Source organism: Siniperca chuatsi, linkage group LG10 (genome assembly GCF_020085105.1).
Source record: "Siniperca chuatsi isolate FFG_IHB_CAS linkage group LG10, ASM2008510v1, whole genome shotgun sequence".
Taxonomy (NCBI): Eukaryota; Metazoa; Chordata; class Actinopteri; order Centrarchiformes; family Sinipercidae; genus Siniperca; species Siniperca chuatsi.
Window position 1 is genome coordinate 10,206,959 of NC_058051.1, and position 288,358 is coordinate 10,495,316.

A 288,358-nucleotide genomic window follows, 5' to 3' on the forward strand; every position below is an offset into this window, starting at 1 on the left:
TGCCCCAGTCCAGCCCGCACTTTGTAACCATGTAGTTATTCAATACATCAAATATTTGTCGTACCAGGTGGAATAGTAATTGTAGTGTTAATATTAATAAATTAATAATAATAGGAATGACAGTTGGAGAACTGACAGCCTTTTATTCCTCCTCAATGTAGGGCGGCCATTCGCCACTGCCGTGTTGGGTTCTGAGAGAGAGAGAGAAGGGGGTGGGGGAGAGGGAAGCACAATGCAAATTCCACCTAGAATTTTAAAATAGTAAAAATATAATGTTAGTGGTTATATTAATATTAATAAAGTAATAATAATATGAATGATAGTCATAGGAATAATAATGGAATGGAATGGAATAATAAAACCCCTGGATCGAGAGTGGGCTTTTTAAGAAGAGGTTTAATTACAGCTACTTTAAAGGACTATGGTACATACCCTGTTAATAAAGACAGATTGATCATATTCCTGTAAAGAAGTGCTAACTAAGGGTAAAACGTCTTTAAGCAGCCTAGTTGGAATGGGGTCTAAGAGACAGGTTGATGGCTTAGATGAATTAATCATTGAAGTTAATTGAAGAAGTTCGAAAGGAGAAAAGTAGTCAAAATATTTTACAGGTTTTACAGCTGTTTCTAAGGTTTGTGTTTGAAGACAAAACGGTAACGGTTGAGGGCAGGACATGATGAATTTTTTCTCTAACAGTTAAAATTTTATCATTAAAGAAGCTCATGAAGTCGTTAATACTGAGGGCTATAGGAATATATGGCTCAATAAAGCCGTGATTCTCTGTCATCCTGGCTACAGTGCTGAAAAGAAACCTGGGGTTGTTTTTGTTCCATGATGAACTGATGATCCCAATCATTGCAGAACTGCCTCCATCCTTGACCAGGAATAACAACCTGGACAATGTTTTTCTCCCTTTCCCACCCAAAATGCTCACCACGGAGTAAGCGATCTGTGGAACTGCCCGAAGTGGCAACGGTGACATGGTAGTGTACTCCCTCATGACCCAACCAGCAGACCCAACCTCACTGGGAGATGCAACCAGCTCCCCACCAGTGGAGTCTTCCCACTGCTTTGAGTCCGAGGTTGAATAATAGCTTGCAAGAGAGACACGCTCCGAAAATTGTTTCCACAATTTCCAGCCCATCTTCTCACAGGGCCCTCATGACTGGAGTCACTGACCTCCACACGGTCTGCATTCCGATGGTCCATTTGCATCAAGAACTAGCCAAGAACTAGCCTGCTTCTTTTCCGTGGTGGACGCTAACGGCTTCTGGACCATGAGAGTCGATCCGGCTGACCAATACAAATACACTGCCCATTCAGGTATTCGAACTCCCCAGCTAAGTTCAACATCTTCCTCCACAAGGCAATGAGCAACGCCACCCGTGGTATCCTCATTTATGTAGACAACATTCTGATGAGAAGTCAAACGTTCGAAGAATACTCGAACGAATTCTGCCACGTACTTAATCAGCTCACCATCGCAGGAGCCAAATTGGCCATTGCCAAAGGCCAGTGGTGCCGCATGAAAGTGGAATACGTGGCTCTGACAGTAGGAGCCGAAGGCATCAAATTTCAAACTGGGAGGATTTGAGCCATTCAAGACATCAAAGCCCAAGTGTGTAACTATTCCCAACAGTTCTATGCAGAGATAGCAGACCATTCACCGAACTCCTCCATAAGGAGGAGTGTGGGGAGAACTGCAAGAGCACTCCTTCTGTTGAATGAAGGGAAAACTCTGCTCTTCCCCCTTCCTGGCTTACCCCGACAAGGACAAGGAGTTCCACCTTGAGGCAAGCTTCTCACCCCACTGCTTCAGTGCTCCTTTGGCAAAAAAGCCAGACACAGACAAGCAGGTCATCACTTATGCAAGCGAAACTCGCAAAATGGTTTTGGGGCAGGGCCTGGATGAGTGCCAATACTGTGACTGCGAAAGGCAGACAAGCCCCCAGTCCATACTGGTCACTGCACCAGTGCTTCCTTCACCTTTATTATGATGGAAATGTGTGTCAGGACCTTCCAAGGGTCTATGTGGACGGCTGCTCTTTCACCATGAGAGCCAGATCCAGACTGGGGGTTGGAGATGTTTTGGTCAACAGCGACATGGAGGAACCAAACCACTACCAATTAGGCCTCAGACGAGTCAGTATGCAAAGACTGCTATAGAACTTATCATCTTGAAACTATTAGGTCAGTTTCAGGTGAAACTAGCTATTAACAGATACTCAGGCAGATTCCTTCCTGAGGGCAGGGCTTATGTAACTCAGAGTAGTTTAAATTTCCAGTTCCCATCCAATTTTTTTCACAATTGAGAATGACTTCCGGATGGGAGCCGAAACGTCTTGATTCTGAAAACAGTGTCCAGATGACTACGACTGAAACCTTTTCTACGATAGAACACTCCTGGACGAATGAGGGACTACACCGTCATAGGGGGTCATGTTGGCGCACGCACACGATTCCCCTCTTGGGGGCCACCGAGGCTACAAAGCCACTCTCCACACCGGAAGGTGGCTTACTGGCCAACAAGGGCCCGCGACACAAAGTCCTATGTTCAAGAATGCCTGGTCTGTTGCCAGTTCCAGCCATCCCAACCAATGGACTGTGCCCCACTCCAGAGAAGGGGGGTCACATTCCCCTGGTTGCATTTTAAAATCGACTGGGTGGACCAGTCCTTTGAGATGATGACTGGGAGGGAAATGACTCTTCTGCTGCACCGCTGTATCACCCAGAGAACATCAGTGTCACAACTGCGTGCATAGTTCACCAGTACGTGTCGGACCTGCGCAACCACCTCGGAGCCACATTCACCAGAACAATTCCAGAGTGGTTTGCCCACTGCAACATCAGCAATTGGGTCATTATTTTCTATGGGACTGTCAGCCACCAACTCAGTTAGCCAGGAAATGATAGAAATCCAACAGAGAATCGTCCTCCAACAAGAACAACTACAGACTCTGGGCAAAACCTTCCAGGTTACTGTAGTTGCTGTGAACTTAAACTCTGTTCTCCTCAATAACACCCTGCATGCCCTAGAGAGTCAGAAGTTGTCAAGGAAGACATCACATATGTGCAAGTGGTAAGAGATTTAATGCAGGACCTCAACAGAGAAATAACATCCTCAGCCGCCAACAATTGCCTACCATGATGAAGACGATTGATGACTCCCTTCAAAAGCAACTTCTGGCTGAAGGGACCAAATTAGTGCAGTTCAGTCTCAAACCGACTGGGCTCATGACCACATTTGCTAATCACATGAGCAAGTCATCACCTTATCAAGAACACCCAATCAGTGTAATCACCCTTGGGCATCTCCATGGTAGCTGGATCATTACAGCAATTGTTGCACATGTGATGTACAAATACATTAAGAAGCTGCAGGTCAAACTGGACTTGCTGCTGTTTGTTCAGCCATGCTTCCATGCATTGATCAGCAACTGTTCCACAGACTAGCCAATCCTTTAAAAGAGTAAGGCTAACTAACCGCTAACCACCTTTCCCCTGCTCTTCCCTTTTCTTCCTCATCCAAGCTTTACTTTTATGATCCAATGCTTCCATCATGACTCAGAGTGTTCAAGGACTGTGTGTGGCTAATGATTTGTCTGAATGTAATGCTGAATTGTATGTGCCATGTATGATGTAGTCTAGTTAGTTAGAGGTCTGCCCAGACACTAATGCCTTTAATAACTGTGAACTGTCAACCTTTTTTCCCATTGTAAAGAACGCAAGGACTATGTAACTCCATGTTCATGTGGAGGGGCCACACAGACTGTTCGGCCTCAGTGTTGCTCTGAAGGCTGTGATGAGCACCCCACCCTCCAGACCAAAGGGGGATGTTGGGCCTCGCCTCACCATGTGTGAGAGACAAAGACAGCCCTATCTGGAAAAGCTGAATCCTTCACTAAGAGGCACGACTGAGAAACAAAGGACAGACAGTATAACAGCGCCAAGTCCATTCATTTACACCTAGGTGTAAGACTGATGCGAGATCCCGGTGGAGATCCCAGACTCCTATTGTGCGAGACATGCAATACAGCGCATGATATCTTGGTGCACAGCTGTGATGACATCACATCTATAAAGCCTAGCCCCACACACTGCTCGTCATCTTTTCCCCCTTGCAGAAAAAACAAAATACCCAACCATAGGGGCGCAAGGGAAAACTGTCTCTTGATCGGCAGGACCCTTCCCAGCCAAACGGAGTGCATTAAAAATCAGACGCCGTGCTAGTCTTGGAGCAATCCGCCATGAGGTCCCCTCAAGTTTTTCAAAGTTTCAGCCCTACGTTCCCATTTGTCAGCGTTTCCACTTCAGGCCACTGGGGAATTAAATCAAGCTCAGGAGGTCAGAGAACCAGACATGGCTCCAGGGAGCATTCTGGAGGATTTATGGGAGGAATTAAATCAAGCAAGAGTTTAAATGTATTGATCTCTCATAACTCCCGAACCATAAGTGCCACTGCCGGTGGCAATGACAGAAACTCTCTGGAGGCTGGCAACGAAGATGGAACCCCTCTGAGGGTCGAGCAGGATGCTGGCGGCGAAGACAGAAACCATCTGGAAGCTGGTGGCGAAGGGTAATACAGCAAATATTGGTGAATTTTAGCGATTTTTTGATGTTGGACTGCTCCTAGAGAATTCATCTGATCGACTTCAAATTTGGGGAGTGTAATCTAAAAACCGTTCTGATGCTAAATTGCAAAGCTTTTGTGTTTTCTCAAGTGGTGTTGCAATGGTGATTCGGCGAATTCTGGGTTCCAAAATTCGTAGCAGTGCTACCTCATTCCAAAATTAGTAGTGGGCTATAGATGGCAATCCTGAGTCTTAAGGAGTGGACATGGAGGTTGTTAAGGTGGCTCACTTCCTTCACTCACTTTTTCAGGGATACGCACAAGTTTCAGTCCAGTGACTGATATGGAGGAGTGAAATTTGTCAGTGGCTAGTAGACGGGAGGATCACATATTGAAAGACAACATATATGGCACATTGGAATATGAACATATGAAGTAGAAGTAATGACTCTGAATCAACATTTAGGTTCTTACTTTATCACGGACTCTCAGTTATGCAAGAGCTGTGAAACTGAACATTTAATTCACAATTTTTCAAATGTGATGCTCAAAACAGGAGCAGAAGGTTAGTTAGGAAGTGTTAAGTTTCTGCTGTTAGTGGCGCACACCACATATGGTGAAGACGTTTTCATCTATAGGTCCTGAAAAACTGCTGAATGACCACTGCATGTATACTGTTAAAACCACAAGATCCTTGAGAACTTTTGGAGATTCTTCAATTTGAAACTGTGGAAGAACCTCTTAAGGTGCTTTGAGGAACCTTCATGAAAAGGTTCTTAGAAGACCCCATTCTTAGGGTTACCTGAGGAACCTTTTAAAGCTCTGTGAAATTCTGCTGTAGTAATGAAAATAATAACATTAATAATATTATATAATAATAAATGATGACAATGAAACAGCAGCTGTCTTTAAGCAAGGTTTTATTTACATATATCAGACTTTTGAAAAGTTCAACCAAAATGATTTTGAGGGTCTAATAACTCAATAAATACAAAATATTACACAGGAATAAATACAATAAATATTATACAATGTTTGTAAGAGCCACATACATTGTTGAAATAACCAAAATGTAATTATTTCCTTTGTGTACATTGGGTGTACTATAAAGGGCTCTGGTTTAAAGGTAGGAAGTCACTGTTGTCTTCAGGTGTTTGACCCCGGAAGGGCAAAGGGTTTTTGAAGGCTGTGGCGCTAAAAAGTTTGTTTGTCATGTTGTGAGTGTTTGGTTTTCAATGGAAACTGGAAAATGGACTTTGTTTACATTTAAGCACGGCAGAGGAAATAAAGAGATTGTTACTCTGTAACTGAACAACACCCTGTGGATTCTGTACTGAACGCAACACACAATGTACAGTAACATCAAGCTAAAGCTAACCTGGTCAACCAGGTCACTCCTGGGTTAGACATCTCAGTAGCTAAGTCATAGGCTGAGCTCCTTTAATAATGTCAATAAATCCATTAATCCAACAATTCAATACAACAGACTCAGAACTAGAGACTGTGTGTGTGTGTGTGTGTGTGTGTGTGTGTGTGTGTGTGTGTGTGTGCTTGTGAGTGAGGAATCATATATGAGGCACTTTTTTGTACTTGTTCCCATTAAAATATTTGCATGTACTCTGACTGACAATATAATGTCTCAAAATAATCAGAGGTAGCTGACAAAATGTCCGTGTATCAATATCGGTATAAGTCATTGAAAGCAAATAAATTGCCATTTTAATGACCCCTATTGGAATTTTATCATTTGACTTCATACCAACCATTCACTGTTGCATAAAAATTAGAGACTTCCTAGTATTTTCTGCATATCTAACTCCAAAGATGAAATAGATCTCCAGTAGGGCATCAACTCTCACTAAGATGTCATCTGGCTTCGCAATGTCAACTCCATCTATGTGAAGAGAGATTTCACCTCCGGCACTGAAGGGGTTCCACTGTGATTTAACTGTCTGCAGTGGCAGCTTAAATGCTGTTTCTATTGTATATTAATCTTGTATAGGTTAATTAGGCATTAATTAGATACTAAGTTCTAAACAATGACATTATTTTGCCGCTAAGTTGTTAGTGCTAGTAAGCGTAAGGTTTGAAGGTTGTTGCAGACATGAATTGCGGAAATCTTTTGTGTGCCACTGACCACATTACACATAATGCTATTAGATATGTCTACCCTTTGTTCAAAATTTGGGCACTTTAACCCACGATTAAGATTTGATACATTACTTTTTTAACTTGTTTTGATTTGCTCATTGCTAAAAAACAAAACATATTGTATAACTAAAGCCAAATGCTTGCAGATGTCTGTCATTCATGATGCATATTGGAAATTGATTCTCTTTTGCTTACAACAGTTTTGCATATTATGAGCTCTTGCATGCCTGCTGTGTTTCTTTTGGTTTAATGGAACTCTGAGGTGTATTACTTCTTTGGTGTGGTTCATTCTCATAGGTGAGGATGCCCTATCTATCCCAGATGTGCAATGAATATCAAAAGCTCAAATATCAGCTCATAAGAATTAGTCAGCATTTCTGATTTGGAAGTTACCTGATCATGTTTACCACACAAGCCTCTATTTTGGCAGTAAATTCTATTCACAATTTTAATTCACACAATTATATGCAATAAAAGGAAATGAGAAATAAGTTTCCAAGACTTTCATAAGCAAAAGAAAATCCCACAATTTCCAGTAGGCATGAATGGGGAGTGGGACTAATGTAATTCTGTACTCACCTATCCAAATGAACCACACCAAAGGAGTAATACACTCCAGAGTTCCATTAAAACTAAATATGGCAAGGTATACAAGAGCCCTACCTATGAATGACTGATGGTGCTCTAACCTTGTCAATTACATAGAGCCTGTCTGGATTTTCATTGAAGAGGTAGGGGAGCAGGAGTAATGCAACACCGACTGTGAGTCCTAAAGGGGGGGGGAAATTTTTTTTATAGCAATGATGGCAAAATGTATTTGAAGAACCTCAAATAAAGTTATAAATACTTTTGTGTGTCGCTTCACATTTTTCTGGTACTGGGCTAGAATCTCCTCGCCCAGGCTCCTCCTTCTGGCCTCTGCAACAATTTTGTCTGCTGCTTTCTCAAAGCCTTCCAGCAACCTCTTGTCCACATCAACTTTATAGATGTGATCAATTCCAAAGAAAATCTAAAAGGTTATACATTACAAATGTCTGGAAGAGTAACCTATTAAAAGCAAAACTTTTGTACATTAACTCCATGCAGGGTTTGAACTCACAAGGCTGATATGCTGGAAAGCTGGAAACTCCTGAAGAATGTCACTTGTGGAGTGGCTTTGAATGAAGCAGACTCTCTCAGTGAATGTCCTCTTCATTTTCTCCTTCAGGATGTCCATGTTTGAACATTATGTATGATTAGTGCGTGTTCTTCACCGCCACATAGTGGATGCAGGATTGATATTTAACTCCTTCGCACAGTGCCCGATGGTCGTGAACAAGACCGCAGCTGTCACTCCCCCCAAGGCACACATGTAGGTGAGGGCCCATTTTGAATTTAGTGGTCATTTTTTTTGCGATTTACAGGCTCCGTACTTTAACGAACTCCTCCTAGAGAATTCATCGGACTGACTTCGCAGGACAATCTAAAGACTTCGCAATGAAAAGTTGTGCTATGTGTGAGTTTTCGTTGTCCGTGTTGTGGTAAGTCCCAGCCTTCAACGAAGTAGCCCCCGCATTACGTTTCACCTAGATCTACGAAATCATCCCAAGACTTACAAAAAAGCCTCTTGGAGAATTGTGTGCACTTTTCGGCCATTTTTTGCTATTTACAGGCTCTGTACTTTAACGAACTCCTCGAGAATTAATCGGATCGACTTCATTCCTTCGCGATTAAAAGTTGTGAGGTGTGAGTTTTCGTTAAAGGGCGTGTCTGTGGCATGGAGTCGAACTTCAATGTTTCGCCACAAAAGAGGAAGTTGTTGTAACTTGAGTGTACATGGTCAAATCTGCTCCAAATTTCACATGATTAATAACAGCCCCGAGCTGAAGACATCTACATGGCAGTAGTCAGTCATAGCGCCACCTACTGGCAACAGGAAGTTACTTTCCCTGTACTCTTACAAACTACTCCTAGCACATTAACCAGATCCACCTCAAATTTGTTCAGCAAAGTCTTAAGATCTTGATGATGCTTCATTGTGAAGTTTGTGAGATTCCATCAAACACTGTTGTCTTGGCGACGCATTATTCGCAGTGAAACAAGTGTACATTGTCCAGTCTGCCCCAAATTTTACGTGTTTGATAAGAGTCCTGCTCTGAGGACATCTACATGCCAATTAGGAGTTATACTCATTGCGCAACATGAAGTAAGCCTAAGAAGTTACTGTCCCTATACTCCTACAAAAAACTCCAAGCAGCTAAACCAGATCCATCTCAAATTTTAAGACCCTGATAATGCTCAATAGCGAAGATTGACTTTTCATCAAACGCTGTTGCCATGGCAATGCCGTGTCAATGTATTATTTGCCATAAACAGGATGTTGTTGTAATTGTACATTGTCCATTCTGCCCCAAAATTTACATGTTTGATAAGACACCCCCCTACGTTTCACTTATGTGTACGGAAATTGGGAGGTACATGTATCACCCCAAGTCATGCAAAAAAGCCTCTTGGAGCCATACCCTAAACCCAATAGGAAGTTAGCCATTTTGAATTGAATGTGCACTTTTCTGATCCACTTCAAACTTGGACAACGTATATAAAAGACCTCCACAATGAAAAGTTGCTCAAAGCTTGAGTTTTTGTTTAACGGTGTGGCCGTTATGGGGCAGTGAATTCCGATGTTTATGACAACATTCAGTTATTGTCACAGCGCCACCTACGGACAACAGGAAGTCAGCCTTCAAAAATTAAGCCCTTCCTTGCGGTTTCACCCACATTCACATACAAAAAAGCCTCTTAGTGACATGACCTAAACCCAACAGGAAGTCGGCCATTTTGAATTCATTTTCATATTTTTGGCGATTTATAGGGGTCATATTCTAACAAACTTGTCCTAGACCGTTAATCTGATCAACTTCAAACTTAGTCAGCATACATAAAACAGGTTGCAGATGACAAGTTATTAAAAGTGTTTTTGTCAAACGATGTGGCTGTTCAGGGGCGGCAAATTTTGATGTTTTGCCATGAAACAGGAAATGGTTGTAACTTTACTGTACATGGTCCCATCTGAACCAAACTTCACATGTATGATAAGAGTCCCTCCCTGAACACATCTATATGACAATATTTAGTTATTGTCATAGCGCCATCTACTGGCAACAGGAAGTCAGCCTTCTGTGACAAACATCTTCCGATATATATTGAATTTACATGGTGTGGTCTACACATGATATCCAGCAAGTGTTATTATTGTGTGTTCTCTAGCACCACATAGTGGACACAGAAAGTAATATTTAAACAGGAAGTTGCTGTAACTTCAGTTTACACCATCCAATCTGCCTCTAATTTCCCGTTTGATAGGAGTCCCACCCTAGAGAGAGATAAACAATACCTTCTGTCACTTTTTAATTGACAAATGATTGATGGTGACCTTTGACCTTTGATTAAACCCCCGGATGTCTCCCTCCGCGGAAGTGCGTCACACCGGAAATGCATGGCGTTATGCATGGACCAATGAGCGTGAAGCAGGCGTGGTTAGCAGGAGCCAATGAACGTGAAGCATGTGTGGTGAGCAGGAGCGAATGGGATTAAAGTAGGTGTGGGAATGAAAAACCCTGTAAATTGAATAATATGATTAAATAATTCAATCATTTAAGTGAAATCAATAGTATCAAAAGTATAAAAATAATTGACAAATTTACCATCTGTAAAATCTAATCTTTCAGGAGCAAAAGACACATCCTTCTCTGTTGTCTGTCCTGTGCAGAGTGAGGTGTGAATGAATTGGAAAGATGTGGGAGGGTAGGCGGGGTTTGCGTGAACCAAAGGGAGGGTTAGCCAATGGTTAAATAGGTGGCCGAAGCCAGCACCCTGTTGATATCGGTTGCTGACCGATCCACGTAGCTCTCTCTGCCACCTTTACAGCTGTTTCAGTGGTGAGCAAGATCTGGTAGGGACCATTCCACCTGCGAGCCCGCCAGTTCTTCCGTCTGAAATCCTTCACCACGATCCAATCACCAGGCTCCAAGTCATGCAGTTTCCTCTCTGCGGCCTTTGGAATGGCTTCCTTCACCTGTTTGTGAATATCAGAAAGCACAGAGGACAAGTTTGTGCAATAGCATAGCATCTCATCCTCACATTGGCTGGTGTCAGGAAGTTGTCTTTTCACTGGCCCAATACCAGTGTTCAATGGCCTGCCAAATAGGATCTCAAAAGGGCTGAGACCCCCCCTGCTTCTTATCCTGGACCTCATGTACATCAGAACAATGGGCAGTGCTTTTGTCCAGGGCAGCCCTGTCTCATCACAACACTTAGCAAGCTTGTTTTTCAGAGAACTGTTCTCCCTCTCCACGGCTCCTGCGCTGGCTGGGTGATAAGCACAATGATGTTTTAAATCAATACCAAGATACTCTCCTACACTCTTCAATGCTGCGCTCATGAAAGGTGTACCGTTATCACTGGAAATCTTATCTGGAATACCCCAGCGCAGGACGATATCTCGTATTAGACTCTTTGCTACTGCTGCTGAATCCTGTTTGGCCGTTGGAATGGCCTCTACCCATTTAGAGAACATGTCAACAATGACCAAACAATATTTCTTTCCCTCACTGGGTGTCAGCTCAATGAAATCCATCTGCAGGTGTTCAAAGGGTCTCTCAGCAGGCACATGGGCCCCATGTGGGATTTGAATACTTTCACAATACTCCCCACATTATTGGTTGCACAAACAATGCATTTTTGGCAAAAATTTTGAGAGAAGTTATTAAACCCCTTTGTGAACCTGTACCTGTTCACCTCCAGCATCATGCTCCCCTTTGACCCATGGTCTCGCCCATGGGTCAACACAGCATAATAATGGAACAAATACTTTGGTAAGCATGGTTTGCCACTTGGTCCATACCACACTTTGTCTGTGACCGTGCAGCCTGCCTTTCGCCACACTGCTTTTTCCTCTGCCGTTGCTCTTGTCTGCAGTTCCTGCAGATCAGCTGTAGGTGTCAGAGGTTCATTAGTTACTGCAACACACTGTCGGTGAGTGGTCGGTGTTTGTTTGGCAGCAGCTTTTGCTGCCTTATCCGCTCTGGCATTCCCCTGTGAGATAGGATCAAGGTTGTTAGTGTGTGCTTCACATTTACAAATGGCAATCTGCTTAGGCAACAGCACAGCATCCAAGAGTTCAGCAACCAGTGTGTGATGTGCAATGGGTTTGCCTGTGGATGTAAGGAAGTTTCTGTTTGCCCAGAGTTTTCCAAAGTCCTGCGCCACTCCCCATGCATATCTGCTATCTGTGAAAATGTTCACAGTTTGGTCATTAGCACATTTACATGCTTCCATTAATGCAACTAACTCTGCTGCCTGTGCTGAATAATTTGATGGGAGTGGTTTAGCCAGAATTGTTTCATATAATGTTGTTACTGCAAACCCTGCAAGATTTTTACCAGTTGCTGGATCGCGTGATGCTGAACCGTCAACAAACAGCTCCAGCTCTGGATTGATCAATGGTGTTTCCTGCAGATCTGGTCTGGGGGAGCAAGTCTCTGTTATCACTGCCACACAATTGTGAGGTTCACCATCTGCCGCTGTAGGGAGGAGAGTTTCTAGGTTAAGCACTGTACATCTCTTAACAGTGATATTAGGCATTTTAAGCAATATGGTGTTGTATCTTAACCACCTGGCTGTTGAGAGATGTGATGTTTTCTGTTCAAGCAATATCATTTAGACAGCATGTGGAACCAACAATGTCAGATCAGCATAACCCACAATGTCACATGAGGCTATAACAGCTTTCTCTGCAGCCGCCACAGCCTTCAGACAATTTGGCAGCCCAGCTGCTACCGGGTCAAGCTTGCCGGAAAAATAGTTGACTGGTCTGAGCCTCCCCCCATGTTCTTGTAGTAGTACATAAGTCATGAACCCTCCCCTCTCGTCAACAGTCTGTGTGAAAGGTCTGTTACTGTCAGGGAGACCAAGCGTTGGGGTGTCTGGAGGGCCAGCTTTAGGTCCACAAAAGCCTTCTCCGCTTCTGGTGTCCATTGGACTTTGTCTTTTGCTGTCAGACCTTTCCCATGTACAATATCTGCAAGGGGGCCTTCAATCTGTGCATAATTTGCAACCCATTGTCTACAGTACGACATCATCCCTAAGACGGCCATAACTTGTTTCTTTGTTTCTGGCTTTGGGATGAGCTGAATTGCCTGGGTTATTTTGGGTGATAGGGACTTCCCCTCAGCTGAGATCACATGACCCAAGAATATAACCTCTTCAGACACAAATTGCAGCTTGGACAAGCTAGCCTTGTGGCCATTTTCTGCAAGGTGATTGAGCAAAGCTAGTGTGTCTTTTACACAAGCTTCTCTTGTTTTTGAGCAGATCATAAGGTCATCTACATACTGTAGCAGCGCACTTCCTTTTGTCAATTTCAACATTTCCAAATTGTTTTTAACGCATCGTTAAAGATTCCAGGACTCTCCAAATACCCTTGGACAAGTCTGGTGAATGTGAAACTCTTACCTTCAAAAGAGAACGCAAACCAATACTGGCTGTCAGGATCCACTGGGATGCTGAAAAAAGCATTAGGCAGGTCAACAACTGAAAACCACTTACTCCCAGGTGGCACCTGTGAGAGTATTGTGTGTGGGTTGGGAACATTGGGTACATTGCATGTACTGTTGCATTTACCACCTGCAGGTCCTGCACGAATCTCCAATGTTGTGGTTCTCCGGCGTCCCGGAGTTTCCGTACAGGGAAAATAGGTGTTCGGACTGGAGAATTTGCGCATGGAATAATCACTCCTGCTTTTAAAAGAGAATCAAACATCAATCTGACACGGCATGTATGAAGATTTTGGTGTGATTACTACAGGCTCAGCATCTTTGATTAATCCTACATCATACTTGTGTTGTGCCCACAAGCATGATAGTACCTGATTTAACTCAGGAATTTCTGAGATGTCTTTCACAAAAATGTTTTTGTCATGACTTATTTCATCATCTGATGTTACCAAACTGGCCATTAAAAACTCTGAATCTGGAATGAGCTCAATGCTTCTTACCCCTGTTGCTATAGCTGAAAATCTTTTCCGGAATACCTGAAGTTGGTTGTGAAAATCTACCCCTGAGTCTGATGTCTCTACCCAGCCAGCAGCTTCCTCACGTCTGGTCCAAGGGCCCAGGCATTACCATGTATCCTGCTTTGCTTTGACCAGGGGGACATGAGGATATGTGTTAGGGACCTGAAACAAAGCAAATTCTGACTCTCTGATGACAGAATCAGTCGCAACAGAATCCACAAGAAAAACAATATCTTTTCCAGCAACATTGATTGTGTGTTCAGGCATGCGTTTGTATGCATCATGTGTTTATTCAGTGTATATCTCTGCTGGGGCTTTGTCATCAGTGGATTGTGTGTGTTCAAGGTAAGAGATAGCCTCACTTATTAATGTCTGTGTGTGTGTCGGTGTCTCATGCAGGCAGTTGTCTGTGTCTTGTGTGTTCACATGCTCTTTTGTGTCAGTGTGGGTGTGCTTACGTAACTGATGTGGAGAATGCTCTGTCGTCTCCAGTTCAGTGTTCAAGTCAGCTCCTTCCCGACCTGGCGTCGACACCCCATCTAGTCAGTCAGCCTGCTCGTGATTCTTGGGGCAATCTTTTGCCCAATGTCCCATTTTGCCACATTTGAAACAAGCATCACTCCTTCCTCGTCCTCTTCCCCCACGTCCCCGTCGGCCTTGGTCTCAGCCTCTGTTCTGATTCTCATACGCCCTCAGCTGCGCCATCTGTAATCTGTCCGTCAGCTGCGTACTTTTCTTCCTTTGCTCATCTTTGAGGAATTTTTCTGCATGGATAGCGTGTCTCTCTATGGTCTCCAGGTTACCATACTCCCAGGTCACGCAGTCGCGTTTCACCATGTCCGCAATCTCAGGGTGGATGCCATTGATGAAACGGTCACGTAGATGTACTTCCCAGGGGGTGATTATATTATTACCCCCCACAGCATCAGGCTTTTTCAGTCTGCTGTGTGTATTATGGATCTCTGTGAGCATGGCCAAATACTCTACTAAAGTCTCACCATCCTTTTGTTTGCAGGCTGTTATCTTTCCTAAATCCATTCTCAGGGGAAAAAGAGTCTTTATTTTGTCACAGAGGTCAGTGACAGCCTGCTTATACGGTATGTTATCAGCATGGTCCCACTCTGTCTGTTTCAGCCTTATATCCGCTGTAGGAAAGCCCCCCGCCACTCTCGGCCAGGTTGTGCCCATCTGAGTTCCTAACAGTCTCGATAGCTCGATGGTGGTGGGTCTGAACTGTTGGCAGAAGGCCAGTAACTGTGTGGCGAATGCCTCCCCCCCATCCCGAACAGAGGGGAGAAATTGTGCGGATTCTTTCAGGTCAGCATATGTCCATGGTCTGTTGTAGCTGCTGCTGCTCGTTGTTGAGGCTGACTTCCTTTGATGGGGGCCGAGTCCAGGTCCAGATCTAGCTTGGCACACTGTGGGACATACTGAGACACAGAGGTGTTTGGCTGATCTGTCCCTGCCTTATTTATTTTTTTATCCCTGATATGGGCTTCATGCTGCCAACAAGCATAAGCCTTCCAGTCTGCTTTAAATTGCTTATTTTTTTTCTTTTGAGTGACTTGTTCTTTCTCTTCTAATTTGCCTTTTAATATCTCTATCTGTTTGAGAGAGAAGCTGCCGGTTGATGGAAAACCAAATTCCTTTACCCAGATGTCCAGCTGGACAATGCTGTGCTTACCATAATTGGTAATCATGTAGATTATATTAGGGGATTTCAACATAGGTGATAGCAGTTTTGATCTTTCATTCTCAGAAGTTTTGCTATTGTTAGAACCCATATTTATTCTTTAACCCGGATTCCCCAACTATAATAACTTCGTTTGGTGTTTTAAATGGCCTCTTTGTGCTTTTTAATATTTTGGCTGGATTCTTAGGAGCGCTTCTGCCACAATTAAGAGGAAAGAAAAAAAGGACGTTGAAGCTGGCTGCTAGGGGAAAGACAGTCAGTTTATAGTTCTTTGAGAACTTTGTACTTCCTTGAGAACCAACCCAAAAAAAAAAAAATATTAACCCTTCAATGTCTCTAAGAGCGGCCTGTTTTTATTGCCTTCCCAGATCATCCGCTTGGCATTCACACCTTTTACTTAAAACTTTATGTTTTGTTTTTTTTGTCTTTTTATCTTCCCTTTCACACATTCACTCCTCCTCTTTTTAAAGATGAGTTCCAAACTACGAATCTTTAAATAACCCAAGAGGGAACCCAATGACTGTGTAGAAAAGAACTGCAGAAAAGAACCGGTCTGTAAGAAATACCCTGTCTGACAGTGAAAAGTTTGGCCAAATACTGCAATGATTCACACAGCGGCCCCAGACCTGCCCTGCTGACATGTCTGTCACGCACACCCCTCACGGTAGCAAGAATCGGTATACCCCGCGCCCCCTTGAATAAACTCACCAGAAAGAGAATGCTGCCGCAGCCACTAGGTTCACTGGATCACAGCGGTGAGCGAGCCTCGGACACCCAGGGCAGCAGGCCCCCTCGTCTCCACCCTTCCTTGCTGGGGAGGTTGAGGTTCAGAGTCCCAGACTCTAGTCGCGCACGGTCTTAACCTGCCGCTCCGAATGCCCAAGTCCTCTCACACGTGTGAAAATGCCGACAACGCCAAATTGTAGTGGCAATTCCTTCGGAATAAAGAAACACTCAAGGCAATCACTTGTCTTTCTGTAGGTTTACTTCAAGCATCTGCAGACGGACTCACAGCAGCAAAAACATACATCAGTATAATCAGCTCTGAATGAGTACCGAGGAAAAAGGAGCATCAGTTATTTATCCAGTCCTCAGGGTCAGACTCCTCAACCCGGGGAGAAGAGTGTCCCTGAACTCTGTTCTCATCTTGCAGTCCAAACAATCATACACAAATGAAGTATTGATGCCAAACAATTATAATAATATCTGTATGTTATTATATCAGAGAGTCTGTTTGTTCTTTCCATTACAGGCCAAATGCAACTGTGTGTCGCTGTACAACTTTTCACCTTATGCACAGCAGGTCTATCACAATTCAGTCACAGCAAACATAGGTTAGAGATTGAAAAATATTGTATCTTACCGTAAAAAAGAATTCACCACAGAAGCCTTGGCTCGGCTTCTTCTTGTTGCCATGCTGGTATCCAAGAAGAGAAGTGATAAAGTACTGCTTTAATCCAGATTCTCACGAACAGCATTGGTTTATTTTTGTCGACAGGGGGTCCGTTTAGGTCCACAAACAGAAGTGAAGACAGGCACTCTTCGCACAACCTGTTGTGGCTCTGGCTGACTGTGTCATTTATGGCAGAAAATCCTCTCTCGCTCTCAGCAGATGTGGGGAGGTAAGTGCGACTTCCTATGCATAGTCTTTCCTGTGTTTTGCCCTGTGGTGTTCCCTGTAGTTTCCAGTCTCTAAACTGCTCCACAGCCTCCCTGGCTTGTTCCACAAGTGATTTAGCTAGTCTGTGTAATTCTTGTTCACCAAAGTCAAGGCCTCCTGCTCTCTTGACCAAAATCGCTTATCAAGAGCCTTAAGCTTCTGGACCAAGTTTGAATCCAATAAGCGCTTGGTTAGACTGGCAACCACTGATTCATAAAAGCTAAGATAGATTATTTTACCCCTGCCTTATGTCAGCTCCTTTAAAAATTCCTGATGAGACACACTGCTCAGCCTTCTTCATTGATTCCCCACCAGATGTCTTCATGCCTGCCAAAACATTGGTTTGTTGGATGTGGAGACTTGAATCCACAAGTGTCATTTCTTTTCTCTGCAGCTTGAGAGACAGAGTCTGAAGTTCACGCAGGATGTCTTTCATGACAGCAAAATCTTCCACAAATCCTGAGTTGGTTAGGTGCTTGTGAAGCCATTTGGATTTTTGCCTCTCAACATCAGTGTGCGATGTGTCCTCACTGGATGTTTTAAAATGGAGTGCTAGTGTGGGGAGATCTTTCCATACAGCTTTTACTGTGTTATAGCTACTGGAAACCCATCTGATGGTGAAAAATTTGACCAGTTTTCAATATTTGCATGTTGAACTCAGCGGCTGCTTCCTGAAGCAATCTGGCATTCCTGATTGACTGGTGATAGAGTGAGTGTAACTTTGAAATAAAGAACTCAAAGTAATTACAGCCAGACACTTCTTTAAGAGAATCTTTGACTGCCAGTTCTAATCTGTGCGCTAGGCAGTGTACAGACTGCACGTTCGGAAAGTCGTTTTTGAGTCTGGCAATTAGTCCACTGGCTTTCCCTGTGATCACTGCAGCCCCATTGGTGGCTATGCTTACGAGATGCGTCCTCCAAAACTCATCATCCATTCCTGCTTTATGTAGACTCGCCATCATAGAGTTATAAATGGATTCAGCATCGACCCCAACAGTAAGATCCACTATATCCAGGAAAACATGATCTACATCACCCTTACCACTGACATCACATCTTGCATAAATTATTAGATAGGGATGCCTGTGAACTGTACTTTCATCAATCGTGATTGCTTACCCATGATTGCATTTATTTCACATTGGAGACAAACTTGCAGCGCATGTCCTTTGTAATGTGTCCGATTATTTCTGCTCAGGCATGGTCAGATTTGTGAATATTGCCGACTTCGGTGCCATTAAGTTCCTGCAATGTCATGAGGGGTTTGAGGTTTTTTTTTTACGATAGCCTTTCCTTTGCCATGGTGTACGGCGTTCTAAATGACATTGTTGTGTTTTGGAGTCAGCCTGTAAATCAATTAATCTGTTTGGCAGGGTTTCTTTTTCTTTCACGTGGGCTATTTCCATTGACCTTGTGTGGGCTAGGCTGTCCCTGTGTTTATAGATCTTTTTTCGTAGCCTCCTTGCATCAGGACCGATAACTTCACTGCTGATCCATTCTTCCACAAGGTATATATCCGGTCCCTTTTCTGAGAGCAGCAAACTCTTTGCTTTCCTACACACTAAACACCCTAACTTTCCAGCCTTAACATCAAGCCAAGCGTTGCGGTCTTTCCATTCGCCCACCTGTTTCGTTGTCCAACCAGCCAGCAGGTCACTTATGCTAGCAGCCGCCGCATCACCCCTGTCTCTGTGAGAGGAGCTCTCAGCCTCAACGTGACCTGGTTCTGGGGAGTGACTGGCTGTGAGAGGTAGAAAACTTCCAGTTTTGATTTACGCCATTTGCAATCCAATCTCCTGCAGGCCTGCTTAAGAGCATGTGTTTCTTCAGTAAACGAGAGTGTAGACCTCTACGACGGTCTTGTTTTGGTAGAAAGAGGTGCATCTGAATCCAGGAGATTAGAAAGGGCTGTGTTTAAGTTACTGGTACAATTTTCAACACAGGTCCTGTCAACTGAAAGGAGTGAAAGGAGCCAGGGCCACATGTAATCGCTCACCAATAAATGGTGGCTAGTGGTAATATCCCAGCCTGAACAGACCAGCAGAGCTGGCTATGTAACTTCATTTTTAGAGTGCATGGGTCTCCAAGTTATGTATAAAGGTGTTGTGTAAGTGCTTAATTTTGGGAAACTACACACCATGTACCAGGAAGCACATTGAATATCATCACGTGTCCCTTTGATTCTTTTCTTTTTATATTCAGTGATGTCTGTGACCTTTATCATTCTGTTTCTGTAAACTTTGAGTGAAGGTTGCTGTTTAGTCTGTCCTTGTTCCATGTTTCCTTGTTACAACCTAGGTCTATTTGTATGTGGTTTGTCTTTTTTTGTAAATGTGATGTGAGTTCTGATTGTTCAGAATAAAATGAATGCATACATTTTTGTGTCTTTTCCACATTTTTTTTTATCTGAATAAAATTCCAATAAGGAAACATAAAAGCAACATTTAGAGATCAAATGTCCTTTGCTATCCTTTAAGATCTGTTGGTGTAAAAATACTGCAAGTAAAAGTCCAGCATTAAAATTTTTTTTATGTAAAAGTATACAAGTATCATCAGCAAAATGTACTTGAAGTATGAAAGTACTCATAATGCAGAATGGCTCCTTCCAGAATGTTATATAGCCTATTATTGGCTAGTTGTGCATTTACAAGTAAGCAGCCTTTTAATGTTGAAGCAGTTAACTAAACAATACTAAACAAACGTAGAAAAGGTTTCAGTCGTAGTCATCTGGACACTGTTCAGAACCAAGACATTTCGGCTCTCATCCGGAAGTCATTCTCAATTGTGAAAAAATGGGACGAGAATACTAAACAAAGTTGATCATGTGTTTTTTATGCAACATATGTAAAAAGCAAAGCAATTCATTACTACTGCTGTCAAAGAAATGTAATGCAGTGAAAGGTACAAGTACCAGAAAATTAAAATACTCAGATGAAGTATAAACCTCAAAATTATACTCAAGTATAATACTTGAGTACATGTATTTATCAGCTTTCCACAACAGGCAGCCAGAAGGCTCACCTATAAGGTCTAAATACTAACGAAGCCATCTACCAACTAATTTTGAAACCAGCTAAACTTACATTTTGTTGTCAACGTGAGGGCTGGGGTATTAACAAAGTTACTCTATAACCCCTAACCCTTCCAAACCATCTCTGGTATTAGTGTTTGTAGAGACGATATTTGTTGAGAACTCGATTTCCCAGCGTGCTCTGGTGTTAAAAAGTTACGTGACCTGACGTTCTTTCACCGATTGTTGATGACGGTCGCAGACAGAGCAGGTCAGTAGCTTAATGTTGTTACTAGGAGGAGTACCTGCCAAGATAATATAATTTACTCCGGCGACCTGGTTTCAAAAGAGGGACGAACAATAACATAAACGAATGAAGCTTAGGTAGTATGAAAAACCTGCTAAGTATACACGAATTGACGGTGGTTCAGAAGCGTCTCTAACATTGTTTTGAGGGCCTGTACCTTGCTACGGGAAATCCTCGGGCTCGCCCGGTAGATACCGGGCCGAGAACGCGCAGAGGACCAGGACGGAAGCTCCGTGGGCTAGTTAGAACGATCAGGTTTTACGGAAGCTAGTGGCCCTATTTTGTAGTTAAACGAAGACGTAACCTCTCCTGCTCCTTCGTGGCGGTTATAAATCAGCGTAACATTAAGTCAAGACTCTTTCAGTTTGACAGCTAACGTTAGCTAACATTAGCTCTCCTGTGTTTACAAGCTAACTCAAACGAGATCCTCTGAAGAAGTTGGCACTTAGGTATATTTGTGTCAGTTAGGATTTGCATATTTGGCTCGTACCACTTGCCTGCTAGCTGCTGGTGATTTTAAGCTTGTTCTACTTTGTCTACGCCGACTGAAAGTCGCCAGCTAGGCAGCTTGATCAGAAGGTCTGAAAGACATTATCCTGGATGAAGGCTCACAGAGAAGTGTGGATTTTGATGCTGTCAGGACATACAGGTGTCACCAGTTCTGCTTGGCATTATTAATCTCACACCAGCATCCAACATCTGCTGAACCAGAAACAACTGACCTGCTGTTTCGCTCTCTTGAGCTAATTTGCTCAAAAAGGATCGTCTTCAAAACAGACCACAATGAATCGTTACCTTCCAGTGGCACGACAGCACTTCCTGGCTGCCCTTGCCAGCACCAGTGTGGTAGTAAAAACTGTAAGTGCAGTGGTGGTTCTCCTCTATCTGTTGTCATGGGCCGTTGACACTCCATATGCACTGGGGGTGACCCCGGGCTACCTCTTTCCACCCAACTTCTGGGTGTGGACACTGGTGACCCATGGGGTGGTAGAGCTGCATGTCTGGGGTGTGGCGGCCAATGTGGGGACAGTTATGGCCTGCGGGCGCCTGCTGGAACCTCTGTGGGGCGCTCTGGAGCTCCTGATCTTTTTCGCAGTGGTCAATGTCTCTGCAGGCCTCTTGGCAGGCTTCTGCTACTTCCTCACCTATGTTGGCACTTTTGACTTGGACTTCTTGTTTGCTGTGCGTGTCCACGGAGCAGCCGGGTTCCTGGGAGGTGTCCTGGTGGCGCTGAAGCAGACTATGGGGGATACTACAGTGCTCAGAGTGCCACAGGTGAGGCTAAGAAATAACAAAAGTAATTTCTGCTCTGCATTGATGCTTATTGGCAATTTATCTATTGAGCCTGTAAATAATACCAGACCAGTGAGGACTGGGACAGCACAGTTGAGAATGTAGCCCAACAAGAATCTAAACAGCACTGGAAACCTAACCACTAGTCCTTGAGAAGTGTACATAAAAAAGCCTGTGTCAGACTGGCCAGCACACATCAAGGATGCCCCCAGCCATATTCACAAAACAGAATAAAATGTACTTTGCTTGTTTTAGTTTAAATCAACATATAATTTCACAATGGATACACATTGAGTAGGGACAAGAAGATTTCCCAATGTAACACAAAGTGCCAGATACTTTGCCTTGAGGTACACACTACATGTTACATAGTGAGTTTTAAAGTGTAGCTTTGAAAAAATAGGTTAATAACATGGTATAGAATGAAATACTCAAATTTACACACCACCATCATTGTGTTTGACAGAAGTATACCCACGGATACCCAAAGATTTCACAAAATACCAAAAACATCTTACAATGCAATACTATATCAGTGCTGGAATCCACATGTGGTGATGATTTTTTCTTTTGACATTCAGAGGTGTTGTTTCCAGTCACCTTTGAGGCTGTAGTTTATGGTTTTGCATGAAAACAACCAGTTATGAGTTCAATCAACATGCAGGAGAACAACAGCAAACAAATGTATGTCTATTGCAGGCTTTATTGTTATTTTTTGTATTATTAATTCATTTGTATTATTTTGCCTTACTTATAATTATGAACTGACAATATATGTCTTTACTCTATATTTTCATATTTGATGTTTATTTTTATTGCAAAATTGGCCTTAAATTTAATTAAACGGTGGCATTAAAAACTCTTACATTTAACTTGCTGGTACATGTAGACACCCTGTATATAAGCCAGTGTTTTACAGGCCAGTGGTTGAGCTGTTAAGTGTTTGCTCTTCTTGGCCTGTGTTCTCTGGTTTAGGCATGTGATACTCTTCTCAAATTTGGACTACAGTGTGATCTGTTAATTTACATTTTAAGATTAAATCTGATGCTCTTCTGGAGAGCAGTTTATACTGAGTGTCCAGATAAGGGTTTAGTTTTTTGCTGAAGCACACATTAGCTACACATTCCTAATGTGTCTCTTAAACTACCAGTCCACTCTGCTTTAGCTACCATTATTTCTTCTTTTTGTGCTTGTTATGAGTTTGTATAAAATTGGGTTACTTCACTCTAATCTCCCTCATCTCAGTTGAGCAGGTTAGGAATTGTACTCCGTCAATACTGGTACATTTTGGCTCCCGCCTGCCAGCCTGGCATGTAACCAGCTATTGTTCGAGGTTCAAATTCCTGAATCTAGCTATCTTGAGTGAATTGTGGGAACTGGCAGCCATGGTGGTCTGTAGACAATATGGTAGCTGTCCCTTTGCCTGATGATTTTTTTTGTTCACAAGAACTCATATCTGTCTCCCCTTCCCATCTCAGGTGAGACTCAAAGCAGCACCGGCTTTGGTCCTCCTCCTCCTGGCCTTACTGCGCCTGTCTGGGCTGTTCAACAGCTCTGCCTCCCTGGCTGCATACAGCTACGGTGCCCTGTCCGGCTGGGTCTACTTGCGCTTTTACCAGAGGCACAGCCGGGGCCGCGGGGACATGTCGGACCACTTTGCATTTGCTAGTTTCTTCCCAGAGGCGCTGCAGCCGGCCGTGGGGCTGCTGGCGGGGCTGGTCCACTCCGCCCTGGTGAAGATGAAATTGTGCAGAAAGATGGTGAAGAGATATGACGTGGGGGCACCCTCTTCCATCACTATCAGCCTGCCAGGCACGGACCCACAAGACGCAGAGAGGAGGAGGTGAGTCAGAGCAAAGAAGAATGAGTTTAACATTTACATTTGCATACATTCTTATATACTGATCTCATGCAAAGGCTGGTCTGATATATTGGTGTGCCTTGTCATAATATATCTGATACTGGACAATTAGAGTGTGATGGAGGTTCCTCCGTGACATGTTGCAGAAAAGCATCTGGTAAAATGTTGTTTTGTCTTTTACATTTAATTTTTCATTAAATGGTTCGATGTCATTTGTAAATTCATTGCTCACTCTATGGCAACAATATGACCCAGAGTATCTGTGCCATTAAACACATGGGGTTGGTCACACTGGCTTTAAATGGTTCAAAAGTTCTTATAAGTATTTTATTATTGTGGTTCCATTGAAAGAGTAGTCATCAGAGTTTTGCTCTGCCCTAATGGTCTAAATGCTGTTTCAGAGGCTTTTTCAACCTAACAAGAATATTCAGAAGAAATACTGAATACTCTAGATTTCAGACACGTCCAGCCTGATGCACTTTCTGGTCTTTTCACGGGGTTTCCGCTTGACGATTGCCATCAAAGTGTAAGTAGAAGTAATTTATACATGTTTAAGAGTCTACATGTCAAGTTTCATATGTATACATAAACATTTAAATGTTTAATTACTATGCAAAAGTGACTTTGATGAGACAAAGAATGCTTATATCGCGCTTGGGCGACGCTCCTCCCCACTTAAAAGTATCTGTATTTTCACAGTGCTGCTTAAACTATGCACTCATATGAGTGCATATCGTAGCTAGCTTTACACTGCTTTGTCTAGCCAATGAAAATATAGGATCTTGTGTGACATAATCTGTAGTTGAGTTGGAGGGAGGCAGAAATGTTGGATGTATGAGGAAAAAGTTACAGCCGCGGGAAAGACGAACAAAGAAGCACATAAAATGCAGCAGGTTCTTTTCCCTGAAACATGACAGTACACATAAAGAAAAATCAAATCGAATAAAAAAAAACAAATTTAATCAGCTATTCAAATATATTTTCTTGTTGTTTATAAGCTAGGCCAAATAAAATATATTCATGCACCATTATTTAATAAAGGATGAAAATAATTTTGGTGTGTGTGTGTGAGAGAGTGTCTGTGAACATGTGTTGAAGGCCAGTAGGCTATTATGATGGGAAATTTTGGTCATATAGATTAACCTCCAACCATTATAGTATGCTAGGTTATGTATAAGGTTAACCAAAATGTAATGCTTTTGTCACTCAACGTTGCCTTTGTGTGGTTTATGTTCCTGGCTGAAAAGATCGAACAGAGATAGAAAGTAATTCAGAGAAAAGGAGACAGAAGGAGAGACTAGAAAGGAGACAGAGAGAAGAGAGACAGGAAGAAGGAGACAGAGGACGAGTCAGAATGGGAGACCAGAAGAAAAGAGACAGGAAGGAGAAAGAAGACAAGAATGGGAGACCAGAAGAAAAGAGACAGGAAGGAGAAAGAAGACAAGAGAGTTAAAGTACGGAATGTAGGTAAGATGTGTGTGTGTGTGAGAGTGTAAGAGAGATGTTTTTATTTCCTTTACAGGCACATCAAAATGGGGAAAAAAAAGGTGGATATAAAAACTGTAATGCTGCTTTAATTTAAGGTAAATATATTTGTGTCTATGCATGTGGTAAATACTGTATATCTATGTATGGTAATGTATAGATATATACTTTTGACAGATATACACTTCTGACCTAATCTGATATGCATTTTCAGATGCCATTTGAGGAAATGGGAGAGGAAGATGAGAACATTTACAACCTCAGCCACCCAGACACACCTATGACTGTGCTTGGATAAACTTTAGGTAGTGGCACTGTCATTGCCTTACTGCTCGGACCCCAGACCGTGGGATGGCATCAAGAGGGGGACTATTGAAGAGTACTTCAGGCTTCTCACTGCCACCCTGGAGGAGCACGAGTTGAGGGAGAAGCCCCGTCAGATCTACAACTGCAATGAGACAGGGTTTCAGATGGACTCAGCTAGGAGACAGGTCATTATCATCATGTGCCTGTTACCACACATGTCCCACATCCTGCAGCCTCTGGATGTGAGTGTCTTCGGACCCTTGAAGGCAGATTTCTCTGGTCTTATCCCCAATCTCCAGAATCCACCTGCCCCTCCACCTCCCAGTCCCTACCTCACCCATCCCCTGGTAACATCTCCTGGCCGAGATCAACTACGCCTGCAACACTGGCAAGGGCAGGAGGAATGCCACCAAGACCAGGTTACTCTGCCATTTACAGCTTTTCACTAATAAAATCTCAGGTTGTAGCCCAAGCTCTGCCCAGAAGAGACAGAGAGAGAGAGCGGGCTGAGAACACCAGCCCGGCAGCCACCTTTCTACTCTGCCTGCTGGCTCCCGCCCCGGCCGCAGAAGAAGAGTGCCCCTAGGGGCTGCTCCTGCCACCAGCTCCAGCCATTCATTGCCTGTCCCTCAGCCTGCTCTGTGCCCCTCTTGTGCCTCCCACAGTCACCGGCTGCCTGCCCCCAGCAGCACACCATCCCAGTGAGCCTGCCTGCTCAGGAAAATTGCCATCTTTCCCCATCTCCTGGTCAGCAAGTGAAATTTTACAATTTTTTTAAATTTTACACTTGTATTAATTAGGGCTGTCAGCACAATTTGCTCCGATTAATTGTGATTAATCGCTGTTTTTCTTAATATTAAAGCTTGTAAAAATGGATATTAAAATGTAAAATCACGGAATTAGTGTAGAGTCAACACCACAGAAGTATATTTCAATTCAAATACTATTGTTTAATAGCATCTTTTTAACTTTGAACACAGATTCTCTCCTGTGAACTACAGATTTTACATAAAACCATCCAGGCCATTGACTGTCAGCTTGAAAGGCATATTTCTTATATGCACTAGCAGAAATAAAACCCAGGCCTATGTGCCAGTTGAATTTCAAACCCATCAAGGCCATTAAAATTAGATATCAGCTTAGAAGTATACTTTCTACTATGCACTAATATAAATGATAATTAACAACAATAAATGTGTTCCATGTTCAAGTGCCAGTTAAATTTCCACAAGGTCCACAATAGTCCATGCAAATATGGAGAGAGAGAGAGAGAGAGAGAGAGAGAGAGAGAGAGAGAGTTCAAAGGGACCCCTTTTCCCTCGCCAAAATTTAGCCTACCTTTGGAGCATTATTTAGCTGACAAGATATGTAAATGCAAGTGTAGATGCTTTTATGTTATCTGTGAATAACACTACATTACATGTTACATTAATGTTAAATCTCCACATCTGATTCAATGCATTACATTACATTAAATTTGCATCATTATCTCTGCAAATTGCACATATTCTATATACTTCATACTCTGAACATTTACATAATCCTGCATAAACTGTGTGCTCTTTAATTTAAAAAACAATACATTTTACATATTCTTTACATATTTTACTTAGTTTATTTATTGTAAATTTTCTAAATGTTTATAGACTTTGCAATACTTTCTTTGCTTTCCTTGCTTTTTACTTTCTCATTTTGTCTGACAATGTTTGACATTCCTTGTATGTGAAAACTTACTTGGCAATATATTGATTTGAAAAAGATTCTGATTCTGAAAACAAACATTTTAACATGGTGACATTAGCCATCATAATGAGTAATGTCTAAGCTTTGTCTCTTATTTATACAGCCTCCCCACCCGCAGCAGAGCGCCTCCAGCACTTCTTTATTGTCCAACTCCTCCTCGTCTGCTGGACCCATGACATCCACCGGTAATGTACTTAATGTTAACAGTCTCTGCATGCAAACCCATCATAATCAGGATATTTTCTTACATATATTTTATCTGTGAGTAGGTCACACCGCTGGAAAGAGAGGACAGGAGCCAACAGTTTAGTGGTGTGGCCGGTGCAGGAAACCTGACCCTTCGGAAAGTTCAGAGTGATTGGTGTAGTGGGTCCACTGCCGCAAATAGTTTCACACAATTTGTGTGGGCTGAAAGGAGGAGCTTTTATAGGAGACAATTATTTTTGGTGTTATTGGTGTCTAGATGTTTGATTTTATTTATTTATTTATGTTTTCATTTTTCGTCTTGTCTTATTTAACAAAATGTGTGTTATCTATTAAATATTTTCATGACCTTTCAATTATTTTCTCTAGTCATCTGTCTTTTGATTCCAAAAATTACCAATTATTGCTTGAACATTTATGTTTATAGTTATAGTATAAATCTTACTCTGCACTAAGTGTGTATTATAGGTAATTGTTACAGTAAAAGGTAAAGTTTAATGCATCAGCAGGTATTTTGCAAGGGATTGAAATGAGAAGAGAGTTTAACAAAACATCTAGCAGGTGGTGCTACACACATTAGTAGCTAAAGGGAAATTTTAATAGTATGTTTGCTAAAAAGGAAACGGTTACGTTTGGGTTACCCTCACAAGGCTCAGCCTCTGGACCTGAGACAGACTTTTTGGACTCACCGATAGCACCCTCACCCTGTAAAGCCCCAGTGCATGCATTGCTCGTCTCCCTTTTTTACTCAGCCATCTTGAGGACAGTCACAGTTACTGTTCAGTCACTGTTCCCCTCGCCAGCTGGCTCGGTTAGGGTAATTTATGTTGAGCCTTGAGCTCTTTTAGCTCTGTCAGCACTGCTGCACAGTGATGCTATTGTTAGTGCGGCTCACTGCTAGCCACCGCCATTTTGGCTCAGCCACCTTTGTGTTAGCTTGTGACGTCAGAGGTGAGAGGCGTGTGCGGGCAATTCCAGCCAAGACACAAAATGGCAACCACAACACTACAGCAGCCAGGTTGTGTTCCAGCCAAACTAGCCCGCAGCCCACTAGAGTGAGCGCTTCCTCATCGGGTGGGAAACCCTCGTGCTCTGCATTTACAGTGAATGAGCATCTCATTAGCTAGCTGCTTGCTGCCATTCCTCAATGCGCGCGGTCCGAGCAGGGGGTACGCGAGCTAGCGGAAATCACCGCCATTTGGCTCAGCCACTTCCATGTCTGCTTGTGGTGTCAAAGGTTGGAGCCGAGTACATGCTATCCCGACCAGCCTTGCGGCTCCAAAGGAAAATGGTGACGAAAGACCCAGCTGGTCAGTGTTTTTTCTTCACTGAGTGTGCACAGTAGAGTAAGCAAGTAGTGGGTGCCTCTCCTAGCCCCAAAAGGAAATTCACCCCGTCGTTCCCCATGGCCGGCTCGCCGAGGGACGAAGCAAGGGATGTGGCGTTGTCATTGTTAGCTTTAGCCACTTCCCTGTGCTTTCTGCCAGGGCCCCCCCATGTGCTCCCTCCCACGACGGGAGGGTCAGTTCTAGCTCTACCTCCCATCGCCCTGCCTCTCACGGATTGTTACTCGGTGTGTGCGGCTCGGTGGCTTCCTTTCCACTTGGCTAGACAGGGCACTGCGAAGGGGCTACGCATTGCAATTCTGCCGCAAGCCCCCTCCTTTCAGCGGCATAATTCAGACACCTCTCACCATCCCCGCTGAAAGGGCGACCTTGGAGGAGAAACTGGCCACGCTCATCTGAACGCTCCTGGATGCGTTAGCCCACCAGGTTTGACCTCCCAGCCTGCTCTATGCCTTCCCGCCCTCGCACCTGATGATGCAGCTGCTCCACAGAGTTCGGACACAGCATCTGTCTGGGTGCCAGGTGGTTCTCAGACCTGGTTCAACTAGAAATGGCAATACTGGCCACAGATCTGTGTCAGGCAGGGGGCGCCGTCTTCTCGCATCTGATCCTGGACCTTAGTCCCTGGTTTAGGGTTATTTGCCTGAGGACTTTCTTCCCCCCTCCTCACGCTGACGGGGAGGAGGAGCGCCTGCACACTTTGTGTCCTGTGTGCATACTCTGCTGTTATGTGGAGCGCACGGTGGCTTTCAGGAAGTCCGACTGGCTGTTCGTCTGCCACAGCGGTCCGGCTCAAGGGGCCCTTCTGTTTGTGCAGTGGTTCACTCACTGAATCTGTGATGCAATCTGCAGGAGTTATGAGGCGATGTATTGCACTCCTCCGGTGGGCCTGAGGGAACACTCCACTAGGGGCATTGCATCCTCATTGGTGCTTTTCAGGGGTGTCTCAGTGGAAGACATCTGTCTGGCCGCCTCCTGGTCTGCCACTTCGACCTTTGCAGGACATGTCTCAGGGCCATGACTGCTGGTTCTGTGTCTCATACAGTGCTTGGTCCACTGTCTCGGGGGACCTTGTCTGGAGCAGACTGAGGTGTTTTTTGATAGCATCCAGCTTTGCTGGTGTTATTGCAGTCCGGCCGAGAACCTCAGGTGGGCTGTGCTCGGCCATGGGACAACTGTCATTTTTGGCTTTTGGCAGAGTTTGAACTAGTGCTGGTTTGGGCCCAACTGGGAGTACATCTCATCCATATGGCCTTCGCCTTAGGTTTTAATCAATAGCGAAGCCTGATAGAGGGTGGAGCACATACGAAATAGATAATAGATCATCGTTACCTGGATGTAACTTCAGTTATGTGAACACATTCGTAGCCCTCTAACCACAAGCCCAGCTGGTCCTAGTTGTTGTTGCTGAGCTTAAGTGGGAGACGAGCAATATCATGCACTGGGGCTTTATAGGGGGAGGATGCAAGAATTCTGTCTCCAGTGCCGAAGCAGAACCTCGTGAGGGTAAACCACAAACGAAGCCCGTTAGAGGGCGGAGCACATACTCATAGAACTGGACTTACATCCAGGTAACTACAATTTTTATTTACTCAGGGAAGGTTTGCTGAGCCTCTGTGCTTTTTTTCAGTCATACTCTTCAAACAGTTCTTAGCTCTACAACACACAAACGTTTATGCACACACTCACTAACACCTACTCTCAAGCTGTCAGAGGTTATTTTTCCTCCTGGTCCACTGTATAGCAGACACACTTCCAAGCTGTCATACAAATTCAATTACAGATAGATGTCACTGCTCTCTCTCTCACTCACACACACACACACACACACACACACACACACCCACACCTGTGCTTCTGTAATTGTCATAGGGTAATTTTACTTTTCTTTTTTGATATCTCAGTGTTTAGTGTGTGGGGAAAAAAGGTTTGGGCATCCCGGTAGCCTAATGATTAAGTTGCATACCACATAACCACAGCGTCGTAGGTTTGAGGTTTGGGGGACCTTTGTTGCATCTCATACCCCTTTCTCTCCCTATGTTTTCTGTGTATCTACACTGATTGTCGAATAAAGTAAAAAAAAAAAAAAAAAAAACTTCCTGAGAAAAAGTAATCCTGAGTTTTAGAAGTATAAATGGAAACTTATTTATTTTTTTCCAACTTCCATCCAGGGTAGGTTTACTGGACACAGACACTGCTGCACATGTTCAGGAACTTGAAGCTTCCCTGTTGAAATGTTGTGACAGCAAACAAGTATCATTACATTTTTTATCCAGTAACTGGTTGAGCTTCATTATGTTTTAGTCTGCATCACTACTCATCTTCTAGGTAGTGTTTCCTTCTTCAAGTACGCACATTAAATACGGCTTCCATGTGAATGAAGCTAAGTCCTCTTTAAATGCTTGATTTTGATTAACTGGTGATTTAGAGGTCTGTCTGCTGAATGGGAAATTAACATTATTGTGATGATTTAAAAAGTAATTGGTACTTCTCCAGGATAAATGGGGAGATTAAATCAACAAATGACAAGTTTAGTTCCATAAAGACATAATTTATTTGATGAATTGTGCGTTTCTTGATTGCCATTATTAAAAGACACTTTCTTACTACCAACTAACTAGTTGGATACCTTCATTATGAATTCACCCATTTACCAGTCCGTTCTTATTATGTAGGGCACTTAATCACTTAGGGCAACAAGAAAGGTAAAACCAATTCAGCTGTTTGGAAACACTTTGGTTTCAAGGTGTCCGACCAGGAACAACAGCAAGTACTGTGCTTTGTTACACAGAGGGTGTCTGCACCACAAGGCAATAAGACCAATTTGTTAAATCATCTGAAGTTCAATCACAAAGTGGTCAATGACCAAACAATAAAGGAACAGAAAAGAAATGCCTCCTTGACGATTCAGTTTTTATTTTTAAAGTTAAAGGAAATCCACTGTTTAAAAGACAATAAATCCATGTTTCCAAAATCAATAAGTAATCATATTAAATAATCGTGAGCTCAATATTGACCAAAATAATTGTAAGTATGATTTATGTCATAATTGAGCAGCCCTACAAGGCAGGGAATCAGAATTTCTCTTGCTTTTGTTTTTCTCTTTGAGGATTAAGCCACAACCACAGGAGTATTGGCTGTTTACGCAACCTACAATGCTCAAATATCCAGTCAATTCAATTTTATTTATATAGCGCCAATTAATAACAGAAGTTATCTCATTGCACTTTTCCTATAGAGCAGGTCTAGACCGTACTCTTTATAATATTAATTACAGAGACCCAACAAATCCCACCATGAGCAATCATTTGGCGACAGTGGCAAGGAACAACTTCCTTAAAGAGGGCAGAAACCTTGGACAGAACCAGACTCAATGGTGGGCAGCCATCCGCCGCTGCCGTGTTAGGTTTTGAGAGAGAGAGAGAGGGGTTTACTCTAAGTTGATAAAGGACATAGTTGGAGTAAGTGTAATCAGATCAGAATGTGGAGAAGTAGGATTTGCAATACTATTATAAAGTACTATTATTATTTAGTATTACAGAGCATTTGAAACATGCACACCTTATTTGAACTTTTTTATATGGCATTTAGCAACAGATATGGTAATCCAACCGATTAATAACATGTCTCACCATCTGTATCTCCGATAACTTTGTTTTACAAGGATTTAACATGATACATGACAAAAGATTGAATTTGAGGTTAAATACTTGAAGGAAACTGATTATGTAATTTTGTGTAAAGGGGTGTCTTTTTCAGTCATTGATAGGGTTGTGTTCCACAACGTATATAAGCTGTTTCTTGTAGTTTCTAAAAGAAACCCATGGAAATGGCTTACTCACCTCAGTTACAAAAAGGTCAGTAGATATTATGTCAGTAGATTAGACTATCACAGTCCATGTAAACATTGTCATTGTCAGCAAGTTACAGCTCTCATGCCACAGAGAGAGGGGAGAGGAATTTGAGAGGAAGTGTAACGTTTTTTTTCATTGTCTATCATGCCCATCATCTGGTCTGACTAAGGCACTGAACCCCCAAAACTGCTCCAGTGGCACTGCACTTTTGCTTACCCTATGCTGTGCATGTATAGGGACTTTATGTTTGTATAACAGATGAGGGATTACTCACCTTAGTTGTGTCTTGATTTTGACAGCAAAGTTCTTGTCTTTTTTTTTTCCCCACATGGCTCGCTTTTTGGGACTTTCTTCATACATGTATTCAAGCACAGTGATGCTATGGATTACATTATTAATTATTATTATTAGATTACATCTACATGGGAGCACTAAAAAAAATCAAAAGCAGACCTCCCTTGTAGCACAGTTGTGCTTCCCTCTGGAATTAATAAAGAACATCTTACTTTCTCTTTTCCTTCCAGACAACTGGCCCTCAAGGCTCTGAACGAGCGTCTAAAGCGCGTGGAGGACCACTCTGCCTGGCCCAGCATGGACGACGAGGAAGACGATGACGAGGACGAGGTCAGAACCAACACACAGTCGCTCCTCCCAGGTGGGCATGACCCCTCCTCCTCCTCCTCCTCGCCGAGACCAGCAGGGGGACCTGCTGGCACCTCACTCTCCTCCACCTCCTCATCCTCAATGTCACAGAGCGGCGGAGCACCATCCACAGGCGGAGCGCAACACCCAGAGTCTAGCATTATCAGCTTTGAAGATGCACCTTCTAGATCGTAACAAAAAGAACACACTTTTACAGATACGCACGCTCTGTTCGGTGTCACTGGCAGGTATACTAGTGTATTCAGCGTCCCTGACTAGTATACGAATATATTCAGTGACAGTGATTAGGCACACACTCGATATCACACACACCAACACACACAACATCTTTGACCAGTTCATACCCATGACCGTGCGCTCATAAACACTCTGTCGATGTCATCGTGAAGCCCATAGGAGTGGCAACTGTACAGTGCTTTCAGTTCAGACATGTTGGTTGTAAATGCTCAGTATAGTTGGGCAAACTGGACACTTAATACTTCTCTTCCTTCCTGCATACGACCGAATGTCAACCAGAAATTCTGTCTTGTCTGGACTTAATCCCAACTTGCAGAGCTCTGTCCACTGCTTCATGTGTCTCTTTCTCTTGCTTTCTAAATAAATAACAAAATGGGTGTACAATATTCTTTTTGTAAGTCTTTTTCAGGGCAGCCATAGTTGTTCTCTGATTGCCTGCCACGAGAAAGCCATCAATGACAGAGACTCATGGCCAATTCTTGATTCTTGATGAAAGGCCTACTACACGCACCGGTTTGATAAACACTGAAAATGGCTGCAAGTGCAAGAGCTTTTGGTTCACTGGTTCTAAATATGTAACCAGGTGTGTAACAGAGGAAGTATGAAAAGCACTTACTGCACCAACTGCTGGACCAGAAGAAAGAAGCTGCTGCAGGTCCGCCCTGCTACTGAACAATGATACAAAACGTCAAGATTTGAAGAGGTGCCAGGTGAAAAGAGTTTTCCGGACCAGGTTCATTTGCCGCTTGGTGTCTCTCTGGTATAACAAGCAGGGAAATGGGCCGTGTACCCATTTTTTTTTTTATCATTTGTCATTAAATGGAGCACAATTCTGTATTTTTTTTCCTTTTGAGTCTGTTCATCACTAAACGAAATCAAAAAAACAAAAACTTGTTTCTGTGCACTAACAAGAGATGTTAATGGCGTTACACTCACACAGATCTATGGATGATGATTATGATGATTCTTGTTTTACGAGTTATGAGTTGATTATATTTTTAAGGTTAATTTCAAGCCTACTCCTGGAGCATTGTCCTGTACCCCTTTACACTTTCGCCTTGTGGGATCTGAAATGATACAAGAATCAGCAATAGCTATTCAACTATCTGGGTGCATATGAGAGAGAGAAGTGGGCACTGTTTGTCATGGTTGTATTTGTCATTTGGCACCATTACAATTGCAGGAGAAAGGTAGAGAATAGGCTTGTTGGGTATGCACAGGTTGTGCAGGTATTTTTAGGATATAGAATGACAATGATTCATGAGTTGCAGATTCAGAGTTTGTATCTGTGCGGTTTCAAACGCTGATTTGTTGTATCTCAGACGCTGACTCATGGGGATAGACAGAGGACACCTGCACTGATAAGTGGTCAGCCTGGCCAGGGTTTCCCAGTCACATCCCTTACACTTTCTAAAATCGGAGTGCCAAGCAGGGGCCAATGGTGAGTAATTTTCTAGGGAGCTTGATGGGCAGATAAATTGTTTAATATAAGATGCTTCATAAACTCTATGCAGACCAAAAGGTCAGTGATGTATTCCTTTTGTAGAAAGTCATCACTGTAGATGTCGCAGTCTATTATGGTAATGATCAAATCATTGAATTCTCAAGTTCCCACCTGTCCTTCAGTTGCAACCAGTAAATTATTACAGATGTTGCGATCACAGTGATGACAATCTGATAAATTATTTTTAAACTTGTGAACTTCATCCCTCACCCCTCAGAAGTCACTTCAATCTGTGAAAGTCTTTCTGGGAAAACAGACCCAGTAGATTAAGTTGCAGATTATTCTTGGTCTGACAGCTGTTGCGTCTTTGTAGGTAGCCAATGCTTGTATTTCACACACCATCTTTAAAATTAAAAAAGATGGTTGATGGTCACTGCCATTTGGTTTTGATTTTACTCATTATTTCAGCAGTTTCCTTCAGAAGCATTGCAAATGAAGAATTTGAAATCTGGAAACTAAACAAAATGTTTGAATTAAGTACAGAAATATGTTGTTACATGTTTTATTAAAATATAAAGTAGTTATGTTCTTTTCATATTTAATGATCTGATATTTGATGTGATTTTTCAGTTTAATTTGGGGATTGGATATGTTCCAAGTCTGAGCACCCAGCAAAGTATATTAATATTTATCAACAACCTTATTTAATACCCCACTAATTATATGTAAAAGTGTATTCATATGTGGGAAATGGTGGAATTTGTCAAATGGAAAGAAAGGTAAAAATGCAGAATTATGTAAGTCTGATTCCTGATCAGCTGGGTGTTGTCTCTGAGAGGTTCCGTGGAAACCTTCAGCCCACCGGCTCAGTCTCAATGTCTGGACTTGAACTTGGCTGACACATTTATAGTGTGATTTTGAGGAAGAACATCAATAGATTTGCTTTTTGACAAATGCAGAAATTGTGCTTTATGACTTGATGTGTAAAGCTGTGGAATAAGCAAAAAATGTGTAGGGACCCTGAAATGATGTCCAGCCTTCTATAATGTCATGAAGTACGGCAAATTCAAATTAAATATGTAGAGTTTGAGTTTGAACTCTGAAGTCCAAGCAATGAGAAAGTCGCTTTTCACCTGATGTAAACGTGGTATGTATGGGAAGTGATAAGCCATATTAGAGTGATGAAATTCTGTGTTCTGTCCTGTGTTTTTTCCTTGTTCCTTCTGCTCATTTCACTGTGCATTTTGGCAAGAAGATGTTTATGTTGGATGAGTGGGGCCATTCTTTAATTAAATATGAATGAGTGATGGTATTTACATGACTTAATTGACACAGGAATGAGAGACTTGTCTTTCAGACTAGAGCTAAGTCAAATGCAGCTTCAGAATGGAGAAGGTTGAGCTGCAGTCAGATATCTGAAATCTCAGACTGCATTCTACCATCAAAAGTATTCACAGAAGCCATGGAGGAAAAGTGTCAAAACAAACCTGTATATACAGTAATTACAGATAGTAACCACGCAATCACACTTTTATGGTGCAATTCTCATACCTACGGAGGCCGAAAAATGATCAATCAATAAATAAATTTATAAATAAATACAGGAATAAATAAATAAAAGAAAAATAAATAATTGCATAAATAAAATAATAAATACATAAATGCTAAAATATATACAGACAAAAGAATAAATATGCTTAAAAAAATATTTAAATAAATAAAAGTTGGTAAATATACTGGACATAAATAAATATAAATATTTTTTGTTCATTTGTAAATATAATGTTTTTGTTCATCTATACTTATGTCTGTATGCTAATGAGGAAGTCTTAATCTAACAGGTGTGTGATTGTTTTGGGTCTACTACTTCTGCCTTGCTAGAGGTGCTGACTCGTGTATAGTTACAGGAGTGTTGTTGTTAGCTTGCTACAAGCCCGCTCAGCTAGCTGAAGTTGAAGTTGTTGACATTTGTTTTTTATGTAGCACTGGTTTATTAATGGCAATTTTATTTTATGCACTATTGCAAATGAAAGGAAAGAAGCTCACAGTTTTCAAGCAGGTCTGCCAGCAGCCCCCCGGTCGAAGCCATTACATGTAGCTAGTTTGCTAACATCTGACTTACAGAAGGTTAGCGTAGCTAGCGTATATCGTGTACAGGGAAGATTCCCAAGGAATCGTTTGCTTCTCTTTGGCTCGCCTAGTTGACTAATCCTGCTTTGTTAGATTAAGACCTCCTACCTCATTAACACACAGACAGAAATACAAAAATAAATAAATGTGGGTGTATGAAATTGTAGAAATAAATTTAAGACATATGTACTGTTTGATTACCAACTTTCTTTTTTGCCTTCATTTGATAATGCAGTTGAAGATAGACAGGGGAAAAAAAGAGGATGATATGCAGCAAAGGGCCATGGGCAGGATTCAAACCCAGGCCGCTGCGGTAAGGACTCAGCCTTGGTACATGGGGCGCACACTCTATCAGGTGAGCTACTGGGGTGCCACATATTCATTCAATTATGTATTTATTAATTTCAGCATTTTTTTATCCTTTTTAAGCAATTATTTATTAATTTATTATTTTATTTATTTATTCCTGTATTTATCTATACATTTATTTATGTATTTATGTATTGATACTTAAGTCATTATTCGTCCTCCATATGTACCATTCCTTGCAAGTTCCTCTGGAAATAGCATACTTTTTTTTCTCAGCTGCTGTGTAATCTAGTGAAGTTGTGTAATTTGATCAATGAAAAGGTGTAGGGATGTTTTAGTTGGCAGTCTGAGATTTATATCCCATATTCCCAATTTTTTCTGGCTGCAAACATTGTCAAAGAGAAGAAACAAATGCTATCAGATACAGTCTGATCTGTATGAATAATGCCAATTTATAGTTTGTGTTGACAAACTAGAAAAGCTATAGGCGAGGATAATGAATGATGTCAGTACTGTCACTGGGTTTGTCAATGGCCAAACCCTTTTAGTCAATGAACAAGTGCTAAAATGCTATCATTGCAATGTGGCTACACACATGGTTCATAAGTGTTGTTTCCTGTACACCAGTATCTTGTCATTATTAAAGACACACCACAGGCAGGACTATTTTTCAACTTCAGCAGGTGCTTTCTCAGTTTTACCCAAACAATTTGATTGCCCCTGGTTAGTTTCCTGTCAAAGTGGCCGATGGAGAGCACAGATAGCCCAGATTTATTGTACATTTGCCAGTCTTCATTTGCAGGTACAGATTGATACTAGCAATTATTAGAGTGCTTATGCTTATGTTGCTACAATGAAGCAGCGCAATAGTTCCTCTGTACTTTCATGTGACCAATACTTCTGTACTGGTTTTCAGAACCAGTGCCTCCATTATGAAGAATTTGGAACGTGACAACATCGGCATGACATAAAATCAGTAATCATTTGGTATGGTTGGATTATGAGTTGTAAGGTATATTCACTAATTCGGGTAGCTTGACTTATCTTTCAGTCACTTTGGTAGGCAACAAATTACATTAAAATCTAATTGTGAGATAGTGACTTTGGGGTAACGCCAGCTTCTGTGACTTGATGAAAGCTGTTTTCCTGCCATAAAATTAATGACAGATTAAAGATGAAACTGCTCTGTTTTTGTATCCTGTTGTCAAAGGTGGTCCAGCAATGTTATTTTTTTTAAAATAATTTTCACTACTTTAATTTTCCTTATCTGTCTTTACTTTTGCAACAACAGATGTTGTTCATACTAATGGCAGTCTCTTTCCCTCTCTGTGCTGTGGCTGTTGCACAGACTTTTCTGTTTTAGTTTTCAGATATATTTCTTTATCTCTATATGAAATAAAAGACAATTGTATGAAATTACAATGAGTCAGCCTTGGCATTACTGTTGTGATAGTTGCTGTCCTGCTGTGGATGTAAATGTGATTTTACTACAAGGACAGGCTAGAAAATGGTGGGGTGGCTCAATAGTTTGACCTGTAACATCCCATAGCAAACATACAGTATATCTGAATTATCTATGAGTGTTCTATCAGATCCTGAATATTTGTAAAATTAGCGTACTGACATGTAATTTGAAAGAGACACTTTTTTTGTTAAATGGTAGGCACAAATTTGATAAACCCAGGTAAATTAATTTTACACACATTTTCCTGGTATTTACAGGTGGGATTTCCAGGTATTACATGATGTTGCACCAGAGACTGCCACAGTATTATGATATGACAGAAAATAATTAAAAGGGTTGGAAAGAGTACTAGAATATCCTACTCAAGTCAAAGTTGGCCTTAATGTTAAAAAACTATAAAAGAATATATACTGAGGACTACTCTGACTATGGTCACGATAAAAAATACCAGTATGACATCCTTAAAAAGACTTGACTCATGTTCTGTCTGAACACACGGTTACAGTGACCAACAATACACACTGGCCAACAACCATTCCTCTGCAATTCACTGATACTGTCAAAAGTAGTGATCATTGACTATAAAAGGACAAATTCAGATGAAACCTAAAAATATAATCCTGATTGTACTATAACAGCAGAACTGGTTATTGTAATGATCAGAATCAGAATCAGAAATACTTTATTGATCCCTGAAGGGAAACTCTTTGTTACAGCAGCTCGCCTTTACGTCAGTGCACACAGGAGAAAGTACTAGCAAAAAATATAATACAATACACTATAAAAACACTATAAAACAGGTCAGAAAATAAATTAAGTACCAGGTGGGTATAAGTATAAGATAAAATAAGTGTGAGGTACCAAGTGGGTTCACCGGTTGATGATGATAATACAGTATAATAATACAATGTAATAATATAAGTAATAAATAGTGGTGCAAGTACTGTTGAGTTAAGTGTAGCTTATTGAGATGATTAAGATATTGCACAGCAGTAATGGAGGTATATAATATCAATATCCATAAATAGGAAAAACTAACATAGGAACACTAAATATTGCACGGGAATAATACACAGAATATTGCACAATTGTTCAAGTATGGCAGAGATGTAATGATCAATGTCCAGTTTAGTGACCTAGGGTCATACAGACTAACACTTAGAGGGAGGAGTTAAAGAGTTTGATGGCCACAGGCAGGAATGACTTCCTGTGGTGCTCTGTGGTGCTTTTTGGTGGGATGAGTCTTCCGCTGAAGGTACTCCTTTGTTTGACCAGCACGTCATGGAGCGGGTGGGAGACACTGTCCAAGATGGCATGTAGTTTGGCCAGCATCCTCCTCTCTGACACCACCGCCAGAGAGTCCAGCTCCACCCCTACAATGTCACTGGCCTTATGGATCAGTTTGTTGAGTCTGTTGGCGTCCGCTACCTTCAACCTGCTGCCCCAGCATGCAACAGCATACAGGATAGCACTGGCCACCACAGACTCATAAAACATCTTCAGCATTGTCCGGCAGATGTTGAAGGACCTCAGCCTCCTCAGAAAATAGAGGCGGCTCTGGCCCTTCCTGTAAACAGCTTGCAGCTTGATTAATAATTAATTAATTATTAGTAATTCAGTACTATACTATATCAAAAAGTAAGGACAGAATTGGTCTTACTGATTATAGTGTACTTAAGTACATAAAAAAGCTACTCAATTACATACTGTTTCCATGGTCAAGAATTAACTTTCAATCTCAGTCTTTAAGCCAACATAAACGAGAAGTCCTTAAAGTACTCTGAAAAATTTTAATTTGAACATTTACACTTCCATGACAATTTGGCAAACTCCATGTGCTGAGGAAGATCATGTGATATGATCGAAAGCTCCCCAACAGCTTGTCAACTACTGTTTCCAGGTCCCTCTCAACTACTCAATTACAGTATCAGTAGTACTTTTCACCTTGCAGTACCTTTCACCTTTACAAAGTGCCCCCGAAACTGGTCGCCAGGTGGCGCCTGGGGCACAGGCAATTACATTGAAAGAACGTTACAGCTTCAGTGTTGGCAAAGCTGTAATGAGCTTAATTAACTCTGATTAGGGGAATAATAACCGTAAAGACATAACCCCAGCATTTATTTTATACTGGATCACTATAGTGCCCATTCAATGTTACTTATCATTCGTTTAGCCAGAAGCTTAAATTGTTTATCCTGGGACCCAGACTTGTAAAAACACCAGTGGTACTCGAGATATTAGGTAATACTCCACAGTGACTAATTTTGGACCCGAGTTAGTAGTTTAAGAAACACTCATTTAGATTACCTGTATTTATAAACCCAGCATTGCAAAGCTCTGTCTCTTAGATTAAAAATATAATCATCCACCGTTACATTTAAACACGTTAACTATTTGAGAGTCATTAGAATGTCACGACTGAAAACAGACTGTTTATAGCTCGACGTAATTGCACTAACGTTACAAATTTCCATTCAGTAACTCTGCTCCGAGTGCACATACACCTCGTGCCCGCGCAGGTGTGGCTCTTAGGCTCGTGTCCGTCACCCCTCCCCCCAGCTACAAACTACAAACCCTGGTGGCGCGCTCCCGTGAAGCAATTCATTGTATCAGATTGAGACGGGAGGAAGCAGCGAACGACTACACTGGTCGGCAAAGCAAATCTGCCCCGGGAAATACTGAAAAATCCGACTGCTAGCCACATAAACTGCAGGTAAACTACTTTCTCGAATACCAGACAATTATGAAGCGCTACTTTATTTGTATTGTTTAGTTTAAAAGCAGACAGGAGTATTTTAAAAGTTGTCCGGAGCTTTTAGAGGCCGTGGTATCAAAGCTAAAAGCTAGCGAGATTAGCTAACGGTAGCTATGTTAGCTTTCCCCTCAACCAATGCCGCTTCCGCAATTGCCCCACAGTTGTGCTGAGGAGAAACTGCTGTATTATCACTGTAGGAACTACTGTGACCGAAACACCTTGGGCACACTCTACCGAGGGCTGTCGCTAAACTGCGAAAACTTATAGTAATGCTTATAAACCAATCCGTAAAGACTGGCCTAGATTCATGATCCAGCCGTAACGTTAGCCAAACAATGAGGCTTTTTTTCCTGACTTGCCTCGGCTGACCAGGCGGCTTCTCACAGGCTCATCGTCACTTCATGAATGGCTGCTAGTGATAATTAGATGTTAATTTTCCGTTAACATGCTAAACACTATAAGGATCAAATAAACCACCGATGTACTTTCTTTCAACAACCGTATGTTGTCGTTTTGTAGGTTTTAGAACACGCCAGTGACCACAGAGTAACGTTACACCGTCTCTACTTATTACGGTACGTGATTTTAAGTTTTACGCTTTTCTGACATGAGGTTTTGTCATCGCCTCAGAAAAGTCGTGTATTATATGTGTGGGTCTCGCTTGGTGTTTAGTTTGGGAAGGGGCCACCCACCCATTTTTCACTGCGGACACACTAGCCATCTGTTGCCTCTGTGATGACGCCATCTTTCTGGTGACCCACCCAGTGGCTAGCTGGTTTAAAAACAATGTTTGACTAAACACTGGGAGCTCTCACAGGCAAGACCACAACTTTTTCTGTGAGTTGGTTAGTAGACTACACACTAGTCAATTTTCTAACCAGCTATATAAGTGTAAAATATTTGACCACCTAGGTCTGTATGATACTACCAAAATGATCTATCATCATAATTTTTATTATCAATAGTTATTGATGGTGTGACAATATTGTGGGTGTGAGTTGTTTTTCATACAAAGTATATCAAAGCTAGAGACCCGTGATATGGTGTTGGGGACAAAAAGCAGTAATGTAATTGATTGTCAAGCTGGCAGACACATTTCTTGTAAATTTCACCCTGACTAAAATGGTACTTTATAATGAAGGGAAAGATGCCGCCCCTAGCACTAATAGAAAGAATTGCGCCGCAGCGCCTTGAGCAGTCTAGTCTCTCCTCATCAATTGTTCTACACATATGAGAGACAGCGACAGCAAGAGGTGAGGAGAGGAAGTCCAGCTGCCACAGGAACAGAGAAGAAGAGCTGCTACGGAAGCCGGGATGTACAAACAGGGAGCGAGTGGAGTTTATTTACTTATTTTTTGCCTTGTAGCTACAGGCACAAGTGAAATAGTCAATACAGTGAAAACCAAGCAACAAACCAGTACAAGTGTTTGAAGTTGGGCCAACATTGTATTAAAGTACAAAACAGCTGTTTCTCTGGGGGAAAATGGTGGAAGGTGACATGACGGACTGATATCCAATTTCATTAAATGACCAATAGATAAATTTGGCCAAAAAAGTCTCCTAATGGCTTCTTTCCAATACGTCAGTTGGATGATAAAGACAAGCTTAAGACTGACTGCAATTTGTCTGACTGATAGTAATGATCAAGTAAGCATATTAAGTACATAGTCTTTCTGTGTTGTGCTTTTTGTTTGTTTTTCAGGGGTTTGTGCTAAAGAGGTGGTTGGGTTTTTTTTGTGAGCATCTTCTAATCCTCATTGTGTCCCAGCAGTACTTTGTCTCCTTTCTCCTAACAGGTCATTTTAAATATTTATCAGCAGTTTGTATTAGCAGTGTTTTCCTGTGCAGCAGTTGCTCATCATAATGGTCCATTTATTTAAGCTATTTTAGGGCTGGGCGATATATCGAATATATTTGAATATTAACTAATGTGTGATGTAGCAGATGACCATATTCGTATTTGAGTTTTCAGTGTTTCTGCTGGTTGCTGCTGAGGTCAGTCATAACGTGTGTAGATAAGCTCAGGTTTCAGTACAATAGTTACTGAAAGGCTGTGTGTTGGGATTGATAGCACAGAAAATAAATAAATAGTCCCTGTTTATGTAATGTTACTACGGCGTCCTCTGCTCTTCGCAGCAGTTGGTCTGACTGTGAACCACTAGCAAGTTAACAGCTAACTTTTTATGAGTGATTTTTTTTTCCCCCCGCTGTGGTGGCAAAAAAACCACAAGAGAAAACGCGATCAATCGTCTGATCATTCTGATTACTCTACCCGCGGTTCCAGCTCCACAACTCCAAAACCTAATTTGGAGCCCTCTGGTTTTAACCTATTTTACCTTGATTCGAAGCTGCTGAGTAGCTAGCTGTTCAGTCTGTAGCAACTATGCTACGAAGAGTACAAGAAGACATTGTAGCACCGTTACATAAACAGGGCCTTTTTATTTATTTTCTGTGGCAGCAAGCACAACACACTGCCATCCGGTAACTATTATACTGCAACCTGCGTTCATCTACACACTTAATGGCTGACTGAAGTAATGTAAGGGAAAGGCTCACTTTCACAACAACGGCGCTGGTTATCCAAAAGGCAACCTTCCTTAAAGGGGACTTGACCAGTAGCGCAGGTGTAGTGGGTGTGCTAACCAGAGGTGGAAGAAGTATTCAGGTCCATTAGTTAAGCAAAAGTACTAATACCAACCGCACTATGAAAATACTCCACTGTAAAAGTTCTGCAAGTACTCATTGCGCAGTAAAATGGTCACTGTCAGTGGTTTACTATTATATATGATGTTTCTGGATAATCTCACTGCTTTACATGCTGTTGGGTAGTTTAGTATACAGCAATGCATCATATTCTATAAGATCATCATATGTTCGCACTATTTACGACGAGAATACGAGAATTTACGGTATATTATTTTAGAGAATGTGTATATCAAGACATATATCGAATATTGTGGCATATCCTAAAAATATCAAGGTTATTTATAAGTCACATCGCCCAGCCCTAAACTATTTACGTTGTCTCACTGGCATTAATGATTACACAGGTGGATTGAATGGATCATGGTGGCAATTAGGGCGGTCTCAATCATGAAATTTAGTTGACAATTTATTGTCATATAAATGATTGCGATTAATGATTAAATTGCCTTTTTCAGTTAATTTTATGCCACACGGTGGTGCTGTTGTGTTTGGCTTTGCAACTAGGCGTAAATCCATGTTAATTTCAACGGCTGCTCAACTAAATTATGCGGTCGTTGGCAAAGGAGTGTCAATTAATGTTCTCATAGTTTGCACACGGCACGTTCTGAAACAATGTTTCACCTCTCGCTCTGCTTCACATAGATTTATTTTGAATAGCTTGTTCTAAAAAAAGTTTCAAGACAGTTTAATTAATGTAGAAGTTCGTTTGATTTTATTTTCAGAAGTTAATATGCAACGGGGAAACACAGCTATGTTTCTATCCAAGCATTTTGTGTAAATGATCTAATCCAACCTAAAAACTGTAGAACTGTGGAAGTGACAATTTGATAAAATTTACACAGTCGCTAAAAAGGTTTGCCTGAGGTGTTTTTATGCAACAAAAAGGCATTTGTCAAATAAATAATGACACGACATATCACATTTACCCCATGCATACATTCATACACTGATGGCAGGTGCTAACTGCTCATCAGTTCAAAGAACTAACTAACCATTCACACACACTCTCAAACCTGAGGCACAGCCCTTGGGATTTGGGGTTCAGTGTCTTGCCCAATGACACTTCGACATGTGGCCTGAAGGAAGCTGGTATCTAATACATCATACAACAATTCTAAACTGCATTTAAACATACTGAAATTAAGCAACGTAACGTGCACAATGTTCCCCAGAGCTGTTATATTAAGAATAGAAGCAAATGTGACTAAATATCTGACTGCAAAACTTCTCGTGATGGTAGAATCTATCGATTATGCAAAATGATCGTGGTCAGCTCAAATAATCATGATCAGGCAATCATGTAGTAATTGCGACAGGCGTAGTGGCAATTTGTCCTGTCAGTCTGAAGACTGCTTCAATTAGCAATATGATCAATCTGGCTGACTTTTAATTTCAAGAGCCCCATTACTGTGTTCCTTTCACACTAATGGAATTGTACAAAATTTCACCACCCACAGAAATGCATGTCAGGTGGAAGAAAAACACCTTCCAGGTTTCTGTCAAACTGAAATATTCATCAGCTGCCAACCATCATTAAGCTGGGGCTAATTTTCTATGCTGAAGACTGCGTTGGGTATGTCCTGACAAACACACACAGGCTTTTAGATGCAACTCTTCCGTGTGGGGTTTTTAAAGGACAGGCTGATAAATCATCAAGCACACAGTAACCATTAATAATACATTTAAAGCTGTGTCACACAAGCAGAAAGAATAATGTTTCACTTAACACTTGATTGATCAGCCAAGACATAGTTTTTTTTTTTTTTTTTTGATGAAAGCTGGTTATGTGGACACATGAGTGGGTGTTACTGGCAGGCCTGCTGTCAAATATATTGGCTGTTTTAGTTTGATGGGATGACCGTTTACAGGATGCTTAGCATCCCAAAATTGGAGACTAGATTGAAAGACCAGACATATGAAAAATTGTCTTTGTTTAACAATTTGTGTGGCTTATTCAGTTATGTAGCTAAGGAGAGTTGGAGGAGCTGCTTGGTCAAAATAAGAGCATCAGTTTTTCAAAAGGAACAAAACCAGTGCTGGCTCAGTGTGTGAAGCATGAATCAAACATTCCTGTTGGGAAAGTCAGTTGACGAAGTGAATCACAAACTTGACTAGAAGGCTTGCCCCTGCTGCCAGCCTCATCTTTCTATTTTCAATGACAGTGTTTATCACAGGAGTGTTCCCTGCTGCTATCTTTGTATCATTCCTTCTCTGTTAATTTGATTCTGTTGGGGTTATCCTCGCCTCTCTCCTTATCTTTTGTTTCTCTTAATTTCATCTCTTGTTGGTTAATTGTTGGTGGGGCGGAGATGTGCACATGTAGTCTGGTCCTTTTATTATCTATCAGGATTATAATTCAGGGGAGTACATCTGACGTGCACTCAATTTGTTGTTACTGAGGCCATTAACATAGCTTGCATAACCAACCTTTTCTTGACGTACGTAAACATTGTAAATCTATGCACCAAAAGAAGACCGTTTGAACATCAACCATAATGTGGTTGCAGGCTGTAATTGGTGTTATATCACTTCACACATCGCGCCCCTTCCAATGCTTGAGAAGTCTGTAAATTTGTCAGGCAGATATGACTAACATTAGCAACAGCCCAAGATACATGGATACAGCTCATGGTTCCAGTTTTCGGTGAACATTCACTGGAAAATATCTGGATTTTAGAAAAGGAATAGTTAGATTTCAAATTGGTTGCAGTGTTTCCCACCCATAGACTTTCCTTGGGCCCTGGTATGTTAACGGCCGGTAAAGTATATTTGGTGACCCATTTTAGCGCTGTTTTTTTTTTTTTTTTTTTTTTTTTTTTTTTAATTTAAAAATATTTTCATTTGTCCAAGAGAACGGCGTCATCTGCAATCGATTGACTAGTGGACAATCTCCCCTTGCTCTACCCCTCTTATGCGGTCTACTGACAATCGCACATGCTCTGCAGAGAAACGCACAGAGAGAGTCTCCTGTTTAATACAGGCCATTTTTATGTTGTTTGTGAAAGCTTGTAAGGTGCTGATGTCATTCAGTACCACGTTGGTTTCGATAGGCTACATAATTAACAACAGTCCTCATCCACACGCAGCTCACCTGCTGTTGTGAAAATGGAATCGCGGGTGAAAAAAATCCAAAACATGAGTTGTTTTTTGGGTGACTATATAAAACATACTGCTGGCGAAGAAAGTCAACGGAGCAGATACATACAGGGAGAGAGAAACAGAAAGATGTGTGGCAAGCCAGTGTGTGTGCAGTAAGAGACGGAGGCTCCAGGGTGCGACCATTTTGGTTGCGACCAAAAATCTGTCAAATGCGACTAAGCGTTTTCATTCGTCGCATTGGTGTGCCTGTAATTTAGCAGGTTTGATTTATTTTTGTATTTTTTTAAATTGGGGGGAAAAACATCCACCCGCCACCCACTCGAAAGACTCTGATTTAGTGACCTGCACCAGCATAGACATTTCTCTCCACCTCTACCGGTCTCTGTACGCTATATTGTAGTTGAAATGATGTCGAGCAGCACAAGCTTGGTTCTTTTTCATTACTAAATAATAGCTTTTTAAAAATATATTTAAATAGAATTCAGAACAGGATTAGAATTTTTTAAATATAACTAAATGTTACAGCAGCAGCAGTAATTTTTACAACAGCAAAGTCACTATATAAACTCAATATCTCACTGGAAACAAATATAAAATGTCAGTATTTTGACGTAAGGAATATGATTTTACTGAGTGAAGTTTAGAAAGAATGAAGAACACCGACATCAGGCATTCTCAGTCCTTCCTCCTGTCCTCCTTCCTCTGCTGCTGCTGTGATTTACTACCTACAGGTAAGTTACTGCTGGTAGAGGGAGGAGGGGCTGGTTTGTCTCAGCCAGCAGTAAGTTTACAAGAATTTGCCAAATTTGAAGATACGTGGCAAAATAATAGTTAACTACATACAGATAGCTTTAATTTTTGCTTGTTTGTAACAATTCACTATTAGCCGAGCTAGCACGCTGTGCTTGTGTAAAACACAGTGGCCGTGAATGAGAGCAGATTAAAATATTGCTTTCTACATGTTTACTTGTTTATGATTTTGGAACAGGTATATTGATAAAGTATTGTTGTTTTTTGTTTTTTTTACTTACACATGTTTTATTGCACTTACAGTAACTAGTGTAGTTGTCTTCAACTCAAGTAATTTCCACCGCGCCTCAGCAGAGAGCTGGTGAGAGGCTGCAGTGTGATACAAAATTACAAAATTTATTTTTTTTTTGACTTTGAGGTTTCTTTTATTTATTTCTATGATTTCAACACAGATTTGTTGTTCACACTGTAGCATTGCCAGGGAAAAAATAGGGTGCATAGGGTGGAGTTTCCTGCGTCAGAGACGCAGGATGCATACCTAGCAACATCACTGTAATATAACCAAAGAAGAGCTACCTTTCACTAAATGTAAGTCCATTAAAAACATTTATCTGCACTTTTTATTCCTGTTTACATATGTAAAAAAAAAAATTACCAATGTGTATGGGAACTGACAAAAAAAGGTAACTCTTAAAATGTATTTTTGGTAAATGGACTGTACTTGTATAGTGCCTTTTTTAGTCATCTTGGGTCACAACAAGTGTCTTGTGTGGGAACATGTTACTGGGGAAGTATGTCCAAATGTGCTGGTGTTTAGAAAAAGGCTGGCTTTTCATCAGAAAAGTAGGCAGCACACAGTTTAGTAGCTGAAAATGACAGTCTCATTTAAACAGATGCATTGACAAAAACAAGGGGAAGGAAGACGGACTGTTTGGGGCCAGAGACCATCTTCTTATTCAAGGCCTATGTAAGATTGAAACAAATTTTAGCAGTATAATATTTTTTTACAGCAATGTGCCAGCAGTCAAGTTATTTCATAGTTCAGCCAGCACATGCCGGCTTTTTGCCGGTGTCAACGTGTAGTTGTCCGACAGATGAAAATATCAAAATGTCCGGTGGGCAATATACCAAATAAATTCATTAATAGCCTAATATTGTGTGACCTATAAGATATGTTGCAAAGACAACTTTAAATATAAACTTACATTATGCAAAAGTTTGGTTTTACCTCCGCAGTCATTGAGAGATTCACTGAGTGGTCATGTGACTTGGCACGAGATTCAAAAGATGCTTCTTCTCGCTCCATAACAGGATGCAATCAGCCCTGAAAAGCTGCCTCACTGAGGGAAAAGGTGACAAGGTTGATGAGAATTGCAAATTGTGCCAAGGGGTTGGATGACTTCAACTTTGCACATGCAACAGAGCACTTCTATTCAATGAAGTCGTGCCACAAATAAATCTAACTATAAAGGAAGGAGTCTCTGTCTATCTGTATGTGTATGTGCATTTACTGTAACGCCGGAGCTGAGAGCGCCTGAGTCAGAAACACAGTTGCGCTGTCTTCGGTTTCCATCATGACACAATTGATCATGGCATTCTTTTAGATAGACTGAGGCACTGGGTGGAAAATCCCTGGCACTGCACTGGACTGGTTCTCATCTATCCAATAGGAAATTCTGTGTCAGCATTAATAACTTCATGTCATCCTTTTCCCATATCAAGTACGGTGTGCCTCAAGGTTAAATTCTGGGACCACTTATGTTCTTCTTATACATGCTTCCCTTGGGTGATGTCATCCGCAGACATGGGGTTTCTTTTCATTGTTATGCGGATGACACACAGTTGTACCCCTCTGTCAAGCCCGCTAATTTCTCTGCAGGACTGCCTGTCTGACATAAAAAATTGGATGTTGATAAAATTTTCTTCAACTCAAATAAAACTGAAATCCTTGTTATTGGGCCCCAACACATCACTAAATAAATACTGCCATCTACTGGTAACCTGTCACAACATATCAAGCCTGTTGCAAGAAATCTTGGTGTCCTGTTTGATAGCAATTTATGTTTAGCAAACACAGGTCTTAGCAAACACATTTTTTTATTTTTACAGTTTGTTGTGTATTTCCCCCAACAATCACAAATATGGATGGCTTTCAATAGTCAAATGCTCTGCTGTAAAAGTTGCACTTCTGATTCTGCTTCATGTCATGCTTTTCCTGTGGCTCCTTGATCATAAACTCTACGTCATCCTCTGTGTCTTCCAGCAGGGATGGCAGCCATCCGTAAGAAGCTGGTGATAGTGGGGGATGGAGCTTGTGGGAAGACCTGCCTTCTGATTGTCTTCAGCAAAGACCAGTTCCCTGAGGTCTACGTCCCCACCGTGTTTGAGAACTACGTTGCTGACATAGAGGTGGATGGCAAACAGGTGAGACAATTGTAGCGATTGTGTTACTGCTATCCTTGTTTCCCATTTAATCTCATGTAAGAGTGGTGCCTCAGGATAGATGGATTGATCCAAACCTGAGTCACATCCAAAGCTCTACCACCTTATTAAGTGACTGTTTTCCTTGGTGAAGAAATGCCATTTAATCCCTCTAAGATGAATATTTTAAATCAATCTATCCTGTCACAACAAATCCCTGCCTCTTTTAGTCTCAGCAATGGTTTTTGTTCTGGTATCAGGGCTAATTTTGTTCCCTGGGTACTTAATCATGCTCAACACTTTAGTTCTACCTTCAGGGCAGTGAGCAAGTGTTGATAAAACTTTTCACATCTTCCCTTTGCACCAGACATCTGCTAAGTCTGGTCTTTTTCTACAGATTACTTTGTTTGTGCTTAGTCACAGGCCTTCAAATGAATTGTCAAAATATTTCTAGGTGTTTCTAGGTCTTCTTTCAGGTGTGAGTCTGTGTTTTAGCTAAAATACAGTCAATTGCTATGCTAACACAGACTAACCAGGGGTCTAGTTATCTATTTCATTGTATAGCAATGCCTACACATCCTAAGTGGATACAGATGGACACATTGATGATAGTGTTCAGCCTGATTCAGATAACCCTTTTGTCAAAAAATCTGCACATGATAGGGTTAGAATTGTGTTTAATACTTGTAAAAATCCATTGTAATCCATTGTCTTCTGGAGTTAGACTGCTTGTGACTTCTAGGTTCATGATGTACTGTATGTGTGCCACTCTGGATAACTGCAGCACCCAGCCCAACTCATCAGTCAAACCCTCACAACCTCATTCTGGGTTAATGGGATTCTTGGACATAGTCTCTATTTCTAAACCTCTGTGCTACTGTGGAGGACTGAGCTACTTCTCAAGTGTCATTCTAGATGTCTCGATCTGGTTTCCTTCACCCATTTAGCTTTTGTCACTGTCACATTTTGTACTCTTAGGGCTTAAGTGCTATGTGCCAGTGTATTTATTAGGGATGAACAAATACAAAATATGTGTTTTTCTGTTGCTAATTTGACACTTGTATTAAATGATTTGCACATAAAAGGTTTTTAGGTATAATTCTTTTACTATTATGATGCACTAATTTATCCCTGTGGAATAAGAAAATAAATCTGTCCTTTTGTAGTTCCTTGTCAGGACAAGGCCTGCGGTCCTTGTTTATTATCATTTATTTGCTGGCTTCAGTGTGAAAGTTCTGTTGATCAGAATGGACATTCTCCACTCTCCTTCCCTTTTTATCCCCCCTTCCTCTGCTCTTTTCCTTTGTCCTTCTCCCTGCCCTCTCTACCCACTCTGTGTGTGTGTCAGGTGGAGTTGGCTCTCTGGGACACTGCAGGTCAGGAGGACTATGACAGGCTGAGACCCCTCTCTTATCCAGACACTGACGTCATCCTCATGTGCTTCTCCATAGACAGTCCTGACAGCTTGGGTGAGTACAAACCACACACAACTATACACATTCAAGCATGACATAAAATACCACATCTTTCCTATGCACTCCCACATCTTTCCGTTTTCATAAGAAGAAAGAATTTCTCGGGTCTGTAGATTATATGTTCATCCTGTTGTGACTCTTAATACCACTTGTAGAGGAATTGCTTACATTTGCACATGCACACCAACACACACTGAGACAAATTATTGTAATAAAACAAATGCTTATTGTGTGTTATCTATCTATCTCATATATATATATATATATATATATATATATATATATATATATATATATATATATATATATATATATATATATATATATATATATATATATATATAAAAAAAAAAAAAAAAAACGAGAGAGAGAGTTCACATTATACACACCTCCGCGGGTGGTCTCATCCTTCGAGCTCAGGTCCAGACCAGAGGCCTGGGAGCTTGAGGGTTCTGCGCAATATCTTTGCTGTTCCTAGTACTGCACTTTTCTGGACTGAGATGTCTGGTGTTCTTCCAGGGATCTGCTGTAGCCACTCCTCCAGTTTGGGGGTCACTGCTCCGATGACCACTGTCGCCTTCACCTTCCACCCCTTCTCCAGCTCTTCTCTGAGCCCTTGGTATTTCTCTAGTTTCTCATGTTCCTTTTTCCTGATGTTGCCATCACCGAATTTTGGAACACTGAGCTACTAATTGCTTCGCTCTAAGCCTTGATTGTGGGTTTCGAAGTAACCATTCATCACACATCCTTCGCATGTAGCCCCTCTGACTAGGGTTACTGGAGTAGTAGCATTCCAACAGAGCCTTGTTATCGCATCCCTCGAGATGCTTGGCTATAAGAGCAACCATGGGAGCCATGAGAAACAATACCCACCATGGAAACGAAGCCTGGAGGCTAAAATCAAGGAGGCACGGGGAGAAGTGAGCCAACTGACAGAAGCCGAGAGAGGTGCAATGAGAAAACAAGGGTACAGAGGTACAACCAGATGCCCATACCTGAAGCACTCGAAACTGCCAAACAAAGGGTCCAAGCCTTGGCTAGCCGCCTAAAGAGGTACACGAGAGATAATGAAGCCAGAAGAATAAACTGGCTGTTCGCAACTCAACCTGCAAAAGTGTACGCTCAATGGCAGGGTAATAACAGCAGAGCAGACCCACCAAGGCTGGAAACTGAACAATACTGGAAAAGTATATGGGAGAGAGAGCAGCACAGTGGCTGGTGGCTCTGAGAGAGGACCACAGCAACCTCCCTGAACAGAATCCAGTCACCACCACAGTGGCAGACATCCAAGAAAGAGTCTCAGGTATGAAAAACTGGACAGCACCGGGCCCTGACAGGATCCACACCTACTGGCTAAAGAAGCTCACTGCACTCTACAAGCGCCTAGCAGCACAAATGAACCAGCTGCTAAGGGATGGGACGCACCCTGAATGGCTTACTGAAGGGCGTACAATCCTGTTCCTGAAGGATCCCGCAAAGGGTACAGTCCCGTCCAACTATCAGCCAATAACCTGTCTCTCCACAACATGGAAGCTCATGTCAGGCATCATCGCGGCTAAGATAAGTGGGCACATGGATCAATACACGAGCAAAGCACAGAAGGGGATCGGCAAAAGAACCAGAGGAGCCAAACACCAACTCCTGGTTGACAGAACAGTCACCCAAGACTGCAGAACCCGACACCAACCTGTGCACTGCCTGGATTGATTACAAGAAAGCATATGACTCAATGCCACACACGGATCACTGAATGCTTGGAGATGTACAACATCAACAGGACTCTAAGAGACTTCATTGCAAACTTGATGAGGCTGTGGAAAACCTATGGCAAGCCACTTGCACAAGTATCCATCAAATGTGGCATATACCAAGGAGACGCTCTGTCCCCGCTGCTGTTCTGCATAGGTCTGAATCCCCTCAGCCAAATAATCAACAAGACTGGCTATGGATACCGACTCAGGAATAGGGCCACCATCAGTCACCTCCGCTACATGGATGACATCAAGCTATATGCTAAGAGTGAGTGGGACATCGACTCACTGATCCACACCACCAGGATCTACATCTGACATTGGGATGTCATTCAGGCTTGAGAAGTGTAGTCGAATGGTGACGAAGAGAGGAAAGGTACTCCACACAGAAGGGGTCTCACTCCCAGAAGGAACAATAGCAGACATTGAGGATGGTTACAAGTACCTTGGAATACCACAGGCAAATGGCAACCAGGAAGAGGTAACAAGGAAAACAGCAACTGCCAAATACCTCCGAGTAAAGCAAGTCCTAAGAAGTCAGCTCAATGGCAAGAACAAGGCCCAGGCAGTAAACAGCTACGCCCTGCCAGTGATCAGATACCCTACAGGAAAATTAAGGTGGCCAAGGAAGAGATACAGAACACAGACGTTAAGACACGAAAGCTCCTCACCATGCATGGAGGGTTCCATCCCAAATCCAGCACCCTGAGACTGTACGCTAGCCGTACGGAAGGCAGCCGTGGACTAGTGAGTGTGAGAGCCGCTATCCAGGATGAAACATCCAAGATCCACAAGTAAATCAAAGATAAGGCCCCAACAGATGGCGTGCTCAGGGAATGTCTCAGGCAATGGGGAACAGAGGAAGAGGTGCTGGAGGAGGAACCATCATGGGAGGACAAACCCCTACATGGGATGTACCACCGGAACATAACTCAAGTGGCTGATATCAAGAAATCCTACCAATGGCTAGAGCGGGCCGGACTGAAGGACAGCACAGAGGCACTCATCATGGCTGCACAGGAGCAGGCTCTGTGCACCAGAGCAATAGAGGCCCAGATCTACCACACCAGACAAGACCCAAGGTGTAGGCTGTGCAAAGAGGCCCCTGAGACAATCCAGCACATAACTGCAGGGTGTAAGATGCTTGCAGGGAAAGCATACATGGAGCGCCATAACCAAGTGGCTGGCATAGTGTACAGGAACATCTGCAGGGAGTATGGACTGGAAACCCCAAGGTCAAAGTGGGAAACACCTCCAAAGGTGGTAGAGAACGACCGAGCCAAGATCCTGTGGGACTTCCAGATTCAGACTGACAGAATGGTAATGGCGAACCAACCAGACATCATGGTGGTGGACAAACAGCAGAGGAAAGCCGTTGTGGTTGACGTGGCAATACCTAGTGATGGCAACAACAGGAAAAAGGAACATGAGAAACTAGAAAAATACCAAGGGCTCAGAAGAGCTGGAGAAGGCTTGGAAGGTGAAGGCGACAGTGGTGCCCGTGGTCATCGGAGCACTCGGGGCAGTGACCCCCAAACTGGAGGAGTGGCTACAGCAGATCCCTGGAAGAACACCAGACATCTTGGTCCAGAAAAGTGCAGTACTAGGAACAGCAAAGATACTGTGCAGAACCCTCAAGCTCCCAGGCCTCTGGTAGAGGACCCGAGCTCGAAGGATGAGACCACCCGCGGAGGGTGAAGGATGAAGTTTTTTTTTTTTTTTGTGTATATATATGTGTGTGTGTGTGTGTTAATAGTGACTCACATTTTCCATTGTCAATTTGTGGTTTTTCAGCTGAAGCAAAAATAAATAGTACCAGCATTTCCTATGAATTTGTGGGATTATACTTAGTTATAGCCATTTCCTGTTTCTCCTTTTTTAAGTGAGATGTATACAGAGGCACAAAAAGATAAACCACTCCACTATCACAGGGCAAGAATGGGCTTAGTGCAGTACACATAGCACTGAAAAATATGCCAATACTGGTTTTATAGTATAGATTCATTACCTCTATTGTAATGGGTCATGCATTGAATTTTAGTCTGACAACCAAAATTACCTCGTACATACACAGAAAATCTGACAAGATCTAATCTGATGATTATTGATCTGTTCCTTCCTTCTCTGGTCTTTTTCCTTCACAGAAAACATTCCAGAGAAGTGGACCCCAGAGGTCAAACACTTCTGTCCCAATGTTCCCATCATCCTGGTAGGAAACAAGAAAGATCTGCGCAATGATGAGCACACACGCCGAGAGCTGGCCAAGATGAAGCAGGTACCTTTTTTTTAAAGTTTTTTTTTTCTTGGCTCAAATTACCATTTAGACCTGTCTTTTTTTATTTTTATTTTATTTATTTTTTTTTTAATAAATAGAGATCTATTACCATTTGGGTATTCTACTGAAGGGGTTCTTGTGAGTGAATGTTGGGGGCATGTTGTGACCAATCACGTTTAGACGGGCTTATTAAGGTGGTGCACTTCAAATAATGACACTGAGGAACCTGAAATTGTGTGTAGACCGGTCCATTAGGCACTAAAATGTCATGCCAACCAATTACATTAAACAATAATGTGGGTGTAAGGTGTATTTTATGCATATTAAACAATTTATATATTTCCACAATTTCCATGTTTATCAAAATAAAACAGACAAATGCATGACTGTGTTTGTCATGCACACAGATGGGCATAAAATACCACCTTATACTATTACCGTGCATCTAGGCTTACAAATACCCTTTCCCCTTAACTATATCTATCAGTGAAGTACAAAGCATTTAGTAAAATGTGTAAATATCACAGCTTTCACTGGCATTAATAGTATTAGTTAGCTTTATTAGCTAGTATTTTCTAGACTTTAATATGCAGGGGTACATTGAATGTGTTCCTAACCTAAATTCTTGGTTTTCTCTTCATCCAATAGGAGCCAGTGAAGTCAGAGGAGGGCCGGGACATGGCCGGCCGGATTGCAGCATTCGGTTACATGGAGTGCTCTGCTAAGACCAAGGACGGTGTGCGGGAGGTGTTCGAGATGGCCACCAGGGCAGCACTGCAGGCCCGCCGTGGCAAGAAGAGCAATAAATGTGTACTGCTGTAAAATGGCAACATATTTGGACAGTTTTCACCCTGGGGTACTGTACCTGGGGCTAGGACTTGGGAGGGATCGAGGGATTACTAGATGGGAGGGAGGGGAAGAAAAGAGTACAGTAAATGACTACCGCTGTAAAATGGCTTTTCATTGGACTGTTGTGGGACTTGGATTTGGGAAGCTTTGATGGAGAGGGACGGGTGGGTGGGTGGCTGGGGGAGGAGGTTGCACAGTAAATGACTACCATTGTAAACCATTGGGCTCTTTACCTGTGGGTTTACTATCAAGGTGGGAAATTTCCACCAGCCAAATGCTGGTACATTTTGTCTTTTCAACTAGCCACAGCCTGATAAAGACCATTAGGAGATCCTGGTCCTTTCTAAAAAAAAAAAAAAAAAAAAAAAAAAATCTTGTGAACTGGTAAAACTGATTGTTTTCTGGTGAATAATGGGATGTTCCAGTGACTGTTCAGTGTGGATAACAAAAAAAGGTTTAGTTTCCTGCCTTGATGACTTGACAGCTGAATGGAGGCAAACAGACAGCACAGTAAATGAGTACCACTGTAAATGGATGGCCACCAGTGAAGTGTTTATCCCCAGGTGTTCATACCTGGAATTAGGGCTAAGGTGGTGTGAAGTTGGACAGGTAAAGGGGATGAGAAGAATGAAGTGCAGTACATGGGTGTGACCATGATGAGACTGTATACACCAAACCAGAGCAAAACTTAAAGTTTTCATAGTTTTTCCAGCTTACTTGTTATACGCTGTAGTTACCTGGGCAGGTTATTTGAACAGCCCCAAAAGTAAACAAATCAACAGTAAACTATTAATCAAGTGCTCCTCAATGTGGGGATTTAAACAGGTTCCAGGTTGATAGCTTGCAGTTCAATTCAAGTACAAAAAGATATTTCTGTTGTAAAAGAAGACATTTTAGAAAAGTTTGTCTTGAGACGGTTGTTGTATCCACAGTGTTGTGGTCATGTGCTGTCAGGTGCTCGGGTCGTATGTGTCGTATTAGAGGCGTGGAGCTAAATGCTCACATGTCCAGCTCAGTGCTGTTTAGTCTCTCACTGTGGTTAATCCTGTGCTTACAGACTCACAGTGACAAACACATTGAGCCTTATTCTTTCTGAGATGAGCTGTTACAGCCACCTAATAGTGGATGCTCTATTATTTGCAGATAAACTGCAACTAGTGCGCAGTTTGAATTGAAAAAAGATTGAAGAAAATTGCCCTCAATGCTGGTTTTTAAAGTAAAACTACTTCCTGTGCATCATCTGATCTGTAATTCAGAGTGGCTCTGATCGCCACCTGTATTCCAGTTGCTGCTTTAAATATTAGGTATCTTACCATAGCAGTGTTGTAGAGGGCAGTGTAAAGTTTACTTAACTTCCAGAGGAGCAGCATTGTGATGCCCTCAGTGTGGTGTGCTGGACATTAAAGCTATCCACATGCTGGTGACTCTTTACTGGGGTTGGTTTGTCTACTCAGCTATCACCTGAAGTTTCTTTAACATTAAAAACGTTCTTTGGACTGAATCAGTGGAAGTGGCAGGTGAATTGTGGTCCCACTGGATGACTTCCTGCCCTGCATAGTACAACCTGAGCAAACTGCCATGGCTCAGCTCCCATCCCTTTCTGTTCCACATTGCTGACTGCTGGTGCATGGTTTTAGACCAGGACAAAGGACAAGGAGAGGAGAGGGTTGTGTTTACATGCCACACCACTGATTTCTGTATTTGGGATGAACGACTATTCATTTTATTTGTGTAGGCATGTATAAAGGTCAACTGTACAAAAACCGGAACTAGTTCATGTTGAGGGGGGAAAAGGTGCCTAGGATATACCATGTTATCCACCATATACATGTCTGCCTTTTACTGGTTAACTGTTGGTACCTGCCATATTCTTTAACAGTTAAACTTAAAAAAACAACAAAAAAAAAAACAACAGACACATGACATGACCTTTTTTCCAGAATACTTTGCATGGTAATGCCAGAATTGTCAGGTTGGGCAGCCGGATAGATTTAGGGGTTAAATATGCTGGTAATCTACATCACTAACTAGCAGACTGAGAATTATCTGCTGTATGTTGAACATTTGTGGGTATTTTTTTTTTTTTTTTAGTTCTTTCCACTCTAAAAATGGTAAGCCAGTCACATTTGGGATTTATCAGCTTTCCCTGACTCTTATGTGTGTTTTACTGCCAGATTCAGGTTCTCTTGAAATTGTTGTACGCGCCTGTTCTTCTTCCTGGCCTACAGGGAGAGAAGCCTGGTCTTGTGTTGTTTTTTTTATTCTTTTATTTCCTGCTTTAAAAAAAAGTCATAAATATGTTGTCTGTCAGTATTTAAAATAGGAGGTGGAAGATTAGGAGACTGCTTATGTGTCATTGCTTTAGTCTATTCTTATGTGCGTTACCTGAATTTTTCTGCAACAATTGGTTGTACAGACACATCAATCATCCCTGCCAAATTCTGTTGTTAGGCAGTCAGGAGAAAGGCTGGCCTCTCGGCTGCCTGTCTAGAGCGTCGCTAGACCACATGCTGGCTCTTTTGTTTTTGAACACAAACTTGGCTGAAAAGACAAAAGGAAAAAACAATGAATCTCCTTATGTACAAATAATTTTTATTTCTACTTTTTATTGTATTTTTAAATCCTAATTTTGGATGCTGAGGCAGTGATGTAAACCAGGACAGGAAAACCAAGCTGTATGCAATGTCTGTAAATATGAAATGTGGGTTTGTTCATACTAGACAATACACACGCACAAGACTGGAAACTGTATTTGTAAACTGGCTTTGGTTTGTGTAATAAATTACTTTATAGAACACCCAGCTCCTATTCGTTGTGGTCTCAGGGGGCATTTAATCAGTACACATGACATTTGAATGAAGTGATGGATTGGTCGTTTCATGAACTGGTGGGTTTATTTGTGTCTCCAGGTTGAACATGACACACAAGTAACAGTAACACATTAACTGACAAAATGTGAAGAATTATTTAGAAAACGGTTAAGAAATAAAGTGAATTTTGAGAGACAAATTAAATGGTTTGAATCTACTCTGAATTCTGTCCAAAACATACATCAGACCGGTTACTTAGCAAAACGTCATGGCCGAGCCCCTTTTGTGGGATAGAAAGCCTAAGATTAAATAGGTGGCAATAGATGTAATTTGACGTGTGTGTGGGTTACAATTTTGACAAGTTTGTATCCATCTTATTCTTGGGGGTGCTACTGTAAAAATTATGGGTGTAACTTCCAGTGAGTTAGTGGAAGTAGCAGTAAACTAGTTAGTCTCAGTGGCTATGGAGCATGGCTAACCGTCAACGTTTCTTTCCAAAGTAATTTCAACAGCAATTTAACACTGTTTTGTGTTTTAACATATATTTGATAATGATTTCATGACCTTGCCTGAACCTGAGTGTTCATGAAACCTGGATAAATTAAGGTTGATCGGATCGGTCAGCCGTCGTGTTCCTTCAGTCTTCCCCAGTCCCAACCTTCCCAACAGAGCGGCCAGAAATTGCTTATCCGGACATCTATACATATTTGACTCAATCACCAGAGCGGTAGTCTATCAAGGTGGATAAAGGAAAATCCTGGCTTATTTTGATACGTCTCGCTAATTTAAGTGAGATCCGTTCCATTACTGTGGTTTATAGGATTCCCTGCTCAGTAACCAAGGCAACTTATACTGCTGAATTAGCCTGCTCCGTATCAGGCTAACTTCTTCTTTTCCTTTCGGCTGTTCCCTTTCAGGGGTCGCCACAGCGAATCGTGCCTCCATCTAACCCTGTCCTCTGCATCCTCTTCACTCACACCAATTAACTTCATGTCCTCTCTCACTACATCCATAAATCTCCTCTTTGGTCTTCCTCTAGACCTCCTGCCTAGCAGCTCCAACCTCAGCATCCTTCTACCAATATATTCACAGTCTCTCCTCTGAACATGTCCAAACCGCCTCAATCTGGCCTCTCTGACTTTATCTCCGAAACATCTAACATGAGCTGTCCCTCTGATGTACTCATTCCTGATCCTGTCCGTCCTCGTCACTCCCAAAGAGAACCTCAACATCTTAAGCGCTGCTACCTCCAGCTCTGCCTCTTGTCTTTTCTTCAGTGCCACTGTCTCTAAGCTGTACAACATCGCTGGTCTCACCGCCATCTTGAACACCTTTCCTTTCATTCTTGCTGATACTCTTTTATCACACAACACACCTGACACTTTTCTCCACCCGTTCCAACCTGCTTCTACTCGCCTCTTCACCTCTTTTCCACAGTCTCCATTGCTCTGAACCGTTGACCCTAAGTACTTAAAGTCCTGCACCTTCTTCACCTGTGCTCCCTGTAACCTCACCGTTCCACCTGGGTCACACATGTATTCTGTCTTACTGCGGCTAAGCTTCATTCCTCTGTTTTCCAGAGCAGACCTCCATCTCTCTAGATTTTCCTCCACCTGCTCCCTGCTCTCACTACAAATCACAATGTCATCCGCAAACATCATAGTCCATGGAGATTCCTGTCTAACCTCATCTGTCAGCCTGTCCATCACCAGAGCAAACAAGAAGGGGCTCAGAGCCGATCCTTGATGGAGACCCCCCTCCACCTTGAACTCCTCTGTCACACCTACAGCACACCTCACCACGGTCTTACAGCTCTCATACATGTCCTGCACCACTCCAGACTTCCTCATATAATACCACAGCTCCTCTCTCGGCACCCTGTCGTACACTTTCTCTAAATCTACGAAGACACAATGCAACTCCCTATGACCTTCTCTGTACTTCTCCAACAGCATCCTCAAAGCAAATACTCCATCTGTTGTACTCTTTCTAGGCATGAAACCATATTGCTGCTCACAAATGCTCACCTCTGCCCTTAGCCTAGCTTCCACTACTCTTTCCCGCAACTTCATTGTATGGCTCATCAGCTTTATTCCTCTGTAGTTGCCACAGCTCTGCACATCTCCCTTGTTCTTAAAAATTGGCACCAGTACACTTCTCCTCCATTCCTCGGGCATCCTCTCACTCTCCAAGATCTTGTTAAACAAACTAGTCAGAAACTCTACTGCCACCTCTCCTAGACACTTCCATACCTCCACACGTATGTCATCAGGACCAACTGCCTTTCCACTCTTCATCCTCTTCAACGTCCTCCTTACTTCACTCTTGCTAATCTTTGCTACTACCTGCTCCACACCAGTCACTTCTTCTACTCTTCGTTCCCTTTCATTTTCCTCATTCATCAACTCTTCAAAGTACTCCTTCCATCTTCCCATCACACTCCTGGCACCTGTCAATACATTTCCATCCTTATCTTTAATCACCCTAACCTGCTGCACATCCTTCTCAATCTCTATCTCTTTGTCTGACCAACCTCTATAAATCCACCTCTCCCTCTTTAGTGTCCAACCTAGCATACAAGTCCTGATATGCTCTTTGTTTGGCCTTTGCAACCTCTACCTTCACCTTACGCTGCATCTCCCTGTACTCCTGTCTACTCTCTTCAGTCCTCTCAGTGTCCCACTTCTTCTTAGCTAACCTCTTTCTCTGTATACACTCCTGCACTTCCTCGTTCCACCACCAAATCTCCTTGTCCACTGTCCTCTTTCCAGATGACACACTGAGTACCCTCCTACCTGTCTCCCTGATCACATTAGCTGTAGTGGTCCAGTCATCTGGGAGCACTTCCTGACCACCCAGAGTCTGTCTCAGCTCCTCCCTGAAAACTACACGACATTCTTCCTTTTTCAACTTTCACCAGTTCGTCCTCTGCTCTGCCTTTGTCCTCTTCATCTTCCTCACCACCAGAGTCATTTTACACACTACCATCCTGTGTTGTCTGGCTACACTCTCCCCTACCACTACTTTACAGTCACTGGTCTCTTTCAGATTACAACGTCTACACAAGATGTAGTCCATCTGGGTGCTTCTATCTCCGCTCTTATATGTCACCCTATGTTCCTGCTTCTTCTGGAAGAAAGTGTTCACTACAGCCATTTCCATCCTCTTTGCAAAGTCTACCACCATCTGTCCTTCTGCATTCCTGTCCTGAAGACCAAACCTGCCCATCACATTCTCATCACCTCTGTTCCCTTCACCTACATGCCCATTGAAATCTGCACCAATCACCACTCTCTCACCTCTGGGGATGCTCTGCATCACTTCATCTAACTCACTCCAGAATTTCTCCTTCTCTTCTAACTCACATCCTACCTGTGGGGCATAACCACTCAGAACATTGAACATCACCCCTTCAATTTCCAGCTTCAGGCTCATCAACCTGTCTGATACTCTTTTCACCTCTAGAACATTCCTCACAAACTCCTCTTTCAGGATAACTCCTACTCCGTTTCTCTTCCTATCTGACCCATGGTAGAACAACTTGAACCCTGCTCTTAAGCTTCTAGCCTTGCTACCTTTCCACCTGGTCTCCTGGACACACAGTATGTCCACCTTCCTTCTCTGCATTATATCAATCAACTCTCTAGCCTTCCCTGTCATAGTCCCAACATTCAAAGTCCCTACTGTCAGTCCTACATTCTTAGCTTTCCTCTTCTCTTTCTGCCTACGAACACACCTTCCTCCTTTCCTTCTTCGTCTTTGACCAACAGTAGTCCAATTTCCACTGGTACCCTGTAGGTCAACAGCACCGGTGGCAGTCGTTGTTAACCCGGGCCCCGACCGATCCGGTATGGAAGTCATTTTCACGATTTGCATTTTTAATTTGGCATGTGTTTTACGTCGGATGCCCTTCCTGACACAATCCTCTGCATTTATCCAGACTTGGGACTGGCACAAGAAGACACTGGCTTGTGCCCCCTTGCGGTTGCATTCCGTATCAGGCTAACTGTCAAGATTATTTTAGCTGTGTGTCAAAGAATGTACAACGTTCGGAAACAGAATCCCAAAAGACAGGTCGGTCAACTGTGTGTTGACACTCGCATCACACACAGACTGTATATACAGATGGACGACGCGTCTCCACTTCCTCCCACTGTACATAAATGAAGCCAAAAAGAGTAGGCAGGGTATCTCTGCAGACCGAGTGAGAGGGGTAATTGTCAAGCTTTTTTTTATTTGGCCAATCAGTGGCTTACAATCCCCTGTCAATCAAAAACTAATTTCACCAATACGCTGCCTGAACCAGTTGTCAATCACTTTTTAATTCGGCTAATCATCGTTCTCATAAGGGAAGGGGGAGGTTCGACACAAAGAAACAAACTTATCTTGTTTCTCAATGTTTAGATCCTAAGTTTTCAGCAGATTTTGGTGGACTGCTAAGGTGAAATAAGTGAAAGTTTACGTAGCCTACTTCATACAATAGAACCCTACTAAGCATGCTCAAACCCCATTGGTTCACTGGCTTCAGGAGGGAGGACTGCAGTTGGACCCTTCTCCGCCCACCGGGCACGATCCTGAGAAAATGAAGGCTCGGGAGCTACGCTAGCTAATGCTGGAAGCCAGAAACAAACATCTATGATCCATTGTCTGTTTGATAATCTAATCAAAGAACACATTTTCTTGCGGTGGCCTTTCTAACATGAGCAGTGGTAAAAGTTACTATATTGTGTTATGATCAAGAAGTTGATAAGCAGACAGCGGTAGCTATATATGTATTGCAGATGAAGAATCTTGCATGTTTATTTCTTGCAACAAATAAGTAATTATGTAATATGTAACTGGGGCAGTGAACAGCAGAAGTGGTACTTAATGAAGAGTCGTTTGGGAACCGAAAGAGCCGACTCTCAGAAAGGAACGGAGCCATAAGATCCGGCTCCATTCAAAGAGCCGTAATTCCCATCACTAAAACAAATGATGGATGGAGCGTGAGTTGTTTGTGTGCCCCCCTTATAATACTGTGAAGTGATTCGCTGAATTAAAAAGTGATTGACAACTGGTTTAGGCGGCGTATTGGTGAAATTAGTTTTTGACTGTCAGTGGATTGTAAGCCTCTGATTGGCCAAATTAAAAAATGATTGGTAGTTACCATGCCCTCTCAAAGTCTCTGGTCTGCAGAGATACAAACTTGAAAATATCGCGGATACGGGCGCAGCCATCTTGCGCTGGTGACGTCATTTGGAGCCAGAGTCTGGAGAGGGGTCTGTCTGCGGACTGCAAGAGAGGGGCGTAACGTGTAGCAGGGGGCGTAACTTGAAGTTGTCCAAATCACACAGAACCACACAAGATGTCAAAATGACATGTTGTCAGCAAGATGGTGGATCGTGTAACTAAAAAAAGTTAGTCAACATTAAGAATATTTTCCAGAGATAACTGTTTAAATTGAAGTGAAGTCATTTTTACAGTAGTAACACATTGTTACTGGAGTTGATGATCTATTAAAACTTCATGGAACTCCATGCACACTGCTCTACACAGTTTTGCCTTTCTCCGTTTGCACCTCCTGAGAAGAATTTTAGGTGTGCAGGCACCTCAACTGCTGTACTCTGTGGCAAAATGACATACAGCAATATTTTGATTTCGAAAACAAACACAAAGAAAGCCCAGCTAGATTTACATTGATCAATCATGAACTCATCACGTCTTTTAAGTAGCTGGTGAGCTGAACAAGAGGACACAAAGTAGTGCTTTAAGCTCATTTTTGTTTGTTTAATGATTTGATGAATAATTACCACCACTGCACATAAGATTAAAAAGATATTATAAAATGTGTCTTTTTGGGTGTAGTAGCTAGTTAAAGTAGACAAGAAACCGATGAAAGCCAGAATGCCCTTGGAGGGTCATACACCTTTAAGAAAGAAGTGAGCACAATTTGAAGGGGGCATAACTTGTAGCAGGGGGCGTTATTTGCAGCAGGGGACATAGCTTGAAGTGGGCGTAACTTGTAATCTTGCAGACTGCAGACAGACTATTTTGAGAGTCTGCGCCTTAGGGTTGGAGCTGCAGCATCGAGGTCCCACCTGTACACCAGGCCGACTTAATCACAAGCTGGCCTCAGCTGTCAATCATGGCGTGAGACCCCCCTTTTTATAGCATCAAATAACTAATTAGAACCAAACTTATCATAAAAATTAACACTTGAACATACGTCAGCGTGATAAGACCTACCTAAAATGATAGAAACCATCTTTGGGAAAATTTATTTGATGTGTACTTTGAGTTTTTAGTTTAGCTCATGTCCTATCAGCTAACGTGGAGGAAGCGGGGTTTATGACCTATACTGTAGCCAGCCACCAGGGGGGCGATCAAGATGTTCTGGTGTCACTTTTAGGGATCTGTCATGTCGTCCATCTTTCTTTACAGTCAATGGCATCACATATGTTATGTTTTCTGAAACAGAAATTAAAACCTATTTCAGTTAATCCCCATTTTATTCATGGTCACCTTTGTTTTTGAGTGAAACCTTTTATTTGAAAGGTTAGCATGTATAATTTAAGAAAGAAAAGTGTGCCAATGTTGTGTTGGAAGTTATTTATTAATTCACTCATTTTGTTCAACCTCTGAAGACAAAAAACAAATACTTTAATTACAGTCCAAACCATGACCTTCTGCTTCGCCTTTCCATTGCAATGAGCAGATGACGCTTGTATATTGAACAGACATCCTGTGAAAGAGAAAATGTGTCTAATAGTAGCTGGTTATGTAGTTGATAACAGCAATATGAAGAGTTACTTCATTCCTTGCTGACGTACTTGTTGTTCCGGCCATGTCAGCAGCATGCAGCAAGGTGTATGGTTATACATAATTTGTAGAATATAGACACATCCAAAACATTTCACATTTGGTCTTACTCTTACCTCTGGCATCTCTGTGACTGCATAAAGTCTCCTCATCAAGGGCCAGAGGCTGGAAACATCTCCCTGCAAATAGGAGAACGCTGTAGTTGGTAAAACAAAAGAAGAAAGAATTGCATAAGATGCACAGTGTTTTAACAAAAGACCTACTCACACATGGGTCAGATAAGCCTCGGGCATCTTGAATTGGGGGATCTAGTAGACATATAGTGTCGCCACTCACTGAAAGATATAGGCCCACCATTAGTTATTACCATTGAGAGACTGATACTTGTTGAGGAAAAACAGTGGACAATACTTTGTACATATTGCTCCCCAGTACCTTGGGGAATGATGTCTGAGGAGGTCCCCCCCTGTATTCCCTCTATTAGTGGGCACCCCCGGTTGTAGCTCAATGCCAGCTCCTCTGCGGGTGTGAGGTCCTCAGGTGGAGGTCCCCCACCAATAGCAGTGGCATCCGTCTTTTTTTGTGGTGGCTAAAATGGTACATATTTACAGCTACTATTTTAACACATATATTTCACATTTAATAATAATTTTATTTATAGAGCACTTTTCAAGCAATAAGCACAAAGTGCTTTCCAAGGTCAGAAGATTAAAAACATGAGCAATATTAGGAACAGTTACAAGATGTAAATAATGAAATGTTGCATATACATACAAGCATACACACACATACATATACACATAGCAGGTTATGAACATACATCCCTACGTACATAATATAGACATACACACACATAAGATATTATATTCATTATAGGCTACATACCACTCTGGAAAATGTTTTTTGTTTAAACTTGTTGCCACATTCTTTTCTGGCTATTAAGATGGCTCCTGTTGAGATCTAACAGAGAAGAATGAATATAGGTTAGAGAGGCTTCACACACCTTTCAGAATTAGGCAAATTAACAGTAAATGCATTGTAGTTAGGAGTACGACAGCTGACCAATCCGATCAACCTCAATTTATCGAGGTTTCATGAACGCTCAGGTTTAGGCAAGGTCACAAAATCATTATTAGACATGTCTATAAAACAAAGGCTTGTTTAATACGAAAAGAATGTATACAAACTTGTCAAAATTGTAACCCAGACACATGTCAAATTACATTGCCATCTGTTGAATCTTCGGTTTTCAATTCAATTCAATTATATTTATATAGCGCCAATTCTTAACAGAAGTTATCTCATTGCACTTCCTATAGAGCATGTCTAGACTGTACTCTTTATAATATTATTTACAGAGACTCAACAAATCCCACATTGAGCAAGCACTTGGCGACAGTGGCAAGAAAAAACTTCCTTTTAACAGGCAGAAACCTTGGACAGAACCAGACTCAATGGTGGGCGGCCATCTGCTGCTGTGTGTTAGATTTTGAGAGAAAGAGAGTTTAGAGAGAGAGAGAGAGAGAAAGAGAGAGAGGTTTTCTATCCCTCAAAAGGCGTTTTGCGAAGTACCCGTATGTGCTGGTCTGATATAAAGTATAGACTGTATAAAAGAAGTGGACGTAGTCACTGTGATGTCACCCATTGGTTTGTGGACTACCGTTTTGAAGCCTTGAGTTTGGCATTTTGGCCATCGCCATCTTGTTTTTTTTGGAGCCAGAAGTGATGAGAGGGTGGAGCTAGCTAGCTTGGTTAGCAAGGTGCATCCATAATTCACGTTAACTGTGATATTAATTGGGATGCTAATTTTGGCTAGCGAAAAACAGGCTTAAACAAAATGTACTTACCGGAAAAAATGAACAGCTGACTCCTAGTGTCTTTTAGTACAACCGACCACTGAACACACATTTTTAGGCGACCAAAATGTTACACTTTCATGAACTGAAAACACACTGTGAAAGGTTCAGAGTTCTTAGACAAAAACAGCACAAAATAAAAAAACAAGTTCATGGCTAGTTAAATGTAGCTACACAGAGCAGTGGATACACATTGCCTCTATCTTGATTGACAGGTCGCCGTGGTAGCGATCAAAAGGTAGCCAGGCCCTAAATCATCAATTTTACTCTAAATGGGACTATAATTTACAAAATGAACATCATGCTGTATTGAAGAAGACTTGAAACTAGCGAATGAGACCTTAAACTCATTAGGAAAGTGTTTACTGAATTTATAAATCATGTAGGGTCATTTTCCCATAGACTTCTAGACAATCGGACTTCTTTTTGCAACCAGTGGAGTAATCCCTGCTGGCCATTAGAAAGAATGCAGGTTTAAGGCACTTCCGCATTGGCTTCACTTTTCAGACCACTTGGTCCCAAATAGTGTTAAGCATTAAGAATAGTTATTCTATTCTTATTCCATAATAGTTACAAGAAAAACATTAGTTGCAGTCAGTGAATGTGCAACTTGTTGCTAAATGTTCAGATGGTCTTTTCTTATCAAAAGAATTTGTCCCAATCACGCACTTGACTGTAGTCTGGTCACTGGAAGTCTGACCACCTTAACACATCCATTCTTGACACTTTAAATCATAAAATATCACAGTGTGAGAATTCTTATATTTACTTTTTGGTGTGAGACCCACAGCAGGTGTACATAATGGAGGGAGTTGCATAAACTGGAGATTTAGCCCAATATCAGAAATCACAAATTTGCCTCAAGGGGCTTTACAATCTGTACAACATATGACACGCTCTGCCCTTAGACCCTTGATTCAGATAAGGAAAAACTCCCCCAAAAAACCCTTTGAACTGGGAAAAAATGGAAAAGCTAAATCAAAAGCCCCACACCAACTGGCTTCTTTTAAGACCACTGCTCCACAGTGTGACTGAATGTGCGCTGCCAGCTATTTTCCTTTTTGTTAGCTGTTTCTCAAAACAAAAACATGCACTGAAAACTCATAGAATCAGTTCACGTATGAAAACATTGAATAAAGCTGCATATTATCATTTTAAATTAAACACAATTAAATTTGAGTTTTCTTAGCGGTGGCACTTTATTTTACGGTACTCTAATAAGATGTAATAAGCCATACTTTGTATCAAACTAGACCAAAACTAGAAATAATATGTTCTTTATTAGACAGTAAACTAACACAGTTATACAGTAATTAGACACCATACACCTAAATTATGCTGTAATTAGAAACCACTTATAATATCCTATTAGACCCAAAATATACTATACAGACACTATTATACCAAATTATACTCTAATTAGAAACCTACTAGGAGATCATAATACACAATTAGACACCATATTACAAGATTATAGTCTAATTAAATCAAATACAATACCATATCAAATGCTACAGTTAGATGCTATTCTACCCTTACTACCAAATTATGCTATATTAGACACCACATTTAATGCTGCCAACATGGGCCTATGATAGCTTAATTAGACAGCACAAGCTGTAATTAGATGAACTTAATGCCATATTTTATCGGACATAGCCTTTATAATAGACACAGAGAGCTCAGAGGACAATACATTTATTTGGCCTTTATTTAACACAGTTTCACTTTCTTACAGGGTCATTTGTTGCTCATTAGAAGAAAACTGTACTGTAAACTAAAGTCAAACCACATCGTGTCACATCTGGTCACTACTTCACACGTTCCTCGTAGCCTGGATGTTCTCCGGAGACCTGTGGAGTTTGTAGGTAGTATACATGCTTCCTTGATGGACGCTCTACTCCCATACCAGTTAAGACATCAGACCATTGTGTCACTATTTAACCCCAGTAACATTATGGAAGCTGCCAGGACATTGCATCTTTATTTCCCACTGTTAGATCTTATTAGACTTTCTTAGAGGCTAATATGTGACACATTACAACAGAACTGTACTGTGAAATCATATATCTAAAACTAACCACACATTAAAGCTGTATTGGTGTAACGTCTGGTCGCCATTACTAGATCTCTAGTTAATTGTAGCCTAAATCGTCTAGTAAATAGTATTACTAGACGAACATGGATAATTTATGCACAGATTTGCATATTAGTACACAGGTTAAATAAACACACGTGGTATTTTAACAAATGTACTCATTGATTGATTGCCCTGGGGGCTCAACTATTAGTTCCGGGAGGGTAGCAATAAGAGGGAAGTGGGTAGAGGGAAGTTTACACACCCAAATATAAACCTAATAAATACCAATAAATATCATATATAATAAATAAATACATTCTTAGATACAGTACAATGAACTCCCCTCTACCCACTTCCCGCTTGTTGTTACCCTATCGGAATAGATGTGCAACTATTATAAAGGCTATGGCCGATATAATATGTCAATAAATGTGTCTAATTACAGCCTGTGTTGTCTAATTAAATCATATGCCCATGTTTACAGCATTAAATGTGATTTCTAATATAGCATAATTTGGGTAGAATAGCATCTAACTGTTACATATTTTGAATCTGATATGGTATTGTGTTTGATTTAATTAGACTATAAATTGGTATAATAGTGTCTAAGTATAGTAAATTTTGGGTCTAATATGGCATTATAAGCGCTTTAATTACAGCATAATTTAGGCGTATGGTGTTTAATTAACTGTGTTTGTTTACTGTCTAATAAAGAACATTATTTCTAGTTTCGGTCTAATTTGATACAAAGTATGGCTTATTTCATCTTATTAGAATGCCGGAAAATAAAGTGCGACCTTCTTAGCTATGCATTAGCCAAAAAATGTAACTATCTCTGACAATGAAAATTATAAATGCCATGCTCAATCGTCGACTTGTGCTACTCTTACTCTATATTTTTGTGTCACAAATAAACATTGCAATAGTTTTACCACAAAATTAAAACAAGAAGTAAACACACTGTACCTCGGCAAGAATGAATGGAAATTCAATGTGTCTTCCTGTAATTGCATCTTCTGTAGTCTTGCTTTAAAGGAAGAGAAACAATTTCTCACTCACTTCTCTTCAATCACCATAGATGAAGTTTTATTAAAACCCAGGTACAATACTGGTAATTAGGAGGATTGCTGGTTGAAAAGCAGAAAGCAACACCACACCACACAGAGATGTGCCAACAGCCTCACTCTGAGGCCTATGCTGCAGAGAGAACGGAGTGTGTGGGATGCTGAGGTGAGGCAGTTTCAGCCTGTGTGGGATGATGCTGGATGTTGTGGAGTAATATTGAGAAACTGCAAGTGTGTGCGGAGAGTGTGGAGCTGCTCTGTAACCAACAATAAAAGACAGTAGTTGTGTAAGGCAGTGTGGAGGAGTGAAAACCCAGAAATAAAATGAATGAATGAACGTACGAGCAGGATGGTGCTCACAAGATTTTTTTCATTTAGAAATATACATATTTAGCCTTACATGCAGCACACATATATTGCTTTCTAATCAGAATGGCATAAAGTTACACAGAGTCACATTTTTACAACTGATTCGGACCAAATGGTGGCAAAAATCTCTACGTCTGATTCTGTTTTGAGCAACAGCACTTGAATTTGACTGAAATCATAATTTGGTAATACTATCTGAGCAATAAATGTCTAGAGGCAACTGTCATCATTTTGGTGCCACTGTTTGCGTGGAGGACAAGAAGACATAATAATAGAAATTAATTAAAAGAGCCAATTTGATTGGTATTCATAGAAGTAACTTAATAATACCAAACTTCAAGGCAAATACTATGAAAGAGGGGTATTTCAAAGAGGGGAAAGCATATAGACACAAAAACACTTTTCCATTGTCACTGTGCAAGCATCAGCTATGGGGAGTAATTTAGAACTGAATGTGAAAACTTACAGTGTAACCACTGAGCAGTAGTCTAAATAAAAGATGCAATGAGGATGAGGTTTGTGAGATTCTTTTTAAAAGAAATTTGATGTTTGGACCACTTAGAACCAACATTTCCTATGTTCCTGGCTCTCCTGCTGTTATTCCTTCCATTGCATACAATTCAGACAACAGGTCAAACTCTATTTTACACCTTGTTACATGAGAGGTGACCAGACTGACCTTTGGCAACTTATATAGGAGACTTGTGTGGTATGCTAAGAGGAGGAGGAGGAGGGATAAACAGGTATGGAAAATGGAAGGATGGATAGTAGCAGCAATGATGGATTACAACAGGCGCAGTGGGTGGATGTGAGAGGAAACAAGAAGTCAGCTTGTGCTTCTATGACTGAAAATGACTCCCTGCAAATGAGAAGAGAGCACTTTTTACCCTTACTGTAAATCACTAGACCATCAGCCAGAACACTGTCAGTTGCTACTGGCCTCTCTGCATTTTAAACTGCTGTTATCCACATTGCTGGATAACAGCAGTTTAAAATGGTCTTAAACTTCTGTCATCCACGTTGCAGCACTCTAACAAGGCTACGCCCAAGCAATGTCAAAAAATAACCTATGGAGATGCTACATATTAGCCATGTTGGCCATGCAAACATCACTGGGTTTTGAATAAGAGACTTAACATATAGGCTATAGGATGCAACTTGTTGGAACCACAGTGGTTCAATCACAGCTATATCAGTTGTGTGGGCCTCATTTACAAAGATATTATTACAATGAATTTCAAGTCAAATTATGGTTATTCATCACTGATGTAAAACATCTACTCAGAACATTCAGAACGAAACCAGAGTTAAAAAGGAAGGACGGAAGGAAGTTTGCCACTGCTTCCTCCACCAAAACTGCTGGCCGGACATCATGTAACGCACAACGCTGCCTCTGGTGCAACACTTGTAGAGGATTGAGCTTGAGGGAGGCTTCTGGGGGTGATGAGATTGTTCTCTGTTTCTTCACCCCATCTCTCCCTGCTCCTCCGAGCTTGCGGCGAAGAGGACTAAAGCGCAACACAGCTCAACCACCGAGTTTATATACCGGCCTATTTTTAGCCCCTTGCGAGCCCAAATAGATTTAACCAATATGAGCTCATCGCCCGCCCGACTTGTCCAATGGAATGAGAGGGAGAGGAAGGAAGCCGTCCAATGAGAGGTAGCGAGAGGAGAGAGGGGGCGGGTTACACAAGAGCCTATTATGTGCAGTGAAACAGGCAGCTCAGCGAGCGAGGGAGGCAGGGAGGAGAAGGGGAAAAACCTCCTACACTGCCGCTTTTCCAATGTTCCACAGATTTTTAAGTATGGTGGTTTAGTGTAATGTGGGACACTGACTAATGTGGGAAACCTAAGCTAAGGTGCATTTATCTCTTCCTCTACAACATTAAAGTGAAGATGTTTGGTGTTGAATCCAAGCAGGGGTTTTCATGTAATTGAAATCACATGATTTTGCAAATGTGATGTTATAAACGGGCCGGAAGTCATCAAACAGAAGTACCCCTTGTGAAGTCCTCTCAAAGGTCAGTGACATAGGATTTAGACAGTTAGTATTAGCTAGCCATATTAGCCTACTGGTTTGCTAAGTAGCTACCTAAATAGTTAAGTCAATGCAATAGCTTTTAGTCACAATAAATTACTACTAAATTAAATGACCAAACATGGGTATACACATTTAACAATGAGTGTTTTGGCAGATAAATTTGTTTTGTATAAATTAAGGTAACCTAAAAACTAGTGTCCCAGATTTCAGCGCTAGCTGTCCCAGATTAGAAAATCCACAAATTCTGGAACGATTTGGCACAAGGAACAGTAATATATATATTTTCCCTTTGAGTACAATATCTGAAAATTGTCTCATGATTTAATAAGCAAACATCTTGGGGATTTCATATGGAAATATGGTACACAAGTCAGAATTGCAAAAAATGTCCCACATTACCCTAAACCACTCTAGGCTATATAGAGCCAATGCTTGGCAATTTTGAAGGCTGTTCCACTAGCCTCAGCGAGACAATGAATTTTCTCATAGAGGGTTTCATTCTAAAAAGCTAAAACATGGTATTAGTCATTCCCTCTGGGTTTCTGTCCTTCATAGCTTTCCTAGTCCCATTTTCAGGGTTGTCTCCTTTGAAGTCTCCAATACAAGGCTGAATATGTAGGCTGACAAGTCCATTCAACTACAAAGGCTCCCACAAATGCGGGTATTTTTGACCTGAATTTGTAGGACTTAACTGTGTGTGTGTGTGTGTGTGTGTGTGGTTTTCAATTTTTCAAAAATTCATTGTGCCCCATCACCCAAGGCTAATTTGGGGTCCAACTGGCTGCATCACCGCCTGGTATGGCAGTTGGACCGTCCTCAACCGTAAGGCATGACAGAGGGTGGTGAAAACTGCACAGCACATCACATGGCTGCCATCCATAGAGGACTTCTACACTCAGTGGTGTAGGAAGAAGGCCATTAAAGACCCCAACCACCCTAGCCACGGTACCTCAGCATCCAGTCCCACACCACCAGGCTCAGGGACAGCGTCATCCCTCAGGCCATAAGATACATACATACATATATATATATATATATATATATATACATATGTATATATGTATATATATGTATATATATGTGTATATATATATATATATATATATGTGTATATATATATATATATATATATATATATATTATGAGTGCAAATCCTGTTCTTACCTGTCTATAACATGTCTACATTACAGTTTATTAATTTTATCATTACTGTACACCTGCCTACCACAGTATATTATATATTTTATTTTATTGTATTATATTTTATTCTCTCTATATATTATATTATAAATTTTAACTTCTGCACTATTTTACGTCTTAGATTCTCTCTTTTTACTTGCGTGATTTTCTTTTAATACATATTGTTTGAGCATCGTTGGAGGGAGCCTGACAATTAAGAATTCCATTGCCAATGACTGCTTCACTGTAATTGTTGTGTATATGACAATAAAGAACTTGAACTTGAATGAGGAAATGGCAAACACATGGCAGATCCTGTTTACTAACTAGCAAGTCACAGGGGTGTGCCATAATGTGGTTTGTAGTGCCTCAATAATAATAAGATTAGACTGAAACATTTTTGATTAGTAATTACTAAGAAAAAAAAAACTGAATTCACAGGTCTGCTGTGCTTATGTATGCTGCTACTGCATTAAGAATACATTGAGAGTGATGCCCCTTTTAACTACTGTGCTATTCATCTTTTCAATAGATGATAATTGGTGATGACTCTGTCTCTGTCTGAGGTGTATTTTGTTATGACTTTGTAGTAAGGCCATGACAAGGATTCCTTTGTGATTGTGAGTCACCCATACACCCACCTATTCTGTGTTTCCCAAAGTTTTATTTTTAGGCTGTCTGCACCGAAACACAACGCCGAGTGAAAACACCCATTATTTACCTTCTCAACCTTGCTGAGATTACTCAACCACAGTGGTAATGTTCTTATTTTACTGTAGATTCACCACTGGCTACCATTTAGCACCAATCGCACCACGTTAGTCGCACCCCCACTCAAAGGCTTCCAACACATGGGTTTGCGTAGGACGGTTGACCCACTCCCTCCAAAATACTCACTCCTCCCTTTCATAAACTCCATCACATCTGTTAAAGAAATAACTTAAATCTAAAGGACTCTCTGGGATTAAACCTGGCCAACATTTAATGAAAATTACTGAAATCAAATAGCACAGCAAAGGCATAAATTATACTTGACAAATTTATGGGAATGCTAATACAGTATAACTATGTATACTTGTTTATGTTACTAATGTCATATTTACCATAGGAGATGAAAAACATATAAAGTAAGATTAACTTGCAATAAACTCAATACTGAGACCCATAAACACATTAAATAGTAAATTAGGACTTAGAATTAATTCAAGAGAAGCTGGTATTCATTCAAGCTGGCCCTGTGGTGTTACCAAGTACAACTCCAGGCTGAACGGCAGCATTTAGATTTAGATCAATATTGTTTCCCACTTTTTCCAGGAAAAAAAAAGGAAAATAATTCCTGCAGAGTCTCAAGACATCCAAGACAACTGAAAAGCATGTTCACATTCAATTGCTGTTATTTTTCTGTAGGCTTATATATTTTTTTAAATGTCATATTCTGAACCATATTTAATATATGTTTGTTCTCTTTCTTAAATACAGTATACTGAATTTATACGACTCCCACTGACCTCTAGTGGTGTAATGCTATCATTACACCTTACGTGTGTCAGAATTTACAATGATTGCTTCTTTTCTTCACACTTTTAGTCTTCGAGATTTGTTGACCGGAAATATTATGTTCACTTTGGGCGTGGAGAAAGACTTCTAACTTAAGCAAGAAGGCAAATTTACACTGCTGATTTTTATATACGAACCAAGTCTCGATATAAATTTACTCTCCCGGAGTCTCATGGGATTTCGAGGCTTCCGAAACGCCAGATCCCAAACAGGTAAGGAAGAAATGTAAGATGGCAGCACAGTCCTACCTGCGTGAAGGAATCTGTCATATTCTCAGACAGTTTATTAACTTAATGACACAAATAGCCACAGACCATAGTCATATTTTGGTAAGATTTTGTTTGCCCCATCTTTTTTGTTGGATTTAGGCTATTTTTTGGTAACCTAACTCTCTCACTGTGGACTTGCCTCCCTATGGCATATAAAATATGAACTATTATAACATTACACTTAATCAACCATGTACTAGCTTAGCTACCAGTTACAGTTTTAGTATCACAGAGGCCTACCACCTACCCCAATAATGACTGTTTCTTATTCTAATTTAAAGAAATATATATTATCTCTGTGGTGTAAACTCGTATCGTGCCAGTTAGCTCTTGGATAAAAACGTTATAGAACAAATACAACTTCAGCTATTTTTTCATTGCTATGTGTAAAGGAGACAAGTTGCTATCACTCTCAGATTTAATAAAACAAGGCCTGTTTAGTGTATTTTGAAGCCCTTAATATGAAATTTTAAGGGACCTAGGTTGGGAGGGAGGGTTCAAGCTAATAATAATAATAAATTAATAATAATTATGATTAATGAAAGAAATGATTCTCTCTCTCTACCTTCACATCGTCGGACAGAGGCTTTAATTTTTTATTATTTGCAGGCAAACGGCCACCAGTAGCTTAAAAAACACTCACTTATATTTCAAGAAACAGTAAAATTGATGCTTTTTTTGTCTTCATATTACTTACATCAGTTTGATAACCATTACTATCAATAACACTGTGAATTAGTGAATTAGACATAAACCTCATGAAACTAAACATACAGAACAAGATGACAGTGAGTTCTCATTAACTGATGCAATCTCACTCAACCCATGAAACACAGGGAATATGCATGAGATGTAATGGATGTGTGTAATGATCTCAGCAGCCAAAGCTCACATGCTAATTGACTAATTGACATCAGAAGCTTTTTGTTCAAGCTAGCTGGGAGGTCATTAGTTGTAATTAACAAGCTGACTGATCAGGTAAGATTGGTGAAGAGCTTCTAATTATCCTGTCTTAATGACACAAGAGTTTAGGAGGTCCTATTTGGAGTTTTTAAACTGACAACACAATCCTTGATTTATACCTGCCTGTCTTTTCCATCTTTTCTCCTCAGAGATGTGATGCACATGGCAACTTCAGCAACGTGAGCCCCTTCTTTTTTGTTGGCCATAGGTCCAGCTGCCCCAAGAAGAATGATAACAGTGATGACAGTAACAAAGAAAAGAGCACCATCTACAGGAAATTCATCAACAGAAAATCTAAGTGACAGTACTATCTACACTGTCTGAATGACAGGTGATCCTGGGATCAGGATTAGGGCCACCATAAGAACACCACAGCATTGAGAGGTATGCAGTCCAGACTAATACTACTATGATAATAATAATAGACATGTTCATGAAATTGAGCAAAAACATGAAACATTTAATGTTTATTATTAAAACATGAAGCTTCAGTATCTTGCTCAAGGTCACTCCAGCAGGGCACAGTGCCATCACTGGAGAAGGGTTAGTCAGTCTGTATAACTACAAGGCGACTTCTTCCTCTTCTCTGAAATTAATTAACAAGCATGTTTGACCAGATTTGCCCTCATCCAATTAAAAGCTGTATGAGGTTGTGTGAACACCAGGTTACAGGACATCTAATCATATAATTAAACTACTGGGTCATATTTAAAAAAAAAATCTTCTTCCTTGGAGGGAGTATATGCTTGTTCATTTGCACACAACCTAAATTCATTATTTATCCCAGAGAATGAATAAATTGTCTCTGCTAGCTTGTGATTGAACTTGAGCTGGTGAAAAATTCAGCCTTCGCTACCGTACCCTAGTGAACTGCTATCTAATGAAAATAACAGAGCAAGAAAGAAGGCACATCCTTTAATGATTGCATTTGGGTTGGGAGTGGAAATGGAGAAAATATTAAGAAAGAAGAAAGAGACTAAGGAGGAGACTTTGGTACTGAGAAAGAGAAGGTTTGTTTTAGAATTGATTTTAAGATCTTCTCTCCCCTTATCAACCTGCACACAATCTGAGGTCCTGAGTCAGGAGCCTGATGGCTTTTCCCATGGCAAGAATAAAAGGTGCTGAACATTTGTTGTTGGGCACCTCAATTCTGATCTGCCTGACGAACTCAGACTTCCAAAATCAATATCTTATTTTAACTTGCTTCTCAAAACCCACTTTTATTTAAAGCCTTTTTTTATATTATTATTTAGTCCTTTTATTATTTTATTTTAACTGGCTAATATGGCTAATACTAATACGTGTGCATATGTGTATGTAGATGTGCATGTACAGATTACTTGTCTTATTGTTGTTTGTAATTGTAGTTTTTCTTGGCATTTTTTATTAGTTACTTTTCTCTCATTTTATTCTTACTACCTGACCAAAATTTTACTATTCACGTTTGTCTTATTGTTTCATTGTTTGTGTGCCTTTGGTAAAGCTCAGAATAATCACTGGTTTTGATAAGTGTTATATATTATAAAGAAAGAAAGTAGGGGAGTGAAAAAGAGTAAGTGAGAGACAATGGGAATAAAGATGAAAGTTGATTTGTCGCTCTCATTTCCCCCTTTAACTAGGCTTTCCAGGAGCAGCGAATAAGCGTGCGTGCCTGCATTTGTGTGTGTTCAGGGTGGCCACAGTGTTCTGGGATCTTGCTCCCTCCGCCTCCCAGAGAGAGAGAGAGAGAGAGAGAGAGAGAGAGATGCAGAGAGGAGCAGGGAGGAGAGACAGAACAGAAGAGAGCTGTCAAGAAGCGAGGAGGCAGCGGAGAGACGACTTTTTTCTTGGAATATATTTTCCCCTCCATCTCTGAAGCCCACAACACATAAAAAAAAAAATATAAACACACAAACATACAGATGGTAATGTGTTCGTGAGCGCTGCTGTTACGCTCTTACAAAGGAGTGGTGAATTATTTTCAGGATCTGGACTTATGCAAGCCTGACTCACTTGGACTGTAAGAGTGTTTGGATTCAGCATCTTTGTGACTCAAATCGGATTCAAATTGTGTTTTTAACAGTACAACACTTTCGACTAAGAGTGTGTATCCCTGTGTGTGTGAGCGTGTGTGGGAGCACTTCACCTGAATGCAACACTGAGATTTTGACTGAAACTGTGTTGGCACTTGTTAGTTGCCTGGATTCAGCAGATTTGAACTCACACTCAGACTCAGTGTGTGTTTGTGTGTGATAAGGTGGAGGATGTGTTGGCTGGTGACAGCGGCCCTGCTAGCCCACCTCTGGGCCACCTTAACGGGGGCATGGAGAGCATCTCAACCAAGACTGCAGTTCACACACTCCGGTAAGAGGCATTATTTCCTTTCTTTTCTGTCTTCTTTTGTTTTTAGCGTTTTTAAGTCTTTCTTTGCTCTTACTGTCTAATACATCTGTTGCTCTCTCATTCTCCACACACACACACACACACACACACACACACACACACACACACACACACACACACGCAGGTGATGGGAATCATGCATAGCTTCTCATTTTTCACTTTTCTTTCTTTCCTCTTCTATTGATACTCACACACTGTCATATGGAGTACAAATTATACAATTATACCTTTGCCTTTCTGCCCCTCTACCTGTCTCCATCTGTCTTTCCCATACTGCCTCACTTCCTCCATCTCTGTAATCACCTGTATTGAATTAATCTTCCTCCAGTAGTCAAGTTTCGCCGCACATCTCACTTTCTCCCCTCACCATGAGTTCTGTTCAGAAGTGGCATAATTTAAGTGCTCATTTTGTCTCTCCAACACAGTCGTAATGTCAGAAATAGTTTTATTCCTAAATTACATATTCAGCATTTGGTTTCAGCATATTACAACAAAGGCAGCAGTCAAGGGTATAAGACACTTTAAAGGAAATTCTATTTTATTCCAATTTAGGACTCATTTTCACAGTTTTGTCCATCATTTCTTTTAGTTATGATAACATTGCACTAACTAAAGTAATCGCTGACATCTGGAAACACAGCGTCATTGCTACAACAAAGACGGGGCAGACCGGACAAGAAACACAAGTTGGATGATAAGACAGGTTGTAAACAAGCCAACACTTTAGCCAGATTATTTAAACCACTTTATTTGTAAGTGAACCTGAAAGTGAGCCCACCTGAAATGTTGCCAATATTCTCATATTACACTGGAAAACCACAGAAAGTAGAGTAAGTCAAGGTTGAACCAGGAAGTTGGTCTATAATCTGTGGTGGATGTTTACAAAGGATAGTTTAGATAATAATTTTACTGTTCACATTTGTTTTCTCTTCCAAATAAGTTTGGCTAAACTGTGAGTTTGTATAAAACCTGTTTGATCATCTGACTTTTCATGTTACTTGCCCCCTTTTAGTAGAAGTGTTCCCAGATCTCAGAAATTAAGTTGCTGAGTACAATGTTACTATTATTGAATAATGGACACCACCATCATTTATGACCTTTACTTACAGCTTCTTTGGCAGAAATTATTTGCAGATACAAAGCATATTGATAGCAACAAGAAGAAGATAGTAGGATTTAATTTCCTTTAGATTTATTTCCTGTAGAAATCAAATCTTTGAAACAATTTGGCAATTAAGCTTCATACCCAAAGACATAAATTGAATTCTTGACAGCACAAACACCCCCTCAGGATTTGAAATCAAGTGTCTATGACTGTAAAAAAAAAAAATTATCTGATGGCAGAAATCCCAGATCACCACCAAATTAATTAATTTCTTCGCCCCAGGCCAATCTGTCCATCACAGAGAAATCCATGCAGAGGTTGCTGTAAAAACCTGCAGATAGACACAACTTCCTTAAAAATGGGACAGGAAAGTCATTGCTACAGAACAGATAGGCAAGGGACACCGGGATGGACACAGAACGTTCTTTATTGAATGACAGCCAGATATTGTGGATATGAAGAGAGGGAAGTCTGTAGGCGGAAGAACTCGCTGGAGAGGGAGATCGCTGGAGACAGGGAGAATAGGCGTAATGCCGAGAAACATGGGGAGTCCTGATCATAAATGAGGTCGGACATAGACTGAGGTGAGTGCAGGGCTTATATGCAGACTGTGATTGGGAGCTAATATGGAGCAGGAGTGTGACTGGGAGCAGGTGTGGACTAGGTGTGGATTGGACAGGCGAGGAGCTGGGGACCTCGGGCGGATGGCCCGGGCACTGGACAAGCGTGGAACTGGTCCGCCCGACAGGCTTGACAGGTGAGGAACTGATCTCATGCAATTTGCAAAGATCAATACCATCTGGAGGCCTGGCAGAGTGCTGGTTGCACAGGAGGAAGGTCACAGGAGGCTGGCTGCAGTGACGGCAGGAACCCCCTGGAGGTCTGCGGTGAAGGCGGGCACCCTACGGAGGCCTGAGGCGGACGCGAAAGCGTGGACCCTCTGGAGATGAGAACTCCCTGGAGGTCTGCGGCAAAGGCGGGAACCCCCTGGAGGCTTGCCAACCAGCTCAGGAGCCGGTGACAGTACAGCAGAACAGTCCGGCGACCAGACAGCAAGACATGGAACCGGCAACGGGACAGCAAGACATGGAGCCGGCGACGGGACAGCAAGACATGGAGCCGGCGACGGGACAGCCAAACATGGAGCCGGCAACGGTACAGCAGGAACCGGCGTCGGGATGACTGGTTGAGGAGCGGGCTGGACCTGTGGTGTCTGGGAGTCCGGAACCTGCCCCTCCGGCTGAGAAGGAGGGCATGGCTGCTGCTGTGACCGAGCCGTCAGTCCTGCAGCGTGCTGTGATCCAACTGGAAGCGGAGGTGGCTGCAATCCAGCATTGGCTAGGGAGTGGTGCTGCTGCAATCCAGCCAGGGAAGGAGGCGACTGTGATCTAGCAGGGAGTCCAGGGAGCTGCTGCAATCCAGTCGAGAGAGGAGGCGACTGCGATCCAGCAGGGAGTCCAGGGAGCTGCTGCAAACCAGCCGGGAGACGAGGCGACTGCGGTCCGGCGAAGAGCAGGGGAACGAGGAGCTGCTGTGGTCCGGCAGAGAGCCCGGGAACGAGGAGCTGCCATCCTGCAGGGGGTGCTGACTGCTGCGATCCAGCAGGGAGTGATGGCTGCTGCTGCGATCCAGCAGGGAGTGAGGGCGAGGGAACAGGTGAGCAGTGGGTCGGCGGAGCAGGCGAGCAGCGGAGCTTCGGTGCAGGCAGGTAGTGGGTTGGCAGATGGAAGACTGGTCGGTAGAGGAGCGGGCTGAGGACTGGCTGACGAATTGATGACTGGCGGGCCAAACTCCTTCCTGAGGAGTGTTGCGAACCTGCCCAAAATGTTGAGGATGGCCTCATCTCATGCCCATAGGGATCCTGCCCAGCAACGTGCCGGGCCGACTAGCTAGAGAACCACGAAGGCCACCTTGGATCGTTCGTTAGGAAACTGGTGTGGATACCGCTTGAAGACCAGGCAACACCTCACCAAAAATTCCTTGCAGTCCTGTGCTGAGCCTGAGAAGGCCCCTAGTTGCGTCATCTCGCAATCCGCCACAAGTGGTGAAGGATGGGTGAGGAGATATTGTTGGACCATCTCCTCCAGGTCCAGGAAGGATCCATCGGGTCTTGAGGCTGTCATCCTTTCGGTTTGGTCCGACCTTCTGTTACAGAACAGACAGGCAGGGGACACCGGGATGGACACAGAACGTTCTTTATTAAATGACAGCCAGATATTGTGGATATGAAGAGAGGGAAGTCCAGCTAGATATTTAGCCTATACTGTGGTGGAGAACTGATTTGTGCATTGGTATGCTGGTGTATTTTACCCTCTTTTTCTCTTGTCTCAGTCTTTTCTTCATGCAGTTGTTAGTTGCCACTGTGCAGCACATTGCATAAACACATGTTTGTTGAATCAACATGCCAGTGTTGAACAGGGGCACAGTCTCTCCCGTTAGGAGGTTTATGCATGGTTGAATTGGAGTCAACGGGTCCTCTTAAAGGGTGAAGTGGTGCTGCACAAGCTTATAGGTATTAGTTGTAAGCGAATAGTTGTTGCCATTTGTTGTAAGCTTGTGGGAGCAGCAGTGGGGTGGGGGTTTACCTCACAGGAGAATAGAAGGAAGATTTGACAGACACTGTATTTGAAGCTCTCTGCCATGTCCTGAAGCAGTAAGCTCCATCAGTATTCTCTTCATGATTGACAGGATTGAAGACTTTGATCCATGTTGGGTGTTTTGCTGTTTGGGTATAACAAATGTGACAATCAAAGGTAATGAGAAAGTAAAGATCTGCATCTTCTAATTAACACAAAATTTGGGATTCAATCTTTTGTCTTAGCCACATTTACAGTGAATCGCCCTCAAATGAAAGGCTTTTTTGAGGCATCCAGGCCTGTAGTTACGATGCGATTCAATTCAATTCAGTTTTATTTTTATAGCGCCAATTCATAACAGAAGTTATATCATTGCGCTTTTCCTATAGAGCAGGTCTATACTGTACTTTTTATAATATTAATTACAGAGACCCAACAAGATAAGCTCATCTCCCTTTAATCATGTTTACTAGAGACACCGTAGAGTATGAAACCAACTGATTACACATTCTTACATAAGCCGAAACACAAAGGATGTGAAGTAGATGTGATAAGACTTACAGTAAGTCGACCAATCGCGACCTAGAAAGTACAGAGAATATATTGTTGGATTCTCCCAGGTTGGAATTTAGCTCGAATGAAATCTGAATGTGCTGCTAAAGTAGCTGCATGTGTGTTTTGTGTGTCTTTGTGAGCACACATGAACTGTGTGCCTGTATGTCCTTGAGTGTGTATGTGTGTATGGAGTGTATGAAAGTGTATGTGTTTTGGTGCATGTGCGTGTAGTTTTAAGTCATTTTGAAGATATGAGCTTGTGTGTGTGTACTTAAATAGAGCTGTTTCAGTTCCAGGATCTCTGCCCACCTCAGTCCTTGTTGTGTATTCTGCTAGCACGAATCCTCGTGTCTTTGAACAACGGAAGTTTGTTTGTGTTTTATATCTACAGTGGCCAGTATGCTCATCTTTGGAAAGAGAACAAAACCAAATGTGTGATGTCATGTGTATAGGGATTGTGATGGGCTACATGTCCACTATCATGCCTGTGTGTGTGTTTGTTCTTTGTCTTTCTCTGTGGGAGCTCCATGCTGTGGTCATTTCCCTTGTCATCATCACGGACGATATTCTCAGACAGAGGGAGTAGATTTTTTGTTGAGGAATCGCTGCAATTACAAAAGGATTTCAGCTTTCAGAGACACTGTACATTTTAATTTTCCTTCATCTGTTGAGCTCATTGCTGACAACTAATTGAAAAACCAGTAGAGTCTGACATTTAAGTATTTCACCCTGTGTTTGAAGAAAATTGGCTACTATAAAGAGCTGTGAAGCAGAAACCCAACATATCGCAGTGATTTAACTGGAGTGTTGTAGCAGCAAAATGATGATAGAGTAAAGCAACAAAAACAGATGACAACGAGAGAATAGCTACAGAAGATGGAAAAAAGAAACAAAACAGTATGAGAATCCTCTAACCAAATTATATGGCATGTGTGCAGTTTGAGATCAATAATTCAATAAACCTGTTAATGTACGGTATAATATACAACATGACAAACAAGACAAATGATGGAAAAAAAGAATATAAATAATCAATGTGAAACTGCAGAGAAATTACGATTAATATTTTAAAAACACATCAATTTAGTAAACAAGGGTGTTAATCTGACATAAGTGTTGTAATGCACAATCCTAGAACCCAAAAATGCAGAACACAGTGAGATTGTTCAGTGGTAAGTCGGTATTTATTGATACTGGTATTTATTTTAAAAGTAGGAGATGACTGGAGATAGCACTTCTCCAGAGTGGTAGAACCGGCGCTGTCTTCTGTAGCCCCAGAGGAAGCGGTAAGCCTGGTCCCGGGCGGACTACGAAGATCCAGAAACGGAGACTGGGGAGGTGTGTTCCGGCCTGGCTTGTGTAGGGCAAGTGGAGTGGAGTAGACCGGATCCGAGTGATAGTGGCTTGTGAGGTATAGCTGGCAGAGCCAGGGAGACAGCTGGCAGGAATAGTGCTGGAGGAGACTTGTTTTAGTTGTGAAACATGAAAAGTGGGGTGAACTCTCATAGAGCTGGGTAGTTTGAACCTAACAGCAGACAGATTGATGATATGTTCAGTGATGAAGGGACCAATGTAGCGGGGAGACAGTTTCTTAGATTCGGTCCGTAAGGGGACGTTTATGGAAGATAACCAAACTTTCTGACCTGGTTTGTATAGTGGTGCAGGAATCCTGTGTCGGTCACGTGAAGGGCTGCTTTGAGGTCCTGGTTGGCCCTCTCAGTCTGGCCATTGGACTGGGGATGGAATCCGGAGGAGAGGCTGACAGTTGCTCCTAGGGCTAGGCAGAATGCTTTCCAAATCTGAGAGATGAATTGGGGACCCCGGTCAGAGACTATGTCGAGCGGAATGCCATGGAGGCGAAAAACCTGTTGGACCAGGAGATCTGCCATTTCTATGGCTGAGGGAAGTTTGGGTAGCGCTACAAAATTAACTGCTTTGGAGAACCAATCTACAATGGTGAGGATGGTGGTGTTACCTTGAGAGGGAGGTAATCCGGTAACAAAGTCCAGTGCTATATGGGACCATGGGCGACTGGGGCTGAGGAGTGCTCAGATTGCACATGCGGCCACAAAGGCCCGGGTATCCGCCTCCATGGTAGCCCACCAAAAATGTCGTCTAAGCAGGGAGAGTGTCCGAGTCATACCTGGGTGGCAGGCGAAGCGGGAGTTAGCTGAATCAGGGACAAACAGCCGATTAGGAGGACCGTCTCCGGGATCGGGTTGGTCTCGCTGTGCCTGCCTCACTACAGACTCGACCTCCCATGTCAATGCAGCTACCATGCAGGTGGAAGGGAAGATGGTGTCGGGTCTGGGGTTGTTGTCCAGGGAGTGGTCCTGACGGGATAAGGCGTCGGGTTTGATATTCTTGGATCCAGTGCGGTAGGTTAGGGTGAAATTAAAGCGTCCAAAGAACAGTGCCCAGCGTGCCTGTCGGGAGTTGAGCCTCTTGGCCGTTTGGATGTACTTGTGGTCTGTCCACACAATAAAAGGTTGCTCAGCTCCTTCCAGCCAGTGCCGCCATTCCTCTAATGCCAATTTCACAGCCAGGAGTTCCCTGTTACCGATGTCATAGTTCCTCTCAGCGGGGGTGAGGTGTCGGGAAAAGAAGGCGCAAGGATGGAGTCTCTGGTCGGTTCAGGAATATTGAGCATGGCCCCAACTCCAATGTCCGAGGCATCCACCTCCACTGTGAAATGTCGTGCGGGATCAGGTTGGATCAGGATGGGGGCCGAGGTAAAGAGGGCTTTGAGTTTGGCCAGGGCAGCGTCCGTTTTGGTATTCCAGGAGAAGGGGATCTTAGAAGATCTTCATCCCTGATGAACCTCCGATAGAAGTTGGCAAACCCCAGGAAATGCTGCCATTCCAAGACAGCTTTAATCTTGGCCGGATCCGTCCTCATTTGTCACTGAACTGGCGTGGAACTTGCACTTTTCGGCCTTAACAAATAGTTTGTTCTCCAGGAGTTGTTGAAGAACCTGACGGACATGGGCAATGTGGCTGGCTCTGTCTCGTGAGAAGATGAGGATATCATCTAAGTAGACGAAAACAAAGTGGTTCAGAAAGTCTCTCAGTACGTCATTGACTAGTGCCTGGAAAACAGCTGGGGTGTTAGTTAGTCCGAAAGGCATGACTAGATATTCAAAGTGGCCCAGAGGGGTGTTAAAGGCAGTTTTCCATTCGTCCCCTTCCCGTATCTGGACCAAGTGATAGGCGTTGCGGAGATCTAGCTTAGTGAAAATAGTGGCACCGTGAAGGGGTTCGAAGGCGGGGTTAATGAGTGGCAGTGGGTATTTATTTTTAACGGTGATTTGGTTGAGACCTCTGTAATTGATACACGGACATAGAGTCTTGTCTTTTTTAGCCACAAAAAAGAATCCCTCCCCTACTGGTGAGGAAGATGCACAGATGAGGCCTGCATGTAGCGAGTCCTTGATGTATCTTTCCATAGCTTCCCTTTCGGGTCAGGACAGGTTGTAAAGAAGAGGGGATCTAGGAAGAAGGTCAATGCTGCTATCATAGGGTGGTAATGACAGGGCGAGGTCTTTACTAAACACTTCCCTTAAGTCATGATATTCTTCAGGTATCAGAGTTAGATCCAGGGGGTCCGGGTTGAGTGGTGGTGTACTGACCTGGGGACCGAGCGGATTGCAAGCAGGCAGTAGGAGCTCCAACTCACAATTCTCCCAGTAAACCAGTCGATGTGCGGATTGTGTTGACGTGGCCAGGGGAAGCCTAGAACTAGTGGTGTGTTGGGAGATGAGAAGAGTTGGAAGTGAATCTTCTCTCGATGATTACCGGAAAGAACCAAAGACACGAGTGCAATGGGTTACTTGAACTAAGGGTCTGCCATCCAAAGCCACCACCTTACATGGCCAACTTAGAGTCTCTGTGGGGAGGCCAGCCTGTCGAGCCAACTCTGTGTCTAAGAAGTTGCCCTCTGCTCCGGAGTTAATGAGGGCTAACAGGGGGAGCGACCCCCGTTGGTGGTAGAGGGTAGCTTGTAGACGAGGCGGTCCTGGATTACAGGGGTTGTTTTGGCTCACCAGAACCCCCACTGCAGCTGTTGAACTTACTCTTTTGGTCTCACCGGACACGTAACCAGAAAGTATGCACTCCCCAGCCGCTTGTCTGCGAAGGCGCTCAGCTGGCGTAAGATGGGCTTGACCTAGTTGCATGGGTTCAGTCTCAGGAGTGGCCGGAGGTGGCGGGCATGGCCCTGTGGTCAGGATTTGGCTCCCAGGTCTTGTGTGCGTGGGGGGAGCCGTGTTGCATGAAGGCTGGGTGAGAGGATGGCTGGTGCACTCCTGCCGTCGTTCGTGTATGCGGTTGTCCATCCTAATGCATAGCGAAAGGTTCATCCCGAGCTGCCAACTCATCCTTCATTTGCTCGTTCAGTCCCTTCACAAACGCACTGACCAGAGCCTTCTCGTTCTACCCCAAGTCCGCTGCTAGTGTGCAGAACTCCACGGAATAATCCGCCACACTTTGGGTCCCCTGGCTAATCCGTAATAGCCGACCTTCTGCGTTCCCACTGGCATCCGGATGGTCGAAGATCATCCGCATTTTCTCCAAGAATTCTGCCAGGGAAAGTGACGAAAGGGGTTGGCTAGCATGCATTGCCTCCGCCCAGGCAAACACTCGTCCCCGTAGTAATCCCACTATGTAGTTTACCTTCAACTGGTCGGAGGCAAATGTGGTGGGACGCTGACAGAAGACCAGGGAGCACTGCAGCAGGAAACCCTGACACCTGGTAACATCTCCAGTGAAGGGGTCCGGGTCCGAAGCGTAGGAATCCCGCAGTGGTGGTGAGGACAGTGGGTTATCAGGAGTAGCCGGCGGATGCCATGGGAACCATAGATGAGAGCTGGGTGGTTAATCTGGAAACTTGGTGTGTTAGTTGCGTGATCTGGGTGACCATGGCCTGGTTGCTGTCGGAGAGTGCCCGGAGTACGATAGTGGCTCGTGAGGTGTAGCTGGCAGAGCCAGGGAGACAGCTGGCAGGGATAGCGTGGCAGATGAGACAGGCAAACAGGTTGGCAGAGATCCGGGAGGAGACTGTGACTGCGATCACTGGTGAAGGGTTGTTCTGAGGCAGAAGCAAACCAAAGTCACAAAATGAGTCAACTAGAAAGAACTACAATTGTACTTGGTCAAGTGGGAAGCCATTACGTAGATGTCGTACAAGTGTACGGAGACGATCTAGCGCTGGTAGTGTGGTGGGGCCAGGTATTTATGCTGTGGATAGTAATAGGCGTCAAGTGTGCCGGTGATGAGCAGCAGGCAGGAGACCAGGGAGCCAGACCAGAAGATACACACGCACATCTCAAGACAAACAGAGGACACACAAGACACACAAGGAGAGGAAAGAACACCAGAGCATGCAGGGGTCGTACGGGCATGGTGGCTGACTATGACAATAAGTAGTAGTGATGTTTCACTCTCATGCTAGGAAACATTCTGGAAAAGAGTGTGACCATTTTTTAATGCATGATATTGGAAGAAAACTGTGCACTGCACACTTCTGCAGACTAAACACCTAATAATTTAGGTTTTCACATTTTAATTTCCTTTACTGCCTGAGAAACTGTTCCAACCACAGTACCTTGGAAACATATTCAAAACCACAATGGAGAAACTCCTGGGGCTTATTTATTATTATTATTTTTAATTGATTTTAGAGGATAAACAAAATTAAGCAAAATAACATGACACAGGAATAACATGAAATGAAAATATTAAAAAACAAATAAAACAAAGACATGCAAGGATAGTTGTGGGGATGAAAAGCACGACAGATGTAACAAAGGCAGCAAAAATAAAATGAACATCCATGTGAGACAGAAGAGTAATAATAATAAAAAAAACATAGTAAATGATTAATATACATCAGCGTATTACAAGGTGTGGTCAATGACAGATCTATTTACATACAGTGTAATTGGAAGAACCAATGTTTACAATGCAGCTGTCTCATATTTTCAAGTGCACTGAGAGGTGGCTTAAGAGAGAGTTCTGTTGAAGGTAGTTGTCCATTTAGGAGGGGTTGCCATATTTTCAACATTATCAAAGTATTATCTCTGTTGGCCAGCTTGTAATGAAATCTCTTCAAATGTAGTGCATTTCCCAGATCCCTGAGCCATTGCTGGAATGGAGGACTGGAGTCCGTGCACCACCTTCAATTGTATTAGGGCGTGTCTAGCGTTTATGGAACTGTGGTGGATATTATCAAGGATTCTCTCCCACACTTCTGCCGGGATTACAGTGTCAAGTTCTAGTTCCCACTGAGTTTCCAATTTGTCATCAGACATTGTTATGTGGGATTGTAAAATATGAAAAGAAACAGATCCTTTAGCACCAGGTTCATGTCTGAGGATGTTGTCAAGTGTGGCATGCACAGGTTTCTGTTCATATTGTGGGATATGTGTTCTAGAGAGATGTGCTACCACATGAAGCTAGTTCAATCTGAAGCCATGAGGGTCTGTTCACTTGAATTTCATTTGTAAGCAAACAATTATAAAAGTATACAAAAGTATAATTTTAAATGAGGTAAACCAAAGCCTCCTTCTGGTTTATACTTGCACAGGTGATTTTTAGATATTCTGACCATTTTGTTATTCCCAATAAAAGATGACAATGGAATCCAACTTCTTAAAATAATAGGGCAGTATAAACACTGGGATGCATTGAAAGACATATAGAAGTCTTGTGAGAGAAACCATCTTTATAGCCTTAATGTGACTGACCATAGAGATAGGGAGGGTATTCCAGAATTCAATATTATGTTTCAACTAGTCGATCTTACAATCCCAGTTGCTCTTCAGAAGTTTCCCATGTTCCCGTGTAGCTATTATGCCTAAACTGCTCTCTTGCTCTCTTAAAAGAAAAAGTAGACCTTGATTTCTTACAGTCGTATGGAGTGTAAGAAAACAAGGTCTACGTTTTCTTTTTTAGATATTAGCATCAGTTTGCTCTTTCCCCAGTTTCTTTTGTACCCTGAAAAGCTTTTGAAAGTTTAAATTAATCATAATAGTGGAGGGATTGATGATTGATGACAAAAATAAAATTACATCTGTAAAAAGCGAAAAGGAACGTAATGTGTTATGGATTTGAATTGGAGCAATATCATGACAAGCTCTGATTTGACAGGCAAGAACTTGAAGAACGATGGATATATTGAAGAGGTATGGAGAACAAGAACAGCCCTGGCGAACACCCCTCTAGAGATAGAATGATTGTGATTTCTCTATGTGATCAAATGCCTTTTCAGCATCCAAGGCATTGCTACGGATTCTTCTTTGTAGTTGTGATACATAATGTTGAAAAGGCGGCGCAGATTAGAGTATATATGTCGGCCTGGGACAGATCCTGTTTGTTTGGGGTGAATAATAGAAGCAATGTATATGCACAGACGGATCTTCATCTCCATTTGGAGCAAGGAGATTGGGTGGTATGAGGACATTTTAGAACAATATTTGCATTGTAAAGTGAAGGAGGTAACTGAGAGATTTTAAGCATGCGCAAAAGTAGTGGGGCAAGAGTTGGCAGGTATGTTTTGTAGAATTTAATGACAAATCTGGCCAGCACCTTTATTATTTTGAAACTGAGATATGGCAGTTTTAATTTCATCTAAAGTGATCTCAGCATCCAACGCCTTTACTGCCTCTTTGTCCAATGTAGGACAATGTTTTCTAGGAATTGATTTATGACACAAACATTGGCTTTCAATAACATAACAATGGCCTCTGAGGATACTGTGGCAGTAACAGAGACAACAAAAAGGGATAAAGAAAAACAGAAACAGGAGGAGGACATGGTAAAACTGCAAAACATATAGGTATTGTAATCCCTAGAGTAGTATAAACTGAGTAATATTATTTTGCACCACAATTACATTACTGACCTTTCTGTCATTTGAGGGGCAGTCCAAAAATTTCATACATGACAGTAATTTTTCTTCTCATGGGCTGGGAAAACAGCTTTAATGACTTCTGTGGCTCTGTGGGGAGGTTTCTAAAGTATCTTAGTTTGATCTGGGGACTACAAGAACAAACTGGGGCCATGAGTTTGAAAGACATGGGCATTTACCAGACAGGGAAGGTCTAATGAAAGATGCTATCAAACTGCATCATGGGAAGTGTAGGATCCAGTGTTTTTGGAGCATGACCTGTACTGGGGACTAAGAGTCAGGATTTATCGGGCTGTGCTTTGTCGATTTTGACCATTCTTTTAAAAATCTGTCTAATCTCTTTAAGTCCCTCATGAGTGCAATACTAAATCAGTGAGTACAATTAAGTTGAATTGACAGTAGCTTTTCAAAGTCATATACATTTCATCTGTCAAATCATGTATTCATGTTATTACAAAAGTACAATAATTTCTTGTATACTAATTGCAAAAACAATGAATACAAATTAGTAGATAGTTGGGACACAGCATGAAATTTTCCCATCTGCTGTCCTTTTAACTATTGTGAACTTAAGTCTGGACAGGGGTTATAGTGGAGACCAGACACTGACCAGTTAAATATCCAGAATGCGCAACATTCAGAGCTGTTAGTCTGACAAAGAGAGAGGTCCTTTCACTGTCTGAGAGATAAGTTCTGATTGGTAAAGTGTAATCAGACTAAATACTTAAATACATGCCTGATTACCTCCTAAACCCCCATCTCCCTCTTAAGGACTAAATTATCCCAGTTATTCACTCCCATATGCAGGAGTAGGCTGATACACACACACACACACATACACACACACATACACACACACAAGTGTAATGAGTCCATTATCCCAACCATTCAGTGGATGTAGTGTGATTTTGTTGATGATAGATGGCAGTTAGTGATACCACATACACACATACATAAAAGGGACATTTTTCTGCAAAACATTAGCTGAAACATGTTTAGAGGCGCACTGCACACAGAACTAGTGAACTAATCACATTGGACACACCATGTTAAAGAACACACGCAGTAGTGTACGCAGTAGAAGTACTGTATACCTGAACAAACACAGTCATAAGGAAGAACAGTCAGTAGACTTCAGTTACACACACATACACAGACAAAGGTCATATATATATACTTGATGGGCCATTTCTTCAGACATTTTCATCTTTAAAGCATCTCAAGAACACAGGATGTTTTTGTACATTGGCAGATGTAATCATACAGTATTTAGGATGGACTGATTCAAAGGAGCTTGTTATTTTCTCCTTTTCTAGGAAACCTGCACTTAAATTAAAGTATAATTTTAGGTAATATTCTAAACAGATGAATGACTATATGTACCAGGATGTCTTTATTAAGCCCCAGTTTTATTTGATCCATTGTATGTTTATAAATTTCTTTGCGGTGTTGAGGTTGCAAGTTAAGAAGTGAAACCTGGTTCTTGGTGTATGTTGTACATCTTCCTCCTTTTTCCACAATCTCACCTTTCTCTTCTTTCTGTGTACTAATAAAGCACAAAAGTCTTCAGGGTGATATTAAAAATCAAGAGATATTTCATTATTCATTTATTCTTTCAGATCTGTTTCTATCTAGGCCAGTGCTTTCCAGGCTCACGGCTGGAGATGTTACTGAGATGTGGATTTCACTGGGACAGTTATCTGGCACAGAATCAGGCTATTCTGTATTAATTTTAATGGAAGCAGTCCCCAACGGTGGCGCTAACATTACTTGTCACGACTGAAATCAAACGGCAGCTGTTTGCTCATCCAACTCTTCAGAAAAGACTCAAGTAAGGCAACCAGTTTCTCTGCAAGAAGACCCTATTTAGCAGGTTATTTGCATTAATTTGGCAAGATATAAAGTACAGCCGTAACCCAGGTTCTTCGAATGACTTTAACCTCCTCTGCTGTTTAAAGTCACTTTTCCAGAATATTTGGACTTGATTAAATTTTCTTGCAACCAAACTTTAGGTCCTTACTAAGACATGAAAAACCCCTGATTAAGGGGCTTGGTGCTTGAGGGTTTTCTCCTGTCTCTGGACAAAGACAGTGAAAGGAGACTAATTACACCCTTGTTTTGGCAAGAACAGCCCCAAACAACAGTGGACATGCTGTAAATTTACCCTCGAGAGGTACCACCTACACAGACTGTTAGTATTTGTTAGCTAGTGACCAGAATTGGTCGGCACTGTTGCTTTTCCAGCTGCAAAGTTCATTCTATTTTTTGCTAAGTAGTATTTTTTATTTTAATATTTTAGTATTTTTCAATTTTGGTGCAATGGTTTGGATTTGTACTTTTAACTGTTTTGACTGTAGAAGCACCACTGGACTGCATTCTTTCCCTTGATGAATTTTATAAACAGCAGGGCCACGGCTAACGTACTGACATTCCCCCGCAGACACATACGCCGGAGAGCCTCTCAGCCTCTCTGAGTCGCTAACGTTAGCTCAGCTACAATACAAGTACCACACAGAATCTTTTACAAAGGGCCATGAATGTGCTAGCGACTGTCAAAGCTCCAACAAACTCTCTGTGTTTCTCGCCTGCGGACATGCTGATAGCAGCTGCTCATGGCTGCAGTGGTCAGTTTGTCTGTCACTCTGGTCGGTGTTTCCTTACTTACACACACTGGTCACGCCCCCTACAGCGGTTGTGCAGACCCACTCTGCTGCATTTTTTAAATATGCTAGGAGGGAGGAAGCTAATAGAATTTAGGGGTTTAGTTAAACTTTAAGTATTTGCTCCAATCTGCTCTGCTGTAAGTAATCTAGAGCTGAGTTTCTCACCTCTGGCTCTTACTGTGTGTCAACATTTCATTCCTATATAACATTCAAGAGATGCAAGAAAAGCTTTCTCCTATTATTCAGATGCTGTGCACAAGTGGCCAGGGGATTTAATTTTAGTGTACTGTTCATTGTAAGTCAAACGCAATGAAAACTTGCGAGAAATGCCAAAAAGAAGAAAAAGTAGCCAACTGTTTTTTTTATGAGCAAAGGCAAAATAAATTGATCATTTAAGTCATATTGGTTATAGTAAGTCTGAACTGGACGTCTTGGGTTGTTTCTTGTTTCAGCTTTGTGCAGACATATATTTCTCACTGCATTCTTTTTACTTTAGCTGCATGAGGGGAAGTTAATCCACAAAGATACATTTGACTTGTTGGAAAGCTGAAAGCCAGAAGTAGACGGGATCAACAGTGCTAAGACCAACTCTAACCAGTAGTATACCTTATTAGCTGTAGATTAGGGCAGGCTGAAGATGCAGGATATGTGTAGACATGTAGCGGATAATCAGAGGTTCATTATCAAATGAAATATCAAGCTGTCACTTTTTCTACAATGATTGTGAAAAAAGTTAATTTAATCGGTTGACCCTAAGATAACTTAAAGGAAAATGACAGCGAGTAGGCTCCACTCAAGCCTACATGTACAAAACATCTGATCTTCAACCCTTGGTGTTAGTAATCTGACATTCCCATGGCTGTGTAAACAAGGAGAAGCCACAAGAATTTGATTCTCCCTCTTTTGTCAGTGATGGAAAGATCAGACAAGTGCCACAAAAGGTTGGAAGTCAGACTTCCTTTTCCTGTTTAAATAGTGTTTTTTATCGTCTGGTCGCGCTATAAAGAAGAGATTCAGCATAAATTTGGCTGAATTTATTAAATATAAATCTGAACTCACTGTAGACATCAAGACTATCCATAACCTTCACAGGACAACTACTTTTTTATGGTTGCCCATTTTTAAGATAAAGAGATATTGGTATTGCCCATTTGCCAAAAGCAAATGTCCACGAAGCATACTGAATATCTAACATGCTTTGAGGCTGAGCCAAAAAGTAGAAGTCACAGACTGCAGTGATTTTTCAATCTGATGGGTGTGGAAAGACAGAATCTCTAGCAAAGAGTCATACCTCAAATCTCAGCCTCACCAGTATGATAGACAGATGTGGTACTGACTCAACTAAATCTAAAGCTCTAAAGTCAAGTTCATCTTTATATATATATATATATATATATATTTTATATATTATATTTAATGCAGAATTGAAAAAAAGAATAAATCACCAAATATCAATTGGAGTTCTTGGCCATTTTTGCCAAAGAGATTATGTTTTACACTTGTTCCTTATGAATGGATTACAATAAAATTTGGTAGACACATTGTCACATTGTACTTACTAAGGAGCAACAGAATTTTTTAGTAATAGGGACGTAATTTAAAATCCTAAATGTATGCTTGCAGTGTCAAAAAAATGTATTTGTCAGGTGTGAGATGATACAATGTTTTTGTTGCAAATGAGGTTATTGTTTGGGGATGTTTTTGCTCTCAGTTGTCTTATCTCAGTAGCATATAAGCATATTGGTAAGATGAAAACACACCACTGTACTTGATTGACTGCTGTCTTTTCTCTTTGTTTTTTTTAAATTAGGATTAGTAATAAATATTGTGTGTTAAAATTTTTAAATCGATTTGAAAGATCAGGATGACAAAAAGGGACTAGCTGTAGTCCCTCATCAAGAACATATGTCTGAGCTGTGGGCCAAGCATTTAACCACTAACATTTTTCTGTGCTGGGCGGCTCCCACATGAGACTGTATGTAACTGTGTACAGAGAAAACAATCAGTGTTCTCAGTAAACCTTCTCTCAAATAAATAAAGATGAAAAAATAAATTAGATAAAAAAGTAAACAGTGAATGACTCTAATGTGTGTATGCAACAGCATGGTGACCCGGGCTGAACAGTATGATGATGATGAATAATCATATGCATTGAGGTTGAAGTCACAAGATGATTCCCATTATTTAAAAGAAAAGTTTCAATTTGGATTTAGAATGATTAAATTAGTGAGTAATGCTAGCATCCGACTACAGATATCAGCCCAATGATGGTCCGATCTGAAGATTTGGGGCATCTGGAACAAAAATGAGCATTGGGTATTACAAATTGTTGTTGTATCCCGTGAAGTGTGTCATAGTGGTAGACAACTAACTCTGCATCGACTTGGACTCCTCACGAGGCCCAAACGGAGAGACAGGTATGTCAACGTTTTGGACGCCATGATTATTCAGTGTGTTCAAAGAGTATTCTGTCATGGCAGGAATTTCAGGCACCAAGGAACTGATACAGTCAGACACACATCTTGAAAGACATAATGTAGTATGGTGTGACCTTGGCATAAGAGAGAATGAAAGAGAGAATGTGAGATTTTATAACTCTTGCGTGGATGCATGGTGACATGTATGTTAGAAATGATTTTGTGCATGTCTTCACATGAGTGCCCATCTGTATGCCTATAGGCTTTATTCCCAGGCTTCTGCAGGCCTCCCGCTGTAATTGCACCAGTAATTGGTGAAGTGATAACCCCATTTCCACAGGAAATGTGCCCCGGTTTCCTCGCCCCCACCACCATCATCCCCCTCTGGTGGCGCAGCCAACAAATTCCTCCCCCTGGGAATGTTGCACGAGACAGCTAAAGTTCCCTGGGGCTTGGCAAGTAGACAAACAGACAGACAAAGACAGACACAAAAACAAAACTTCACACGTGTCTCTTACAAACACACGCACATGGACTAATATAATAATTGGATAGATAGAATGATAAATCTAGCTTGTGTGTGTGTACGCAGCAAGTGGTGTGTCTGGATGTAGAAGCAAGAATAACTCACTGTAAAACACCAGGAAAATAACTAAGTTGGACTATCTGTATATGTCTGCTGCAAGGCTTACAGAATTATTCTCATATTTTACTTGATCTGTGTTGCAAGTCCTGCACTCAGTTTGGAAATTTTCATCCCTTATATGTTCCACTGTGTGGAATAATCCAGCACTGCCTGCTAACCAAATTAGCGAACATCCCACCTGTGGTGTTCAGGTCCAGTTGTCATCTCAGCCCTGATGTGTACTTGCGATGCCAGCATGGAAAAGCAGTGCTGACGTTCATTGTATGCTTAATGGATAGCAGAGTTGTTCTGTCTCACTGCTTTCCTCTATTGTATATGTTGCTGTGATGTCCCTGCACCTTGGCTGCCGGCCTTACCTTGACAGTCACAGCTGAGTTCGAAGTTGGTCATGCCCGCAAGAAGACATCTCAAACATCACTGAAAGAAGACTTTGAGGTGGAACTTGGACAGGGACACATAGGGTCACACAGAAATATTTACCTACCACTAGTGATTATTCAATTCTGAAGTTGTTATTTTCTGAGTAACAAACCAGTGCTTCACATGTCAAGAATTCAAGTTTTTTATAGTTTGTTGATTACTTGTCAAATAACAAGCAACACTTCCCATCACGTCCCAAATTGGTATTAAACTTTATTTTGTTGTTTCCAAAGTACATATAATAAAATTAGCACCAAAGCACAAAACAGTCAAGTGACAGAACATGGTGCTGCCATCTTTACTACCCAAACAATTTTAGCAGATTACTGCTGGTCAAGTGGAAATTTAATACTTAGAAGCTATCACAGGCCATCACTTTTATCTTCACTTTTAATAAAAAAAAATATGTCCAACATATTTATCAAGAGGAACATGCTCTTTGTTTGTCAGTGACTTTCAAAAGTCCAAATTTTGTATCAAAAAATGAATGTCTGCACCGCACTCCATGTAGTAAATAAGAGTAAATGTTCCACACAGAACTGATCATTAATTTAAAATTGGTCTTGGTTTGCCTCGTCTGGGCTTAATCTGAGATGAATACAAGTTTGCCATGTTTTTTTCCCTTTTGTACATCTTATTAACAAGTGTCCATGTGAAAAAAGTAGCATATAGTAGCTTCATTACAAAATGTAGTAAATTAGGTTGTATTTTTTTTACTGCAAGGCTCTAGTTAAATTTTTGGAATAACTCTTTCAATTAAACAACACTTACTAACTGATTTACCAAAAGAAAAAAAACCATCTGTCTTTATACATGCATTTATTCATATCTTACTGCAACTCTCTTTTTACTGGTCTCTCTAAAAAGTCTTTAAGAAACATTACAGATTATTCAGAAGAGATCACATTACCCCTCTGCTTGCATCACTGCACTGGCTACCTACATCTTTTAGAATTGATTTTGAAGTCCATTACTTATCTACATTACATAATCTAGCACCCTCATACATTAGCGAATGCCTCTCATTTTATGTCCCAACAAGAACTCTCAGATCTTCCACTGTCTTTCTTTTAGAAGTTCCTAAAGTGTCCCACAAGAAATCTGGTGAGGCTGCTTTCTGTTTTTAAACTGTGGAACACCCTCCCCTTGGATCTCAGGACAGCAAACTCCCTTGGTATTTTTAAAAATAAATTAAAGACCTATCTTTTTTAACTTGGCTTTTAATTTGGGTTGACGTTGCTGGTATAATTTATCAAACTGTTTATTTATTTTCTTTCTTCTTTCTATTGCCTTTGTTGTTTATTATTAATATGATGTGTCTAATGAAGCACTTTGGGCTGCATTTTTGCACGAGATATGCTATAAAAATAAAGTTATTATTATTATTATTATTGTCAATTTATGCCCCAAAGCTATGGAACATCACTACCTATTGTCAGGGAAGCCAGCTCGCTAAATATTTTTTAAAAAGCAAGCTAAAATCGTATCTCTTCACTTTAGCCTTTAATTAGCTGTGACTTTACTGTTACAAGCTGGAAACTCTACACTAAAAGAGGTGCAGGAGTTCTGCTGCTGCACTACTTTTAAAATGCTATATTTTACGTGATTTTATGCATTCTACTTATTCTGTTCTTTAACTTTATTATTATTATAATTATTATTATTATTTAGTGGGTTTTATTTTCCATTTATTTTCCCTTAATTATGGCCTTCTATCCCTGTTTTTCTATTAATTCTATGTCTGTCATGTGAAGCACTCGGTGCATGTAATTTTCTTTGTAGTAAAACACTTTGAGCTGCATTTCTTGTATGAAAGGTGCTATACAAATAAAGTTTATTATTATGATTATTATTATTATTATTATTATTATTATTATTACGGTGGCCCTGAGAGCTCAACACACTGCAACTTAAGAAAACACATGCAAATAGATGAAACACAAGCAAATTAAGAAAACATCTTCATCAACTTGACAAAAAATACAGAAACGTGTTGCAAATACAGAAAATACAGCCAAATACAGAAACACGCTGCAAATAGCACAGATGTCAATGGAAAGTGTTTCCAGAGGACACTAAAAAGTGATGAACGCGGCTTGGACACGCTTGTTGTTGCCCTAATTTGTGACTCAAGAAGTTATTGAAGTCGGGTCCACATATCATCTGTTTATTCAATTCAGTTCAATTCAGTGGGGCTTTATATTTACAGATAAGAAAATAATAATAATAGTAATATAAATTGTAGACTTGCAGTTAAAAAATACAAATACAAATAAGTGAGAACTATATAAACACTGCAACATCTTTTTTTATGAATGTAAGTGTGTGTGTGTGTGTGTGTGTGTGTGTGTGTGTGTGTGTGTGTGAAAGCATGCATGTGCTGTGTGTGTCTGGTCACTCACTGTCCCTCAGGTTGTGGCATGTTGATATATACTGGGCAGCAAGATATGCCCTGTCTCTATCTGATATTTCATTGAATATTTTACATTGTAGGAGGAAGTATTATTTCATCATTCATCAATTATTTCATTAAACAATAAAACGGAATCAGGGTCAAAATTTTGTCTTTCATTTTTTGTGGGCACAACTGTGTGTTTTCCTATTTTCATATTAAGTTGGTAATCAAATAAAATAGAAAACCAAAACCAAAAAAAGTAATTTGATTTCTGTTTTTGAGATTCTTTTCAGATTTGTTGTGGATTTCGTCACCGTGTGCATGCGCTAAAAGTGACTGCTGCACGGACCTCACAGGACCCTGCAGAGCGAATAAGTGGAATTCTATCATTGTCATTCACAAGATTTCTGAGGAGTGTAGTGTTTATTAAGATATTTACCTTTACTATCTGGTTCATCGGTGTTGACAGATGACCTGTAGCCTCCGTTATAATCATATAGGCATTATTAGACCAGAATGAATAAATATTTTATTTTCGTGTCTGGTCATTTACATGACCCATCCCTCATGGAAATATTCAGACACATTAACTAACAACAAACCAAACATTCCAGCATGTTAACAAGATACAAGATAGATTTATTGATTATTTTCCAACATAGGGTTGTATAACAAGATTTTGATTGTAGTTCCCTTTATGCTACTGAAAAACAAATGTTATGTACAAAAATTATATACAGTAGATTAGTGAATATATAATAAGTCATAGCAATAAAAGTTATTTTACATGGTGGAGTGCTGAGGATGAATTAGGTAGTCTCACAGCCTGAGGGAAGAAGCTGCTCTGTATTCTGGTGGTATGACAGTGGATACTTCTGTATCTCTTTCTAGATGGCAGCAGGGTGAATAGGCTGTGGCTGGGTTGGGTAATGTCTTTTAGTATCCTTTTGGCTCTGTGCAGGAACCTCACCTTACCAATATCACTGATGCTCGGTAAGTAGATACCAATGATCTTCTGAGCGGTTTTAATCACCCGCTGCAGAGTCCTCCTGTCCTGGGCCACATCCCATGGCAGTTTGTGTTGTCAGGATGCTTTCTATTGCTTCTCTGTAAAGGTGATAAAGACCTTTGGATGGGAATTTTGCCTCCTGTATTTTCTTAAGAAATATAGCCATTTCTGAGCTTTCATGACCAGGGTGGAGATTTGAGAGGACCATGTCATGTTCTCTGTGATACTGATTCCCAGGAACCTAAAACAATTCACCTGTGCCACCTCAGCTCCACTGATGTAGACAGGGGCGTGTGTCTTTGACTCCTTTTTCCTAAAATCAACGATCAGCTCCTTGGTTTTGCTGACGTTGAGCAGTAGGTTGTTCTCTGTGCACCGGTCTGCAAAACTGTTGATTTCCTCCCGATACATCGTTGTTTGAAATCCGGCCGATGATGGTGGTGTCATCTGCAAACTTCACAACAGAGTTGTCTCCATGTCTGGGGTTGCAATCATGGGTGTACTGAGCACACAGCCGTGAGGGGCTCCGGTGTCCAGCACTAGAGTGGAAGAGGTGTGACCGCCAATCCGAACTGTCTGGGGTCTGTTTGTGAGGAAGTCCAATATCCAGTTACAGAGAGTGGTACTCAGGCCCAGAGTGCTAAATTTTCCACTCAGTTTCATGGGGGATATTGTGTTGAATGCTGAGCTGAAGTCAACAAACAACATTCTGATGTAGGTGTTGTTGTTCTCAAGGTGTGTGAAGATGGCATCCTCTGTGGATCTGTTGGTTCTGAATGCAAACTGGTGAGGGTTCGGGCTGGCTGGGATGTTGTTCTTTATGTGCTGTAGATCCAGTTTCTCAAAGCACTTCATCAGAATGGGGGTGAGAGCCACAGGGCGGTACTTATTTAGACTAGACACTGCAGACTTTTTAGGTACAGGAACGATGGTGGCTGTCTTTGATACTGATATGTTAAAAATGTCAGTAATGACATCAACTAGCTGATTGGCACATGTTCGTAGTACACGGCCAGGGATGTTAGTAGGCCCAGCAGCTTACTCATATTCACTCTCAACAGGGTTCTTCTCACATCCATTGTAAATACGGACAGTGGCCAGTCTTCTGGAGGCAGAGTAGACTTTACAGCTGACTCTATTTAGGAGATCAAAACAAGCATAAAATGTGTTTAGCTCATCTGGCAATATGGCCTCACATGTGATGGGGGCACTCCTGCTTTTGTAGCCTGTGATGTTTTCGATCGCCTGCCACATATCTTTGGTGTTGTTGTTGAGGTCTCTCTCCAGTCTCTCCTGCTTTGCCTCCTTCATGCTAGCTTTCATCATTGATGTAAACGCGGAATCCACCTCCTCTTGTCTTACCGGAGTCTTGTGTTCTGTCAGTGTGGAACACGCTCCGCCTGTCAAGTGCGATAGCTTCATCTGGGATGTTGTGATGCAGCCAGAGCTCAGTAAAGATGAGGGCACAGCAATCTCTGATTTACCATTATTGAGTCTGAGTCTCATCTCATCCATTTTATTTTTCTGCAACCGGACATTAGCCAGGAGTAGACTGGGTAGTGGAATAGCCTTAGTTCCTACCTGGGTTAGCTTAGCTCCTAACTATCTATTGTCTATTTCTTCTTTTCCTTGCATTGACGTTTGGCCTGACTGGTCTAGTTGTCTGGAGAGGAGATGCTTTGAGCAGTGATCACTTCAAGGTCTGCTGCACTTAATCCAATCCCTGCACTTCCTTTTCCAATGTTGATGAGTGTATTATTGTGATAAGTAATACATGCTTCATTAATAAAGGCGAGAAAATAACAAAACAAAAATGTAGCAAAGTTTGAGGGAGCTACTGGCCACTGCATCTACATGCGCAGCCATGGTCATCCACCACCATTTAACAGCAAAATACATCAACATCATCCAAACATAGACATAAACATAAACATCATCCAAACATAAACATACACCTCCCACAAATAACGTACCAGGAGATATCTCACAATGGAAATACAACAAATATACAAACATACAAACAAAGCCCCCTAAGCACAAGACACACAAATCCAAACAAAACAAGACCAGAATTATCCCAAAGTATAGGCTACAGTAGGGCGATCATTGTAATGATGAGATAACCTCAGCTTCAGCTTTTTGAGGGGAGGAGATTTTCTACTTCTATGTTGCCTTTGTGTGTGTGGTGTCTGTTTTTAAAGTAGTGACATTTTGTTTTGTATTTATATACAAATTTGAACAGCTCAATCAGCACAAAACAGAATCTTGGATTGGCATCCATTTTGTATTTTTGCTGGTGTGCAGGTGTGTTTGTTCACGAGAATGCCAGCACCCGGGTGTTGTATCGTGTGTGCATGTTTATGTGTGTGTGTGTGTGTGCCTGTGTGTTTGTGGTGCAATGCAGGAATTTTCCTACCTGTATCACATGCCACACATTTGCTCTAATCACATCAAGGTCCATCAGTGCTCCCATGACCAGCAGCCTTTAATCTAATGTTCACCATGGATAAAAATACCTACCACTAACACACATACACACACATGTGAATGCACAAACAGTATATGAACAAAAGCAGACACTCACAGAGGCAAATATGAACAGGCAGAAGCTTGCACTAATATAAAGGAACCATTCATGTACAGACATTTTCGGTGTGTGTGTCTGCGTGTGTGCATGCTTCTACCAGTAGGATTATCTCTTAGTGTTTCTGTTCTTTTACGTCTTTGATGCCTAGCGACAGGAGTCAGAGGCCAATTGGCTCGGATTAGAGGTCACAACCCTCGTTGGCCCCGCTGTCAACAAGATGCTGATAAGAATGGCTGCACTCAGTAGAACGTGTGCAGAATGAGCAGATTGTGCTGCCTTCATGGAACAAGCAAGTGCTTTTTGCTATTATAATGACCTATTTTAGATATCTCTACTCTATCTTATCTCATCTTTTTCTTCTATGGATCACATGACTAAATAGGGTCAATTAATTGTTATTGGCTTTCATGATTAAAGATCTATGGGATAACTTGGCACAATAGTGGCACGCTGGACAGAAGGTCAGAACTTGTACCTCTAGTCTGTTGAACTTTCGATGACATTAGACAATAAACAAGTGTGTGCTACTTGGTGTTTGCGGGTCACAGTCGTTCCAGAAAAAAACTTAGTAAGTAGTAATAGTTTAACATTTTAAACACATCACTTCCTGTGCAGAGCTACAATTTAGCACCATACTAACTAGTGTCCACCATACTACTGTTACCATGACAGTAGTATGGTGGAAATACTAAACTATCTCAAGTTAAGCTAAATGCTTTGCTCCATGCTGTAGGAGTCAGCTACAACAATGGTAAAAGTTAACGCTCAATATTTTGCTATGAAAACTCTATTTTAAATTGAAGTTTTCAAGTGACATCTGTATCGTGGATAGTGGCAGGAACATGGAAGTCAGTGAATATTGTAGAAGAAAAACTAAATACTAAAAAATTACAAGCTACAGCCAGTTAGAGCGAAAGTGGGAAAATCATGAAATAAACAAATAAACAGCTTGCACACTGCAGGGCCCCAATATCCACTTATTTATTGCACCAAGGTGACATTTCGAGCACAACTGCTCTTCATCAGACAGCAAGTGTGCTCAAAACATCACCCTGGTGTGAAGTGGATATTAGAGCCCTGCAGTGTGCAGGCTGTTTATTTATTTCAAATTTAGTTTGTTCCAATAGTTTTATAAAATTATCTTTAAATAACTGTCCATGTGATTTAAAAACCATTAGTGCCATAGTGGTAAAATCTCACTTTTAGTATAATTTAATTTATAACCCGAAACTGCACTGTATTCTTTAGAGTGTGTGTGGTTCAGTTAAATATAACAGGAGGTCATCAGCATAAAGGGATAGTTTGTGTTCACTTGTACAAAATTTAATTCCAGCAATGAAGGAAGTGGATTGAATGGTAATGGTTTGATGGCGAGTGTGAAGAGTAAAGGTGAGCTTGGACAGCCTTGCCAGCAAGGAGAGATTGTTGGCAAGGGAGAACATAATTTGTTAAGATGTTGGCTTTGGGTGCATTAAAGTGTGATTTAATATACTGAATACATTTCTCTCTAAAGTCCATGGCCTAAAGTCTCCAGAAGAAGAAGCTTAAATGCCTTGTTCACATCCTTTGATATTATTAACATAGGCTTTCCATTTTTTGGGCCTACGTGGAGCAGTTGCTGTACATTGTCCGATTCATGCATATTTTTTAAGAAACCCTGTTTGATCAGCGTGAATTATCTTTGGTACAATATCTTCTAGTCTGCGAGCAATTAGTTTGGATAAAACCTTATAGTCAGCATTTAGGAGTCTAAGTGGCCTGCATGAATCGCATTTGTGTTTGCCCTTGCCTGATTTTGGGAGCAGTGTAATTGTTGTATAATTGTTGAGTTAATATTTGTTAAGAGTACAGTCTAGACCTGCTCTATGGGAAAAGTGCAATGAGATAACTTCTGTTATGAATTGGTGCTATATAAATAAAATTGAATTGCCACTTCCAATGAGTTTGGTATTTTAATTTCTAAAGCTTCTTTAATCAGATTTCTTAAGAGAGGTCAGTAACTTCTTTGAAAAGGCCTTAAAGGGACAGTTCACCTCAAAATCAAAAATATATATTTCACTGCCGAGAGCTCATGAATACACGTCCATGCTCCTTGGCTGCATTCGGAAGTCCCCTCACTCTTCACTTTTAATTCAGTTTTTCCCACAATATAAAGTGGATTCTAATATTATTCTGATATTCTTTACTTTATGTCCTCCTCTTTGTGCCACTTGACAACTCGCTATTTTGGTATCAGATTGTTCTTCCAGCTTTCAATGCAGTTTGAAGGCATTTGGGAGCTGAGAGTCATTTAAAAAATGTATCTATCTAAGCATTCATTCATAAGTTATTGTGGACTGTGAGTTGAATTGGTTGACCTTTTCTGACCGTGTTTGGTTAATAATGGTTGAAGATTTAAATTAGTCTTGGTAGGTGTGTTAATATCCTGTTGAATGTTGGTAGTGACAGACAGCACAGATGATGATTTGGGGCACAGATGACACTTTTTGTATCCCGAAATATCTGTAAATGTATGTGGTGGATGGTGTTTGTGTGTGTGTGTGTGTGTGTGTGTGTGTGTGCCCTCCCATTAACTAAATAGCTTTGATGTCTTGAAAAACACTAAAAACACTTATTCTAAACTGCCCTCTGTGTTTCAGCCAAAGTGTTATTGAGATGTGTGGGCCAAATCATTCATCAGTCTGTGTGTGTGTATGTCTATGAGACATGGGGAGTGACAAGGCAAGGCCAAGAGATGCCCCTCGACACGTCACACACACTCCCTCATAAATTATGTCGGCATGGTTGCTGTTGACAAGGCAACTGTCCCAAGAGTAAGGGTGGGGTGGGTGCAGCTGGGTGTGTGTGTGTGTGTGTGTGTGGGTGCACATGTTGGAGAAAAGAATGTTGTTGTTTTTTTCATACTGAATAAGAGCCATTCATCGTTGTGAGGTAAGACATTTGACTGGGGCAAAATTTTCCAAACATTTTGTGTGATGGTGTGTGCAGACTCGGTGTGTGTGGGGATGCTAAATCTAAATTTGTTTCAATATTGAACTTTTGCTGCTGACTCAGTGTCATCCTCCTCGCCATAATGCTGATTTAATGCATTCCAAAGGGAGGATGTGAGCTGGATTTTAGGTTGTCTAACCCAATAGGATATCGTCTGGCCCGTAAAGTATATAGAAGTCTATATAATGACATCATACTAAATGGTGTGCGATATTCGTGTTTTTTGTATTCAACTATTAGATAACTTATCTAATAGTTATTAACAACAATTTACAACAATTTGAGAATGTTTACAATATAGCAGACAGCAAACTTGAACACCAACATACTGCATGTCAAAGCAGCCACATCAACTACATCAACACAAAACTAATGCATGAGAACTGCAAGGAGATGAAGAGGGAGAGACACGACCAGTTCATCATATGCAGTGCAGTGTGGATACAGACATTCATAGAGGAGACGAGCATATATAACGCAGATCTGTCTGTTTACTGTTAACAGAGACTCCAGTCTACAGTGTAGTTCATACACTTGACTGATAAAGCACAGAATTCTAGAGTAACATTACTATATATAACTATATATAATAACATTAGGCTTCACGATCAAAGAAAGTTTTTATATCACGTCGACTCTTCTGGACATATTCGCACGCTCCTTCTCGTCCATATGAGCTCTCTCTCTCTGCTGTGAGTCTGCATCACACTTTTTATCAATTGATGATTTTATAATACCTGGTTTTAGGGGGTGCTGCAGCTCCCTCAGCACCCCTACTTCCCGTGTCCATGCTCAAAATTTAAACTAATTCAAACTTAACTGAGAAGCACTATGGCACAGGAGAGACTGTTGGGGCTGGCCCCCTTAGTATTGAAAATAAATATGACATTTGAGAAAACATGACATTTCAGATTATTATTAGTAAAAGGTGAGACAACACTTCTTGTTTGTGATTGGACAGAAAGTCCCTGGTAACAGTTCAGTGTCATTTGCTGTTTCTATTGTGTACTACTCTAAGCAGTGTCCTTGCATGAATTTTAAACTGAGTTTGAAAGAATGGAAGAGGAGATTGAAATCATAAGGGAATATTTTAACAAAGGACATTCATATGATGTAATTCTCAATATGCTTTCAACATATCATGATATTAAAAAGTCCCGTGTTCTGCCTCAAGCCTCCATCAGGTTTCTGGCTCTGTGAATAAAATACAGAGGTTGGAAGAACTGGTGTCAAGCCTTACTCTCTCTGGACCCCTACTGGATAGATGGTAGGCTGATGTGCTGCGGTAAGAGTATTGCCTCCTTCCGGTCACCGGTGTTTGTGTGTTACTAGTAGCATATTTTTGCTGCTCTACCTCATCACAGTTAATTTTGTTCAATTCTTCATTATAATGACTAACTATCTGCTATACATTTAAACGTACACTAGTTCTGCTCAAGCACTGATAGCTCTCTCCTTTTAACGACTTTCTCGCTAATCCCACAGTTTACACGCTATTCAGTTTTGCTAGCTACCGTTCTTTAGCTTAGCAGCTAGCAATGACTTGTCTTTCTCCCCCTCATTCTCTCTGAGAAACCAACTCTGATTATTGGCAGCTCCATTTTGAGAAACGTGAAGTTAGCAACACCAACGACCATAGTTATGTATTTCTGGGGCCAGAGCGGGCGACGTTGAATCCTATTTAAAACTGCTGGCTAAGGATAAACGTAAATACAGTAAGATTGTTTTTCACGTCAGCGGTAACGACTCCCGATTATGCCAATCGGGGTCACTAAAGTTAATGTTGAGTCGGTGTGTACATATGCAAAGACAATGTAGTTTTCTCTGGGCCCCTGCCAAACCTGACCAGTTATGACATGTTTAGCCGCATGTCTTCATTCCGCTGCTGGTTGTCGAGTTGGTGTCCAGCAAACGATGTGGACTTTGTAGATAATTGGCAGACTTTCTGGGGAAGACCTGGTCTGATTAAGAGAGATGGCATTCATCCCACTTTGGATGGAGCAGCTCTCATATCTAGAAATCTGGCTGAGTTTATTAGTTGACCAAAACCATGACAACTCAGAGTTGAGACCAGGAGACAGAGTTGCAGTCCTACATGCTTGTACAAGTGTACATGCTTCTCTGCGCTTCCAGAGCAGTTACCCACCCAAATCTCCTTACTGTCTGCCCCCCGACCACTTAAATGAATACAATCAAAGGTTAACATAAAACCTAAACAAAAACACTGAAATAAAACAAAATAGGAGAATTAAAAGTGGACTCTTAAACATCAGATCGCTGTCATCTAAAGCTGGATTAGTGAATGATTTAATATCAGAGTGTCATATTGACTTATTTTGTCTTACTGAAACTTGGCTGGGTCATGAAGATTATGTTAGCCTAAATGAATCCACTCCACCCAGTCATATTAATACTCACATTCCTCGAGGCACCGGAGGTGGAGTTGCAGCCATCTTCGACTCAAGCCTATTAATATGAATTCTCAGAGATTTCATCAAGTTTAGTCCTTAAAACAAATAAAGTAATTACTGTAAGTGATTTCAATATTCATGTGGATGTTTTGGAAACACTGATATGGTGGATATTTATTGGATTACAGCCAGAGAAGACAGGTATCCAGGTGAGCTCACAACTAGATCAGAATCAGAATCAGAATCAGAAATACTTTATTGATCCCCGAAGGGAAACTCTTTGTTACAGCAGCTCACCTTTACGTCAGTGCACACAGGAGAAAGTACTAGCAAAAAATATAATACAATACACTATAAAACAGGTCAGAAAATAAATTAAGTACCAGGTGGGTATAAATATAAGATAAAATAAATGTGAGGTACCAAGTGGGTTTACCGGTTGATGATAATACAGTATAATAATACAATGTAATAATATAAGTAATAAGTAGTGGTGCAAGTACTGTCGAGTTAAGTGTAGCTTATTGAGATGATTATGCACATGATATTGCACAGCAGTAATGGAGGTATATAATATCAATATCCATAAACAGGAAAAACTAACATATGAACACTAAATATTGCACGGGAGTAATACACAGAATATTGCACAATTGTTTAAGTATGGCAGAGATGTAATGATCAATGTCCAGTTTAGTGACCTAGGGTCATACAGATTAACACTTAGAGGGAGGAGTTAAAGAGGCCACAGGCAGGAATGACTTCCTGTGGTGCTTTTTGGTGGGATGAGTCTTTTGCTGAAGGTACTCCTTTGTTTGACCAGCATGTCATGGAGTGGGTGGGAGACACTGTCCAAGATGGCATGTAGTTTGGCCAGCATCCTCCTCTCTGACACCACCGACAGAGTCCAGCTCCACCCCCACAATGTCACTGGCCTTACGGATCAGTTTGTTGAGTCTGTTAGCGTTCGCTACCCTCAACCTGCTGCCCCAGCATGCAACAGGATACAGGATAGCACTGGCCACCACAGACTCATAAAACATCTTCAGCATTGCAGATGTTGAAGGACCTCAGCCTCCTCAGAAAATAGTGGCGGCTCTGGCCCTTCCTGCTTGAGTGTTCTTAGCCCAGTCCAGTTTATTGTCCATGTGTACTCCCTGGTACTTCTAATCCTCTACAATGTCTACACTGACCCCCTGGGTGGAAACTGGGTGGTCACTGGTGCCTTGGCCCTTCATAGATCTACAAACAGCTCCTTAGACTCTTTAAACAGGCACAAGGAAAGCAATGACACAACTGAATTCAGCCTTACCAAGAGGGATGGTTAAAAGACCACTGCCTGTGTCCTTGCTGGTTTGCCAGTGAATAAACCATTACTGTAGTCTAGTGTACTTGTCATAAATGCATGGATACATTTGTCAGATTTTGATAGAAAGCCCCTTAGTTTTGAAATATTTTTTAGATTTATGAGATGAGTTATATGGCTCTTAAAATTGTGATTGTCGTCAATGATTACACCTGGATTTCTGGCTTTACTTTTGCTCTCCAGAGACAGAGAACTGAGATGAGGTGCAATTTTCTGTCTGAGCCTTTGTACCAAAGATGAGCATTTCTGTTTTGTTGTTGTTCAGTTGTAAAAAGTTCTCTGACATCCATAGATTAATATAATCAATAATCTGAGTTAGGGAATGTATGGTGTATGTCAGGCTGGTGACTGTGAGGCAGCAGGAGAAGGACCCAATTGCAGATAATTGAGGCAGATAGGGAGAGTTCAATGATTTAATGACCGGCTGAAGATACAAATGAGCTACAGGCAGACACAGGTAGGTTGACAGGCAGGCAGGTGCAGGTACAGGTAGGCAGGCAAGCATGCAGACAAGCACAGGTGGTTCGAAAGCAAAGAAACATGATAACAAAGAAACTACAACGATCTGACAACTGACTGGGAAAAAGCAGCTGATGAGGAAATGAGGTGCAGGTGGGGATATGGGTGGGGAAGCCCGGGTTAGGGGAATGAGGTGATTGCAGGACAGCTGGGAGTTGGCAGGATCTGGAATAAAAAGAAAGTCAGAGGGCATCTGGTGGACAGGTACAGAATAATGTAGGGACCTGGAAAAGTAGAAATGTGGCCATAGAACCATGTGGCACTCCACACATAATACCCATTTTGTCCAAGGCAAAGTCTCCAGATCACGTAGAATTATTATTTTTTTTAAATAGTAGAATAATAATTGTAGTGTTAATATTAATAAATTACTAATAATAGGAATGACAGCTATAGGAAAAATAATGTCAGTATTAGTAACAGAGCCAATAACAACAACTGTAGTAGCAGTTGTTGAGCAGGAACACAGGGGCAGCAGGTGGCCCACAACCACAGATCCAGACTCTGCAGCTCTGGAGGCAGAGATACCTGCTGAAAGCGGCAGAAGGAGAGAGGAGAGAAACGAGAAAGCACAAAACTACGGGAGAGAGAAGATGTTGAGTTAGTAACGTGCAGTAATGGGATAAAAATGCATACAGATGGAGAGGGAGAAAAGGAGAGAGGAAAGAGGTGCATCGTGGGAAGTCTCCCGGCAGTCTAAGCCTATAGCAGCATAACTAAGGGATGGTTCAGGACTGACCCAAGCCAGCCCTAACTATAAGCTTTATCAAAGAGGAAAGTCTTAAACATACTCTTAAATGTGGAGATGTTGTCTGCCTCCCGAACCCAAACTGGGATCTGATTCCACAGGAGAGGAGCTTGCTAACTGAAGGCTCTGGCTCCCATTCTACTTTTGGAGACTCTAGGACCCACAAGTAACCCTGCATTCTGGGAGCGCAGTGTTCTAGTCGGATAATAAAGTATATGATAGTATGATATTATGAGATCTTTTAGATACGATGGTGCCTGACCATTAAGAGCTTTGTAGGTGAGGAGAAGGATTTTAAATTCTATTCTGGATTTTACAGGGAGCCAGTGCAGAGAAGCTAATATTGGAGGAATATGATCTCTTTTCCTAGTTCTTGTCAGTACACATGCCGCAGCATTCTGGATCAACTGGAGAGTCTTAAGGGACTTATTCGGGCAGCTGGAAAATAAGGAATTGCAGTAGTCCAGCCTAGAAGTAACAAATGCATGCACTAGTTTTTCGGCATCATTTTGAGACAAGTTTCAATGGTATTATTGTCAATGATACATTTTTGATTGATTTGATTCGAGCACCCTTATGTTGTACAAGAAAAGCAGACACATCAAAGAATATGCAACAGTGATCTGAAATAGCAACATTCATGACACAGGGTGTGGTAATATTAACTCTTTTTGATATGATTAAGTCCAGAGTATGCCCCTTATTGTGGGTGGGTCCAGAGTGCGTGAGGTGAAGTGCCTACAGCAGGAATGAAGTTTCTAACATCCAGATCTATTTGGTTGTCAACATGACTATTAAAATCACCTGAGATAATTAACCAATTGTCGTCAGTGGAGACTATGGACAGTAGTTCAGTGGATTTTTGTGGCCGACAGACAGTAATTATTAAAATCTGAGCATTACAATTTATAGTTACAGCAAGGTATTCAAAAGATGTAAATTCCCCAAGGGGGATTTCCTTGTAGCTTTAGATTTCAGAGAAGACAGCAACAATTCCACTGCCTGTCAGATCTAGTGGTTTGGATGAACTTGAAATTAGGAGGTGCAGTCTCAATGAGTGTGATTGCGCTATTTCTATCCAGCCAGGTCTCGGTCAGTAGGTTTGAAGTCTAGTTTATGGGTACTTATAAGGTCATTAACTAAGATAACATATTCTTTAGTGACCTGACGTTTAATAAAGCCATTTTTATCGTTCGAGGTGCATGGCTTTGTGGGGGACTGATAGTTGAACTCCGAACCGGTAATACATTGTTTAGATTCCTGTATGTTCCAAGGGTTGTGGTTGATGGTTGTTTCCAGTTTCCGGTTGCAACTGTGACAAAGGTGTCCTCTCTCCTGTAGTTCTGTGCTTTCTTGTTTTTCTCCTCTCTCCTTCTGTCCCTTTCAGCAGGTATTGCTGCCTCCGGAGCTGCAGAGTCTGGATCTGTGGTTGTGGGCCACCTGCTGCCCCCGTGTTCCTGCTCGACAACTGCTACTACAGTTGTTGTTATTGGCTCTGTTACTGATGCTGACATTATTCTTCTTATAGCTGTCATTCCTATTATTACTAATTTATTAATATTAACACTACAATTACTATTCTACTATTTAAAAAAAAAAAATCTACGTGGTCTTTGCATTGTGCCTCCCTAACACTATCCCCCCCTCTCAAAACCTAACACGGCAGCGGCGGATGGCCGCCCACCATTGAGTCTGGTTCTGTCCAAGGTTTCTGCCTGTTAAAAGGAAGTTTTTTCTTGCCACTGTCCCCAAATGCTTGCTCATTGTGGGATTTGTTGGGTTTCTGTAATTAATATTATTAAGAGTTCGGTCTAGACCTGCTCTATAGGAATAGTGCAATGAGATAACTTCTGTTATGAATTGGCACGATATAAATAACACTGAATTGAATTTAATTGTATAGATGGACGAGGGAAGTAGTGGTGCCTAGGGGGCTGCAGTACCCCCTAAAACCAGGGTGTGAGACTCCTTAACTCCACCTAATCCTTTGCACCATAAATTAATAACATGGGACTTTCTGTTATGCTGGTGTAGCATATACACGTGGGGTATGCCACTAAGAAAAGGGGAACTGAGTTGGTTTTTGGAGTTTGTTAGGCTAGACCAGAAGATTAGGGAACGGCTCTCTGGGAGGTGGGAGAACAGTGGTAATAATAAGAATACAACGGAGACAGAGTGTTTAAGTTTAGGTGGCTGGTGCCATATATTGAAAGTGATAGTGAAAAATATTTACAGTCTATAGAATAAGAAAAATATTGAGCTCCTATGATTTAGGTCAAGTGTTTAAACCTTAAGTGCACTTCTGAATAAATATTCACAACAGTTCTTTCTCATACAACAAAACAATAATTACAAACAGCAAAGTCTATAAACTCCCAAAAGAGGAGGGGTCACAACGTTGGTGACAAACACAAATCAGCAAATGATAACTGTTTGCCACAGTGATGTGGGCCTAAATGTCCATTGGTTTAACCAGAATGTCCATGAAATTAATTGTCCATAAGCACAAGCAGTTTGTGTGTGTGAGTGTAGTGAGAATTTGGGGGCGGACAAGCTGCAACAACCTCCTACCAGAAAACCACAGGAGTTTGTAAAGTAGAGTTGATGTTGTACAGGTTCTTTGTAGACTTAGCTCGCCATCGGACTCGTACCCAACCGGGCACACCTGGTCTGTTAGACAGACAGGGCTATCTTTAGCAAAACATCACAATTTAGCTACTAGCAACTAGCTAGCTTTAGTTTGTTCTTAGTTAGCAGTGTACACATAATTAAATACAGTATTAATTCCGGTTTGCATAAATACAATAAATAAATAGTTCATACTTGGCACAATACTCTTTGCTTAAAGTGCATTGAATAAACAGAGAATGCAGCATGTAGCAAAGCTAACAATCTGAACAAGTTGCTTTAGCCAAGCAAACAATTGGCTGCAAGCGCCTACAATAACAAATAAATTGGCGGCATCAACATATCAATGCACCGCAAAGTAAAGGCAGGTAAGCGGGTGCAACAGTGTATTGATATGTCTATGCTACGTAACAGCAAAAAACACACAGACTCACCAAATCCCCGGTTCTAATCGGTCAGAGCGGTCTTTGTCTGGCGTCGGCAGTGGTGGTAAGGGCTCCTGTGCAGCCGTCCTGTTGCGCCTCGCTCCCAGCTTCTGACAGGAGCGGGATGAACAGGGCTTGTATGGTGTGCTGCAAGGCACATGATTGGCTGAGGTGTTCTCGCAAGAGAAACGTGACTAAGTGGTGCCTTCACTGACGTACAATAGTTGGAAATTTTACATTTGACCGCAATTAGTGCATTTTAAACCTGGGTGCATTTGCACATTACCATTACCATGCCACTAAACCTTTTGCACTACCCTCATTCCCACTATAACAAAGATTTCTATTTGCGCCATAATTTAAAACACTCATATTACTCTATTACACATGTTGTACATATTGGTTTTGTATGTATATGTATATATTGTATACATGGAACTGTATATATTCCTTCCTTCCTTTAGTGCTACTTTTATATAGTTTGTCGTATTTTATTGCCTACTTTATTGTTTGAAATTATTAGAATCTGTTCATACATTTTCTGTGTGTGTAGCATGGAGGGGGGCTACAATTTCACTTCGTTGGGCAATCCTATTCTATAATGACAAATAAAAAACATTGAATCCTTTTTCTCATCTATAAGTCTCTTTGCGTAACTCTTCTCAAGCCATGTTTTTTTGTATTTTTTAATTTTTTTCCCATTTTTCTATTAAACCCACAACTGACTGAGTGTTGAAGGTGTTCAAAGTGATTCATCACTTTTGTTTTAGATCCAATATCTGCTTGGCTAATTACAATATCTTTTCATTTCTATTTAAATCAAACTTGAGAATGCCTCGAATTGTCAAAACACATGGTGAGAAATCCATCAGTCCAGAAGAAGTTCAACAGGTTTTAACTTTATCAGGTTGCATTAGAATTGCGTTTGTAAAGCCATGTCTGTACAAACACAAAAACAAATTAGTTAGTTTGCTATTGCAGTTTTACACTTGCCATTGATCCTTGTAAAAATTAGTTGACATTGGTAGAAAATCAGTGAATGTCTCATACACATTTTATTTAAACATCCAGTGCCTCCTGTGTAATTCAGTGAAGAGTTGGTTTGAATGATTGATTTTCACTAAAGCTGTCCATGCTATATACCATCAGGCTATATTCTGTATGATCTTTGTTTCAGTTCAGATTTAGCTGCTTGAAGAAACACACCATGTGTTTAAGAGGGGTTATCCATCACTGCAAATGAAGAAGTCTCTCAGTGACGAATCTCTTAAAATAAGAGTAAGCTGAGTTTGCAGCCGCAGTGAAAGATGATAAATCATCAATATCTCCTTTAAATCGCCCCCTGAGTGAACCAATATTGTGTGCTAAAGTTTCACTGGGCAACAATTTATGTTAATTACAAGCTGTATTATTCTCCTTAGGGTCTGGTGATGTAGTTCAGGTGCAGTGTGTCTGTGTGTAAGTGCGTGGGTCTGTGTTTGTTTATTCACAAAAGATATATTACAATTTCTTTTGTTTGACCCAAGTGTCCAGGTTGATAAAAGAAATGAAGCAACTGACAATTGCAGACTGCCCTCACCAGAAAAACGTCCACATAAGTCGCTTGTGTAAGCAGCTTATTACGACCCATGTTTACATTTATAGTAGGATGCGACCTCTAGTGGTCATGGTAATTATGGGAGCAAACCAGTAAGTCTGGTAACGTAATATAAAGAGCTAGAATGTCTGCTTATGGAAGGGGTGGGGTGGATACATGGAACAAACAAATGAAGTACTTTCACCCAGGAGACTGGGGTTCATGTCCCATGTGAAACCAAAAGTCAACATTGACTTATTTAAAGTTTTAAGTTACATAACGTTACGTATCTGACTTACATCACTTATTAACTTACGTTAGTAACGCGACTTACATAACGTACTTAACTTACGTTAGTTGCATAACTTTTGTAACATACTTATTTTAACCCAAAACCATGATCTTTTCCTAAGCCTAACCAAGTAGTTTTTTTGCCTAAACCTAAACAAACTTCGACCGTTTCACAAGGTTAACCATGTGTTTAACGCCACGTGATTTATGTCATGTGATTTACTTAACGTATGCTTGCAGCCCATCCTCACCTTACAGCCCGTTCTCAACCACCGGTAGGGGCGCTAATTTATGCAACGCTTCATATTAGAGTGGAAGAACAATTGACTTATGTGGTCATATGATTTGGAGGACTTGTTGGATAATTGCATGTGTGATAGATACTGCAGGTGTGGAAAAGTCTGTGTCTTTATCAGTTTATTTGATTGTCTGTCTATTGAAAAGGAAATTGCTTTATAACTGGCTTCAGAAACTCTGACCATCTGTTACTTTAACAGATGTTTGCAATGGGTGTTATGTGCGTTTTTATTTTGTCTTTCCCCTTGGGAACATTAAAAACTCTATTCTACGCTCCCCTATGGACCGAGAGCCAGGAGTTGATTAGCTTAATTTAACTTAGCATAAAGGCTGGAAGCAGGGAGAAACAGCTAGCCTGGCTCTCTAACTTCCACGAAAACCACAACTTGTCATTTTTACATTTAGGTTTGTGTACGGATTAAACCAATGATATAATACGTTTCATGAGTGAGCTTTAGAGGTGCTGGAAGATGTATTTTTTAACCTTGGAGAAAGCTCAGTTAGCTGTTTCCTCTGCTTCCAGTCTTTATGCTAAGTTAAGCTAATTGATTCCTGGCTCTAGCTCCATAGTCAATGCACAGATATGACAGTAGAATCAATCTTTTCATCTAACTCTGCATGAAAGCGAATAAGCGTATTTCCAAAAACGTCAAACTGTTCCTTTAAAATACCATTAAATTGGTTGTTGGTTTGTTTGTTTGATTAAAGAGGAAATTTATCATTGATGTTATATTTGGGTAACGTCATTTGGAAAAAACAAAGAGCTAACAAAAACCAAACTTACTGTAGTATACTCAAGTTATTTTCTTAAATGGTCAAACCTTTGAAAGATGATGAAATATACATTATCTGACATCAATGACTATGGTGTGAAAATTTTGACTAGCTTACAGTATGCACGCTGGCAACTAAAGCAAACATGACAAGTCATTTGTATTTCAAACTAGCCATTTTTCCTATCCCAACATGCCAATTTCATGTTAATTTCTTATATATATATTTGTATATATCCATTGATATGAATCTTTTTTTTCTTCTTCTCCTCCTTGTCAGAGCTGATCCAGAATGGCCGCCTGCTGACACTGCCCCTAGTGGCAGGAGACCTGTACTCCTTGCTACCTGATGAAGACAGTAGGCGTCTGTATGTGGCCATGAAAGATAATCTGCTGTCTACTAGTCTGGATGACATAACGCAGAACCCACGTAAGGTTAGAACTGGAGGACACACACACACACACCCACATTCACATACCATCTGATGTAAGGTAAGATGCAAACATACAGCAGACATACTGTTATGGACAGACAGGCAGGGGACACTGATATGGAGACAGATGTCGTAGAAAAGGTTTCAGTCGTAGTCATCTGGACACTGTTTTCAGAATCAAGACATTTCGGCTCCCATCCGGAAATCATTCTCAATTGTAAAAAATGGTCCGGGAACTCAGAAATTTAAGCTACTCTGTGTTACTTAAGCCCTGCCCTCAGGAAGGAGTCTTCCTGAGTATCTGCTGATTACCCTACCTAGTTTTACCTGAAACTGACCTAATTGTTTCCATGATGGCCCAGTAATCAGTAATCAGGACTATTGTTTTCTGGCTTCACCTCCCTCATCACTGTTAAGTACCTGATTAGCATATGATTGGCTCAGGAAGACTCCTTCCTGAGGGCAGGCCTTAAGGGGTGATCCAGCCGGGAAAGGAGGCGACTGCGATCCAGCAGGGAGCCCAGGTAGCTGCTGCGATCCAGCCAGGAGTGGAGTTGACTGCGATCCAGCAGGGAGTCCGGGGAACTGCTGCGATCCAGCCGGGAAAGGAGTCGACTGCGATCCAGCAGGGAGTCCGGGGGCAAGGAGCTGCTGCCCTCCTGTAGGGGGAACTGGCTGCTGCCATGCTGCAGGGGGTGCCGGCTGCTGCTATCCAACAGGGAGTGATGGCTGCTGTGATCCAACAGGGAGTGATGGCGGCTGTGATCCAACAGGCCGTGATGGCGGCTGTGATCCAACAGGGAGTAAAGGCTGCTGCGATCCAACAGGGAGGGAAGGCTGCTGCGATCCAACAGGGAGTGATGGCGCTGGGACTGGAGATGACCGCGGTGCAGGGAATGGAGGCGTCAACGGAGCAGGCGAGCAGCTGGGTGTCGGAGCTCCGGTGAAGGCAAGTTGCAGGTTGGTAGACTGAAGACTGACCGGCAGAGGTGCAGGCTGAGGACTGGCGGGTCGGGGTGCAGGCTGTTGACTGGCTGACGAATTAACAACTGGAGGGCCAAACTCTTTCCTGAGGTGTGTTGCGAACCTGCCAAAAGATTGGGTGACGGCCTCATGTCATGACCATATGGATCCTGCCCAGCACTGGGCCATCAATCCAGGAAACAAAGAAGGCCACCTTGGATCACTTAGTGGGATACTGTTGTGGATACAGCCCGAAGACCAGACAAAAATCCCTCGCAGTCCTCTGCTGAGCCTGAGAAGGTCATTAATTGGGTAATCAGGCTATAAGCCAGCAGTGGTGAAGGAGTGTCTGAGGAAGCACTGGTTGGAATGACTGGTGGTGGATGGGTGAGGAGATATCGTCGGATAACATCCTCCAGGTCCGGGAAGGGGTCATCGGGGCTCAGGGTTGTCATCCTTTCGGTTGGTCCAACCTTCTGTTAGGGACCTACAGGCAGGGGACACCGATATGGATACAGATGGTTTTATTATTAACAGCCAGGTAGAACAGGTATGCCGGTAAGTCTGTTAGAGGGAAGACCCACTGGAGAGGGAGATCGCTGGAGACAGGAGACAAGTGTTATGCTGAGTAGCATAGGGAGTCCTTGTTACAAACGAGGTCGGACCCAGACTGAAGTGAGTGCAAGGCTTTTATGCAGGCTGTGATTGGGGGCTAATGGGGAGCAAGAGTGTGACTGGGAGCAGGTGTGGATGATTAGTGGATTGTGAAGCCTGGTGTATCCGTGACACATACACATAGATGCATGCATGGAGATACACATGAAATACAGACACAAACAACAATCAAATGACAGACAGCAGACAGCAGATTCAGATAACTCATGTGTCAGGGCTTTGATGGGACTAATTACTGATGATATGAGGAAGAGGAAAGTCACACTCCTCTGATCACCTATTTAATTCCTTACTCTAATTACAGTAATACACAGCTTTCTTTTTTCTTAGTTCCTGATGTTCTCTGCTTTGTACCTTCATAAACTCATTTCCATCTCCACTTTCCAGATAGAAACACTGTTTTAGCAATGGAATACAGTATCTCCCCCTGTCTCATCTGTCCACTGTGGTAAAACATCTTCTAATTGCCTTTTCAGTAAAAAGAGACTTGTTTTTGGCCTGATGACCATGTGTTCTTTAGTTTTAGAACTTAAGGCTGACATGTGCTTTGAAAAATGTGCTATTTGTAGAATCTGACAGTGGCTCCTTTGTTGCCAAATTTTTGTAACTTTCCAAAACGGACAGATACCTTCCAGCCAGGCCACAAATTATTTTCTTCACATTTCCCACATTCCTACTTCCACCACTATCCACATTTACTGCCGAACTGCACAATCACCTTTGTGTTGGCAGGATTGGAGAGGTAATTTACTTTTAGACAAGAACTGCTGAAATTTTGATCAAGTTATGAATGAAAGCAGGGACAGATCATATTCCACATTTTTTAATCATCAGGAAAAATGGCTACCTGGGTGCAGCCTGTAAATGAAATATTTTTTTTTCTGTAGCCTATTATTGATTTTTTTTATACCAGTGAGTGCTTCTGCTTTTGTACAATTTGGCTTTTCTGATGTAGTGTATATCAACATTTTAAGGACCAAGATTTTCACATTACATTGATGATATGAAGTGTATTGATATGAAGCTTAAAACCTTGACATAGCCCCCCTGTCAGCTCTGCCCTCTCTTGATTCAGCTTTTCAAGTTCCCGCCCTGACACATCACTTATCCTAATGAGGCTGAGCTAATATTCATGTTGCCATGCATCATCAACATCATGCAACATCAGGGTGTCACAGACATGCCAGGCTCCACCGTCATCCAGTCACAGGGCACTCTCTTACCAGAATAGTAATCACACACACCTGCTCCCCATCAGCACCTCATCACTACTGGGATAAAAGCACACCACTCACCTCAGTCAGTTGTCCGGTCTCCTTAATACCAAAGCACTCTTCATGTGGATCTTCCCGACTTCAAAGACAATTCTATTCTACTCCAGCGTGTTTCCCCAGTCTCCGTGCTTCATCGTCTGGTTGTGAGTTCACCCACCTTCCTCGTGTGTTCCTCTTGTCACCGTCCATCTACCCATCCACTATCTGCAGGACTGTAAGACAAAGGACTTTATCTGTATTCCTGTATTCATTCCATTAATACTCATTCACCTGCAGTACTGTGTTTGCTGTGCTGTTTCCCAATAAATTACCATCTGCTTCCATATCAGTATCTCCTGCACTTCTGTCTGTAACAGAAGACCACACCATACCGAAGAAATACAGCATGAGTTCAACAGATCCCTTTCAAGAACTGGTGGATGGTCTCCGTCGGTTGCTCTCCACCAATCCACCTACACCCACACCAGCCATCACTTCCGCAGTCACTCCTTCACCAGTGTATGCCAGTACCATGGCCAAACCAGCGCCCTTCTCTGGCTCAGCGGAGGACTGCAACGGCTTCCTTTTGCAGTGTTCACTGGTCCTGGAGATGCAGCTGCACCCGTACCCTGACGATCGATCCAAGGTGGCTTTCATCATCTCGCAATTAAACGGACGAGCTTTCCAATGGGCAGAATCTATATGGTCACAAAATGGACCCATTACCCACTCTCTCCACAACTTCATAACCCACTTCAAAGAGATGTTCGGCATCCCAGCAGGTGATTTGTTGGCCGGTGAGCAATTGTATCATTTAAAACAAGGTTCCAAATCCATAAATGAGTAGGCACTCAAGTTTAGGACTCTCGCGGCTGTCAGCAGATGGTATAAACAGTCACCACCTGTCACCAAGGGTTGGATCCCAGGGTGCGGCTGCATCTTGCTGCATACAAGTATTCCATCAGCCTCGAACGATTCATCCAGCTCTCCTTTGCCACCAATTGCCACTCCTATGCAGTTGTCTAGAGGAACACCAGGGCCAGCCACTATTCGCACCATCCCTCCGCCAGCCAGAATCCATCAGCCCTCCAGAACCGGGTCCCGAACCTATGCAACTGGAAAATAATCGATTGACACTAGCTGAGTGGCAGGGGCGGCTGTCCCGGGGTTTATGCTTATACTGTGGTGCCATGGGGCATGTTGAGATGACATGCCCCGTGGCACCACATTCGTCCTCCTCGTCCCACAGTGAGATCTACCAGATCCATTCCGTGACAGGTCAACCCCTCAGCCATAAAGGTGTCCAGTTAAGTGCTGGTCCAGTCATGCTCCAGGTTGGACTATTCCATGTGGAACATCAACATCTTCTGGTTCTGGAGGATTCCACCGCTGATGTGATCCTAGAGCGCCCATGGTTGGAGCAGCACAATCCCATAATTTCTTGGACCACCGGCGAAATCCTGAAGTGGGGCGACACCTGTTTCCCAGACTGTTTCCCTCACAGACGTCAGCCTCCCGCTGATGCTTCCTGTGTACTCCACCATCACGGAGAGCCCAGTGGAGAAACAGTCTGTGGACATACCGCCGTGTTGTGCCGCCTTCAGTGATGTTTTCTGCTCGAAGAAAGCCTCTAAGCTGCCTCCACATCGGCCATGGGACTGTGTGATCGATCTACTTCCGGGTGAGCCAGTGCCCCGTGGGAAAATATATCCCTTATCCATCCCTGAGCAGAAGGCCATGGAGGAGTACATCAAGGAGGCATTACAGCAAGGCTACATCCGTTCTTCCTTCCACTTCTCCTGCTGTTTCAAGCTTCTTCTTCATGGCCAAAAAGGACGGAGGCTTGCGGCCTTGTGTCAACTACCAGGGTCTCAAAAGAATCACAGTCAAGTTCTGTTATCCTCTTCCCCTAGTCCCAGTGGCTCTAGAACATCTCCACAGTGCAACTGTCTTTACCAAGTCGGACCTCCGCAGTGCTTACAACCTCATACGGATACGTGAAGGGGACGAGTGGAAGACAGCCTTTGTGACACCTACTGGACACGCCCCCTTTGTATTTCAGGATTTCATCCATGAGGTGCTCCGGGAGTTCCTCCACAAGTTTGTCCTGGTTTACATCGATGATATCCTAATCTACTCCCGGAGCATGGCCGAACATCACCACCATGTTCCGGAGGTCCTGAAACGCCTGAGGGAGTTCCAGCTCTTCCTCAAAGCTGAGAAATGTTCCTTTCATCGACCCTCAGTGCAGTTCCTTGGGTACATCAGCAGCAGCAGTGGCATCCAGATGGACGAGGGGAAGGTAGACGCCATAAGGACCTGGCCCACTCCATCCACCATCAAAGAGCTCTAAGATTTCTTGGATTTGCCAACTTCTACAGAAGATTCATCCAAGATTGTAGCTCCATAGCATATCTGCTTACCAATCTCCTCCGTAATAAGCCCAAGTCTCTGTCCTGGTCACCAGCTGCCAACGAAGGCTTCAACACCTTGAAGGAAGCATTCACCAGTGCACCACTCCTCGTTCACCCTGACCCACCGAAGCCCTTCATCGTGGAGGTAGACGCCTCTACCACAGGGGTAGGAGCAGTGCTCTCACAGCAGCAGGAGAATCCAGCCAGACTCCATCCATGTGCCACCTTCTCCTGCAAACTCAGCCCGGCGGAGAGGAACTACGACATCAGCAACAGGGAACTTCTTGCCATTAAACTGTCCCTAGAAAAGTGGAGGCATTGGCTGGAGGATGCAAAGCACCCATTTACGGTACTTGCCGACCACAAGAATATGGAGTACCTCAGAGATGCAAAGACGTTAAACCCACGCCAAGCCCGTTGGGTGTTATTCTTTACCCGTTTCCATTTTAGTATCACCTATCGTCCTGGTCCCAAGAATGTGAAAGCAGATGCCTTATCCCGCCTATACACCTGTGAGGAGACCAATGAAGAACCTGAGCCCATCATCATCATCATCATCACCAGAACTCTTGGAACCAGTTCCTGGGTTGGGCCGAGTACGCCCAGAACTCCCTCCACCAACCTACCACTGGACTCACTCCCTTCCAGTGCGTACTCGGCTACCAAACCCCTCTCTTCCTGTGGTCAGGAGAACCATCGAAGGTACCAGCGGTAGACTACTGGTTCAGAGAGAGCGAGAGGTCTGGGATGCAGCTCACCATCAGCTGCAACGAGCACTTTGCAGACGCAGAATGATGGCCGACCTGAGATGCTCCACTGCCCCAGTCTATCAACCTGGTCAGAAGGTCTGGCTGTTGACCCGGGACATCAGAATGCATCTGCCCTGCAAGAAGCTCAGTCCCAGATTCATTGGTCCCTTCACCATCACTAAGCAGATCAACCTGGTCACTTATCAGCTCCAATTACCACCTCAGTACAGAATTCACCCAACTTTACACGTTTCACTCTTCAAAGCTCACCACCCTTCTGTTTCTGTTCCCACAGAACCTGGCGCAGCAGCTGAACCCCCTCTTCTTTTCATCCTGGAGGATGGAGCGGCATACCAGGTAAACAAGCTCTTGGACTCCCGGCGCCGTGGTGGTCTACTGGAATACCTGGTGGACTGGGAGGGCTACGGTCCCTAGGAGCGCTCATGGGTACTTAGGCACGACATCCTTGACCCCTCTCTGCTCAACGTCTTCCACGCTCACACGGACCTGCTCCCCGTAGAAGAGGATGACCACCACAGCTTCGGGGTCCTCGGCCCTCGGGAGCTGGCCGTGTGAGGGGGGGTAATGTCACAGACATGCCAGGCTCCACCGTCATCCAGTCACAGGGCACTCTCTTACCAGAATAGTAATCACACACACCTGCTCCCCATCAGCACCTCATCACTACTGGGATAAAAGCACACCACTCACCTCAGTCAGTTGTCCGGTCTCGTTAATACCAAAGCACTCTTCATGTGGATCTTCCCGACTTCAAAGACAATTCTATTCTACTCCAGCGTGTTTCCCCAGTCTCCGTGCTTCATCGTCATATCGGTGTCTCCTGCCCTTCTGTCCATAACACAGGGTAAACAATATTCATACTCATAAGAGCCCAAACCAAGATTTGGTATCCAGATATCCAGACAGCCAGACAGACTTGTTGATGGTTTGCCAGCAAGTCTGGTTAAGTTCAGGGTCACAGCAAGGACAGCAACAGTGCTGCCTTTTCATAACTCTGCCCTGCCGGATCAAATCAATACCCTCATCTGTCAGATGTGCACACAAGCTATCAGAGAGACAAACAGGTTGGCAAGCAGATAAACAGCCAGTGAAACAGCCAGCTAGTTATCTAGTTAATTTAAATATAATGTCTACAGACGGTCACACCTCCTCCACTCTAGTGCTGAACACCGGAGCCCAGCCCCCTCTTGTTCATACTATAAACCCACGACTGCAACCCCTGACATGGAGAGAACTCTGTTGTGAAGTTTGCAGATGACCAGCCAGATTTCAAACAATGATGAGACGTCATATCGGGAGGAAATTAACAATCTTGTAAGAAATTAACAATGTTGTAGGGTGGTGCACAGAGAACAACCTACTGCTCAACCTCAGCAAAACCAAGGAGCTGATTGTTGATTTTAAGAAAAAGGAGGCAAAGACACCCCTGTCTACATCAGTGGAGCTGAGGTGGAGCAATGAACAGTTTTAGTTTCCTGAGAATCATCATCACAGAGCACCATGTCATGGACATCGCACATATTCAGCCTGGTAAAGAAATTCAGCAATGGCTGTACTTCTTAAGGAAACATAAGAAGGCAAAATTCCTGTGCCAAGTTCTTGTTAACTTTTACAGAGAAGCAATAGACATCCTGACTGGAAACATCACAAACTGGTATGGGATGTGCATGGCCCAGGACTGGAGGGCTCTGCAGCAAGTGAGCAATAGATCACTGCTACCCATCTACTGAGCATCAGTGATATCAGTGAGGTGAGGTGCCTGAGCAGAGCCCAAAGGACACTAAAAGACAGTAACCACCCCCGCCACAGCCTGTTCACCCTGCTGTCGTCTGGCAAGCAATACAGAATTATCCGCTGCTGTACCAGCAGACTACAGAGTAGCTTCTTTCCTCAGGCTGTGAGACTCCAAAACTCCACCTCATCCGTTGCACTCCCCCATGAATAAATTACATGGGATTTTCTGTTATTTTGGTTTTTGCAGATTACCATACCATTGCCTTTTGTATAATATATGTATATACCTGTATATATTTTATTCATTTTTTTATTCTATTCTAATTTTAAATATTTGTATAAATGTTCTGCGTGTGTAGCATACAGTTCATTGTGCAACCCTTTGTTGTAAATGACAAATAAATGAACTTTGAACCCTTGAACAGCAGTGAAGATGGCCAGCCACCCACTCAACCAGGTAGTCAGGCAACAAAAGTATAGATTGTGATAGTCAACTTATAACTCAACTCCGTGCTAAATGTAAAGTTATATATGTACATACAGTATTTATAGTTGGTCTGAGGCTGCACTGATAAGAAGCTCTGGATGTCAGTAGCAGAGAAAAATACAGACATGTAGAGAATATGGCACTGTGAGTGGTTTTAACACCACAAGGGGGAAAAAACTGTACACGAGCTGGAATAGTATAAACAAAGTTATTTCTGTTTTTTCATGTCTTTCTTTTCATGACCTTAAACCTAACACATACGTGTATATATATACTGTAAATGCAATCTTACTGGCTCGATAAAACTGACTTTGGCATGGAGAGATGGACACGTAATCAGTTCCTCCAGTCCATCCAATTTCAGGGCAGATTGCCGAACGTGACGCTGTTGCCTTCAGTTGATCAGGCCAACAACCCTCAAGGCATTCCTTCTGTGTGAGTCAACAGCTGACAACCCACATTACACAAAGGGTCACAGAGGGTTTGAATGTGTGTTTGTGGCTTTTTGTTGCATATTCATTCTTTAGTCATTCTCACTACTTCTGTTGTTTCCATTTTCTTTCTTTCCTTTTCAGCACTGGTATTCTCTACCAAAGGACAGAAATGTATAATTTCTTAACTCTTTTCCCTTGTTTGATTTGTATAATTCTTTTTTTCCTGCCAGGAGCCACATTCTTGTACTGTATGTTTAGAAACTGACACCCAGCCCCCTTCACAGAGGGGTACATTTCCATTAACCAAAGGCTTCACCTGGTGAGAATCATTTAGTGGTGATCCATGTTCCAGTCAGTGTGTGGTATTTGGAGATAAGGGGGAACGTGGTCTCTAATCTAATCTGAACATCTCAGCTCCCGCACCTGGCTCTGTGGTAATGACTACATCAGGGAATGATTATTGGACATCCAGAATAGTTTCCTAAAAGCACCACTATTTGTCAATAATCGCTTTTGAAGAGTTAGTGTCACATTTTCTAGATTCATGCAAATTTAGACTTGTAGGGCATAAAAAAAAGCAGCTCGAGTTTTCTGTTGTTTTCTGGGCCAACATGCATGCACAGATCATGTGTCTTATTTCCTTCACTATTAATGATCTTTGTTAGAGTTGAGGTCAGAGTTTTCATTTTAAAGTGATGTGAACTAAAACAATAGTAAAGTTCCTGCATTTTCTTCAGTAAACTTTGCAGTTTGTGTGGTATGTAGAGATAAGTGAGGAAGATCACTTATCGTATCGATTCATCTCTGCTTCACCATCCTGGTCTCTGAGGGAATAACTGACTCAGGGAAATAGATTAGTCATGTAGCTGCCTTTTGACACTAAGCCTTGACATGAAAGAAGTAGAATAATCCCCATTTTTGGAGTGTTTTTTATACACTGATTAAATGTATATGCACACAAACAATGCAGTTTAATGTGTTGTTTTGATTACATCAGTTCCATTAGGCTATTAGTCAATTTCTGAGAAATTAGTCCACTGGTGAAGTCATCCATTTTCTGATTAGAAATAATAATAATAATAATAAAATCTTTTCATGGGTGATTATCTTATGTTATCTACCCAGGATGAACTAATCCATTTTAAAAAACACACACGACTGAAGCTTGTCTCAAGTCTGCATTACAGAGGTAGAAAGTTTTTTTGGAACAGCGTAATTTTTTTCTTATTTGGCAGTGATGCACATGACAAAGAGCCTACATACAATATGAAGAAAAAAATATGTAAAGTATAGTGAACTGGCCTGTGGGCTGGCTGATGTCAGAAAAATACATGAGGCATGTCATATGTAAGCTTCTGTGTGGGCAAATTGTCAAACCAAAACAAATTAGCCAACATTTTTGCTTCCTGGCCAGAGGGCTGTTCTTTTAACATAACAGGCACTAATTCTTCTTAGGTCCTGTCAGTTCAATAGGTGCTCTCTAATGTTGTCTTTAACCAAGTTTAAATAGCATCCTAACCATGGAGTCTTCAGTACCGCCACACTCAGCAATGGTTTACTGCTGTAACAAAACAATTGCCGCAACTGGAAGTGGTGTAATCACACAAATAATAATATTGAAAAAGCAAATCTTATGATTATGGTTTATATTTACAAGAAATTTAACCAGGGGTGTGCTAATTCAGTCAACAAGGAAATCAACTGATTGTTTTATTCAAAGTAAAGACAATAGTTGCATTATTGTCCACATCTAACTTTAGCTAAAGACTCTGTAGTAACATTCAAACGGTAGATTAATTAGTCATGTTGCCACAATCACTGCTGCTCTGACAGCTTAGCTCATCATCAGGACTCAGCGGTGCTGTCAGTTCTCCTCCCTGAAGGTGCCTCACAAGAGGTATTAAAATCTTCCTCTTCTCCTCCTGCCTTTTTTCTGCCTCGCTTCCTCATAAAGCACCTGCCAGTGTCAAAAACTTTTTATCAGGAATTTAGAGTGAGCAAAAAAAAGTTTTTAAATCTCTTTCTCTCAGTCTTTGTTTTCTTTATCTCTTTCACTCTCTGTAGTTGTACTGGCCAGCCAGTCCAGACCGTGTCCAAGAATGTCTTATGGCTGGGAAGGATCCAGAGGTGATTCAACACACACACACACACACACACACACACACACACACACACACACTAGAGATTGCATAAGCAAAGCAACATGTACCACAGTAACTACTCTGTGTCAGTTTTAAAGTCACACAGGGAAGGAAGTACATTTACAGAATTCTACACAGATATGGATCAGTGGCTTACAGGTCAGGTCATATCAGCTTTTGTTATCCTTTCTTCACTGCCTGCTGCAATGTTATACAACCACACAAGAAACTGTCTAAAGAGTTCTGCAACAATAAAGCAAGACAGTTGCATAATAGATTGTAATCCAGAGCAGAACTAAAGTTGAATGATCTGATCCATTTGGGAACAATAAACAAACAAGAGAGCTCTGATGCTGGCAACGATATCAAGATTCAGGTTAGCTAGATTTATTCAGCCAACAAAATGACATGTACAGGACAAAATGGATAGACTAGGATCACTAGACTAAACAGGAAACATATCTTAGTTGAGTGTAGCTGTCTTTTGAGTGTAAAAAGTTGTGTGCAAAGTTTAACTTACATTTTTTACTTTCGCAACAGATCCTAATGAGAAACATGCAGTTCATGTTTTTGATTTTATTTCAATAAAATTCAACTTGGGTCCTTTTATCATTACTTTTCCAGTGTTGTTACCTGATGATAGAAATTCAACCAATTAACATAAAATAACCCCTACCTTAAATATGTAATAAAACAATATTACAAAATACTCTGCATCCTCCATTATTTCTCACTTTGTGGTCCCTGTCTCTGGCTTTCTCTGGGTGTGTGTGTGTGTCTCCCTCTATCTCTCTTTCTGTCCAGTTGGAGTGTGCTAACTTCATACGAGTTCTGCAGCCTTTTAATCAGACTCACCTGTACGTTTGTGGCACTGGGGCCTTCAACCCCCGATGTGCTTTCATAGCTACCAGAGTCTTCCAACAGGTATTACTGCAAGAACACACTGCCTGTCACAATGACTGGAATGGGAATCACTGCTTACTTAACCTGTGAAAGATTTAATTTTAGCTCTGCTTTACATTCACACATGTAAACAAACTCATACCATCTTGGAGGTTGCCATATTATTCACTGTTGTGCAATATTAAAGAAACCAGCATAATTATACACAAGCATTTATTTAAAGATAATAGAAGCAAAAACACACAATGTGAAGTCTAACTCTAAATACACTAAACTACAGAACAAAGGGTGTGTGTGTGTGTGTGTGTGTGTGTGTGTGTGTGTGTCCAAAATGGCTACTTGGATCCAAAATGGTGGCTATTGCTAAGGCCGCATGTTGTCAGACAAAGAAAGTTAATTCAAAATGGTGGCAGGGCCATCTTTAAAAATAAATAAGAGTGTGGCTATGTTAAAAGTTATATTGGATTGGATGTGTGAACTGTGTAGGATAAATGCTGCCAGGATAAAAGAGAGTTAGCATGCAAAGACTCTGTGTGAAGCATAACATCAACTAACATAAACTTAGCATGTGGCTACCAAAAGAACCTAGCAGTGAAAACACATCACAATAAAGCTCAATGAACCAAATCAATACATATACATGCACAAAAATAACATAGTCCTGTGCTTAGCCGTGTACTCTGCTATGCTATGCCCAGTTATATGTTCAGTGGTTATGTTACTAGTCCGTTAAGGAAGAAAGGTTGCTTTGAAGTTGCTGTTATTATGTGGCAGTTCCGTTGGAGCCAGGCAGGGAAGAATGTTGGTTCCTATTGAAGAAAAGTCCTTGCTGTGCAATCTGTTTGTGCAGATGGAGGAACTGGACGCTCTGTCTGTTGTTCTCCTTGCAGTTAGCAGTTAGTAAATCACCTAGAGTTGAAGCTTAACAGCCAGAGGACATCAGAGGGAAAACCATAAAATACTTTCTTCATATAGGCTAATATGATCCTGTTTCACCTAAATCAGTAAATTTAGTAAAGTTATAAACTTGTGTTTTTGTACAGTAATCAGTGATCTAGTTTTTTTTAATCTCCCCTAGCACACCTCCAAATATAATATTAGTGCAGGATTTCCCAGTGGATGTAATTTTTTTGTTAACATGTAACTGGCCTTTCCTCCCCATCCCATCCAAACAGCTGTCGCTCATTAGCTAGCTAGCCAGAAAGCTAATATCAAGCTTTTTCAGACGTATGATCTTACAATATATAAATAAAATGATGAAATACAAAAAAAGTTGACTGCAGAACAGACTTTTTTAAAAACTGAAGCGGCGCTGTTCATGCCACCCTCTCTTGTGTGTGTGTTTTTTTATTTGACATTTTATGTCATATATAATGTAAAGTATATCAGTTATGGGTGTCTGTGTAGGTGTGTGTGTGTGTGTGTGCATGTATGTGAGGTGCCAGTTGTGTGTGTTGGTATGTGCATTCCTATTTTTTTTAGGTTGCATGCATGCCTTTCAGTAGTGTGTACGTGTGTGTGCGTGTGTGTCAGCGAACAGCTAATCCCATGAAAGGCTGTTAAGATCAGAGAGGTTCAGATGTGGTGCTTAGAGGAGCTGGTGCTGACTGGTTTAAGACTTGACTATAATCCCTCAATTTAGCCCGGTCACCCTCAATTAGCCGCTCACTCTTTGTGTGTATATGTGTGTGGCAGGCTAGATCAGCTACCTGGAAAAGTCTTTCTGCTTATTTAACAGAATTAGTGGATGAATAAAATTATTTATAAATTAAAGAATGAATTAAGGAGTCAGAGCCTGTCAGTCTGCCCAAACAACTTGTTCTCTCTTGTCTGTCTTCTTCTGTCCAGCTTATTTTATCCTTCTCTGAGTGACCTCTGTCTGTTTTCTTCGGTAGTCAGAGCACCAGACTCTCTCCTACAGCCAGACAGAGTGTGGGAAGGGGAAATGTCCCTACGATCCGTTCCAGAAAACAGCCTCAGCTGTCGTTGGTAAGTTGATCATCTGTTTCCTGAAACCACAACTCAAATAAGCTATGAATTATAACTTATTATAGGAACAGTGTTGAGTTAAAACTCAGAAGATAAACTACTCAAATAACAGAAAAAAAAAAATCATCTTTAAAATAGAACCATCTGAAGGTAGCCAAGAAAACAATGCCAAAAGGAACTTAGGTTTCACTATCAGTTTTCATTTCCGGCGGAGCTGTTGCATCAGCGCATCGCTGAGGAGAGAGAGAATGGCCTAATCCCAATTTCCACCCTAAACCCTGAACCATCACAAACTTAGTTGACGTCAACTGGTAAGGGCTTGAGTGTGAGCGGCTGCAAGGGCCTGAAATGGTGACATATCACGTTGCCTTGACGACACCAAAACATATTACATAATTGTGGGTTTGGGACTTTTTATTTGAAGTTTTTTACTTTCTTCACGGCCAAGGCACATAAGGGACTTAATAATCAGTTTACTTGTTTTTATCAAAACAGCATCATAAACTTACATGTAAACTTAATTTTTCTTGTAGTTGCTACTTCCATGTTCGTTTACCTTTTTTTTTCCTTCACCTGGTAGCCCTGTGTTTAACGTCGCAACACTATGAAATGTGGGTTATTTCCCTCAGGCAAAGTCTGCAGAGATGCAGACCTCCAGAAAGTGTCAAAAAAGTCTGCGAGAGAGCCCTCATGCACTTAACGATTTGACAGTGGGACAGCCCTGAGCCCTCACGGACTTACCGGGAACAAGCATCAAAATCCGTGAGTCTGTGAGTGTGGCGATTGGGATTGGGCCAATGGATCATAGGCATTGACTGTATATAAAGATGGTTGACAAGACAGTCCCAAAACATCTTGATCGGGCCCTGGTGGCTGGCTGCAGTATAGGTCATAAACCCTGCTCCCTTCATGTTAGCGAATGGGACATGGGCCAAACTACACATCAAATACATTTTTCCCAAGGATGGTTTTCTGTCATTTTAGGTAGTTCTTATCACGCTGATGTATGTTCAAGCCTAGCAGCTTGGGAGAAAAGGAAATCTAGAAGGGAGAGTGAAGGACCTAAATGCAGTCAATAAAAAGCTTGAAGCGAGGAGAGTACAGTTTGTCATAGCACAAAAAATTGCACAGGAGGAGAGAAATCTGTGGCAGCTTCAATGGCAGCAGCAGTAAACCTGGCGACCACACCAGTAGCACAGACCATGCCCATTGTGAGAATAAACCCAACTAGTCTGCCCAAATTTCATGGTTGCAGAAGAGATTTCCACCGATGGAAGAGAGACTGGGAGAGCTTGCAAAAGCAGGAAGAACTGACCGGTTCAGTGCAAGTAAAGAAGATACAACTTTTGGGCAGCATGAATGAAGAAATCTCCAGAGACCTCCATCTGTCTACATACAACACTGCTGAAGACATGCTCAGAGTGCAAGAAAACATATGGAAATAAGTCTACAATCGCCTTGAAGATAATTGAATAATTGGAGAAAAGTCCTGTCTTAAAGACAAATCAGCCAAGATAGGTTATCAACTTAATCCAGACTGTGGAGAAAGCCCTGGCAGATCTCACAGAGCTTGGAAACACGGGTGCCATCAAGAATCCACTGGGAACTAGGTCCATAGAGAGCAAGCTACCTGACACTGTAAAGAAGGACTGGCTTGTCTTCATGGTTAACCCTAGCAATAATGTCACACCAGACAACCATTTCTCCTTAAGTTCCTGAAAATGCATGACAAAATCCTGGAACAACTGGAGCAGCTTGGAGTAACTGAGAAGCCAGAGAAACCAGAAAGAAAATATGCTTCCACATGTTCCACAAGGAAAGATAGAGGATGTATTGCCTTGGCGAATCAATGAACTGGAGCTGGTTGAAAAGTTGAATGCTGTAAAGAAGTTGGGAGCTGTAAAAGGGGCTTCTGATGTCATGAAGAAGATAGTGAATGTAGAGACAACTACCGGTGCAGAAAGAGACTGCAGGAAGGGAAGCTCCTCAGATTACCATTTCTTTCTCTGTCCAAAGGGAGAATCCAGGTGGGGCGAGGAAGATAAAGGTGGAAAAGACAGTAGGAAAAGACATAAGCTTACAGAGGAGCAGGAGAAATTTATAGCTGAACTCTCCCCGAAATGGCAGGAAAATGCATGAACTGCAATAACAAACTGTGTTGGAAAGTTTGGAAAGTGGACAGCTTGGACTGATAGAGGAAAATAGATTGGAAGAGCTACCAGGTATTATGATGCTACTAGAAGTCACTGTCAATGCAGGGCAGAAAATTGTAACCCTGATAGACTTAGCATCAGACACCAACTACATCACCCACAGAGCTGCCAAAACACACCAGCAAGTCTACCTATGAATGGCTGAAGAATAACAAAATGAAGACTTTGGAGTGGCTGGTGTGTTTTGGATCGTTGTCCTGCTGCAGAACCCAAGTTCGCTTCAGCTTGAGGTCACGAACAGATGGCCAGACATTCTCCTTCAGGAGTTTTTGGAAGACAGCAGAGTTCATGGTTCCATTTATCACAGCAAGTCTTCCAGGTCCTGAAGCTGCAAAACAGCCCCAGACCATCACACTACCACCACCATATTTTACTGTTGGTATGATGTTCTTTTTCTGAACTGCGGTGTTACTTTTACGCCAGATGTAATGGGACACACACCTTCCAAAAAGTTCAACTTTTGTCTCGTCAGTCCACAGAGTATTTTCCCAAAAGTCTTGGGGATCATCAAGATGTTTTCTGGCAAAAATGAGACGAGCCTTAATGTTCTTTTTGCTCAGCAGTGGTTTTCGTCTTGGAACTCTGCCATGCAGGCCATTATTGCCCAGTCTCTTTCTTATGGTGGAGTTATGAACACTGACCTTAACTGAGGCAAGTGAGGCCTGCAGTTCTTTGGATGTTAGATCTCAATTACTGTCTTTCTCATTTTTTCCTGAATTTCTTTGGATCGCGGTCATGATGTCTAGCTTTTGAAGATCTCTTGGTCTACTTCACTTTGTCAGGCAGGTCCTATGTAAAATGATGAGAACAGGTGTGGCAGTAATCAGGCCTGGGTGTGGCTAGAGAAATTGAACTCAGGTGTGATAAACCACAGTTAAATTATGTTTTAACAGGGGGAACAATCACTTTTTCACACAGGGCCATGTAGATTTGGATTTTGTTTTCCCTTAATAATGACAACCTTCATTTAAAAACTGCATTTTGTGTTTCCTTGTGTTATCTTTGACTAATATTTAAATTTGTTTGATGTTTGATTTGTTTGAAATAAGAAATCAGGAAGGGGGCAAACACTTTTGCACACCACTGTAGGTTCTGTTCAAGGTTTCTGCCTGTTAAAGGGAAGTTTATCCTTGCCACTGTCACCAAGTGCTTGCTCATGGTTGGGTCTCTAAATAATATTATAAAGAGTACCGTCTAGACAGCCGCAGTGAAGTATGAAGAGATCATTGATGCATGATAGATTTGGTTGCTGAACAGTTGCTGGCAGAGTTTCTGGATTGGTACAGTATTGGAGCAGCCTGTGAACCAATGTGTGGAGGATGTTGTGGAGGATGTCACTGTGGTAACTGTCAACCAGGAGGGAAGGAAATCACACTAATTGGGGAGAAAGAGCTTGAAATTATAAAGCAATGGCTCACCTATGTAAAAGCGGATGACCACAGTAATGCTCCACACTGGGACACAAAATATCCTTGGATTGAAGACCCAACCTCTCTTCCCAATAACAGGAGTGGCGTGGAGGTCACACTTAATGACAGAAAAACAGTCCCTGAGAGTGGCAGGCCGCCTACACAGCTCAGGTACATGAAATAGTGGAAAGAGGAGCAGCAAGGAAACTCAACAAGGAGAAGTTTAAGGGAGTGAGTATGAACGATCTCCTGCTGAAAGGGCCTAATGTCCTTAATCCAATCAGGAGAGGAATGTATGCAGTTCAGGAAGATGTACAGTTCTGTGTGGTTGGTGGACTGGGAGATGCACCTCCACAGATTCCTCTGGAGAGACACTCAAGATGATGAAATCGGCGAGTAAGCTATTACCAGAGTCCACATTGGCAATCGACCAGCAGGTTGCATAGCACAGCTGGCAAGGTTACCAATGTCTACCCACTTAGAGAAGGAGCATAGAGTTCTAGAGGAAGATAGCTACATGGATGATATCCTGCCATCCCACAATGACCCAAGAGCACAAAGTTAGTTGAGGAAATTCTGAAAACTGGTGGATTTTTCCTCAAAACCATGGGTACGATCAGGGCAAATGAGGGAAGAAGACAATAAGGCCCTGGGAGTCAGATACGTGGTGGAAGAGCTTCATGTGATGACCTCAATCAACTTCTCAAGGAAGAGGAAGAAAATGAGAGTAGGCCAAGAACTACTTAGAGAAGAAGTGAGAAAAAAAGACTCCTGACTCTTTAACCAGGAGAAAACTACTAAGCCAAGTAGCTGGCCTCTATGACAAAAATTGGCCTAATCACACCTACTAAGCAGAAAGGGGCCATACTCATCAGGAAAGCATTCCAGGAGGCCAGAAGCAGCAGATATCTTGAACCATTGTGAGACTTTGTTGGAATAAACCTAAAATTCAGATTGTCAAAAACGTTCTGTTCAATTCTGTCTTACTGAAGAATACCTAAACCTTTTGTTATTCTGTGTAGATGGAGAGCTGTATTCTGGGATCACCTCAGACTTCATGAGCCGGGACTCTGCCTTCTTCCGTAGTCTCGGCAGCCGTCATGTCATCCGCACCGAGCAGTATGACTCCACCTGGCTGCAGGGTAAGTGCAACTATATGGGTAGAATACTAACTGTATGGTTAGACAGGCTGTAAGTATGCTTGGACCGATTCTATTCACCTTATATGCTTCCTTTAGGCAATATTATTAGGAAACACTCCATAAAACTTTCATTGTTATGTAGATGATACCCAATTATATCTATCGAGCCAAAAGAAACTAACCAGTTAGCTAAACTTCAAGCATGCCTTAAGGACATAAAAACCTGGATGACCTGCAATTTTCTGACGTTAAACTCTGACAAAACTGAAGTTATTGTACTTGGCCCCAAACAATTCAATTCAATTCAATTTTATTTATATAGCGCCAATTCATAACAGAAGTTATCTTATTGCACTTTTCCTGTAGAGCAGGTCTAGACCGTACTCTTTATAATATTAATTACAGAGACCCAACAAATCCCACCATGAGTAAGCATTTGGCGACAGTGGCAAGGAAAAACTTCCTTTAAGAGGCAGAAACCTTGGACAGAACCAGACTCAATAGTGGGCTGCCATGTTAGGTTTTGAGAGAGAGAGAGAGAGAGAGAGAGAGAGAGAGAGAGAGAGACAGGGGAGGGGTTTGGGGGAGAGGGGGTGGGGTTAGAGGGAGGCACAATGTAAAGACCATGTAGAATTATTATTATTTTTTTAAATAATAGAATAGTACTCCACCTCCGAGACACGTGAAATAAAGATATAGTTGCTCTAGATGGCATTGCCCTGGCCTCCAGCACCACCATAAGGAACCTTGGAGTTATCTTTGATCAGGATTTATCCTTTAACTCCCACATGAAACAAACTTCAAGGACTGCCTTCTTTCACCTATATAACAAAAATTAGGCACATCCTGTCTCAAAATTATGCTGAAAAACTAGTCCATGCATTTGTTACTTCTAGGCTGGAATATTGCATTTCCTTATTATCAGGCTGTCCGAATAAGTCCCTTAAGACTCTCCAGTTGATCCAGAATGCTGCAGCACGTGTACTGACAAGAACTAGTAAAAGAGATCATATTTCTCCAATATTAGCTTCTCTGTACTGGCTTCCTGTAAAATCCAGAATAGAATTTAAAATTCTTCTCCTCACCTACAAAGCTCTTAATGGTCAGGCACCATCATATCTTAAAGATCTCATAATACCATATTATCCGATTAGAACACTGCACTAGAATGCCAGAATGCAGGGTTACTTGTGGTTCCTAGAGTCTCCAAAAGTAGAATGGGAGCCAGAGCCAGTTTGGGTTTGGGAGGCAGACAACATCTCCACATTTAAGAGTAAAGACTTTCCTCTTTGATAAAGCTTATAGTTAGGGCTGGCTTGGGTGAGTCCTGAACCATCCATTAGTTATGCTGCTATAGGCCTAAACTGCTGGGAGACTTCCCATGATGCACCTCTTTCCTCTCTCCTCCTCTCCCTCTCCCTCTGTATGCATTTTTATCCCATTACTGCATATTACTAACTCGACATCATCCCTCTCCCATAGTTTTGTGCTTTCTTGTCTCTCTCCTCTTTCCTTCTGTCGCTTTCAGCAGGTATTTCTACCCGCAGAGACTGGATCTGTTGTTGTGGGCCACCTGCTGCCCCCCGTGTTCCTACTCGACAACTGCTACTACAGTTGTTGTTATTGGCTTTATTACTATTATTGTCATTATTATTCCTATGACTATCATTCCTATTATTATTACTTAATTACTATTAATATTATCACTACCAATAAATTATTGGTATTTTAAAAATTCTAGGTGGAATTTGCATTGTGCTTCCCTCTCCCCCACCCCCAAAACCTCTCTCTCTCTCTCTCTCTCTCAAAACCTAACACGGCAGCAGCGGATGGCCGCCCACCATTGAGTGTGGTTCTGCCCAAGGTTTCTGCCTATTAAAAGGAAGTTTTTCTTGCCACTGTTGCCAAGTGCTTGCTCATGGTGGGATTTGTTGGGTTTCTGTAAATAATATTATAAAGAGTACGCTCTAGACCTGCTCTATATGAAAAGTGCAATGAGATAACTTCTATGAATTGGCGCTATATAAATAAAATTGAATTGAATTGAATGGAAGTGCCCCTCACATACAGTTAGTATGCTACCCAGGATTTCTCTTGATTGCCTTCTTTGTAACATGTTCATGGTCGCCCATCTCTTGAGTGAGTTATAAGTAAAACATGTGGCACACTGCTAAAAGCTAACATGCTAACAGTTCAGTTTCCACTAGCTCTTTGCAAGTAAAAACAATCAAATTATCCAATAATATATCATCAGTAACATTTGAATTCTTTATCAAACAGCTACTCCTTCAATACATATCTATGCTACAAAGAGTACGGTCTAGACCTGCTCTATATGAAAAGTGCAATGAGAGACTTCTGTTATGAATTTGAATTGAATTGCATCTATTTCTCAATTGTCTCTTTTGTGTCAAGTCATTAAATAGATATAAAGGAAGACATTTAACAACCATCTTTCTCTTTACTTCTTGCTTTGTAAACTGAATATTCTGAACTGAACTGAATGTCTTTTGCTCTAAATCAACATCTGTAAACCCATCTTCTGCATGCCCAGTTGGTGTTTTATCAGGCCAGCGTGTTGATGTCTGCTGCTGATAACAACAAGATACATGTTCACTCTCTCTGCTGTTTGTAAACTCAGTTGTACCTCTATTGTACCTTTGCTCTATCTCTATTCCTTGTACACTCTTACATGCATATTACATACATATCAACAGAGGTGGATTGCGTTACAGTTGATATATAATTTATCTGTCTTTCTCTCTCTCTGTCTCTCTCTCTCCAGATGCCCAGTTTGTGCGGGTAGCGCCGCTGTCTGAAACTGATAACCCAGATGATGATAAGATCTATGTGTTCTTCTCTGAACGTGCTCAGGAGGCAGAGGGGGCTGCTGGGAAGGTGCTCTACTCCAGAGTGGCATGTGTGTGCAAGGTATGGAGTGTGTTTCTTAGAGAAAGAGACCAGAGACCAGGTTTGTGTGTTTGTGTGCTCGTATCAGATTCTGTCTGCATGTAGTTTACGTAAATACGTGTTTGCCTGAACAGGTAGAGTATGTACGTGCTGAGGTGTGTGTTTACGTAAAAAGTAACTTTGTGTGATTGGATGTTCCTGCCGGCTCGTATAGATATGCCTTTTGAAGTCTGTGTATAGAGGACTGTTTATGTTTGTCACTGTCACTGTGTCTTCACTGTGTCTTCTGCTCCACTGTGATACACTGTGAATGTTTGTACTGTATGCCTCTTTAAATGGATATGTGTAAACATGCATGATCGTGTTTAATTCAATTTTATTTATATAGCGCCAATTCATAACAGAAGTTATCTCATTGCACTTTTCCTATGGAGCAGGTCTAGACCGTACTCTTTATAATCTTATTTACAGAGAAACAACAAATCCCACCATGAGCAAGCATTTGGCAAGAGTGGCAAGAAAAAACTTCCTTTAAGAGGCAGAAACCTTGGACAGAACCAGACTCAATGGTGGGCGGCCATCTGCCACTGCCGCGTTACGTTTTAAGAGAGAGAGAGAGAGAGAGAGAGAGAGAGAGAGAGAGAGAGCGAGAGAGAGAGAGAGAGAGAGAGGTTTTGAGGGGGGGGAATTTTTTTTTTTTTGCAAATACCACCTAGAATTTTTAAAATAGTAGAAATGTACTTGTAGTGTTAATATTAATAAATTAATGATAATAGCAATGACAGCTATAGGAATAATAATGTCAGTATTAGTAACAGAGCCAATAACAAGAACTGTAGCAAGTGTCCCACAACCACAGATCCAGTCTCTGGAGCTGCGGAGGCGGAAATACCTGCTGAAAGCAACAGAAGGAGAGAGGAGAGAAACAAGAAAGCACAGAACTATGTGAGAGAGAAGATGTTGAGTTAGTTACATGCAGTAATGGGATAAAAATGCATACAGATTGAGGGAGAGAAGGAGAGAGGAAAGAGGTGCATCATGGGAAGTCTCAGCCTACTCTTAAATGTGGAGATGTTGTCTGCCTCCCAAACCCAAATTGGGATGTGATTCCACAAGAGAGGAGCTTGCTAACTGAAAGCTCTGGCTCCCATTCTACTTTTGGAGACTCTAGGAACCACAAGTAACCCTGCATCCTTGGAGCACAGTGTTCTAGTCAGGTAATAAGGTATTATGAGATCTTTAAGTTACGATGGTGCCTGACCATTAAGAGCTTTGTAGGTGAGGAGAAGGATTTTAAATTCTATTCTGGATTTTACAGGAAACCAGTACAGAGAAGCTAATATTGGAGAAATATGATCTCTTTTCCTAGTTCTTGTCAGTACACCTGCCACAGCATTCTGGATCAACTGGAGAGTCAACTTGGGCAGCTTGATAATAAGGAATTGCAATAGTCCAACCTAGAAGTAACAAATGCATGCACTAGTTTTTCAGCATCATTTTGAGACAGGATGTGCCTGATTTTTGCAACATTGCGAAGCTGAAAGAAGGCAGACCTTGAAGTTTGTTTCATGTGGGAGTTAAAGGATAAATCCTGATCAAAGATAACTCTGAGGTTCCTTACGGTGGTGCTGGAGGCCAGGGCAATAGAGTAACTATATCTTTAGATAATGTGTCTTGGAGGTGTTTGGGGCCAAGTACAATAACTTCAGTTTTGTCTGAGTTTAACATTAGAACAATTAATCAATCAATTAATCAATTTAGTATCTTTATAATAGGCTTTATATTTTATATTCTTTATTTAAAAACCCCATTAGCTTCCACAGGGTGGCTAGTCATCCTGGGGTTCACATAAAATAGTTTTAGTAATAAAAATAAACCAGTGAAATTTATGTTTTTGCATTTTTTTTTTCTTTGAAGTAGGTTGTGTTTGTGAGGATAAGAGAGAACGATGAGTGATGATTGACCTAATATAGACTGATATTTATCCTTTTTTTTTTTTAACTTTTTCTGTAGAATGACATCGGAGGCCAGAGGAGTTTAGTCAATAAGTGGAGTACCTTCCAGAAGGCTCGTATGGTGTGTTCAGTCCCAGGACCAGACGGCCTACAGACACACTTTGACCAGCTGCGTAAGTATATGACAAACACATTACACGCACAATTAAAACTAATCACATCAGATGGTTGAGGCCTGCTTAACCACTGATTACATCAACAAGTGGAGCTCTGCCATGGAATGCTTCAAAAAAGAGGTAGTGAGTTTAGATACACAGCCAGTATGTGTGTCTTTGTGTTAATGAGTGTGATACATGAAGAGTTGGAACTTCTCGCTCAAACATTTTGGGGTGACGAAGGAGAGTTTGCAACTTAGAAGTGCTAAACCACAGCTTCAATGTGTGTGTCTGCATGCTCCACCGTTACCACAGTGATCAACAGCCCTGTCGATCACCTTGGGTTTGTCGCGCCTCAGCCTTGGTAACCACGGCAACTGGCTTCAACATTCGGTTGCATTATCAAGGATTCACACCAGTGTCCTCTGGGTTACTCTATGTGTGTCTGTGTGTGTGTGTGCTCAGGAGCAGGTCTATGTAGACATGAGTCTTTGATGTGTATTTTAAACGAATTAGGATGTTAGCCTAGTTCTCTGTGTTTGTCAGTCTGAACTCACATCTGCAGATTAAGTAGTCTTTTTCTGCATTCAACTGTGAACCAGTGCTGCACTCTTGGTGATTAGTATCTTCACACACACCAGTGGTGATGAACACATTACTGTTACTGTATGACAGTCAATCACCTGCCATCAGTGTTGTGTAGCATTTGAAAGGCCCTGCACAGCCACAGGTGTCTTCAGTTGCTGAGTGCTGGGAATTCAGCACCAACATTCCAGTACTAATAAAAATGACTGCTCATTATTCACCAGGGTTTGATTTAGCTGGGTCAGATGGAGTTAGCTGCTAAATTAAAGTGCCAAGCATGCAGTTCACATGCATCCTTAATTTACTAAAAAGTGCAGCAAAACTTCAGCACAGTGAGGGAGATATAAATCATTCACAGTCTGCACATTCCCAGGCAGTCTTGACAAGAGGTTGAGTCAGTCAAAAGAAGTGAAAACAACACCTCTGTGGGAGCACCATGCATGTGTACAATATCTAAAACTGAAAAAATACCAAATACACAAACTTATTAGACACGTTGTCAGTCTCTACACAGCATTTTATGTCACACAGCACTGATTTAAATTTGGTCAGAGATCTTTTGTATCACATTATGGTACAAAACATAAAGAGGGTGCTATTCTCTCCGAGCAAACCAGGGTCTATAGCTTTCAAATTTTCCCAACAACATGACTGCAGTTGTGAGCTGTAAAATTCTTATCAAGATGGCTCCACAGATGGTTAAGTCACTGTGTTGCTTTATTTATGTCAGTGTTGCTGCTGATGATCCAAACGTTCACGTTTACAAATGAAGATCATCTGAAGATCTCTATTCCTTTGGAACGCCAACATTCATTGACTCTAACTTTACAGACATTTTGATCAGTAGAACAGGCTGGGAGATACAGTGCAGGCAGAATATTCAGGATATAGTTTCTTTCTGCTGTCTCTCTGTAACAAAATTAAATAACATCTAAGAAGGATTTCTCCCTCTGTGCTGCTCTGTACTGCTACGACACCATTATTTCCATAATCTTAAGTAAAATGGAAGTTGGAATCTTTTGAACTTCCTTAAAGAATAGGTAGCAGAGGATGGTTTTGATCCATATCCCTCTGGGTTATGGGCCCATCACACTCCAGTCACCCCACAATCCCTGGTTTAGGAAACTACTGCCTTATCCATTAGGCCACTGGGGCTTCAGTAATGCAAATGATAGAAAGACAATCCAGACAAAGTAGAGTGGGACATAAACAGCATGCCTGTTCACAAATTATTTGTGCTTTGCTGGTGGACATATTTTGCTTTGTCTCTAGCTTGATCTTTTTTTAGGTTCAACCTGTGTCACTGTGTCACATTTAAAATGGGCTGAAAACAGGACAGACAGCAAATGCACTGGCAGCTTTATTTATACTACATTAGATATTTTGATGCGCACGCGTGGACCCTTTGTGCCATGGGCTGATTATGAAATTTGCATCACTCTGAACCTCTGAGCTATTCTGACATGGAAATTACAATTTAGACTTTATGGGAATTTTAAGATCCAGTTGTTTTTGGATCTTGACTTATGCAGTCACCTCAGATGGGACTTGAAAAGGGGACGTACCCTAACTTACCGACAAAGTTACATCTTTAACATCTGGCTAGAATGTGTTTCAAACCACCTCCCGAGGTGAGATTGAATAGTGAGACGCATGAAGTGGCTTAGTGTAAACGGGGTCATTGTCTCTGCTTTGATTTTCACCATTAATTTTCAAATACATGCTTGTGGGAAGTGCACTATTAAATTAAGTTTTTGAAATGTTATGGGGCTATCAGTCACCTCAGAATGAACCGGAACCCACAATCCCTGGTTTAGAAGGCCAGTGCCTTTTCAATAAGCATTTGAGACATGCAGATAGAGAACGCTGAAACAGAAGGAGAGTGTTTTGGAGACAGGAATGGTTTCTTTTCTCTGCTGTTTTTGTAAACAGAAGCCTCTCAGGATAAACGATGTGATTCCTCTGTTTGCAGAACACACACACAGAGGTACCATTTGTCTGAACATATACAGTAAGTTAACACACACAGTAAATCATACACTTTCTTTCATACAGTCAAACCCTTATGCTGACACTCATGCAACATTAAAAAACATTTAAATTCTCACACATAGCTAGCTTTTGAGTTGTTACACACACATACTCGAGCCTCAGCCTGTCTGTGTACACAAGACAGTTCTAACTTTCAGGAGCATAAACAAGTCTACCCAGCATGCCTGTGACCACTTTTTACACATCTGATAAGGGTCCATACAAATTTGTTTGCAAAAACACTTCAGCACACTCACACATGCGTACACACACGCACACACACAAAATCTATATACAGGAGATTAGCCCATCAGGTTAAGAATGCTGTCAGTGTTGTGTTTTTGCCATGCTCCACCCCACAGGAACAATACAAATCCCATAAACCCTTGACAGTCTGCGGGTCCTTCACAGCAGCAGAGCTGTGGATACAACCTGGCTGTGTGTGTGTATGTGTTAAAGGATTACAGTTATAAAATTTTATCTTTCTGACTACTCAAAGCACTTAATAAACTGAGTTCAAATGAAACACCAGGTTCCAAGCTGGGTCGGTGTGTGTGTTCACAAAATATACAAAACGGCACAAAAAGCAGCAGTGTTTGGATTCAGCTCCTGTCTGCTGTGACAATGTTTCTGTTTTTACAAGTGAAAAGGATTCAATACCATGTGGGACAAATCTATCTTAAACTGCACAAATACTACAGTAGATGTTGCAGCTTGACTATAAATAACAAGACATGATGTTGTCCTGCCAATAGGTGTCAGATCAGAAAACGCTTCTATGTGGTGTTCTAAAGTTAAAAATTAAAAATGATGTATTTTGTCGTTTAATTTGGAGGACTTGTTGTAAATAGTTAATTCACCTCTCCACATATTTTTGTAGTTGCTGACTCACATATTTGATTACGTTTTTGAGACATCGAGGTATTTTCAGGCATTTTTATCATCTATTTTTGTCTGTGTGAGATTCAGTGTTCCAGACATAAGACAGCACCCATATCCTTGTCACTTTCATCATTACAACCTCTCCATATGATGAGGTGAAGTATGCAAAGGCCATAAAGAAAGAATTTGGTAGATAAATCAAAAGACGTAGATAGAAAAGAAGGAGTGGTGGGAATGAATGAAGGATAGGAGAAATGAGGGAAAGGATGGACAAACCAATATACAGAGAAACTCACAAACCAGGTGAGACGGACAGTAGCTATATTTACCCTCAGACTGTTTGGATTCAGAAATTCCAAAGCAAATTCCTTGTATGTGTAAACCTACTTGGCAATAAAGCTGATTCTGATTCTGATTCTGGTCTTAATTTGTGTTGTTTCAAGAAAGTAACACGCATTACCAGAAAATGTCTGAAAGTAGAAAAATCTAATGGAATTTCATTCTAAATGGTACATTTTTCTTTTATCTTAAGAAAAAAAAAAGGTTTAAAAGCTGAATAAGACACTAAGGTGGTTTAATGGGGATCACTAGACCACCAATGTGAAAAATAGAGGTTTTCAACAATTGACTGGTATTGGGCATGTTCTTGTAGTTCAGTGTCAGTAATGTATGATAATTTCACTTTAATAAAATGCACTTTGTAGCGCTCTAATACTCCAACTATTGACCCTACAAGCATGATGGACTAAATGATGGCTAAATTCAGGGACAGCAGGTGTGACATTTCTGGGAAGTTTTATAGGCAACATTTTTTATCCAAAGCCACTTTTGAACAGTTTTAATCCAAAATTGATCCTTTCTTTGGTTCGATTGTATCTTCTTTGGGGCTGTTTGGCATTATTGGATTGGTTAGATGGATAGATTATTGGATAATAGAGAGAGATCAAAATGGTCAAAAAAGAGAGTGAAGGGGGAGATAATGTCTTGGTCCATATATGAGGACTGAGGATAGAGCAGTTACATGTATGACTGAGCCACCAGGACACCCAACCCTGTCAGAGGATGGAGGAGAGGAGCTACTGGCCAGAAGAGTAGGAGGGCTTAAAGTGGATGAGAGAGAAAGGACGAAGTAGGACAAATAGGAAGAGGGTAGAGGATTTAGCATGAGGTGTTGATCAGACAAGATAAGGAAGAAGGAGGGGATGGAGGAGGAGACGAGTAAAAATAGGCAGAGCAAAGAAGATGAGTAGAAGCTGCTATTAAAGTCTTATTGCTCTTTGAAATAGAGAGAGAATGAAAAGCTGATTAGGAAAAGGATTGGAAATATATTTGGCTTCAGGGTAGGAAAAGTAAAGAAAGTGAGAAACAGAGGATGAAGTGGATGATGAAGAAAGGATGGGGGGGTTGTTGTTCCTCAGGAAGAAACAAAAAAGGAAAGATTAAGAGAATATTTCAGATGTGACTGATATTTAAAGGTTATTTAAGACTTCTAAAGTGGAAATTACAGTAGCATGGGCAGAAATTACCTCCACTCATGCAAGTGTCTGGTACAGCCTGCCCTCCACCACCAGTTTCCTATTCCCCTTGAGCTACAGTGGCCTGAAAATGACATAAGGGTAGTCACATTGTCACTATATAAAGAGGAATAAGATGGCTTATGAGTGCAGAAATCTGGAAGAGGAGGCATGAACAAAGTAAGTTTTGCAAATAAGAAAGGTCCTCACTGATCATCGGCAGGACTCTCTATAACATTAGTTTAAATGCTGATGCCGCCAAGGAATGTGAAATAAGAAAAACTGGTGCAATGGATAGACAGAAGGGGAGGAGGAGGGCAAAACCAGAGGGAAGGATCAGAGAGAAGGGAAGTTGATATTTATGTACCAGGTAATACTAAGGCTAAAAGGACACATGTTGATTTATATATATATAATTATCATTTAGATATGCTGGTCAATAACTCTGGAGAACATGACCAATTTTGGCCTTAAGAATAAGCATTTTATGAGACAAAAAGGTGTCCAGACAATGAACTGTCCTTCAAAATGTCCTTCATTGCCACCTTGGACATCATGACAGCAGTGGCTGGATGGGAAAAATGAATCAGAGAAAAAAGGTGGAGTGGATGAAGGAATAGGGCTAATAGCTGAAGGGGTTAAAGAACCAGACAAGATGGAGGCAGGGCTATTGTTGGCAAATTACTGTAAGATGGCGAGGAGGAAATAAAGACAGGGAGTGTTGTCAGAAAAATGACGAGGAGGAGGAGGGAGTAGGCGGATGTTGGCATTCAGGGTGGTTGTACAGGGAGGGAGGCAAAGAGAGAACAGCAGAGAAATAAGGAAGATATGGATGTTCGCCTGGGGTGCTATGGCCAGACAATCAGGAGAAGGAGGAAAAAGATAGGGGCTGCAGCTGCATGTCTGCGGGCTCGACAAGACTATCTTCCCTCAGGGGAACACAGCCTCTTTTTTTCTTTTTGTTCAGAGATGAAGACACAAGAACAATCCTCCAGAGAAAATAAGCCAGACAGACAGATGGACGAGGAGATCGAGAAATGGAGGAAGGGATGGACTGGGAGGGACGGCAAAAATGAGAAACAAAGAGAATGAGAGACACTCAGAGGGATCCTGGGAAGTCCAGGTGGATTTGAGCAGAAAGGGAGGGGGGATGAGCTCCTGATGAAAAGATAGAGACAAAAGGGAGAGAAGATTCAGAGGGAGACAAAGAAAAGCAGCTCAGAACGAGGGATTACTGTTAGTATAAGATGGTGGCCAGCTGTCTGACAGAAAGAAAAAAAGTGAAAGAAAGAAGATGTGGTTAAAAAGATAAAAGGGGAGAAAAGAAAAGACATGAAGGTGTTTCCTATAACTGCAACATGATCAAAATGCTGTATTTTACATATTTTATAACTTTAAATCCGATCACCTTCCTGCTTCAACTTATAAATTAACAAACGTTCGGCTTGACTCTCCTGGTAAGATAATTTTGCAGACAGAAGCAGATTGACTTCATATTTTTTGCACTCAGTGTTTGTGATGAATGTGTGTGTGTGTTTTGCTTTCCCTCCCCTGCTAAAAATTAATGACATTAAAATCACTACAGTTTAATAAATCAAACAGACAAGAGATATAGAGGTGAGGTGGAATGGCACTAAATCAGTTGTGATTTAAACTTCACGCAGTGATAAGTGCATTTTTGACAAGCTGAGTTGTAAATAACAGACGTATTCTTCAAAGTCTGAAAAAGAAAAATGTTGTTCTGACTGTAAACGTTTAACTATGTTTTCGTGTGAGGCTGAATGCACAGTGAGGTACTGAGAAGAAAAAGAGTCTGACTAACTTTCAAGCCGAAGGTAGGGATTCAGAGTTTTTCCCTACAGCGTTTACCAAAGTTTGTATTACGTTTAGGCAGTACATGATATTGAACTGAGTATATTTACTTTTACATGCTATGTGGCCACTTTTCTACCTGGCTTTAAAACACAACACTTTGTTATACACAGTAAATTGAGATTTCTCTTTCCCTTGCCAGCAAGTGGCATACAGGTTTTTCCTTGCTTTTTGGAGGATTTTTAGCCATGCTAGCAGCATGGCTCTATGGATGGCAGTGTCAATCCATGGATCGATCTGTTGGTCCACTTTGTTCCAGACTGAAATATCTTGACTACTCAACTACTGAATGGATTGCCATGAAATTTAGTACAGACATTCATTGTGCCCACAGGATGAATCATCTGGCGCCACTAGCTGTTTTATCCAGCGAAATATCTCGACAAATGACAGATGGAATTTGATATAGACATTCATGTCCCCCTCAGGATGAATTGTAATCATTTTGGTGATCCCTTAACTTTTCATCTAGTGCTGGTTTATTTCTACCAGGAAAACTAATGATGTTCCCATCAGCCTCAGCTGTACTTTGTGTTTAGTGCAATTTAGCAAATGTTAGCATGCTCAGACTCTAAACTAAGTTGGTGAACATGATAAATATTATACCTGCTAAACATCAGCATTGACACTGTGAGCAAGTTAGCATGCTGACGTTAACATTTAGCTCAAAGTACAGCCTCACAGAGCCGCTAGCATGATTGTAAAGTCTTCGTCTTCGTGTTTATATGCTTATTGTTGTGCATATAAATATCTTGTCTTGGTTATTTCTAAAGAAACCAAGATTTTGTGGCCTGTTCTAGTTTCTGATAAGGATTGTGATCACCTGTGCTGGTGTCTCTGTGCTGGGCATGTCTGTCGTCTATGGACTGAGCAAAGCAAAGAGGAGCTGAAAGATGATGTTTCGATGACTGACAACTGTTTTTTTTAATTGTTGTGACAATGTACATGAATTGACAGATACCATCACCTCCTATATAATGTTCTGTGAAAGCAACTGTGTCTGGTCAGAAAGTTCCCTAATAATAGACCATGGCTATCTAAAGATCTCAAAATGTATCTTAATAAGAAAATACACGCTTTCTTTTCTTAAAGGTGATACTGATTTGGTCAGAGAAGAAAGGAGGGAATTCAGATCTAAAACAAAGTTAGACCACTTATTTTAGGGTTTCCCTAGTTAACTCTGCATAACCCCACACAGACTGGTCTCCGCTTGGCAGGAGGAATGTTTAAAGACTTTTTTTCCATCTAATTCTCTTCTGGCTCTGCCTCCTTTAGCTGCAGTTTCTCCTCCTGCTGTGTCTGAGTCTGTGGCCTCAGATTTTCCTGACCTGTCCAAAGTGCCATCCTGTTACCTCAACATTAAAGAGGTTTTTAAGTAAGGTTAAAGTAACCTCTTTGCCCCCTCACCGTGCTTACGACTGTGCTATGGACTTGTTACCTGGTACGTCTCCTCCCAGAGAACAGCTTTATTCCCTGTCCCCTCCTGAGATGCAGGCAATGAAGGGATATGTGGATTCTTCACTGGCTGCCAGCTTAATTCGTCCTTCATCCTCCCCAGCCGGAGACAGATTCTTCTTCGTGGACAAGAAAACCCTTCACCCCTGTATCAGCTACCGAGGCCTGAATGACATTACCATTAAAAACAGGTACCCCCTCCCTCTCGTTTCCTAAGCATTTGAACTTTTGCAAGGTGCCAAGATTTTTTTCCAAGATAGACCTGAGAATCACTTGGTTAGAATAAGGGAGGGGTGATGAGTGGAAGACTGCTTTATACACTCCCATCGAGCATTATGAATACCTCGTAATGCCCTTTGGTCTCACAAATGCCCCAGGCTCTAGCCAATGAAGTCCTCCGAGACATGCTCAACCTTTTTGCATTCGTCTCTTTAGACGATATCTTCATCTTCTCCCCCAACAAGGAAAGCCATGTTCAACATGTACGGCTTGTTCTCCAGCGCCTCCTCAACCACCAGCTCTATGTAAAGGCCGAAAAATGTAAGTTTCATGTTCCCACAGTGTCTTTTTTGGGTTTAATTTTTTATCCAGCTAAAGTCAGTGCTGTCTCGGAGTGGCCCATCCCCATAAACCACAAACAGGTTCAGCGTTTTCTGGGATTTGCAAACTTTTACAGATGCTTCATAAGGAACTTTAGCACTGTGACTGCCCCTTTGCATGCCTAACCTCTACGAATGTCAAGTTTCAGTGGACTCCTCGGGCTGACCAGGCTTTCCAGAGACTTAAGAACTGTTTCTACAACCCAAGACCAATGTTGGTCCTCCCTGTACCGCATAAGCAGTTTGTGGTTGACGCCTCGGATGTTGGGGTAGGTGCCATGCTTTCCCAACATTCTAGGAAGGACAACAAGCTCCATCCATGTGCATTCCTCTCTCAGAAACGTTCCGCTGCAGAGAGTAATTATGATGTGGGAGACTAGGAGTTGCTGCCGATAAAAGTGACGTTGGAGGAGTGGCACCACTGGTTGGATGGAGCAGAGCATCCGTTTCTTGTGTGAACTTGGAATAACTCCATACAGTGAAGAGGCTCAACCCCCGTCAGGCCACGTGTGCTCCTTTTTTTTAGTGATTCAATATTTCTTTGTCCTACCATCCTGGCTCTAAGAATGTCAAACCTGATGCTTTTTCTCACCTTTTTGACCCTGACTCTGCCCCTAACTCTCCCATCTACATTCTGCCTCCGTCATGTGTAGTGGGGGCTGCCAATGCTCCTGTGCCTGACTGCTGCCCCCCAAACTGGTTGTTGTGCCAATGGACTCACACTGAGAAGAAAAAGAGTGACTAACGTTGAAGCCGAAGGCAGGGATTCAGAGTTTTTCCCTACAGCATTTACCAAAGTTTTATTAAGTTTAGTCAGTACTTTTTCGATACTGAACTGAGTATATGTACTTTTACATGATATGTGGCCACCTTTCTATCTGACTTTAAAACACAACACTTTGTTATACACAGTAAATTGAGATTTCTCTTTCCCTGGCCAGCAGCAACACATGTTGCTGCTTGCCCGGTGTGCACTCGGAACAAGGTCTTCCGCCATCCTCCCTCTGGTCTCCAACGTCCACTCCCTGTTCATCATCGAGCCTGGTCAGACATCTCCCTGGACTTTGTTACGGGCCTGTCCACCTCCGAAGGTAATACCACCATACTTACTGTTATAGACAGAGTACTATTCCTCTGCCCAAGTGGCCCACTGCCAAGAAAATGGCGAAGGTTGTTCTGTCTCATGTGTTCCGTTAACATGGTTTTCTTTGCGACATGGTGTCTAACCAGGGTCCCCAGTTTGTTATCCAGTTCTGGAAGACTTTCTGCTCTCTCCTGGGTGCCACTGTCAGTCTCCCCTCCAGTTATCACCCACAGTCCAGCGGCCAAACTGAGTGGCTCAACCAAGAGTTGAGAAACTAGCCTACGATGTCTCGTCTCCCAAAATCCAACCTCCTGGAGTAAACATCTGATCTGGATTGAGTATGCTCAAAATACACTGCCCTGCACCTCTGCTGGTCTCACCCCCTTTCAGTGCACCTATGGCTACCAGCCACCTACAAGAAAGCGGCAGACCGACGACGGCCCCCGGCCCCCGGCCCCCAGCCCCCGGCCCCCGGCCCCCTCCTATTGTGCTGGCCAGAGAGTGCGGTTGTCCACCCAGGATCTCCCTCTCTGTGTGGAGTCCCACAAGTTGGCACCCTACTTTGTGGGTCCCTTTCCCATCTCTAAGGTGATCAACCCTGTGGCTGTGAGGCTCAAGCTGCCCAGATCCATGAGAACGCACCCCACTTTTAATGTGGCTCATGTTAAACCTATGAAAGAGAGCCCTCTGGTGGTGATGTAACTCTAATTTTAATTGATACAGTGGCCAAACATCTCCAACTGACTACACACTATGCCAGAGTTCAGCTTTTAATACACTGAAGACACATATCCTCCTGCAAAGGCATTTGGATCTAGGAGTCAATGGTGGTCTAATTTTCCTGTCTGACCATCCACAAAGAGTGTCCTCTAATGGCAACGTGTCAGAACTGACCATTTTAAACAGAGGCGTGCCCCAAGGTACCATTCTATCACCTCTATTATTTTCGGTGTAAACTAATGAATTCAGAATCCAAGTCTCAGATTTTAGCTTACTTAAATACGCCAATGATATGGCTCTCGTCTCATCTCCTACGTGAAGGGGACACCGCAGGGGAATGTCTGTATTTTAATCATGTAACGTCTCTCCAGAACTGGTGTCAGTCAAGTGCTGTTGAGATAAACATTAGTAAAACCAAAGAAATGGTTGTGTCCAGTAAATACTAGGTTATAGAAGTATGTCAGCCCCCAACAATCATAGGGCACCGTGTTGAAAAGGTAAGTTGTTATAAATACTTAGGAACTTTATACATATAGCAACCTTCATTTTACAGATAACACAGATTATGTTTTTTAAAAAGCTATGCAGAGGGTACACCTACTCAGGAACCTTAATAACTGAGGTGAGCCAGAATATTCTTGAAATGGTGTATTAGAATCTGGTGGAAAGCATCTTTCTTTTAACATGGTTGCATGGTATGGACACTTGGATGTAAAATGTAAAGTGAACCTGTCAAGAGTGGTTAATACTGCCAGTAAAATCATCGGGAAACCACAGATGCAACTAAGCGGCAGGCATGTAGTAAATACCAAAAAGAAATGACATAACAAGTGATCCGTCCTATCCATTGTACCCACAATTTGAATTGCTTTCTGCAGGACTGCTACAAGCCACCAAAAATGTCAACAAGAAATCATTTGTCTCAGGCACAGTTAAATTATTAAATACATAGTCAGTCGTACAGTGCCACTCCCTTACACCACTCCTCGCTGAATTTGTACATTTGAATTTTTTGTAAGAAGCCCGTTGAACTGTATTTGATTGCTTATGATTGAACTCTCCCAATGTTTTTATATTCTATTGTCTTATTTTTAACCCATGTTGATTGTGGTGAAGCCAAAGACAATTTTCCACATCATGGATGATAAACTTTCTAACCTAACCTAACCTGGTTTACTTACTGTTTCATGTGAATAGCAGATCCTGTTTAGACACAGGATGAGACTTATAATCAGGATGCTGAGTTGATCTGGTACTCATCCATACTGTTGTGATCTGGGGTCGATATTCTGGTGTCGATTCAGTATTTTTATTTGTCGTGTGCTTGTGGTTCATGATTTTTCTTATCCATAGATATTTTTTACTCAACATTATTACTGGTACCCAGTTACAGTACAGTCCACAGCACCTGCAGAGCAGCTGGCATTTGTTCAACACATGTGATGTGAAAACATTATATTTCCACTCAGTCAGAGAAATAAAAAGTGTGTGTTCTGGTCATAGTTCAGTAATAAAATCCTACACTTTAAATGGAGGTCTGTCCCCGACAAGCCATTAAAGCTTCTTAAACCTAAAGTTACTTCAGCTAAAGAATGGTTTGATTTGTCTTGTTGTAAGTTGCTCTGCATAAGGGCATCAGCTAAACATTATGTAACCTAAACATTTAAAAAACTCATTTCACTTTTCAACCAAATTTAGCCCAATTTTAGCCTGTGTCTAGATGTCTTTTGACCTGAAAATGACCAAATCAGGGCTTACTTGGCTGTAATGCACTTCGTTGTAGTTGTTGAGATATTTCATTTGCGTTCTTGTAGTTTAAAAGTAAACACCTTTGTCCTGCTTATATCCTTATGGGTGCTTAGGTCCTAATTTACTGTGTCTAAATTGGCTGCTTCTTGTTTTCTTGTTTCGTGTTCTACACCTCTGCACATGAGGGTTTATTTATCATTCCACAGCTCACACATGTGTCCTGCAGACAAACTGCATCAACACTCTGCAGTTTTATCTGTTTTTGCCCCATCTGATCACAATCTGATTACACGGTAAACATGTTACCACCAGGTTTAAAGGGAGTCTGTCTTTCATCTATACTGAAATGGCTTCGACTAGGCAGGCTGTGTGGCTGCAACATTCAGCTCTATAGGTTTAGATGTAAATCTTCCAATGCCCTTGATTTGACTCTGGCTCATCCCTTCCTTGACAAATTTTTTTTAGCTGCTTTGGATGAAAGCATTCACTAAACAGCATAAATTTCACCCAGAGTAATAAAGCAAAACTGCCATAAACAACTTTAAGACAAGTAGAGGGGGAGAGAAAATAGAAAATGCAGAGATGATAAAGGAATTGATTAATGAAATGAGCTGAAAGGGGCATTCCTTTGAAGATGTGAGCAGGAAAGAAAGCTAGCTAGAAATGATAAGAAAAGTGGACAGGAGGTAGAAAAAACTGAGGGATGATATACAGTATTAGAAAAATGTAGTATTGAGCAATAGAGGACAGGTAGGATGTGAAATGTTGTGAGTGGTTATGCCCCACAGGTAGGATGTGAGTTAGAAGAGAAGGAGAAATTCTGGAGTGAGTTAGATGAAGTGATGCAGAGTATCCCCAGAGGTGAGAGAGTGGTGATTGGTGCAGATTTCAATGGGCATGTAGGTGAAGGGAACAGAGGTGATGAGAATGTGATGGGCAGGTTTGGTCTTCAGGACAGGAATGCAGAAGGACAGATGGTGGTAGACTTTGCAAAGAGGATGGAAATGGCTGTAGTGAACACTTTCTTCCAGAAGAGGCAGGAACATAGGGTGACATATAAGAGTGGAGGTAGAAGCACCCAGATGGACTACATCTTGTGTAGACGTTGTAATCTGAAAGAGACCAGTGACCGTAAAGTAGTGGTAGGGGAGAGTGTAGCCAGACAACACAGGATGGTAGTGTGTAAAATGACTCTGGTGGTGAGGAAGATGAAGAGGACAAAGGCAGAGCAGAGGACGAAGTGGTGGAAGTTGAAAAAGGAAGAATGTCGTGTAGTTTTCAGGGAGGAGCTGAGACAGACTCTGGGTGGTCAGGAAGTGCTCCCAGATGACTGGACCACTACAGCTAATGTGATCAGGGAGACAGGTAGGAGGGTACTTGGTGTGTCATCTGGAAAGAGGACAGTGGACAAGGAGACTTGGTGGTGGAACGAGGACGTTCAGGATTGTATACAGAGAAAGAGGTTAGCTAAGAAGAAGTGGGACACTGAGAGGACTGAAGAGAGTAGACAGGAGTACAGGGAGATGCAGCGTAAGGTGAAGGTAGAGGTGGCAAAGGCCAAACAAAGAGCATATGAGGACTTGTATGCTAGGTTGGACACTAAAGAGGGAGAGGTGGATTTGTAAAGGTTGGCCAGACAAAGAGATAGAGATGGGAAGGATGTGCAGCAGGTTAGGGTGATTAAAGATAAGGATGGAAATGTATTGACAGGTGCCAGGAGTGTGATGGGAAGATGGAAGGAGTACTTTGAAGAGTTGATGAATGAGGAAAATGAAAGGGAACAAAGAGTAGAAGAGGTGACTGGTGTGGAGCAGGAAGTAGCAAAGATTAGCAAGAGTGAAGTGAGGTGGACGTTGAAGAGGATGAAGAGTGGAAAGGCAGTTGGTCCTGATGACATACCTGTGGAGGTATGGAAGTGTCTAGGAGAGGTGGCAGTAGAGTTTCTGACTAGTTTGTTTAACAAGATCTTGGGGGGTGAGAGGATGCCTGAGGAATGGAGAAGTGTACTGGTGCCAATTTTTAAGAACAAGGGAGATGTGCAGAGCTGTGGCAACTACAGAGGAATAAAGCTGATGAGCCATACACTGAAGTTGTGAGAAAGAGTAGTGGAAGCTAGGCTAAGGGCAGAGGTGAGCATTTGTGAGCAGCAATATGGTTTCATGTCTAGAAAGAGTACAACAGATGCAGTATTTGCTTTGAGGATGCTGATGGAGAAGTACAGAGAAGGTCATAGGGAGTTGCATTGTGTCTTTGTAGATTTAGAGAAAGCGTATGACAGGGTGCCGAGAGAGGAGCTGTGGTATTGTATGAGGAAGTCTGGAGTGGCAAAGAAGTATGTTAGAGTGGTGCAGGACATGTATGAGAGCTGTAAGACCGTGGTGAGGTGTGCTGTAGGTGTGACAGAGGAGTTCAAGGTGGAGGTGGGTATGCATCAAGGATTGGCTCTGAACCCCTTCTTGTTTGCTCTGGTGATGGGCAGGCTGACAGATGAGGTTAGACAGGAATCTCCATGGACTATGATGTTTGCGGATGACATTGTGATTTGTAGTGAGAGCAGGGGCAGGTGGAGGAAAATCTAGAGAGATGGAGGTCTGCTCTGGAAAACAGAGGAATGAAGCTTAGCCGCAGTAAGACAGAATACATGTGTGTCAATGAGAAGGACCCAGGTGGAACGGTGAGGTTACAGGGAGCACAGGTGAAGAAGGTGCAGGACTTTAAGTACTTAGGGTCAACGGTTCAGAGCAATGGAGACTGTGGAAAAGAGGTGAAGAGGAGAGTGCAAGCAGGTTGGAACGGGTGGAGAAAAGTGTCAGGTGTGTTGTGTGATAAAAGAGTATCAGCACGAATGAAAGGAAAGGTGTTCAAGACGGTGGTGAGTCCAGCGATGTTGTACAGCTTAGAGACAGTGGCACTGAAAAAAAGACAAGAGGCAGAGCTGGAGGTAGCAGAGCTTAAGATGTTGAGGTTCTCTTTGGGAGTGACAAGGATGGACAGGATCAGGAATGAGTCCATCAGAGGGACAGCTCATGTTAGATGTTTCGGAGATAAAGTCAGAGAGGCCAGATTGAGGTGGTTTGGACATGTTCAGAGGAGAGACTGTGAATATATTGGTAGAAGGATGCTGAGGTTGGAGCTGCCAGGCAGGAGGTCTAGAGGAAGACCAAAGAGGAGATTTATGGATGTAGTGAGAGAGGACATGAAGTTAATTGGTGTGAGTGAAGAGGATGCAGAGGACAGGGTTAGATGGAGGCACATGATTCGCTGTGGCGACCCCTGAAAGGGAACAGCCGAAAGGAAAAGAAGAAGAGCAATAAAGGACAGGAACAGAAATAAAGAGAGAGTTAACTGCTCCCGAATCTGTCACTGTGTGTGGCAAGTGTTATCGTGTGTGTGTGTGTGATGAGATGAAATTAGACTTCCTGCAGGTCTGTAGTTCCATGGAGGCCACCTGAAGCAGCAGGAACGACAGGAATGTGGGAACAGGGATATGCTTTGCTGTCTCCATCACCCCAACATCTCTGCCTCATCGTGGGCGAAGAGAGGAAAGTAGAGGAGAAGAGAGGAAAATAAAGGCAGAGACATAGAAAGTAGAGCACATCCAAATCTTGTTTTGAACATCCTTTTCCAACTTTTACTTTCCAGGTTAAACCTTTTGATAGAGTTTCTAAGACTTTTAAAGTTATTTGTCCTACTGTACCCTAGGAGCTGAGTCCTATATTTATAGATTATCACAGCATGCCACAAAGAAAACAGAGGGCTCGGTTTTCTGCAGTTGTGATATGATGATAAAAACATTCCCAACTCTTATCTGAGACAAAAGTGCAAAACAGAAAACCTTTGATTTGTTGTGATTTAAATAAATAGTGAAAATCAAGGCCTTGTCAGTGCTGTTACAAGCAGACACCTGAATTATACAAAGATGAGCAACACTAGAAATATGGAGACAAAAATTTTGAAAATGTGATTAACTGTGATGATTATTATTATTTCCAGGTGATTGTACACTAATGAAAACATACTTATGAATATTATCGCCATATTCTGCAAATAGAGCCCTCTAAATCTTACTCACTTAACTTTTAGTTAAACCTCTGTGTGATTTTTTATAGTTAATGTTGTCGATGATTGAATCTGGCCTACAGTCCAGGGTGTTGCTAGTGTGCCAAGTTAGTACACAGAGCTTTAATTTGTGTCATTTATCAAATGCCTCATTTCCACTGCATGGTATGGCACGACTTGACTTGCTTGGAACCATTCTTTTTGGTTTTCCATTGGCAAAAGTTGCAGAAAGTACCTAGTACTTTTTGTGGTATCACCTTGGTCAAGGTTCCAAGCTAGCTGAGCCAATACTCAAAAGTAGAGTTAAAACACTGCAGACCACTGATTGGTCAGAGAGACTCATCACTAGAATCGTCACTTGCACGACATTCTGCACAAACCCGCCATTTTTAATCAATAGCGACTGCAATTTTTTTATTCACTTGACCCAGATTTAAAAAAATGGCAACCCGCTAAACCATGGTCAATTGACGAGGCACAGATGTTTGGTTGCAGATGAAAGGATCCACCAAGTGTGTTGTCATGGCAATTTCACACGCCATTGCTATGACGATCAGCTAAGAATCCCGCCTACATTGAAAGGGTATTATCTGCAGTGAAAAACGAAATTTAGAAAAGTACCTCAAGTCGAGCCGTACCATGCAGTGGAGGCTAAAGGTACAATGCAAAGATGCATCAGCTCTTTACATTTTTGAGGGTCAGACAATAGGTGTATAAAATAAAAACATCCCCACTGAGACAATCAGTGTAATTTCTCAAATGTTAGAACAGCATTAAAAAAATCCACTATTTCTTCAAGTTTAGTCACATTTAGGCAAGAGGTTTCTGCGATATCTGGTTTTAAAGACAGACTGATGGAAAGGGCAAAAATCCACAGTGAGAAAAACTTATTATATGTTGTGATCTGCTGTGTTTGAAATAAAGGGTGAGGACTGAAGGATTGGTGTTAGTGTTCATGACAGCAGGAGTTGTGGCGGACTCTGCGCTCAGCTTTCCCACTATGGCTGGTTATTAATGGCTAGAGATTAATTACAAGTAGCCAGTCAGCCATGCTGCCAGCACACCTGTTGCTAGCCGCACAGTCAGACTGATGCCCACACACAAACACACATACAATTTTCACAAACCTGTGCAGCACTAATTGAAACTTCTCCAGTAATTCAGACACTGTTATGATTTTTACTCTGGCTTAACTAATGTTTTACCTCTTTGTCTCCTTCCCATCTTTTTCCTGATCTCTCCCTCCTTTCCTTTTTCTCTCAAACCAGAGGACATCTTTATCCTCCACGGGAAAGACAAGAAGAACCCTCTCATCTACGGCCTGTTTACCACTTCAAGGTATGTATGACTGTCATATATATATAATGTTACAATGTTGAATGTTCAAATTAAATGTGGCCAAAGTTTCAAATAATGAGACGTAAACATATGTAAAAGTAATCCCTATGAGCAAAAAGTTCAGGCTTTAGACTGCTCTGAACACTAGGTTTCCATCGTTTTTTCTATTTTTGTGCCAAGTTGACATCAGTTCAGCACAGATGTCCTTATACGGTCATCTGCTCATGATCTACTACAGTTATTAGCTAGCTGACTAGCTAGCGTTATTAGCTAGCTTACTCTGCCCAGACTGGGAGCTCAGAGCCCAGGCCTGAAAAACTCCAAAGCTGTACTAGCAGTGTAAACACCAACACTCCCCAGGTGCACCGAGCTCACAGTCTGGGCAGAGTCAGCTAAACTAATAGGACTGCTAGCTGCATGGCTAACTGACCATACTAGTTAACGGCAGCTACAGTTAGCAGCAGTTAGCAATTTATTTAAAGCTATCTCTCCATCGGGAAACTCTGTAAATCACAGAGAGTTGAGGCAGAGCAACTGGAGGACATCAGAGGGAAAACCAGAAAATATCATCCAGTTTCACCTGAATCAGTGAATAAAGTTATAAAAGTTGTGTACTTTTGTACAGTAATCAGTGAGGCCTGGCCTCCAGAAACACTCCGCTCTGGCATCGTTTTTCCAACCTAATTCTTGTCTCATTGTCTTATGGTTTGATAAACAGTAAATTCATCAAATTCAGTGTCCCATATCGCAATTTTCAAGCCAAGTTACTGTAGCTGTCATATGCCGTCAAGCATACTGGCAAGAGGATGAGGTGGTGCGGGCGGTGCTCAATTCACAAGCCCTGGGTGATGCCCATTGATGTATAAAGAGAACTGGATATAGCGACAGAGGCGGGACCCCATTCCTTCATGGCTGAAGAAGAACAAAATGAAGACTTTGGAGTGGCCTAGTCAAAGTCCTGACCTGAATCCTATTGAGATGGTGTGGCATGACCTTAAAAAGGCAGTTAATGCTCGAAAACCCTCCAATGTGGCTGAATTACAACAATTCTGCAAAGATGAGTGGGCCAAAATTCCTCCACAGTGCGGTAAAAGACTCATTGCAAATTATCGCAAACGCTTGATTGCAGTTGTTGCTGCTACGGGTGGCCCAGCCAGTTATTAGGGTTAGGGGGCAATCACTATTTCACACAGAGCCATGTAGGTTTGGATTTTGTTTTCCCTTAATAATAACAACCTTCATTTAAAAACTGCATTTTGTGTTTACTTGTGTAATCTTTGACTTATATTTAAATTTGTTTGATGATCTGAAACATTTAAGTGTGACAAACATGCAAAAAAATCAGGAAGGAGGCAAACACTTTTTTACACTACTGTATAAAAAAAAAACTTTGTCCTTCACGCTCCGCGGGTGGTCTCATCCTTCGAGCTCGGGTCCTCTACCAGAGGCCTGGGAGCTTGAGGGTTCTGCGCAGTATCTTTGCTGTTCCCAGTACTGCACTCTTCTGGACCCAGATGTCTGGTGTTCTTCCAGGGATCTGCTGTAGCCACTCCTCCTGTTTGGGGGTCACTGACCCGAGTGCTCCGATGACCACGGGCACCACTGTTGCCTTCACCTTCCAGGCCTTCTCCAGCTCTTCTCTGAGCCCATGGCCCATACTTCTCTAGTTTCTCATGTTCCTTTTTCCTGATGTTGCCATCGCTTGGTATCGCCACGTCAACCACGACGGCTTTCCTCTGCTGTTTGTCAACCACCACGATGTCAGGCTGGTTCGCCATTACCATTCTGTCAGTCTGGATCTGGAAGTCCCACAGGATCTTGGCTCGGTCATTCTCTACCACCTTTGGAGGTGTTTCCCACTTTGACCTCGGGGTTTCCAGTCCATACACAGTGCAGATGTTCCTGTACACTATGCCAGCCACTTGGTTATGGCACTCCATGTATGCTTTTCCTGCCAGCATCTTACACCCTGCAGTTATGTGCTGGATTGTCTCAGGGGCCTCTTTGCACAGCCTACACCTTGGGTCTTGTCTGGTGTGGTAGATCTGGGCCTCTATTGCTCTGGTGCTCAGGGCCTGCTCCTGTGTAGCCACGATGAGTGCCTCTGTGCTGTCCTTCAGTCCGGCCCGCTCTAGCCATTGGTAGGACTTCTTGATATCAGCCACTTCAGATATGTTCCGGTGGTACATCCCCTGTAGGGGTTTGTCCTCCCATGATGGTCCTTCCTCCAGCACGTCTTCCTCTGTTCCCCATTGCCTGAGACATTCCCTGAGCACGTCATCTGTTGGGGCCTTATCTTGGATGTACTTGTGGATCTTGGATGTTTCATCCTGGATAGTGGCTCTCACACTCACTAGTCCACGGCCGCCTTCCTTACGGCTAGCGTACAGTCTCAGGGTGCTGGATTTGGGATGGAACCCTCCATGCATGGTGAGGAGCTTTCGCGTCTTAACGTCTGTGGTCTGTATCTCTTCCTTTGGCCACTTTATTATTCCCGCAGGGTATCTGATCACTGGCAGGGCATAGCTGTTTATTGCCTGGGCCTTGTTCTTGCCATTGAGCTGACTTCTTAGGACTTGCCTTACTCGTTGGAGGTATTTGGCGTTGCCGTCTTCCTTGTTGCCTCTTCGAGGTTGCCATTTGCCTGTGGTATTCCAAGGTACTTGTAACCATCCTCAATGTCTGCTATTGTTCCTTCTGGGAGTGAGACCCCTTCTGTGTGGACTACCTTCCCTCTCTTTGTCACCATTCGACTGCACTTCTCAAGCCCGAATGACATCCCAATGTCAGAGCTGTAGATCCTGGTGGTGTGGATCAGTGAGTCGATGTCCCGCTCGCTCTTAGCGTATAGCTTGATGTCATCCATGTAGAGGAGGTGACTGATGGTGGCCCTGTTCCTGAGTCGGTATCCATAGCCAGTCTTGTTGATTGTTTGGCTGAGGGGTTCAGTCCTATGCAGAACAGCAGTGGGGACAGAGCATCTCCTTGGTATATGCCACATTTGATGGATACTTGTGCAAGTGGCTTGCCATTGGCCTCAAGGGTGGTTTTCCACAGCCTCATCGAGTTTGCAATGAAGTCTCTTAGAGTCCTGTTGATGTTGTACATCTCTAAGCATTCAGTGATCCATGTGTGCGGCATTGAGTCATATGCTTTCTTGTAATCAATCCAGGCAGTGCACAGGTTGGTGTGTCGGGCTCTGCAGTCTTGGGTGACTGTTCTGTCAACCAGGAGTTGGTGTTTGGCTCCTCTGGTTCCTCTGCCAATGCCCTTCTGTGCTTTGCTCATGTATTGATCCATGTGTCTACTTATCTTAGCCGCGATGATGCCTGACATGAGCTTCCATGTTGTGGAGAGACAGGTTATTGGCCGATAGTTGGATGGGACTGTACCCTTTGCGGGATCCTTCAGGATCAGGATTGTGCGCCCTCTTCGTAAGCCATTCAGGGTGCGTCCCATCTCTTAGCAGCTGGTTCATTTGTGCTGCTAGGCTCTCATGGAGTGCAGTGAGCTTCTTTAGCCAGTAGGTGTGGATCCTGTCAGGGCCCGGTGCTGTCCAGTTCTTCATACCTGAGACTCTTTTTGGATGTCTGCCGCTGTGATGGTGACTGGATTCTGTTCAGGAGGTTGCTGTGGTCCTTTCTCAGGGCGGCCAGCCACTGTGCATCGCTGTTGTGTGATGCCTCCCTTTCCCATATACTTTTCCAGTACTGTTACGTTTCCAGCCTTGGTGGGTCTGCTCTGCTGTTATTACCCTGCCATTGAGCGTACACTTTCGCAGGTTGAGTTGCGAACAGCCGGTTTATTCTTCTGGCTTCATTATCTCTCGTGTATCTCTTTAGGCGGCTGGCCAAGGCTTGGAGCCTTTGTTTGGCAGTATATATATAGGCAGTATATATATATATATGTGTGTGTGTGTGTGTATTTATTATATATCTTCTTTGTAAATATAATTTTGTTTCTTTTTATTCCTTCCATAGTGCTACTTTTATATACTTTGTTCTTCTTTATTGCCTGTATTGTATAATGACAATAAAGCTGAACCTTGAACATTGAAAAATAGGCACTGGCTGAAAAAAATGGGAGAAAAAATGAAGTAAGGAAAAGCCAGAACAAATGAGTGAGTGAGCAAAAAGCTAAAAAAGCCTACCATTTCTCATTTTCTGCAAACTTACTAACTGAACTGTTCTGAGAATAACCCAGTTTCTGAAGTGGATGCCAGATCTCTACAGTAGCAGCAGAGTATGACAACATTTGGCATGGCGGAACAGGGAGTTGGTCTGTTTCTGGGTTTTGGAAAGTGTCTGGAATCTCAGTGGGGAATGCATAGAAATCCAAGGCATCACCCAGGGTGGGTTCCCAACCACAGAACTGTAGAGTGCAGAAAGGTTATTGCATCTGCATAGAAAATTCTCTCTGTGATTCACTCATGATTGCACACACAGAGTGACAGGTAGGTGCCCTCTCAGGTGGCTTGCTGCTAGGTGGTTCAGCAACCAGGCTTCATTCGGCCCCGCCTCAGCTCCATCTCTTTGCCCATTTTTGGATTAGCTGGAGCCAGGCATTGCCAAGATGGCGATGGCTGGAGCTGCTGGGAGCCGCCCACTTTGAGCTTCACAACAGCTCTTCAGAAACCTATGGGTGACGTAGCGGATGCTATGTCGATGTTTTATATATGGACTTAACTGGTCAAATTACAAAATGTGAGGAAATGAAATGACTCTGATTAGTCCAAGGAGGGTTATGGCAGGAATTTGTATGGAATAGCAACTAAATTCTTGAACTCCTTCTGTCCACATGTGTGAATTCTTGCCCATCACACATACTATCTCAGATGCCAGACACTAGTAATAATATTTCTATAAAAATGAAGTCTCTTGCTGCAGTGTTAAGTTGTTTTCTGATTAATATTCAGATTGGTTAAATGGGAACAGATACATTGTTAATTTCTCCATATAACTAGAAAATACATACATACTAGAGAAATAGGCATCTCAACATTGTCTGGTATTTATAAAGTTGCATATTGAAAAAATGTTATGTGGGTTTCCTGTGTTAATTCACTTTATATACAAATTCACCAGGATTTCATAGTGAGAAGGAAGATAGTCCTTTAGCAGGAGCACCAGGGTTTTAAACTCATGTTGAAAAACTTTCCCTTCTGAAGTGCTGTTGAACAATACACTAAAATACATACCAGCTACAGTGACTCTGACCTATGTAACTAACTGTCCTCAGTGAGATCTCTAACATTTCTGTGAAGGGGAGAAAAGAGAGCTTCCTTCTAGAATTTTTTTTTACTAAACATACAGTATGTGTCAGCCATCTGAGCTGAAGGAAACCACCATGACATATCAAAGCCTTTCTATCTCTTCTGTTTCCAGCAGCTCTGCCCATCAAACTCACCTAGAATCTTCAATTCAGACACACTTAACCAAAATCTTAAATGCAGTGGAAGGGATGTGTTGTGGTGAAGACTGATGTGCTGAAAGCAGCGCATTCATTCCAAGCTGGACTTTGATTCGAGCACATTCAGTGAATTAATGCGTTGAAAATCCACAATGACTCACTGCTCTTCTTCATGCAGTACATCACTTTCTTATTTAATTTACTGCTTTAAGATCATTGCAACTCATCCAGTGAACATCCAACATCAAAGACATGCTCAGCTTATGTTTTTATCCATACACATTGGAGGAATAGTGGAAGGAAAGATTAAATGAGTGACAGTGATGAATGACAGTTATCCTTTCTTTCTTGTTTATCCTCAGTGATATCCTGAATGGTTCAGCAGTATGCGTTTACCGAATGGGGGATGTGGTTCGGGCTTTCAAGGGAAACTTCCTGCACAAGGAGGGACCTCAGTTTAAGTGGGCAGAGTTTACAGGCAAAATGCCTTACCCACGACCAGGAACTGTAAGTTGAATTCTCTCCTTCAGGCAACTGTTTTGGGTTAGGGTTACATTCACAGTTATACATTGATAGATACACTCAGAAATTGGAACAAAGCCAGTCAATTCAACAAAATAAGGTACCTTATTTTCATACCAGTATGCCAGTCACATTTAAGTGTCCAGCCAGGAAACAGGGAGAGGACCCAAACGCAGACAGCAGGCAGAGTAGGTTCAGTTCAACAGTTTTAATGAAAAGAACAAGGCTTACTCGGGTTACAGGCGGGCAGTGGTCACAAACAGGTAAGCAGTCAAAAAAAAAAGGCAAACAAGCCCAAAAGGAGCCAAATAAAAAGAAAACAACAACCAAGCTTTTCTTTTCCCCTCTTTTTATTTCTTGCTCTCTCAGTGTCCCAGCAGTACATATGGAAGTTACAGCTCTACCAGAGAGTATCCTGATGACGTCATCTTCTTCAGCAGGACTCACCCGCTGATGCAGGTTCAGCTGATATTTCACTTTATTAAATTAAACCAATCTAATTTTGGCCTCTCTCACAGTGGGGTCAAGTATACTTTCTGTCTATTTTTGTCCGAATTCTTAAGTGAGGTTAAGAAATTAAATTAGTCGACAGTCCTCACCAAAGGGACATCAGTCCAAGACTGAGAACTGTATATCAGTGATGAACAACATGATTTAACAAATACTCGCTCATTTCACATGTCATGTATTACATTTTCTGATTATAAAATTCAAAACCCTAAACTTTCACATTGTTTTAGGAAAATGTGCTGCCGCTTGGAGAGCGCCCCCTCCTGGTCAGAGTGGGTGTTAACTACAAGTTCAGCAAACTGCTGGTGGACAGAGTGGAGGCTGTGGACGGCACCTACGACGTCCTGTTCATTGGCACAGGTAGAGTGTGTGTGAGGGTGTAGGATTGTGTGCTTGACGTTTTAATGCCAAGGTGTATGTTTTTTCACAATAAAAACTCATTAAACCGTATTCTTTTTCTGCAGACTCAGGCCTCGTGTTGAAGGCCATCCATCTGCCCAGACAACACGGTCTGAGTCAGGAGGTCACTCTGGAGCAGCTGCAGGTCTTTCAGGTACAGCAAGCTGTTTCTGTACAAAAACATAATGTCATCTCCATACCAGGGATTTTTTCATGTTTCAGCCCATTTATTTTAAACTTGAGTACTGTGTACTTTGCATTACAGCTAATCATTCTGCAAATTAAGTTGTTGTGTTTCATATTTTTGAATGTGTTTTTTGTGCCTTTCATGCAGCCATTGGTTTTCATCCACTTCCTTGTGGTATGAAACAGTTACAGTATTGTCAAGAGGTAATGCAGCACAGACTTTTTAAATCAGTCTGCACTTAAGACTGCATGACCATGCGACAAAAATAAATGCACACATGCATGTGATGAATGAACAGCCTACTGTTCATACCATGTGGAAATGAAACGGTCTGAAACACTACAGCATGCATTGCTGAAATTGTCACCAATAATGTAAAGCATAATTTTTGTATTTAAGAAGACTGCAACTGGCAAAAGCACTGATAGGCTCCTTTAAATGTGTAAGCACAGAGGAAACAGTTTAATCCAGCGTGATCAAATCTCCCATTATACTGTAAATTGTGTTTTCACAGCCGTGAACCAACACATATATGTCCTGTATACTGTTAAACATGAAATGCAATAAACTCTTCTATCCAAACCTTGCTACTGTACCAAAACTCTAAACACATTAATCACAAAATACTACAGCTGCGCATAGTTGTCATATTAGATAACCACAGTTCACAATATTCAAAGTTCAGCCCAATATTAATTCCACTGGAATCTCAAATGCAAGAAAAACTCTGACTGATGTGGTTGAGATCTCTTTGTCTGAAAATGGTCAGGCCATGAGTTTGTTTTTTCTGCTCTCCATTGTAAAGTATGTGCTTTGTGAAACTCTTTTAAAATGATATGGAAACATGTTTGATTACCATACTATGAGATCAGTTCTCTACATTATTTGAAACTGTTTAAAATGATTGTGGTTTGCAGACTCACCCTTAGTCTGCAAACCAAGTCCTTATTTTTTCCTTCAAAATTGATTCATTATGTGTTGACTCTATCTATCTATCTATCTATCTATCTATCTATCTATCTATCTATCTATCTATCTATCTATCTATCTATCTATCTATCTATCTATCTATCTATCTATCTATCTATCTATCTATCTATCTATCTATCTATCTATCTATCAATGTCTCTGTCTGTCTGTTTGTTTCTCAGTTTTCTTTTCTCTCTTCATCACAGCACAAATCACCTGTGACAGCCATGACACTCTCAAAGAAAAAGGTAACAGATGAGAGAGACAGAAACTCATTTTCAAACTTCCAAACTCCCCTACACACACGCACACACACATGCTCGTACAAACATGCACAACACCACACTTATCACTCATCTCTCCACCTTGTATCTCCAAGGAAAGCCTTATCGCCAGTTGCTATGGTTACCCTACCTTAGTCAAATCAATAATGAAGAGATGCCACACATATAAATACACTTTGCATTATTAGAATAGTCTGGGTTTCATGAGAAATAAAATCTAAATCTGGCTCACACTACCAGACACACACATGCACACATCAAGATTATAAAAAGCAGGCATCACCATGTTTCTCACACACATGCACACACACACACACATACACACACACTTCCAGTGGCCATGCACTGACATTCTTACAGTGTGAGTAAGATGTGTGACTCAGAGTGAAGATGAATCTGGTTTAGCTGTTAATGTGTCTGTCCGTTTTACGGAGCAAACTGAATGCCCTCTTTCTCTCTTGACTCGCCCTCATTTATCACCCTCCTCGTTTTTCTCTTTCCTACTTCCATTACATTCCATCTCTATTTCTATCTTTCACCCCCTCCTCCTCCAGCAATGGTTGTTTGTGGGCTCCAGGGAGGGTGTGTCCCAGTTGGCCCTGTACCAGTGTGAGCTGTATGGTCAGGCCTGCGCTGAGTGCTGCCTGGCCAGAGATCCCTACTGCACCTGGGACGGACATACCTGCAGCCCCTACATGCCCACCGTACGCAGGTAGGGACGATGAATTAGATCTGTTTATCCAAACAACAATAATCTGATAATGTTGGATATACCTTCAAGTCTGAATAGCAAAGTAATCATATTTAAACCATATTTGTTGATAGTTTGAAATGTGGCTCAAATTTCATCTGAACTCTTGCTTGACAGTTAAATTTTAAGCATTTTTTTTCACTTGACCAACATTTTGTTCCATTTCATCACCACCAGCCTAAATGTCCACTTTATACACACACAATCCAATAATGCAGAAGGCAGATTGGCGTGAAATTTGCTGAGCAAATTGATGCTTCAATGTCCCCATGACCTTTCATCTAGAGTCACTCTCAGGACAAAACTTATATTGTTAGTCCCTCTTTAGTTCAAGTAAAATTGTCAGTATACTGTCTGTTACAGGGTATAATGAGCATTGCAGCCTCTTGAGTAACTAGCAGGTTGTAATTCTTTGTCTACTGTAATTTCATGTCTTTTTCTCTACAGGAGGAATACTCGTCACTTAGGGGAGGACGAGGATCCACTAAGTCAGTGTGTCAGACAGGGAGGTGAGTAGCTAATTTACTGTAAACTGTTGGTTCATTCACCAATTCTAACAGAAACAATCCCCGTGGTGTAACCTTTGGCAGGCAATTACTGTAAAACCTGTGCTTTAACAATGCCTTAGCTACGTTAAATATCACTGTATGTTGTACATATGTTATAGTTCTTAAGCTATAAGCTCTTTAATGTGTAATTTGTTGGTACACAAATAAATAGAGATGAAATGTGTGCAGGATAAGCAAAGTAACAGAATTCAAGCCAATTGTATTTATATGGTCCAAAATCACAAGTATCTGATTGAATATGTGATGAGGGAGCTTTACAATCTGCACAACGTATGATACCCTCCATCCTTAGAACCTCTGTTCAGATAAAAACTCCACAAATGAGTAAAACACACTGACAATAAATGCAAAGTAAATATATTTTGAAAATCAGCTACAATAAAAAATCAGTAATAAATTAATGAAAAAGAAAGAGAGAAGAAAGGAGAGAGACAGTGATAGAAACAGTTCTCTGCAAAAAGAAAAAGCAAACAGATCTCTAACCTGTCACATCTTTCCCTCAACTTCATTCAGCTGGGCTGCAGGTGGAGGCGGAGCAGAAGGTGATGATTGTTGCAGAGGGCAACAGCACCTACCTGGAGTGTCTGCCTCGATCCAGACATGCTGCTATTACCTGGTACAAACAGGCTGGAGAGAACAGTCCTGAACTTAACCAGGTAGACAGACACATTTTACTGTAATAGTTTTATTTATGTTCTCATTTTTTAAATAAAGAACATAAATACTGAAGGATACAAACTTGAACACTTGAATATTCTGTGAAGTTTCCAATGCCACTCATCAGCTTTAATTAAGAATGCAGGTAGCGCCCCTTTCTTCAAATACAGCGACTGCCAATAATTGCAAAGAAAGAGCCAAGTATGTTGCACGTGTTTAACCTTGGTTTTGGGCATCTGTGTCATCCACAAGCCTCTCATCACTAATTTATGAACATATATACCCAGACTGCCAAATACACAAAAACACAAGTGCTCAGCATTCATGTGATCTCCATCTCTCTTTCTCTTTCACTCCAGGTGGTAACAGGAGATCAGCTGGTGGTGATTGAGCGGGGCGTCCTGATTCGTCAAGCTGAGCTGTCTCACAGTGGCATCTACAACTGCCAGGTGGAGGAGCATGGCTACCACTGGACTGCCGTCACTGTCCACCTCGCCGTCTGGAGCCCCTCGGCCAATCGCCTCCTCACTTCCTTGTCCAGCTCGTCCTATAAGAGTGCAGGAACCCATTTCTGGTACGAGGACGTGATGGCGCTGATTCACCAAGGAAACCTCGGCCAGCACTGCCAGGCGCTGGGATACCGCCCTCCGCACAACCACCGTCGTCACGGTGATATCATGGTGGAGCAGAACAGGGAGAAAGAGAGGGGGGAGAGGCACAAGCACAGGGGAGGAAGAAGAGGAGGAGGGGGAGGAAGAGCGGCAGGGAGGAAGAGCAGGAGCAAGCCACAACAGAGGGCACCAAGGAGTGCTTGAACAGGAGGGCGGATTTTCAGTGACTTAAAACACACACACATTTATGTTAACGTCCACAGTAACACACACACACACACGTGTACACACACACACACTTAACTTATACACTAAGACAGCCATATACTGTATGTACAGAGACTACAACATGTGCATGCACTTATCTTCAAATAAAAAGGCATCCTTTCGTTATAGTGACAAACTTTAAAACTAAGCTACACACAAACGACTGAAATATGAATAGGAGGATGTGAACAGCAAAGATTGTTACACCTGGACAAAAGATTTGTGAATATAAAAGAAAAAATAGAATACCTTAGGTGGCATAGCATGTTGAACTAGAAAATTTCTCAAGAAATGTTGATTGTGCCTGATGCTTAGTGCATTTCTCAGCAATCAGTATGAGTGCTAATATCACAAGTAGTGCTAGTTTTTCTAGCAGTATAGGTGTATCATAGAGGTTCATAGTGAGGGAGAGATATGTCCTGCTAGGAGAGGACAAAATGGCATCAAACGCTAAAACTGGCTCCATGAGAGGAGCCAGCATGGATATTAGACTAAGAGTTAAGCAGTCTAATTAGCCAATCATAGTCAGCTTTGTCCATTTCTGCCCAGCGACTGCTGAGTCACTGGTTGCTATAGTGACTGCGGCCTCCTGGGGGAGTGGATAAGGTTAAGTTTGTGTCTCTGCAGACTGGAGACTTTAAATGGGCAGGGTAACTGTCAGTCATATTTTAATTTGGCCAATCATAGGCTTACAATCCTGTCAATCAAAAACAAATTTCACCAATATGTCACTGAACCAGCTGTCAATCAGTTTTTAATTCAGCTAATCATCTTTCTCACAGGAGAAGGGGGAGGTTCGACACGAAGAAGCAAACTTGCATTGTTTCTCAATGTTTAGATCCAAAGTTTTTGAGTTGGAAGTGGAAGTAGACAACTTTTCAACTAGCTAACGCTAGCTAACACTATCTACTTATCAACTCCCTGATCATAACAGAATATAGTAACTTTCACCACTGCTCATTTTAGAAAGGCCACCGCAAGAAAACATGTTCTTTGTTTAGATTATCAAACGGACAATTGATTATAGATGTTTGTTTCTGGCTGCCAGCATTAGCTAGCGTAGCTAGCGAGCCTTTGTTTTCCCAGGATTGTGCCCAGTGGGAGACCAGAATTAGTGAAAGCAAGGCTTATGGGGAACCAATCTAAACACACACTATATAACATAAACAAAGAACACGTTTTCTTGCATTGGTCTTTCTGAAATGAGCAGTGGTGAAAGTTACTATATTCAGTTATGATCAAGCTATGATAAGCAGACATCATAAACCAGCTAGCGCGCTAGCTAGTTCAATAGTCATCTACTTCCACTTTAAACAGGCACATCAATTGCGAACACAAGGCCAACATTATTTTAACATATATATATACAATATTTATTGTTAGCCTGCTGTATCATCACAACCTCCTCGGTTTAATCAAATGAAGCATAAAGCAATAATGTTTACAAAGCAATGGAAATCCCTGTAGTATACAAAGCAAGCCTAAACGAGTAGCTGCTGCAGCAGCGGTGTCTCTGACAAAGTCGGCGCAACTTTCCAAATAGGTGTTATCTGGATAAACTGACCACATATTGGGAATGGTTACTTTCTTTTTCTTCTTTTTATGACAGTCCTACAGCGAACAGCAGTAGTTTTTGATTGACAGACTGTGATAAAACAAACAGGTTCATAAAGATGCTATCAAGAAGAAGGGCATCTAACCCTGAGCAGAATCTGCGGGACGCACACCAGTCTCTCCCTCACCTGACGCTGAAGCTGCGGGCGCACTCTGGGCTCTCCCTTATGGAAGTTTTTTGGCTTCTTTATTCAAATGGAAATTCATTTTGCAATTGGCAATTCAATGTGAAATTTGGTCATGCAATTTGAAAATGCATTTGGTAACTCAATATGCAAAGTGGCAATGCAATCTTCAATTCAGTTTGAATTATTTTGATTAAAAATTTAAATGAAAGCTCAATCAAAGTTTCTTTAGTCTCTTTATTCAAATGGAAATTCATTTTGGCATTGGCAATTCAATGTGCCAGCGAATCAGCGCCCCCAGTCAATTGCATTAATATTTACTCGTTTACACATTTTTTTGGTGTCAAGATTCAAATGGATATGCAAACTGTCAGTCCTCTAATAAAGTCGGGTCTTCAGTTAGGACGTCACTTCCTCATTCAGTGATTGGGTAACAGCTGGCACTTCACTTCGACCATGCCGACACTGTTCTTCTTGATGGGTAAGTTGCTGTCTACCTTAGATAAAGTCCATATGTTCAACCTAGAGTTCAGACATTAATTTACTACAGCAGGGCCGTTGTTGGCATTTTGTGTTTAACTACATCCTCATGCTGAGTCATTACAAGCTAATGCTAGTTGCTGATGCAAGTTTACTGCTGGTTGCTTTTACAATGCTAGCGACAACAGTGATGGCAGAATCCAACAAATCCAACAAATCCAACATCCAACAAATCCTACCACAAGCAAGCACTTGGCGACAGTGGCAAGGAAAAACTTCCTTTAAGAGGCAGAAACCGTGGGCAGAACCAGACTCAGGGTGGGCGGCCATTCGCTGCTGCCAGTTGGGTTGAGAGGGCGGGGGTGGGGGATTTTAAAATAATAATAATGTAATGGTAGTGATAATATTAATATTAATAAAGTAATAATTAAGTAAGCCCACAGGCAGTAAAAAAAAAAAAAAGAAGATTGGTAGTCGACATTGTACCCAACACATTAATTATGCTATACTACACTACAATACCACAGCTGGCACATGTGTTCTTTGGAGAAAGGTTAGGCAATGTGTCAAAAGAAGTAGATTAATGTTTTTTGCACTATTTACTGATATAGATATTTAGTTGGTTAATCCAATCAGTTCAGTATCATTCATTGTGCATATGAAGGAAAAGGAGTGAGATGAAAAGCTTGGGAGATGTCTCAATAAAAGGCTTTTGCAATATATGTTAATTGCAATCAGAAATAATGCAATGGTGTTTACATTGAATTCATTTACATCAATTACATTGAAATCTGGTTTTGTGAAATCACACTATTCACGTTTGCTAACTTATATTAACTTGGTGCATTAAGTGTCAACAGTGACTGTGAAATACAAAATTGGGTTTCATTTACAATAATAACAAGCTACTACTATTGTGTTAGTATGTTATCTTAACTTATTCATATCAGGAATAGCAGATGGAAATTAATGTGAGCCTGCTGACTCTGGCACATTCACAGCATATTACAGTGGTATTGATTGATAGCGTAACAATCAATTCAATTCAATTCAGTTTTATTTATATAGCGCCAATTCATAATAGAAGTTATCTCATTGCACTTTTCCTCTAGGGCAGGTCTAGACCATACTCTTTATAATATTATTTACAGAGACCCAACAAGTCCCACCATGAGCAAGCATTTGGCGACAGTGGCAAGAAAAAACTTAGTTTTAACAGGCTGAAACCTTGGACAGAACCATACTCAAGGGTGGGCGGCCATCCACCACTGCCGTGTTAGGTTTTGAGAGAGAGAGAGAGAGGTTATAAGACAAAGAGAGAGAGGATTTGGGGAAGGGGGGGTGGTGGAGAGGGAGGCACAATGCAAATACCACCTAGAATTTTTTTTTAAATAGTAATAATGTAATTGTAGTGGTAATATTAATAAATGAATAATAATAATAATAATAATAATAATAATAGGAATGACAGCTATAGGAATAATAATGACAGTAATAGTAACAAAGCCAATAACAACATTTGTAGTAGCAGTTGTCGAGCAGGTAGTCCAGTCTCTGCAGCTCTGGAGGTAGAAATACCTGCTGAAAGCGACAGAAGGAGAGAGGAGAGAAACAAGAAAGCACAGAACTACGTGAGAGAGAAGATGTTGAGTTAGTTACATGCAGTAATGGGATAAAAATGCATACAGATGGAGAGTGAGAGGAGAGAGGAAAGAGGTGCATCATGGGAAGTCTCCCAGCAGTCTAGGCCTATAGTAGCATAAGTAAGGGATGGTTCAAGGCTCACTCAAGCCAGCCCTAACTATAAGCTTTATCAAAGAGGAAAGTCTTAAGCCCACTCTTAACTGTGGAGATGTTGTCTGCCTCCCGAACCCACACTGGGATGTGATTCCACAGGAGAGGAGCTTGATAACTGAAGGCTCTGGCTCCCATTCTACTTTTGGAGACTCTAGGAACCATAAGCAACCCTGCTTTCTGGGAGCGTAGTGTTCTAGTGGGGTAATAAGGTATTGTGAGATCTTTGGTGGCTGACCATTAAGAGGTTTGTAGGTGAGGAGAAGGATTTTAAATTCTATTCTGGATTTTAGAGGGAGCCAGTGCAGAGAAGCTAATTTTGGAGAAATATGATCTATTTTCCTAGTTCTTGTCAGTACATGTGCCGCAGCATTCTGGATCAACTGGAGAGTCTTAAGGGACTTATTCAGGCGTCCTGATGATAAGGAATTGCAATAGTCCAACCTAGAAGTAACAAATGCATGCAGTAGTTTTTCAGAATCATTTTGAGACAGGATGTGGATGAACAGAGTGTTACTGAAATTATTACATTTTGATTCTCTCTCCTCCAGAGAAATGTATTCTTCTGATAGCTGGGACCATGCTGCACCCACACAATACCACACAAAACCACACAACCACACTCGAGTCCTAGTCCTCGAGCTAGTCAGGGTTTTCCAACTTTTACTTTTTGTCACTAACCTACATCAAGATACATCAGTCACTATTGCAATGTATTTTCCATCCACAGCCAAAGTCTGGATCAGCAGTCCAGCATGGGGCTTAGGAGAGCTGTGGAGACCATGAGGACCAACCTTGGTGTGGATGACATCTGTGTTGTTCTGAGGTTAAGAACCTTCTCTCCCTACCAAGACTAAGAGCAAGACTAGATGTCCCAAGGAGGTCACCAGCATCCAGCTTGGACCTGCATCACCTGCATGTCATCACTGCCCTCCACACTGCATTACCTGTCTTACCCAGCGATGCAGGTGGAACAACTGCTGCCAGTCCAGGAAGACAGACAAGGTCCACAGGTTTGTGAACAGTGTTATGGCTACATTTCTTCACTGTTTAAGTGGCAGCTTTGTACATCACCATCACATAAGGTTTGGCACTCCTGGGCTATTTTTGTGTGATGAAGTTAAATTCATCCCAACAGAAAACAGTTTTTTTACAAAAGAATTGTTAAGTGCCTTAAAGCCAAAACTCCAACAACGGTGAAGTCTCCCATGTCTGACATTTTCTGCATTGTTGAAGTCAACCTTTACAGGATTTCTTTGTTATGGTAAGACCATCACCTGGCCAAGACTGTCATAATGTGATGGCTGATAGATTTTAATGTTAATATGTTTTTACTGAAAATAACACTTGTAGCTATATCAGTGTTCAACTTTACCATCTGTGCTCTTCCTAATGTCTTCTCCCTTTGCACCCCATGTGAACTGCAGCACTGGCTTTTTAAACTATGCATTACATATAAAAGTAATGTTACTATTTCTATACTGTATGTTATCATTGCAACTATTTTTATTTATTGATGCATATTACTATGTGTGATGCAGCACTGAAAGCCTACTACCTCATTTCAGTATGTAAATTTGTCTTAGGATAATTAAGCTCACCTTGACCTTGGTCCACCTCTGTGTATTGATAGATCCTAAAATATTTTTACTGCTATTTTTAATGTACAATAAACTAATTTATTACATTTTTGCTCTAAGTCAGTTGATTTCTCTTATGGTACAATTCTGGAACTAAGTTTAATATCAATATGTATAATAATCAAATCACAGGAAGACATTAATGCCATTTTTGTTAGAATGTAGATTATTCATTAAAAGGCTATATTCAATGTCATTTTATACTTCTTGCATACATAACTTATAACAAATGTGAATATTATAAGTTGTCCTTTAACATTAACAACCAAGGATCAGAAGAGATATATAAAGTTTGCTTTTCTGACTTGTAATATGTACGTATCAAATATACGAACCACAGAACAATTCACAGAAGTCTCCTGTTACCTTTTAACAAAGTGTGTGGCAAAACCAGGTAAGAGTAGTCAGTTTATAGAAAATGTACTAATTTGTGTTTAATCTCAGTTTTTTTTTAAGTATTCAACATGATGATAAAAAACATTCCCAGTGGCTCATATTTATCACATTCAACTAAATATAATTTCTACGCAGCTATTAATAAAACTATTAAAACTCAGCTTTAATATACTGACAAAGGATGTTTCCACAGAATATCATCATTTAAGATGAAAGATTTAGATGGTAACAACAGTACACATCTATTACAGGAAACATTATGGTCCCAGGTGAACATCTAGTTGGCCAGTTCCAGATGTTTCCTAATCTAGACCCGTTAATCTCAAACTGGAAAGTACTTTTCACTTATGTGAACTAGTGTACTGGGGTTGTTTCATCCTTGAACTCCAGCCTGCTAGTTCTTTAAACTGTATTTGTAAAAATATGAAATGCCTCTCACATCAGTTACAGCACAAAAATAAGATCCTATACAGGAAAGAATTGGAGTGATCCTTCAATGTTTCACATAAATTGCTACTTGTAAACTGTGGGTCTGTCCTTACATCAGAAAAGATGAACTGTAAGTTGATTGTAGCATCATCTTTATAAGTCTTGACAGAGGATGATCCATGTGGTCTCCCTTCTCCACAACCACATGGATGGCACCAAATGCACATGTTACTGGTTATCAGACACTGAGGACTCAGATATGCAGACATCAGGAGGTAAGATTAACACAGTCTTTACTTTCCAAGATGCAGGTTCGGTACACAGATAGGCAGTCAGGAGATAACAAACAAGTCCAATAGGGGCAGGCAAAACAGGGTCCAAAAAACAGCCAAAAATCAGAAAACCAAGAAACAGACAGAATGCTGGAACGTGAGACCAGGACATCAACGAACTGGCAATGAGAGACTGAAGGCAGTGAGCCAATATACACAGGTAGATGCACGTAATGTGGCACAAGTGCCTGTAATTAGGGCGGAACATGCAATCAGAACTGGCAGGAAACACACCAGGAGCAGGAAGTGAAGTGGTCTGTAATGAGGAGATAAGAGTTAACAAGATAAAACAGGAAATATTCAATATTTAGCAGATAGTTAAGGTGACACTAGACCAGGGGAGCAGAGCAAGACGTGTCAGCACGCTGCTCAATACATCAGGTTTTCCTTATGTGGTCATTTAGTTTTCAAGGTGTCAATACCTTTCTTGTTAAAGCAAAACACTTTAATGAAGACTTGAAAGATGGCAATATGTATCATATATATAGCACCAGGTATATGGAAGTTTGCTTCAGTGCAGGACCATCATGTGTATAGACTTACATATTTAATACCCAAAACCTAAAATGGGCACATTTCCTCTGAACACTATGGAGTGTGTGTATGTGTATGAAACAGTTCTCACTTTTAACTTTATTATGACATGATCAAATAATAATCAAACTGAATAAAAAGCATTCCTTAATAGTGATTCTTAACTGTTTTATGAAATGACTGAAAAGTAAGTCATTCTTATTGCATGAGTGCAGGCCTCAGAATTGATCGGTCTACCTGTGATGAGCTGATCCTCCTCAAAGTGCTCACTGCAGAGTGAGAGGAGGAAGTGCCAGAGGGAGTCCACTTCTTTCTCCTCATGTTCAATACCCACTGATTTAGTCTGGTTTCCTCACCTAAAGAAAACTTAATTGCACACAGAAAATTGTTTTGTATTATGTCTTAATGTGTAGCTAATCATTTCAACCAACAAAGAACCATATCTTCCAGGTGAACTGCAATGGAAATAGGCATTATGACTTGGGATTTTCTGTTAAGGTGGCTAGTTATTACTTCAGTCTATGTTTTGCTGAGAAATTTACAGTATTTTTTAAGTGTAAATTTCATCAGCACACATAAAGAAATGACTATTGAGCTTCATCTACTTATCCAATATGTTACATCAATACTGCATGTTAAGATCAAAATAACAGGAAACATCAACAAGCTCGATAATACTACCTGTCTCCCAGACAGATAGTGCCCATCGCTGTTGTCGCTAGCGCTGTAAATCATTGAGCAACAAACAGTAAACTAGGTTACTTTGCTAGCGTTAGCTTAGGTTGTTATCAAGCTACTAACTTTACCCAGGTCTAGCTAGCATTAGCTTGTAATGCCTCAGCATGAGGATGTAGAGAAACACAAAAAGCCACAACAACGGCCCTGCTGGAATAAACTAATGTCTGAAATCTAGGTTGAACATATGGATGTTATGTGAGGTAGAAAGCAACTTCAACCCATCAAGAAGAACAGTGTCGGCGTGGTCGATGCATAGTGCAAGTGCTGGCTGTTACCCAATCACTGAACGAGGAAGTGACGTCCTAACTGAAGCCTTGATGAGAGGACTGACTGCATTTCCTTTTGAATTTTGACATCAAAAAAGCGTGTAGACAAGTAAATGTTAATGTAATAGACTGGGGACGCTGTTTCGCTGGCACATTGAATTTCCATTTGAATAAAGAGACCAAAAAACCATAGCAATATGAAATGCAATTGATTTAATTATTTTGATTAAAAATTTGAATGAAAGTTCAAACTGAATTGAAGATTGCATTGCCACTTTGCATACTGACCAAATTGCACATTGAGTTGCCAATTGGAAAATGAATTGCCATTTGAATAAAGAGACCAAAAAACTTCCATACACCCTCACCTGATGCTGCACATCAGGCTCTCCCTCACCTGAAGCTGAAGCTGCAGGGCTCACACCTGGCTCTCCCTCACTTGACGCAGAAGCTGCAGGGCACAAACCGGGCTGCGGGGGGTATACAGCCCAGCTGGTAGGCTATCTAGCAATGCCAGTCAGCAACACAACGGGAGTGTGCACCGCCTGGTTGGGACCAATGTTTACAATGTAACGTTGTTCATCAATGTGGATGCTCACATAGTTATTGTTATAGTTTCACATTGTTGTGTGTGGAAATGTATCGGAGTTTTTTGCGATTTTTGCCTAAACGATTGGGCAAATCGCTAAGAAAAGTCATAGCAAACCATTCCTGATCAATCTTCATGCTGATGTATTTTTTGCGTATCAGAATCAGAAATCAGAATCAGAAATACTTTGTTGATCCCCGAGGGAAAACTCTTTAGACGACGAGACGGAGCTACGGCAACAGGCATCATGCAGGCTGGTGCATGCGCACTATATGAGCTATATGTGCTGGCAACAGTGCGAGAGGAGTAGCACAGTGAAAATCCATACAGAAGATGTAGAATATTAAGAAGTATAGGAATAAGGCTGACGAAAAATAACTAGTGCTTTGCACATCAGGCACATTAAATGAAGGATGAACAGCATGTCCAGATCTTTCAGTTTAACTGACTGTGTTGTGACAAGGACATGGGAGAGGATGTTTTGGATTTGGAGCATCTACAGAGAAAAAAAAAGTTTTGTTCCAAAAATATATAAACATTTGAAAAATCATCCAACCCTTATGAAATGAGTGCTGCCTTAAAAGACGATGCTGGTGGATTTGCATGTTTTGCCCATTAATTGTTAAGTTCAGTTCAGGAGGTGGACCCAAAAGCAGACAAGACACACGGGGAACTAGCAAAATAAACCAAAGATGACTTTCTTACTTACTTAAGAAGAACACAAAACAACTACGGGTGGCTGAGAAATCCAGGTAAAATCCAAGAAAGAATAATGCCAACAGAAGTAGTTCAGTGAAAAAAAAACAACAAAGAAAAATCCACAAAGGAGCCAAAGTACAAAAGGGAGGGCAGAAACACAAGGACAGACACAGGAACTGAGGCACAAACACAGGACTGAGGGTCAAACGCAGACACGTGGACTAAATACTCTAGTGAGGGAAGATAAGACACAGGGGAACTAATCAGGGCGGGGCAGATAATCAAGACTGGAGGGAAAACCACACAAAGACAGGAAGTAAAACTTCAAGACACATGAGGAGAGGAGAGTATTTCAAAATAAAACAGGAAATAAGTATACAAAAAGCCAACACCTTAACATTAATTACAAATCACATAGAAACTGCCACTTATTCTCCAAAGCAGAACAGATGTTTTTAGATTGATTTCCTACCTTTCCAGGCAGACACTGGCTTCCATTAATTACCGTATGGTTTGCAAATCATCTTATAGAAACTTGCAAAATGCTTGAGACATGTAATCCATTACAGTGAACAATATTTTTTTTCAAAGTTATGTCATTGAAGTTGCAAGTGGTATTTTCCAAACTTTACTATGTGTTGCATTCAAATTTCAAGGCCCAACTGCTCAAAAACGTTTGATTGACAAGTTGTGTTGTCAGAAAGTGAAAGCAAGAAGACACACAAGCAAACATAAAAAACATGGTGAAAAGGATTTACCTGCTGTTTGGCAGCCAATCACAGATGTTGGAGCACCCTTGAACACATCAGCAGAGACCGTTCTTAAAACAGTTTATGTTTTCAGCTAAACTTAGACAAAAAAGAAAGGCATTTAAATATTCTCTGTGAAGGAGCTCCTATCAATCTGAAAACCTTTTTGGAAAATAATCAGCAGTGATAGTTTATTAAAGAGCTTTGAGAAATTTTATTTACTGTAATAGCATTAAATAGCACTGATGCATTTTATGCATCTTTTCCCCCAAATAGATATATACAGTTCAACTACAGTGAGAGTTTTGTTGGACTCTTCAGATAGGTGGGGTGTCAATGCAAAATGACAGGCTTGATAAGGTTACAGATCTACTTTACCAGGCCTTTGTGGCCGCACAGACACATTGCAGGAGATGTTTCCATTATAAGGTTGACAGACTGATTTTATGCAACCCAACAGAGAGCTTAGTAAAGGTGTGGGGAAAATTATTAAAGTGAACAGAAATGAAGGCACAGTGGATCAGGTGTGTTTTATAACACCAGAAAGAATGCTCCATCCTATTTTAAGTGTTGGTTTAGTTTGCCTGGAGTCCCACGTGAGTACAGTATACAGATTTAGGAAATATGTTAGGTTTATTGTTATGTAGGACAAAAGGAACATTTGTAGACAAATTTTCATTTCTGTTTCGTATGTTTCTTGGAAAAAATTGTTCAGCTGCTATTAGATGAGGCACCATCAAGCTTTTCCAGTAACTCAAAGAAAACCTCTGGGCATTCATGACTGAATCTGTTTTAAATGGTTTTAATGAACCTAACCCTCATAACTAGGGTCATTACTACCAGACATGTTTGGCAAAACACAGAGGGATAATTTAATTGGCAGTATTTAAAATCATATTTCTAGCAAGTAAAAACTGTGTTTTTTTTCGAGGTTCTGTGTCTACTGGACAAGAAACGTTTTTGTCTTTGGTCATGACAGGTAACTCAGCATACCGAACTAAAATATTGCAAAATATCAATTTTTACAAGGTAAAAGGTTTAAAGATTTTTCAGTAGTATTTGATACGACATGGACAAGAAAATACGTTTCAAAGACGACTGAACAATGAACTGAACTGCCAAGAGACTCTGTACAGAATATGCATATTTTTCAACCTATGGCTCAGGACCCAAAGTGGGCTGTTGGTGACTTTGAGTAGGTTCCAGCCCAACTAAAGAAGTGAGTAATATATTGCTGGTACTGTAGCTCCAGCTTTTAATGACATGTGGCTGTAAATTATGAAGTAGGTCCGATGTATAATAAAAAAGCCTCTATTATACAAAGTTGGAACTTGAGAAAGCTAAACAGGACTGGCGTCAAGTGAACTCTGGCCTGTGAGATTTGAGCTTCAGTGACTTTTTGCAAGGCAGTAAATTGTGATTTGTTCTTAATGTTAAAATATTAAACCAACACAAGTTGTTCCACTTCTACTTTATTCTTTGTGGTATTTATTTGTTACTCTGGAGTGAAACTGCTTGTTTCAGAAGTTGTGAGGTCAGATTTTTTTGGGAAACACTTCAAGCTCTTCATCAACCATGTCGTCTCACAAACTGGAAGCTTATTTAACATTTGAGTAAATGTGTCTGTCTGTCTTTGTATGCATGGGATGTATGTATATGTGTGCCCACACATTGGAGTCTGCACAATACTTTTCTTTGTTTTTTCTTTTTTGTAAGATTTCCAATTGTAAGCATCTGTTTCTGTTGATGCATCGTCCCACTCCCACCTGCGGAAATTCAGATCAGTCCTGCCTGCAATTATGGTTATTTTTTTGAGAATCTGGCCCATCTTTAAAAGGTAAAAACTGCTTTGGTTCAAGGCAGCAGGAAATAAAAGTGTATTTAAAATTTTATGGGTTGTTTTTCTGTTTCCCTGATAGTTTGTCAGTTCAGTGGATACAAACCAAATGCTGAAACATCAGAACTGAGCAGTGATATGCTAAGATCAGATTGCATTAGGATGAAAATATCTAATGTTACTGACATTTAAAAGATTCATGCGAGAGAATGGAGTGGGGTAAGGAGAAAGCCAGACAGACTAACTAAATTAAAACTTAACTTTATTTTGTATGGTTTACTGGAAGATGCATCTACATGGATGGTTAAGTCTAATAATAACAGCCTCTCATATTTTCATATATTTAATTTCATCCCACAAAGATGATGCTGTGCACGCAGAATTTATTAGAGTAAATACATATCCCATGCTGGGTCCTGCAAGATCCCAATCCCTTTGCACTGCTGGTTGTATGTATTTCTTTATACAGTGAGAGTGTGTATGCTTGCACATTATGCATCTGTGTGTCTTTGTGTGTCTTTGACATGAGTGGGATCAAAGTGAGAAGAGCTGAAACAAAGGTTCAGAGGCCAAGTGAATCTGTCAAATGGGGACCTCAGCAATGGATCGGAGACACTTTTGATGCTGTAAGAAAAGTAAACCAGAAAGACTCAGAGCAGAGAGAGCCCTCAGAAAAATAACAAAGGCTTGGCTCTTTGGCTTCTTGGCTTTGGCCACATGAAAGAGAAAACCAGCGCTGAGCTACTTCTGTGTGTCTGAGTAAAGAGAGAGCAATAGTTTATAGGAGTGTGTGGCTCTGAGTAACTGTTGAATGTTGAAAGTGTGTAAGTGTCCGGTACAGCCACATCTAAAAATGAAAGGGTGTGTGGGTGAATAAAGCTGGCAGTATAATCCAAATGAAATCTGGATTTGGTGTTTTCTCAGACTGCTGTCAAATGACATTTAGGTAAGCAAGTAAACATAGTGTGAGTAGATGTGTTTAATGTAGTTAACACAGCAGATAAACTCTGTGAGTCCATACTTAGAGGGTTTCCTGTCTTTGCCAAAAGCTTGTCTGTTCATGTTCAAAGCTAAATAAGCATCCACTACTGTACTGGCTAGTAAAATTTGAACACAGCATCATTTTAACCAAAGTAAAACAATGACTATTGTGTGAGCATTCATAAAACAATATCTATGAGTCGTAGCCACTGACATACGTTACATGTCTGTAAGTCTCATGGGGGCTGGTGAATGCTACTAACATAATTGTTATATTTTTGTTGTTATATCTTGTTCCTCAAAATATTAAGTACATACTTAAACAAGTATAGAGAATCAAAGTCTAGCTCCATCTCGCATCTGTTGCACACTAGTGCCTTAAACTCAGTGGGTTTTTTCATAGAGGCCTTTCTGAAAAGCTGAAACATGATACTGGTGTTTTCTGTTCATATTTTAAGATAAATGGCTATCCATTAGTGTAAGTGCAATAAAACGTGAACATCCTTTAACCACCACACTTACCAGCTTTAACCACGTAAAATGGCAGTTAATTTATTAGTGTTCAGAACAACATATACTATGAGTCCTAGCCATTAGCACATTGACAAAGCTGTGTAGTGTTGTTGCTACTAACAAGATTTCGCTGTTATGTCTTTGTCAAAATGTTGAGGGGTACCTACTGTAACATCCAGTACAGTGGTAAATACAAATCTAGCTTAACGGAATAGTTTGACATTTGGGAAATAGGTTTATTTGCTTTTCTTGCTGATAGACAACTTTCTCATGTCAAGCTACCACCAGCAGCCAGCTAGCTTAGCCTAGCACACAGATTGAACATGGGCAATGCAGCTAGCCTTTCGAATTATTCCTTTAAAAAACCCCAGGGACATTTAACTGTTCAGAAAGACAAATAAAAGAAACCTAGTCATTACACTACAGAAGCTAATGGCAGATGCCTGCTAGGAGAGGTGGCGTGACTTCAGTTCTCTATGTCACCGAAACCAACCGTATGGCATTGTTCACCAGCTTTCAGGCCTCATGATGGTGAGTGGAAAATGCAGGCTGTGCAAAAATTTTAACATGTTCTGCAAGCCAGAATGCACACCCTCAGGTAGGGCTAGGCGATATATAACGTAAAGGAAAGGCTCACTTTCACAACAACACCACTGGTTACCCACACGGCCACCGTCCTTAAAGGGGAAGCCTCGGCCGGTAATGTAGATGCAGTTAGACTGTGGGTGTGCTAAACAGAGGTGGAAGAAGTATTCAGGTCCATTACTTAAGCAAAACTACAAATACCAACCCCACTGTGAAAATACTCCACTATAAGTAAAAAATTCTACAAGTACTCATTGCGCAATAAAATGGTCCCTGTCAGTGTTTTACTATTATATATGGCGTTTCTGGATTAATATTACTGCTGTATTAATGTGTATGTTGCATTTTACTGCTGCAGATGTTTAAGGTTGAGCTAATTTTAACTGCTTTATATACTTTTGGATAGTTTAATCTACAGCAATACATCATATTCTACAAGATCATCATATGTTTGCACGATTTGAAAATTTACGGTATGTTATTTTAGAGAAAATATGTATATCGAGGTATATATCGTACATCATGGCACAGCCAAAACATTTTGCAATATTATTTATAAGCCATATTGCCCAGCCCTACCCTCAGGAAAACAAAGCCAAAGGTGACGCGTGTTTTCCAGACAACCTAAAAATACATGAAAAAAATTCAAGCTTGTATAGACTCCAGCTTGTGAATATTGTGTGTATATGAGTGTGTAATGTGTACTATATATTTATGTCAGTTCCAATGTCGGTTATTTGCGAGGAAGATGGCAGATGTGACTACGTGGGTGGTCATCACACACAGATCCAAAATGGCAGGCAGGCCCGCAAAATTCCAACAAAGGGGAGAGCTAAAATGGAGGACACACTCTATTTGTCCTCAAGATGGCATACAGCATAGCTAATTATGCTACCACGCTATCTGGGTCATTTGAGATGTGTGTGTAGGTGTATATATGTTCGTGTAAAGGTGTGTGGGTTAGTGAGGAGGAAAGAGAAAGAAAGGCACATAGAGTAAGACACAAATCTCAAATGCTGTGGTAAAGCACAATGGCTGTCCCTTTATCACACAGGAACCCGGCAGCCAACTTTCATACATCAGACATGTAACTGGACACGGTGGTCCAAAATAATAACAATGAAGCGTAGATGAGATAACACACAGTTAAAAAATGTATCTCTGGCCAGACACAAGCGTCTTACTTGACAAAACTAACACAGTTAAACGGCCCAGCTGAGTTGTACCGATACACAATGGAACATGCTAAGCACAAAAACACACAGCAGAAAGAGGACACAAGGTCCGTTACTTTCCACAATAATGCACAGCACAATTCACAACAATGAATCTCAGATGAAATAACTCACAGTTATAGAATCTATCTTTGCCCAGACACAAGCCTCTTACTTGGGATCACTCTTGATAGCAATTTAACGCATCGATCCGCTTGGATTATCCGGTGGAGTCCTCTCAGGCTCGGATATTGACATGGCCAGGTACAGTTTGTTTACAGTTTCAACAGCGAAACTGTTCCTTCAGGCGGCAGCGGAGGGAAGCAGCAGTCAACTTAGTAGGGAGAGAGCAGGGCTCAGTGGTTATCCTTCTCTCTGTGAAGAAAACGGGAATCTTCCTTCTGCAGGTAAGTAATTGTTACATGGAAGATAACAAATCAGCATCCAAAAGCGTGTTCAGCAAACACAAAATAGTCTGCTGCTCATCCAGCAAGTTAAGACTTCACCTAGTGTGTTAAAGTTCACTTTTTTTAGAGGTGATGATTGCTCTTGGTTAGCGACTGTATGCGTCAGTACATTTGGAAGTCCTCTCGAACTCTGATACTGACAGAGCTGGGCTTTGTTTTTTGCAAAGTGACGGACAGCTGCGTTTGTGTTTTGTGTGTTGCTTTGTGTAAGCATGTTCCATTTTGTATCAGTGCCACGCTGTTGGGCCGTTTTAACTGTGTTAGCTTTAGCCACTGTGGGAGCTAATAACTGTTTTATCAGACTAAGGTCCAGTAACGGCCGTTGTACAAAAGGCTGCTGCTGGATTACTATTACGCTTTGCTACGGCATTTGAGATTCCGTGTGCCTTTCTCTTCCCTCTCCACTAACCCACTCACCTTTACATGTACATTAACACACATCTCAAACGGAACAGATAACGTGGTAGCTTAGCTGCACATTATCTTGGGGACAAATAGAGCTCATCCTCCTGTTTTAGCTCTGTCCCTTTGTTTGAGATTAACGGGTCTGTCCGCCATTTGGCTTTGTGCGTGACGACCCCCCATGTGGTCGCCATCTTCCTTGCACCCCCCTCTCTATTGCCCCCCCACCCCCCACACACACACACACACACAGCTTATAATCTAAGTGGTATTTGCGGTGTGCTTCTCTCTCTCTCTCTCTCTCACTCTCACAAAACCTAACAAGGCACGGCCCACTACTGAGTCTGGTTCTGTCTCTTAAAAGGAAGTTTTTCCTTGCCATTGTTGCCAAGTGCTTGCTCATGGTGGGATTTGTTGGGTCTCTGTAAATATAAAAAGTACAGTCTAGACATGCTCTATAGGAAAAGTGCAATGAGATAACTTCTGTTATGAATTGGCGCTGTATAAATAAAATTTAAGTGAATATGCTTGCTCATTGTTGTATGCTTATTGTGTTTAGCATAGAGTGGTTGTTGACTGAAATTATTGATTGTTAATCAGTGCTAAGGTTAAATAAATGCTACTGTATCTTTCAAAGAGCAGTTACCTAGAATTAGTGCGCATGCGCCAGCCCGCTTGCTGCCTGTTGCCGTAGCTCCGTCTCGTCGTCTTACTTTTCCAACTTTTAACTTTCCTTTTTCTTCCAAACTTCAGTAACTTGTGTGTAAGTGTAATTTAAACTACGCTCTTTACGAAAATGAGAGTAGAAAGTGTTTTGGTACTTTTTTTCGCCGTGGAACTTCTTCTTCTGCTACTCGGTCAGGGCACCGCTGCAGATGTTGCAGCTGTTTGGCCGCATTGTTTACACCAGGGAACAGCTGATCGCGCTGAAGCCGAGCAGCATGACGCCCAGGACAACCGATGTCCCCACTGAGATCTGGAGGAGGACACACTGAGGATGCAGAGGTGGAACGAAGCGGCGATGGACGAGAGAGTGGTGCAGACAAAAGAGACTTAAGAACAAGAGATTTAAGCCGTGTCTGCCTTCTCTCGTCATGGGCAACGTGAGATCACTGGCGAATAAAATGGACGAGCTAACGGCGTTAGCCCGGAGTCAGACGGGGTTCCGTGAGTGTAGTTTGATGTGCTTCTCAGAGACATGGCTATACCAGGATATCCCGGACCATAACGTTTCCATTGACGGCTTTCAGACTGTTCGGGCCGACAGGGATCACACCGGGAGCGGTAAGCGGAAAGGTGGTGGGCTTGCTGTTCTGGTTAACAACAGATGGTGTAACCCTGGTCACATTACTATCAAGCAGAGTATCTGTAGCCCGGACATTGAACTGTTAGCTGTGGGACTCCGGCCATATTATCTGCCATGTGAATTTTCACATGCCATTGTTGTGGCTGTTTACATCCCCCCCTCTGCTAACCATGCATCGATGTGCAACGCCATTCACACCGCCACAGCACAACTCCAGACTCAACACCCGAATGCACTCATTTTAATCTCGGGTGACTTCAAACATGTCAGTGTTTCAACAACACTGGCTAATTTCACCCAGTATGTGAGTTGTCCTACTAGAGAGGAGAGGACACTGGACCTGCTGTATGCTAACGTTAAGGATGCATACAGCTCTTCCCCCCTTCCCTCTGGGTAGGTCAGATCACAACCTGGTTTACCTTAAACTCTGCTATGTGCCTCTGGTTAAAAGGCAGCCTGCGACCACAAGGACAGTGAGGAGATGGTCAGGGGAGGCCTACGAGACACTGCAGGAATGTTTTGAGGTGACAAACTGGGATGCACTCTGTGAGCCTCATGGAGAGGGCTCACTGAGTGCATCACTGGCTACATTAACTTCTGTGTGGACTGCAATGTTCCAACCAAGATGGTCCATTGTTATCCAAATAACAAACCGTGGGTAACAAAGGACATCAAGGACATCCTGAATGCCAAGAGGAGGGCCTTTACTGATAGTAATAGGGAGGAGGTGAGGGCTATCCAGGCCGACCTGAAGGTGAAAATCAGGGAGGCCAAAGAGAAGTACAGGAGGAAGCTGGAGCGGAAACTTCAGCAGAACAACATGAGAGAGGTCTGGAGCGGCATAAAGACCATCACTGGCTTCAGACCGACTGGCAGCAGAGGAGTTGAAGGCAGCTTGGACAGGGCCAACGCACTTAATCTGTTCTTTAACAGATTCGACACACCGGCTCCTGCTCATCCCCCCTCTAACTCACCTGCTGCCGGCCCTCAAGCTCCTCTGAATACTCTGCTCCCCCCTCCCCATCAGGCTAACGGCCCTCTCCAGACCGACGACCCCCCCACATGTAACTTCTGCTGTGTGCCTGACTGCTGACCAGGTGAGAGGACAGCTGATGAAACTCCACTCAAACAAGGCTGCAGGCCCCGATGGCATTAGCTCCGGGTTGCTAAAAGCCTGTGCCCCCCAGCTATGTGGAGTCCTTCAACATGTCTTCAACCTGAGCCTGAGTCTTCAAAGGGTCCCCATTCTGCGGAAGACATCTTGCCTCGTGCCAAAGACGCCACGTCCCAGTGGCTCCAAGGACTACAGACCGGTGGCACTGACCTCCCACATAATGAAGACCCTGGAGAGACTAGTGCTGGAACAGCTGCGGCCCATGGTCAGACCACTCCTGGACCCCCTTCAGTTTGCCTACCAGCCCCGGCTGGGAGTTGAGGACACCATCATCTTCCTGCTTAACCGCATCCACACCCACCTGGACAGGCCGGCAAGCATGGTGAAGATCATGTTTTTTGACTTCTCCAGTGCTTTCAACACCATCCGGCCAGCCCTGCTGGGTGAGAAGCTGGCAGCAATGCAGGTGGATGCCCCCCTTGTGTCCTGGATTGTGGACTACCTGACTGGCAGACCACAGCATGTGCACCTGCAGCACTGTGTGTCGGACAGCGTGGTCAGCAACACTGGGGCCCCTCAGGGGACTGTCCTCTCTCCCTTCCTCTTCACCATCTACACCACAGACTTCAGCTACCACACAGAGTCCTGCCACCTTCAGAAGTTTTCTGATGACTCTGCTGTGGTGGGATGTATCAGTGGTGGTGATGAGATGAAGAACAGGGCTGTGGTGGGTAACTTTGTTTCATGGTGTGAGCAGAACCATCTGCAGCTCAATGCGACAAAGTCTAAGTAGCTGGTTGTGGCACCAGTGACCCCGGTTTCCATCCAGGGGTCAGTGTGGACATTGTGGAGGATTACAAGTACCTGGGAGTACACATGGACAATAAACTGGACTGGGCTAAGAACACTCAATCTTTGTACAGGAAGGGCCAGAGGGCCTCTATTTTCTGAGGAGGCTGCGGTCCTTCAACATCTGCCGGACAATGCTGAAGATGTTTTATGAGTCTGTCGTGGCCAGTGCTATCCTGTATGCTGTTGCATGCTGGGGCAGCAGGCTGAGGGTAGTGGACGCTAACAGACAACAAACTGATCAAGGCCAGTGACATTGTGGGGGTGGAGCTGGACTCTCTGGCGGTGGTGTCAGAGAGGAGGATGCTGGCCAAACTACATGCCATCTTGGACAGTTCCTCCCACCCACTCCATGACATGCTGGTCAAGCAAAGGAGTACCTTCAGCGGAAGACTCATCCCCCCAAAAAGCACCACAGAACGCCACAGGAAGTCATTCCTGCCTGTGGCCATCAAACTCTTTAACACCTCCCTCTAAGGGTATTCTGTATGACCCTAAGTCATTAAACTGGAGATTGATCATTACATCTCTACAATACTTGACATTATTGTGCAATATTCTGTGTAATACTCCTGTGCAATATTATAGTTTAAAATTCCCTATTTATTGATATTGATATTACCCATACTTCTATACTGCTGTGCAATATCCTCCATCTCATTATAACCTTAATAAGCTACACTTAACTTGACAGTTCATGCACTATTACCTTATACCGTATTATTATCATCAACCGGTAAACCCACTTGGTATTTATTTTCTGACCTGTATTATAGTGTATTATATTTTTTGCTTAGTACTTCTTTCCTGTGTGCATTGACGTAAAGGCGAGCTGCTGTAACAAAAGAGTTTCCCCTCGGGGATCAATAAAGTATTTCTGATTCTGATTCAGATAGTGTCTGCCTCCCGAACCCAAACTGGGATCTGATTCCACAGCAGAGGAGCTTGATAACTGAAGGCTCTGGCTCCCATTCTACTTTTGGAGACTCTAGGAACCACAAGTAACCCTGCAACCTGGGAGCGCAGTGTTCTAGTCAGATAATATGGTATTATGAGATCTTTAAGATACAATGGTGCCAGACCATTAAGAGCTTTGTAGGTGAGGAGAAGGATTTTAAAGTCTATTCTGGATTTTACAGGAACCAGTGCAGAGAAGCTAATATTGGAGAAATATGATCTCTTTTCCTAGTTCTTGCCAGTACACGTGCTGCAGCATTCTGGATCAACTGGAGAGTCTTAAGGGACTTATTCGGGCAGCCGGATAATAAGGAATTGCATTAGTCCAGCCTAGAAGTAACAAATGCATGCACTAATTTTTCGGCATCATTTTGAGACAGGATGTGCCTGATTTTTGCAATGTTACGTAGGTGAAAAAAGGCAGGCCTTGAAGTTTGTTTCATGTGGGAGTTAAATCCTGATCAAAGATAACTCTGAGGTTCCTTACGATGCTGCTGGAGGCCAGGGCAATGCCATCTAGAGTAACTATATCTTTAGATAATGTGTCTTGGAGGTGTTTAGGACCAAGTACAATAACTTCAGTTTTGTCGGAGTTTAACATCATAAAGTTGCAGGTCTTCCAGGTCTTTATGTCTATAAGGAATGCTTGAAGTTTAGTTAACTGGTTAGTTTAATCTGGCTTGATCGATAGATATAATTGGGTATCATCTGCATAGCAATGAAAGTTTATGGAGTGTTTCCTAATAATATTGCCTAGAGGAAGCATATATAAGGTGAACAGAATCGGTCCAAGCACAGAAGCTTGTGGAACTCCGTGACTAACTTTGGTGTGCACGGAAGACTCACTGTTAACATGTACAAACCAAGATCGATCTGATAGATAGGATTTAAACCAGCTTAGTACGGCTCCTTTAATGCCAATTACATGTTCCAGTCTCTGTAATAGGATGTGATGGTCAATGGTGTCGAACGCAGCACTAAGATCTAACAAGACAAGTACAGAGACAAGACCATTGTCTAATGCAATTAAAAGGTCATTTGTAATTTTCACCAGTGCTGTCTCTGTGCTATGATGCACTCTAAACCCTGACTGAAAATCCTCAAATAAACTATTGTTATTTAGAAAGTCACACAACTGATTGGCGACTGCTTTCTCAAGGATCTTAGAGAGAAAGGGAAGGTTAGATATAGGTCTATAGTTGGCTAAAATCTCTGGATCAAGAGTGGGCTTTTTAAGAAGAGGTTTAATTACAGCTACTTTAAAGGATTGTGTTACATAGCCTCTTAATAAAGAGATTGATCATATCCAGTAAAGAAGTGCTAATTAAGGGTAAAACGTCTTTAAGCAGCCTAGTTGGAATGGGGTTTAAGAAACAGGTTGATGGCTTAGATGAATTAATCGTCGCAGTCAGCTGAAGAAGGTTGACAAGAGCAAAGCAGCCAAAACACACATCAGGCTCTACAGCTGTTTCCAAGGTTCCTGTGTTTGAAGACAAGTCGGCACCGGTTGAAGGCAGGACTTGATGAATTTTTTCTCTAAAATTTTATCATTAAAGAAGCTCATGAAGTCGTTACTACTGAGTACTATAGGAATACATGGTTCAATAGAGCTTTGATTCTCTGTCTGCCTGGCTACAATGCTGAAAAGAAACCTGGGGTTGTATTTATTTTCCTCTATTAATGATGAGTAGTAACCTGCTCTGGCATTACAGAGGGCCTTCCTATATGTTTTAAGACTATCTTGCCAGACTAAACGGGATTCTTCCAGGTTGTTGGAACGCCATTTCCTTTCAAGTTTTTGTGATGTTTGCTTTAATTTGCGGGTTCGGGGGTTATACCATGGAGCTAACCTTCTTTGTTTTAATATCTCCTTTTTTTAGAGGAGCAATAGAATCGAGTGTAGTTCGCAGTGAGCCTGCAGCGCTATCAACTCAACAAATCAAAACAACTCAATTTGGGAGGGGCTGCAATTTGCATAGGAGTCCTCTGTTATATTGAGACATAACATTGAATTAAATGTAGATGGGATCGCTTCCTTGAATCTAGCCACAGCAATATCAGATAGACATCTAGAGTTAGAATTTTTGCCTAATGGCATGTAGTCCAACAATAGCAGTTCAAAAGTTATTAAACAATGGTCCGATAAAGAAGGATTCTGTGGAAAGACTTAAATGTTCAATTTCAGTGCCATATACCAGAACAAGGACGAGGGTGTGGTTAAAACAGTGAGTGGCTTCATGTACACTGTGACACAAGCCAATCGAATCTAATAATGAGATACACACAGTACTAAGGCTATCATTTTCAACGTCTACATGAATATTGAAATCGCAATGCAATGTTAACAGGTTTCTGCTTACCTTTTCTTTGAGGGATCCCGGTGAGTGACAAGGAGTCCAGAAACACAGAGCTAACCCCGCTGGAAAAAACCTCAGCAGTGGACGGCGTCAAATTTTCTTCTTTTCTTCCTCAGTAAATCACATCAGGGTCACCAATTTTGTCAGCACGTTCATTTATTTGCAAAAGAAGGAGTCTGGAGAGAAGCTATTTCTTAATTTGGCATTTATTAAAACATTGGAGGATCAAAACATCTTGTACAAGGATCTTTTCTATTCAGAAAACCACAGTCAGCAAGCTGTTAATCTGTAGCCATCATCCTAAAAAAGAATGCTGTTGTTTACATTACACAGAGTTTTAAATGAGAATGTGCAACTATCTGATAGGTTTCTACAGAGGTGGTTTAGACTTAGCTCTCCCTTCATTGGTACACAGGCTGGTCCCAGCCTCTTGGCACACAATTCCACCATTCATGTGGAGATAGCGCCCTGTTTCAAACCCTCAACTAACTTTGATTGGATGATTGATTACACCTGCAGCAGTTTCTAATTGGTGTGTCACTACTGAGTTATTTTCAACAGTAGCAATGATTTCAACTCTGCTGTGCCTCTCAGTGGCAGAGGGTTGGCCAACCCTAGGAAAGAAAAAAAATTAAAAAACATTCTAAACTTGAACTGTTTCAGATCCCACATACACATAACATTTGTTGGATGACTGATTCCACCTGTAGTAGCTTTTGATTGGTTTTCAGATGAGTTTAACATACATCTCCCTTTAAGAGACAATCCTGTCAGGGTGATTGGTAGCTGAGTGGTTAGAGTACAGGTCAGAAGTTGATGCAGTATATGAGAAGTGCTGGGTCAGATGTTCAAATCTTGGTGATGGAACTCTTTCCTAAAGTAGATTGTGTCAAACTATCTGCATTCACACTGCATTTTTGAAAGGAAATGCTATTTTCTGCTGAAAGCTCTCACACTTTTGTTTTGTTTGCTCTTTATTATTTATTTTACTGTTTTTTGACATCTATCTACTCCTGTCTTGCCTACCATTTGTCCTGCAAACTTCGTTTCAACTTTAAAAAAATGTCCATATTCTTCATGAGATTTATGCTATTACTTTTCTTTATTCTAACATGTTTCAGTGATTTCATATAATTTTTGAAAATGTGTTCAAATGTACACTTGAAGTCTGTGTGAACTGAGTTGGAACCTTTTAGATCCAGAGGCTGGGAGTTAGAACCATGGAGCTAGCAATATGTTTTTAATTAAACTTACAGATTCTCTCTTCCTTTAAACACTTTGTACACACACTGTACATCCTCATGTACTGCAAGACCTCCTGCCACTAATAATTTTCAAATTTCTGACCTAAAAGCTTAATTTTAGACAAATAATTTTTTATTCAACAAAATGTGAATTTGTGCTCTGTGTATCTGGGATCCTCCGCTTCCTCTGCAGTTAAGCCCTGGTAATGGTCATCTTCCCTGTTAGATAACAAGGTTCTGTGATCGATACCAGGACAGGGCAGTCCTTCATGTAACATTGCTGTCATGGACAATGTTGCTTTATACTGTATTTATATAATTCAATACAACTCCTGCACTCTTTAATATTATTGTTTAATATTTAGATTGATATACATTTTAGAAAACAGTCATCTTTTGTTGTCAACAAACTGTGTATCTGAATAGTGCGTTGGTTTAAGATGTTGCCACTTGTGTACTCTGTCACATCCCAAGGTTGTGAGTTTGAAGCCTACTAAAGGCATGATAACCAATTTCAGTGAAGTTCAGATGGCAATGCTGAACAAGTCTGTAGCATTTGATATAATTTTACCTGTAGGTGGCACTAAAGTATTTGAAAAATTGCATCTAAGAGCAAAGCATCGCTGTACAAGTATGTTTCCTCAAACTCAGCATTTACGAACACAGAATGATGTCAGAATTTTCTCACCAACATTTTGACTGTTGTAAGCGTTTTACTATGACATCCTTTAGTTTGACAACAGATGGTGAAAATGGTGTCATCATCAACAAAATGAAGTCATTAACATGTGCAATAGACAATGTTCCTACCACCCTGTTTAAATCCAGGTTCCAGTGCATCTCCCATGAAACAACAAGAATAATCAACACATCTCTGCTTTTAAAACAGCTCTAGTAAAACCACCCTTAAGAAGCCTGATCTGGACATAAGTGATCTTGCTAATTACAGGCCTATCTCAAATCTTCCTTTTATAAGTAAACTTCTTGAGACGCGTTACATGGTCATAATATTTTAGATAAATGACCTAAGAATTTCAACCGATTCAAACAATGTAGCAGTCCTGTTTTTGTTATATTTGAGCGCTGCATTTGATAAGATTGGTCATGGCATTTTGATCAATCGGCTTGAGAAATGGGTGGGTCTCTCTGGCACAGTGCTTGCCTGGTTTCGCTCATATCTGTCTCAAAGAAAATTCTTTGTTAGTTTAGGTAACTTGACTTGACATCAAATACGGCGTTCTGCAGGGAAGCATTCTGGTTCCTATTCTCTTTTCTTTATACATGCTCCCTCTGAGCAACATAATTAATCACCATAATGTCAAATATCACTGTTACACGGACGATACACAACTTTACATCTCTGTTTCACCAGACAACCACAGATCTTTAAATGCTCTTTTTACCTGTCTCACTGACATTAACATTTGGATGAGCAAACATTTTCTAAAAAGAAATGAGGAGAAAACAGAAATTCTACTCGTTGGTCCAAAAGCAGAAAGGCAGAGACTTGAGTCAGTGCTTGCTAGCCTGTCCAAGCAAATCAAAACACATTGCCTTTCTTTTAGAAGTTCTACAAGAATCTGGTATAGCTGCTTTCTGCTTTTCTGGCCCTAAACTGTGGAACACCCCGCACCCCCACCCCCACCCCTTCTTGGATCTCAGGATAGCAAACTCTCTTGGTATTTTTAAAAATAAATTAAAGACCTATCTTTTTAATTTGGGTTGACATTGCTGGTATAATTTATCAAACTGTTTATTTTCTTTCTTCTTTTTATTGCCTTTGTTGTTTATTATTGATATATCTCTTGTGAAGCACTTTGGTCTGCATCTTTGCATGAGATATGCTATACAAATAAAGTTATCATTATTATTATTATTGTCAATTATGCCCCTAAGCTATGGAACATCACTACCTATTATCAGGGAAGCCAGCTCACTAATTTTTTTTTTTAAAAACAAGCTAAAAACATATCTCTTCGCTTTAGCCTTTAATTAGCTGTGACTATCCTAATACAAGCAGTTCATTGGACTGCTGCACTACTTTTAAAATGCTGCATTTTACATGATTTTATGCATTCTATGTATTCTATTTTCTAACTTTATATTTATTATTATTATTATTTAGTGGGTTTTATTTTCCATCTTATGTTATGCATTCTATGTATACTATTTTAATCTTTATTTAAATTATATTTTTACTATTATTATCAAGAGGGTTTTATTATCCATCTTATTTTCCATTAATTATGGCCTTCTATCCCTGTTTTTATGTTCATTCTTTCATGTGAAGCACTGGGTGCATGTAATTTTCTTTGTTGTAAAGCACTTTGAGCTGCATTTCTTGTATGAAAACGTGCTATACAAATAAAGTTTATTATTATTATTTTATTTTGAAAAATAAGTCCCATTCAGAGCTTTCTGTTAAGATACTGTTATTCTGTGGGGCTTTTATTTTGAAAATCTAGGTCATGCAGTGAGCCTTGGGGGTTTTATTTTTGAACAGCCTTTCCTTTCCTGTTCTGATAAGGAGGACCATCTTGGGCTTTTATTTTGAAAATCAGAAATGAAAACTTAAAAATGACAGAGAAATCACACTTTTAATAGTCTCCACATTTGTGTTTTTGCGTGTGAGTGTCAGAGCCAAGATATCAGTTAATGAAACAGTTGAAGTGCTCTCTTGGTGCTTTGAGGCAGACAATTCAAGAACGGTATTATGGCTTAAATAATGATCTGAACCAGGACAAATTCAAAAAAGGACTGAAAATATCAGAAAACTTAAACTATGATCATTAAAAACTGTAAAAGATTTCAAAAAGTTGAATACAAGTTTAATAGTTAAAAGTTTTGTGTCAGGGCAATTTTAACAAGGTACTGTGGATTCCTGTGATAACAGACAGGTGTGAAATTTTGCAAGATAACGTGTTTCGAAACCTGTCTGGGGTACCTGTGCAGCGTGTCTTTCTTGTGTGAGAAAGTTTATTGCTGCGATGGGTAATAACAACAGGAATTTGGGAAATGTTACTCACGACAGTCGACGTGTGAAAGGAACCGACTATTAAGTCTGTGGATTGATCTTGTGTAAGAGGAAAACTAATGTCAGTTCCTACTTTCCGAGGACGTCAGTCATCTGTTCCTAACGGTCACTGTATGTTACTGTATGTCACTGTATGTTAACAGGAAACTCATTACCTAGTTTTTCAAAATAAAAGCCCCAGACAGTAACTGTATCTTAAGAGGAAACCCAGGATGAGGCTATTTTTTCAAAATAAAGCCCCATAAAGTAACTATCTTAATAGTTTTTGAATGATGGTCTCTCTCTCTCTCTCTCTCTCTCTCAATGACTTTAAGTTACTCACAGCTGATGTCAATTAGCTGATTATACCTCCATCAGTTCATTCCTCTGTTCTGACTGGTGGATTGATGTTAACCTCTCTCTCTCCATTTTAACACGTGCATAGACACACACAAACTGGTTTTTCTATCTTTGTGGATAATTTTACTGATAGACACACAAACAAACTGACACAAACACACACACACATACAGTATATTACCACACATTCACACTGACACACATGAACTGGTTTTCCTATTTTTGTGGGGATTTAATTATTACAATGGAAGTAAAAACCATTGGCAATATAACAGTTTAGCTTCCAACTTTTCTAGCAATGTATTGCAGCTCTTAGCTTCTTTGGGTAATGCAGTTCAGTTTCTAATTCTGGGAATTAATTTCACATGTCTGCATTTTCATTCAACGCATTGCAACTCTCAGCTCTTTAGGCCAATGCCATTTTTTTCCCCAAAGTGTTTAGCACTTCAGTACATATGCATTTTTCTAGTTACCACTGTTAGTCCCTTATTAGACTTTAGGGCTTTAGGGCTTTTTACTGTACCATAAACTAAAGTGAAATCACATATTTGCTACTTCAGACACGCTGTCCTGTAGCCTACAATTGGCAGAGTAGCCAAGACCAATGTATTATAGCCTACTTCTTTAATCACATCACAATGATCAACTAAAATTACATTCTATAGGGTTATTATCTTCCTACAGTATTACAATAAGTTTGTGCAGTCATTACTTTACATTAGAAACCAAACATTACTTGCTAAACAGCATGTTTACATTGTCAATGTAAGCACATTAGCATGCTGATGTTAGCATTTAGCTGAAAGCACTGCTGTGCCTAAACAGTCTCACAAAACCGCTAGCATGGCTGTATCACTTGACACAGGCAGAGTTATCATGGAGCACCAGCGTGAAAAACCAACAGGGGAACAAATTTTTACAACAGATTGTGAAGGTCAAACTGGACTGGAAGATTGTTTGATTTATGTCCTGTTATTTCCTGTTTTATTTTGTTGTGTGTCTTGTTGTTTTACTTCCTGTCTTTGTTTGCTTTTCCCTGCAGATTTTGATTGCCCCACCCTAATTAGTTGCACATGTGTCTCATTGTCTCCCCCACCTAATGTATTTAGTCTGAGTTTTTCCTTTGTTCAGTGTCAGTTCGTCATTTGTACAGTGTACGTGGTTCCTTTGTGTCTAGCTTTATAGCGTTACCCTGTGTGCCCGTTGTTGCTTGTCAAGCGTCCCAGCCTTGGTTTCCTGTATGTTCAACTTGGATTTATCTTTGATTTCTTTTTGACCTTGCATGGATTTTTGGATTTTGAATCTTGCCTGCTCCTAGTTGGATTTGTCACAATTTCAACAGCTGTCTCCAGTAGTCCTGTTACATAATGACAAACTGATTTCACCAAACCACCTCTGGACTCTGAGCTATCAGCAACAGGTGACCACCAAAAATAAGGAAATTCAGTACCAACATGATGACATGCTGTCAGATTTTACAGGCGTGGTGACTCAAAATGGCTTTATATTTATTGGCATTTTCCGTTCTCTCCAAAGTACTCAATAACAACATACAGCATGGTTGGAATATGCACCAAATAACATAATAGAGCTTCAGAACATTTCAGCGTAGGAAACAAGCACTCAGGAGGAGATGCGTTTTGGCATTTGCACACAGTGACTCATTAACCCATTTGACTCCCCCCCCCCGCTCAATTGACCAGAAAGTCTTCTTTTCACCATTTTGCTCATAAAAGTGCCTTTTAGGTGTATTAAGAGGTTTGTGCACGTCACTGCAGTATCCCTTTCAGGGAAGTTTTCATGCTGGATGAAACTGCCTGCTCATGGTTAAGATTGAATTTTACAGCTAACTGCCTTAGATGGTTTTCTGTGAATCTCAAACTAATTCCACTGGATATTTAAGGACATCATGGTTGTTGAAGATGCATATATTTCCACAGACGCCTCTATTTAATTATATCCTTTCCTTTTGAATTGTAATCATTAGATCTTCCGGTTGAGCATTCTTGATAGATACATTTTCTTCTACACCAGCCATGACAGTTTTTAAAAGTCACTGAAATGATCTTTCAAAGCTTACCATTTCCCCCAATGACATAAGTGTAATAGAATGTAAATATTTAAAAATGTTAATGTTGAAGATTGTCTTGGTTTTGGAAACACCCGTGGTAGTGCTTACATCAAGTACATTTTCATAAAACAGATCCCTGAGTTCCATTTGAAATTAAATTAGTTTACCACTGGTATATACCATTTTGTCTGAGGAAAGCAAGTTCTGGTGAAATGTTTGTCTAAAGCATTTAAAACAAAAAGATTATATTGGATTTTAAAGTGTGTGGCTTTGTCGTGTTATATACCCCATTGTCTGTCATTTAAAGGCAACTTCCTGATGTTGTGAGTTGATGAGGAGCACCTGAATGCAGCAGTAGTTATGGTCTCTGTGAGGATAAACTGTCTCAGGAGGAGCAGGTTCAGCTCAGGTCCTCGATGAACACAGTTGTTCTGCCTCTGAACTGGGATGCAATTAATATTTGTGATTTATGGGAAAATTATTTTTATGATTTATATTTTCGGTTGCCAATGTGCAACATGTGGTCTCCAGCTTTTATTATGGAAAAACCACATATGTTTGAAGGCACGTGCTTTCAATTTGCTTTGTATCCCTCTTTTTCCTAAATGGTGCCTTTCTTTTGGCAGTTACTTGTCTGTTGAAATAGCTTCCCTGTGACAGTAATCTCCTCTAAAGGAAAAAGAGAATCTGGTGAGGGTCACAGTGGTTATTGAGTGTTCTATTGGGGAAACTCTGGAAACCATTGGCTTTTTTCAGACGTCTAATTGTCTTTAGGTATATGTCTCAGGCTTTGATGTTTGGCACAAAAGGAGAGGGAACAATTGGGATAAATCAGCCAAATCCCCACCAAGAGAGAGGGAGCAGCTGGCCTGGATGCTGTGCCTAAACAGTCTCACAAAACCTGGATGGATTGGTTAGATTAGAAATTTTAAAGATCTTTTAGATGCGGTGGTAGTGTGGTTTTGAATCCTCTCCCCTCCTCTGCAGCAGTGTTTGTCATGTTCTGGCCACATTCAAGGGATTAGAAAGCCACAAGATAGACACAACTGTGTGAAATTTGAATCTGATTATCCTTTTGCATGCAGGAAACTTATTTTAATGAGGACTAGAATTGATGGGAATAATAAGACACCCTGACAATATAAGACGATCCTGTGAGCATGATGTCACAAGAGGGAATCTTATGTTTATATCAATAACAATTATGATTCCCAAAATTGTGAGAAATCGTTTGGTATCATGTTGCAAACAGAAATTATTTAGTAGTCTGTCTATGCAGTATTTCACTGCTTGAACCCCTGCTTTTGCTTTTTAATTTAAATTCTGCTCATTTTATTTGTGAATTTTTGTTTTGCATGATCATCATACTTCCTACAAGACTGTTGTGATTTGATGCACCATATCACTAGTGAAACAATTTTCTCGAGAGACTACCATACAGTATGTAATCCATACAAGGGCAAAGTGGTGAGACCAGCAACTAAAGATTACATATGCACAAAATCAAACCAGGACACTCTGATTAATGGGTCTTATGCCATTGCTGTAAAAGGTATACAAAAGATACAGCTTCCACTCAAATTGTGTTTATATAACCTTAAAGACCCATAATATCTTCAAGGCTTACAAGCATTCACTATTTCACATTTTGTTTGAAGAAATGTATGTATTGCTTGTTTACTACCCTCACGGGGAGGTCAGAAGTCAGACTCAGCTGCATGCTTACAGCTGAAAGAGGTTTAATGTCTAGTTCAAGGACCCTCCAGGCTCACCTGCCAACACAGCTGGGTGCTGAGTCTTGTGTGTTTGTCCTTAAGGATGCTCTGCTTCTATACATTTTGCATTATGAGATCACCAATATGCAACTTGTATTCTTGGACGTTGCCTGAGGGGCTGTGGTGTTTGTCTCCATCTGTGGGAGAACAGAGATTCATGCAGGATGAACACTGATGGCATGGACAGAGACAAATAAATTCACACAGCCACAATATGCAGGAGTTACATGTTGCTCAGCATAAAGCAGCATTAGGCCTACTTTAGAAATATTTAGGTCTGTTTTTAAATTCAACTGAACAACAATGGCCTGTAGGTCAGAGTAAATTCTGTTTTACAGTGAATCTGTTACTGCATGATGTACTGCTGTGTCAACAGAAAAGAGCTGGCATCATTATTTGAATTATTAGGGGTCCAGGCCCGAGTGGGCTGGGAACCACGAAATGCAACGCATCGTAGTGCCCAGTACCAGTGGTGCTGGGAACCCTATTGAAATCACTCAGATTTAGTTTTAGATTTAGCAGCCTACACCATAAGAGTTATTCAAGTGAAATTCACAGGGGTGGTATGGAACCGCGCACACACCTCAGACACAAAAAATGGCACATGGCAACCAGCAGGTGGTGCTATAATCAAGATAAATGCGTTTTGGCCAGTAACTCCCACATTGTACGTCACACATTTGAAAACCTTACATGCACATTCCCTGAATTGAGCTGCATCTCATGATATAAGCCATGGCCATTTCCGGCTATAATTTTCTTTTGCGAAATCCAAAGTCCAATCTGCATGAAATGCAGTAGAATCTATGGATCCTCATGATCAAAAGTCCTTAAAATAATTTTGATATTCCAAAACATGCGTAAGTTATAAAGGAACAACTTCCTGTAGGTTGCAGTGAAACAGGAAATTATGTAATATCTCTGCATAGGTTTGTCCAAATAACACGAAATTTGGGCCAGTACTTTCCCATGGCCCACTGAGGCTCAGTACAAAATTTGGCACCAATCGGCCACTAGGTGGCGCTTTTGTTGCAAAATCATAAAACATGCTGAAATTATTTTTCCACACTACTGTCTTTGAACTGAATGTTGTCTAATGTCTGCGCTGATCTCCACCTGCTAGTTGCATTGCACGCATGGGACTGCAGGTCCAACTTGCATTGCCTCCGTGGGCTGCATGTTGCTACTTGCAATGGAGGCTTGGGCCTCGTTAATACCTGCTTGCAAGTCTAGTTAGGGGTCCAAGCCCAAGGGGGCTGAGAACCACAAATGCAAGGCATCATGGTGCGCAGTACTAGCGGTGCTGGGAACCCTATTGAAATTGCTCTGATTATTTATATATTTTTATTTTTCTCTTGGTAAAAGTGGTACTGCATCCTCCAACGTAAGAGTCATGTAAGGGAAATTCACAGGGGAGGTATAGACGGGTGCACACACCTCAGAGACCAAAAATGACATGTCAACCAGCAGATGGCACTATAATTATGCTAAACACTTTTTGGCCAGTAACTCCCACATAGTACATCACACTTTTGAAAACCTTACATGTACGCGTTTCCTGAATTCAGCTGCATCTCCTGATATAGGCCACACCCATTTCTGCCTATAATTTTTTCCATAAAGTTGCAAAATATGCAAAACCTACTTTTTCGAAATCCTCCTAGGCTGTGAGTCCGATCAGTACGAAGGTTTGCACGTGGAATCTATGGACCCTCATGATTAAAAGTTTTTAAAAGAATTTTGATACTGAAAATGCACACGTTATAAAGCAAAAACTTCCTGTGGGTTGCAGTCAGAACAGGAAGTGATGTGATATCTCCACGTAGCTTTGTCTGATTAACAAAAAACTTGGGCCAGTAGTTCCCCATCACCCACCGAGGCTCTGTGTATAATTTGGCGCCAATCAGCCACTATTTGGCATCTTTATTGCAAAATCATGAAATATGCGAACACACCTTTCCGAACTCGTCCTAGGCGTTGTGTCCAATCTGCACTACACTTTGCACATAGAATCTATGGACCCTCATGATCAAAAGTTGTTAAAAGAATTTTGATACAGTGATGAATGTTGCAAGCCCTATGTAAGTAAATAAGTAAGGTAGAAAGTGAATAGGCTTAATAAAAAAATAAATATAATGATTAATCTAAGGCATGGAACAACTAGCAGGATCAGATGAATGATCAGGTAAATGCAGAGGATTTGCAGGATAGTATGTAACGTAAAGTACACTAAGAGCTGGATGGACATTTTCATTTTTTGGGGCTGCTACACATCTAAGACTGAAGGCTTGTCTCTTGTAGCGCTGTACTCCTATGACAGAAATGGTTCCTCAAGTATGTAACCTGTTAAGTCATACACATGAAAAAGCTCATAAGCTCACTAAAAGAGCCCCCGTCACGGTAGTAAATACTTTCCACCTTCAGTGATGAATTTTGCAGGCCCTAGTTAGCAAGTAAGAAACTCATAGAATACATTCATGGTCGTTGTGGTATGTGGAAATTATTTGCACATTTACAATTTTAGGATCACCATCTTTTATCCAAACGTGACCACTTACTGTCCCATTTTCTGTTGTTGGTGTGGTTACAATTTGATTGTAACCTTGCTGTTGCATGAGGTTTTCTATGGATTTCGAAACAAGTGCATTGTCATTAAAATCACCCATTATTATTTTGCCTGCTGAAAGTTGATTTAAAATGGCTAACTACAGTAGTCAGTTGTTTTTTTTAAAGGCTAATTTTCAATGATGGCGGTCTATACAACACTATGTAATTGTGGTTCAGAGGCTGAACATTAAACATTATGGCTTCCAAGTCACTACAAGGCACATGTAGAATGTTACAAATTATGTGTTTTTTGTGATAGAAGCCAACACCATGTTGTTCTATCTGTAAACCAGAGAAAATTGCCATGTTACTGTATGATTGAGACTTTACTTTATGGTGAAATGTCCATTCTGGCATTGTAACATTATTATATGATGCATTGTGTTGCAACCATGTTTCTGTTATACAAAGTATGTCAGCATTCAATATCCTGTAATCATGTTTTTGGTCTGTTCTGGTACATCTAGACCTTGAATGTTATGTAAACAGACCTTCAGAGAAAATTCTGTTTTTGTTAATGGAGCCTCAATATATTTTTCCATTTTCTGTAGATAAATGTCAATATCATTTTTTTTTTAATATATGGTAGTGGCTTTAAAATTTTGAATGATAAGATTTTCCAAATATGTCACTCGACATATGCTTGGTCAGCTGAGAATTTTTTTTTTAAATGACACCACTGCTTTGTCTAAAGTTAAGTCTTGCACTTTATGTATTGTGCAAGCCCAGGCTAGACGTAATGGGAATTGATGTCTAACTCCACTACTGCTTGTCACTTTGTCCTCGTCAGTGCCTATTGGGCCTATTGCATTTTCAAGTCCTGGTACTGAACATGGAAATTTAACCTTAAGTTCTCTGCCAATTTTTTTATCATCAAAATTCACATAAATCGTTTTTGGGAATTTATCGTTTCCATCAAATTTCACAGTACAAACAGTGCCAACACTAACATTAACAAGACCATCTGTAACATCTATATTTTTGATAAGCATAACGCGAGCCTTCGGACCAACAATTGCACAACACACAATCTATCCAAATATGTAAGCTATTCTTATGTGCTAATCGTGCAGTTTGAGTTTTTTTTTAAATCAAAATCTTGAGCTTAAATTTGAAATATGTCAACATACCTTGTGCAACATATTGAAAAATATGTGTTTGCAGTTCACTGTTTGTTGCAAAAATGTGAAGATCCTCTGTGTCCTCGCCCATGTCTCTCATTGTTTTAATAATACTTTATCCTGCTCTTTAAGTTTTTTCCCTTTGGTATGTTTCCTGTTTCGATTTAGTATCAGGGCAAACTCTTGGTCTTTTTGCCGCACTATTTCAACTCTATGTGACTGAAAGTATTTGCCAATAGGTTGGTCCCTATTTGCTCTGTGTCCTTTATCTGGTGACAGCTGATACAAATCTCCAACAGCTATAACAGAAACATTATTTACGTTTTTCCTCCCTTAGAGGTTGATATGGCAATGAAGCATTATTACCAATCGCAAAGCTGTTGTGTATTGTTATAGTATTAATGTTATATGCAGCCACACCAGTAGGAGCAGTTAGTAAAACTTGAATGTCATCTGGATTATTAGACATTTTTTGCTAACAATCTGCATGTCTCATAATACACAGCTTTTATTAAATGAGACTTTCCTGTGACTGGGTCAGGATTTTTCCCATTTACTTTATCTAGTCATCATTGATGTATTTTGTAAAACACCTGTGCCTGTAGCTCATTTAATGAGCGCATAACAGATTATGCTTCTGATCGATTAATTTTCTGCATTTGAAATTCAACGGACACTGCCCTCCTTTCTAGTGGCTGTAAATCTAGAATTTCTTCTTATTCATTAGGACACACATCCCTGTTAATACTCTTTTAAACATTCTAATCGCTCCAATTCTGCTTCAGGACAAAGAGCTGACCATGTTTTCCAATCTCTGTGCTGATCTCCACTTGCAAAATGCATCGCGCTCGTGGGCCTGCAGGTCCGACTTACACTGCCTCTGTGGGCTGCACGTTGCGACTTGCACCGGACCCGTTAATACCTGCTTGCAGGTCTAGTTTCGCTTGAAACGCTATTATTTGTGCAAGGCGGAACTGTTCTGTTGAGATTCGTAGGGAAGGATTTTCGTATCGGACACGGTTGCTGCTTACATTTTTCTGAACAGAAACTACACTGGTGAGTGTTTTCTTAATTAACTAGCTCCGTGGCACTATTGTATGACCTTATCAATAGATAAGTACACAGTTTACAGTCAGTTACCCTTTATCATGTAACAGTGTGAAACAATGAAAAGCGAGCTGTGAAAACATTGTGAATTAAAGGCCGGGACAGCTAACGTTAGCCGTGCTGCGCTAACATCATTCAACAACATTCGCCGTTGACGAGCTAGCAAGGTGGCTAATGATAGCAGTGCATTATCAACTTCATCCACACTGACTAGCAGTTACTGTATTTATGTCTTATTTTTTCGTTCTTGTTTGTCTGTTATGCAACGTAGGCGTTATCCTCGGACTTCTGTTCAGCCTCCACGGGCGTTGTTTAGTCTTGAGAATGCAATACAAGCTAACGTTAGTGTTAACACTAAGTTAGTATAGTGTCTAACCTAGTGCTAAGCTAAGCAACCATATTATTACGTCATTTCACACTTGAGGGAAAATAACGGTAATAAGTGGCACAGCTGTCCCGTACAGCAGCTGCTATTATGATCCAATAGTCGTGGCCACGATGAAAATAATAGGATACAAAGGCGTGTAATGATTAAATTATTAGTTTGAGTTACAGTCTTCATATTAACACACCTCAGGTTCAGATGTGGAGGATAAACCACAAGTATGCCAAATCTTGAACTGCTAGAGATGTTGTTGCACATCTGTTTAGATCCTAGTCCTCACTACAGTCCCCTCCTCAGAATTTTAATTTTCCAAATTTCATGAACAAGTCTCCTACTTCATTAGGGAGACCAAGAGACAATCCGCAGTTTTCTTATTTATGGTTTCTTTAAAGAGAAATTAAACATATGTAAGCAGAGGGGCTAGGTAGATTTGTGCAATATGATATAAACTGTGAGATAATAAATATTTCTCAACTGGCAGATGTTGTGCCATATAGGTTAAACCATGGTAGCTTTCCCTTTATATATCTTTTTGTGTTATTGGACCATTGTTGGCAATGTTGCAAATCAGTGAGCAGGACTACTTTATGGCAATTCACATAATTTTTACTTCAATATGATTATTTACCTGGACTTTGCATATATCTTATTTACTTGATTAAACTAGAACATACATTCCCATCTTGTTATTGTATCCCATTTCTTAATTGAAATTCCAGAAAATTTACTATACCACAATATATTTAGATAACGCAACATAAAATGACATGTTCCATAATAGGTGATTTTGTCCTTAGCATTGAATAAGGAAAGCTGTCAAATATTTCCTGATTTAAATCAGCAAACTAAAACTTTTTTAACTACAGACTATATTTTACTAAGTTAAAGCCCTTAATTTAACACTGATGCATCCAGCAAGGAAAATGGGGTTAACACATGTTTATATTCCCCAAAAAAGGTATGAAAAAAATTGTTTTGGTATAAATAGCAAAACCCAGGTATCATATTGGCACTGGTCCGCTATTGAAAATCTTGAAATTCAAATTATACCCAGCCCTAGTAAACAGTGTTACATGATAAAACCATTTTAACATATGGTAGAACACTATAATTGAATTATGGATTAAATATGGATTTAAAAAGCAGAATTTCTTCCGTTAACATTCTCTCTTTCTTCACCAGCAGGTGGAGGGATGAGTCTCTCCACTGTGATTGGCACAGAAGTGCCAGAAACCGCTAACGGGGTTGTGACGCCTGTTTCTTCAGAGAACGGCCCTCACGTTCCGCTCTCAGTAAAATGTGGGGGGAGCAGAGTGCTCTGTCCTGGGGAGGCATCAGAGGATAGAGCCCTTGGACACACACAGAACCATGTAGATGTGGAAAACAGAGTTTACGATGGCGAAGGCCGCTTGGATACTGAGACGATCAATAATGAGAGAACATCTGATTTATCATCACACACCTTCCATGTGTCAGACCCCTCCTTCCCTGCTGCCACATGCACAGGAGACTCAGAATCAGGCTCCAAAGACACGGACATTGCTATGGCCTCTAACACTGTTAAGACTCCTGGTGCAGCTTTGCTATGGTACTCAGAACAGCAAGCTCATTCCAAAGACTCATCTCAGCGAGGAGGCCCTGCCACCACATACAGACAGCAGACAGAGGCAAAGACCGTAGATGGAGGCACTGACAGCCGAGAGAAGGAGGAGGAGGAAGATGGAGAGAAGGAGAAACAAGATGAGGAGGACGATGAGAAGAATGACAAAAAGTGGATTCATCAGCATGCAGGAGGGAGAACAGAGGTGGAGGTTAGAGGACTGTAGGATTGTTTTCAGCTTTATTAGATTATGTGTACCAAAAAGTAATCGGTCAACAGATGTAACGAGCATGAGCTTAACTAAAGGTAGTGCAAGTAAATGTTATAGAGCCATCAGGACTTAACTGCTTGCTTTTAAATAGACTCCTGCTGAGATTAGTCATCAGTATGCTTCAAATGAACTGCAACACGTTGACCGACTAAGTCAGAAAGTTGATCATAATGGCTAAATTTGAAGGTGAGACAAGAAGCTGTCCTTCAAAGAGTGAGGAATTGTAACGAGCAAGAAAAATGTGTATCTCTTGGGCTGCTTTGATAATGATTTATCAGCGTGATTTAATACACTCTTCTACTCACTCACTTCTTCTACTCCATTCTTTGTTCCCCTCTTCCCCTACTTTTTAGTCTTCACGACACTACTCCTCCTCAGCCCCTGGTCCTAGCACCTCTTCCTCTCCTCCACCTCTTCTTCCCTCAGATGATGCCCCCTGCCCTCCCCACATCATGGCCCAGGTTTGGGTACGCAATGTCAGGGGGATGCAGGACAGCAAGAGCCTGGATGAAATCAGTCAAGTGTGTGGAGGTAGCTATCTGTCAAACAGGTTGGATTTTGTGTTTACTGCAGTTTGGCTCATTCTTCATCTCTTTTACTTCCCTCTCTTAATTGATAAATACACATAAAACCTCTTTCAGTACAGCAATGAATTAACAGAAAAAGTACTGGAAGTTGTAACTATATTAAGTACGGTTTCCATATTTAAATAGGTCAGTAATTACTCCCAATATTTTACAACTTTATTCAGCTGATGTTGGTGTATTCTCCAAAGGTGGTTTGGGGGCCCGGGGAGGGGGCAGAGGTGGCCAGTCAGAAGGCCGACGGGCCACTATCTCCTCGGCTCTGGAGCTAGAGGGGACTGTCAGCCATGAAGGAGACCTGACTAACTTCATCACTAAGAACCTGGAGCAGAAAATCAAGATGAGCTCCAAGCCCAGTCTGGACTGCAGTGACTGTGAGTATGGAGCTGAAGCAAACTTCACAAGATTTTAATTAAATAAATAAAGTGACTTATTGTAAATCATAACCCAGTTAGTGGAAGTTTCACTTAATATTTTAAAGTGAATATAAATGTATTCCTTAAAGAGTAACTAAACCCCCAAACCACTTTTTTCAGCTGAAAACCAATGTACACTATATGGGTATTTAGTAGTGTTCTTTATGGATTCAGGTCCACATCTTGACATTTTAGTACAAAGCATTTGAATTCTACATATTTTGTTAATAATATGCATAGCAACTGCCCTCTACTGGTTGAAACCCGGCTATTGCAATTGAATTTTGCTATTGGCTGATCTTATGGCAGACCAACCAACCGACTCTGAGCTGGAGTGGAGTATTAGTGAAGAATGAATTGAGCAAAATGCATGGATTGAGTATACTGATTGAGTAGTTAGATTGTACTGTTAGCATCCATTATTTTAGTGTCAATTTTATAGTTGTGTTTATAATATTTAGTTGGTTAGTTAGCGATTTTAGTAGTTGTGGGTTAGCTTTAGCTCGTAGTTCAACTTTTTGTGTTTTTAAATAGTTAGCATTAGTTAATTAGTTTAGTATTTGTTAGCTAGTGGCCAGAATGGGTCGGTACTATTGCTTTCCCAGCTGCAAAAACACCTCTGGACTGCATAGCTGTGGGGTGACTGGGTGTGTCTTAGCCCCCTCCCAGCCCTGCCCATGTTGATAGTTTTTTCATGTTATAGAGGCATTTTTTGAATTTCTAGGGTAGAGACACTTCATCCAAAACTCTGGGGTTTAGTAGATTTATACCTCCTGTTGGTGTGTGCGTGTGTGTGCACAGAGAAGTAGGCTTGTATTTTTATTGCATCACAGAGAGTGTGTACAGTCCCTGACAAAAGTCTTGTCGCTTGTGTACAAAATGACCTGAAGTGCCGCTGAAATATATTTCTAACCAAGATTTTTTTTACAAGAAATGGCTCATTTTAATCCCAACAGCTTTTGTAATAATGTTTCAGTGCAAAACGAAACTGTCAAAAAGTATTCTAATATTCACAGCTTGGTAAAGCCCATTGAGTCAATTTTTGCAAAGACATAAGTGTTGTCGCCTTGTCATATGAGCTTCACCTGTGACTAATAATGGATCAATTAGATCCCAGGTGTGTATAAATAGAACCCCAGTACACTGGACCTTCACATCAACTGCAACTAGACCTCTGCAAACATGCCTAAGATTCACGCTGAGACTAAAGTTTTGATTATCAAGAGGCTGAAGACCAGATCCACTGCTGATGTGGCAGACACCTTCAATGTGTCTCAGCGTCAAGTACAGAGGATAAAAAAAAGATTTGAAGAGACTTGAGGCAATTTTGACAAGCCCAGGTCAGGCAGACCCGGCAAGACAACTGCTCGAGAGGACCGTTTGTTGGCTCGAAAATCCAAGGCCAGACCCTTTTCCACTGCCGCAGAGCTCCACGAGACCTGGTCACCTGAAGTCCCTGTGTCAACCAGAACAGTTTGTGGGATTCTGTCTCAAAATGGCCTCCATGGTCGATTCAGTGCCCAGAAGCCAGCACTAAACAAGACAATTGAAAAACCGTGTGGCCAAGGCCCACAGCCTGCTAAAAGGAAGGACGCTGGAAAAGTGGCAGAAGGTGGATTTTTCAGATGAATCTTCTGTTGAATTACACCATAGTTGCCGCAAATATTGCAGGAGACCTACTGGAGCCCGCATGGATCCGAGATTCACCCAGAAAACAGTGAAGTTTGGTGGCGGAAAAATCATGGTCTGGGGTTACAGTATGGGGGTGTGCGAGAGATCTGCAGGGTGGAAGGCAACATCAATAGTCTAAAATACCAAGAAATCTTAGCTGCCTCTTATATTCCCAACCATAAAATCGGCCAAATTCTGCAGCAGGATGGTGCTCCATCGCATACTTCCATTTCCACATCAAAGTTGCTCAAGGCGAAGAAGATCAAGATGCTCCAGGATTGGCCAGCCCAGTCACCAGACATGAACATCATTGAGCATATGTGGGGTAGGATGAAAGAGGAAGCATGGAAGACGAAACCAAAGAATATTGATGAACTCTGGGAGGCATGCAAGACTGCTTTCTTTGCTATTCCTGATGACTTCATCAATAAATTGTATGAATCCTTGCCAAACCGCATGGATGCAGTCCTTCAAGCTCATGGAAGTCATACAAGATATTAAATTTGGATCTCACAGCACCACTACTTAATTTGCTGACATATTTTTGTATTTGCAGTAAATTTGTTAAATTTCTGTATAGGCGACAAAACTTTTGTCTTGCCAAAATTTGACCTTTCTGTCTTGATTAAATGATAAATCTTTTTTCAGTGAAACTAATTTATTTCAGTGCATTAAACATCATTTGGGAGGGTTTTAGCTTTTCATATGAGCTGTTTCTAACACCAATTGATTAATTAAAAGTCAGGTTAATAGCCGGTGTTTCTACAAAATAGATAAGCGACAAGACTTTTGTCAGGGACTGTATATACAGTATAAATGTATTTATCTATTGGTGTATTCTATTTCGTCCGTGCTTCACCATCTAAGGGGCTTTGCTTTTGGTTTATCCTCCAAGGCACCCTGAGAAAAGATCTTTCCACTCAACGCCCAATTGGGGGGTAGTAGGCACGTGCCCTCCCCCTATATAACCCCTGCGCCCGCGCAGCTTGTCTCCCTTTTTCTTGAGCCACCTTGTGTATGGATCTTCTGTGAGTTTTTGTCACCCTCAGGTGTTGTGGGTTTTTTCTTTTCACCATCTTTGCTAGTTTTTCTTCAGTACCATGGCCGACCCCAAGCTGTGCCTCACCTGTGCCGCATCCATGCCCCTCTTGGATGCCCAAGAGTCGCGCTTCCTCTGCTTGGGACGTCGTCACCTGGAGGAGGCCGACTCCTGCGCCAACTGTCATGAGCTGTCGTAAGCGGAGATTGCAGAAGTCCAGATCTCGGCTGCTGCTTTCCTCCAGATGTCCCAGGCATTTGCTGTAAACAGTGGCCGGACCATGTCTACTGCTGAGGTGGGGCAGAGGGCTCTCTGGCTCGGCCTCTCCTCTCCTCTCTCAAGGACAGAGAGCAGGGAGAGATCCAGCGAGAGACCGGCTGCTGGCACGGGCCGTCCCAGACCTTCCCGGACGCCCCCTCCGCCTCCCCCGCCTCCCCATCACGCCCAGGTCTGTAAGCAGGGGTCCCTGCGCTGCTCATTCCGCTGCCCCAGCCGGAGGCCGTACCAGCATCCTTATGCTAATCAGTTTGCCAATAAAGGTCGTAAACTTTACTTGGCTTCTGAACATCTTTTTTTTCTGCCACTACACTGTTCTGACACACAGGCTGTTTCAGATGTTAGCATGCCTGACCAGACTAGCCATGTTAGCTCCACCTGGTTTACCGGTTAGAGATTGTGTCCCCTTCTCCCAGCGTGAGTGTTAATCACACCGCTACACTCCCCGTCGACCTTGAGGTTAGCACTGTTAGCCAGGTTGGTAACATTGTCAGTGATGCTAGCTGTTGCGTTAGCGAGGTGGTTAGCACGATTAGCCATACTGGTAGCGATGGCTACCATTGTGTTAGCTCTGGTGTTTATGCTGTTAGCACTGTTAGCCTTGCTGACTGTGTGAGGCGTCTCACCTGAGGGGGAGAGACTGGCTCACCTTATTCCCGAGTGTGACAGATAATATGATGGCACTCCCTGTCTGTTCTTCCTAGGCCTCAATAGTACCCACAGGGCCCCCTCTCTCCGCCGCAGCGGCTCATTATGTGTTTGTGTCCCGTTGGCTGCTCACCGCCGAGGGCAAGATTAATTCAGGGCGAGAGTAATTCTACAGCGGCTGGGAACGCCTCTGAGCCAACCACCCGCAATCGAACTCAAGGGTGTTCACATCTTCTGATGTTTACAGGGAAACTGGGATATTCTTTGCCCGTTCTACTGGGGAAAAAAATGTATTCCCCAATGGCTGGCAGCTTGTCGCCTTTCCTCAGTCTTAGGGTGAGGAGGAGCCGCCGCCATCTTAGCCCTTCTGCCCCAGTGTGCACAGGTGATGTCTGTGGTAGCGAGGTCCAAGGACCAAGTATCCCGGCTAACTGGGAAAAACGGGTTTTTTCTCACTGTACTTCCTGGTGCCAGAGGTCGAGAGGCATGAGACCGATCTTGGATCTGCGCGTTGTCCCCGTTTCGCATTCTAACAGTAAAGCAGCTGCTAGAGTGCATCTAGCCAGGCGACTGGATGACCTCTATAGACCTGACCGATGCATACTTCCGTGTTCCCATCTTACCACGCCACAGGAAGTACCTGTACTTCACGATAGGTGGTCAGTGCTATAAGTATTGCTGCCTCCTGTTAGGTTACTCCCTAGCTCCATGCACATTCACCAAGTGTGTGTGTGTGTGTGGAAACGGCATTAGCACCGCTCAGGGAGAGAGGTGTGAGAATCCTGAACTACATAGACAACTGGCTGATCCCTGCCACTTCACGACAGGAGGCAGAGGCCCACACAGCACTGGTCATCCAGCATATCACGCAGCTGGGCTTTGCCATCAACCAGGACAAGAGCGCCCTGCTACTGGGCTCCCATGCCATGACAGCACGTCTATCAGTGGAGCGTGCGGAACCAATATTGCAACTGGCTCGCTGCTTGAAGTCTTCAGCCTCTGTGTCGGCTGTGAGTGTCATGTCGCTCCTCGGGATGATGTCAGCAGCCCACCACGTGGTGCAATTGGGGCTGCTGCACATGAGAAACCTTCAGCGTTGGTTTGCACGGCTTTGGTTACATCCGATATGGGACAAATGGTGCAAGCTCTGCATCCCAGCACGGGCACTGTGAGATGTGGAGTTCTGGGACCCAGTCGTCTCCACGAGGGAGTGCGGCTGGAGTGTGTCACCCATTACGTTCAGTTCTTTATGGACTCATTCCTGGCAGGTTGGGGTGTAACCTTCGACCATGCCAGGGTGGGAGGAACATGGCCAGACTCCCACTCTGGCAGCGGTTCGGGGGCCAGTGGCCGACCTATTTGCAAACAGAGAAAACACACAGTGCCCCCCTGGTTTTCTCTGAAGGCGACTGACACCCCTCCATTGGGGCTGGACATGCTAGCTCACCCGACCTGGCCCTCCGGCCTCCCGTATGCCTTCTCCCCTGATGTGGCTGATGATGCCACTGCTGCACAGGATTCAGACGCAGCACCTATCCATGCTAGTAGCACCAGAGAGCCCTGGTGCCAGGTGGTTTTCCGAACTTGGCACGGCTAGTGCTGGCGTACTCGTGGCCAATACTGGACAGGCTCCATCCTTTTGTTCCCGATTCTGCGACGGTGCCTCATGATCTGGAAGCTTAGAGGGTACGGCTGAGTGACCTAGGTATCCACTCTGGGGGTGTTCGCGGTGGTGATTACAGCAGGTCATAATGGTTTCAATTGCTTAACATCTAGGAGTCACCCCCTGGTGAAGCATTTCCTATGGGGGGCTGGCAGGCTGAGACCTCCCACCCATCGCTTGGTCCCCTTGGTCCCTTAGTTTTCAGACGATGCTGGATGGCCTGTTGGGCCCACCCTTTGAACCTCTGAATCAGGCGGACCGAGATGTTTTGTCCATCAAGACGGCTCTCTTCTTAGCCCTGACTTCAGCTAAGAGAGCGGGAGATTTGTGCGCTCTGTTGGTGCACCCCTCCTGTTTCTGTCAGTGACGATGGAGAATCCGTTAGGCTCCGACCAAACCCGGCCTTCTGTGATGCGATCCACGGGTGTTATGAGGCGACGGCCTCATAACACGAAGGGGAGATAAGCTGCATGGGTGTAGGGGTTATATAGGGGGAGGGCACGGTGTGCCTACTGCCCCCAGATTGGGCGGTGAGTGGAAAGATCTTTTTTTAGGGTGCTGAGGCGGTGCTTCAGAGGGTAAACTAATAGCGAAGCCTGTTAGAGGGCTCTGCACGCACTCAAAGAACTGGAGTTACATCCAAGAAAGGACTATTTTTTTTTATATATATACAAACACACTGGTAGGAGGGACTGCGAATAACTGTTTCCTCTGCAGAGGGATGTGTCAGAAATGGCATTTCAGCAGGTTAATAGAATTTTTATAGTGGCAGTGGTGCTGAAACTGCAGTACAGGGTATCTGACTTGTAGTCAGATTCACATCCAGTTTTTCCCTGCAGAGGCTAATAGGCCCAGTCAGCCAGTACTCTTAATTTATACATAACTTTGGTCATGTCCAAACCATAACTGGTGATGGAGAATAGATGCACTATCTTAAGCAAATTAATTGCTCTGTCTGTTGTCTTATGATGAGCTGATGGAGGCTTACATGAATCATCTACCACCCTTCAGTGTTCACAAAGCAGATGATTTGTAAAGTTCCCCGGAGCTGGTTAAATTGTACTTAATTTAAATCACCTAATTTAAAATAGTTTTTCATCTGATTTGTCTTTTGTATTCATCCATTTAATTTTTGTGTAAATTGTTTTCCAACTTGTGTTCTTGATTACAGTGGATATTTGGGCAAAATTCACATCTTTATCACAGTCAAAATCTAAGGTTTTTATTTCAGAGAGAGAAGCTTCCTTGTTGGTTAGATTGAATGAAAACTTTAATGATCACAGTTGTGAAATGGGGTAGCTACGGTCACAGGGCTAACATAATGCAACTAATAATTTCAACACTAGTGCATGGTGAATATAGAACATACATGTAGGGCTGCAGCTATTGATTATTTTAGTAATCGAGTATTCTACTGCTTATTCCATCGAGTAATCACATAAGAAATACTGAAACGCATTATTAAGAGCAATATTAAATATGCAAAAGAGAAAATAAGACAGGTTGGTCTAATTGGTTTCCTTTTTAGAAAAATCTACATTTTTATTGCGTAAATTGCATACAATAATACTATCTGTCAAAACTAAACCTATTTAGTGCATGTAAGTGCCATTTTACATTCTGGGTTATAAAGGAAAAAAATTCTGAAATGCAAAAACAAACACCTTTTGCTTTATAAGAGGTATATATACTTAAGTTTCAGACCTACACGTTTCAACCTAACTACAGCTCAGGCATAACATAAGCCTTTACTGTCTTCTTTGTGGCATTTGTAGGAGGCAAAAATGAGTGGACAGGAACTGTGACATGTCATAATAATAAATAACATGAATGAAGCTCAGGCTTTCACAAATGGACTACAGCATTTTATTTTCTGTGGTTAATATATTGAACAAAACCTAGCTAACTTAGGGACATCATAACTAGCCACCATATTAATTTACGTAACTAGCCATTACATGGTGTTTGACTGTTATTTGAACAAAACAGGCACTGGGAACTTGTGATGGGCTTTTTCACAAATTTTTAAACGTTTTACAGATTATACTATCTATCTATCTTATCATATATATAAAAATAAATAAATAAATAAAATAACCAAAAATGATAGAGAATAACCATTAGTTGCAGCCCTGCTATTGTGTATCTAATTTCAGAATTATTTCTTACCAGCGGACTGTTCAGGTCCAATCTACCGAAGCCGGGGGTTGTCACGCAGACCAGCGGATATCCCTCCCATTGATCCTGCTGTCCTACTGGATCTTCAGAGACACACCCAGGAAGTGGCGCACAGTGTTGAGATGATGATGCGGAGCCTCAATGGAACTATCCAGAATGTGAGTCTAATGTGTGGGTCAATGCCTGTCAATATGGGTCATTGAAAATGCTTGAATTTATATATTTTGTGCAAGAATAGAAATTAGAATAATAGAAAGAATAGAAAATATTTTTTTACTTAAAGTAACAGCACAATTGACAAGTGTTCACACATTCAAGCCTCTCTCTTTTTAATTGTCTGTGAGCTTCTGTAAAGCCTACTAGTTCTTATTATAAAAATTCTCAGTGTTGTAACAGTACTCAATATTAATCCATGTCTCAAACTATGGCATGTTGGGTCCTTGAATTAGAGGAAATTGGGCCTGGAAAGCCCTTGAAAAGTCCTTGCATTTGATGTTTAAGAAGGTGTGGGAACCATGCCTTTTTGTTTCTTTCTATGTAATTGATTGATCGCTCTATCTATTCAACCAGATGACAGCTCTGAGTGTGGGTTACATCCAGACCTACAGAGACTCAGTTGACAGCCTGGGAGAGTCTGTGGACATGAGTATAAAGGTGACAGTGTGTGTGTGTGTGTGCTCCTTTGACAGAAGCAACAAGTTCATGCTTGTTCTCTGGGGTTGTTGGTAGTAATTCTGCAAAATGTAGGAAAACAAACAAACAAAGCAACACAGAGCAAGCTGAGTGGGTCCACCAGAACATGAATTATAAACTACAAAATGGGTTACAGATTGACGATAGCTGAACTATTTTTTTGTTTGTCCAAATTAATTGTGTATATCTTTTCTACATCCTCTTGGATACATATATTACCTTTTTATTTGTCAGATATCATGTCATAATAATTTTATGAATGGGTCATTTTACAGGAATACAGGCAACCAGAATGTATTTTACAACTTGTAAACTTGAAACCGGGAGGGGGGGCACAATGCAAATACCACCTTAAATAGAATTGTAATTGTAGTATTAATATTAATAATAGGAATGACAGCTATAGGAATAATAATGACAGTATTAGTAACAGAGCCAATAACAACAACTGTAGTAGCAGTTGTCGAGCAGGCGGCACATCACGGTCACAATGGAAACCCTTTTTTCATTGTCTGCCTTATATTTTTGCTGCCATAGGGCATGTACACACTGATGGCTCGCTGTGAGGAGTTGGATCGTTCCATGCAGCCCATACAAACACTGGCTGCACAGATCCGTGACATCAAACGCACCCTGGATGCTCTGGAGGGGATCTGCAAGTAACCCCACCCAACATCAAGCACATGCTGAATGAGGCTGTCTGCAAGTAAGCCCACCTTTCTGCAGGTAGCACACACACACTGCAGTGAAGATTAAGTGCGCCTCTGGATTCTTGGAACCATTGCTACTAGGCATGCTGGATGATTGGCGCTCATAGTCCCTCCTCTTATTCATCAAAAGGAAGATGACCTTGTTTGTGTTGTGAGATTTCAGTTGAATTGAACTTTGCTCTCGGGGGTTAGCTTTCACTTCCTTTTTTCTGTTTTTAAGCAACCTCACTTCCTCTATTGAAGTTGCCATGAAACTAAATCTCACAAATTAACCAGTTTTGGAGACACTTGATCAAATGCCCTGGACACTCTCACTCACTCACTCACTCACTCTCTCTCTCACACACACACACACACACACACACACACACACACACACACACACACACACACACACGTACAAAAAGATCCTTGAAGATGTGTGGGTAAATGCCCTGTTTTCCTACTTTACAGTCTAAAGAGGAATAGTGTTATCCGTCCAGCCCGCTTAGTTCAGATTGCACTAACCTTTCCTCCCCACATGGGGGCAATGTTTCTCTCTCTCTCTGTCTCACTTATGGAGAGGCCAGTATGAACTGCTCAGAAGAAAGTGACTTTTGCACGGGAACAGAGAGTCTATTTTTTAATCTTATGCAACAAAGATCAGATTTTTTCACTGCAGGCTAAATGGGCAGGGGAGCATCATGTCTGCCTGTCTATCTTTTTTAAAAATGTTTATTTATTCAGTTTCTCAGCATGCTTGCTTTTCCAACTACACTGCTACTCTGTGTTACTGGGAACTGACCAGTACAGCCAGATTTTTTACACTGCTGGCTACTGAACAGCCCCACTGGGGCATTTGGAGCTGCTTGAGGGCAGAAGGTGTTTCACTTTTTCTACTCAGATTCTCTCAGACCATCAATTCAAGGTCTGCTTCTCTAATTCTTATTTAAAGCTATGTCCAGCCTAATCTGTCATTGGATCTAAAATTTCACTTTCCTCCTCTGTGTCAATGCAATCCAAGATGTTTTTGAGAACATAACTGGAAAAATATCTTATGTAGCCTACACAGTGGCACAGTTAAGTCTTTGAAAAGCTTCAGATACTTATGATTTGACTTATAATATATAAATATAATCAAAAGTGAAAACACTACATGCAAGGCAGATTAATTTAGCCAACCTGAAGATTTTTCATGAAATCTGAAGCCACTGAAAATCTTTTAATTTCCAGGCATCTAAGTAGCTAATAAACTGCTCAGTGTGTCATTAATTGGATTGTGTTGCTTGTTTTAGCCAATTTAAAGAAATTATATATGTATTAGAAGAGCTTAATTTGAATCCATTAAATTCTTCTTGCCAGCTGAGGACTTTGCAGCTAATCTTTAACCGTAAATGAATTAGTTTGAGGTTTTGGCTGTAACTGTAAGTTTTACTCTTGTTAAATGGTAGATACCTTCATCTAGAACAGAAGTCCACAAAAAAAAAAAAATCCTGTAAATTAATAAGGTTTGCTTCTGATTGTACTGAACAATCACAAAAACAGTTACTGTTGTGCAGCATGTCCTCGCTTTTGTTGTCTTTAGCTTGGACACTTCTCAACTGTTCAGAAAAGGAGAATTAAATCTGGGAAACCACGCTGGACCTAGTCGGGACACAGCCCACTAATGTGGACTCACATTTAATTGATTACAAAGTGAGTATTTACTCAATAATAAAGCCACTGAACGACTGCAGCTTTGGTTGGCTGTTACTTTACCAATTACTATTAATTGAGAGGAAATGTAATTTTCTTGTTCTCATATATATATATATATATATGATTAATTAATTTTTTGTTGTACAATCAGATGCACCTGTGTACATATGATCTTTCTGTAACTAAAAAATGATTTAGATACCCTTCGTCTTGAGTGTATATTTTAATGAAAAATAAATAAATTTTCATGAGCTGTAAATACAAACGTTTTAGTCTTTTTTTACAGTGTACTGCCTCGAGGTGCACTGAAGGGTGTGGATGGGGAAGAAGCACATATAAACAACACTGACTTAAATAAGTAAGTCAGTATAATGAAAAAATATACATATATGCAGGTTGTCTATTATGGAGTGAAATAGTGAATAGATTTTTTCTTGATGTCCTTGGAATGAACAGATACTGCATTTATAACACACATTTTAACCACAATAATAGTTAAAGGAGTTTTAATTACATGCTGGTGAGACCAACTGGACTTTTTCACAGCAGATATTTCGAAAAGCACAGATGTTACTAATTACATTAACAATGGCTCTGTTCTATTGAAGTGTCCCAGTAAGCTGACAGTGAGCCAGCATGCACAATGTGAGGACCATAAAACTGAGGCAGCTAAATGGAATTCAGCCATCATTCATATTATTATTTATGTCTGTGCCTTTCCTACTGTGACATTTCAAATAGGACTATGTTGAATGGTGCAGTTTCACCAGAACTCAGGCAGAGGATGCTAGATAGCTCAGAAAAATCCGTGCTGCAGTTCAGCATATAGACATTTTGAAGACAATATTAACATTTGTGATAGAAGCCACAGTGTAAAGCCTGGATGTTTTTGACAATATGCAACATTTGAAGGCCAAAGCTGACATGTATTCAGTTTGTCTGAAATATTTATTTTTTATAATTCAAGTTTTTATTATTTTCATTCGGTACATGACAAATTCATACAAAACACAGATTACAGATGTGTGTACACATAAGGCCAAGATATATAAACAGTGGTTGCAATCAACAAAAATAAGCAGATACAAAATGAGGGGAAAAAAAGGGGGGGCATTTGAGTAGTGCAAAATGATAAGAAGTCAAAGTTATTGTGTCACATGGGTAGATAGCATCACATAGGACCAAAAGTCTTCCCAGATAGGGCTACCCACTGGTACACATGCTCTGTTCTTATTATGTAGTTTGCAAAGCAAACGTTCATACGAGGCTGTCTTTGTCATTATATTGACCCATTCTTTTAATTCTGGGGTTTTGGGAGTTTTCCAGTGTTTCAAAATGACTCTAGCCGTCACAGAGACCCCCACCATAATCACTGCGAACTCTCTATTTGAAATATTTGGTATCTGCTCCCTGTCTCCCAGTAGACATAGTTTTGATGATAATGGTATTGATGTTCCAAGCCATTTACTCAAAAAATTTAGAGTTTGTTGCCATAAAGGCTGAATAATTGGACACTCCCAGATACAGTGGATAAAAGTACCTTTGTCTTTTTGACATTTCCAACAAGCATTATTATTTGTCAGACCCATTCTATTTAGTCTAAGAGGTGTCAGATAGAACCTGTGTATAATTTTGTACTGTGTAAATTGCCCTCTGGCTTCTCTTACATATTTACCTGCATTTGACAAAATACTTTTCCAATCTTCGTCCCCAATAACAGTCCCAATGTCCTTTTCCCATATTGTCTTTAAATTTGTCCAGACATTGCTGAGCACATGGTTGGTCGTCCTGTAGAATACAGAGGCTTTTTGTTTGGAATGAGGCAGTGTTAGGAAGTCCAAGATATGGTTTCCGTCCGTGTACTGGATTTTTGTAGAAACACAGTTTCTAATTTGTAGGTATTTCCAGAAATGTTCTTTTCCCTTCAGATCATACTTCCGTACCAGGTTATTATAGGACATAAACACACTCTGTTCGAATAAATCTGCTATAGTGCATAAGCCATTCATGTGCCATTTCTTCCAGTACAAAGGTGATTTCCCGATACAAATAACAGAATTATGCCACAAGGAAGAGTATGGTTGTTTACATTGTGATATTTTATGCATCTTGTGAATCTTCGCCCATACCTCTCTGGAATGCCTCATTATAGGATTAGTGGTTATGTCTGAACACTGAGATAGACGCCCAATAGGGCTGTATGGCCAAGACAGAGTTTTCTCAATAGTAACCCAATCTAATTGAGTATTATTGTTCCAATGCTTGGCCAATTTGGCCATTTCATAAGATACCTGATATAGCCGAGGGTCTGGTAGTCCCAACCCTCCCTTATCCCGAGAAGCACATCATTTGTTAAGCTTTATCCTGGGCCTTTTCCCATTCCATAGGAAATGTTTAACCATTATATCATATTGATTAAAAATCGACTGTGGTGTTGTAAGTGGTAGCATCATAAGTACGTAGTTAAGCTGGGGGGAGACCACCATTTTGATTATATTCACTTTCCCCCATAAAGTTAACTGGATTTTCCCCCATTTGTCCAGATTATTTCTTATGTTTTGTAAAAGTGGTGCAAAATTTACCATAGGAATCTCTTCTAAATCCCTGCTTATCTTGATACCCAAATATTTTATCCCTCTCCGGTGGATCCATTTGAAGCCAAATTTAGTTAGCACATTTGCATTACATATTCCGGATATAGGCATAGCTTCAGACTTTGTCCAGTTAATCTTATATCCAGACATTTTAGAATAGGATTGAACCGTCTCCATTAAATGAGGTAAAGACTTATCAGGATCTTTTACTAAGGCCAAAATGTCATCAGCATACAAAAACAATTTGTGTTCTTTGTCACCTCCCTTTATGCCTCGAATGTTTATATTAGCCCTAATAGCAATGGCCAACGGTTCCAATGCGATGTTGAACAATAATGGCGACAGCGGACATCCCTGTCGTGTCCCCCTGGTAAGATCAAAAAGTGGGGAGACTTTACCGTTGGTAGTCACGCATGCCTTAGGTGTTTTATACAATGTTTGGATCCACTTTATGAAACATGGCCCAAACCCAAAATTCGACAACGTTGTGAATAAAAATTCCCAATGAACTCGATCGAAGGCCTTTTCTGCATCGAGTGAAAGGGCAACAGTCGGTTCAGGATCCTCACTGTTCAGCCAAATTAGGTGTAGTAACCTTCTCATGTGGTCTGTTGATGACCTATTCAACATAAATCCAACTTGATCAGGGTTTATAATATTAGATAGCACCTTCTCTAACCGTAATGCCAGGATTTTACTTAAAATCTTACAATCTACATTAATCAGGCTAATTGGTCGATAATTTGAAGGTCCGGTGGAATCTCTATCTTTCTTAGGAATCACAGATATTAGAGCATCGTTAAAAGAAGGGGGAAGAGATCCCCTTGTATATGCTTCATTATATACTTCTGTTAGGATGGGTGCAAGTAAGTCTATATATTGTTTATAATATTCAACAGGGAGCCCATCTAATCCTGCTGATTTTCCATTCCGCATAATAGATACAGCTTTTCTGACTTCAAGTTCTGTTATTGGACCTTCTAGCAAGCTCACCTCCTCTGAGGACAGTTTAGGTAGTTTGAGATTGGAGAAAAAACTTAGCAATTCTTCTTGTTTAGGATTAATATCAGCTGTGTACAATTCCTTATAGAACTGCTGCAATACATCATTTATTTCCTTTGTTGAGGTAACTATTGAATTTCCTTTCTTAATAGCGGCTATTAAATTGCATGTATTCTTTTGCTTCAACTGTCTGGCTAGCAGTTTACCAGTTTTCTCCCCATCTTCATAGAAAGTAGCTCCCAGTCTAAATAAGGCATATTCTACCTTTTTATTATACATTTTTCATAATTCTTAATTTTGTTATCTAATTCCTGTATTCTGTCCAGGTCCTCCCTTTTCCGTTTAGATGCATAGCCTATTATCTTTCCTCTTACATATGCTTTAGATGCTTCCCATTCAGTTGATCTTCTATCAGTACTACCAGTATTGATTTCAAAAAAAGACTGTAAATCTTCTTTTAACGATAAACTAAAGGCCTCATGTGATAGAAGTGAAGTGTTTAATCTCCATCTGCCTTTTCTCTCTTTATCGCAGTTAATATCAATGCCTAACTTCACAGCGGCATGATCTGATAAAGCGATAGCATTTATTTTGCAATGTGTAACATGCTTTGTCAAGGTATTCGAGATCAGAAACATATCAATTCTGGAGTGGGATTTATGACAATGTGAGTAAAAGGTATATTCCCTCTCGTGCGGATTCACTAGACGCCAAATATCCACTAACCCATTATCTTCACTCATCATATGAATAGCTACTCTGTCTTTAGGATGCGGTTGGTTACTAAATTTACTTTTGTCTAGAAAAGCATCCCAAACTTGATTAAAATCTCCGGCCAGGATTATTTGACCTTCCATTTCCCCTAAGGTCTTGTTTACTTCATAGAAAAAACTAGGATCCCCTATATTTGGTGCGTAGATGTTACACAACACCACTGTGATACCGTTTATCTGGGCCTGTACACAGACCATTCTCCCTTCACAATCTTTGACCTCACCAATCAGGCTAAAATTGAATTTCTTGTTCACTAGTATAACAACGCCATTCCGCTTGCTGGAAAAAGAGCTATGGAATACCTGTCCGACCCATCCATATTTCAATTTTAGAGCCTCTTCCCCTTTAAAGTGTGTTTCCTGGATAAATGCGATATCCACTTTATTATGTATCAAATAAGCCATAACTTTGCCTCTTTTAATAGGATTCCCACAACCTTTTATATTCCAAGACATGCATGTAATATAATTCCCTACCATAATGCCCTATGTAATATCGAGGGGGAAATAAATAAACAGATAGAATGGGATGGGGAATGCCAAAACCACTGTTGTGTATATAACGATAGACCTATATGTATATTGCAACCTAGCAAGTATAGTAACAAATTTTTAATAGTAAACTTTGTCATGACTGAACCTTTTTTCATAGAAAAATTACAAAAAACAAAACCAACACAATTAAGTAACATAAAGTGCTCCCGTAAAACGCAAACTGGGAGCTCTGACCGATCTCTGGTCTCCAAACCAAAACAAAATAACAGAAAAGCAAAAACAGTTGCAAATATAGCATGCAACAACAGAAAATAACTCCTTCTGGTCCGTGGGTCACTCCTCATGCAGCCGGTTGTCGCTGTCCAGCTGCACGCTGCTCGGGCAGCACATCATCTAAAGCTCAGAACCCACTCGCGATTAATTCCTACTCATGGTTGACTTTATGTTCCTCACCATCCGTAAGCATTACTGTCTTAAAAGGGCATACCTGTTTATGTCTCATTATTGCGCAAAGTGCTGATGAAACGCTCCGCTTCCTCGGTGCTGGTAAAACTACGGTTTCTACCTTTCCAGGTGAATCTCAGGAAAGCGGGAAAAGCAAGCGTGTACCTCACATTTAGCTGTTGGAGCGCTTTCTTGGCAGGCAGAAACATCTTTCTTTTTTCAGCCAGTTCCCTCGTCATGTCGGGAAATACGGATAATTTAGCATCTTCCCATTCAATTCCACGGCACTCTCGCGCGGCTCGCAATACATTCTCCCGCGCTGATTGTCTCAGAAACCTGATCAGCACCGGTCTCGGCGGTTGATCCTCACTCGGCATGGGGGCCAATATACGATGAGCCCTCTCAATTTCGAATTCCCCCTCCAAGTCGATCCCCAGACCGTCACTCAAAACTTTCTTCACACATCTCTCCAGGGTGCCGTTCGTCCCATACTTCTCTTTCAGCCCCACAAGCCTTACATTGTTCCGCTTACTATGGTTTTCAAGCATTTGAACACGAACCCACAACACTTTTAACTTCTTTTCTTCAGCATCTTTGTCTGACGCCATTCCCCCGTCACGTCCTCCAGTTGTGAAATACGGCCCTCCGCCTCCTCCATCCTGACTTGCAGCCAGTTCACCGTATCTTTTAACTCAGTCATTGTCTCTTTGATAGCGATTGTGTCCACTGCAACTACCTGAAGGGTCTTACTCATTTTTGTAACTTCAGCGAAAACTTTCTCCAGGCTCATTTTCGCATCAGTCTGTTTTTCGGGCGGGCTCAAATCTGCTTTGGCCTCCATCGGAGGTGGAGTACGCCTGGTCGCCATGCGGTTTGCTTCCTTGAAATATTTGGATGTCATTGTCATCGCAGTACCGACGGAAAAACGTGATTAAGTTCCTAGAATCCGGATCATGGACGTTGTCAATGTCTTTTTTTCGACAAAATGTCAACTATTGCGTCATAAATTTTATATTAATTTGCGAGTGGATAAGAGCTTATCTAAAGCGCCGCCATCTTGCTTGAGGTACTCCGGAAGTCGTCTGAAATATTTATAACATATCTTTCCAGAGACCGTGTTCAAGGTACCTTGGCTAATACACCTCACTTTCAACAGTTTTCATTGGAACTACTTACTGTTGAAGAAATAGTCTCTTTGAAATCTGTTGACAGCATGTTTTATGTTTTGTTTTTTTGTTGTTTTTTTTTCTTTTTGGTGAACCAGTCCTTTAACCCAGCACATTAAGTACATTAAGATTAAACAAATATATATATATATATATATATATATATATATATTATATATATAACAAAGGACTGACAAGTAAATGTATAAACAAAATGTGCAAAGAAAATAAAACGTCAGTACAGGTTTTACAGACTTTATGTATCTGTGGTCAGGTTGAACGGCTGATTTGATGACATGACAGTAAGCTGATGTCAGCACACTGATAGGTCAGTCTAAATCTAGTATGTCACATCTCCTTCTTAAAAGGTTTAAATACAGCCAGTAGAAACTGAAAAAAGTGACAAGTGTTTGTACCACTGTCTCTTGGCACATTCAGTGATAGGTGTGTACTTCTAGCTCTGGACATAGTTGTTGTCCTTTTTTTTATGATACAGGTTATGTTCAGCTACAAAACAGCTCACCTGCAGTTAGCAGGGATTCAGTGTCTTGCTCAAGGGCACTTCATTAGGGCTCATATTGCAGTTATAGCCCAGACCTTCCAGGTTAAGGCTGGTTTGTTCACATTTTAAGGTTCCAGGCATAGACTTCCAGCCACCAGCAACAGCAGAACAGTCAGGTTTGGGTAACTGAGTGGATTCGCACCACTGTCTGTAGTTCCTTCCAGTGAAGGGGTTAGACTTCCAGTATCAGGGGAACTACTTCCTCTTAACTCAGTCACAGAGGCACCTTTTGATGTAGAAGTTATGGTAGAAGCTGTTGTAGTCCCCATTACATCTCCAGTGTTTTCTCCTAATGTACCCCCAACAGATGCTCCGTCTTTGGGGGACTGCTGGTCTGAGACGTCCCTGTCTGCGGTCTTGTACCACTGGCACTGGAAGTCCTTCTTCCAGATCTCAGCTGTGTCTGGTACAGCTGGTTTAGTGTCTGTGTCTGGCCAATCAGTGACTTTTGCTGCCTCTGCCTGAGATGTTAGATAGAAAATAATGTTAATATTAGCAAACATTTCTGACATAATTTTCACAATAAATAGTGAAACATTTTATAATATCAGCCTGAAAACAAATATTAAATAGTATGGCTCAAATTTAAAAGGAAATGACAACAAATCATATTGTTATAAGGTTACAGCAATATTCATACTTTTATATTGTGTTGTATTTTTTATGATAACTGAATATTGCCAAAGCTCTATGCAGAGATTTCCAAAAAGTGAGGAGTGTTCCCAGAGAACTCTGAACACAGAGGATCCTCAGGCAACTGAGCTCCCTGCTGATTTTTTTTTATAAAGTCTTGGTTATCTTTATCAGTCGTGACTCAAAATGAGTTGTTCTGTTTTCAACTTTCCACACAGAAAGTCTTAAAGGAGCTTTCATCTTTTCTGCACATGTACTAGCCTCTTATATCTCACCAGTCTCATACTGTATGTGTTAATCTTACAAGCATGATTTCACAGTAGTTACTTCACAGTTTGCTCCTCAAATAATGCAGTAATTTGAAGACTAAAACACACTGTAATATACACTCTTATACATTGTTTATTACATACACCTAGCTAAAACTTCAGTTTGGTCAATTTATTAATTTTATTATTTTATAAATGAGAGTAGACTAAACATTAAAAGCCCCATAAACTACAGCCTCCAAAATGACCATAAAGTTTAATCAGCATCTTCTAAAACAATTTAAACAAAAACTAAACATGATACCCTTCCAGAAGTTAGGCTGTATTACTAGGAAGCTGTGTTAGACTGCTAGACTGTTAGTAGTTTTAGCTATGTGTAGCTAATCAACTGGAAATTCAGTGTAAGTTAGATCTGTTTCATCTGTCTTATGACACACCACACGTACTGAAGTGTGTCATGGATTTGCATAATGACACAAAGTTGCTTTGAAGATGTTGACATTGCTAGACCAAGGACAGAGAGTCTGGTTAATATCTGAACAAGGTTAAACAGGCCTGTGTCAACAATATTGTAGGAGTGGGTATCAAGCTTGTGCTTGTCCACAGGATTAATGATAACTGGAATACAATGCATAAGCAGGGCTTTATCAGTCCACCACAAATAAATCTTGAAATCCACTTAAAATTACATTCTCTCACCTTTTCCTTCACCTTCTCCACCATTTTGGACGGCGGTGGGAGGTGGAGGTAGGTGGCACTTTCTGGATTTTGACGGACACATCTGCCCTTTCCCTGGCACAGAGAGGCTGAGCAGAGTCGAGTTGCCGTGGTTACGTTGATAGAGTAGGGTCCCAGGACTTTACGGACAAACTCTGCCAGGTCCTGACACTCTCTCTGGGAAATAGACAGGCAGACAGTTTTATGTAAACAGGAAGCAGGAAAAGGGGAATGTGTTGATAGACAGAGTACATTTCCAGCACAAAGCAATCTTTGGAGATTTAATCAGTGAGATGAAAAAAGTTAAATGGTAAAAGCTTGTGTCTATAAACTAAAATCCTGGAAAAACAAGAAACTGATCACATCTATAAATATCAATAGCTGGAAAGGCGTGCAGACATATTTGTGAATGTATGCATTTTATGCACATGTATGGAAGTGTACCTCTGTCTTAGTCTCACTTCTCTCCCAGATGACAACTCCAGCTGTTCCCATGGCAGCACTCTCTCCTATGGTGCTCACCAGGTCTGCCTGTAAAAAAGAAATTATACAAAGAAGCTATAAAAGAGTCACAGCACAGCATGCTCTTTTTCAACTTGTCTCTTTGTACTTGTCATGGTAAGATACAGTATAAACACCATTACACTTGTCATATGAGGCCCTTTTTTTATTTCACCCTAAATCCTATACCTGATGATACAAGTGTAGACCAAAAGCACATTTCAGCTTTCTAATTTTTCTCTTTTCCAAATAAAACTAGGAAATAATTAGCGCAATGATACATCAATCTACTTCTGTCCTTCCTCTCCACTTGTTCTGCTTCAGCATTGATCTGTGTGTAGGGCACTTGGATCCAATACCAGATGTTGATATCTCACCTGTGACAGGAAAGTATTAGTTGAGGCATAGACACTCTTGATCAGTGGGAATACAGGAAGATCAAATGCTGTCCCAGTCAGAGATGATACTCGTAGTGCTTCTCTGATTTGACTGGGCAAATAAAGCCTGGCTCCAGAGGTCCCACCCTATAAAGGGGACGGATTGTACACATTTTTATCTATGAACCAGATACACAGTTATGTATTATTAGACTTATACCAAAACTCAGATTGGTTTACAGTGAAGTGCTTAAACAACAATGAACTGTGGTCTGTTGTTGTTCATTAAAGCTCCTTTCACAACTTTTCCTGTGTCATAGATTATGAGTTTACAATGCAAGGTTTCACATCAGCCTGATACGTTGAAACCGGGTTGTCTTTGTTGAATACAAGAAACTTAAAAGGTTTGTTGGGTTTACTCTCCGCAAAAGTTCTGGGTTCACAGAGATGTTGGTATGCACTGGCTTTGACAAGGAGTAATTGTTTTTTTTTTGTTTTGTTTTTTCACAAAACACTGATAAACCAAACATACATGGCATTTTTCATTTCACTTGATTTTTTTTTCCTCAGTTGTGTAGATGCTATTAACTGCTCAGGGGACAAGCTTGAGTTAGACAATAGTTTTCCTGCGTATATCCAGCCAAGTACTTATGCAGACGCAGGCTTTAAAAAGATGTTTTTCTCTTGAGTTATGATTAGGTTTTCTATGTTCCCTGTATAGATTATTCACTTTATTATTATAGTAGGTTTAGATTTAATGTAAGGGAGGGCATAAACAGTTAGTACAGGTGATTATAAAATGTCCTAACCCACCTGCAGCTTCTCCAGTGTGAGGAGAGGGTAGAGGGCGGAGCATCGTTTCCATAGCCACAGAAGCTCGTCGTTAAGGGCCATCTCTGCAGCAGGGCACTGGTCGGTGTAATTGGCTAACATGGTTTGGGCGGGATTGCCGTTGAAGCAGCTGGGGTAAGGAGAGATGCCCCATAATGCCTTGGGCCTTAACCTTTTGACCTCCCGTAGCGTCTCCATCATTACTGACTGGGCTGCTGCCTCAAAGTCCACCTGTGACAAGATCAATAGATCACCTTTCAATCCCCTCCAGACATTTTCTATTTTCTGATCTAAAACCTAGCAGTTTTTAAAGGTTTTTGTGAATAATCCATATGAAATGGCCAAATCATCAAACTTAAGCAAAGGGTTGGGGGATATAACAGTATTTACCGTAAGATGATAGAAATTACATAAATAATATGAATAAAATGAATGAATAAAATATTTTGCTGCAGAGTTTCTACTGAGGTAGCTATAATTTTAATAGCTCTGGTTATATTAGTCCATTGTGGAAAATGTTGCAAATCAGTGACCAGGACTGCTTTATGACAGTATTGGATTTTTGCATCAATATGATTAACTATCTTGATGTTTCAGATATTTAAAGTAATAGTTTGACACTTATTTGCTTTCTTGTCAAGAGTTAGATGAGAAGATTAGTATCACTCTCATGTCTGTACATTGAATATGAAGCTGGACCCTCGGGACAGTTATCTTAGATTAGCATCTTTAAAGCTGATTAATTAATAGGCTCTATACAAACAAGTGTATTTCCCAAAATGTCAAAGTATTACTTTATTTCACTGGGTAAGCCAAAATCAGACATTACCATCTGGTTTATGTATCTATAAACATTGCTCAACAGAATTTTCTACAAATATATAGATATACATGTTATATATACATATACTGTGATTTTATCCATATTCCCTAACCTTTATAACATAAAATGGTCCAGTCAAACCACAAATCAACAGCCTTTGTCAATCTTGGCCTTCGTATCACGTGTGTATCACATGTCACCATAGTGGTGTTATTACCAAGTCCCAGTGGATATTTGCATTTTCTATGAAAGATTTTCTCTTGACTAAAGAAGAAACACTTTTGATGTGTTTTTTTTTCTTTCATCTGCATCTTGCATGTTGCTTGTTTTCTCTCCATCTCCACCCATGCTCCCTTAACCTCTCCCTTATCCCTCTTTTCTTTTCATGTTCACTTATCTTCCTTCTTTTATTTATTGCAAACTTGTTTTCTCTCTTGTTCCTTCACTCTTTCCAACACCTACACTTTTGATTACCTCTTTGCCTGAACTTTCTTTACCTGTGACCACTTCTCCACCTCCTCTGGGGTCCAGTTAGGAAAGAAAGCCTTAAGCAGTTTCCTCGATGCCTCCAGATACATTATCTGCTTCTCTCGGTTCCTTGACCACTGGGGGACCCACTCTGCCCAGCGCAGCACCCCAAGCCCAAGGTACCTCGGGGCAGGCAAAGCTGCCTCCAAGTCCTGCTGTGTCTTTTGGAGGTGGTTGTCCAGCCGTGTGTGCTGTGGTAGCCCCCCATTGATCGGTGTGTCTTTGTCTATGAAATACGGGTAGCTTCCCAGTGTGTCCTCATAAAAGACGGCCACGCGGCCCTCCCGTTCCATCCCGAATGATCTGGGATCTGGCCGACTGGAGCAGGAAGAGTCAGGGATGCCCCAGAAGATGATAAAAGGCTGTCCAGACAGGAGAGGGGGGCGAGCTGGCTGGGATGGACCAGCAATACCGAGGTCAGCAAAGGCAGCAAGCAGGAGAAGGAGGGGCATTAAAACTGGAGGCCGGACTTGAAGGATGGCTGATGAAAAAGTTGTGTAAGTTCTGAGATTGTAAGGTGTCAGTTTTGGTTCTGGCTTTGGGCCTGGACGCGACTGTGGCTCGGTCCGCGCCATTGAAGCGGCCACTTCTCAGGCTCTCACCCCTTCAGGCCCTCACAGCCAATCATGTTCCTGTAAAACACATAGCAAGTCAAACCTTCTTCAGTCTGTAGTGTGATATGGTCACTAAATAAAGTCTTGATCAAATAATGAGCAGCAAGGAATGAACAGGTCAGTAGAATTATTCCCCTGTATCATTTGTTGCTAATGTCATTTAACAAAACTAACATTAAGTGATCAGTACATACAAATCACAGAAAACATTCTCTCACTTTGCGCTAATTGGAGCCGCTTTCTCCTGAAGGAATAGTGCCTGTGTAAACTGTTCAGAGTAAGGGTTGTGGATTATCCCGAGTAACCGGAATATATTATAAAATTCAAACAAAAACCTCATGATTTGATCTGCCATTGCTTTACTGTATTCTAACATACACAAATCTCCTGATATTTGCTTCTATCTACTATGGTGCTGCACTCTATTTTGTCACTTCAGTGTCTTATTTTAAAACCTTCCTTAAACTGTTCTTATCTTCTCTACCATCCTTCAACTCCCCCGTTTTAAGTGGGTGTAAAATCTGTGACAGATTATAGATTTCTCAAGAGTTCCCTCAGTCATATGTCATGAAGAAACTTGGTGTAGTTAATATTTTATACGCTCAGTGATATAGGATACAGCAGATGCTCAGTTGGGATCCAGGTTTTGAAATAATTACAGATTGCGAACAAGGCTGTACACAGTAATAAAGCAGGATAAATGCGGAGTGAAAGTACCAATGATTCCAACTTCAAATGTTTTAATACTAATCATAATTTACCTTTCTCTCAAAGGGATATCTTGTAGTCACATTTCTGTATTTGTCATTTTATTTAAGCAGAGATTCAAGTTACAACATCATTGTCCACCAAATAAACACTGGAAATTTACCTATGGCCTCAAACAGCTTTTGATATAAAGAAAAAGAGATAACTAGGGAACCTATGTTTGCGTAAAACACACAATAAGAGAACATGCACTTACTTAATGTGTAAGAGGAGAAAACAATTAAGTAGGAATGATGAAAAAATCATGCCAAAATTTTGGGCCGTGTTGTACCATTATATGTATTTCTATATACTTTAAAATCACATATGTTTATTTGCAACATTTTTAAATACATTTTGCACCAAATAGAATAAAAAGGAAAAGAAATGCCACCAGTCTAAAGTTTACCCTGATAAATGGATAAACATCTACCAGTCTTTCTCTAAGTCAATGGCTAACTTAAACTAAATGTTTTTTATGCAAATAGCTAACCCAGTCTGCATCGTCCATGTTTAAAAAAATCAAAATCTGCTTGGTTCTAAGTAAAGAGGGCAAAAGTAAACAAAATGGAAAAAAAAAAATCTATGTCATTAAGGGGGGAAACTTGAACAAATCTGATTTTCTTCTTCCAGGCTGACATAACATCGAGTTTCAACAGTGAGGTAAAATACCAGATCTCAACTGGGCACATAAAGAAATTTGCTTCTTAAATAAATTATTAACAACATAATTCTCCATACCATATTTATATTTTATCATCCTAAATGTTCACAGTTTTTGTTTATACCATATGTCAAGTAGCCCACTGTTACTCTCAGCAAACGTGGCTTCTCATAACAAATGAATGTTGATGTTTTCATAATTAAAAAAATACTTCACCAAACCCATATTTTTTTTTTTTACCAAGATCCAATTATTTGTTTCGTAGTGTGAATACTCAGGCGTTCAGTTGCAGAGTGGTTAGAATGCATGACACATGCCAACACATCTTGTGGGAACCGTAGGGTCATTTTCAGCAATACTTTTTGCAATTTTATTTATTTCAGCTGTGAGCATTCACACGCATTTTCTGTAGGAAATGCATTTTCAGTAAATTATTTCATCCTTAAATTAATTTTTGCCATAAAACAGCTTCATACAGGTAAAATACTTTTAAAAAAATGTATTGATCTCACTACCCATTTGCTTTGCTTTCTTGGAGTTGAATAGCCCAGACATTACAAATCAGATACATTATGGTCCTTTGTGCTTTGAGACAGTAAAATCCTTGTTTCTCTTTACATAGCAATTGTCTTGTGTCTCACATACAGTACCTCAACCAATATATAGTTTTCTTGTGTTTTATTCGAAGAAGCTGTTAACGTAGTGTCACTGTCACATTTATCACACTATTTCCTTATAATTAACTTTATGAGTCACATTATAATTTCATTTCAGTGCCATGAGACTGACACACAGATGACCACTGTGTGACTCACTCAGCTAATAAGGATTATGATGAATAAAGTGCTAATATACGTTAGCAGTACAGTATCTGGCCAGTTCAAACAGCTAAGTGGCAAAAGTACATTTATTCTAGTGCTATACTTAAGGACACTTTTGAAATCCTGCCACTTAGAATCGATTGTTTCTATTTTGTGAGACATCATCCTTTTAGATCCACTACATTTCAGAGTGACATATTTAACTTTTTATTATACTACATTTACCAGACAGCTGCACTTAGTTTGTATTTTTGCTGAATACAATTTTATATGCACAGCTCATAAAATATTATGGATTTTTGGACATTAAACAAAACAACAATTTGTTAGACCACCTGCAATTTTAAAAGACTGCCTACAGGTTAATGCATCAATAATTTAACACCCAGACACAAGCAGAGCCAGGAAAACTGACAGAAGGACACTTTGAAGAAGAGTGCTGCAGTTACTTCCTGCCAGTGTGAGTTTGTGAAGCTTTAAGATTTATTCCACTGTGGATGGTACAACTTTAGTTTGGAGGTGATGGTAAACATACAAATGCAGTGATAAGAGTATCAAAACAGTGCAGAAGGTCTGAATAATAAACTAAAATTCTGAATGTACATGTGTCTTTTTGATGTATAACATTTTAGAGGAAAGAAAATGAAAACATCTCCTGTAGCCTCTTGTTAAATAAAGAAATCAAACACTGGAAAAACTTTTGACAAATAAACAGTTTTTTTCCAGGATGGAAGTTTGGCAATTTTGTTTTGTTACCTGTATCTGATTTGGCTTGTTGCTATGCGGTCAAATTTAAAAAAAACATAGCGGTAGAAGAAGTATTATTTGAAATAAAGTTCTGCTCACATAACAAACAGGCACATGAGGAAACCCTTCCATATCACAGGAAGGTAGTTGTCAATAATGGGTCAGATTAGCGAAACATTTGGCCACCTGAGAGGTGTATAGTACAGTGTTGTTCCACAGTTACACTGAAGGACTCTGCTCTTGTTCAACAGGCATCACAAGATATGAGATAATGAGCACCGGAAGTAACACTAAATGTTACTCTTTTTAAATAATGTGTGGCTGAGTGGCAGTTTTGCAGATGATTCTCAGGCAAGTTCTTTAGTTATATTGGAGCATATTTTTTATATGATTTCTAAGCAGATATATACATGTTTATTCATGATGGACATTATAATAATAATGATAATGATATCCTCGGAAAGTGTAAGTCACACCGAATCTAAAAATATGTGTATTATTTCTATGTTTACATTCGATTTAGTTGTTACTCAGAGAAGTAACTTAAAGTGTAACTAAACCCCCAGAACACCTTTTTTTTTAGCTGAAAAACAATGTAGATGGGTATTTAGTAGTGTTGTTGATAGATTCAGGTCCAAATCTTGACATTTTAGTAGAAAGTATTTGAATTCTACATATTATGTTATAAATATTCATATCAACTGGCCTCTACAGGTTGAAACCCAGCTATTACAATTTAATTTTGCTATTGGCTGATCTGGAAGCAGGTGATGTCCCCACCTATAAAAACAATGTCTACCGAGTGACTCCATAGATTGTTAGTATTTGTTAGCTAGTGGCCAGAATGGGTCGGCACTGTTGCTTTCCCAGCTGCAAAGTTTACTCTATTTTTTGCTAACCCTCTACTTAGTATTTTTTCGACTAGTGCTTTTAATGACTGTAAAAGCACCACCGGACTGCATTGTTTCCCTTGATGAATGAATTTTTATGTCTCCCCACTCATTTATTCAGGTTTTTCCTTTTCCATACATTTCATCTTCTTTGCGGTTTATGTTTTTAGGTTTTTGGATTGACTTGTCATATTGAACCCCACTGTATCATATTGTGTCCGATCCCTCTGGTGTTAACAAAGGGCTGTAGCATTTTTATGTTTTCCAGCTTATTTTTCGTCACCAGGAACTTGTCACATTTTATTGAAAAAGCTCTGGCAATTGTATGTAGCAACTTTTCTCAGTGCAGATAGCTGAAATTTTACACTGTGATAAATGTCTGGTAGAGACAAAGTGCAACTCAAAATACCAAGGAATTCTTGTAACATTAAATATACTATGTGCAAATAAATACACAAGCTTTAAGTGGTGAAAATAAGGGAATATATTAGCACCCCCTTAAAGGAAATGCAAACCCTCACAGGTGTTTTCAGTTAGCCTGGCTGATTAGACCTCTAGTCAGGTGGAAGTTAGGTGGAACTATGCTGGAAATTATGTGATGTCACCAAACTCCATGTATGAAACATAAAGGTTTAATGCTGCGTTCCATTTGAACTGGGAAGTCGGACTTTCTGAGTTCCCAGTCGGAAATTTCAACTAGAACACCCCCTAAAGTCAGATTTCCGACTCGGAAAGTTGGAAGAACCTCACCAGCCCAGACCTCAAAATCCGAGATGGCTGCTCATGCATCAACAGTTAGTGAAAGGTGTAGTAATACACTGTTTAATGGCATTTCTGTCTTTTGTGGCTCATTAAATCAGTTGTATACACAGTACTGTCCAACTTCTATCTGTGGACATGTTGCTCATGTGTTTGTATGCGCAAAATACCACATAATGCATTGTTGTCAACTGGTATTGCTAACAATGGCTAGAGGCGTCCATCTTGGTTTTCCCACTTGTTGTACTGGAACGCTGTCAACTTGGGCATGACGTCATTCCCAGCTCCAACTTCCGACGTAAATGGAACACAGCATAAGTTATTGTACAGCATATTGTTCCACACTACATAGGTGCAACATAACTGACAGGAGAGTGAGGGAGCTGTCAATCCAGTGCCATCTGTACACGCCCAGACAGTCCTGATCCGGCTAAAGTGAAAACACCTGTGTGAGTGTGGAGGGGCATTCAATTTTAACAAATAACACACTGAAGTTTGACACATGAACTGCCTATGATTTCTCTGCAATAGAACTACAGTATATTAACAAGACAAGTATAATGAAAGCTATTTCACACCATTATTTGATATAGATGTTTATAGTTCAGTTAATTTGTCCTGTAATAAAACACAGATGCAGAAAGTGGTAAATCATAATCAAAGTAACCATGAGTCCTAAATAAAAAAACTATCATCTCAAAATAACAGCCATTTAACTCTAATTATATCTTATTGCTTCATTGACTGATTATTACACAGCTTCAGTGAAACTGATTAATATGCACATTACCTGTAAAATCTGTCAGAAAACATTAGGTATAAATACATGTTAGATTTAATTACAGCAGCTCACAACTTAAACAGCAATATTTGAAGTATTAAATAACTTTGAAGAAATTGTATTTTCATGTAACCCCTTTTTAAATTTTTTAAATTGTAAATTGAAACTTACAGTAATCCATTAGATTGCCACGTCATTTAACTGATGTTCTTATTCACACACTTCAGAAGAACATTTGAATTAGCTCCCAGATCACCAACCATTATAAGCCACTAATACTAAGGAGGTCAAAGGTTACAGAATATACAGTGTCCTGCTAATATCCTTGTGTTTCTAAATCAGTGCCAGCCTATATATTACACATTAGGTTCAAGGTTCAGAGTTCATTTATATGTCGTTTTACAACACAGGGTTGCACAATGAAATGAAAATTGTAGCCCCCTTCATGCTATAGAACATATATACAAATATTTAAAATTAGAATAGAATAAAAATAAAAACAATAAATACAGTTATACAGTTTATAGTATACATATATACAGTATATAACAAAGCTATAACAATCTGGTTTATTAATTGTTCAGGCACAGGTAAACTGATGAACTTTTGATGCATTGAGATTGTACTGTGGGGCCCGTATTTTCAATGTAGTCTATTTGTTTGTCTGTTTTAATTTTAGATAAGCTCAAATACCCTACACTTCAACTTAAAAATAATACAATTATTGTAAGATGATACAATTTTGAAACATTTGACATTTTAGTGATTGCACAGGGGTGTACTCAGTTTTGTTATTATAAAAAAAACCAAAATGATTATAATTGATTAAATTTACATTTAGTTGATTGTTAATAATACACTTTTAATTATGAAACGTATCAATAATTCATGTCATTATTACGGTATGTCCTTCAGCCAGGAAGGGATTAATGAGAATACAACCCGGGATTTGTCATTTTTAGTTATTTCATTTTCTAATTTTTTTTCATTTCTATCTCACAATTCATTTGTCTGCTCCTCTCCCATGAACACCACTATGCTGTGCTAATAACACAAGGAAAGGAAATCTGTTATTTGAACCTGCTTTGATCAAACATCATCAAACAGTGTTAAAACATCAGATTTTGCACTTGAGGAGCAAAATATCCATTACAACAAGAAAACCCTGCTTACTATATTACATTTAGACCTCAAGGTCTTGTTTAAAAACGAGGCACCCGGAAGCTGTGCACTGGCTCCTTTCTGTCTTTGACATAGACTACCAAACATTGGCCACAGTTCAGTGCAACAGGTTTTCTTTTTCTGTTTTGTATTTAGTGAAACTCTTATACTGTATATCAAACGACTTTGCTGTTTTTTTCCCAAACTTTTCAGGAATAAAATTAGGGGAACATTGTCATGTTTTCTTTGAAAATATGGAGCCTTTAAGGGAAGGAGTAGATTGATGTCTCCTTATTGGGGGTAAATTAAACAGGTATTCTACCTTCCCATGATCTCTGGCCGTGCTGTTTATGCTGCTGCTCAATGAACTGAGAAGAAACGCCAGCAGGATCTAATCAGGACGTGAAATCAGCTGAGATTAGGACGATACATGCGTCACTCCAATCTAATGCCCAGAAAAGAACCAGTGCAGCCATGCAACAGCAAGTCACTGATCAGCATACAGTCGTCATTGGTTTAGGTGTTTAGGGCCTATAATACATTTGATCATAGATAAGTTGTGTTCACAGTGTCAAGATTTTATTTGGCATCCGTCTATATCTTTTATATCCTTGATATTATTTGACAAAGTTGTGTATAGTGTGTGTTAACTGCATTGTTAGACAGCTTGGACATAGTTAGGAAGGTGATAGTTGCTTATGTTTGCTCAGAAAATGTATGGTTGGCTCCAATGACTGATATAAAGATAACATCTGGAAGGATTCCAAACTGTAGGAGTCACCAGTGTTGCCATTTTCGCTCAATGAAACAAAATTTTTACACGGAGGAGTCTAAGGATAGAGATGTCAGTCCAACACTTGAAATATCACTGCCTTGTCATAATTTCCAGCACTTTGGTCCTTGACATGGTACCACAAACAGTAGCTGGTACCATAGGATTTTCATTCATTCATTCATTTCATTTTTGCTAGTATTTCTATTCAGAACTTTAGAAAGTGTCTGTTTTTCTTTTTGATAGACACAATGTCTTAAGGCCACTGATTAAAAAACAAAACATACAATTTTCCCTTGTCTCCCCCCCAAAAAAATACAGGAAACACATGTTTTAGTTTGCCAACCCTGACTAGCCTAGTTCCAGTTTTTTTGTAAACCAGTGACTTTATTACTTTACTTAAATATTTTATTATGGTGCAAATTGAATTAAACTGACCAAAAAGAACACTAAAACTGGATAAATGCTATACTGACTACTGCCATATCAAGTCAAGACAAGCAAAACTTACCATGGCCAGGGTTGTTCCTGTATTTACTCCTCACAGTCTGGACATCGTCTGAGTGACTGCTCCTGATACTACGATATTTTATTCCTCTATCTTCTGTTTTATTTGTTACTCTTCCAGATAGAGAAATCAAGGAATCCTGCTGGATTTGTGGGGGCATGGATAAGCTGTGCATGTATAACATGCAGCAAAAAGAAGCCTGACATCTGGAAGAGAGAGATAGAGAAAGACAGACAGGGAGGGAAATAAAGAGACAGAATTAGAGAATTAAAAAGAGAGATAAGAGAGGTGGGAATTGAAGAAGGAAAAGACAGCAATCTGGTAAAAAAAAAAGAAAGCCAAAGAGAGGTAGAGGAGGAGCTGAGAGTCTGTCCAGGAGATAGAGGGTGAGCAGGTGTGTGTGTGTGTGCGTGCGTGTGCGTGTGCGTGTGTGTGATCTCACCTTCACAGCCAGGCTAAGCTTCCTTACTGAGAGAAGGTAAGCAGGGTCAGTGTCGACGCCGCCGACTCACATGACCAACGACACCGAACGTAATCCCATAATCCTCTGCTCTACTGTTGCCACTTTTGGCTAAACAAACACCCAAGCTGTGGAGGATCACACCTGCCCACCCCCACCCACACACACACCCTCTCATTTTTCGTATTTTGTCTCTTTTGATCTTCCTCTACCTCTCAGTCACTTTCCTCCACTCTCTCATCTTTGTTCTTCAATTCGAATATCCTTAAATTTTTTCATTTCTTTCTTTCTTTAACTTCCCTCCTCCTCTTCTTCGCTCTCCTCCCCCTCCAGCTCCTTTCCTTCCTCCCAAATCCCTCTCTCTAATCTCTTTTCTTCCACACTTGACTATCTGTTAACTTATGACTTATGTTGAACTTTTCTTTCAAACAGCCACAAAAAACACAAGCACCATCCGGGCGGGTGTGACACAGCAGTAAACCACTAATTTTTTTCACAAAGTAGTCACTCTGTTGCCTAAATACATTTGCATACACTGTGTATGTGCTTCTAGAAAGCACTCTGGTTTCTAATGAAAATCTGCTCACTGTGCTTTACGCAAGACTAAAAGTCTAAAGCCACACTAGCACCCCCATGAGGAATTAAACAAGTGCTGATTTTACCTGTTGGTGAAGTCAGGGGAAGTCATCAGGATGTCTGTATCCAATTTCATGGCTGTCCATCAAGTAGGTTTTGATATACCTTGCTCTGGAATTCCACCAAGTGGACAGAGGAAATTACAGACTGACCAACTGACATCAGCATATATAGAGCAAAACTGCACGAGGATAATTTCTGAGCATGGCGGTGGATGCTCCGACTGAAAAGTTAGTCTGAATGTGTGGCTAAGTGAATACATCAAGATACGTAGCTGTAGAGCAACGTATGCCATGTCATTCACTACTCCCTACAAAATACACACTCAGTAGTGTACACTAGTGAGTATTGACATTTGTAGTGTCCATGCCATGGACACTACTTTTTTTGTTCCAATGTGGGAAATTTTGTGAAAAGTTTTGAGAAAGTACTAGATTAGACCTCAACCATGCCCTTTTGGAAATGTAAACAACGTTTTTGACAACTGACATCCAAACACACATCTTCCTCTATGATATCACTCTGCTAGCTGCGCTCTGGCTGCTACTACCCATGAGCTAGTGGGTAGGTGGGGGCGGTGGGGATTAGCTAGTCATCCCAAATCACATTTGGTTTGATATTCCATAAATATAGTCGCAGAATCTTGAAAGCACCTGGTTTACAAGATAAATCAAATGTATAATTTTAAATGGAACTTCACTGGTTTTGTTGGTAACACAGTATTTCTTATTAAAATTCCAAACTGACTTTCGTTTAATATTAATAATTTAATAAAATAGCTTGGCTGGAGGTGTTGTGGACCCCTGACAAAGTCTCCTAAGATGACTATTAGTAAATTTGTCTGTGATGCATATATAACATAAGGTTTAAAGTGTGGATTCATATCAAACATGCCATTTCCTTGCATTCAATTCAAAAGACCAGAGGGTATTGCATCAAAGACAACTGCAAATTCTTTAGGAGTAACTGGAATACATATTTCAACCAAATCCAGTTATTTCACATATTTCAACCAAATCATTCGGCTTGTCCTTCAAAGCAAAAAGATCACAGTTTTTACTATTTAAAGTTAGACTTGATACCAAAGGGAATGCAACAAGACAATCAATAGCTTTTTAACTTCTTTTTCATTATTTAAAACCTGGTTGTATCATCTGCTAATTGACAGCATTTTAATTCTTTTACGGCTATTTGGATACCTTTGAAATTGTCTTTTTGCGAAATGTGAAGTGCCATTGTTTTTATGACTAGCAAAAATAATAAAGGAGCAGCCAGATCTCCCTGTTTAATCGCTCTGCCGATATTAAATCTAGGAGTGTTTGGTAATTTAACTGAACTATTACAGCATTTGTATAATGTCTGAATTGCACTTTTTAATCTAGATACTATTTTTTATTTCTTCTAAAGTTATATTCTGGTCACACATTTTTTTTTGATTCCTCATCTACAGACTCTGCACTCTCCCTTATGGAGGAAAAAGATGACGTATCATTGATATCATTTATTTTGGTATATCATTTTTCACAAAAGGTTGTAACAAAGCAAGAGATATAATTTGTATTTTCTGAAACTTGGCCGTGGGGTTGCAGCGGTATACTGTTGAAGGGGGTGGGAAACGGATGAGTAAGCATTCCTTTTTAAAGTTAGGCTTAGTATTACAATTTATTATAATTGATTATCATTTACAGTTGGGCTTATTATTATCATCGTACCCAGTAGTTTTATATATGATTAGTAAGCCTTTTTGGAGCTTTGTGTGGTACTTTCCACAGAAAATACAAGAAAGGAGGGAGTGTGTAGGTGATAGGAACTTTCGCGAACAGTTGCAAGAGGTCACGTACGCAGGATGTCACAGTGTATATAAGGTGAAGCAGATTTGAAGAGTCAGGCTTTTTGTTCTTTTTTGGGGTGTCAGGCTTTAGTCGCTGCACACCACTTTGTTCTTTGAATTATCATTTTAGGGTGATGGCCGTACATTCTACTCCTTTGTTATCTTTTAATTTTTACTTCATGGCTTTACTTCATTTTTATAGGACAATTTTGTTAACTTTTGGTTAAATAAAAGCACATTGAGCCTTGCTGAAAGAAAAGACGTCGTTATACGTGTGTTAAGCTTCCTGACCCTGGTGTTCTGTGTTTCTTGGATTTATGCTCTGTTTCTCATGTACCTTCATTTATGGACTTTTGGTTTTTGCCAGGTCCCTGTTGGACTTGTTTGCCTTTTTTGACTGTTTACCTGGTTGTGACCACTGCCTGCCTGTAACCCAAGTAAGCCTTGTTCTTTTCATTAAAACTGTTGAACTGAACCTGCTCTGCCTGCTGTCTGTGATTGGGTCTGTTTCCCGGCTTGACACTTAAACGTGACAGTACGATCTGACCATAATGGACCCAGCAGACACAATGTCTGACGAACTGTTCGAACTTATTAGTGACCTGGAGTGTCTTGGGGATATGTGGAGGAAGGCGGTTGGGGACTATCATAAGGAGGCAATCTGCGCCCTGGCTCATGGGAAATTGTCCTCTCGGCTTTGCCTTAGCCTGCACTCCGGCCTGCTAGCCAGCTAGCATCCAGCCTGCACCTCAGCCCATTCCTGTCCTGGAGGCACCTTCTGGAAAATCCTCCAGAAGGAAGCGTGGCTCCCGCCGACATCATGCCTCACCGCTGCCCAGTTGCTTGTCCTTACCGCTGCCCTGTGCCGTGGAGGTCCCGCTGCCCAGTGCCTCAGAGACTCAGCCGCCCAGCGCCACAGAGACTCAGCCGCCCAGCGCCACGGTGATTTTTCCAGTCGGCGGCCCGGCCGACACCGGCTCCTGAGCTGATGCAATCATCAATTCCTAAGATGCAGCAGTCGCACGATCTCCCTGAGCTGCAGCACACTCCTGAATCTCCTGGGCTGCAGCACACTCCTGAACTCTCTGTGCTGCAGCGGTTACCTGAACTCTCTGTGCTGCAGCAATTACCTGAACCCTCTGTGCTGCAGTGGCTTCCTGAACTCTCTGTGCTGCAGCAGTTAACCGAACCCTCTGTGTTGCATCAGCTCCCTGAACTCCCTGTGCTGCAGCACACTCCTGCCGCTGCTGGATTGCAGCTGCCATGTCCTGCCACTGCTGGATCAAAACAGTCACCTGAACAGCCTCCCTGTGTTGCAGCAACCCACTGAGCCTGAGCTGCTGCAATCTCCTGATCTTTCTGAGCTGCAGCAGCCTTGTGAACTTTCTGTGCTGCAACCACCTCCTGCTCCATTGGGGCCACAATTATCTTCTGTTCGGGTTGGGTAGCAACCACCTCCTGCTCCAGTGTGGCCACAACCATCCCCTCCTCCTGATCTTCAGCAATCTCCTGATCCACCTGAGCTGCAGCCTCCTGGTTCCCTGGCATCACTGGTTCCACCGGCTGCTCTGGATAGCTAACGTTATTGCTTGAGTGGTAGGCTGCTGGAGTACAGTCACAGTCGTCTCCAACTAAATCTCGGCCCAGATCATACAGTTGGTTATTAACAGTGGGTTATTTACAGACAACACTTAGCCTAAAGCTACCTGGTGTTTTAAATATGTATAGATGTCCAATAAGCAATGTCTGGCTGCTGTGTTGGGACCGGGGAAGACTGAAGGAGCATGACGGCTGACCAATCCAATCAACCTTAATTTATCATGGTTTCACAAATGCTCAGGTTCAGGCAGGGTCACAAAATCATTATTAGATGTGTCTATAAAACAAAGGCTTGTTTAATACGAAAGGAATGCATACAATCTTGTCAAAATTGTAACCCAAACACATGTCAAATTACATTGCCATCTATTGAATCTCCAGTTTTCTATCCCCCAACAGGCCGTGACATTTTGGAAAGTACCCATATGTGCCGGTCTGATGTATACAAACACTGGCAGGAGGAACCGCGGGCCAATTCTAATGAGAAAGCCTGGGAAAGATCCTAGCAAGCCGGGAAACTACAGACCCATTGCTCTAACATCAAATATCTGTAAATTAATGGAATGGATGGTTAATGAGAGGCTCATGCACTTTCTGGAAAAGAGGGTTTTGGGGAATGTGTACTAAAGTGGATTTAGGAGAGGCAGGAGCACAGTGGACCTGGTTCTGTGTTTAGAGGATGAGGTCAGAAAAGCCCAGGTTAATAGAGAAACAGTGGCTGCAGTGATTTGGAAAAGGCTTATATGTTATGTTATAGAGAGAAGGTTTGTTGATCAAGTTGCATTGAATGGGAATTGAGGGAAACCGCTTAAACTGCAGTATGGATTTTCTAAGTGAAAGGACGATTCAGGTTAAAATAGGGTCAAAGCTCTTAGAAAAATGTTGTAGAAAACAGTACGCCCCAGGGGAGTGTAATATGTCCTACACTATTCTCAATTATGATAAAAGATATATATGAAAATATACCATCAGGCATGGGAAGGTCTCTGTTTGCAGATGTCAGGGCTATGTGGAAGAGGTAGGAAATGTAGAACATATAGTTAAGAAACTACAAGAATGGATAAATAAAGTGGAAAGATGGGGGACAGAATGGGGCTTTAAGTTCTCTGTTGAAAAAACTAAAGTTATGTTCTTCACAAATAAGAAAATCAGGAAAGGAATGAAATTTAAGTTATATGGAGATAATCTAGAGAGAGAAGAATGATTCCGTTTCTTGGGAGTGCATTTTGACCCCAGACTAACATGGAGAGAACATATATCAGAATCAGAATCAGAAATACTTTATTGATCCCCGAGGGGAAACTCTTTCCCAAGCACATATAAGAAGTATAGTAAAGAAAAGTACGAAAGTCATTAATGTCATGAGTTGTCTGGCGGGGCTGGAGTGGGGTGCTGATATTGCATCATTGAAACATATATATGTAGCAATAATCTGGGGAAGAATAGATTATGGATGTGTGGTGTATGGATCAGCAGCCAAGTCTGTGCTGTCAGACCTAGATGTTATTCAGGATTGTGCTTTGAGGATTTGCCTAGGGGCAGTGAAAATGGCACCAGTTTGTGCTATCCAAGTTGAGACAGGAGAAATGCCACTGTGGCTCCTCCATAGGAAACAGCTGATGGCCAGCTACTGGATAAATCTAAAGGGACACAATGAATGTCATCCAACTAAGAGGGTCTTGGAGGCATGTTGGGAGACGGGAAAAGTGAAAAAAATAAGTTTTGGATTGGTAGGCAAGGACATAGCATAACAAATGAAAGTTTAATAAATGGATTTTTGTCCATTTGTGTTGTGGCCAGTGAGACCATACTGGATGCTGCAAAGTGCTTGTGTAGATATTAAGCTACTTAATATTAAGCACAGAAATAAAGTAGCAGATTTAGTTCAGGAATATTACAGTTGTAGGACAGGATAGGAAGTATTAATTTTCAATTCAATTTTATTTATATAGCGCAAATTCATAACAGAAGTTATTTCATTGAACTTGTACAGTAATTATATACAGCTTTTTACAGACGAGTCAAAGGATCCACTAACAGAGGCTACAGGGGCAGCAGTGGTGATTCCCAGTCACCAGACTGGGGTCAGCAGGAAAACATCTGATTATTTGAGTGTGTATGCCGTCGAGTTATTTGCAGAGCAAGTAAAATACTCTGTAGTGACTCATTGTCAGCCCTGTCAAGCATTAAAACTCACCAAGATCTAGTGTTTGAAATTCTGTTTACTAATTCAAGTTTAGCCAGTCAGGGGAAAGACATAACATTCATGTGGGTTCCAGCACACTTAGGAATCCCAGGAAATGAAAAAGTAGACAAGTTAGCGAAGGAGGTGGTCAAGAGAGGATGCGTGGAAATCAATATTAAACTGTCGGAGGGGAAAAAGGAAATAATTAAACAGTGGCAACAGCATTGGGAAAAAAGTAATAAGACACTTGTATGAAATACAAAATAAGGGAAGAATGGTAAGAAATGGTGGAAACAACAGAAAACAACAAGTAACTATGAGTAGGTTAAGAATTGGTCACAGCAACTTGAATAGAACACTGTTTATCATAGGAAAACATCCAACTGGTCATTGTAGACAGTTTCAAGAGAAGGAGTCAGTGGAGCATGTCCGGATTTCATGCAGAAAATATCAAGAGGAAAGAAGAGCTATGATGACAGGGCTTCAGAGGATAGGACGAGTGGAGGCAATAAGAATAAACGATGTGCTTGAATGTGGGGACACGGTGGAGGGGAGAAAGTGAATATTTCGGTTTTTGAAGGCTACTAGACTAATTACATTACATATCCTATTACAATTGTAATTGTAATAGGATATTAGTGGACGTTTAAAGCCAAAAGGTGGCAGCAATGCAACTCAGAGGATGCCAACTGCAGTAAATCCCAAGGAAGAAGAAAAAGAAGAACTGTGGGCTCAGATGGCTGTGTAGCTGTGGCAGAGTAAGTCTGTGAGAGCCAGTTACCCACTCTCAGCACTCGCTAGCCTCAAATAGCCTGCTTGTGTGATATTCTCCTTCTAGGTGAGCATATTTAATATGTGTAACTTTGAGTGTTGATTGGACTAGTGAGAAATGGTGGCTGGAATCACACTGACGATGGTCATTAATCAAGCCACTGAGCCACTGAACAGTCACTCAACCACAGAATAAGTTTTAGAAACCATCAGTGATGCAAGCTGTGAAAGAGCAGAGAATACTCCTCTTCCTTTATATGATTATTCTCCAACTCATTGCTATTTTTCAGCAGTGCTACCACTCCCAAATATTGCAATAGCATTGCAGCTCTGTCCATAACAGTCTTGTTGTGTTTAACTAGAGCCATTACAGATCTCACAGATATCTATGTTTGAATGCCCCAAATCCGTCACTTTAATAGATAGATGAAGCCAGCAAGGTTACAGATTCCATGTCTAAAAAGGGACATTTAATCAGTTCAATCTTGAGTGAATACATACATGAGTACATACATGCATACAGTACAATTGCATTTACTGACAGTATAGATACACATGGCAACTAACAATTTCTGTGACCATCAAGTTGATGGTGATATAATTTACATTTAGGTGGAATTGTATGGAGTGATCTGATTGCATGAGGGCTCCCTCTGATGGCCAGAGAGAGAGAGGGACAGAGAGAGCAAATGAAAGAGCAGGACACACATCAAAGAGAGTGGTATTACAGTTTGGCTGACGTTGCGGCTCTGAACTGAAAGATTTGCAGTGTGAAAGCACCTCTATTGTACTTTTTAGTGTGACAGCATCCAGTAGGAATGTGAAGCTAACTGGTCTTTTTTACACACAATAGATACCATCGAGTTCAGCAAGGACACCAGCCACAGAGGTTGGAGCTGACGTACAAAAAAGCAAGAAAGAGAGCAACCGTGGGGGGAAACTGCAGCTTGTGTGTTGTTACCTCAAACTAGCAAGAATCAAGATACAAAATAAATTCACAACTGTACTACCAACAGTTACATGGCAACATGTTCTCTTTCTTTTTAACTGAACTTGAATTACAGCTGCAAATAATAATTGCAAGAAGAACAAAAACATTACTGAGTGCAGCCTTAAAGGTGAGAGTTCGAACTCTTAATCCCTGATCCCTGTTTAATTAGCAGTTAGACATAATTTTTAACAGCACATCTCACTTTTGTAATGTCTCATTTTGGAAGCAAACTTCTTAAATGCAATCTGTGTATTGTGTGTGTGTGTGTGTGTGTGTGTGTGTGTAGAAGGTTTCTTAGGGGAGTAAGAGATAAAAAGCTCTTAACACTGTTTGAACCAGTCTGTTAATCCTCAGCACTCTTCAGGTGGCTCATCCCCATGGAAGCAATGTGTGTACTCTTATGTGTTTGTGTGTTAAGGGGAAAGAGGTCAATAACCACAGAGAGGTGGGGACAGTGGGTAGTGTTGGAATGAAGATTGTGTGTGTGTGTGTGTGTGTGTGTGTGTGTGTGTGTGTGTGTGTGTGTGTGTGTGTCCGTGTCACAGAGGTAGGGGTGCTGTGGAGCTGAATGACAATGGAACCAAATGAACCCAATGGATCCATCCCTTATGTATCTGGACTGTCTGAAAAACTACAAAGGATCTTTAGACAGCACGATGTTCCTGTTTTCTTTAAACCAGGCAACACTTTAAGACAGAAACTCGTTCATCCTAAGGACAAGATGCCAACACAAAAACAGAGCAATGTAGTTTATTGAATTCAATGCAGTGAGAAAAACTGCAAAGAACGGTACATAGGTGAGACTAAACAGCCACTTCACAAAAGACTTTATCAGCACAGACGACACGCTAACTCAGGATTGCAGAGTGCCGTGCATTTGCATCTAAAAGCTACAAACCACACATTTGAAGACAGTGAGGTGAAGATTCTAAGTAGAGAGAAGAGTTGGTTTGAAAGAGGAGTCAAAGAAGCCATTTTTGTGAAAAAAGAAAACCCCTCAAACAGAAATGGTGGTCTGAGATTCAACTTGCCAACGATCTACCACAGTGTCACCATGGGCAAGCCAATCATATGCTAATCAGGTACTTAACAGTGATGAGGGAGGTGCAGCCAGAAAACAATAGGCGTGATTACTGGGCCATCATGGAAACAAAAGAAGGTCAATTTCAGGTGAAACTAGGCAGGGTAAACAGCAGACACAGGGAAGACTCTTCCCTGAGGGCAAGGCTTAAGCAACACAGAGTAGTTTAAATTTCTGAGTTCTCAGACCATTTCCACAATTGAGAATGACTTCTGGATGGGAGCCGAAACGTCTTGATTCTGAAAACAGTGTCCAGATGACTACAACTGAAACCTTTTCTACGATGGACCACTCCTGGACAAATGAGGGACTACACCGTCTAATGGAACCAAAAGAAAAGAAGGAAAGAAAGAGGGGAAAAAAGAAAATAAGGGAAAGATAGCAATGGAGGAAGGAGAAATGTAGGGTTAGATAACGAAAGAGGTAGGAGAAAAGTGGTACAAGTGAAAGGAAAAAGAGGAAGGAAGGAGGAAGAGGAGGGAGGATGGAGGAAGGAAAACCTGTTGAGGTACAATGACCGATTTGGTGGAGGGAAAGCAAGATGGAGGGAGGGAATAGAGGAGGAGTCAGTAAAATGGTCTTTGATCTCTGTCGTTTAAGGGGGAAAAGGAAAGGAATTAGTGTGTGTGTGTGTGTGTGTATGCCCATCCAACAGGCCTCCATCCTGGTTTGTCAAATCCTCAGCTGAAGTAGTGAGGAGTTGAGCGTTTGAATGTGTGTGTTCTTACATACACTGTGTGTGTGTGTGTGTGTGTGTGTGTGTGTGTGTGTTCAGGCCTAGGCGGATGTTTTTGGAGCTCAGCAGCCGTGTCAGGGTAAGGACAGAGAGAGAGAGGTAGGTGTAAAAGGGAAAAAAAGAGGGTGGGAAAAAAAGTGTGTCCAAGGAATTTACAAATGAAAAGAGAAGGTTTTTTTCTTAATGCGATTAAATTTTTCCATTTCACTGCTTCCCCGGTCGACAGTTTCAGCTCTTTAGGAGCACAGAGCTGCAACGCTATCTTCAAGATGGGACGGCGGGAGGTGTGGAGGAGGAGGAAGGGAGCAGGCAGGGGGTAAACAGGAGGGAGAGAAGAGATGGCAAGAGAAGGAGAGAAAGAAAGGCTGGCAGAATTTTTTGATTTCGTACAACCACTTTGGCAGTGTTTCTTCTAGTTAACAGTCGAGCCAGTGCAGCGATTCAAGCTGTGAAATTAAGTTGAGAAAGTGACAGAGTCAGACACAGACAGAAAGAGTGTAAAAATGCAAAAGGATTAACACTAGATAGACAGAGCATGTTTACAGTGAATGTGAAGTGGTTTATTTCAACTTTAGACTGTTTACATCATCAATTTAATTCATTAAACCAGGCGAAGACAATGCAGTTTGAACTGTCACATGGAAGGATAACAAAAATACATTTTCTGACATGTTTCCACTCTGATCTTTAATACTACAGCTAGGTAGCAACCATCATTATATAGACCAATATTATTTAACAAGACTAAGAGTCTACAACCATGCTAGCTGCTTTGTGAGGCTGTACTGAGGCACAGTGGTGCTTTGAGCTAAAAGCTAATGTCAGCATGGTCACAATGACAATGCTAACATGCTGATGTTTAGCAGGTATAATGTTTACCATGTTCACATCTTAGTTTATCATGTTACCAAGCCAACATTGTTATTAGATCTGAAGGTATTTGGTCATAAACCAAGTATTGGAGAAATGAAAATTTTGACCTGAAAAGTTAGAGAATCACCAAAGTGATTGCATTTCATCCTGTAGGAAACATGAATGTCTGTATCAAATTTCAGGGTAATCCATCCAATAGTTGTTGCAATATCTTTACTTAAAACCAATACCTCATGGTGGTGCTAGAGGAAAACTCAGAGTATTAACAAAGTCAGGAATTCATCCTCTCAGGACCATGACTGTACAAAATTTCATGTTCAATCCATCCAGAAGTTGCGGACATATTTCGGTTTGAACCAAAGTGGTTGACCAGTTGACAAAATGCTGTTATTTTAACTGTAAAAATTCAGTAACTTCTGTTCAGAGCAAAGGGAACTGTGGTGCTGTTTGTTTATTAGAACAAAATCTTAACCAACTATAAGAAACAACACCATAACACAAGTGAAAATGGGTATCAGCAAATGTGTGTGCAAAGTCTTCAAGTATTTCTTAGAAAAGTTTGAAAGTGAAGGCTCAGATATTTGCCCTAATGGTGTAAAATGCATGGTGGTGCATCAGTTGCTATTGGGAACACTGTAGTGTTTCCATATATCACTGCTCTGTCGGGTTTCAGAAAGGATGTATTGGTTTTTCACTTCCACTGAATGGGAGCAAACAGACTGTTGCAAAATGGTTCGTGCCACTAGGGGGAAACACTGAAAAGATCTTTTCACGTTGAAAACACCCCTGGCTGGCAAGTAATCGTGTAACTGTGCTTAAACAAACCAAGTACATAAATGCAATAAAATAAACTGATCCACAGTGATTGTGACCAAAGAAGACAAGCTATCTGTGGGTGTGATTGCACCAAGATGAGACCAATGAGGCTTCACATGAAAAGAAGTTACCCCTTGGATCATTGTAAAAATCTTAACCGTTCTGAACAATTGTGAATTGGCTGCAACCTGGCCTTTCCTGTGTTAGCACTACAGATCTGAAATACTTTGGGATGAGATGAGGTGTAAATATAAGATGTATCAAAGAGGAAAGTCTTAATTTTACTCTTAAATGTGGAGATGATGTCTGCCTTCTGAACCCAAACTGGGACCTGATTCCACAGGGGATTAAAATGCTTTGCTGCTCTTTACTGTTGGACTCAGAGCATCTGATGTCCACTCTGAGCCACAATTCTGTAATTACCAACAGTGTAAGCACCCACACTTTGGCTTTTGTATTACGCGGCAGCCATCTTAGCTCCAAAGTCCAGCTCTGTGGATGTTGCTCAGTAACCTGTGTCTCTTTGCCACACCACACATCTAACCATAGAGATGTTATAGAGGAAAACACTGTGTGTCTGCAGCCAAAACATCATGAGTCCAGAGAGGATGCTGAACCAGACCTGGCTGACTCCCGCAGTATGTGTCTTATGTATGTGGAGGGGCAAATTGCTCTCTTTGCTTCTTCTAAAATAGATTTCTCCCTGTACATCAGTTGAACCATCGGTGCAAAATCACAGCTACAGCTCTTGTTGCTGTGATTTTGCTGTGATGATGTCACAAAGTTATCAAGAGTAAGAAAAATACAATGTACCTAGGCATGCAAGGTTGGCAATACCTGTATTTTTTAACAGTGTTAGGTGGACTCCATCCTAGAAGAGCTGAATGCCCAATTATCAAGATTTTATTCAGGACTAAGATCAAGAATTTGCACCAATTTGTTTTTTTTAACTCTTTCTGGCTCATCATCAGACAAACCACATAGTATCTGACTTTTCCCTGATTACACAACAATGAAATGTCCCCATCTGTTATGTACAGGGTTAAAAATCCTGCTCATTGCCTGTTAAAATTCTGCTCATCTCTGCCTCTCTCTTGCTTGAAATCTTATACTTCCTCCACCAGTTGGTTAAAAAATCCAATTTATCTGGCTCGGCATGTAGCTGGGGAAAAGTTGTGTGACAAAAATTAAACAAACAGAATATCCTTGCAATATAGTGCAATTATTATTATTATTTTTTGCTAAAGGGTTGATACAAATGATAATGCAAATTCTTTTTTATCATTTATAAAAAAAAATTACATCTCTGTCCACCAGAGTGTAACCATCAGCCAATGAACCAGGAAGCCAGTTATCCTGCCTGCCTGCCTGCCTGCCTGCCTGCCAACTCTCTCCTCTGAGGCTGACAGACAGTGGAGGAATGGGCTGGCCTCTGGAAGCTAATGGTTCATGCCGTCCTCCCAGGGCTGAAAATGGACTGGAATGTTGTTTACCTCAAACACACCAGGCCACCGCACAGAATAAAAGATCAAAATACAGAAGCACCATTCTGAGACTCAGGTAATTTTCTTAAAGGGTGAGACATGCTGAGGTAAAACAATCTGATTGATACTGTCAGATAAAATAAGATTTATTTGATTTTGTACCAATTTTACAGACAATTAAATTAAGTGTGACAGCTTGAGAATAGATTCAAATCTAACTCTGGGCACAATTTAGCTAAATAGTGTGAGAATGAAAAGATCAATCCTATTAAATTAATACAGCCAACATTGGATTGGTTTTGGCTCTGCAAAATTTGAACAGGGTCATTAACCTATCTGCATTGATGTATATTAAGTCCTTTTAAGTACCGTGTGTAATGCTGAAAACATGGCCCAGTAACCTCCAACAAAGCCAGAATGTGCTTGGCATGAACTTCAAATTTTTGATTGACTTTAAATAATTGTCCTCCACTGTAACATTGAAGTAATTTATTTTTCTATCTTTCACTGAGGCCAGCAGAGGGCTAAGGTGGAGTCATGTTGGTATCAGAAATGCCATTTGATTAAAATTTCTGATTTGCCTTTTATTTCAAAGAATGTGGACATTTATCTTGACGTGTTTAATACTTTACAATATCTGTCACTGAAAACAAGGACTGTGACCCTAGAAAAGCTGGCAGAGGGGCCAATTTGGCGCCACCGGAGATATTAGATTTGCGTTCCTTACCCAAAATTTAATTGAAGGAGCCTCAAGTGGCATTATACGCCAACTGGGGCATTTTCAGAAAGACTGTTGATGTCTGTGTTGATGAATTTAATGCCTTTCAGTGTCTATCATGCAGTGTTGCCCAAGGTATTCACATATGGGGCCCGACGTACCATTGAGAGCCCAGATCAAGACTGAATAGAGTGACAATAAAGGTGAAGTGGGAGGTCTATTCAAGTCCATTCAAAGGCCTTTCACACACAAACGTTTGAGTTTGATGATGAATGATGTCACAAAGGCCAAAGGTTGTTTGTAGGGCTACAGAGTTGCATGTCAGAGAGGAGTCAAGGTAAAGAGTGTTGAAATTTATGTGTAACTTTCTCGTCGTTGAAGGTTTCAAAAATATAAACATTAATACGAAAGAGTGTCACATAATTGTTTTTTGCGTAGCACCAAGCCTGTGCTCAAATTACACAACTTGCACAGTTATTAATCAGATATGTACTGTATGTATGTATGAGCTGACAGGGATGTCAAAGTCACTGATTAATAACATAAGACACCATATGTATTTCTTTCAACATATCTACTAATCAAGTCCTTAATGCAAACAATGTCACAGCAACAAGACTGTGTAAACAATGTTAAGTAAATGTTGTGAAACATATTCATTGTCATCAAAACCCAGACAAATTTTGATCTTATTATGTGTGAGATTTAGGGGGCTCTATTTCAGAATCAGCTTTATTGGCCAGGTATATGTACACATACAAGGAATTTGACTCTGGTTTTTCATTGCTCTCAATATACAGTACATACACAGAAATAGACATAAATACAGCTAAAAACCAAGGACAACAAGCTCAATAAGGTAAACAAACATTAAGCTACTATGTGCAAGATATATTTTTTGCAGAATATGGCAATAATATTCATAAGTATGTTTTTTATTAGTGTATAATCACCTGAAAATAAGAATAATTGTGTTTTCATTACCTTAGATTAAGCCCTTTATATCTACAGAGGGAGCAGGTCCCCTTCTACAGAGGCCACCGTGTTGCACCGCCATGTTTCTACAGTAGCCCAGAACAGACAAGCCAAACACTGGCTCTTGATAGAGTTTTGCAGCTACCGTAGTTTCTCCTACACACTTGGAAGGGGAAGGTGCGGCGAGCAATATTCAAATGGTTGCAAACTGCAATTTCACCACTAGATGCCACTAAATCCTACACACTGCTCCTTTAAGTCTCATATCAAATTATACTGGCTTAGCTGAGTTCTCCACTCGATGATCCAGAAATAAGTAAGTACAGTGCCTTGCGAAAGTATTCGGCCCCCTTGAACTTTGCGACCTTTTGCCACATTTCAGGCTTCAAACATAAAGATATAAAACTGTAATTTTTTGTGAAAAATCAACAAGTGGGACACAATCATGAAGTGGAACGAAATTTATTGGATATTTCAAACTTTAACAAATCAAAAACTGAAAAATTGGGCGTGCAAAATTATTCAGCCCCCTTAAGTTAATACTTTGTAGCGCCACCTTTTGCTACGATTACAGCTGTACGTCACTTGGTGTATGTCTCTCAGTTTTTCCACATCGAAATTTTTGCCATTCCTCCTTGCAAAACAGCTCGAGCTCAGTGAGGTTGGATGGAGAGCATTTGTGAACAGCAGTTTTCAGTTCTTTCCACAGATTCTCGATTTGATTCAGGTCTGGACTTTGACTTGGCCATTCTAACACCAGGATATGTTTATTTTTGAACCATTCCATTGTAGATTTTGCTTTATGTTTTGGATCATTGTCTTGTTGGAAGACAAATCTCCGTCCCAGTCTCAGGTCTTTTGCAGACTCCATCAGGTTTTCTTCCAGAATGGTCCTGTATTTGGCTCCATCCATCTTCCCATCAATTTTAACCATCTTCCCTGTCCCTGCTGAAGAAAAGCAGGCCCAAACCATGATGCTGCCACCACCATGTTTGGCAGTGGGGATGGTGTGTTCAGGGTGATGAGCTGTGTTGCTTTTACGCCAAACATAACGTTTTGCATTGTTGCCAAAAAGTTCAATTTTGGTTTCATCTGACCAGAGCACCTTCTTCCACATGTTTGGTGTGTCTCCCAGGTGGCTTGTGGCAAACTTTAAACAACGCTTTATATGGATATCTTTAAGAAATGGCTTTCTTCTTGCCACTCTTCCATAAAGGCCAGATTCGTGCAGTATACGACTGATTGTTGTCCTATGGACAGAGTCTCCCACCTCAGCTGTAGATCTCTGCAGTTCATCCAGAGTGATCATGGGCCTCTTGGCTGCATCTCTGATCAGTCTTCTCCTTGTATGAGCTGAAAGGTTTGAGGGACGGCCAGGTCTTGGTAGATTTGCAGTGGTCTGATACTCCTTCCATTTCAATATTATCGCTTGCACAGTGCTCCTTGGGATGTTTAAAGCTTGGGAAATCATTTTGTATCCAAATCCAGCTTTAAACTTCTCCACAACAGTATCTCGGAGCTGCCTGGTGTGTTCCTTGTTCTTCATGATGCTCTCTGCGCTTTAAACGGACCTCTGAGACTATCACAGTGCAGGTGCATTTTTACGTAGACTTGATTACACACAGGTGGATTCTATTTATCATCATTAGTCATTTAGGTCAACATTGGATCATTCAGAGATCCTCACTGAACTTCTGGAGAGAGTTTGCTGCACTGAAAGTAAAGGGGCTGAATAATTTTGCACGCCCAATTTTTCAGTTTTTGATTTGTTAAAAAAGTTTGAAATATCCAATAAATTTCGTTCCATTTCATGATTGTGTCCCACTTGTTATTGATTCTTCACAAAAAATTACAGTTTCATATCTTTATGTTTGAAGCCTGAAATGTGGCAAAAGGTCGCAAAGTTCAAGGGGGCCGAATACTTTCGCAAGGCACTGTAAGTATCAGTACAACTGGTTCTTGTGGCACACTGGTTTTGATCTGTGCTCAAATACAAGCCACATTAAATATTAATATATAAAATAACAACCAACTATCCCTGTGGTTCAAATGTAGTCAGAATTAAAAGATAAAAAAATAAAGTCCATGAAGTTTTTGATTGTCAGTCTTGTCAGCCGCACATGGTTCTGTTTATACTAAAAAAAGTTAGAACCCTTCGATGCAAATTGCAAAAACATTTTATTTATCTCATTGCATTGAAAATTTGCATTGACTTTTTATAGGTAACAATAAAATGGCAATTTTAAACAATGATGATTTCTACACTGAAAAAATAATTTTCATAGTTCTCACTAAAGCAGACAACAGTTAAATTGTTAACTTGGTAACACAATTTTTCCTGTTCTTTATCTCTTTGGAAATGTGCTCAATTAACTTTCAGGGTCTGATGTGTAAAAATGAGATGGAAGTGAGTGAACAGGAGGTAGAGTGGGTCGTCCACTGATCACAGGGTTGGCAGTTCGGTCACAACCTCCTCCTGTTCACATGTCAAAGTTTCATATATATATATATATATATATATATATTAGGGCTGGGCAAGTTAACGCGTTTTTATCGCGTTAACGCATTCATTAATTAGCGCCGACAATTAGTTTATCGCGCGTTAACATACTTTTTATTTTGAAAGTCCATTGCTCACTGCGTTTGAATACACATAGATAGACTGTAATAATAAAACCAAATACAACACAAACCATGGGCCACAGGAGGGGTGGGATGTTTATCAGTAGGCTACTGGCTGCTTGGGATGAGCGTCATCATTCGTCTCAACCAATGAAAGCATTTGTTGTGTGCCTAAGAGCTACAGCGCGAAACAGAAAATATCTTAAATGGACATTTTTATTTTAAACCTCTTCCATACGGTGGAGTTGATAGAACTAAAGCTATTTGTAACCACTGCAAAGCTGAACTGTCTTATCATTGGAGTACTTCGAGTCTGAAGTATCACTTAAATGCAATGCACAGCGTTGATGCCAGCAAATCACCCACCCAAACAAACAGTGGAGGAAGGCTTCGGCAGACTGCATTGGATGCAGCATGTGGGAGAACTATAGATAAACAAAAGAAAGACAAGCTAACAAATGCCTTTGCGAAGTGGGTAGCTACAAACTGCCGGCCGATTAGTATTGTGGAAGATGTCGAAGAATGTTATTAGGATCGCAACGAATGACTGCACGTATGAGCCTCTGCCAAGACGCACCATCGCAAGAAAAATACATGAACTGTATGAAAAGGAGAGGACTATAAAGGCGAGGGCGTTACAACGTGCACCAACTGTTGGCCTCACCGGAGACTACTGGACATCGCTGGGTAACCATAATTACCTTGGAGCTACAGCGCATTACATTGATGAACAATGGGAACTGCATTCACATGCTCTGACTATAATGAAGACACAAGAGAGACATTTTGCTGAAACGTGCGCTGAACATTTTATTCATGTTGCACAGCAGTGGGACGTTTCAAGTAAAGTCAGCACACTTAGCACAGATAGTGCAAGAAATATGATCGCTGCTGCGACACATCTGCCTTTTGAACACGTCCCCTGCGTCGCGCACAGCCTCCAGCCAGCCAGTTATAATGTTATGATCTAGGTTTTGGACATAATTTTTTATTTATTTATTTTTTTACAAACTAAACAAAACGTTAATGTTTTATTTATACGTTAATGTTATATTTAATTAGATTACATTAATGTTTAAGTTAAGATTTACAAGAAATGTTAACTGCTACTAACTTTTAACTGCTGTAAAAAAGCACTTTATTTGTTTAAAGTTTTGACAAACCAAATGTTATTGCACTTCTGTTCATACAGCAGTACTTTGAAAGAATAAAATTACACAATACACTACTTTTGATTTCATTATTGAATTTTGCTCATGCTGCGATTAATCGCGATTAATCACAGAAAATCATGCGATTAAAATATTTAATCGTTGCCCAGCACTAATATATATATATCTATTTACCATTTACTTACTGAGAGCTGTAAAGGGCCTTTCACAAAGCCTTTTCAGTAGGTCTGCTTTGCCCCTGGGTCATGAAACCTGTTAGTGTAGATTAACTGATTTTTCAGGGTACAGACATAACATAGCAAGATCATTTATTAAAGGGGAATTCTCCTTCTTGCCTCATCCACTGAGATGTCAGGCATCAGGGTCCTCAGGCACTCTCCAGCTAGGTGAATGTCTGTGTAACAGAGCTTAATCACAGGTCCTTTGATAGTCAGGCTTGAAACTTGCTGCTGCTCATCATTGCTTCACTTAAGCTTTGTTGCTCAGAGCTAAAAAAGGCAGCTTTTTACCTTGAGGTGGTGCATTTTGACAACAGCACTCAAAGTAGCAAAGTGTCTGTAATTTCAACATTTGAGCAGTATACAATCTGTGTCCTTTCCTTCCCGTCAGATGGTTCAGCTCGAGATTTGCGTTCACATTGGGCAGGTCTGCAGCACACACTTTACATCCAGTGATAACGTTCAGTGTGATGCAGTATGGGGCCAGGACCATGACTTTAAAATTTGGCATCGAAAACAAAACCAGAACTGAAAAAGGAAACATTGGCAGTGAAAGATTTGTATTGGAAAAAGTTGTATGGGCACTGAAACAAGTTAGTAAAAAGTTAGTAAAAAGTTTCACTGAAAAATATAACTCAGACATTACAAATTATTTCATTTTATTTTGATAATTCTTTGCATTCTAATACGTTTTTCAATGACAATGTTCTGATTTTTTCTTCGTCACTCTTTTTTCAGTGAATTTTTTTTACACTGTCAGGTTTTTTTTCAGTGTCATTGATTTTCAGTTTCAACTTTCTGTCACCGTTTTGGCGTGGAGAAGAGGGGACTGAGGGGAGGGGGCAAGGAGAGCGTGATTTACATATAATCTGCATACTGAGGAGAGAACGTCACTCTTCCTGAACCAGCCGTCCTCTCGTCCGCTCCAAACCATCACAGCAAACTTACGGCAATGGTTTCCACAAGTTCACAGGGAACTCTCAAACAGCAAGTAAGTCTGTTTCTCTCTGCCGTTGTTTTCTCACATAGAACCGAGCTGGTTAAAGTTAACTTTTAACTGTTATGCTGGTCTGGCAGAGGTCCGTTGGAACAAGCGCTAACGTTAGCTAATAGTGACAGCTAGCTAACGTTTGGCTCTATGTAAACAAACAACGGCAGAGAGAAACAGACTTAATTGTGGTTTGGGAGTTCCAGGTGAACTTGTGAAAGCCATTGCCGTAGGTCATGTCAGAGGAATACTGCAGTCATGTCAGAGAATTACTGCAGTCAAACCAGCCACTGTTTAGATTTTGATGCGCGTGTATTCATGGAGTTACGGTACTGTTGCTTGGAGTGGCCAAAAAGGAAAAAGAAAGACTTGTATTTCAGCATTCTTTTCTCACATTTTATATTGTATTTTCTCAAATAAGTAGTCAATAATAATAATGGCTGGGGATTATGGAAGTTTTTTTTGGACTTTATTAGTTGTAACCCACAGAAGACAATCCACAAATGTGTACCATAACCCACAAATATTTCACTATGCACAAACACATATTTGTATTTGTGTTGTGTCATATGTACAAAAATAGAGCAATTTTCAAATATACATAATTTACGCTTTAAAAACATATTATAATTTCACATAAAAATGATATAGGTTTTACAAATGTAAATAATTTCACCACAATAAAAAAAATTTAAAGTGATATTTACGCATATCTGGATCCATTTTAACAGATGTCATCTGTTGACTTACCTGTACTCTGCCTCTGCCTCTCTCTAGAGTGAACAGCATGATTGTCAAACTATGTGTAATGCTTTTGCCTTTGACACCAGACACCCTGGTTTGCATCCCATCTCCTACCAGCAGTCAGTGCTGGCTTTTCTAAAATATTCATGACAGCAATTAATCACTAACCTTAACCAAGTAATTCAGTTCAATTCAATTTTATTTATATAGCGCCAATTCATAACAGAAGTTATCTCATTGCGCTTTTCATATAGAGCAGGTCTGGACTGTACTCTTTATTAATTACAGTAATTTATTAAGTACATTAATAAATTAGTAATAATAGGAATGACAGCTATAGGAAGAATAATGTCAGCATCAGTAATAGAGCCAATAACAACAACTGTAGTAGCAGTTGTCGAGCAGGAACACAGGGGCAGCAGGTGGCCCACAACCACAGATCCAGACTCTGCAGCTCCGGAGGCAGAAATACCTGCTGAAAGCGACAGAAGGAGAGAGGAGAGAAACGAGAAAGCACAGAACTATGGAAGAGAGAAGATGTTGAGTTAGTAACATGCAGTAATGGGATAAAAATGCATACAGGTGGAGAGGGGGAGAAGGAGAGAGGAAAGAGGCGCATCATGTGAAGTCTCCCAGCAGTCTAGGCCTATAGCAGCATAACTAAGGGATGGTTCAGGACTCACCCAAGCCAGCCCTAATTTTAAGCTTTATCAAAGAGGAAAGTCTTTAGCCTACTCTTAAATGTGGAGATGATGTCTGCCTCCCGAACCCAAACTGGGACCTGATTCCACAGAAGAGGAGCTTGATAATTGAAGGCTCTGGCTCCCATTCTACTTTTGGAGACTCTAGGAACCACAAATAACCCTGCAACCTGGGAGCGCAGTGTTCTAGTCGGATAATATGGTGTTATGAGATCTTTAAGATACGATGGTGCCTGACCATTAAGAGCTTTGTAGGTGAGGAGAAGGATTTTGAATTCTATTCTAAATTTTACAGGGAGCCAGTGCAGAGAAGCTAATCTTGGAGAGATATGATCTCTTTTCCTAGTTTTTGTCAGTACACGTGCCGCAGCATTCTGGAGCAACTGGAGAGTCATAAGGGACTTATTCGGGCAGCCGGATAATAAGGAATTGCAGTAGTCCAGCCTAGAAGTAACAAATGCATGCACTAATTTTCGGCATCATTTTAAGACAGTATTTTTGCAATATTACGTAGGTGAAAAACGGCAGTCCTTGAAGTTTGTTTCATGTGGGAGTTAAAGGATAAATCCTGATCAAAGATAACTGAAGTTCCGTATGGTGCTGCTGCAGGCCAGGGCAATGCCATCTAGAGTAACTATATCTTTAGATAATTTGTCTCGGAGGTGTTTGGGACCAAGTACAATAACTTCAGTTTTGTCAGAGTTTAACATCAGAACGTTGCAGGTCTTCCAGGTCTTTATGTCCTTGAGGCATGCCTGAAGTTGAGTTAACTGGTTTCAGCTGGCTTGATTGATAGATATAATTGGGTATCATCTGCATAGCAATGAAAGTTTATGGAGTGCTTCCTAATAATACTGCCTAGAGGAAGCATATGTAAGGTGAATAGAATCAGTCCAAGCACAGAACCTTGTGGAACTCTGTGACTAACTTTGGCGTGCATGGAGGACTCACCGTTAACATGTACAAACTGAGATCGATCTGATAGATAGGATTCAAACCAGCTTAGTTCGGTTCCTTTAATGCCAATTACATGTTCCAGTCTCTGTAATAGGATGTGATGGTCAATGGTGTCAAACGCAGCACTAAGATCTAACAAGACAAGTACAGAGACAAGTCCATTGTCTGATGCAATTAAAAGGTCATTTGTAATTTTCACCAGTGCTGTCTCTGTGCTATGATGCACTCTAAACCCTGACTGAAAATCCTCAAATAAACTATTGTTATTTAGAAAGTCACACAACTGATTGGCGACTGCTTTCTCAAGGAAGTAGTATTCTGTAGTTGCCATGCATGTGTCGTATGCACGATCTTCGAACCCCAAAAAATGCAGAATACCGAAAAGTCTCTGTAATCCAAAACACACTTTATTCGTAATAAAGTCGAATGGTGAATGAGCAGTGTAGACAGATGACGACAGGCAAGGTGAAGCTGGCTGGAGAAGCAGGCAGACAGGAATCCAGGAAACCACAGGAGCGGCGATCACCAGCACCGGGTAATGCAATGTACGGGGACGATCTGGCGTCGGAGTAGTGGAAAAGCCTGGTATATAAGCTGTGAAGACTGATGAGTAGATAGGAGACAGGTGTGCTGGTGATCAGCCGCAGGTGGGAGGTTCCTAGAGCCAGGCAGGTAACATACACACACATACACACACACATATCCAAAGACAAGTAGGGGACCCACAAGACACACCAGGAAGGGGAACACAGAGAACACAGGGCTGGAGAGGAAAAGGTGGCAGACTACCACAGCATGGGTTTTGTAAGAATAATCAACTGAAAAATATTAATCTCAACATAATAATCCCAGGGTTTAAAGATCGAAGTATGCTATGCTAGCAGCCTCATCAAGCTGTAATGCTCATTACATGCCACAAATAAATTGCTGGATGGATGGAAAATGGAGAGATGAAGATGACCTTGTTATACTTTAAAAAAGTTTAAAACCTGGTCTGAGTGCCAGAGTCTATCCTCTGTACGGTGAGCATTTTAGGACATGTCAGATTTAGCTTGTCAGGCTTATCACTACATTGTCAAAATTGGCCCAGCTTTGGCCCAGTCTCAGCTATGCAATGTAACAACAATGTAAATGTGTTGGCATGTTGTGTTACATGTTAACATTAATGGTACCATGGTAACATTGACATTAGCAAGCTAACACTGACATTAGCAAGTTAACATGCCTATAATTAGCATACTGTGGGGTATTATCTTTTAGCCATGCTACTAAAATGGCTGCTAGCACAGCTAAAAAGACAATTAGGCATGAACATAATTATCATACACTTAGGTGGGGTTAGAATAAGTATGAGCAGTGGTACGCTGGTTCAAATGGGAGGAACATCAATAAGAAACAAACAGTCACATGCATCCAAATACATTAGAGCATGTTAGAGCAGTGTGGTGTGGCGTGTTTGTGGCTTGCCTGCATGTCATGGTAACCATGTGAATCACCGTTGAAACCTAAATGTAGTGGAAAGACGATGGGTAAATAGTGAGTGAATTTCTTGCTGAACTTCTGATTTTCTGCTCAGGTGAGCATGTCTGGAGGCGGAGATGTGTGTGTGTGTTTGTCTGTATGTGCTATACCAGCACTTGCAAAAAGATTTGGATGTTTTTTTGATACAGAAATAGCAGCACAGCAGTACACATTGGTTAACTCATGCTCCTTGCTGTGTTAATTGCACACACACACATTCACACACTCACAAAAACATACAAACAGCCAGGCATGTGGTAGCTTCGGTTTAGTCACAGTTGTCTTGTCACCCCTCCTTGCTATAAACCTATTTGGCCCTGGCCACACACACCTACACAAAGATGAAATAACGCATATTTAATGCCTCTTTTCATTCTGACACATAATAAAAACACACACCTTTTTTCTTACCTCCTGAGGTATAGACATTCACACCCCTTGGTGACTCTGACAACAGGGCTCATCTGTCATTACACACAGAAATACACAACAGAGGCTTAGAAAATAATGACCAGCGTGTGAGTATAAGCACATGTGTGCAAACAGCATGCACATTCCTGAAGCCGCTGACCCAGGCTCTGTGGGTAACCATGACGACCACTGCTTCACCATGGAGACGACCGTTACTCACTTTACTCGCCCTCCTCCTCTCTAGCTCCCCACCCCCACCCTGTTCTCCTCCCTTAGTGTCTCTCTCCATTCACCAATGAAATCAGTTGATCCTTAAATATAATTTTTTCCGCAAAATTGCACAATATGCAAAACCTACTTTTGCAAACCTAGGCCATGAGTCCGATCTGCACGAAACTTTGCACGTGGACTCTATGGATGCTCATGATCAAAAGTTATCAAAATAATTTTGATACTCCAAAAAATGCGCAAGTTATAAAGGAACAACTTCCTGTAAGTTACAGTGAAAGAGAAAATTACATCATATCTCGACATAGGTTTGTCCAATTAACACGAAACTTGGGCCAGTACTTTCCCATGCACCACCAAGGCTCAGTGCAAAACTTGGTGCCAATTGGCCACTAGGTGGTGCTACAAATGCAAAAAGTTTATAACTCGTAATTGGCTACATGGATTTGTACGAAATTTGGTATGCACGATCTAGGGTACATTTCTACATGTTTCACATTCCAAACTTAAAAAAATCACCCGTACATCCTACAGAGCTGAAATTTTTCAGCACATCCACTGATGTGTGACAAAAGTTTGCCTCACTGTAACTGTGGTTAATTAAGAAGTCCGTCACACTATATTTTTCGAAATATGAAAATATTAATTATTATCTATATCTCCACATAGGTCTGTCTGATTAATACAAAACTTGGCTCAGTAGTTTAAAATGTGGCGCTAATCGGTCATTAGGTGGCGCTACAAATCCGAAAAGACAGAAAGGACTCCTCTCGACAACCCTCGACTTATTCCCTCTACATCGTTAAGGTCATGTCTCCCTACCAGCTCTCCACCATCCAGGACAAATCCGTAGGATTAAGGACAGTATCTGGGCTCCTTCTTCATCGTCTGTACTTCCATTACCTGCCATCTGTGTCTGCTCTGCTGTTGTTGCAATGAATCTCCATCTTGTCTCATATCGGTTTCTCCCGATTCTCTGTCCATAACACCCCTGTCAAGGTAGTACAGACTTTCCACCTTCAGTGATGAATGTTGCAGGCCCTAGTTAGCAAATAAGAAACCCATTGAAATACATTCAGGGTAACTGTAGTATGTGGAAATTATTTGCACATTTACAATTTTAGGATCAACTCTTTTACGTAAATATGATTACTGTCCCATTTTCTGTTGTTGGTGTGGTTACAATTAAAATTTTCAGTTCAATTCAGTTTTATTTATATAGCACCAATTCATAACAGAAGTCATCTCATTGCACTTTTCATATAGAGCAGGTCTAGACTGTACTCTTTATAGTATTATTTACATAGACATTTGACTGTGACCTTGCTGTTGCATGAGGTTTTCTATGGATTTCGAAACAAGTGCATTGTCATTAAAATCATTATTATTTTGCCTCCTGAAAGTTGATTAAAATGGCTAACTACAGTAGTCAGGTTTTTTTTAATAGGCAAATTTTCTATGATGGCGGTCTATACAGCTACTATGTAATTGTGGATCAGAGGCTGAACATTAAACATTATGGCTTCCAAGTCACTACAAGGCACATGTAGAATGTTACAAATAATGTGGTTTTTGTGATAGAAGCCAACACCACCATTTTGTTCTATCTGTAAACCAGAGAAAATTGCCATGTTACTGTATGATTGAGACTTTACTTTATGGTGAAATGTCCATTCTGGCATTGCAATATTATTATGTGCATTGTGTTGCAACCATGTTTCTGTTTTACAAAGTATGTCAGCATTCAATATTCTGTAATCATGTTTTTGGTCTGTTCTGGTACATCTAGACCTTGAATGTTATGTGAACAGACATTCAGAGAAAATTCTGTTCTTGTTAATGGAGCCTCAATATATTTTCTCAATATATATTATATTTCCCTCTCCGTTTGTATACATTTTTATCCCATTACTGCATGTTACTAACTCAACATTTTCTCTCTCCCGTAGTTTTGTGCTTTCTCGTTTCTCTCCTCTCTCTGTCGCTTTCAGCAGGTATTTCTACCTCCGGAGCTGCAGAGACTGAAACTGTGGTTGTGGGCCACCTGCTGCCCCTGTGTTCCTGCTCGACAATTGCTACAATGGCTCTGTTAGCATTATTGTCATTATTATTCCTATGACTGTCATTCCTATTATTATTATTAACTTATTAATATTAATATTATCACTAACATTACGTTATTACTACTTTAAAATTCTAGTTGGTAATTGCATGGTGTTCCCCTCTCCCCCACCCCCTTCTCTCTCTCTCTCTCGCTCTCTCTCAAAGCCTCTCTCTCTGCTTCTCGTTTTCTCTCTCTCTCAAAAACTAACACGACAGTGCCGGATGGCTGCCCACCATTGAGTCTGGTTCTGCTCGAGGTTTCTGCCTCTTTAAAGGAATTTATTCCTTTCCACTATCGCCAGGTGCTTGCTCATATTGGGATTTGTTTGGTCTCTGTAAATATTATTATAAGTACGGTCTAGACCTGCACTATAGGAAAAGTGCAATGAGATAACATCTGTTATGAATTGGTGCTATATAAATAAAATTGGATTGAATTAATTTAAGTGGTCGGGGGGCAGACACCATCACTAAGGAGTTTTGGGTGGGTAACTACTCTGGAAGCGCAGAGGACTCTGCCTCCTGGTCTCAACTCTGAGTTGTCATGGTTTAGGTCCACTAATAAACTCAGCCAGATTTCTAGATATGAGAGCTGCTCCATCCAAAGTGGGATGAATACTGTCTCTCCTAATCAGACCAGGTCTTCCCCAAAAAGTCCGCGAATTATCTACAAAGCCTACATCGTTTGCTGGACACCACCTCGACAGCCAGCGGCGGAATGAAGACATGCGGCTAAACATGTCATCACTGGTCAGGTTTGGCAGGGGCCCAGACAAAACTATTGAGTCCAACATTGTATTTGCATATGTACACACCAACTCAACATTAACTTTAGTGACCTCCGATTGGCGTAATCGGGAGTTGTTAACGCCAATGTGAATAACAATCTTACTGTATTTATGTTTATCCTTAGCCAGCAGTTTTAAATAGGTTTAAACATTGCCCACTCTGGCCCCAGGAATACATTTGACTATGGTCGCTGGTGTCGCTAACTTCACGTTTCTCAAAATGGAGCTGCCAATAGTCAGAGTTGGTTTCTCAGCTGGTGTGCCGCTGAGTGGGGAGAACTTGTTAGAAATGTGAACAGGTTGGTGGTGAACCATGGGCTTATGCTTAGGGCTATGCTTCCTTCGGACAGTCACCCAGCCTCCCTGGTGACGGCTAACAGGAGTTACCTCTGATCATTCCACACCGGCTACTGGGGGATGGCTAACTACAGCAGCTAATGATTGAGTTCCCATGGTGCGGAACTGCGTTTCCGATTCACTAAGCCTCACCTCCAGCGATACAAATAAGCTACATTTATCACATGTGCCATTATCACTAAAGGAGGCAGAGGAATAGCTAAACATTTGACACACCGAGCAGGAGAGTGCAGGAGAGTGAAAAGGAGAGAGAGAAGCCATTGCTAGCTGCTAAGCTAAAGAATGGTAGCTAGCAAAAATGAATAGCGTGTAAACTATGGGATTAGCGAGAAGGTCATTAAAAGAAGGAGAGAGCTATGAGTGCTTGAGCAGAACTAGTGTACGTTTAAATGTATAGCAGATAGTCACTATAATAAAGAATCAAACAAAATTAACTGTAATGAGCTAGCGCAGCAAATATTCGCTGGTATGACCAGAAATGAGACAATACGCTTACCATGTCATGACACCATGTCATGAGATTCCAGTTGCTTTTCATGTGTATTTGTCTCTTGTCTCTTCTTACTCTTATGCTACATTCACACAGAATTATTACCTTTTTCAACACAAAGATGTGGAATATTACATGTTAACCTACATGAGAACGTGTTAGAATGAGGTTTGATTAACCAGAATGACCAACCATTCAGGTGACAGTGGCCCTCAAAGTTGACCCATATTGGACTCTGCAGCCCACCTAAAGACACAGATATCTTAATAAAAATAAACATAACAGTATGGTTCTCTGACTTCGGAAAGCTTACATACAAGGTTTTCCACAGTATCAATAATTTTAGTCCAAAATAAATAAATATGCAAATTATGTGATTTTTTTGTCCTTAAGGTGCTGTATGCAACATTCACTGCCACTAAATGTTGCACTAGAGCACCAGCATCTCAGACCAAAACAAATGGCCACTGCAGCCCATCACACTCCATTGGAAAAAAACTAAATAAAATTCACCAAAACCGTCTTTGTTGGTCTCTCCACTGTTCCAACAATCACCAACTCTGGTTTGGTTGACACAGGTTGCAATGGCTGCAACATAATCCTTGGAGACAAATGCGTCTGTCAAAGTACATCTGCTGAAAGTGCTTGTTTTTGCCACTGACAGGCTCAGATTGTTTTTCTAAGTGTCTGACAACATTATGGAAAGGATCCATACAGAGATAGTCCCTTTTATTAAAGAGTAAGATCCTTTTCGTTTAACCTGAAACAGCCGTTATATTGCTCTCGCTTGCCACAAGACTCCATTGATTAAAAACATTCATCTCATTTGGACTTAGACAGTATGGTCTGCCTGTTGTATGGCTCCACTGATGTGAGCACATCGCCCAAATCAACCACGACTTGATCAGGGTGTCTTGGGAAAGTAGGTCAAGAAGTTAATTTCTACCTGATGCTGCTTCAGATCAACAGATACCACCATACCAAGCCAAGCCATACTAAACTCTGACTGAGGTCAGGACATCAGCCTCAACTGTGATTGGTTCTTTTATTTGTTGTTGCATAGAAGAACTGCCATGCCATGACCTTCAATCTGGAAATGAAAGTAATGAAGATTCCTAGTGAAACGCAGCTTCAGAAATTCGTTATCAGCAAGCCATTGGGATAGTATTCCAACAGCTTCAACTACTACAGCTGGAATACTGTCCTTAGTAAAGAGAAACAATTGTTGTGAAATCTGTATTTGGTCCTGAAATTGCCTCTCATTCACTATTACAACTATTACAGACGGAATACTGTCCTCGGTAAACAGGACTGTCCTTAGTACAGGAGATCGAACCACCAACCCTGTGATCAGTGGATGAGCCGCTCTACCTCCTGAGCCACAGCCGCCCCTAGCGTATGAAACCACCAACACCTTGCCTAGATTGGGTCGTCCCTACAAACTGGATGACTGAGTCAGGAGGATATTGATCAGGGAAGCTACAAAGAGGCCAATGGCAACTTTGAAAGACTTACAAGTCTTTATGGCTGAGATTGGTTAGTCTGTGCCTGTGACAACAATCTCACAAGCTTTACACAAAGCTAGCCTGTATGGCAAGGTGGCAAGGGAAAATGGATGCTGCCAGGTACACCCAAATTCTTGATGAAAACCTTCCAGCACGACAGCGACCCTAAACACACCGCCAAAAAAATAACGCAGTGGCTTCACGATAGGAAAGTGAATGTCCTTGAGTGGCCAAGTCAGAGCCCTGACCTAAATCCGATAGAAAATCTGTGAATGGACTTGAAGAGAGCAGTCCATCACCGCTCACCACAAAATTTGACTGAACTCGAACAATTCTGCAAGGAAGAATGGACAAATATTTCCCAATCTAGGTGTGCAAAGCTGGTAGAGACATATCCAAAAAGATGATGGCTGCAATTAAAGCAAAATGTGGCTCTACGAAGTATTAAATCAGGGGACTGATCACTTTTCCAAGCCTGTAATTCTAATTTTTTATTTTTTAAGAAATTTCAGAACTGTTTTTCAGAGTTTTTTCATTTCAGGCTTCAAGACAAAAAAAGTGGTATGATGATTTTCTATAGACACTGTATACAGGTGAAATTGTGGAATTTGAGGCAGCCCACGCTGTCTCCATTTATATTATTGCAGAGCAGTGGCGTCATGCACCAACAAAGGTGACACCACAGGTGCTTAAGTCTTCTATTGCTGTTTTTTTCTTCCTCCTATCTTTCTCTTATCTCTTCACCCCCACTCGTTGTCTGCATTCATCTTCCCTGTCTGTTCTCCACCATTTCGCTCCTCATCACCTCCTTTTTTCATCTCCTGTCAAATGATCTCTGAAACCAGTTTGATCCCCAGACCAACTCCCTCCTCCTCGCTCTATTCCTGATTTTTCTTTTTTTTCACTCTCTCTGTTTTATGCTCATCTGACTGCCTTTTTCTCACTCTGTCTTTATCCTTTGTTCCTGTTCTCTTACATGTCTTTTTGTCTGTCTGACCTTTCTATTCTTTTTTATCCATTCAGAATCTGATCCATTCAGATCCATTCAGAATCAGATCAGAAATACCAATTCCCATCTACTTCCCTTTAATCCAACCTTCCCCTAATTTTTCTTTTCTCCATTTCTGCTTTTCTGTGACATTAACAGTCTCTCTTTCTTCTCTTCTTTGACCCTTATTGAGCATTACTGCCTAATATTAAAGTCAATAAGAAAAAAAAAACTTAATCAATGTCCATTTCCTGTAAGTAATAATCCCATTTCATCCAGTATTTTTCACTACTAGGGTGTAAGTCAACTTTTCCACGGATCGTAGATAGTTGACAGTGCCCATAAGAAGGTCCATAGTGGGGGGCTTTCTCTGAAGCCAGCATTTGGTAACAGCTTTTTTACTTGCAACCATAAAAATCTTCAGCAGGTATCACTTTTACACAAACCTTCAGGAATAACTCCAAGATACAAAGAGAAAAATTACACATCAATACTAAAGCCCAGTGTCCTTGATATTAAGTGTCCAATTCTCTCCAAAAAAGGCTGAATATGTGGACAATGCCAGAATATGTGGGCATGGTCCACCTGTACTGATCCACACTCCCTCAAGCAAGAATACTGGGTCCCAGTTAATTTGGATTTCTGATTCTGGGTTATAAAGAACCAAATAAAATTTTTCCAACAAAAAGTGGAATCGTTTGACCACCTCTAGCCATATCTTGACAGAAAAACTAACCAACTGATTCTATGATTGAAATTTCTTTCACCCTATCGAGACAACCCAGCACCGACTGTATTGGAGTGTCCACTTGGCTTCATAAAGCTGGGCATACACTGTATGATGTAAGCCCATTTCTGAACCAATTTTTGACCCACACGACTCAGTTGGGCAGAATTTCAGCTTTGTCAGGCATCGTTTGCTGTGCAGTGTACAGGGGGGAGCAAGGATCGATCAACTGCTCCCGAACGGCTGTCAGACGTTTGGCTGAATTTCTGACATAGAAGTTGTCAGGCTCTCGCACAGTTGAAGCAGAGCCACAAGTCAGTTCTCCAAGATCAGTGCCTTTTTTCTCACTGCGCCTGCACAAAGTGGCAAACAGAGTGTCTGAAAGTGCCATGGCGACACACAACGCTAGCTGTCAAGTTAACAATTTATACAGTAAAATGTAGCTATCTTACCTCATTCTCTCTGCAAAATTGATAAGCCATACTGTCCACGTCTCCCTAGCCACCTGCGAGTCCATATACAGCACACCAGATGGCACAGATGATCAAGGCAGCACGTTTCTGCGATGTTAGCATAAGCTAGCTAGCAAAGAAACTTCTACCTGCCTCGGAGCTTTTAAACAAATCTTTACTGTCAATTGTCAATAGCCAGAACAGTCTGCAGGGGCAGATGGGCCATTTAATTTTCTATTTTAAACCTATATAGTATTTTACTCGAGGTATCTTTTTGTTCAATATAAACAAAGAAATATGCTTGTCCCATTCTCTAAACTGTTTAAGAGGGACCTCTACTGGGAATTCTGGGAATAGATTTAATAATTTAGGAAGGATATACTTTAATTTACTTTACTCTGATCAAGGGGGAGCAAAACCCACATGCTCATCATATATGTTTTTTTCAATCTGATTATAATTTATGATATAGGGACATATATTTGGGTAAGTAGACCCCAATATACTTAATATATGGTAGATGCCAGCTAAAATTATACCTATTCACCTTGAGTGGGGACATAGTTGAATAGTAAGTCCTGAGTTTTGTGGACAGTAAGTACATATCCAGAGTAACTCCCATACATCTTTATTATATTTAACAACAGAGGTAACCCTGAGCCTGATTTTGGAGTGTTACCAGTATGTCATCTGCGTACAAACAGATTTTATATTCTACTCCTCCAATAGTTATACCCTCCAAAACTCTTTTCTGTCTGAAAACTTGGGCCAGAGATTCATAAAAAAGGTTTAAGAGGGTTGGACTAATGATGCTTGCATACATCAATTAGGCCCAAGTCCTGCAGTATATTATTCACCTGAATCTCTACAGGGCCCTTCTTCCTTATCTTACTAGTTGTGTGTAACCTTTTGTTCAGGAGTAAAAAAGGCAATTTCTGGGACACCATATATTTGAATGTTACACAAAGAGCAGCCTTCCAAATCAGACACTTTGGCCTGCAGTGCTCGTTGGTTGTTAAGTAGTTAGATTAGAGTGTCTTTATCACAGTCACTTTTCTATCCCTGCCACGCTTCTCTACACTTCCCCCAGGCACCAGGCAGCTTCCTCGATTTAGATAGTTCTTTTTTCATATCAGGTCACTCATCCTTCTGGCCTTTTCTAACCACTTTACGAATAGAGTTGAGTGTAGCTGGTGTGGACCCTTCATCTTCAGAGTCGCGATTTTCACCTGTACGGGCTTCATTAACATTAGGTTCTTTTTCCACTTCTCTCTCTGTAACGTCCCGTAACCCAGACCTTGTTTTTCTGTTGTCCCTGTTCATTATTCTCTCCATTTAGATCAGATTGAGTGAAAGAAAGTACTAGGATTTCTGGGATTTTATTTGGTCGATACCTGACCTGTGTCAAATACAAAGGCCAGGACAGTTTATTGCACGGCATCCAATGTTAGAAATTTTCAAATGCTCAGTTTTTTTGAAAAAACTAACATTATAGCTTGTTGAAAATGTTGTTAAAAAGTGGCTTTTTAAAATTTGTCTGCGTTGTTGTGTACATTGTCCTCAAGTCCCATCATCTGAATTTTCTTCTACCTCCTTAGCACCATTTTTGTTTCATAGCTTGTAATTCTCTCCCTCCCTCTATCTTTTTATTCTTCTTATTCCCTCTCCAACTCAAGGTTATTCTTTTCTGTATTCTTCTCCTTTCAGTAGTGTGTGTTTGGGTGAGTAAGTAAGTATAATGGTCTGTGTAGATTTACTTAAGATTTTGTTGTTTACACCGACTCAAAAATATGAAAAAATACTCACATGAATACTTTTATAAAGCGCAGTCAGCAGACGTACATTCAGTATCTACACATGGACAAAAAAATGCATTATGTATCTGAATTTCTCCAGAAGACATCTCACTAAAAGCAGCAAGGACAAGGTGAAAATAGGTAAGAAAAAAAGAAAAAAACAGGATGAAAAAAGAGGAAAATCCTGTCTAGTCTCTGTAGAGGACAGTCAAGGATGCTTGCGGCTTTAAAGGGTATCACCAGTGTCATTTAATTATTTTATTTTTTATATTAGGAAGCACTGTTACATATTTCTGTTGGCAATAAAGAGGCAAAACAAAACTTTGTGATGTGAGAGGTAACCTTTTTACCTTGAATGAGTCTTTTCAATCGGATACAATTTTTTAAAGGGCAATGGAAATATGTACTAAAATAATTCAAGAGCCACGATCCACTAACAAGCTTTCACAGCTTTTAACCACATCTCACAGTCTTCATCAGCTAATTGAGATAGCTCAAGTGTCATCACAAGACCTTAGTGTGGAGCATCTGTCACATGATACCAAACAGCTGATTGTACATTATAATCACTGTCTTTTATCATGTGACTAAAGTTCCACAATCAGATTAAGCGATTAAACCCAAGCAGGCTTCATTCGCTGAATAAAGACTGTGAGATGTGGTTGAAATCTCCAAAAGCTCATAAATAGGCTGCAGCTTAGATTATTTTCCTGAGATCAAGAATGAACTTCCGTGCTCAAAGGAATGGAAATTTTTAAGCTTGTTTGCATGTGTTTCAATATCTGAATTCAGGTGATATCTAGAAGTGATGGCAATACAATTTTAAGTTTGAGTCATAACAATCAACCAGTATTGTTTCCAGTATGATGACAATGTATGCATTTTACTTTGTCATTATAAAGTTGATGTAAATCTGCCAATGCAAATGCATTACACTAAATCAGAAACAAAAGCACCATATTTGGAAATATATTTGGCTTTTTGTAAGTATTTTAGAAACAGACCTGGCTTATTTAGTTACTGTAGCTGACGACTATTGTTTTCTGTTGGAGAAGGGAGTTTAACATTTGTTTTGAAGCAGTAACAGTAGTTTCACATATCTTGTTTTCACTTGACTTGTTTTGCATAGAATCAGTGGGTACATCACTACTCCCTCTACAGTTTCCCATTCTGTTAGTTGTTTTTATTCCAATTACACTTTGGTAGCCAATACATTCTCTGAACATGCAAACAAAAACAAAAAAGAATTACGGATTCGCCCTTTAAGTGCTCACGCCATGATTGCATGACATGACTGGCCTCAAGTACTACAGATAAGCTACATTTATTACATGTGCCATTATCACTAAAGGAGACAGAGGAATAGCTAAACATTTGACACACTGAGCAGGAGAGTGAGAGGGAGAGAGAGAAGCCATTGCTAGCTGCTAAGCTAAAGAATGGTAGCTAGCAAAAATGAATAGCGTGTAAACTATGGGATTAGCGAGAAAGTCGTTAAAAGAAGGAGAGCGCTATGAGTGCTTGAGCAGAACTGGTGTACATTTAAATGTATAGCAGATAGTTAGTCACTACAATAAAGAATCGAACTAAATTAACTATGATGAGCTAGAACAGCAAATAAATGCTACTAGTAACACACAAACACCACTGACCGGAAATGAGACAATACGCTTACTGCAGCACGTCAGCACCTCAACCTCACCTGACTGTAAAGAAAAAATGTGATGTGAAACATCAACATACTTACAGATACTTGTACATGTACATTCTAGTTAATGTGGATTTGAATGTTTTTTATTGTTTTGTTCATCATATCATCAAATCGTGAGCTGTGTGAGCTAATGTATATCACAATGGATGTGATGTTCCCCAGCCTCACCTGCTGCCTCGGGTCTGTCAGCAAGTTTGTAAACCACTGACAGGTGGAGGCTGGGACAGTAACCTGGGTGAGAATGGTGTGAAGGATGCCTGGGATGATGGTGTTGAACGCCGAGATGAAGTCCACAAACAGGATCATTGCGTATGTCCCTGGAAAGTCGAGGTGTTGTAGGATGTAGTGCAATCATGTTCATGTTGACTGCATTATCCACTGTCCTGTTTGCCCGGTAGGCAAACTGCAGGGGATCCAGCAAGGATCCTGTGATGTCCTTCAGGTGGGTCAACACCAGCCTTTCAAAGGACTTCATGACCGCAGACGTCAGGACGATGGGCCTGTAGCCAAATGCTTGCTCATGGTGGGATTTGTTGGGTCTCTGTAATTAATATTATAAAGAGTACGGTCTTGACCTGCTCTATAGGAAAAGTGCAATGAGATAACTTATGTTATGAATTGGCGCTATTTAAATAAATTGAAAAATGAATCCTGTGATTGAGGATTTTTTGGGGGCCAGGATGATTGTGGAGCGTTTGAAGCAGGAGGGGACTTAACACAGCTCCAGTGATCTGTTGAAGATCTGTGTGAAGCACAGACTTTAGGCAGGAGGGTGACACGCCGTCTGGTCCTGGTGCCTTCCTGATCTTCTGTCTCTGAAAGAGAACATAGGTGTGAGGACAAATGAAAAAATGAGTATGAGTAGTGACAGATTTTTTGTTACACTGCCTAGCAATGCGTCTTTACCCGTGTACCCTCAAAAACAAAATATGGAATTACAGAACAATCTCAAGGAATGATACAAGCTCATAGTTAGGGCTGGCTCAGGTGAGTCCTGAACCATCCCTTAGTTATACTGCTATATAACTGCTATATATCCCATGATGCACCTCTCTCCTCCTCTCCCTCTTCAGCTGTATGCGTTCTTATCGTATTAATGCATGTTACTAACTCGATATCTTCTCTCTCCCGTAGTTTTGTGCTTTCTCGTCTCTCTCCTCTCTCCTTCTGTCGCTTTCAGCAGGTATTTCTGCCTCTGGAGCTGCAGAGTCTGGATCTATGATTGCAAGGCACCTTCTGTTCCTGCTCAACAACCGCTACGACGCTATTATTAGTCTTATTACTATTATTATCATTATTATTACTATTATTATTTTATTATTATTAATATTACCACTACCATTACATTATTATTATTTTAAAATTCTATGTGGGATTTGCATTGTGCTACTATGTGCTCTCTTACCTCCTGCTCTCTCTCTCGCTCTCTCGCTCTCTCTCTGTCTCTCTCTCTCTCTCTCTCTCTCTCCAACCCAACCGGCAGCGGCAGGTGGTCACCCACCCTGAGTCTGGTTCTGCTCGAGGTTTCTGCCTGGTAAAAGGAAGTTTTTCCTTGCCACTATCGCAAAGTGCTTGCTCATGGTAGGAAGTGTTGGGTCTCTGTAAATATTATAAAGACTACGGTCTAGACCTGCTCTATAGGACAAGTGCAATGAGATAATTTCTTTTATGAATTGGCGCTATATAAATAAAATTGAATTGAAGAGATTAAGCCAATTTTTTTGTTCAGTCGTTTCAGTGTGGTCGTAGTATGGGGGTAAATCATCAATATCATTGTAAATGCACAGACTATGAGTCATAATCTACACATCTACAAATAGATTAGAAATCCACAAACAAACTCTTCATGATGCACAAATAGATTCAAAATCCACAAACAAACACATCATGATTCACAAACAGAAATCAGTGACTTGTACTTGAAATCCATAATTTGAATAACTACAAAATGATTTGTCTGCGCGTGTTGGTCACATTCCATTTGTTTTCAGAAGTTTGACACTACTGTTTCATTGTTTTACACAGTACAATTTCTACAAATGCACTCACACAATTTGCAAACAGTCTAACTTCATATTAACCACGAGAACTGCTTAAATCCGAACCAGAACTTGAATAGATGATGTAGGTTACACGTTGTGACACGTTTCAGCATATTTTGAAAGGCTTATTGAGGATTTGTGACATCACATAGCAAGCAATATCCCTGATTGGCTGACTACAAATGATTTAAAGACAAATGCAAAGCGATCCACAAATACACTGTGATCCACAAACACAGATTTGACACATGAATGCTGAGCATTGCACAGAATTTGTACGTATGTCTTTAGTTAGACTGTGTTTGTTTGCAAATTGTGAAGAGTGCATTTGTAGAAATTGTAGTGTGTAAAACAGCGAAACAGTAGTGTCAAAATTCTGAAAACAAATGAGAAACAATATAAAAATAGAATTTGACTCACACGCGCAAACAAATCATTTTGCATTCATTTCTGGTTTTCAAATTCAAGTCACTGATTTCTATATGTGGATTTTGAATCTATTTGTGGATCATGAAGAGTTTGTTTGTGGATATTTTAAATATATTTGTAGATCATGTTTTGTATTTAAAATTGTAATATATATTTGTGACTCATTGTCTGTGCATTTACAAAGATAGTGACATTGATTTACCCCCATATGGGAGATCTGAAAAAATCAACCTGAAATCACGTCATATTCACATGTAAATGGTGTTTTTAAATTTAGCCGGCTGAACATGGGCTGTGCTCCATCATTCCCTTCCCCTTCTCTTTCTCTCTGACAGGCCGGTGGGTCTCCTGGTGAGATGTGACCTTTCTCCTGAAGGAGAGAGAGGCATCAAATGAAGCAAGAGAGGTAGTAATGTGTGTAAATGAGTGAATGATAATTTACTGGGACAGAAAGATAATTGTTTGTGTGTTGTCAGACAGAGATGTGCATACATATCGAGTATGCTAGGATGATGATGAGTGTTTGTGTCTGCTTCTGTTTTTGAACATATGTGAGAAAGTGATTGTGTGGTAATGTGTTTATGTCTGTTGTGTGAAAGAGAAAAAGGGGAGTGTGATTGTATGTGTGCGTGCATACCATATGTCTATGCCTTGTGTATGTGCGTGTACGTGTATGTGGTTAACTTCTGGTAAACAGAGATATTTAAAGCATTGTGTCTTCATGTGGTAACCATGACAACATCACAGTGGGAGAGGCTGTCTGTCTCAATGCATTATGACATCAATGTTTAACCCCAAAACACACACACACACACACACACACACACACACACACACACACACACACACACACACAGATGCATACACACTCAAGTGGAGCAGGAAGAAAACCTGAGAGGCAATTATGCAGGTCCCTGGAGTACTCTGAGAACACATTGTAGAGTGGTAATACGCTGTGTGTATGTGTGTGTTTGTGTGTGTGTGACTGCCTTTTTTGTACATATTTGAAGAACATACTTCATCAACAACTTGGGTCTCATTTTCATAGTTTTGGCCATCATTTCTATCAGTCATGATAGCATTGTGCTCACCACAGTAATTGCTGAGACTTTGGAACACATCACTACAACAGTCCAATGGGGCAAGAAACACAAGCAGTCAGACAATCAGACAGGTTGTAAACAAGCCAACAATTTAAAGCCAGATCTAAGCCACTTTATTTAGAGGTAAAACCAAGTGAGTGAACCTGAAATTTTGGTAATAATCTCTTGTTAAAAAGGAAAACTGTGCACAACTACACAAAGTATGCCCAACCTTTTTTTAACCAAGATCTACTTTTACAGTTGCCAGTCTGCCGAGATCTTTAATATGCACACAACAAACAGAAAAATAATCCAGATGTAGAAAAGGTAGTTCTCTAAGTTGGAAAAGTGGAAATAAATGTATTTTTCTACTCTAGTTAGACCGCTGGCACTGGGAGGAGGCAGATAGTTTATTGTAGTCAGGGCAGGAAAAGCTGGTTGCAAGCCTTAGGCAGGCCATAAGGTGGTCATCTGTCATTGTGGATCTGTCATTTGATTTTCAGGTGAGAAAAAGCAGACTCCCACAAATAGGTTGATCCAAAAAGTGCTGTCAAGTTCAAGGCTTCTGAGGCATCTTCTGAGGTTGGAATAGTTTTGTTCTATCAGTAGTTCCAGAACTCTCCATTCATGCCAGGTGTTGCCCTGGATTTCAACTCTATGTCATTTTGCAGTGTGAGAATCTCATTCTCAGCAGCAGAGCTGCTGAACAGTGATACTACTTTGGAGGCAATGCAATCCACATCAATACTTGCGCCAAATGGAAAACACTATAAGCTCGTAACAGGCTCAATTGATGCAAAGTCATTAAAGCGCTTCTCAAATTCTGACAAGATGCTCTGAACATGCCCCTCATAATGTGCACTGTCAAGCTGCACATTGTCTTTGCCCTGACGTTGAAGTTCTGCCTGCATGTAAGGAAAGTTGCACAGGTCACAGCGTTGCAGCCTACTTGACAGCAGTTGTAGGTTGCTTTTAAACATGCTTACTGAAGTGATCATGTTGATTACATGTTTATCCTTACCCTGCATCTCTAAGTTAAGTTTGTTGAGCAGGTCAGTGAGCTCTGTTAGGAATGCTAAATCCAAAAGCCACTGGTAGTCCTCTAGCTCTGCATGTTCTGCATTTTTGGAAGCTTCTGAAAATCTTTGATTTCAAGCAGTCACTCACTGAATCTCGCCCAAATTTACCTCTGCTCAGCCCTCTTACATCTGTGTGCAGCAGCAGAGCAGGTCTGTGTGTTCTACTCCTGTCTCCTCCCAAGCTGAGCACAGAATAGCCGTCTCTGTAGACTCATGGCCCGAATGGAACACAAAATCTTCATCTCAACATCCATCACTTTTTTCATCTTCCCACACAACGCTTGTTGGTGAATTATACAATGATAATTAAGGAAGTCCGGGAAAGACTCTTTGTTTGCACAATGCAATGAACCCACTAGTGTGGCCTGCCATCACTGGAGCATTATCAGTTGTGATGGAGATTAAGGAGGGCAATTGGCTGCCGATCTGCGGTAAGCATACTGTCTCATTTCTGGTCAGTGGTGTTTGTGTGTTACTAGTAGTGTATTTGCAGCTCTAGCTCATCACAGTTAATTTTGTTCGATTCTTTATTATAGTGACTAACTATCTGATATACATTTAAACATAGACTAGATCTGCTCAAGCACTCATAGCGCTCTCCTTCTTTTAACAACTTTCTCACCAATTCGCACAGTTTACACACTATTCAGTTTAGCTAGCTACCGTTCCTTAGTTTAGCAGATAGCAATGGCTTCTCTCTCTCCCTCTCACTCTCCTGCACTCTCCTGCTCGGTGTGTCAGATGTTTAGCTATTCCTCTGCCTCCTTTAGTGATGATGGTACATGTAATAAATGTAGCTTATTTGTAGCATTGGAGGCAAGGCTTAGTGAATTGGAAACACAGTTCCGCAACATGGGAACTCAATCATTAGCTGCTGTAGTTAGCCAGCCCCCAGTAGCTGGTGCGGACCGACCAGAGGTAGCTCCTGTCAGCCATCTCCAGAGAGGCTGGGTGACTGTCCGAAAGAAGCATAGCCCTAAGCATAAGCCCATGGTTCACCACCAACTTGTTCACGTTTCTAACAAGTTCTCCCCACTCAACGACACTCCCGCTGAGAAACCAACTCTGATTACTGGCAGCTCTATTTTGAGAAACAACACCAGCGACCATAGTCAAATGTATTCCTGGGGCCAGACCGGGCGATGTTGAATCCTATTTAAAACTGCTGGCTAAGGATAACCGTAAATACAGTAAGACTATTATTCACATAAGTGGTAACGACTCCTGATTACGCCAATCAGAGGTCACTAAAGTTAATGTTGAGTCGGTGTGTACATATGCAAAGACAATGTTGGACTCCATGGTTTTCTCTGGGCCCCTGCCAAACCTGACCAGTGATGACATGTTTAGCCGCATGTCTTCATTCCGCCGCTGGCTGTCGAGGTGGTGTCCAGCAAACCATGTGGGCTTTGTAGATAATTTGCGGACTTTCTGGGGAAGACCTGGTCTGATTAGGAGAGACGGCATTCATCCCACTTTGGATGGATCAGCTCTCATATCTAGAAATCTGAGTTTATTAGTGGACCAAAACCATGACAACTCAGAGTTGAGACCAGGAGGCAGTCCTGCACTTCCAGAGCAGTTACCCACCCAAAACTCCTTAGTGGCGGTGTCTGCAACCCGACCACTTAAATTAATCAAATCAAAAGTTAACAGAAGAGGAGTTATACATAATAACCTAAACAAAAATGCTGAAATTAGCACAACAAAATAGGAGAATTAAATATGGACTCTTAAACATCAGATCTTTGTCATCAGATCGATCTCAGTTTGTACATGTTAACGGTGAGTTCTCCGTGCATGCCAAAGTTAGTCACAGAGTTCCACAGGGTTCTGTGCTTGGATCTATTCTATTCACCTTCCTCTAGGCAGTATTATTAGGAAGCACTCCATAAACTTTCATTGCTCTGCAGATGATACCCAATTATATCTATCGATCAATCCAGATGAAACTAACCAGTTAACTCAACTTCAGGCATGCCTTAAGGACATAAAGACCTGGATGACCTGCAACTTTCTGATGTTAAACTCTGACAAAACTGAAGTTATTGTATTGTTGTTGGTCCCAAACACCTCTGAGACAAATTATCTAAAGATATAGTTACTCTAGATGACATTGCCCTGGCCTGCAGCAGCACCGTAAGGAACTTCAGCGTTATCTTTGCTCAGGATTTATCTTTTAACTCCCACATGAAACAAACTTCAAGGACTGCCTTTTTTCACCTGTGTAATATCGCAAAAATCAGGCACATCCTGTTTGGGTTCGGGAGGCAGACACCATCTCCACATTTAAGAGTAGGCTTAAGACTTTCCTCTTTGATTCAATTCAATTAAATTAATTTATATAGCGTCAATTCATAACAGAAGTTCTCTCATTGCACTTTTCCTAAAGAGCAGGTCTAGACCGTACTCTTTATAATATTATTTACAGAGACCCAACAATTCCCACCATGAGCAAGCATTTGGCGACAGTAGCAAGAAAAAACTTCCTTTTAAAAGGCAGAAACCCTGGACAGAACCAGACTCAATGGTGGGCGGCCACCTGCTGCTGCCGTGTTAGGTTTTGAGAGAGAAGGAGAGAGAGGGAGATAGAGAGGTTGGAGTTGTCTTGGATTAAGAGTAATTGGATTAAGTCTATAACCTTGTAGCTATGTATGCTAACTAACTACACCTGCTTTATAGTAGGTAAATTAGTAACGGTAACAGCAATTAAATTTAATTCAATTCAATTTTATTTATATAGCGCCAATTCATAACAGAAGTTATCTCATTGCACTTTTCCTATAGAGCAGGTCTAGACCGTACTCTTTATAATATTATTTGTTTAGATTGAAGGCAACCAGCCAGGAATCTAGCTTGGAGCATATTTGCATCATAGAACATAAATTAATCAGTATCAAAAATTAATCAGCATCATAGCTACAATGTCATATTACATTAAATCTATCAACATTACCTAGCAAAGCTTAACATCATTAAACACATGGCCCTCAGTTTCAGAAACAGACACTGAGAGTAAAGCAGCGGCAGGTTACCGAGGACATACGACAAGGTGAGCTCATGACGTGGCTTCTAAAAGTTATTACAAGCAATCATTTGACATTGAGGTGTTGCAGACCTCGTAGTAAAGACAGTTTTTTGGAGCGTTATTTAGCCCCTTTCCCAGTAAGCTAGCATGACATGTTTGGTATCAACAGATCCATTGCAATCTCAAGACTCATATGATACCACTATCTTAAAAACTGCCTTCAAAAGTCAGTAATGTGCCAGATGATAATTTTCAGAGGGTTAAAAGTAGGCTAAGTAAACCAAGAACTGAGGAGGAGAATAATTCCAGTTTTAAGATCATGGTGATCAATGAGGCAGAGTGTAATTAAAATATAACCTATGGTTCTATTTTTCACTTTTAGATGGTTAAATTATGTTAGAAATAGGCCTTACTAGTAGGTTGCAGTTTAATTTGTGACCTATTCAAACAAGACAATTTAATTTAAAAGATATATATCAGCTTACCTTGTTTTTGTCAACGTGTTACTGTTACTGGTGCATTCTGGTCAGATTTAATTATTTTCTTTATAAAAACATCTGATTTGATCTTCAAAAAATCTTTTTCAAAAATAAAGAAAATAATGTTCTCTTAAGCATGATACTCTAAGCAAACATCATTTACCATAGTAAAAGTATCACACAGTAATTGTAGGCTACAGTATATTGAGAAAACTGTGTTGAAATGTGGTGAGAGTTGTGCAGACTTAAGCACATACTACAGATTATTACTTGTTTAAATGTGGTATGAACAGTTAATTAGTGACTACCCTAATAACTACTGCAGATTAATTTGTACAGTTGTTGCCTCAATTATTTGTAAAAAACATTCAAAAGATGCGTGAGAGGCATGGATCAAGAGAGAAAGGGGGCCCACAGAGACTGCTTACGTATAGGGCACAGAATTTTGTGCTACACCCCTTGACCCATCTAACTGCTTTTAGCGATATTGCTGCATTCCCAGATCTCAGTAACTGATTTGGTGAGTACAGATTATTACATAACGGCCAAAGCTATGAAAATAAGTTCCAAGTTGCAATAAACTGGAATTTCGACAGAATCAAACATCAAGGGTTTTATAATAGATCAGCAGCAACACTCAGCAATCCAAAATCCATCACACAAGAGGTAGATATACATTTTCTGTACCAACAGTTGCCTTGATGAACCAGAAAGCAAAACAGGCGCAAAACATGAATGTTTTAAATGAGAGGAGGCACAGCTCTCACCTAAAACAAACCTCCTTCTTGCTCTTACTATGCTATCACTCTTATTGTTGCTTAAAGCATTTGGATGCAATTTCAGTGCATAATGGGAAATGTAGGAAATCACTATCTGAATTAGAGGTAGACAAAGCTTTAGGATAAAAATAAATAAGTCTCAACACTTAATCTGAAAATGTCCCCAGGCGTGCTGTGAACAACTCAGACTGATGATATCTAACAGTGTAAAAGAATTAGAAGGATACTGAGGTAAAAACATGTTTCCAAATACTATCCATCACCTTGCTCGGTGTGTGTGTGTGTGTGTGTGTGTGTGTCTGTGTGTGTGTGTGTGTGTGTGTGTGTGTGTGTGTGTGTGTGTGTGTGTGTGTGTGTGTGTGTGTGTGTGTGTGTGACAGAATGTGTGACAGAATGTGTGAGACACTGCAAGTGTGTGGATAGTGGAGACAAGAATTTGACGGAGAGCGAGTGAATGAGAGTGAATGACTGAAGTGGACAAGAGAGAGAGAAAGAAAGAGAGTGAATCATTCCCTGATCAGACCACCTCGACAGCATGATATCAGATGCATTATTTGAAGATTGGATCGCTGGCTACAAAAGCTGATAGATCTCCACCTGAAATTGATTTCTGTCTAGATGTGACTCTCTCTCTCACACACACACACACACACACAGCTATGAGGCTATGAGACAGAAAGTCAGGGGAAACTAATTACCAGTTCACGGAGTGTCTGAGAAACCTGAACCTCATTGAAAACACCTGAAGGACTGGCAGGCTAGAGCCAAAATAAATTGGAAAATTAATGTTCTATTATTGGACTGAGAGTGTTTGGAGGCTGGTATTTTCACAGGGTCTGATGATTTGATCACCTTTAGAGTCACTTTGATCCTTCTCTGTGTTTTATTGAACTATGAAAAATAATACAGTTGCATTGCATACTGGCAAATAAACAATGAGTTTGTGAGGCTAAGATTTCTTAAATTTAAAATTTGCATTTACCAAATTATATACAGCAACAAGCAAATAATTTTTCTGCTGCTTCAGGCTGTGCACGTTCATTTTTGCTCCTATATTTTTAATTTGTCTTGGATTGTATTAACGTTAAAGAGCATTATGCCTTGAGCCTATTTTTTTTTTTTTACCTCAGTTGTGTTCTTTAATGTGGTTTTATATGTAACTGTGCATGTGTGTTTGCACTTAAATTAGAAATGGTGCATTAGTGTGCTACAGAAATAGTAGTGGATATACTGTATTTATATCTGAGTGTGTATCGTACTGTTCAAGCTGGGTAACAGGGAACATGAGGAATAGGACCCAATCGCAGACAACTGAGGCAGAGCTGGAGCAGTTTAATGGATTTATTAACAAGGAACAACAGGCTTATGGTGTAGGCTCAGTGGATTGCTGCAGCACAGGTATAGGAGAAAGATGTAGCTCAGCAGGATCAGGAGACTGCTCGGGAGGAACAGGTGACTGCTGCAGCACAAGCTCAGCGGGTTGCTGCAGCTTGGAAACAGGAGGCTGCTGAAGCTCAGGAACAGGATACCACGGCAGCTCGACCTCAGCGAATTGCTGCAGTTCCAGAACAGAAGACAACAGCAGCTCCAGAACTGGTGACTGCTGCAGCTCAGCAGGATCAGGAGAGGGCTACTGCAGCCCTGCAAAGGCAGGAGAAGGCTGCTGTGGCCCAGCAGAGGCAGGAGTTGACTGCTGTGGCTCAGCAGGATCAGGAGGCTGCTGCAGCTCAGGAACTGGTGATTGCAGCAGCTCAGGAACAGGAGACAGCTGTGGCTCAGCAGAAACTGGAGACTGCTGCAGCAGAGGCTCAGTGGATTGCTGCAGTTCAGGCACTGGATACTGCTGCAGCTCCGCAGGAACAGGAGTCTGCTGCAGCTCAGAAATAGCGGATTGCTGCAGCACAGGAACAGGGGATTGCTGCAGCACAGGAACAGGAGACAGCTGCAGCACAGGGACAGCAGATTGCAGCATCTCAGGAACTCGATTCAGCTGCATCTCCGCAGGAACAGGA

The 288,358-nt window shown here is 41.1% G+C and overlaps 5 protein-coding genes and 2 long non-coding RNA genes across 18 annotated transcripts; 4 read left to right on the forward strand and 3 right to left on the reverse strand.

The window, feature by feature from the left end:
- The first annotated feature begins 20,367 nt into the window (after nucleotides 1-20,367).
- Nucleotides 20,368-36,190, forward strand: tmem115 (transmembrane protein 115). 5 transcript variants are annotated; one of them, XR_006379634.1, is made up of 7 exons: nucleotides 20,371-21,717; nucleotides 23,214-23,578; nucleotides 24,056-24,122; nucleotides 25,119-25,179; nucleotides 25,296-26,134; nucleotides 27,234-27,315; nucleotides 33,059-33,196. XR_006379634.1 is itself a non-coding variant. In XM_044212166.1 (4 exons), exons 1-4 carry the CDS (start codon nucleotides 21,226-21,228, stop codon nucleotides 24,856-24,858), a joined length of 939 nt encoding a protein of 312 aa, XP_044068101.1. In that variant the 5' UTR covers nucleotides 20,371-21,225; the 3' UTR covers nucleotides 24,859-25,133. The 5 variants fall into 5 exon arrangements, 2 of the variants coding, with proteins under 2 accessions (XP_044068100.1, XP_044068101.1); XR_006379635.1 differs by lacking the exons at nucleotides 25,119-25,179; nucleotides 33,059-33,196 and adding exons at nucleotides 24,844-25,063; nucleotides 27,400-30,775; XR_006379633.1 differs by lacking the exon at nucleotides 33,059-33,196 and adding an exon at nucleotides 27,400-30,775.
- Nucleotides 36,191-41,338: 5,148 nt separating this feature from the next.
- On the forward strand, nucleotides 41,339-59,660 carry rhoab (ras homolog gene family, member Ab). Of its 4 annotated transcripts, none has more exons than XM_044212170.1 (6): nucleotides 41,351-41,495; nucleotides 42,057-42,112; nucleotides 50,356-50,516; nucleotides 51,862-51,982; nucleotides 55,884-56,014; nucleotides 56,663-59,660. In XM_044212170.1, exons 3-6 carry the CDS (start codon nucleotides 50,361-50,363, stop codon nucleotides 56,834-56,836), a joined length of 582 nt encoding a protein of 193 aa, XP_044068105.1. In that variant the 5' UTR covers nucleotides 41,351-41,495; nucleotides 42,057-42,112; nucleotides 50,356-50,360; the 3' UTR covers nucleotides 56,837-59,660. The 4 variants fall into 4 exon arrangements, with proteins under 4 accessions (XP_044068102.1, XP_044068103.1, XP_044068105.1 ...); XM_044212169.1 differs by having other exon boundaries at nucleotides 41,352-41,495; nucleotides 50,359-50,516; XM_044212167.1 differs by lacking the exon at nucleotides 42,057-42,112 and having other exon boundaries at nucleotides 41,339-41,495.
- A 6,622-nt stretch (nucleotides 59,661-66,282) lies between these two features.
- On the reverse strand, nucleotides 66,283-67,717 carry LOC122883455. Its single transcript, XR_006379636.1, has 5 exons — nucleotides 67,357-67,717; nucleotides 66,907-67,060; nucleotides 66,739-66,806; nucleotides 66,588-66,650; nucleotides 66,283-66,394 (listed from the first exon to the last, which is right to left on the reverse strand). It is a non-coding gene; the product is annotated as an uncharacterized LOC122883455 (long non-coding RNA).
- Nucleotides 67,718-76,682: 8,965 nt separating this feature from the next.
- On the forward strand, nucleotides 76,683-173,682 carry sema3h (sema domain, immunoglobulin domain (Ig), short basic domain, secreted, (semaphorin) 3H). The gene is made up of 20 exons (XM_044212172.1): nucleotides 76,683-76,829; nucleotides 77,999-78,233; nucleotides 79,469-80,192; nucleotides 118,815-118,969; nucleotides 129,763-129,825; nucleotides 130,644-130,763; nucleotides 132,638-132,731; nucleotides 137,376-137,495; nucleotides 140,281-140,426; nucleotides 142,419-142,533; nucleotides 160,334-160,403; nucleotides 166,175-166,319; nucleotides 166,704-166,793; nucleotides 167,075-167,204; nucleotides 167,309-167,397; nucleotides 168,606-168,647; nucleotides 169,238-169,395; nucleotides 169,882-169,943; nucleotides 170,517-170,659; nucleotides 171,020-173,682. The coding sequence occupies exons 3-20, from the start codon at nucleotides 80,093-80,095 to the stop codon at nucleotides 171,473-171,475; spliced, it is 2,298 nt and encodes a 765-aa protein (XP_044068107.1). The 5' UTR covers nucleotides 76,683-76,829; nucleotides 77,999-78,233; nucleotides 79,469-80,092; the 3' UTR covers nucleotides 171,476-173,682.
- A 4,610-nt stretch (nucleotides 173,683-178,292) lies between these two features.
- On the reverse strand, nucleotides 178,293-181,623 carry LOC122883457. 2 transcript variants are annotated; one of them, XR_006379638.1, is made up of 4 exons: nucleotides 181,185-181,623; nucleotides 180,255-180,431; nucleotides 179,120-179,248; nucleotides 178,293-178,604 (listed from the first exon to the last, which is right to left on the reverse strand). It is a non-coding gene; the product is annotated as an uncharacterized LOC122883457 (long non-coding RNA). The 2 variants fall into 2 exon arrangements; XR_006379637.1 differs by having other exon boundaries at nucleotides 180,284-180,431; nucleotides 181,185-181,488.
- A 25,848-nt stretch (nucleotides 181,624-207,471) lies between these two features.
- Nucleotides 207,472-220,343, forward strand: borcs6 (BLOC-1 related complex subunit 6). 3 transcript variants are annotated; one of them, XM_044211272.1, is made up of 7 exons: nucleotides 207,475-207,752; nucleotides 209,371-209,993; nucleotides 210,413-210,590; nucleotides 210,835-211,017; nucleotides 218,529-218,692; nucleotides 219,105-219,188; nucleotides 219,765-220,343. In XM_044211272.1, the coding sequence occupies exons 2-7, from the start codon at nucleotides 209,382-209,384 to the stop codon at nucleotides 219,888-219,890; spliced, it is 1,347 nt and encodes a 448-aa protein (XP_044067207.1). In that variant the 5' UTR covers nucleotides 207,475-207,752; nucleotides 209,371-209,381; the 3' UTR covers nucleotides 219,891-220,343. The 3 variants fall into 3 exon arrangements, 2 of the variants coding, with proteins under 2 accessions (XP_044067207.1, XP_044067206.1); XM_044211271.1 differs by having other exon boundaries at nucleotides 207,485-207,752; nucleotides 209,371-209,999; XR_006379559.1 differs by lacking the exons at nucleotides 219,105-219,188; nucleotides 219,765-220,343 and adding an exon at nucleotides 213,816-214,217 and having other exon boundaries at nucleotides 207,472-207,752; nucleotides 209,371-209,999; nucleotides 218,529-218,662.
- Nucleotides 220,344-228,327: 7,984 nt separating this feature from the next.
- si:dkey-72l14.3 (Glyco_hydro_56 domain-containing protein) lies at nucleotides 228,328-246,868 on the reverse strand. Of its 2 annotated transcripts, XM_044212156.1 has the most exons (8): nucleotides 242,236-246,868; nucleotides 241,797-241,999; nucleotides 233,299-233,961; nucleotides 231,961-232,209; nucleotides 231,148-231,294; nucleotides 230,714-230,800; nucleotides 230,252-230,446; nucleotides 228,328-229,111 (listed from the first exon to the last, which is right to left on the reverse strand). In XM_044212156.1, exons 3-8 carry the CDS (start codon nucleotides 233,902-233,904, stop codon nucleotides 228,716-228,718), a joined length of 1,680 nt encoding a protein of 559 aa, XP_044068091.1. In that variant the 5' UTR covers nucleotides 233,905-233,961; nucleotides 241,797-241,999; nucleotides 242,236-246,868; the 3' UTR covers nucleotides 228,328-228,715. The 2 variants fall into 2 exon arrangements, with proteins under 2 accessions (XP_044068091.1, XP_044068092.1); XM_044212157.1 differs by lacking the exon at nucleotides 241,797-241,999.
- Nucleotides 246,869-288,358: the final 41,490 nt, after the last annotated feature.

Coding starts and splice junctions, on each gene's coding strand:
- borcs6 (XM_044211271.1), top strand. CDS start 209,382: ATGAGTCTCTCCACTGTGATTGGCACAGAAGTGCCAGAAACCGCTAAC. Junction 211,018..218,528: donor CAGTCTGGACTGCAGTGACT/GTGAGTATGGAG, acceptor ATTTCTTACCAG/CGGACTGTTCAGGTCCAATC. Junction 219,189..219,764: donor CTGTGGACATGAGTATAAAG/GTGACAGTGTGT, acceptor TTGCTGCCATAG/GGCATGTACACACTGATGGC.
- sema3h (XM_044212172.1), top strand. CDS start 80,093: ATGTGTTGGCTGGTGACAGCGGCCCTGCTAGCCCACCTCTGGGCCACC. Junction 80,193..118,814: donor ACTGCAGTTCACACACTCCG/GTAAGAGGCATT, acceptor CCTCCTTGTCAG/AGCTGATCCAGAATGGCCGC. Junction 132,732..137,375: donor AACAGCCTCAGCTGTCGTTG/GTAAGTTGATCA, acceptor TATTCTGTGTAG/ATGGAGAGCTGTATTCTGGG.
- tmem115 (XM_044212165.1), top strand. CDS start 21,226: ATGAATCGTTACCTTCCAGTGGCACGACAGCACTTCCTGGCTGCCCTT. Junction 21,718..23,213: donor CAGTGCTCAGAGTGCCACAG/GTGAGGCTAAGA, acceptor TTCCCATCTCAG/GTGAGACTCAAAGCAGCACC. Junction 23,579..33,058: donor CAAGACGCAGAGAGGAGGAG/GTGAGTCAGAGC, acceptor TTTTCCTTCCAG/ACAACTGGCCCTCAAGGCTC.
- si:dkey-72l14.3 (XM_044212157.1), bottom strand. CDS start 233,904: ATGGCGCGGACCGAGCCACAGTCGCGTCCAGGCCCAAAGCCAGAACCA. Junction 231,295..231,960: donor TCACACTGGAGAAGCTGCAG/GTGGGTTAGGAC, acceptor TCCCCTTTATAG/GGTGGGACCTCTGGAGCCAG. Junction 229,112..230,251: donor TGGAGAAGGTGAAGGAAAAG/GTGAGAGAATGT, acceptor CTAACATCTCAG/GCAGAGGCAGCAAAAGTCAC.
- rhoab (XM_044212167.1), top strand. CDS start 50,361: ATGGCAGCCATCCGTAAGAAGCTGGTGATAGTGGGGGATGGAGCTTGT. Junction 51,983..55,883: donor AGACAGTCCTGACAGCTTGG/GTGAGTACAAAC, acceptor TTTCCTTCACAG/AAAACATTCCAGAGAAGTGG. Junction 56,015..56,662: donor AGCTGGCCAAGATGAAGCAG/GTACCTTTTTTT, acceptor TTCATCCAATAG/GAGCCAGTGAAGTCAGAGGA.